Source organism: Tiliqua scincoides, chromosome 6, assembly GCF_035046505.1.
Source record: "Tiliqua scincoides isolate rTilSci1 chromosome 6, rTilSci1.hap2, whole genome shotgun sequence".
Classification (NCBI taxonomy): domain Eukaryota; kingdom Metazoa; phylum Chordata; class Lepidosauria; order Squamata; family Scincidae; genus Tiliqua; species Tiliqua scincoides.
Genome location: NC_089826.1, coordinates 21,801,963 through 22,062,818, shown reverse-complemented (window position 1 = coordinate 22,062,818; position 260,856 = coordinate 21,801,963). Strand labels below are relative to the sequence as shown.

The 260,856-nt window shown below is 43.9% G+C and overlaps 3 protein-coding genes and 1 pseudogene across 3 annotated transcripts; 2 read left to right on the top strand and 2 right to left on the bottom strand.

The window, feature by feature from the left end:
* Nucleotides 1-10,090: 10,090 nt before the first annotated feature.
* On the bottom strand, nt 10,091-27,717 carry LOC136655955 (rho guanine nucleotide exchange factor 38-like). Its single transcript, XM_066632710.1, has 4 exons — nt 27,516-27,717; nt 20,352-20,542; nt 14,982-15,105; nt 10,091-10,242 (listed from the first exon to the last, which is right to left on the bottom strand). Exons 1-4 carry the CDS (start codon nt 27,715-27,717, stop codon nt 10,091-10,093), a joined length of 669 nt encoding a protein of 222 aa, XP_066488807.1.
* Nucleotides 27,718-44,344: 16,627 nt separating this feature from the next.
* On the top strand, nt 44,345-69,950 carry PPA2 (inorganic pyrophosphatase 2). The gene is made up of 12 exons (XM_066631851.1): nt 44,345-44,562; nt 46,593-46,657; nt 47,017-47,061; nt 49,219-49,272; nt 50,816-50,935; nt 53,209-53,295; nt 54,376-54,502; nt 59,508-59,635; nt 62,828-62,913; nt 66,948-67,017; nt 68,265-68,304; nt 69,744-69,950. The coding sequence occupies exons 1-12, from the start codon at nt 44,385-44,387 to the stop codon at nt 69,770-69,772; spliced, it is 1,029 nt and encodes a 342-aa protein (XP_066487948.1). The 5' UTR covers nt 44,345-44,384; the 3' UTR covers nt 69,773-69,950.
* A 19,070-nt stretch (nt 69,951-89,020) lies between these two features.
* Nucleotides 89,021-186,547, bottom strand: TET2 (tet methylcytosine dioxygenase 2). The gene is made up of 10 exons (XM_066632132.1): nt 186,463-186,547; nt 115,080-118,512; nt 112,189-112,279; nt 110,473-110,566; nt 107,905-108,113; nt 105,595-105,745; nt 103,970-104,059; nt 102,493-102,630; nt 100,083-100,443; nt 89,021-93,947 (listed from the first exon to the last, which is right to left on the bottom strand). Exons 2-10 carry the CDS (start codon nt 118,465-118,467, stop codon nt 92,566-92,568), a joined length of 5,904 nt encoding a protein of 1,967 aa, XP_066488229.1. The 5' UTR covers nt 118,468-118,512; nt 186,463-186,547; the 3' UTR covers nt 89,021-92,565.
* Nucleotides 137,367-137,483, top strand: LOC136656742 (5S ribosomal RNA; annotated as a pseudogene).
* Nucleotides 186,548-260,856: the final 74,309 nt, after the last annotated feature.

Below are 260,856 nucleotides of genomic sequence, written 5' to 3'. Positions count from 1 at the left end.
GTGGCCCCACCAGGAAGGTTAAAACAGATTTGTAACAACCTGTGACATCCATTGTACAGAAAACAAAGTTTGTTAATTCATTTGCAAAGCTTTTTTGGCAGTACTGTCTTCTTGTGACATTTAGTCCCAATTTGAGGGCCATAAGTAGCTATACTCATCACAAATCACTCCTGTCCTTTTATACGCAAATTAATGCAGCTGACTTCATTCTAACAGCATCTACTCCCTCCACAGATACATGTACCAAGTATAAACAGTGTTGGTTGATTTTAAAAAATCCACCTAATCAGCATATCAGTTAAAAATCTGACTTTAACTGATTAAATTCTGACTAAAATCTGACTTTACGGGGGACATGATTGAGACATACAAAATTATGCAGGGGATGGACAGAGTGGATAGGGAGATGCTCTTTACACTCTCACATAACACCAGAACCAGGGGGCATCCGCTAAAATTGAGTGTTGGGAGAGTTAGAACAGACAAAAGAAAATATTTCTTTACTCAGCGTGTGGTTGGACTGTGGAACTCTTTGCCACAGGATGTGGTGATGGCGACTGGCCTGGACGCCTTTAAAAGGGGATTGGACAAGTTTCTGCAGGAAAAATCCATTACGGGGTACAAGCCATGATGTGTATGCACAACCTCCTGATTTTAGAAATGGGTTATATCAGAATGCCAGATGCAAGGGAGGGCACCAGGATGCAGGTCACTTGTTATCTGGTGTGCTCCTTGGGGCATTTGGTGGGCCGCTGTGAAATACAGGAAGCTGGACTAGATGGGCCTATGGCCTGATCCAGTGGGGCTGTTCTTATGTTCTTATGACTTTTTATTACACTGTATCACACAAGCACTTAACTTTCTTCTGTCTGCTTTCAAGAAGAAGCAAGCATCTTTCTCTTATTCCACTAAAAGTTCTGTATAAACCAGGGGTGGCCAAATTGCAGCTCTTGAGCCTCTTGTGGCTTATTGACCGATATTATGTGGCTCTCAGAAATATGTTGGCTGAGCTCCTTTTTGCATAAAAATTAATACAAAAAGGAATAAGAGTTTTTCAAGCTGTATAATTATTTACAGGTATAAACTGAGAGCCCACTGGCTTAAATCATAAGTTTAATGTTCATGGTGAGTAAATATCTTTAAGAAATTAAATAATTCTTAAATATTGCAGCTCTCAAACATCTGTAGTTTATTGTATGTGGCTCTTACGTGAAGAACGTTTCGATTAAAAGACCAGCAGTTCTATTAGATTAATAGACCAGATTAATATAGATTATTAATAGACCAGATTAGACCAGATTTATATAATTATTAATAGACTATAATAGGTATAGATTAGTAGACCAGCAGTTCTCAAACTATCACTGTAAGTCTTGGGGGGGGGGGAGGCAGCGACGCAATCCCCAGGATCGCATTACTCAGGGGGTTGCAGGGACTGGCATGTACTTAACAGTCTCTGCAGCAGTGTCCTGGGGGTGCGGGGAGCCCTGTGTCTGTAGGGCTCCCCAGCCTCCATAAAGTGAAAGCGGAGCAATTGCGCTCCACCTCTGCAAAACCGGGAGCGGAGCGTGATCGCTCCAGTTTCACTTTTAGAAGGCTGGAGGGCCCTGCAGATGCTCATGCACACATTTTCACTTTTAGACGGCTGGGGAGTCCCCAGGACACTGCTGCAGGGACTAGTAAGTAAATGTCAGTCCCTGCAGCCCCCTGAGCAATGCAATCCTGGGGATCATGTCGTTGCCTCCCCTCTGCCCCCACCCCATAAGGGGGCAGAGGCCAGGGCTCTCTGATTGGGGTGTCGTGACACCCCAGTATGAAAAGCCCTGTAATAGACCATCATGAATGACCTTACATTGAGTCAGGGCCCAGTCCTATCCAACTTTCTACTGCCGATCCAGCCACAATGCAGCCACAATGTTTTCTAACTTTGAGAAGGCCTCTATGACTGCCAGGTCCCCCCAGGATGCAGAACACACCCCATTGGCACAGCTGCATCAATGATGGAAAGTTGGATAGGATTGGGCCCTCAGACTATTGGATCACCTAGCCCAGCAGTAATTACACTGACTGGCAATAGCTTGCCAGTGTTTCAGACCAGTGGCATAGCTAAGTGTAGCCTGGTGCCAAGCTCAAAATGTTGCCCCGGAAGTGATGTCACAACCGGAAGTGACGTCATGCCTGAGCTTCTTTAAAAATGAAAATTGGAGAAAAATCTGCCTACTTGCTCCAGCAGCTTGCCATGCGCTTGCTCTGCTGCCTCCCCCCAGTCAGTGTCATAATTAAGACATCTATCTGCTACCTGGTGACAAAAAAGATTTGCAGCCCCCCCCCTCCCGACAAAATCAAATTTAATTAAGTAAATAAATAAAAAGTGTGCCCCTGATCGGTTTGAGACACTGTGCTGGGGTGAAGAGGGATGGTTATTCTCCCCCTGCTAAATATAAGAGGGGCACCACTTGAAAAAGTGCCTTTTTATCCAGTTAGCAGGGGTAACTATATACGATACATGGAAATGTGAGCTGACTCGTATTATCACCTTATTGGTTTCATGCTGTATCATGAAAACATGTCTTGGCTCTCAGAACAATCAGTCTCATAGGTCTGTTTTGAATTAAGAAAATCCACATTTTGTTCCATAATGTAGTTGTGTTTTCATTTTCTAGTTAATTGGCCATAACGTTTGATAGAATACAGCTATTCCAATGCAGTTTGATTAACTGCATTCAGCATTAAATTGCCTTTCCAATGATATATAACATGATGGTATTATTCATACATACCAAGATTTTCACAATTTTGGTCACTAGTGTCAAGCTCAGCTTGTTGCCCCCCTAAAGCTTGATGCCCGGTGCAACTGCTACCCCCTTAGCTATGCCACTGTTTCAGACAAAGGTCTTTCCCAGCTATACCTGAAGATAGATACTTGGACTTGAACCTTGTAAAGCACATGCTCTTCTGCTGAGATTACTGGGGTACTAACTACTTAAATGTGCTACATACACTAAGAGCCCAATCTTATGCATGTCTACTCAGAAGTAAGTCCCATTATAGTAAATAGGGCTTACTCCTAGGTAAGTGTGGGTAGGATTGCAGTCATAGAAACATCCATTCTCCTTAACAGAGAGAAGACTAGGTAGCTAGTCTTCCTGACAGCCAATTTTCTATGTGCTGGGAGGTTTTATAGTTTGGGGAAGCTACATGAACCTACATGCATACTAAGGTCATCCTTTGAGGCTATCTTCCAATTTCCCCAAACTTCAGAGGTAAGCAAGTGGTGAGTGGAAAAGGAGCTTTCTTGGTTATCAGTTGTTGGCATCCTTCAGTCTCGGAAGACTATGGTATCGTGCTCTGAATGGTGGTTCTGGAACAGAGTGTCCTCTCCCCTTGGTTATAGTACCCCATCTATGGAATGTTCTCCCCAGGGTGGCTCATCTAACCATACTTTGGAGTCATTTTAGCATAATGTAATTAAAAAAAATTCCATAGACTTTTCATTATTTTAATGGGTTTCTAATTTCTCCTGAAATGTAAGACATTTTATTGGTGTGCTGGATACATGCATGTGTGTGTTTAAACTGTGCCTTGAACAAATATTGATTTCATTGTTTTAATGCAAGTCACCCTAAGAGTGCAAATACTGAATGGTGAGGTACAAATAATTAAAATTAAGAAAAAAAATCAACAATAAAAAACAAAACAATAAGAACCAACCCCACACACCTGGGGTAAGTCCATTCTGCTTTTCATTTTAGACAGGTGACCAGTATTGTAAACTGCCCTACAACTGGACAGCCTGGTCAATGCACCTTTCTCCCACAATAAGAGAAGAATGAATATGTTCTAAGCTCTGAATAATTTTAAAGGACCCCCAGTGAAGGGAAAAGGGTAAGCATTCTCTCTTCACTGAGTCACATTGTACAGTGGGCCCTCACTATCCGCAGGGCATCCATTCCTGGACCCCCAGTGGATACAGATTTCTGCAAAAAAATTTCCACGGAGATAAATATGCGGAAAAGTCCTCAAAGAACCTCCTGGATGCCACTGGAAGACTCTTCTGGTCATGTCTGGGAGGTTCTCAAGGCCCTTCTGACATAGGCACCCATATTGTGTCAAACCCACAAATGAGAAGGGTTGACTGTACTAGTCAACTAGCATGTACTAGCAGTGTGATACAGTTGCAAAGAAGGCGACTGCAATTTTAGCCTGCATTAACAGAACCATAGCTTCCAAGTCATGAGAAGTTGTAGTTCCGCTTTACTCTGCACTGGTTAGACCTCACCTGGAGTATTGTGTCCAGCTCTGGGCACACCACTTTAAGAAAGATGCAGCCAAACTGGAGCAGGTTCAGAGGAGAGCGACAAGGATGATCAAGGGCTGGAGGACAAGCCCTATGAGGAAAGATTGAAGGAACTGGGCATGTTCAGCCTGGAGAAGAGAAGGCTGAGAGGGGATATGATAGCTCTCTTCAAATACGCAAAGGAATGGAAATACCTATTCTCAGCTATCTCTGAAAGTAGACCTAGAACCAATGGGAACAAATTGCAGGAGAGGAGATTTTGATTAGACACCAGGAAAAGATTCCTGACTGTCAGGGCGGTTTGTCAGTGGAACAGATTGCCGAGGTGGTGGACTCTTCCTCAGTGGAGATATTCAAGCAGAGGCTCGACAAGCACCTGTTGGAGAAGCTCTAAGTCTAAGAGGATTTCCTGCCTAAGGCAGGGGGTTGGACTAGATGATCTATTAGGCCCCTTCCAACTCTATGATTCTATTATTCCACTGGTTCAGAGAACAAATTCTCACTAGAGATCCATGCTAGGGCTTACTTAGCATAATGAGTAATTCAGTCCATCACTGAATTCAGTAAAATTCTACTGAGTTTAGAATAAACCATCCAATCTGACTTGACAGCTGGGGGGAGCTACTACCTCATAATAAAATACAATATGTTTCTTATGCAAGAAAATGAAAATATATCCTTGGGAAAATTCTGATTTCATTGTTGTCATACACAAAGACACACACACACAGACGCACACACACACACACACACACATACATACATACATACATACATACATACATACATACATACATAAGGTTATTCACAGGATCTCATGGAGGTATTTAATCCGCTCCTGTCTTTGTGATGAGTTATGGGCTTGGCCTATAGTTGAGAGAAAGGGTGACTGTTGAGCTGAAATGTCTTGCAGACAGGTGTTTCCAGAGCAGGAATCCACATGCTGAAATGCTCATTAGGATTTCCAAGAACAGAGGCTGTTATTGTGCCTGGATCTTGCATGCTGGAAGGTTTCATGTGTCCCCTTATACAGTTCACAACAGAGCTATCCATTCACTGGCCTCTGAAAAGTAAATGCTTATGAATTATTGACTAAATTACATTCTGTGTGCTCAACTCGCACTTTATGGTATCTATTTTTGAGGCTGATAAGTGCAAATTAATTTGTGGAAATGCAGGAGAAGCCATTGTGGCACATCTGTGCCATTTTTACGCATGCAAGAGCATGCACGCTTTCTCTCTCTCTTTTCTATATGCAAAAGTTCGGCTCTTTAAAGATTCAGAAGCACAACCTTCACTCAGAATCTCCTGACCTCTGACAGATTCTCTTCCCATTTGGAAGGGCGTGTGTGTGTTTTGGTATTGAAAGTCATAGCTCTACTGATCTCAGGAAAACTCACCAGCATGAACTAGTCTCCTTTGTCTTCAGAGTGATCAGCTACATATTGCTTTGCCAATGCATCAGATTTTGTCCTCGGAATGTCTAGCCTGAAAAAGGTATCTATGCACCTCAAGAGCTGTTTTCAACATCTCAGCACTAGTTGGTTCAGCTAAAAATAAATCTTTTGGTTGTTTTTTTAACTTTTCATATTCACATAAATCAGTGTTTTGTTTTGTTTTTATTATTCAATGAAGCCATGTAGCAATGAGTATTTTGATCTAACACAGGCAAGGGTTATTAGAGCAAAGTCTGCTGGTGGAGGAATATTAAACCAGAGTACTTGGGGCTCAGCTAGTTTTATCCTATTTACTTATTTAGTTTAAAACAAAATATTTCAGTATTTTGCTCATGTAGGTGTGATGAGGCATGCCTGGGGGTTAATCTCAGATTTGTTTCCTTCTGTGTCACTCTCTTACTTGTTTCCTAGGCCAGATGCACATGCATCCATGTGCATGTCTCCTCAGTGGTGGCATAGCTGGAGGGGGGTGGAACAGCTAGCCTGGCGGGGAGGCTCAGTGGGGTGGGTAAGCGGCCCCTCCCGTCAGAGCCATTCCTGGTGGAGGAACAAAACAGAGCCGTACAGCTCTGTTTTGCTCCCCCCACTGGGAATGGCTCCAAAGGGAGGGGCCACTTGCCCGCCCCCCCGCTGAGCCTCCCCACCAGGCTAGCTGCTCCACTCCTCTCCAGCTACACCACCGCTCCTCAGTCATAAAAAAACAAGTTAGAAAAATTGATATCTGTGCATTATTCCACACCAAGCTAAGGAGACACATGCAAAAGCAGGGAGGTGTGGACCACACCAAGTGATGCGCACTGGGGGATGACACTACTACTCGCCAAAATTTTTTTACATCTTAGTATTTTTGATCATTTGATGTGTAATTTCATGCAGAATGCAATGAAAAAAATCCACACTGGAATATCCTCTATTCTATCAAAGTTATAGACAAAAAAACAGCATGGGGGTGGGGCAGTGTGTGTGTGTACATCACCACAGACACCGTCCAGGACACTGCCCCCTCCCGCTGCATGGGAGGATGTCCATCATGGGGGTGATGCTGCCTTCCGCACAAGGTGACGAAAATCCTAGTGACGCCACCTGCAAAAGCCTACTTCTGCTCATACACACCTCCTAACCCAATTGAGGCAATAGAGCCATGTCACACACAAAAATGGGAGAATGAGCCAATTGGTTTCCAAATCCACACAATTTAAAAATTTGAAACTAGGTTGTCATCTCTCTTTCTGGGCAGATTCATCCAATTGCCTCCTTTTAAAAAACTTTTAACTCTCTCTCTCTCTCTCTTTTCTAGCTTCAGTAAGTCTTCTGCCTCTGACCGCTCAACTGCAAGACACTGTGGCAATGCTCTTTTGTAATGGAAGATCAGAAGATCATCAGGTGGATGATGTGGTGTTGACAGGGATTCCATGTTTTGACAGCTGTTTGACAGCTCTGGGAAGGGCAGGGCTGGCTCCGCAGCTGTAATCAATCAAGGCCAATGGAGACTCTGATGGACACCAGAGCTTCATTTGACCTGGATGGGACTTTGAATGGACATGGACTGAAGAGATGGCTCACCTGAGCCTAATTTGGACTTAACAAGGGGCTAACAAGGTAGCACACAGGTGAGCTGCATTTTGGATTATGAGACATCAAAGGATAAAAGGCAGCTGCAGAAGGAGACAGAGCTACCCTGACCCAGAGGGAGACGCTACCTGACCCAGACCTATGGGAGAAGGGGACTGCCAGGACTCTGCTGGAGGACACAGAAGAGAGGACTGCCAGGACCCTGCTGGAGGAGACACTCTGCTGGAAAGGACACTGCTGGAGAGGAGGGACTCTGCTGCAGAAGACTAGATTGGGAAGACGACTGTGCTTTGGATTGGACGGACTGGAGGCTTCAGACTCTACCCACTAAGTTAAGTGGAGTTTTGGGGAGGGAAAGCCTCTGAACAAGAGGACTTGCAGGGAGTGTATGTGTTTGTAGCAATAAATTTTGTTAATTGCACAAACAGATAAGGAGTTCTGTATTTATTTCTTTGCACACCACAGCTGTTGTTCTTGAAAAAGGAGGGTGTTAATTAGCCAAAAAGCTGGTGAAGGGAGATGGAATATTTGGATGGGACAAATTGGCATAGTCAGCAGGATAGGGAAAACTGGGATAGGACATCTTTCCCCTTTCCCTCTCTAGCTGGAGTTGCTCTAGTCAATTGCAGAGTACAGTGTGGTCTCCTGCCTCCTCTTTTTTTTGTCAGTTGCAAAACTTAGGCCCAAATCCTAACCAATGTTCCTGTGCTGACACAGCTGTGCCAATGGGGCATGTGCTGAATCCTACAGTGAGGTAGCAATCACGGAGGCCTCCCCAAGGTAAAGGCATATTTGTTCCCTTACCTAGGAGCTGCATTGCCCTTACCACGCTGCTGGAAAGTTGGTTTGGATTGTGCTCTTAGTAATTTCTATTGTCCCTGCTTTATTCTATTGCTTCTAATTGTACTATTGTAAATAACCCTTCAATAAAACTGCAGTAGTTTGTTTCAGTTACATCTGACTCCTGTTTCTTCCATTAACTCTTAAATTCCAAAGCTTAATGTGAGGGCACCATGAGCAACCACAGTCAAGGATCTCTGCATGAGAGTGAAAGACACAAGTGTATCCCTCCCCATACACACGTATCTACAAAGTACTGACTGTGGCATGGGTTCAAATCAGGGCTATGGAGTCGGTATACAAAATCTCCACCAAAAATTGCTTCCAACTCAGCCCTGCTCAGGGCTGTGGAGTTGGTCATAGAGTCAGAAGAAGTTTTGGGTGGGGTAGCAGTCAGAGGCAGAGTCACAGGTTTTGTGTAATAACTCCACAGCCCTGGTTTAAACCCCTGCTCAGCCATACAGGGGCCTCTCAGCCTCACCTGCCACCAAAAGTTATTGTGAGGATAAAATAAGGAAGAGGGTGATAGGCAGGATAAAAAAGCAATTAAAAGCATATGATTTCATATTTTAAAAAGAGATGTGGTACTTACCCTTCTTCATATATCTTTCTACAGAGGGGGAAAAAACCAACAGAATTATTAGAAAACATCATATTGGTAGCCTGACCCTAATTATGCTTATTTGGAATTAAGAGCCCAATCCTACCCCATTCAGCTTCTACCATACCATACAATCCTCCAGCTTGTAGGATTGTACAATTCAGCTTGTAGCATGTGTGAGCTACATGCAGTGGTGGTAGGGGAGAGGTAAGTAAAACTATTTTCTACATCTCTCCATAGGCTGCCTGGCCATCAATGGGTCTCCTTGGACCTATGCCAGCTATTTTGTTGCCATATGTTCAAAGAGAGGCAGGGACAGGCCCAGACTAGGAAAGGGGGATCAAGTCCAGTGTGTGGTGCTGCCACCACCGAGATCTACACCCGCCTGCCTGCGATTGCCAAGCAAGACCCACTGAATGCTCAGTCAGCTGCATTCTCAGAGGACATTCAGTAACAGGATCATAAGGCAACAAGACCTCTTTGCAGATGCTCTAGAGCAGGGGTGTCAGATGTGGCTCGGGGAAGCTCTTTATCTGGCCCTCAGGCTCTCCCAGCACCACCATCAGCTGCTTTCAGCTGCTGAGACATCATTGCTGAAAGCATGGCCTGTGTGATAATTGGGCTCTCCCATATATTGAAAATATGATCAAGATTTGCGTATTTTTATCTTCTGTCATTTGAGTTCCTAAGTGAGAAAAAAGGGCCTATTGCTGGTCATCACCTTCTTAATGACATCACTCCTGGCTCTCAGCAGGCATCATGAATGCTATTCAGCCCACTGTATGAAACAAGTTTGACACCCCTGCTCCAGAGCCTCTTGAGCTATACACAGAAGCCCAAAGCTACAGATAAAACTTGTCCTCCAGCTTGCTGCAAAAGAATTACATGATGGAAAATGACCCTAATGAAACAGGTCAGGTTAATATTGTATATTTATGCAGAATTTAACATAATGGGGGCTGAGGATTTTCCTACGGTGACAGTTCATGTTAAATACAGATGTACTCAGAGCAGAGTATTAGAATGCCTGGGCCATCCCTGAAGCAGCCTCTCCAGGAAGGCTGGCTGGTGCTATCTTGGGAATTCTTTCCATTTGGGGGTCTCCTAATGAGAGATAAAATATGTTCACATTTCCAGAAAAACAGCCTAAGTCAGTGTTCTGAGGAAGCCCCATAAAACTCTGAATTTATAGGAGATATTTCCTTTAACGGGTATTCAAGCGCTCTCTCTCTCTCTCTCTCTCTCTCTCTCTCTCATATGCCAGGCAATTGAACAATGGATAGAAACAATCATTTGCAAAAAGGAAAAAATAAAAAAAAAATCTTACTTTAAAGACTGCAAGCAGTCTCTTAAATGTTGCTTCAATTCTTCATCCTTTTCATAGGATTCCAGCAGGATGTGTGCATCATCATGATGGTAACAGTAGATTTTATAGGTATCTTCTAGCAGGTCTTGAACTTGCAAAAACACTTCCCCTGTTAATATGCAAATCAAAATAGAAAGAAAAAAATAACATCAAGTCACTGAAGTGGTGGTGATGCAGGGCTGCACTTAAGAAGTGTCAGGTTAGTACTAAGGAGGCCTGGATACATATCCACACTCAGCTGTGAAGCCCACTCAGTGACTTTGGACCAGTTCTGTTATGATATATGCCCCAGGCCTATAGTGAATTTACAGGCTGGATAGGGCAAGTCTAGGCCCTGGTGTCTTGGCCTGCATACATACAGTGTAGCACTGATGCATCATGGGATTGGCTGATGCAACACCATGTCACCAGACAATAAGTCATAGGATCACCAGATTGTAGCCCGCCTCTCATTGGCCAGTGCCAATATATATTGCAGCGTGTGCAGGCTGCTGTGTGGGAGATGTTAAGTGGAGTGTCTGCGGGAAGCTACGTCGGTGGAGTTGGTGATCGGAGAATTGAGAAAAGTGCTATCTTTGCTGATTGCTTGCTGAACTGCCTTTGCATTGTAAATATTGTACATATCTTCAAGTAAAGGACATCTGGTGGTGGAGCACTGCGGTGTGCCTCGTTATTTACCAGGAGTATCTGCCTGAACTTGAGTCTCTGGAGCTGCGGTGTCGGCTGCGTACTGCAACTCTTTCTCAACCCAACCTTTCTCATGGAATTCTTGTGAGGGTAAAATGGAGTGTGTAGAAAATCCAGCAGGAATTGAGGGATTGCTCACTAGTAAAGTACATACGGTGGGCTCTCAGTATCTGTGGGGGATCCATTCCAGAACCCCCCATGCATACCAATGTCCTTGGAAAATTTAAATCTTTGAAAAGCCCTCAAAGGACCTCCCAGATACAACAGAGTCTCATCCAGGAGGTGTTCTGAGGCATGGGGAACCAGCGCCTCAGAACCCATACAGTTTGGGTTGGGAGGCCCTTTGAGGCACTTCCGGTCACATCCAGGAGATCATGTGAGGCACTCCAGTGTGGGTTGGCACCCATGCTGAATCAAACCCACAGGTCCCAAACCCATGGATAAGGAGGGCTCACTGTACTTTGACGTGAAGATGGTCCCAGGTTCAATCTCTGACATGTCCAGGTAGAGCTGGATTAGACCCTCTCTGAAACCTAGAAGAATCTTTGCCCATCAGTGTAGACAATGCTGATGGACCAACAGAACAGATTCCCAGTAGAAGTTTTACATTTGATGTGTTTCGAGGAACAATACCATGAGTTCTGTTTTCATGTGGCATTATGTTTATGATGACCTATTCTGACCTGCAAGTCATCAAGGGATGAACTTGCATGTATGAATCAATTCTTGGTGACCAACAGCAGAACCTCTGAAAACTGATAACATTAAAGAGCACTGACCAATCCTGAGTGCGGCATTTTTCTCTCGTCCAACAATATACCTCAGATAAAGCGACTCACACCCCTTTATTTTGTTGACTGATTTTCATTATCAGTATTTCATATGTCTGATGATGGATGCCTGATTATGCCTACAGCAATTGTAGGACAAAACTTTTTTTAATTCATCAAACAACATTAATTGTTTTTGAACTTTATGTCGGGTATACCCAGAGATTTTAACCATGAGTGCGATTTCATATGTCTGTTTCTTTTGAATGCAGGGTATTTTACACCCTGCATAAAAAGTGGTACATATTTGAAAAAAGATCTATATTACAAGATAATCTGTGGCATACCTTGGGTCACTGGTGTCCAAGGCCTTGATTGCTAAAAGCTATGGGTAGACCTGACCCTAACCCTACTCTTAGATCCTACCTGGGGGAGATCTACCCTTAATTAGGCCAGATCTACTCTTAATTTAAAGCAGTAGGTGGCTATTGCCTCAAAATCCATCAGGGGAGGTCAGATCCACCTAGAATTTGAATGCCAGGTAAACCTGGTCTTACCCAGGGGATCTCAAGGTGGAGGCCAGGTTTTCCCATTGCTTCAAGCAGCCAGGGCTAGCAATTCCCACCAGAGATGGGCAGGCCCACCTGGCATTCAAAGGGACAGGTATACTGGCACTTCCTTACAGCATGCACTGGGTGGACTGCCCACCTCACCCTTAGTATGCTACTATATAGAATCCGCCTTGTATGGCTTTCAATTCTATTAAAAGAGACCCGTTGTGGTCCAAACTTGATAAATTAAACATCGACCCCTGGTTACTCTTAATTAGGAAGCTTTATTCAAACACTTCATGCCAGGTCAGGGTGAACTCTGAGGGTGATCTAACAGATCCCTTTCCAGCTAACAAGGGGGTTAAGCAAGGCTGCGTCCTTGCCCCCTCTTTATTTAATCTGTTCATTAATGACCTTGCCCTTTCTTGCCAGAGACAGACTCCCACTGTTCAAGACTCACTCAATGCCCCATTTTCCTTTTACTTTATGCTGATGATATGGCGTTACTCTCGCGTACACAAGTTGGGCTAAGGCGTTTGATCTCTAGGCGTATCCAATATTTTTCAGACAATGCTCTACAGCTAAACTACTCGAAATCTAAAATTTTAGTCTTTGAAAAACGATGGAAACAGCGCTCTTGGGTCTTCAACGACAAGGCTATTCGACAGGTCAAAGCTTTAAATATTTGGGCTTGACCCATCATAGTTTATCTTGGGTTCTGCAGCACATAGTCACTCTCAAATCTGCTAGATTATCCCTACAGGGTATCTTGCGTTTTTTCTACGCAAGGGGAAATTCCAATATTCCTGCAGCCCTGCGTATCTTCAAAGTCAAAGTCATGGCCCAATTATTTTATGGGATACCAATCTGAATTGCCGCTTTTAGTAAGGAAATGGAAAGTACTCTCAATTTTGCTTTATAAGATTTTTGGTTTACCCCATTGTGTCCCTTACACCACACTTTGCTTAGAAGTAGGTCTACACTTGACTTGAATGTATAACCTGGTGCAGATTTATTAGTTTTTGGTTAAGTATCTGTTTTAACAGGGGGAATAACTCACTGATTCAGAACTTGCTTTCTGATTCTTGGACTTACTCGGGCCATATTCGCTTTTTTAGAAAGCTACGATCGATTGGTATACCCGTGGACCTGGTGGGTAATGATTCTTTGATGCAGGCTAGAAAGATCATTATTTCTAGATTGAGAGATATTGAATACCAGGGACTCCTTGCTGAGGCAAACAAAACCCACTCTGTTTTTTCAGATTTCCCCCCCTCTTGGCCAGTGTTCTAGATTTTTATATATTTTACATAATCCTTTACTTCATCGTGTTTTCATGCTTGCCAGATATAATGTGTTCCCTTCTTGGGAACTGGATCTGAAATTTAATAAAACCATGCAACAGTGATTGACATGTCCCTGTGAGCTGGGATACAGGGAGTCGCTGACCCACACAGTGCTCGATTGCCCACTTTACAAGAAGTCCAGATCTATGCATTTGAACCTGTTTTTTGCCAATCATTCCGACTGTCATGATGATTTGAAACTACAGATATTACTTACAAATGGAAAAATGGTAAAACCAATGGCGGATTTTTTATATGAGATTTTAACCAAACGTAAAATGGAAGGAAATCCTATTTAATCTACACCTATTTCTGTTTTGATGACCTGCTTGAATGCAACTTCTCGTGTAAGCCGCTCAGGCAACTGTTAAGTTTTATGCCAAATAAAGGTCGATTGTGATTGTGATTGTGAATCCGTCTTGTGCATCTGCTTTAAGTTAATATATGCATTTACAGCTTGCTCAATATTATCTTATCAAGGCCTGAAAGCATCAGTTTGTGAGAACAAAAATGCCCTGAGGCAAAAGGATAAAATAGTCCAGGAAACAAACCTGTTCCTGTTCATGTGGCTTAATATAAACAGGATTCAGAACAGGAATGACGACAAGAGATCATTATTGGTCCACTTTGCTTTAACCTTTTCATCTATCTGGCAAATGCCCACAGGAATAATGTTCATAAACCTATGGTTGTTTTCACTCATTATCACACAGGGAAAGATTATTATTAAAGTTCCATTTTACATGTATAGTGAATTGAGACTTGAGAGTTGAACTACTAATGGAACAAAATCACATAGTAGAATTCTTCCTGAACTGATCATAATTTTTAACACTCTCCCATATTAAAAAACAAAAACTTCTTGCCTGCATACAGAAAACTAGCACATCAGGGAGAATGGCTCTGACACCATCCTGTCCCTAATGTGTTGATGGCCAGTGCAGTGCTTTCCCCAGGGTCTCTAGCAAACTGAGGCTGGGCACTGGGAACCGCATAAATGTTCCATTCTTAGGAAACACAGCAAAAGAGGAATGATGGCATCTGTTAGGATTGAAAGAGAGGGTGGGGCAAGACCATGGGTAGTGCCATTTGTTCCTGTGCCTTTGGCAAATTGTAGTGGAACCTTATGGTTGGCAACCTTCAGTCTCGAAAGACTATGGTATAAGCCTACAGCACCCGGTATTCCCAGGTGGTCTCCCATCCAGGTACTAACCAGGCCTGACCCTGCTTAGCTTCTGAGATCAGATGAGATTGGGCATGTGCAACTGGGAGGGGAACGACACATGGTACCTTATACATTGTATGAATCCACAATGGACACCATGACTATGGTCCTGCTTCCGTGAAGACTAATGGTTGCTGCTTCATCCTACATTTATTGAAAGAAACAGCAGCTTGGAAAAAGGTGTCAGTTGGGGATGGGTAATGGACATTTCATTGCATTACCATTATTCTGTGCAGCTTTGTACAGTTCAAAGAAGACAGCAAACATACCGATTACTTGCATGGCTGGCTCCACGTCCACCGTTGCTTCTTCTAACAACGACAGTAGTTTGGTTGAGATTTGATGGACTGATTCAATGTTGCTAAACAAACCGTCCACGTCAAACCTGGCAATCTGATGAAACACCAACATTAGACAGCAACTGTCAGAAGAATCAGGGACATGTTTGTTGCCGACCTCTCCCCCTCCTACATCTCCACAACATGCCATTTCAGCAATCTGCCCCCCTTAACAAAAACTCATTTAAGAACAAAGGCTTTGTGTGCAGTTTTTCAAAACATTAATATACCTTGGGCTTATTCCATTCATGAGAGGATGTTTGATCAAGATGCTTATTTTAAACTTCTGGGATGTAACTAGAAGTAAAATCATCATGGTTGTTTCGTGGACAGCCAATTAAAGTTTCGCCCTTTCTTAATTATTGCTTCCACTTTTGCCAGTAATACAAAGAGGGTGAAACCAAAGGGAATAATTTGGAACCAAAAGTTGATCGACTTCATCATTCCTCAAGGACACCTCTTTTCAAAAAAAACATACCTTTTATTCCTTTCTGTAGAGATTAGATTCACATGGTAGGCAAACAGTTCCATCTTAGGAAAAGAAGCACATAGAGCAACATCAATGTGATGATGTTCATGCAAAACCCAAGGCACTATAATCTGCCAATCAAATTGCAGGTACAAATTTGGCACCATTCCTGTACATTAAAATCAGTTCCTCTTAGAATCATTAAAAAACAAACCCTTCAACTTGGCATATTTGTTTCCTTATAAGATGGGGAAACAATGAGTCAGTTGTTGAAATCTTTGACTACCCAGCAGGGAGTAATACAGTACATGAAACTAACAACAGTGTTGATTTTGGCAGATTGGTGCGTACCTTCAAACATGCCTATCCATTAGTATTCATTAGTAACAGAACGGTATATTTACTTAGTTGCTCACAGAAAACAGTGCCAAAGAAACAAATTGCACATTACCGCACCAGGAAGAATTTTTCACGATAATTGGTGGTTGAGGTGATCTCTGATTATAGAGGCTAGTAACATTTTTCGTCCATTAGGACTTTCAAAGCAGATTCAATGCAATTCTGAAGATTTTTTTCTCCTTTTTTTTAAAGCAGTATGTTTTCAAACACAAATGTGAAAACATTAACATGGTTAGCCACCTTAGGATTAATATTAAACAGGTTATATTTTAGTCATCTTTGGCAGAATCTTGTCCTTTGCAACTTGAAAACCAAAAGCAATATCAAAAACTATAAAACATAAATTGTAGATGTTTCCCCTATAGATTATTTGATAAATTTTTGCCCTTCATTTTCTTGTAAACAGAATTTAAAATTTTTGCAATGGTAATTATGAACTTCCACAATATACTTTCATATTCTCCAACTATTCCTATCAGGAATCCTTCCTGTTTTCTGGCACTAGCCCCTTGTAAATCAGTGTCCTTTTTTTTTTCTGTGGTGGATAGTAGTTTTATGTAAGTTGCTAGAATTGTTGTTCTTCAGGATTTGACTTCCATATACGTATATATAAGCTGCCATGCTGAGTCAAATCATTGGTCCACCTAGGCCAGTATTGTCTACTGTTCCTGATAGCAGTGATCTAAAGTTTCAGATGGGGCGGGCAGTCTTTTCCCTACTGAAACTGGAGACACCAAAGATTGAGCCTGGGACCTTCTGCATGCAAAACCTGTGTTCTGTTACTGAGCTACAGCACCTTTCCCAATGCATGCACATGAACACTAAGGCATCATGTTGTACACAGTCTTCAATTTTATCCCATGGGTGCCAACTTATAGGTTGAACTGTTGATATCCTACAGTAGATTTTCTGGGACATTTTTAATCAAAAGAGTAAACATCCTCAGATTCTAAACTGGTATTTCTTTACTCAGCTTGTAGTTGATCTGTGGAACTCCTTGCCACAGGCTGTGGTGATGGCATCTGGCCTAGATGCCTTTAAAAGGCTCCACATTTCTGGAGCAAAAATCCACCACGGGTTACAAGCCATGATGTATACGTGCAAGCTCCTGATTTTAGAAATGGGTTATGTCAGAATGCCAGATGTAAGGAAGGGCACCAGGATGCAGGTCTCTTGTTCTCTTGTGTGCTCCCTGGGGCTTCCGATGGTCCATTGTGAGATACAGAAAGATGGACTAGATGGGCCTATGGTCTGATCCAGCGAGGCTGTTCTTATGTACTTCTTAATAGATGAACACAACATAACACAACATGTTGTGGTATGTGGACATTTTAAGCAGTCCTTTTTCTTGTCAGCCAAACTACATTTGAATGTTATATGGGCCCAACTAACTATAGCCAGGAAGATGTGCATCCTGGGATATGACAGTAGCTACCACAAGCTTCATAAGCTTGGAGGTGAGCTGTGATGTAAAAGTGTGACTGTGGCACAGCTTGTTGACAAGCTGCAATTTGTCTGCCATGCCTGCTGTTCACCAGCAGGTGAAGGCTGCTGCCTGCAGAGTACACTGCGATTCCCAGCAGGTTTTTGCCTGGATTGCTCAGAAAAAAACAGCATGTGCTGTCTAAATGGTAGCCAGACAGCTTTGAAGTCTCTGCTGAACAACCGAACAGCAAAGTAAAATCTGCATGAAAAGATATAATTGTGGTAAGCACTTCCATTAGCTTCGCTGTCTCTAACGGTCTCCTGGGATGACTTCTGCTTCTCTTCAAAATATTTCCCTACACCCCCTGTTCATATTGTCATTGTGGCTTTATTAGAGCAGTCTGCATCTTGTTCATGTGACTGTCAAGCTCAGGTCGAACTGGGAACCTCCTGATTTGTGGGCTGGTGCCCTTTGGGGGGAACTGCTGTAGACTGCAGGTTGGTGTAGCAATTCATGTCATGGTCAAGGGTGACCATGGGCAGACCTGGGTAACAATCCAGTTTAGGCCTCATCTGCCTGGTTCTTTCTTCACCTCTGCATCTCACCTGCCTGATTTCTGTCCACCTGTCACTTCTCTACATTTGCTATCTTCAGACTGATATCATGGCTTTCACTCTGGCCAGCAAAGGACAAGAGTTGGTCACTTGTCCAAAACAGAATTCTGTGAACAGATATGTGGAGGCTGCATTGTATTGGCAGGCTTAGCCTCTATGTCTGTTCATTGAGTACACAATACGTAGGGCCCTAATTCCATTAAAACCAACATCGCACAGACCACAAGTTCTGTGATGCAGGGCCTAGGAGAGGAGGGTAAAGGGGGTAATTTGTACCCGGGCCCTGGGTCAAAAGGGGGGCCCAGAAGCCAATGGTGGGGGCCCAGAAATTTCTTGGAATATTACATTTTCCTATCTACTCAGACTTGTTGCCTGCACGGGATGCTAGGGACACTGCCACTGAGACAGGGTGGCCTTTGACCCCAGACTGTGACCCCTGGTAAAGGCTACAATAGTCACAGAAGCAAGAATCAAATAGACTAAAAAGGGCCATAGGAACCAAAGTTGCTTGGTTTAGTAAAAGCGTTTAGTAAAAGACAAAAAGCCTTGGCCTTGCAAAAGGGCCTCACAGTGTTTATGCTAGCAACAGGTGGGGAATGCAAAAGATAATGGGACCAGGCAATGGGACCAGGCCGCACTAACAAGAGATGTGCCTGAAGATGATGTGTTATGCTAGATGTGCCAAGAGGTGCCTTGTCGCTTATGAGTTATGCTGCTCTCTACCTGTCTTTGAGTGTAACCTACCTGTCCTTGGAAATTTTGTATTTTTCCAAGCTTTGAGGGCAAACCCCACCTTTGATGCAAATTGTAACCTATCAGGTGCTTGCCCATCTCTGCCACAAAATGTAACCCATCAAGTATACAAAGCTCTAGACCAGGGGTGTCCAAAGTTTTTGGCAGGAGGGCCACATCAGCTCTCTGACACTGTGTTGGGGGCCGGGAAAAAAAAGAAAGAATTAATTTACATTTTAAATTTGAATAGATTTACATAAGTTTACATAAGTGAATATATTAAAGATGAACTTATATGAATGAATGAAGGTCTTACAATAGCTCAATGCCTATAAAAGGCCTTGCACAAAGCAAGGCTGGCCTTTCCTTTGCTGCCGCTGCTGCATCACAGACATGAAAGAGCAAGCAGTGGAGGGAGCTTTCATCCCACAGCTCACACAAGAGGTCAAACAGTCACCTTCATGCTGAGAGAAGTTGCGTTGGGCCAGTGCAGGCTTCAACAAATCTCTGGATGGCCAGAGGCTCATTGGAGACTGGGGGCTCCCTGAGGGCCGCATTGAGAGGCCTCGAGGGCCGCAAGTGGCCCCAGGGCCGGGGTTTGGGCACCCCTGCTCTAGACAAAGAGACTCAAAATGTATAAAAGTTGCATACCACAAGGGTGGGTGCGCCCATTTGCTTTGGACATGAGTCCCATGGGTGCCTATCGTATGCGATTAAATAAAGAAGCCTGCGAACGTTCACTCCTGGTTCCGAGCATTATTGAGTTGCTTCCTTCAACCTTGCAACACCATGAGCTTGCGGCTGCAGCTACTGCAGCTGTTGGCAAGACATATATGCTGGACCAAGGATGCATACATGAAACTCCTTAACACAGTGTCAAATCTGGGAGGAAACTGGCCTGCTACAGGCTTGTGGATCTGCTTACCATGAAGGAGTATATAGGAGCTCAAGGACACAGCTGTGGGGCTACAACTGCTGCAGAAGCAAATTTTGGTATGCACAGGACACTTTCATTCTAGTATAAGCCTAAATACAATGATGCTAATTTTGTTTCGGCAGTGATTTTATATATTTAAAAGATTTTAGAGAGACTTAGGCGTGTGCTTTGTTTTCCATATTACTGTATCAAGTTGCTGATGCACGTGGGCAGATAGACCCGGGCTCTGCATTGGGAAGTTCAGTAGACCTGGACTCTAAAAATTATTCCAGCTTTCACCACCCTCCCCCCTGTTTTGCCATCCCCATCTTTGGGAAGGGACCCAAAAGAAACTTTGTACCCCCTGATAAAATTCCTCTCAGAGGCCCTGCTGTGATGTCCATTTGGCACTTCTGCCTCTATGGCAGCCATTTTCAACCACTGTGCCGTGGCACACTGGTGTGCCGCAAATGGTCTGCAGGTGTGCCCTGGGAGTTTGGGGGAGAGTCATTTATTAGTAGGGCCAATGGGGATGTGAACCCCCACCAGCAGCATGGTGCGCCTTGTCAAAAAACCGATGGTCAAAAAACCGATGGTGTGCCTTGACAATTTTAGCACCTTGTCAGTGTGCCATGAGACAGGAAAGGATGAAAATCACTGCTCTATGGGTTAGACAAGGTGCTGGGCAGAATGAACTGAACTGATTCTTGAGGAAAGCATGTACTTCAGCCCAGGACTTCCTTACCTGCCGCCTTCTCAAGGGATCAACCACCATTCTGATGCACAAATCCAAGTCATTCAGATAGTCTTTTTCTGTCTGAACCATTTCGGCAATTATCTTTTGCCTTCTGGACATCATCCGCTTATTCCGCTGCTCTTCAGTTTCCAGGGGTGAATCAACTGATCCTGAGGACCCGGCTTGAGGTGCCATCCTCTCTGTTTAGAAAACATAAGGCACAGGAACCAACTCACGTCAGTGTTGCCCGTTATTATGCATACAGGAGGCCCTTCAAAGTAAGGTAACATTACCTTGGGGCCAAAGATACTTTGTGGCCAAAGAAGGGCCAAAGATATGCATTTGGCCATAACCATTCCCTGTTACTAGTGCCTCTCCCATTCCTCCCTTCCCTCTTCACAATGTTTCTAAATTCTGATTGTAACCTCCTTGGGACAGAGAACAGTGTGCCTGTTACCCTACAAAGCCTCATTTCCATCAACTGTACCATAGAGATCGTGCAAATAAATATGTAACAGAGAAATTGCTCACAAATAATTTTATTTTATATTGCATGACTAAAATATAAGAATAAATCAACCGTACTCCACTCATTAGATTCCAGTATGCTGGAACTGTGACAAAAAAGTGCATTAGGGTGGCCTTTGTTATGACATTGGTATCAGATTCTTTGCCAATATTATGTTATTTACATTTTTTCCCAGGATTCTTCTTACTCTGTGACCCACTTCTAAGGATGAAAGAATTCAGAATCAAAATGATAAATACAGATGTCAAATACCATACCAATAGCCATTTTTATCCACTGTATAAGACCACCCTTTCTTCTTTGCTTGATGTTATATACAGAGATTCACAGCCCAATCCTATCCACACTTTCCTGGGAGTAAACTCCATTGACTCTAATGGAACTTACTTCTGAGTAGACATGCATAGGATTGGGTTGTCATTTGTCTTCTAACTAGCGGAACCCACGACTTCTATATTTAACTGAGAATGTGTGAGTCTTGAAAGGGCATGATCAACATCCCTGTAGTGATTCTGGCATGAAAAATTTGGATGAATGTAACCAAGCTTATATGCCAAACCCAAGCCAGCCATTTCTCATATTGACAGTGCAATCTATGCATGCCTACTCAGAAGAAAGTCCCATTGTGTTCAGGAAAGTGAATTGTGTATACCAGGAAAGTGGGTATAGGATTGCAGCCTGAGTTATTTAAATCCACAGCACCTTGAATGGGGATGGGGAAGGAATTGCTTTGGCTCCTTGCCATTGCGCAATACAATAGCAGCTAGGCTTGCTTGTCTTAGAGGTGTCTGGTTACATGGCTGTGAGACTCTCCCCAGGGGATTACATTGCCAAATGAACTACCTGTGTCCTTTGCGAATAAGAAGTCTGGGAAAAATAAAACAACAATAAAAAGGAAACTATTTCTCAAATGCAGGGGAAATCTCTCTCCAGAGGTGTGAGGGGGAAGGGCGTCCCCTGAGCAAAAAGAGGGGCAGGAGGATGTTTGTTGGTTTGCAAAGCCCTTAGCAAACTGTTCAGCTCCAAGCTCTGCAGCAATTCCCTGTAAACCGGCTTGCAGGAGGTGGGGGGGGGGACGTGGAGGGACAGGCTGGGGGAGGGTCTACACTACAACCAAGTGATCTGCCCTGGTATGGATTTTCTAGCCCTTGCACTTGAAAAAATGTGTCACCTGGAGAAAGGATTCTTCCTTTCCAGGTTCCAAATAAGAGTTTCAAGTGTGCAAACTTGGATTTCAAATGTACCATTTTGTGATTCTCAAAATATGAAAACATGCTTCGTAAACTGCAGAAAGTTACAAATTTTTAATTTAATTTGTAATTTCTTTGAAGACGTCACATCTGGCCAAGACATCACTTCCGGTGGGTCCTGGACAGATTGTCATTCTAAAAAGTGAGTCCCAGTGCTAACAGTTTGAGAAGCACTGCAATAAGGTGTTAGTAAGGTAACACCCAGGGGGTGGTGGTGACATCACTAGTAACCAAATTGTGGAAATCATGGTTTTTAGGAATAATATCATCATGTTATATACCGTTCGATGTGTAATTTACTGCAGAATGCAATGAAAAAATCTGGAGTGAAATATCTTCATTCTAACAAAAGATATGGCCAAAAAACCTGGAAAACAAAAATGCAACTGTCTTATGTAACAAAAAGTACATTTTCTTAACTCAGAAAATGGATCAATGAGTTTTTGAAGAGCTAATGAGATGCTATTATGACACAGCATGGATCCAATAAGGTAGAGGTTCTCACACTTTTAGCACTGGAACCCACTTTTTAGAATGAGAATCTGTCAGCTCCCATGTCTTGACTGGAAGTGACATCAACAAGCAGAAAATTTTTTAACAATCCTAGGCTGCAATCCTGCCCACACTTACCCATGAGTAAGTCCCATTTACCATCATTGTTAAAAGCATCTGCAGAATAGCCTGTACAGATCTGTAACATTTCCCCAACTGCAGTCACATACCATGGTAGCATCAAGTCTAATATATTAAAAATAAAATATTGAAATGAATGGGGACCCACCTGAAATTGGCTCACGACCCACCTATTGGGTCCTTACCCACAGTTTGAGAAACACTGCAATAAGGTGTTAGTAAGGTGACATCCTCATGGAGGGTGATACCAGTAGTGACCAAAATTGTGGAAATCTTGGTTTTTAGGAATAAATACTATCACGTTATATACCACTCGATGTGTGATTTACAACATAATGCAATTAAACAAACTGCATTGAAATATCTGTGTTCTAGCAAAAGCTACAGCCAAATAACCAGAAAAGAAAAACACAACTGCCTTACGCCACAAAAAGTGGATTTCCTTAACTCACAATTGACCAATGAGTCTGAGGCTGCAATCCTATATGATATCCATGGGCAAGGTTTGCTGGGCAGGTAGACTTGGACTTCCACCTGGACTTGCAGCCCAGATTAATTAATTTTGTCGTATTGGGGGGGGGGGTGTCAAAAATTTATGGGCCCTGGGCACCAAATGACCTTCGTACACTTCTGCTTGTGCTAGCCATCTGGGACACACAGGTCCGAGTAGACCTGTTGCATAAACTTGAGTCTTCCCCAGAGCAAGGAGATAAATGTCCCCTTACCTCACAGAGACCTCCAGCGTGTAAAATGCTGATGCAGGATACAGCGCAGCCCACACTGTCCCCACTGCATGGGAATTTGCACTGGATTCGGTTACTTCAGAATGCCAGATGCAAGGGACGGCACCAGGATGCAGGTCTCTTGTCTCGTGTGCTCCCTGAGACATTTGGTGGGCCACTGTGAAATGGAAGATGGACTAGATTGGCCTATGGCCTGATACAGCAGGGCTGTTCTTATGTTTTTACCTAGCTGACCCAGGTTCCCAGCAATGTGCATCCTTCAGTTTGCTTTTTTGTTTGCTAACTAAAGGCAGTCTCTGGATCATGCAACAATCCTAAGTAGATGGGAGGGGAAGGGAGGGGAGGCCAAACAGTCCTTTTTTTTGCCCTTCCCTCAAGCCCCCACCAATGTGGTCCTCAATTGCTGGTTAGTAACATATGACTGGCTACTTAGGGGGCAATCCTAACCCACTTTCCAGCACCGTCATAAGGGCAGTGCAGCGCCGAGGTAAGGGAATAAACACTCCCTTACTTTGAGGTGGCCTCTGTGAGTGCCACCCAACTGCAGGATGCAGCACATGCCCTACTGGCACCACTATGTCAGTGCTGGAAAGTGGGTTAGGATTTGGGCCTTAGCTGCTGTTTACAAATGGCTGGAAAGTGTCTTAAATCTAAGCAGGTCTATACTGAATTGTAGAGCTACTCAAATGTTCTGCCTTTCACAGACAGACAGTCTTTGAATGAAACAATCAGAATGTAGAATAACCTGTAATGCTGGCATAAATGTGTTCCTCAGGCATTTCTAAGTATAATCATTAAGGCTCAGAATAGTCCTATTGCTATTTCAGTAATGACCCTTCAAAGATATATGTGATCCCTGAAGGTTAAAACATTTGCACTCTTATCCTTCTGTAGCCTTAGGGCTTCATGCGCTCATCAGTGGGTCTGTGTGTCTTATTTAAACTTCAACAAGGTTTTGACAGCTTCCTCAAAGTGTTTATCCCCTAATTTGAACACCTGGCTGTGGTTCACATTAAAACCCAAGCAACAGAAGTTGTGGTTCAGCAACTTTTGGGTCACCTAAATTTGCTTGTCAACGTGTTCTGTGGAACATCATCATGAAATTTTGCAGACAAACTGTTATACATTCGGAACATTATCCAAGATTCAACTGGATCTATGTTGTATTATATGCAAAAAAGTTTTTAAAAAATGCTTGCAATTGCTCTGGGAAAATAAACTGATAAATCTGGGGTATTATCGTGCAAGCAAACAGTCCCAGCCCACTCCCCATTTGCAATATAGGAAAAATAATATGGACCCACTGGACCCAGAGCTGTGATTATATATGTGATAGGGTTACAAGTATTTACTGGATTAATTGGGGAAAACCATTCTGATCAATTAAAAAGGTGTTTCTGATTAATCAGGCAACTGCAATATTTAAATATTTTAAACTATTTTTAATACTTTATAAAACCTGGTAGTGCAAGAACAGGGCATGTCTTTTCTAAGAAGCTGGCCTGCTGCAACACATGTGTATCATATAAAAACAAAGGACATACGAGTATTTTTTTTTTCTTTAGAGCTATATTTTTCAGTTCTATTTTTAGAACTATTTAGAACTGTTCAGCCTTTCGCAGTTCCTGTATCATTATTAACTAAACAGCAGCTTTTTATCAATGAAAAGAGAGGCAGTACAGAGTAGTGGTTAGCGTCCTGGACTAGGACTGGAGAGAGCTGGGTTCAAGTCTCCATTCAGCTATAAAGCTCACTGGGTGACCTTAGGCCAATTGTGCTCTTTCATCCTAACCTATCTCCCAGAGATGTTTAGAGAAGCGAATGGTGGTTGGGACCTTGATTATTGCCCTCAACTCGTCAGAAGAGGAGTGGGGTATAAAGCATAACAACAAATAAAATGGATATTTATTTATTTATTTATTTAAGAGATTTATACCCTGCCTTTCCACTTCCCTTAAGGGCCCTCAAGGCGGCTTACAAACAATTCAATACAATAAAAACAGTGCTTACAACATTAAAACAATTTAAACCACAATAACATGTGGGTTTGATTGACATATCCTGCAGTTTTCATGCAATTGTCCAGTGACAATCTCTCAGCCTCACCTATCACACAGGGTCTTTGTAAAGACAAAAGGAGGGAACTACTGTATGCACACAGAGCTCTTTGAAAGAAGGGTGGTGTAAAAATATGAAAACCGAACAAATCAATAAATATTCTGAATAATATGTATTATTGTCATTCAAAGTCTCACCTATCCCATCCCAAATACTGCCACTTATACACTAGGGGCCTGATCCTACCGGGCCCACTGCGGGCAGTACACCCATACCCACTCAAAGGCAAGCGCAGAGCCAAGGTGACATATTGTCACCGCAGCAGCATTACCTGAAGAAAGGGAGCAAACACTTCCAGTGCTAGCCTGGCACCCATAGGATCCAGCCGTAGCTCTTTCAGCGCTGCTGGATCCCTGGGAGTTGGTCTGGATAGGCTTGGGCTTCCCAACACATTGTGCAGTTGACAAGAAAGCGCTGGCTCTTATTTAGTGCTCACCTGGCAGGAACTAGATTACAGGATGATGAAATAGATCCTTTCCCTATTGAACAGGTAACGTGGGGAGTGATGGTGGCGAAACATGGAATGTGACTCCTGTTCAGTAGGTAAAACACGGAACATGGTCACCTTCGCCTAAACAAGCCAAGCAACATCACATGCGGCATTCTCCTGTACAGGTCTGCCAGGCAGCCTTTGCATATAAGGAAATGCAGGGACTCCTGTGTCCTTTAAAGGGACCAGAGGTTGGTGGGGGGGAGGGGGACTGAGAATAGCAGACACCATTGTTCATCATAGAGAGCTGATTCTCACCAGGAAAGGGGAAATGGGACAAAACTTTAGGGCAGTAGAAACAAACCTGTTCAGCTCGGCATCGTAATCTCACAGACTGCATTTCTTGGGTGAGGTGAGCAGAAATAACATGTGCTCTCCTTGTTTAAACTGTTCTGGTTGCAACCTCTGTGCACTCCCTGGGGAATATAAGCTCTGCTGAACTCAGAGAGACTTACATCCAAGTGAGCCCCACACAATCAGAAACCCTGCCTTCTTCCAGAGAATGCCTTTCTAGAAAGTCAAGTAATGCTTGTGGTAAAGATGATTTGTTGATTGTTTAGATTATGTCACATTCTTTGGGCGTCCAGTCATGCTCAACACTCCATTGATGTGTACACTTTGCAAGCACAGACTCTTGCTGAAGTCAGTGGGGCTACTTTAGAGTCAGCAGCCGTGGAGATGGCAGCTTGCACCAGAGCTAACATATATACTCCTCCCCAGAGGGAAGGTATAAGGTGAAGTGTAATTGTGCTGTACTCACTTCTGGCCTCAGGGGAGATTTGGTGGAAAATGACTAACTGCTGTTGAAGATCACTTGTTGAAGAATCAGAGCATCCAAACGTGAAAAGAACCCAACCAAAGCCTTATTTTCCCACAGCAACATTTACAGTAAAATCTCCTATTTGAGTTCTGTATGGATCTCATCCCTTGATACTTGAACATTTCAATGCACATTTTAATTGCATCAGGAAAAGGCAGCGGTTTGCTAACAGGCTATTCATATTACAGGTGCATGGTACAATTCGATATCATTACACGGTTTCCCCAAGCGCATGAAGATGTGTCCCTCAAGACCCCCTCGACCTTAGTAGCACTACAATTAGGTTGCCATCCTAAGCACACTTAATTAGGGAAAAAGCCCCATCGAGCTCCATGGGACTTACTTCTGAATAAACACACATTAGATTGCATTGTACAAAACCTTTTTAAATAAGTGGATACACTTAATATCTATTTTAGAATAAATTTTCCCTTTCTTCTCCCCCTCAACACAATTTTGTATTAGCTTTTGAAGATTCTCCCCCCTCCACTTGCATCCCACTTGTAAGCCCCCTTGCATATTTTTACAGTATGAAATGGCTTTGAGGGTGCTACAGTTAAGAAACACTGGTTGCTTTATTCCTCCTTTACCTTGCAATTTCTGGCTGTATTCACTCCTGTCGGACTGGCTTCTTCTCAAAGTTCCAGAGCTGTTATGGTCCCCCACAATATTGTTCTCCACCACCGTGTCTGTCTTCCTCCTCTCGAGCATGTACAGTCTGTGCCTTAAGAAAGTCAGGTTCTTTTTCTTGTTCCCCACACTTTCCCTGCCAGCAGCATCTTTGCTTTCCATTTCCAGGTGAGAGAGAAAGAACACTTGCTTGAAGATGGGAAGCTGATCCCCCTGAGGGTCTGTCCTGCTCCTTGCTTGGGTGAAGAACTGTGCCTTGCAATGAATCAGCTGTCTCTTTCCAAAGACCTACCCAAGGTTCACTTCTTACCTGGCTCACCTGACTGCCACCTCTACAGCCCAGCAGGGCTCCACCCCTATGAAGTCATCTTTCAGCACACTGACTGGGGAACCAGACACCTGTTACCTGAGAGATTTGCAGCGCAGGGCATATATGGCATAGCAGCAGGGACAGACAGATCTCCCTTTTATGGGCAGGCTGTTCACTTGCTCTCAGAGTTATTTATTCATTTTGACTTCTCTTTTTAATTGTTGCCCTCCCCCCCAAAAAAATCCCCAAGATTTCTAAGTCAAAGTCCCAGAATGTGATTAAACGACCCACCCAATTCACCACATATTGCTCTTTTGAAATGAAGCAGGTGGAGATTTTGCAGCTGTTTTCCCTTGATGGGAGAACTCTGAGTCATTGTTATGCAGGGCAGGGTGAGGGCCTCTCTATTCTCATGCTTCAGGACATTCACCAACCCAGAGGTTGAATGTTTTACACCTCAAATCTCTGCTTGCTTGTAAGGCTTTTTATATATTTTAATCCCACCCTGTTTCCACCCCTGGGGGCTGGGGATAAGAATAGGCCCTCAGTTTGGCTGTACTTGTCTTAAGAGGCGACTAAACAGCCACCAGGTATATGGGACTCATCAGCCTGGGAAGGCAGCTCATCTGAGAGAAGGAAAATTCTGATCCCAAACCTCCACTGCCTTGTGGCTACATCCAGTTATGGAAAAGGCTTCAGGAGTCAACCTCGAGGCAAAATCCGGAGCCGGAGTCCCTGAGGCAGTTCATGGCTGAACACAGTCATGTTCTGGCAACTCCTGCGACACCGCTGGAACCAACCGTATTGGCCTCTGCCTTTCCATTGGACCATTTCAGTGATGTGGAGAGGGGGGATTTGCTGCATGGGTAACAGCCTATCCTCCATACCTACTTTACCCAGGCTTCGCGCTCTGGAGAGGACACTGTTCCAGAACCACCATTCAGAGCGTGACACCATAGTCTTTCGAGACTGAAGGATGCCAACAAAAAACCCTGTTTCCAAGGAGTTGAGGCTTGCATTCAAGTCTCTTTACTATTTTACCCTCACAGCAACCTTGTAAGGTAGGCTGAGTGGAGAGATAGTGGCCAACAGTCACCCATATCTGAGTGCACAGCTGAACTTCAGTCTCCCTGCTCCTAATCCAACACTAGGGAGAAATCTTAACTGTGCTAGAACAGACAGGCTGACTGGCCTGCACTGTATCCAGTGCAGGTTTGGTGTGGCCTGGGGTGCAACTTGGAGTAAGGGGATTTCGGTCCCCTTAACCCCAAGTCATATGGGGCTACTCAGAACTGCACCTGCAATTTTGTGGGAGCAAATCTGAGCAGCCCAAGTAACACTGCTCAGGTTCAGGGACAGGGGTTGGGAAATGGCCTGCGCCACTGTGGCTTTTCCCACCCCCCTCCCAGGCCCGATCTGATCTACCCCTCAGGCTGCTCTCCCTCAACCCAGAAACGCCCCCTCCCTGCCCCTGCCACCCACTGCCCTCTCCCACCCCTGTGCCAGTTTGCTCAGGCTGGCACAAACCTACCTCCTCTGGGCACAGGGCTGACTCTTCGAGGCCAGCGCACATGCGTGCACTGGCTTATCCCTCCAAGTTGCCATGAATGTAATTTATGGCATGTTTGCCACACTTAAAAGCTGGCACAAGGAACTAGTGCCTGCTTGGGGGGGGGTTGGAGTGCACTGCCACTCTCGGTGTGCCATGACACATTGGTGGGCCAGAAATGGTCCACAGTTGTGCCTCGGGAGTTTGGGGGAGGGACATTTATTAGTAGGAACATTGTGGGATGCAAGTCCCCTACTAGCAACATGGTGTATCAGTGGCCCAAAAACTGATGGCGTGGCTTAGCACCCTTTCAGTGTGCCCTGAAATGAAAAAAAGATTGAAAATGGCTGCATTAGTTACTTGAATTGGGTCTTTGGAGTGGTAGGATGGGAGGCTACTTAAAGCTTAAAATGGGTGGTAAGGGGGGAAGCTGAATGTTCCTCCTCCTGTGCTTTCCTTCCAAACCTGCTTTTTAAAACCAGTTTCTGGTGGTGGTGCCCTGTAAGGAGAAGGAGTGGGGGAGGGCTGGGGCGAGGAGCAGACTGGATGGGGTGGAATGGGGGCAAAAGGAAATCAAACTCCATTTGCCCAAGAACTGAGCAGGACAAAAGAAGGGAAAGTCACCATTTTATTTATTTATTACAGCATTTATGTACTTCCTTTCTCAATAGACCCAAGGCGGTTTACATACGCAGGCTGAACAAAAATTCATTTTTCAAATGACGTTTACAAACATTATTGTATGAGAAATCTCATAGAAACCTTCATTCTCCAGAATGATTTTGGTATTTCTCCCTATGTACCAGGATGACTAAAGACCAGCCTACGTCCAGGAGATCACATTTTTCTGTTTTTGCTGAGAATGAACATTTGGGTGACCCAGATGAGAACCGGCTGTGTGGTAGCAAATCTAAAACTAAACTGACAGTGGATGGTTGCCTTTAGAGCAATGGCGATAAATTGTTTATCTCTACTGATGTCAGCATTCAGTGGGGTTGGTAGGGGGAGCGTGAGGGGTGCAGGCCACACCGGGTGACATGCACATGGGAGGTGACACCACTATTGGTCAAAATTTTTTAAATCATGGTATTTTCAAATAATACCATCGTGTTATATATCATTCAATGCATAGTTTCATGCAGAACTCAGTGAAAAAAAACATGGTGAAATATCTCTATTCTATCAAAAGTATAGCCAAAGAACCAGTGTGGGCATCACCACACCCACCACCCAGGGCGTTCCTCTGCCCACAGCATGAGAAGTGATGCACTGGCCTCCTGTACCAGGTGACTCAAACCCCAGTGATGCCACTTTCAGCATTTACATGAATTTCCAAATCTAAGATAGCTGTACCCAAATGAGGAAACAGGTGCTGATGTACAGATGGAAAATCCTGGTAATGTGTTCCCAGGCAACAATATTAGAAGCATATCGGAGATCATTGTTCTGTGGTCAGTGGTAGCCTTTCTCTGCATCTCTGGTGATGAATGAGCCAAGGCGTCATTGTGCCTTTGATAGCTGCTAAGTAAACAAAATGTACCTTGTTCTTCATAACTAACTCCTCTTACCCAAGGCAACATGTTTCTCTGCAAGCTGTTGACAACGATCTATCAGCCATGGGGCATATCCCTAAAATCATTTTAAAAAATAATTTGAATTAGGTCACCCCATTTTCAAACAGTGGTGCAGTCATGAAGTACTACATCTTTTTTTTTTTCTTTCATTCTTAACACACACAATCAGACCTGTGGTTGCCATTACTGCTGCACCAGCACAAATGCATGAATACACCAACATCACCTCACTGCTGGTGCAACTCTGCTGGTGTAGGGCCAAATGCAGAGCGGAGACATCAGCAAACTGCACTCAAAGTTTACTCTGGGAGGGGGTGGCAGGGAGACAGTGAATGGAAATACAGCAAGGGCGCAATCCTGCCCCTCACTTGGGCCAACGCAAGTCCCTTGCCCTGGCCCGAAACAGTCACAAAGTGCGCCACTTTCCGGGGAGATAGGCAGGACACGGACATGCACTGGCCTCCCCATGGCAACATGCGCCCCAGAGGAAGAGTGAGTTGCATTGGCGAAGCTCAGCTGATGCAGGGGTCTGGGTGGGCATGGGGAGGGTGGAGAGGAGGCGGGAGGGAGGCATTTTGGGGTGGGGGGAGGGCGGGTGGCAGGCATTCCCGTGGGCAGGTAGGCGGGAAGTAGGAGGCGGGGCCAGGATCCAGCAGTTATGGCAGATCCTGACCCCCTCTGGGCTGCTCAGATCTGCGCCACCTCATCAGGTGGCACAGAACTGAGTAGACCCATTAGGACTGCTGCAGTATGGCATAAGGTAAGGGGAAAGGCTCCCCTTGCCTTGGGCTGCACAGCTTTTGGCCCCAAACCTGCGCTGGATGCACTGGCCTGCCTGTTTCCAGCACAAGTTAGGATTGCGCCCTAAGTGTTTCTTCCTCTCTCCTAAAGCTACAGCTTGGAGCATTGCATTAGAATCATAGAATTGGAAGGAGCCTAATAGGTTATCTAGTCCAACCGCCTGTGTTAGGCAGGAAATCCTCTTAGAGCAGGAGTGCCCAAACCTGACCTGGGGGCCACTTGCAGCCCTCAACAACTCCTAATCCGGTCCACAGAGAGCCCCCATACTCTCTCTGGAGACCTGCTGGAGCCTGCCTGGCCCAATGCAACTGCTCTCAGCATGAGGACGACTGTTCAACCTCTCCCGTGAGCTGTGGGATGAGGGCTCCCTCCACTGCTTGCTCTTTCACGTCTGTGATGCAACAGCAGCAGCAAAGTGCAAGGCCTTTTATAGGCCTTGAGCTATTGCAAGACCTTCATTCATTCATATAAGTTCTATCTCTAATATATTCATTTATGTAAATTTATTCAAATTCAAAATGTAAATTAATTCTTTTTCTTCCTGCCCCCCTCCCCCCAGACAGTGTCAGAGAGATGATCTGGCCCTCCTGCCAAAATGTTTTGACTTAGAGCATCTCCAACAGGTGCTTGTCAAGCCACTGCTTGAATATCTCCAGTGAGGGAGAGTCCGCCACCTCTCTCGGCAATCTGTTCCACTTCTGAACCGCCCTGACCGTCAGGAATTTTCCTGATGTCTAATCGAAATCTCCTCTTTTGCAGTTTGTACCCATTGGTTCTCGGTCTACTTTCAGAGACAGCCGAGAATAAATCATTCCCTTCCTCCATATGACAGCCCTTTAGGTATTTGAAGAGAGCTCTCATATCTCCTCTCAGTCTCCAGGCTGAACATGCCAAGTTCCCTCAACTGTTCCTCGCAGGGCTTGTCCTCTGCTCACCTCTGAACCTGCTCCAGTTTGGCTGCATCGCGTGCCCAGAATTGGACAGATGAGGTCTAACCATTTTAATCATCATTAAAATGATGGGCAGTAGATACAAGACCCACAGAAGGAAATACTTGTCTGCAAATATTTTGCAGATAGAATTTGTTGCCACTAGGATATAATGATAGCCAGAAGCTTAAATGGCTTCAAAAAGAGATGTATCCAGGAAAGTGGAAAGATCTAGTGTTGGCTACATGGCTCCTCCATGTAGAGGCTTCTCTGTGCCCCTGAATATCTGTAGCTGGGGAGCAAAGCTGGGAAGGGCTTCTGTTCCCTGAGCAGGCTTCCTTGAAGCTTCTTGTTGGCCACTGTGGGAAACAGAGTACTTAACTAAATGGACCTTTTGGTCTCATCCAGTAAGACTCTTCTCATGTTCTAGGCCAGCAATGTCAAACATAGTGTCAGGTTTGCCTGTGCAAGAGCAAGTGCCTGTGCTGCTTGCCTCACCACTTCTCAGTCTGCCTGTCATCACAGGCTGCCCTGGCTTTAAGAAGCCTCCTGGCCCCACCCTAGTCCTCCCCTTCCCCTCCTGACTTCCCAAAAGAGCGCCTGCCCCAAATACCCACGTGTCTTCCCTGGTGGCTAGGGTGTTGTTGTCAATGGTTGTAGTCGCCCTGGGGCTTTCAGCCCGCTAGTTCTCCTTGCCTCTGTCCCTGGGCAATCCACCCAGCCTCTGGGTGGGGCCATGGTCCTGCCCAGGGGGTATGCCAGCACTCGTCGTCACTGGCCAGCAACATAATCACTGAGCTCTGGGTTGCTGCTGAGACAGCCGTGGAGGCCTCGCCGCAGCTGGCCCCTTGTCAGGGGCAGGAGCAGGTGCCACATCTCCATGAATGTCTGCCTCCCTCCAGAGCTGACTCCATTGCAGGAGGTGGAGGGCTGGCTGCCTCCTTGTGGGTCCTGCCCAGACCCAGCTCCATCAGGGCCCTGCTGCCAGTTAAGTTGGGGGTCTGGGGGCGGGTCTACCCCTGATACATAAGGCCCACGGACCAGATGCACCCTCCATAAGTTCTTTATCCAGTTCCTGTGGTAATTGGACTTTCCCAGTGCCACCCTTTCAGCAGTGACATTTCTGCTGTGATCTGCTGTGAGGGAGAGACAGAAGAAGGCCTCAGAAGGTGAGGAACACTACAGATGAAGGGGCAGACCAACAGGGGTGACAAAAGGAGACAATGCTGAGGTGCTAGGAAAGCCAAATTATCATACGGGCCACACTTTCAGCAGTGCCACTTCTACTGGGGTGTCACTTTGCAAACCACCACTCAGCTGCTGAGCTGCAAAGTGATCCCTCAACAGAAGTGGCACTGCTGAAAAGGTGGCCTGAGTAATAATTGGGCTCCTCCACATCTTGAAAATTTAATCAAGAATTGCACATTTTGTCTTTTGCAACTCAGTTGTCATTTGCAACTGAGTTTCTTTCTCCTATGTGAGAAAAAGTGCTTATTTCTGGTCATCATTTCTGACCCTCAGCAGGTGCCATCAAAACTATTTGGCCCACTACGTGAAATGGGTTTGACACCCCATTCTAGGCAGCTAGAAACTGTCTCTTGCTGTCCAGTTGTAAGATCAAATATCCATCTAGCCATTCATTACTAAGGTAGAGTGGGAGTTGATGTCCAGAGTTTCAGTCTTTCCCAGCCAGGCTACTCTAATAAAAGATGCCAGGCTCGCCATCTGCAATCTTACATATAGAATGGCTTTGTCCTACTTCCATGGTCACTGTAATGTGATCCTTTCATAGTTTGTTGCATGAGTTTGGCCCAAATCCTAACCCACTTTCCAGCACTGGCATAGCGGTGCCAATGGAACATGGGCTGCATCCTGCAGTTGGGTGGCACTCATGGAGGCCTCCTCAAAGTAAGGGAATGATTTTTCCCTTACCTCAGAGCTGCATTGCTGGAAAGCACTGACTTAAGGGGTTAGGATTGCACCCTAACAGAGTCAAGCTATTATGAATTATTAATTAATATTAACTATTAATAAAAAGGCTGTAGCCCTAGAATAAATATATACACTCATCTCCCTGAGTGTAGTGGGATTTACTCTCAAATCAGTGTACATAATAGCGCAGGCTCCATGCAAGGATACCAACTACAGTTACAGCTACAGGGCAATTTTGCCATGTGCAGCTTGCACAAATAGTGTGCTGCTGTGAATTGTGGAAGAAATTCTGGTAGAAATTTTCAGTGTGCTTCCACCATGTTGGGGTGGCTACCCTGCAACTTTAAGTTTTGCATTCAAAGGCGCATTGAGCACTTTTGAATGCCAAGTTGCACAGTATATATTGTCCTCTTACATATATCTTCTCTTATAGGGTGCCTTAAAAAAAAAAAGACAATTATTCCTTAGCTTTGTTTATAAGAAGAAGAAGAAAAAAACTCTCTTCATATAAGGAGAGCACAGGATGTCAAAATGTTTGAAATAAAAAAGGAATAATATGGATTTATTTCACCATACTGGGGTTGTTCTCTTGCTTTCATGGTTAATCCTTATATCATAGTGCCCTCTACAAAATTAAGGGTGCAATCCTAACCCCTTATATCAGTGCTTTCTAGCACTGGTATAGTGGTGCCAATGGAACATGTGCTGCATCCTGCAGTTGGGTGTCACTCATGGAGGCCTTCTCAAAGTAAGGGAATGCTTGTTCCCTTTCTTCGGAGCTGCATTTCCCTTATGTCAGTGCTGGAAAGTGGGTTAGGATTGCGCCTCTTGTTTGTTTAGGAGCTGAATGTAGGTAACTCTTCATGACTTTACAAAAGGCTCCAGGAATTGTCAACAGAAGACTCTGGGCCACATAGGGTGCAATTAGGATTAGTCCCTTGTACCGGCCCTGGAGGGTAACAAACATGCAGTAAAGCACGTTTGCATCTCCATGGAAGTAAGCCGCACCAGCACACAGAGGTGCACTAGCCAGCAGAGGCCAAATCCAGCCTCCGTAGTGTCCGGAGATGGTAGGGCCATGCCAGCTGATCTCAGCCGGTGCAGGGGTCCAGAGGGCAGGTGAAGATGGGAGGAAGTATTTCAGGGTGGGGGAAGGACTAGCAGCGGGTGGGCCTGTGGGCAGCAGACAGAGTGAGAGGTGGGGCCAGTTACTGGCAGTTATGCCAGATCCTAGGCCCTGGGCAGCGTGGAGCGGTTCCTGGTTGCTCTGCTCTGCTTGGATCTGCGCCACCTTGTCAGGTGGTGCAGATCCAAGTAGACCCATTGGGGCTGCTGCAGCTGTCCCCGGGGTAAGGGGAAAACTTTCCCCTTGCCCCTGGCTGAGCCACAGTAAGCCTCAAACTTGTGCTGGATACAGGGCAGGCTAGCTGGTCTGCCTGTTCCAGTGCAAGTTAGGACTGCGCTGTCAGTTGTTAGTTTCCAATTTTAATGAATGACTAAGAAAGGAAAATGTTCAGCTGTCTTTTCTAACTTCTAGCGTGCTGTGGAAGATGATTATCAGAATGCCCTTTGGAAGTAGACCATTGGCTGCAGCGATACTCCAATGGAAGGGCTCAATGGGGTGGAAATAAATGCTAAAGCCTACACATAACTGTGTTTCAGAGGACTTTGAACTTTGCACCATGAACCGCTATATACTTTTTCCTCTGCTGTAGTTGTCAGATAAGAATAAATGCAAGAGGAAGGCAACCACAACTATAAACAGATAATTGAAGGGTATAAAACCAGTAGGCTATATGTTGCCTGCCAACTGATCAGACCTGAGCAGCACCAAAATCACCACAACCCCAACATTCAGAAGGCAACAAATGGTGAGAGATTGGCTTCTCATAGTGGGTGGCCTGCTGTGGAGTGTGCAACTCTGAGAAATGTGCACACCTGAAATTCAACCCAATCTGTGCAATTTTCAAAACACCATATAAATCTCATAAAATGTTTTCACTTCCAGAATTTCAGAATTCACAATATACTAATGGGGACGGAGGAACAGGGTATATGGTGAAGTTGTCTCCACTCCATGTTTCAAGCCATGTGTAAGATTTCCAAGTGGTGAGAAACTCCACCTTGCCTGGCCTTAACAGAGACACTCCAGGGGTGAAGCTTCTCAGGGTGTGGATGGAGTGCTATCTGGTGTGCTCCCTGGGGCATTTGGTGGGCCGCTGTGAGATATAGGAAGCTGGACTAGATGGGCCTATAGCCTGATCCAGTGGGGCTGTTCTTATGGAGAGCAGCATTATTGAGTGCTCCAGATTAAGATGCTGATAAAACAGAGGTGTAACTAGGACAGGGCCTGAGGGGCACCTGCCCCAGGCACTACGCCAAGGGGGGCTCATAACTGCCTCTCAGGCTTCACCCTAGTTTCAGAGGAGGCACTGGTGACTTTGTGCCCCCCCTTCTCCTGTGGAGGCTCCCCTCAAGGGAGGGTCACCATAGGGGAAGGAACAGGGTGTGAAGCAGCAGCAGCAAGTGCTTCCTCCTCCAGGGAGAACCCGGAAGTGACATCACAATATCACATGACATTGTGATGTACTGCCCTAGGCCCTGGGGCAGTATGTTCCACCTCTGCTGATAAAGGTGCAGCTTGGGAAACACGTGTGCCTCAAAACTTGGCAACTTGAGGGTTGTTCTTGTTTCTGACTAAAAGAAAAAACAGTAGTATTGTAGCAGCTACTCTGAGAAGCAAAGTGATACATACCAGCAACTGCCACCCATAGTGAGAAAATGTAGTGGGAAGGTTTGCCACACCATGTGCTGTGGTGTGGATGTATGTAGAGGGAAAAGAAATTGTTTCAAGACAGATAGTTACATTTGTGGGTAAAGGGGAAGAAGAACAGCAACTCTTTGGTGAAAGAGGAATTTGGGTGCTGTGTATTTCCTGGCATATTGCCGCTGATCTGATCATCATGGTGTTTGTAAGAAAACGGGTATTTAAAAGCAAATCTCCACTGGTGATTTGATTGCTCAGAACCGAGCTGCATTTTCTGTTTGAAAGGTTTATGCAAGAGAGTGATTTAATGGAGTTGATATGCCCTTTAATGATCCTTGGAGACTTTGCAGAGGAGAGAATTCAAAAAAGTCTCCGCCATCCTAGGGAGCAGTAACACGTTTTTCTTGCTTCAGTAAAAAGGAAGTCTGAGTTTATGCATATACAGAAGATGAGGATGTTGTGTATATAAGCAGAAGGTGACCAGATTTCCAAAATAAGCAGTCTAGAAAGGAAAGGGCTGAGGTTTTATGTTTTGAGAATGAGCCAAGAGGGAGCCAAATGACCTTGAGAAATTAATGGATTGTTTTATTAGCAGAGCTTGCAAAAGCATATATTTTTGGGGAGGAGGGGCGCAAACACAGGGCCCTTCGTCAGAAGCAAAGTCAGAAGCAAGGAAACACGCTCTGCATTTTCTATTTCAGAAAAGTTGCAAAGCTGCATCTGCCAAAATGGATGTCATTTATAATTTTCTGAGCTGGCAAAGGGGTGGTCAACTTCCAGCAGATCATGTCTCAGCTTCCAAGCACTGGAGTTAGTCACAAAATAAATATCCTGGCATGAACCCTGCTTCTTGTTCACACTTTCAGTCCCCTTGAGAAATTACTACGGTTCTCACTGTTTAATATGAATTGCATAGTAGTGCTGAGCAATTGTTTTTTTTGTCTTCTTAAAGCCTGTTATTGCTGTGGTGTCTTAACAGTTCTGATTTGACCCATCTGCTTGCAGAGAACCTAAACTTCAATTAAGTGATCTCTATGGAGACTAGGAGAGTGTCCCAACTAGGATTTATGGGCTCATTTTGAACTGGTCTGACAGGTTCTCCTTCAGCCTCCTAGCTTAGCTTGTTTAGATTTAGTGATATTAAATGATTGCAAATGTGAACTAATTGACATGAGCAAATCAGCAATGGTTAACTTTTCCTTCTCCTCCAGAAGAGGTATTAACTTGTGATCTGCAATATTCTTTGCTTTTCTTAGAGTTGCCAACTTTTCAACTGGCCTTGACGCCTGTGCTGCTAATCAGTAGCAACTGGTAACTTTGAGTCAGAGTCGCCAACTTTTCAACTGGCCTTGACATTTGTGCCTTTAATCAGTAGCAACTGGTAATTTTTATTTCCAAACAGTAAAAAGTTTCATCTGTTAGCTGAGCCACTGTTGAAGGCAGAGCTACAGAAGAAAGCAGAAAACTTGTCATTGTAGTGGGCAGGAGGTATGGTCTGGAGGTTAAAGCTGTGCCTTGCCCAAAGAAGCTACCGGTAGTGGGAGTAACCCTGGCTGTGATTTGGAGATTTTAATGGGAGACCAATGCAGCCTATGCAGAATCACGAGGAGTCTGTTTCTGTCTTTCATTGGGCCATGAGAGGGCAAGGAGTCAACTGCAATAAGCTGCTGAGAGGTGGAGAAGTGTGGAGGTCAGCTGCCAAGAACGAATAACACCTGGCTGATTTGTGGCTGCTCCTACTAGAAGCTCAGACAGCATCTGTCTGCAAAAGAATGATGACCGCACAGGAAGGAAAACATCTGGATGTGAAGAGTTCTAGGAGTTTCTCATAGAACATTCATTGTAAAAACTTCATTTGTAAAAATGGGGTTTGGTGACAGCCTGCCTGTGTGAACTGCCTTGAGGTCTGTAAGACTCTCACTCATTGTGAGAGTTGGTGAGAAAGGTGGTATAGAAATACTGTACTGTATAATAACAATAATACTGTAAGTTCGGTTGTTCAGAACTGAGGCCTTGCCAATACTGTATTTTCTTCAAGTATTATTGGCAATAACCAATTGCTAATTATAACATTAGTATACAGAGATACACCCTAGATCTCAAAGTCAAAATAAAGTGTCAAAAAATATCTAGGATTTGGTTAACTTTTTGTTGGGAATAACAAAAAGGATTTTCCAAAGCAAGTGTTTTGCTTTATTCTCGGGCTACAGCCTTTTTATTACTAGTTAATATTAATTAATAATTCATAATAGCTTGACTGTTAATCTTGTAGAGGGCACTGTGATATAAAGATTAACCATGAAAACAAGAAGACAACCCCAGTATGGTGAAATAAATCCATATTATTCCTTTTTTTCCACATCTCACTCTGTCTGCTGCCCACAGGTCCACCCGCCTCTAGTCCTTCCCCCACCCTGAAATACTTCCTCCCATCTTCACCTGCCCCCTGGACCCCTGCACCGGCTGAGATCAGCCGGCGTGGCCCTACCATCTCCCGCCACTACGGAGGCTGGATTTGGCCTCTGCTGGCTAGTGCACCTCTGTGTGCTGGTACGGTTTACTTCCATGGAGAAGCAAACGTGCTTTACTGCATGTTTGTTACCCTCCAGGGCCGGTACAAGGGACTAATCCTAATTGCACCCTATGTGGCCCAGAGTCTTCTGTTGACAATTCCTGGAGCCTTTTGTAAAGTCATGAAGAGTTACCTATATTCAGCTCCTAAACAAACAAGAGGCGCAATCCTAACCCACTTTCCAGCACTGACATAAGGGCAATGCAGCTCCGAGGGAAGGGAAAAGCATTCCCTTACTTTGTGAAGGCCTCCGTGAGTGACACCCAACTGCAGGATGCAGCACATGTCCCATTGGCACCACTATACGAGCGCTAGAAAGCACTGACATAAGGGGTTAGGACTGCACCCTTAATTTTGTAGAGGGCACTATGATATAAGGATTAACCATGAAAGCAAGAGAACAACCCCAGTATAGTGAAATAAATCCATATTATTCCTTTTTTTATTTCAAACATTTTGACATCCTGTGCTCTCCTTATATGAAGAGAGTTTTTTTTTCTTATAAACAAAGCTAAGGAATAATTGTCTTTTTTGTTTTAAGTCACCCTGTAGTAAGACAATATATACTGTGCAACTTGGCATTCAAAAGTGCTCAATGCGCCTTTGAATGCAAAACTTAAAGTTGCAGGGTAGCCACCCCAACGTGGTGGAAGCACACTGAAAATTTCTACCAGAATTTCTTCCACAATTCACAGCAGCACACTGTTTGTGCAAGCTGCACATGGCAAAATTGCCCTGTAGCTGTAACTGTAGTTGGGATCCTGTGCATGGAGCCTGCGCTATTATGTACACTGATTTGAGGCTCACAACAATCACAATGTATTATTGTTGATCTCCTCTATGGAGAACTCGTGCAAGGAAAGCGCCCTACAGGTAGACCACAGCTGCGATACAAGGACATCTGCAAGAGGGATCTGAAGGCCTTAGGAGTGGACCTCAACAAGTGGGAAACCCTGGCCTCTGAGCGGCCCACTTGGAGGCAGGCTGTGCAACAAGGCCTTTCCCAGTTTGAAGAGACACTTGGCCAACAGTCTGAGGCTAAGAGGCAAAGAAGGAAGGCCCATAGCCAGGGAGACAGACCAGGGACAGACTGCACTTGCTCCCAGTGTGGAAGGGATTGTCACTCCCGAATCGGCCTTTTCAGCCACACTAGACGCTGTTCCAGAACCACCTTTCAGAGCGCGATACCATAGTCTTTCGAGACTGAAGGTTGCCAACTACTATTTTGTTTACAGTATATCTATCCTACTCTATCTCATGTATCGCACGCTGTCTTCCACACTGACACTTTTCCCTCTGATGGAAAGAGCTAGAGCTGGCTTCTTTTGGCTACCAACCAAAAGGGCTCAGCTTGGCTTCTCAGCTCTCAAGGTCTTGCCATTCATGGAGGCTTCCAGTGAACTTGAACTGGCGACCTTCAGATGTTAAATCTTCGGGCTTAATGGAAACTACCATCTAGATCAGACCTAGCGTGTATGCACTGCTGAAACAGAGACGCCTGCGTTGGCTCGGTCATGTCGTGAGTATGGATGATGGCCAGATCCCAAAGGATCTCCTCTATGGAGAACTTGTGCAGGGAACGCGCCCTACAGGTAGACCACAGCTGCGATACAAGGACATCTGCAAGAGGGATCTGAAGGCCTTAGGAGTGGACCTCAACAAGTGGGAAACCCTGGCCTCTGAGCGGCCCGCTTGGAGGCAGGCTGTGCAACATGGCCTCTTCCAGTTTGAGGAGACACTTGGCCAACAGACTGAGGCAAAGAGGCAAAGAAGAAAGGCCCATAGCCAGGGAGACAGACCAGGGACAGACTGCACTTGCTCCCAGTGTGGAAGGGATTGTCACTCCTGAATTGGCCTTTTCAGCCACACTAGACGCTGTTCCAGAACCAACATTCAGAGCACGATACCATAGTCTTTCGAGACTGAAGGTTGCCAACTAGACCAGACCTCCTGTCCAATAAAGAAATAAGGCTGCAATCCTAACCACACTTTCCTGAGTAAGCCCTATTGAACAAAATAGGACTTACTTCTGAGTAGACCTCGTTAGGATTGTGCCCTTAATGACAGAAGTGCAAACACATGGGAGATCTCAGCAGTTTCTATGATTAGGCAGGAGGGAGTTCTGTCCCTCTCCGAGGGGGTGTTTTGTAATTGCACATGTGCAAAAGAGTAATTATTCTATACTGCAAGATCTTATGTCAATATCCAGAAACTTCAACTGGGATTAGCCTGCTTGGCCTGTAATAAATCTCTATTTTACAACTTCACTCCATGCTCAGTTTTAAAAGTTGGCCTTGGCTTTAAAGCCCTGAATGATCCAAGTCCAGGACATCTATAGCACTGTGGACTTAAAACATGAACTTTCCCAGATGTAACAGTTTTCCTTGGAGGTTCTGCCTGCGTGTACAATTCAGGAAAGCACCTTTTCTGCCATTGTGCAAAAGCCTTGGTGTATCTGCCTTACCTTCTTTGGTGGCCTTTAGATAGCAGGCCAAAGCACCCATTTCTAGTGAGCTTTTTGGAATACCTTTGTCTGTTCTTTTATTATAGCAACTGCTTGTTATTAGTGTTGCTGTTAGATTTCAGTGTGTTTAGATACTGTTTAAGTTTGTATTGTTTTTGTACTTATAAGCCACCCTGAAGGTTGTTTTGCTTTAAGAAGATGGCCAGTAAAGATGCTTAGGACAGTGGAATTATCCAAGAACATGTGTATGTTATTTATCAATAGAGGTTCTGGGATAATTCCAGTTGGAGTGATGTCAATATCTGGCCACACCTATCGTACATCTAAAACAGAAGGGGGGGGGACCTTCCCTGCCCATAAAGACTTCACTTTGCTTTCCAGAATTATTACTACACCTGATCACAGAGGCTGGAATCATCTGAAACACAAGGCTCATTTGGAAGATGTTTTTAATTCTTGGGGCTTTAGATAAGAGTATGTATGTTGAAATAGCTGAACGTTTTATGTTCTTCAATCTTGGGGTTGGGACCCCAATGGGGCTTCAAAGCCTCCATTGTGGGGTGGTGGCAACTTATAGGAATAAAACGTTTGAGGACCACTGGAGTAGAGCACCACTGGGAAAAGCAGGAGGCATCTGGGTGTGTCCTTTCAGGTGTCAGGAGACTGCATTCCAGTCCCACTCAGGTTCATAGCAATTGTGCTAAAATAGCTTTCACTAGTGCCAGGCTTCATGCTAACCTTTTCCGCTCTTCCTAATGAGGATATTTACTTACAGTGAACAGTGCTGGGAGAATGTAAGTGGGCGGAGTGAAGTGAAGAAGTTAAGTAGGTGGGTGTGGGCAGATAGGGTCCTTGGAAGGCAGGTGGGCCCCCAGTCTCATGTATTTGGGTTGTGGCATGAAAAAGGTTGAAGACCACTGTTTTAATGGATGCTGCCTTTTGCTGCTGCTAAGAAAATGCAGTATTTAGCAACCATTTCTATGCTCAAGTTATATGAGCAGGGCTATGCTCGTATACCCCTCCAGGATGATGATCTGTCAATAGAGCTTCTCACCCACTGTGTCACCACCCACGCAGCTATTAGAATTCAATATGAAAACGCATCCATCTATTGAGATTCCTCACAGTCAGCAACCCTGTGGTGTTAACACGGTGCAACCCTATGGTGTACTCCTATGCATGACTGCAAACACATAAGCCCTATTCAGTGAGCATCAAGAGAACCAGATGGTGTCATAGTGGCTTTGAAGCCAGACTTCAACCTGTTAGACCCAGGTTCAAAACCCTGCTCAGCCACGAAATTTACTGGGTGACCTTGGACCAGTCACTCTCTCTCAGACTCGCCTACCTCATGGGGTTGTTGTGCGGGCAAAAGGAGGGGAGGAACTGCAAACACCACCCTGAGCTCCTTGGAGGAAGGAGGCAGAACAGAAACGTGGACAAAAAGAAACAGGATTCACAATGCAGTTAATAGGCTTCCATTTCTCTACAAGGGGACTCAGGGCACACCATCCTAGACACGGCTACTCGGAAGGAAGCCCACTGTGTCCAACAGGACTTACTCGCAGGAAAGCGTGCAAAGGGTTGCAGCCTCACTCCCAAGCCGAGGGATAGCGCGTTGGAGCCCGATCCTACGCATGTCTACTCAGAAGTCAGTCCCATTAGAGGCAATGGAGCTTACTCCCGGGAAAGCGCGGCTAGGCCTGCAGCCCTCGAGAGGCCAACTGAGCGACATTCGGGGCAGCACAGCCGGGCCTCCTGCAGCCCCTGCTCGACCCGGAGGCCCGCTGCCCGCCCCGCCCCGCCAGGGCTTGCCCGCGCCCTCCCTCCGCTCGCGAGCGGCTGCGGCTCCAGGCCCCGCGCTGGGCATGCTCGGGCTCCACCCGCGCCGGGGGAGGAGCTGCCCCAGCAGCGGAAGAGCTGCCTTCACCATGCGCGCGGCGGGGGCGGCCTGGAGTCGGCTGCTGTTGCTGCAGCCTTGCGCCCGGAGGAGGACGGTGCCAGCGCCGCTCCTGCAGCAGCAGCAGCAGCCGGGCAGCCTCGCCATGGCGCGCTACAGCACTGAGCAGCGCGGGCGCCTCCACCTGCCCGACTGCCGCTTCTACTTCAGTAAGTGCGCGACTGTCCCCAGCGCCGCAGGTGGAAGGGCGACCTCCCTCGCTACTTTGTACCTTCGCGTTCTAGGGCGGGGCTTAGGCGCCTCGCCAAGACACGCCCCCTGCTCTCAGCCCCACCTCCTCTGCCGGGCCCTGTCATCTCTGCACAGCACCAGCCTCCTGGAGACTCCAGGAGGTGTGGGCGGGACTGCAGCCCAGGAGTGTCACAAATTTCCCTGCTTGATGATGTCACTACTGGTCTTGACATCACTTCTGGTGGGTCCTGGCAGATTCTCATTCTAAAAAGTGGGTCCCGGTGCTCAATGCGTGAGAAGCTCCGTCCTACACAGAAGTGGTTCCCATGTTGACATTTCTCTGGTGGATCCAGCCTGCAAGAAGCCTGTGCTGGTGTAAACAGCTGCATGCCAAGCACAGCCAGTATGTGCACTGAGCAGCACACTGAGAGCAGTACCCAGTCCATGTACTCAAATGGTTTATTTGCATGTAGCAATACAACCCAAACAATGTGGCTCCTTGAGTGGCCATGTGCTTTTGCAATGGAATTTTATAGCAGTGAAGCAGTGTGAAGCAGTCTTGGGGTCAATGAAAAGCGTTGTGCGCAGCTTCAGGGTTGCTCAAATGCTATGGATTTGCTGTGTGGAAACAGCTTCTGTGCAGGGAAGAGTGTGGAAACCACAAGTAGATTGTCATACATGTTACAATTCCGGTATTTGGCAGGGTGCACGTGTTAGGAAGGCACAGCCTATCATAATGCTCTGCATGTGACTATGCAAGCCTTGCTCATGGCTTGGGAGGCTGAAAGGTGCCACCGTATCATAAATGCTAACCCTGTTCAGACAGTTATATTAAGTAAAATCCCCTTGCAAATTATTGCTTTCCATCTTGATCCTCTGCATGTTAACTCAGAAGAAAGTCAGTGGGCCTTTCTCCCAAGGAAGTAGCTGTAGAGTTTCAGCCTATATACTCAAGAACATGCACTTTCTCACCCCTTGAAAGTTTACACTGGGTAAAACAATGTTCTGAGTAGGCAAAGCACATGTGCTGATGTCGATATGGGTACAATTCATAGGAGAGCAAAAGGGTCATAGCTCAGAAAAGGGATGTGTGCTTTGTACAGCAGATTCAGTGCTAAATTCAGTTCTTGGCCTCTCCAGTTAGAATCCCATCCTATGGCTATCTACCCAGAAGTAAATCCCATTGTAGTCAATGGGGATCACTCCCAGGTAAGTGTGGATAGGATTGCAAAAGAGCTGAGAAAGACAGTTGCATGAGACCTTGACAAGCTGTTAACTGATCTGGGTAAACAAATCTAGGCTAGGCTGACCTTAGTACAGAAAGTTTGTCTTGACTATTTTCACTGTTGAATAGGAGGTACACAGGAGCACAACAGCATGTTAACACGTTTTTGAGAACAGAACATAACTACAGGTATTTAGTTATGAAATATTATATACAAAGGCAATATAGAATACTGTATTTGTTGCTTTGTTGAAAAGTATGTTGTTGTGTTAATAAACAACAACAGCAATAGATTTATGTTATGAGATGGTAGCTCAAATGACCATCTATGAACAAATTATAACATCTGTTGCCAATGAGACAAAATTGGATCTGTTAGTAGCCTTTACCTTGTCACCTTGACATTGAGTGTGAGGTCAGGCTTTTGTTGTTTCTTGTAATCAGCTTCTTTATCTCTGGAAATCAACATCACTGTTGAGAACATTACTTTGGGAAAAGGCAAGAGTCTATTTATCTTTGAATGGATATTATCACCTGTTGGCTTCGGAACAGAAAGTAGCAGCATGAATTTATAAGCTGAAAAAGTTTTGGTTGTCTCTAACACTCTAATTTGAATTGATGTCCATCATTTGACTTGGGAGTCAGTAGAGTAACTGGGTGTATTTTAGCTAATCAAACCATGTTTATATTTAAATAATTGCAGTTTCCCTTATGCTTGTAGAGATACAAGTCAATGACCTGTGTATTGTGTATGTGTTTTTAACTTTTGTTTCGATCTTTTAGAGAATTCAAAGGGAAAGTATATTTCCCCATTCCATGACATTCCTCTGTTTGCTGGTTCAGGCGAGGTAATTATGTATGTAATACTCTATTTTGTAGACAGATTGATGCTTCAAACTCCTTAGAGAAAGGCAATATAAAAATAAAATAGAATAACCTGCACTGCTGCATAAACATCAGTGGAAAGAGAACACAGATGTAACTCAATCTTTCCTGTTCATATTTACTTGAAAGTAAATTTCACTGGATTCAATGGCTCTTGCCCTTAAGTAAGTCTAAAAAGAATTGCACCTTTCATTTTTTTAATTTGAGCCTGACACATGTATTTGATGCAACTGCATCCTTGTACTTCCTAACTCAGTACAAATATCTTAGACCTGCCTCTTTAAATGAGTATCTGCGTACACTGGTGTTTGTTTTCCTACAGGAGAAAGAGATTCCTGCAAAGAGGTCAAAGCTCAATGGAAGTGAGGTATGGCAGTCACAAAACTCTTTATTGTGACTACTGTTCAGGGCTGTACTTGAGGGAATTGTTTTAATTAAACGCAGCTTGATTGGAGCTAGGTTCAGAGAAAAGTGGCATATGAGAAGCCTGAGGGGGTGGGTCAAGCTTAGGGTTTTGCTTCTTTCCTTGCCCTCTGCGTATGGCTAGAAAACTAGGAAAACGTAACCAAATGGAACCTCTGGGTGCACAGTGCTAATATATCACGGCTCTTTTACAATGAAAGTAAAGTAATATTTTATTCAACACACAAAGAATACAGTCAGATCATTGGTCTTGCTCAGGGGTGTCAAACTTGTTTCATATGGCGGGCCATATAACATTCATGATGCCTGCTGAGGGCCAGCAGTGATCTCATTAAGCAGGACGTGATATCATTAAGTGACTCAGGACCAGAAATAAGCACTCTTTCTCATTTAGGAACTCATTAGCTGCAAATGTCAGAAGAGAAAATACGCAAATCTTGATCATATTTTCTTGATACAAGTGAACCCAATTATCCTATGGACCACCAGTGACCCCTGATCATAGCTCAGCAGCTGATGGTGGTGGTGGGAGAGGATGAGGGCCAGATAAAGACCTTCTTCAGGCCGCATCTGTCCCTCATCTAGCTATACGCTGCAAATAGGGAGATGCTGGAGATTGAACCAGGGACTTTCTGCATGCAGACTGTGACCCTGTCTCCTGCTTTGGTGGCAAACATCATATTGGACTTAATAACAGGTTCCCACAGAGCTACAAGCTCCTAGAAGTTCTCACAGCCATAATACTAAGTCAAGCATAGTACATGTTCTCAGGTACACAATGATTACAGAAATGTAGCAAAGGGAAGAGTTCCCTTGGAAGCTGAAAGCACAGTCACCACTCGAAATGGGTGCCCCAGGATTCATATTTTGGTAGACAAATGTGTAAAAGCTTTTGGGTAGTCTTTTGGTTTCTCCTTCAGTTGGACAACACTACTCCCCACTCCTCAAAATCAGTTTTTTAAATTGCCTAGATATTTTTCTGAAAGAAAAACAGATGTTAGACTTTAAAGTAGTGCTTTGTTATAAGGCAAGCTAATGGTAGAAAAATTTTCCTGTTCAATTCTAATGTACTCTTTGCAATTAAATGTTTGTTGTTTGGATTCTGGGGTAAAGTAAGAGATGTGTAATATAGCATGTGGTTTTGCTATATGAGTATGTAGTAAGTATTTTTGTTTCATCATTACTGAGTTGAATAATATTTTCTCCTATGAATTCTTGTTCATTACTATTCAGCTTTTAATCATTGTCAGTTGTGTTGTTGAAGCCATTTCTGCCCAACGTTGTATATACGTAACAGGGAGGGGGCATAAATGGGTTATATATTTATTATTATGGTTTGGGTTGTTTTATTTTTTTAAATATATTAATCCTTCCTGTTAGCCTCCTTGGGGATTTGTTAAGGACTAAAAGTTTTTAGTTAGTCGCCCTCTTCAAGTGTTACAATCTCAGGTATGCTGTTCCTGGACTTGGATGGAGGAGCAACAAGGAGCATGTCTGCTAGCCATACCCTTCAAATACCAACGTGCTTCATGCTCCCATCATCTTGGGGTTCAGTATGTCTCTGAGGAGGACAGGGCTGAACCCAAAGATGCTTCCTCTATGTGATCTATAAATATGAACTTCCAGTGTTCTAAAGCACATTGAGAAAGTGTTTCTGGGTTCCATGCTACCTTCCTCACGAGTGATGGACCTGGAAGGCATAGCTAGCCAGCATGCTCCTGTTCCCCCACCTTACCCATTTAGAAGCAATACCCAATCTCGTCTGATCTTGGAAGCTAAGCAGAGTCAGGCCTGGTTAGTACTTGGATGGGAGACCGCCTGGGAATACTGGGTGCTGTAGGCTTATACCATAGTCTTTTGAGACTGAAGGTTGCCAACCATTATTGCTCCTGAGCAAAGAGAAACCCTGATGCCTAATCAAACTTGGCAATAAATTCTCAAAAGTTAATAGAACATTAAAAAAAAAAAACTTGCTAGAGGCAGATGGAATGTTTCCTCTAGCCCAGAAGAGGTAATAGCAACTTTTGCTACATTGCATGTAATGCCTGAACTATCTGTATTTTATATTACATTTTTCTGTGTGTTTTGTTGTCTTATAAAGGTTATCCTTAACATGATTGTAGAAGTGCCTCGCTGGACAAATGCTAAAATGGAGGTAACTTTGAAAACTTATAGCTAGAGCTCTCAAGGCAGCTTGCAAATAAGTTAATGCTTTGCAATAAAGCCACATTGAATGCAGTAAAAAAAAGTTATATAGTTCATTAAAACCAGTTGTCTGTAAATAGAGAGCAGTAACCACTCTGGGTAAGATCTGCCCAGAGAAGCACATCACATCCAATTTTACGCACTCAACAGAGTGGTTGTGGCAGGCATCTTTTGGGAGTGCATTTCATAAGAAGGGGTGCACCCACTAAGGGAGCTCTTTTTCACATAGTCTTAACAGCTTCATCCTAAACACGTTTACTTGGAAGTAAGTCTCCCTGAATTCAGTGGGACTAGCTCCCATGAAGAAATGTCTGTTTGGCAGTTTAACCAAATACCTGGGAGTTATATGCTGGGATGTACGTTCATAGAAAGGAAAGGATCGCAAAATATTCTGGATTTGAGGGAGGTGGTCTTGTTGATGCTGCGAGTAAGTATATGGAGCCTTGTTTATGAAACTGGTTTAAATGACAACATAAATGCCCAGGTAGTTGAGCAGAGAAACATTTGCCCAGGGAAGTTTTTATTTTTATTTCAAACAATTTAAAACTGCTAAACATTGCATAGACACAAGGAATATGCCACTTGTCAGTGAGATTACAGGAGTGGTGACAATTACACATTATTATCATTATTTTGATCTCACCCTTCCTCCAAGGGACTCAGGGGAACATGGATGTGCCCTCCGCTTTCTCCCCCTTACAATAGCACTGTTGTTTTTCTGCTCACAGCACACTCTCTATGGTCTTTGTCTCTTGCAACGTCACTTCCTGTTTCTGGGAGACTCTTCTGGATTCTGTGACTGTTTCTAGCACAACTGTCTAAGGTAACGAATTGTCTGTCCCTCTTCCTCTGCTGGCATAGGAAGAGGGACAGACTATTCATTACTACAGACAGTTGCCCTAAAAACAGAGCTACAGAACCCAAAAGAGTTCTTTAACTATTTTTAACTGCTGTGCTCCAAGCTCCTGCTACACGCCCTATGGACCTTTTGCAGCACACCAGTTGAAATTTGCTGCTCTAATCTGCTACCCCACATTGGTTCTCAAACACTGGCTCTCACTACACAGAAGAACTCAATAGAAACTGGTGCTCAGGAGGGGTCTGTGCCAGTAAAGACCAATTGCAGTGAAGAATTCCCCAGAAATGACTGGGGTTTCTGAAAGAAAAAAAACATATTTACCACAATTCAAGTGTTATAAGTGTACCATCATATTTCAAAAGCATTAAGTACCAGCATCTTTCAAAAGCACTTGACAAGCTTTTACTGTCAAGTGATAGGAAGGGGATATATTTTAGGCATATGTTGTTAATTTCAGTTGTGTCTTTTGTTCCCCCTTCATCACCTTTAGAGCTGGGGCAAATTATCCATCTGATTATAAAGTGTGAAGCTTGGTCAAGTCATTTGTTGTGGGAATAATTACCTGAACCATTTCACAGTAATCTTTCTCCCCACCCTCCCCCACCTCATGCTCTCTGTTTTGCAACATGCTCAGATTGCCACAAAGGAGCCATTGAATCCCATTAAGCAAGATGTAAAGGAAGGCAAGCTGCGATATGTAGCAAATATCTTCCCCCACAAGGGCTATATTTGGAATTACGGCGCCTTCCCTCAGGTAACTTTTTTTGTTTGTTTGGTCTGTTGAAATTGTGAAACTTTTCTGTAAATTGTGCGCAATTCATGAATGCAAAGCAGTGTCAAGGAACACAATTGCATTTGGTAACAGTAACAGACCTAGCCCTATGCCTGACCTAGGGCCAGCCCCATCACACTGCCCCTCCCCCAGGGGATACTCACCGGTGCACATGGAACCTCACACAACGCTCTGATGAACTTGAGAAGCCTTCTGGGCTTCTGGTGTGATCTTAAAGGGCTCTTCCCATTTCCCAACAAAACCAGAAGTACCCAGATTGCACTAGAAGCCTCAGAAAGCTTTTTGCACACTTCAGAGTGCCACACAGAGCTCTACGTGCCCACAGAAGGGCTCTGATGGGCAGGCAGGGTGGTGTAGCTGGTGGAGGCAGTGGCAGTGGGGGGAGCGGCAGGCCTTAGCATCCAGGGTTTTTGCCCCCCTCCCCCACAGGCCTGCCACTGTTTTGTAGGCTTATGCAATGAGGAGTGGGAAGGGGGGATATTATGTAGTGATTTTGTCCATACACTTTGAGAAGAATCTGTATTTTAAAGTGGAGCGTATTTAGGGAAAAGTGTCATGCATCTCAGTATAATGTTTTACTGAGAGGAGAAGCTTCAACCACTATAGACTTTGAACCCTCGCATCCAACTGCAGGCACAAAGGGGGAATCTTTTGCTGTCAGCTGCCCCACTTCTTTGGGTTGTGCCAGTGATCTAGGAATACTTCTTTATGAAGAGGCTTTTGGCAGTTGGGAAAGAACATAAAAAGAGAGGAGTGGCTGCTGCTGACCTCTTTTACCAAATCGTGAGGGCCAGTTCCTTAGCCCCAAAAGTGCATGTATTAATTACATTTCTATCCCACTCACACTCCAAGGATCTCAGGACAGCAGGTATGGTTCCCTCTGCCCCTATTTTATCCTCATAACAACCCTGCAAGGTGAAGTAAACTGAAAGATGGTGACTAGTCCAAACCCGGCACCTTTCGTGACTAAATGGGGATTTGAACCTAGGTTTTCCCAGTCCTAGTCCAATACTCTAACCCAGTGGTTCTCACACATTTAGCACCAGGACCCACTTTTTAGAATGAGAGTGTCAGGACCCACCAGAAGTGATGTCACGACCGGAAGTGACGTCATCAAGCAGGAAAATTTTTTGCAATCCTAGGCTGCAATCCTGTCCACACTTACCCAGGAGTAAGTCCCATTCACTAATATTGTTAAAAGATTATACATAGTAGTTTGTTGAAAGTACAGGTCTGTAACATATCCTCAGATGCAATCACATACTACGATAGCGTCAAGTCTAATATATTAAAAATAAAATATTGAAATGAATGGGGACCCACCCGAAATTGGCTTGTGGCCCACCTAGTGGGTCCTGACCCACAGTTTGAGAAACACTGCTCTAACCATTGTACTATGGGCACCAATACTGTACTGTCTCAGTAAATGGCTTCTTGCAACCAGCAGTAAAGAGCTCTTTTGTTTGGAATTTCTATTAAACTATACAGATTACCAAATGTAAGAAAAGAGCCCAGTGGCAGACCTTACCTGGAATTTTTGTGTCTAGTTTTGGGCACCACAGTTTAAGGGGGATGTTGATGAACTGGAACTGGTCCGAAGAAGGCGACTAGGATGGTGAGGGGCTGGAGAACATGTCCTGTGTTGACAGGTTGAAGAAATTAGGCATGTTTTTGGAGAAAAGCTGGTTGAGAGGTGACACCATGACTATCTACAAGCATCCACATCTGTCATGTGGATTGAGTGAAATGTTCTTGTTTACTCTGGAGGATGGAACCAGGACAAATGGGTTTAAATTACAACAAAGGAAGTTTTGATTAAATGTTAGGAAGAACTTATTGACAGTACAAATTATTTGGCAGTGGAAGAGCCTGCCTCAGAAGATGGTACACTGTCCATCGTTGGAGGTCATTAAGCAGAGGCTGGATAGCCATCTATCAAGGATGTTGGACTGTGGGTAGACTGTTTGCATTGCCAGCGGGGTTGAACTTCATGATCTTGTAGGTCTGTTCCAAACTCTGATTCTACATGTTGGGCATGCAGATCATCCCAGGTTCAATTTGTGACATTTCTAAGATCTGCTTGAAAAAACCCTCTGAAAAATCCTGGAGTGGTGCTGCCAGTCTGAACTGACAATCCTGAGCTAGATGGGCTAGTGGTCCGGCCACTTCCTCTGATCCGCTTCCTCCAGTTTCTAATAACTGGAGCTTAATTTTAATTGTTTTTCTTTCAACAGACTTGGGAAGATCCCAACCATAAAGATGATAGCACAGGATGTTGTGGTGACAACGATCCCATTGATGTATGTGAAATTGGTTCCCAGGTCGGTTAAAAAATTTTTTTGTAATGGTTTACTTTAATTTTTCAACAGGTGGCTCCCTAATATGAAGTAAGACTCAGTCTTGGAGAGTATGAACTAAAGTATGGCATTTGTTTAGCTCTTGAGGTAGAGAAAAGAGGCATTGGATTTCAGATCAAATTATAAGATCGACTTTTTGTGCCATAGGAAAAACATAGAAATAGCTTCCAGAAGGTTGGAGAATAGTTATCTTTTCTTGTTGACCAATGGGGTATTTTAATAATGTCCAGCCTTGGCAGTGAGACTCTGTTGAAGAGGTATCAGTTCTGAGGGTTCTGCGTAGCAAAGCAGTAACCAAACCAAAATGGAAGACTATGTATTCTGAAGGGATATTGGTTGGGACACTGAGTACAATAGATGAAAAAGGCTTGAAGATAAGTTGGAGTATAACTAGGCAAATGGAAATGTGGTCCTCAGAGCAAGGAAGAAAGGGTTAGTGGGGAAGATTATACTGGCGGCCATACTGGAGAGGTTGAAAGAAAAGACAAGGTCCTTGGACAAGGACCTTGCTTGATGATGACCATGACATAACTGTTGGATTACTTGTTAAAATGGTGCATGGCTTCTAAGAGAGGATATGATGAAACTGTAATAAAACAAGCACAAGTCCATGCCTATAAAACTTAAAACAAATTTGGAATATTTGAAGAAGTTTGTTTTAATATTGTGATAAGTGTAAACTTGGAAGGAATAGGAGTACAGCATAGCTGTACAAGTGTAATTGGGACCTGACCTGACTTGATGGAGTGGAGAGTGGCATTATAACTTACAAGAAGTAAGTTATACCTGTGAATAATGGCAACAGGTTATTCTGAGACCAGATACAGACTCTATAGTAAGAAATCTGCTTCCTTTACTTTTGTTGTCTTGCTGTTTTGTTGTTTTGAGATCTTAGAGACTTAGCAGAACAGATCCAGGACATGAAATGAGAAGCAGGCTGGGAAAGGATGAGCGCAGGATCTGTGGTGTAGTTGTGGGAAGGGAAAAAATATGCAGCCTGTTTCTTACCTTTCTGATTCAGAAAGTCTTCCTTTGTGCTTTAAGGTGCGCGGACTTGGTGAGGTTGTTCAGGTGAAGGTCCTTGGGCTACTAGGTCTAATTGATGAAGGAGAAACTGACTGGAAGGTGATAGCTATTGGTATGGATGACCCAGAGTCACAGAACATCCATGGTAAGCATTTTCCAACATCCTGTTGCTCATCCATCTCACCCAGTGGAGAGCGACAACATGCCTACACACTTTGTTTGTTTTAACTATAATGATTTTTCCTCTTACAATCTCTTTCCAAGTTTTCTATCTTGGAAACTGCAGTTCTGTAAACTGAGCTAAAGAACTCTAAGAGAGTATTCCCGCAACATCAGGCTGCAGCACAGGTGTCAAACCTATTTCATACTGTGGGCCAAATAGCATTTATGATGCCTACTGAGGGCCAGAAGTGATGTCATTAAGCAGGAAGTGATGTCATTAAGCAGATGGTGACCAGAAGTACTTTTTTTTCTTACTTAGGAACTCATTAGCTGCAAATGAAATGCAAATTAGCTTCTTCAAATATGTTAGCAGCAGGAAACCTGCCAGAGAAGCGGTTGGCCCTCTGGATGGTGAGGGAGGGAAAGGGGAGATAAAAGGAGACTTAGAGATGGCAGAGAAATTAAATGAGTTATTTGCATCTGTCTTCATGGCAGAAGACCTTGGGCAAATACTGCTGCCCGAACGGCCCCTCCTGACCAAGGAATTAAGTCAGATAGAGGTTAAAAGAAGATGTTTCAGACCTCATTGATAAATTAAAGATCAGTAAGTCACCGGGCCCTGATGGCATCCACCCAAGAGTTATTAAGGAATTAAAGAATGACGTTGCTGATCTCTTGACTAAAATATGCAACTTGCCCCTCAAAACAGCCACAGTGCCAGAGGATTGAAGGATAGCAAATGTCATACCAATCTTTAAAAAGGGAAGGAGGGAGGACCTGGGAAACTATAGGTCATCCTAACATCTATACCGGGTAAGAAGGTGGAATGCCTCATCAAAGATAGAATCTACAAACACATAGACGAACAGGCCTTGCTGAGGGAGAATCAGTATGGCTTCTGTAAGGGTAAGTCTTGCCTCACAAACTTAGAAGTCTTTGAAAAGGTCAACAGGCATGTGGATGCGGGAGAACCCGTGGACATTATATATCTGGACTTTCAGAAGGCGTTTGACACGGTCCCTCACCAAAGGCTACTAAAAAAACTCCACAGTCAGGGAATTAGAGGACAGGTCCTCTCCTGAATTGAGACCCGGTTGAAGACCAGGAAACAGAGAGTGGGTGTCAATGGGCAATTTTCACAATGGAGAGAGGTGAAAAGTGGTGTGCCCCAAGGATCTGTCCTGTAACCTGTGCTCTTCAACCTCTTCATAAATGACCTGGAGACAGGGTTGAGCAGAGGTGGCAAAGTTTGCAGACGACACCAAACTTTTCCGAGTGGTGAAGACCAGACGTGATTGTGAGGAGCTCCAGAAGGATCTCTCCAAACTGGCAGAATGGGCAGCAGAATGGCAGATGTGTTTCAATGTAAGTAGGTGTAAAGTCATGCACATTGGGGCAAAAAATCAAAACTTCACATATAGGCTAATGGGTTCTGAGCTGTCTGTGACAGATCAGGAGAGAGATCTTGGGGTGGTGGTGGACAGTTTGATGAACGTGTTGACCCAATGTGCGGCGGCAGTAAAGAAGGCCAATTCTGTGCTTGGGATCATTAGAAAAGGTATTGAGAACAAATGGCTAATATTATAATGCCATTGTACAAATCGATGGTAAGGCCACACCTGTGGAGTATTGTGGAGTATTGTGACCAGTTCTTGTCGCCACATCTCAAAAAGGACATAGTGGAAATGGAAAAGGTGCAAAAGAGAGCGACTAAGATGATTACTGGGCTGGGATACCTTCCTTATGAGGAAAGGCTACAGCGTCTGGGCCTCTTCAGCCTAGAAAAGAGATGCCTGAGGGGGAACATGATTGAGACATACAAAGTTATGCATGGGAAGGATAAATTGGTTAGAGAGATGCTCTTTACACTCTCATATAACACCAGAACCAGGGGACATCCACTAAAATTGAGTGTTGGGAGGGTTAGGACAGACAAAAGAAAATATTTCTTTACTCAGCGTGTCATTGGTCTGTGGAACTCCTTGCTGCAGGATGTGGTGACGGCATCTGGCCTGGATGCCTTTAAAAGGGGATTGGACAAGTTTCTGGAGGAAAAATCCATTATGGGTTACAAGCCATGATGTGTATGTGCAACCTCCTGATCTTAGAAATGGGCTATGTCAGAATGCCAGATGCAAGGGAGGGCACCAGGATGCAGGTCTCTTGTTATCTGGTCTGCTCCCTGGGGCATTTGGTGAGCCGCTGTGAGTTACAGGAAGCTGGACTTAATGGGCCTATGGCCTGATCCAGTGGGGCTGTTCTTATGTTCTTATGTTCTTAAATGACAGAAGAGAAAATACACAAATCTTGATCATATTTTCAAGATATATGATAGCCCAATTATGAAACAGGCTGCCTGTTGAGCAGTGACACCTCATCACAGCTCAGCAACTGAGAGCACCTTGTAGTGGTGCTGGGAGGGCCCATGGGCTGGATAAAGGACTTCCGCAGATCTGCTTACAGCCCCTGGGTCTTATGTTTGATACCTCTGGTTTACAGACTTCTTTGGGGAAGCCATGACAGTTAACCCTTTTCTGCCCAGTGCACAGGTGTGTACATTTGATCTGTGTTGTGTATATGCAATGTTGGGCAGAAATGGCTTAAAGAGGTTTAAAAACTAGTGTGAGTTTGCTGCGTAGATTTGGACTAAGTTGCTTTGTGGAGTCTGAAGGTATTTGAATGTATAACATAAACTGTTTCATAACTCTTTCCAAAATCCATATTGTCCACCTTGTTGCTGTGTTGTCGAGGGTCACTTTTTGAGCATACATGCTTACTTTTTTGAGCTCCAACGCTGTTTTCTCTAAGCTGTTAAGAAGTGGGGAATGGCATTATTTAGGTGCTCAAGCTCAAATTGCTGCCTGTGCTGTACCACATTAAGACCACAGGTGGCAGTGCACATGACTGAATGCTCCTCCATACAAAAAACCTGCTTGACAGATGTAAGGCTAAATGGCTTCACCCTGTTCATCTGAATTGGTTGGGCTGCTTCTTCAATAAACTAGAATAATTTCAAAAATTTTGTTCTGTGCTATGGGGGAAGAGCAGGACAAGTGGAACTAACCTACTGCTGCTGTTCAGTGCTCTCTCTTGAGGAATGTCACTAATGTTTCAGTGTAAAAACCGCAGCCTGGTTTTTACCGGGCAGCACCTAGCATGTTGGCCCTCTGCAGATGTATGTTGGTGTATGCAGAGTAACCGGGGAAAGTTATTCTTTGTAGTGAAACTGGGTAGCATTTGACATAAAACAACTTAATTTAGATGTGCAGTGTCTTTTGTTTCCCTGCTGCAAAAGCATAGCAATTGCCTTTATAAGGACTGAAGCTTCTGTTTCCTGTAAATGTTTATAAAAAGTCATTAAAAACATATGTCCTTTCCCCACAGCCCATTTTAGAATACTTGCAACAAATGGCGAAGGAATGTTAGCTCTGTGTGTGTGTGTGTGTGTGTGTGTGTGTGTGTGTGTGTGTGAGAGAGAGAGAGAGAGAGCACACATCTTTTTTGTCTGTAACAAGGACAATTTCTTTTTTTATGGGTCCAAGTCCCAGCAGAATTAAGAAAGTCCAGTGGCTGCTTTAGGGCTTAAGAGGGCCTGTGATTATATCTGAGGCACTGGCCAGGGAGCTGGAGCTAACTCATGGGGTTTCCCTGCCATGTGTCCCTGGAGTGCACTAGAGACTTATGTGATGGTCTGAAATGTGCAAGCTTTCTTGGTGTTTCCTCTTGATCTGTAACATGCAAGGCATCCCCCCTTTTTTTGTAACTATCAAGCAGCCCTTCCCATGAATATTGTGCTTAGGCTTGTGTGTTGTTCTAGGGAGCCTCCATGGCAAGTCAAGACGTTCATTTTGTGGAACAAGTGACAGTCACCTTCCTCATTTCAATTGCCATTCCTGTTGCATTGCAAACAATGGCATACAGTTCTGTGACTGAAGTGTGATCCAGTGCTTTGCTGTTGAGGCCTCTGGTGTACCTGGGGGGGGGGGGTCGGGGGCAAATGCCCCAGGGTGCCACTCAGTTCGGGGCACTACCGCAACCCCCTCACTACTGTTCTTTTTGTTTTTTGTTTGTTCTTAAGGCTACCTTACAGGGCCTTAGTTTTCAGCAAAAACCAGAAGTGACTTTTTAGGCCTTTTGGAAGCCTCAGAGGGCCTACTGGGGGGTGGGGAGGCCGTCCTCGGCCTCTCTGACCTTAGAAGGCCTAAAAGTGCCACTTCCAGTTTCCGCTGTAAACCAGAAGTGGCTTTTTTTTGGACTGCAGGGCCCAGCATTTTGCGATCTTGGCACTGGGTGGCACAGGGGCCAGGATCACAATTGTTTGGGGCACAGGTTTACAGATCCACTTGCTTGCCAGGTGAATCCAAATATACACATAGGTTTACAGATCCACTCTACTTGCCAGGCAAATCCAAACACACACATCCCATCCTGCTGTACTGTCAGAATGTTTCCTGTGGCTCTTGGGACCCCAGTGTGCCTGCAGGTCAATAGAAAAAGACTTGACCGCAATGCCAATCAGCAGAACTGCCTTGTGTGCTGCAGAAAGGTACACTTCCTTGGTGCTAGAGCAGTGATAGGAGAAATCCCATGAGTCCTTTCGTAGATTATAAAGAGCTGCCCAGAAACACAAATAAAGGTATGAGGTTGTGATTTTCAGGGCTGTTTTAGAATATCAAGTGGAGTAAGGAGTCGTTATATTACAAGACTCTTTATTGTTGATTTTGAAAGGAAGGTGCTGAATAGTAGCCAGTGGCTGGAGTCCATATTTTTGCATGGTATCCAATGTGCATACGGCACAAGGGCCACCCCGTTCTCTGCCGCATTAGGGAAAGTACCATGCCTGCTGCTTGTGGGGTGTGTTTATCGACCCTACCTGGACATATCACTTATGTGTATATTGAACCACCTGCTTATTTGCATTAGCCATTCGGTTGGGTGAATTGGTGTCTAATTTATGTGCGTGTTTTTGTCTTTCTAATCACTTACAGATATTGATGACATCAGGAAGTTCAAACCAGGTTATCTCGAAGCTACTGTTGACTGGTTCAGGCTATATAAAGTCCCAGATGGGAAGCCAGAAAATCAGTTTGCGTTCAATGGCAAGTTTAAAGACAAGGTGATGAATCTTTTTTTATTAACGACAAATTTCCTAATAGCTTTGGAGGAAACATGTTCCTACTCTCAAAAGAATGCTCTCAAAGAAGTTCTGGAATCTCATACAAGAAAACAAGGGGGGAGGGAAGCTCATGTGATGGCAAAGCTGTTGGTGGTCTTTAAAAACATGTATAAGATACAGTATTTCATCTTTCGAATTGTGTGTGTGTACACACACACACATAGAGAGAGAGAGAGAGAGAGAGAAAAAAAGAGTTATATATTGTATTCCATCTTTATATACCAGTACTTTCTATTTCTATTAACCCCTGCTAATTGGGTAAGAGGCACTTTTTCACGTGGGTGCTCCTTTTTTTAGCAGGGGGAGAGTAACTGGCCCATCTCACCCCAGCAGTGTCTGTTCTGGTGGCTGTCTGCTGGTATTCTTTTGCATCTTTTTAGATTGTGAGCCCTTTTGGGACAGGGAGCCAATTAGTTATTTGATTTTTCTCTGTAAACCGCTTTGTGAACTTTTAGTTGAAAAGCGGTATATAAATACTGTTAATAATAATAATGTTAATAAAATTTCATCTATATAGCCACTGCTATGGAGCTAGAAATATCAGGTTTCATCATTTAGACTTCAAGTTCAAGATTTCTATTTTTAGATAGAATTTCATAGAAGTCTCTGTTAGTGTAACAATGCTAACAAGACTATAAAAACACTTTTATCATTTTTAGTCTCCCACACATTTGGGGCCATAAGTAATTTTTATTACCCTGCCCCTGTCTGTCTGTTTGTCTGTCTGTCTGTCTGTCTTCACCTTATCAGCTTTTCCATAAAATTAATATTCAAAGTGACTTACCAGTGTAAAACATTTTATAATTGATCTTTATCCTTTAATGAGTTTAGAACAGTTTTTGAAAACTGTAATATGCAAATCCCATAGGTTTATGGGAAATTTCTCCAGTGCACTCCTAGTGCATACAGGCACCCCCTGCTCATTTGATAGGTTAGGAACCGGAACAGTGAAAAGCGGAAATGGTTGAAAAGCAGAACCTGGTCTTTTTCAGTTTACAAATGTTGCTTCCAGTGCTTTTTTAGCTAACAGATTGCAAATGCTTTATTATTTTGCAAATTCCCACTGTCACAAATATTTGTGCAAATAGACTCTCATTAACACCTTCAGGAATGGGAAAAAACTCAGTGCTAATGTTGGCATGTGTGCTGTCTTTACACACACACACACACACACACACACACACACACACACACACACACACACAAAACAGTTTCAGTCACCGTGACATATGCAAATCAACATGGAGAAGGGCAATTTTAGCCTTTAGAACAGCAGAGAGAGGTTGAAAGAGTGGAGCATGAGTTGAATGAATGACTTCTGAGTATAAATGAAATGTGTTGAAAGAGCGGATAGTCGAAAAACTGTCAGAAAGCAGGGAATACCCATACTAGCCTTGCCTTGGATGGAAGTCATCCATTCTTTACAGCACCTTCAACTCATAGAGAATGTTCTGATCTGTCTGGATGGAATCTTCCCTTTTCTGCATTTCCTAAAATGCATCGTTTAGGAAACCAGTGTATACTTGGCTTTCTCTAGAAACAAAATCCGACCTCGGCTGCATTCCCAGCTCTTCTACTGACCTCAATTAGATACTTTCCAACTGTTTCAGTTGGATTTGGACAGGTCTGTAGCCAAAACAGCTGCGTTTTAAAATTAAGCATATGCTGAAATGCTTTGCTAAAGCAGAGCCAAAGCTTGAACTAAATTCCTTCCATCTCTGTTTGAACTGGCTTGGAGGGATGTCTCAAAATGTTTCTGGGAAAGCAAAATGGCTTGCTCTTTCCTCCAAATACGGCTTATTTCCCATGGCCTCTGTGGAAGAAATCTGTGCTTTAGTGGGTCTATTATAATGAAATGTGCATTGTCATTCTTGGGTTTCTTTCCCTTTGCTTTTGGATTGCCCTTCCTTTTGGTGCAAATTGGTGGCATTTGAAAACTTTGACCAGGAAATGTTCTGAATATGTTTAGAATTGATTTGTGGGAAGTTCCACCTTTTAAATTAGGAACAATTTAGCAATTAATGTTGAATGTGCACTTTTAACTTGGGTGTTCCTGGACAGCTCCTTGAGCTATGTTTTATAAAAGGCTGTTTTCTTCCAGCGGAGCCTGCTCACACCTGCAGTCATTGGATGAAGACACACCTGTCTTGTGTCCTTCTGCCCTCTGATCTGTGGTGCATGTATGGGACAATGGTAGCACTCAATCTGTGGAATTCATTGCTGTACAGCCCAATCATGTGGGCTGGTAGTGCTGGCAGAACAAGCATTCTGCCAGTGCTACCTGCTTTAGGGCAGTTGTGCTTCCAGCAGTGTGTGAAGTAGCACATAGCTGGAACACCAGCGGGAAGGTTGGAGCCTTCCCATGCACATCAGGGGATTGATCACCTGATGATGTAAATGCCAATAAAGGTACTATTGATTGATTGATGTAGGTAAGACAGTGGGGGAGGTGGAATGGGGTGGGGGAGGGCAGAAAGAGGGGGAGAGGGCAGAACAAGGCAGCAACAGGGGTGGGGGAGGGTGGAATGGGGCACCAACGAGGTAGTGAAAGGGCAGGCTGGATACAGGAAGGGAGCAAGTTCAGAGGCAGCAGTGGCCACCAAATCCTAGCCCCCTTCCCGGACCCAATTCCATGATGCAGGTCCATGCAGACCTGTGCCAGCGGATTCACTAGCACAGGTCAATGCTGCAGAGTCTTACCCCCAGGTAAGAGAACAACTGTTCCCCTTCAGGATGCGGTGGTAGCCATTTTGGCATCCCTGTACGGGGGTGGGAATAGATAGGATTGTTGTCTTAGAGGCTTGAATGATTTCTTCCCTCTCTGCTTTCCAGTGACAGACTACAAAAGTACTAATTGAGTATGCATCTGCCTAGAATAGCTCCTTAAATGCTCTGAAAAATGTGATCTTTGTGTGATCTTACACTTGGTTGTTTTGATTGTGGCTTTACTGCTCTGAGTTTTCAACTGTATACTTTAATGGTTTGCTTTTATTTTGGTTGGTGCCCTGAAGGTCTGTCTGAGGGATGGGAAAGGCGGGTACAAATACATTTGTAAAACAAAAACACGCGACAGTGATTTTGTTCAGTTTAAGAAAGCATCATCTCTATTTATTGTTTTTTAAAATTCAATAGGCATTTGCCCTTGAAATCATTAAATCCACCCATGAATACTGGAAAGCCTTGCTTCACAAAAAAACTGATGGAGGAGCTATAAAATGGTGAGCACCCTCTTCACACTATTCTATCAAAATCCAGTCTCAGGCTGCTTTTTTTATTTTGATGGCAGTATTTCTGTTCCTAAAGGTTCCTTCTATGTGCTGCCTTTTGTTGGTAATTTTGCCTAATTATTGTTTTTTGAAAAAAATCCTGACTACATGAGCCCTGCAGATTACACAGTAATTAAACTTTAGTAACGGCTCCAAAAATAAATTGGTCTCTAATCTTGAGATTATAGTTTGCTTCCAAAAGCGATAACCTTGAATTTTTTGGAGGGCTAGGGGGATGCCTTGGTTTGCATATTCTGGGTGAGTCGTAAGTGGTCATGCTGGGTCATTTGGGAATAATGGAGGTATTGGCTGGTTGTGTGTGTGTTCATGACACTGCCCCTTAATATTACAAAATACCTATCAATATTGGTGTGATGAAATAGTTACAGTTGTGATTATTCAGGAGGATTTTCCCTCCAATTTCTGAGGTGCTTCACGTTTAAAGGGAAGCCAACCAATTGGAGAGCTGGGGAGGGGGCCAGAAGAAGGTCTCCAGGCCTGAGGAGATTTTCTCACTCTCTTCTGTGTGCTTCAGACTGGGCAAGACAGAGAGAGCCCACTCTCTGGTGGGCAGAGTGGAAGGCTGTTGGAGAGAGCCCCAGGAAAATAGAAAAGGGACCAAAAATAAGCCAGGAGCATCTTTTTTGTTTGTTTGTCCTTCCCATCCAGAAGTTGGGTGCTCTTAGTTGCCTCAGCTTGCACTAAGCCAAGTTGGGATCCAGACTCTTGGCCTAGTCTTGGCCTCCATGTGAAGGCTTCCCTGCAGAGCCAGCACCATTCAGGGGTTGTTAACCTGTGAGGAACCAAGCCTGTTTACATTGTTTTTTCCTTGCCCGTTAGTACAGTCATGCGCCACTTAACAACAGGTATTGGAACTGAGATCCCTGTCATCAAGTGGCGCTTGACAAATCCAGACCCTCTGCAGGGAAGGGGATGCTCCACTCCCCTCCGCTCCCCTCCCCTCCAGAGGGTCGTCTGAGCTCCCCAAAGCCAGCACACATCTGCTCACTGCCTTAGCGGAGCTCAGACTGAGGGAAATCCCTTCTCTCACTGAGGAAACCAGAAATGGCGAGAGAGACGCGATTTCCCTCTCTGAGCCTTGCAGAGGCAGCACGCAGATGTGTACTGCCTCTGGGAGGCTCAGACAGAGGGTTGGCTTGTGCGCCCCCGACATGTAATCACATGGTCATAGGTTATGCAATCCTGACATGCCAAAAGTTTGCAAAGTGGCACACATCTGTACAACCTTTTTGCTTAAAACCTCTGCCACGTTCTGGGATCAGTGGATTTGTCATCCTCACCACTCTGTAGGTATTACTGGCAGAGTGAGAGCATTTTAACAGCTCTGCATAGCATTCTTGGGGAAAGGGTTTGCCCAGGAAACTCCTCTGGGAACCAGATCTCTTGGGTTGTTGGCAGCGGACCGGATCTTGTCCCACCAGGCTGCACATTAAACCAATTGGAAGAGTGGGGGATGGGAAGGGAGTGAGTGCTTGGCACTAGGCATCACTGCCCTGGATCAGTGGGTGGCCTTTCATGACAATTGGTCTGTGCTGTATGTATAATATTTAGAGGTTTGATGTTTTGTTCGTGGGAAAACCCAGCATAGTTTGACTGGAGTAGAATTGTTGAATCACCAGCCCCCCACAACTTAACTTGAAAGAGAGTCATAATGGGCGCACATTCCAAGTCTCCGAATCACCCTTTAGTGATTCTAATGGACTTGAGTCGCCTCCCGCTTTAAAAAGTGGTAAAAACGGGGCTGCTGCTGGTGTGTGTGTGTGTGTGTTGGAGCTCCCTGTGAATACTTCCCTGCTGTCCCTGCCTATCTGTAAAGAGAGCAGGAAGGGTGGGAAGAAGTAAGAGAACTGGGACAGAAGTGGCAAAATGGAGGAGGATCATGAGCAACAGCTGCAAGACTCACCAGGATGACCCGATTCTTGAAGCTCTACTCAGAAGTAGTCCCACTGCAGCCCGTCATTCAGTGGGGCTTCCTCCACCAAGTAACAACAGAACCATGCCTGCAAAGTGTGATTGCTCTCCTGCCTCCTCTGTCTCCCTGGGCTGAGTCGCCTTCTTTAAAAAGCCAAACCTAGGAACAATGGGGCTGCTGCTGTGTGCGTGTCTGTTTTGGAGTTCTCTTTACTCGCTCCCCTGCCATCTCTAATAGGGTGGGAGGGCCTGAGTGAGAGCCGGAAGAGAAGCGGTGAGAGGCAGGAGGTTCACAAGCAGCAGCTGAGAGATTTACCAGGACGACCTGATCCTTGACAGCCCCTACTCACAAGTAGTTCCATTTGCACCAGCCATTCAATGAGGGTTGCTCCTCTTCCTGCCCTCTCTCAGCCAGTGGAAATATGAGAATGCCCATCCTTTGTCCAATGATCATCTGTTCCTTCCTTCCTATCAGAGATGGAAGTCCCGCCTCTCCCTCCTGCTCGCATTAACCCTTTCCTGCCTCCCGGCTGGAATTTCCTACTGCTCACTGCTGGAATGCTTGCCCCATAAGGTTTTTCACACAACAAAAACAGTAAGCAGGCACCCCCAGACACAAGCAGACTCGAGTCAGCATGTGTGGGGCCCACGACTTGAGTCTTTTTCAGAGTCTTCCACATGCTTGACTCATGACCCAAAATCACACATTTTCGCGACTCGAGTCTGAGTCACTGATTTGAGTTCTCAACACTGATTTTGTTATAATGGTACCTTTCTCCCCTGCAGCCTAATTTTTCCTAAATAATACACATATCTGTGACTCTAATATTCTATCTGAATATTTTACACAATGTCTTCTGCTGTTTCTCACTGGAAGGGGCAAAGAGCTCTGTCCAGAATCATAGCACTGCTTTGAGGCAGTCCTGTAGAGCTCTTCCCTCAGGGGTACAGTCTAAGCCTCTTGCCCATCCCCTCTCCTTGGCTTAGCTAACATTGGATAGAGGTTGCTGCAAAGGAACCAGGTGGTACAGGACTGAAAGGGCTTACGAAAGAATGAGTTATGGCAAGAGGCTCACTTTTGCTGTTGCACCTAACCATGGTTTGCCAACCCACCTCAAACTGTAGTTTCTGATTCTAGATTGCCAAGTGTTTGCAAACAGTTGAGTTTGCCAGGACATCACATTGCACTTCCTTTTCCATGGTGTGCTATGATGTCTTAGCTGAGCCTAAAACATGTTTTGTCTTAGTCATCAGTGTGTGTATGTGACATCTTATTTGATTCACTGCATTTATTTGTGTACTCTATCAGAGGACATGGTGTGTGAGAATCATAGCTTACACTCCAGTGCAGTACTCACAGTTGTGTTCCAGAGGTGAGGCAAACCATAGTGTGCATGATTCCCTTCTTTCCCTGTATTACCTTGGATGAACATCCCCAGATGTTATCCCAAATAGTGACCTCCCAAACCATTGTAAATGGCTGTTATTAGAGTTGCCTTCATTCAAGGTCCACTTTTTCCACTTATGGTATTAATGCACTCCTGTGCCTCATAATATCTCAGCTCTGCCCAATCAGCCTTGGTCACACGGATTGCTTCCTTTATCCTCTCCCTCCCTTTTATCCCCAGAAATTCCCAGTCGTTTGATCTTATCCAATGCGATTAAGCTGCTGTTCTTCCCCTTTGCCACAGCAAGGGGTCACTATTTTCTAAGTTATGTTGCTTGGATTGTCTCCAAGCAGCTTCCATTGTTAAGTTTTGCAGATGTCTTCTCAGCTGTACCTGCTTCAAAGCCCCAGTCAAGTCTGTTCATAAATCAGATGTTTGTAACTTGATTGTAAGCTGGGACCTTCTGTAATGCCTAACGTAATTTTGCCTAATCTGTGGTTTGCAAAACAACTTTGAACCATCATTTCTGATCCTGGTGTGGCTGCCACTCACAAACCATAGTTTGTCAGATTGTGTTGGTTTTGACATTATGACAAACCAGCTTTGGTGTTATGTCTGTACCATCTCAGTGTTCTTTCCCAGATGTGACTGTATTTTGTCTTTCAGCACCAACCTTCTGGTGGATTCCAGCCCATACCGCTGCAATGAAGAGGATGCCCAAGCAATTGTGAAAACTGTAAGGCATTTTTCATGAATTTCCCAGCCCCCTTAAATGCAAGTCATCAATGGAGGCAGATGGTCACCAAATGTGCCATTGTCATCTAATGCATTGCACAAAGAAAAGGCTTGGTTACAAAGTAAATGGAGAACACTTATTGTTTACTGTCTTGGTGTACATATACACATGTATAAGCAAAGATGAATGTGGCCACTGTTAGCAATATTTCAGTGGAATATAGTAACTGCCTTTTCTCATTCAGTGTTTCATAATGCCAGATTCCCAACCCCATCCCCCTTCTGATACTAAATAATAGTAAGATGGACCATTTGAATGTTGCCTGCTTTCTTTCTGTCTCTCTCTTTGCATTTGTCCTGTTGCCATGAGTTACTACCCAGCACTCAACTCACTGACTAGCAGCAGTCCACGATAATCACTGAGAGAATCCTTTATTTACTGCCTTGTGTAATTAAATGCATCTCTCTACAGGAAAAAAAGAATTCTCTGTGTGTGTGAGGATGGGGAGGAGGGGGAGAGAGAGATGTGAATGAATTGCTATCTTTGAATGGATCCAAAATAAAGAATAGCATTTTAAAGATTCTTTTGGTCATGCTGTTTTAAATGTTGCATTTTAGAATGTACAACTGAAGCAAAGATGCTAAATATAAATGGTTGCTTATATACGAAAAACGAAGTCCCCATTCTGATCCTATATAAACATCTTTGCCAGCTGCATTGATTGCATCAGTATGTGGAGTGGTGGCGGTTTTTTTTATTTAAGAAAAATGAGCTTTCCCAGCTATTTAGAGAGCTGATTTTTAACTATTGATGGACCGAAGCATCTGTTTTGCACACTGAGTCATGGCATAGTTGGCCCAAATGAGAGCTCTGCTTTCTCTTAAAAGCCAAGTTCCCAGGGTGACTCATCTTCTCCTACTTTTATTACAGGAGATACCGTATATAGTGCATGTTTATAAATGGAATTTGCCATTTCCTTTCAGAGCTGACTGTAAAAAGAAAATTTTTTCAGCTTTATAGTCCATCCTACCCCAGTGGCTCAAGATAAAATCCAGGGTCCAAAGAACATTCCTACTTGTGGGTGTTGAGTTTCAGTGCTTACTGCAGCTTTGCAAACTATTCCCCCCCCCCCCCAAAAAAAAACATCATGAACACCTTTGTTATTCCAAAGAAAAAAAATACAAAAATCTCACAAGCTCTTGGGCTAGCCTGAATTACTTACTATTTTTTTTCTGGTTCTTCTGTAGGCTCCACCTCCTGTGGAGGAATGTTCTGTTTCCCAAAAAGGTAAAATCTATTGTCATCTGCCTCTATGTGTTATGTCAAGTGACTATTAAAGTAAATCAGAGTTGAAAGATTTAAGCATTTTCCAAAGATGTGTGGCACTGGCAAACTGCATACATAACTTGGACTAATGTCTGCCTTTAATCTCAATGTTACACTCTCATGGAAAGTAGCCATTCCAGGACAAAAGTTTAGGAGTGTGTACTGTGTACTTTAGAGTATCCAATAATCAAGTCATATTACAGTGTATATATGAGTGATCAGTTTTATGTAGCATTAGATTACTGTGCAGGATCTATACCTAGCTATTGAAATAAGTGGCTGCTTATGGAAATGATCTTGAGCAACACCTTGGGTTAGTTTTAAAAGAATGATTTTTTTTTCAGTTCAGTAAATGTTCCCTTTATCATACCAGTTCTCATCTCTTGTCTTTATCTTTTATGCACTTATAACCCAATCCTAACTAACATTCCAGTCCCGATGCAGCTATGCTAACAGTGCATGCGCTATATTCTGTAGTGGTTGGGGGAGGCAGTCACGAAGACCTCCTCAAGGTAAGGGAATTTTTTTCCCTTTATCTGGGAGATTCATTCCAGCTGCGCCGATGCTGGAAAGTTGAATAGGATTGAACTGGTAATTGCATAAAATATTACCTTTTTATTTTATGCATCTGTATAGCAAAATCAAAGCAAAATTACATTGGATTTTATCACAGAAGTTGCAGTGACCTTGGTGGGACTGACATACATATTAGAATTTGGGCACGTTACACTTCCAGATGGAGGTGTTTGTGAGTGTCAGGTATGCTAAATGCTCCATATATCTGCAGCAGAGGGACTACTGACCCTCAAGGTGGTCGCTTCTTCATCAAATGAACTAGCAGGCTTTGCACAGGTAGCATAGCAATGGGAATGCCAAACCAGCTACTCCAGTGCCAAATTCTTGTGTTACAAGACCACTTCCTGCTTAATATTCTGTCCTGATGCAACTATTGCTGGATAAGTGGCCTTCGGTGAAGCAACTTTTTCATTTTCCTTGAAAATGATGGTTACAGAATAGTTTCTCTTTGTAGTCTTATCTGTGTTTTGATGGTTTGAGAGGACAGCGCTTGCACTAGGCATACCATCCTTTCTGTGCTTTAGAACTGTGCTTGGCAGCATCTGTGGAAACAGTGGCCAAGGAAAGCGAGTGCATTATATGCTGTCCAAAATGGACTGTTGTTTGTTTCAGACAACTTACCCACATTCTTGTCTTAAACTCTTTTTCCCCCAAACTTGTCAGGGTTGTGAACTGCCAGGCGTGCATTACCCGATGAATTTTTATGGGCACTCCGTCATGCAATAACATGACCTGCATTCTTTCTGTATATTGATTATACCCAGAAGAGAACAATGGTGATCTTTACAAGGAATTAACATCTATTCTTTCTCTTTTTCTTTCAGTTGATAAGTGGCACTTTCTTGGCCAGTGACACTGAATTCCCTGAAGTCAGGCTGTGAAATCTTGAGCGACTTCATCCTCTGCCTACGCACACACTCTGCTAGGATATGCAAGTGATTGCACCACTGGTTGGCTTTCACTGATGCAATTCTTCACACAGTACAAATTTTCTGTCATGAAGAGTTATTTTAAAAAAAGAGTTTTCTGTGTGTGTGCTTAAATTTTTACTGAAAATATATTTTCTGTATCTATCAGATTGGTCCCCCTAAATAAGTGCTAGATGGAATGGAACTCCTTTTGCTAACCCTCAATTTTCTTGAGACTGAGTAACTGCTGCAGGTTTCTGGATGTAATAATGCAAGAATTATTCAGATGGCCAAAGAGGCCCTACTTCAGTATCATGCCAAACCATAGTATGAAAAGGCTGAATAGAGAAATTTGTGGTTTGCCGTCAACTCAGATGCCAGTATTGGAAATCCCCATATGAAGTGGGCTTGCAAGCAATCCAAGTTGGTTTGTGTTAAATATGGTTGAGTGTGACAGATCAGGAGAGAGATCTTGGGGTGGTGGTGGACAAGTCAATGAAAGTGTAGACCCAGTGTGCAGCAGCAGTAAAGAAGGCCAATTCTATACTTGGGATCATTAGAAAAGGTATTAAGAACAAAACAGCTAATATTATAATGCAGTTGTACAAATTGATGGTAAGGCCACCCCTGGAGTATTGTGTCCAGTTCTGGTCACCGCATCTCAAAAAGGATATAGTGGAAATGGAAAAGGTGCAAAAGAGGGCAACTAAGATGATTGCTGGGCTGGGGCACATTCCTTATGAGGAAAGGCTACGGCGTTTGGGCCTCTTCAGCCTAGAAAAGAGATGCCTGAGGGGGGACATGATTGAGACATACAAAAATATGCATGGGAAGGATAAAGTGGATAGAGAGATGCTCTTTACACTCTCACATAACACCAGAACCAGGGGACATCCACTAAAATTGAGTGTTGGGAGGTTTAGGACAGACAAAAGAAAATATTTCTTTACTCAGCGTGTGGTTGGATTGTGGAACTCTTTGCCACAGGATGTGGTGACAGCATCTGGCCTGGATGCCTTTAAAAGGGGATTGGACAAGTTTCTGGAGGAAAAATCCATTATGGGTTACAAGCCATGATGTGTACGTGCAACCTCCTGATTTTAGAAATGGGCTATGTCAGATGCAAAGGAGGGCACCAGGATGCAGGTCTCTTGTTATCAGGTGTGCTCCTTGGGGCATTTGGTGGGCCGCTGTGAGATACAGGAAGCTGGACTAGATGGGCCTATGGCCTGATCCAGTGGGGCTGTTCTTATGTGATGTCTGACTTGATAAACCGTGGTTGCCATTCATGAGGCCATTGCAGAGGCCATTGCAACAAGTGAGTGCGCAGCAGGTGATAAATGAAAGCAGACAAACAGCTCTCAACTATAGATTTTTCTCTACCTTTTAGGAAGTTCCAAAAAGCTTGACATACATGAATTGAGCTATACAGATATAGTTGTTGGCATCCTTCAGTCTTGGAAGACTATGGTGTCACGCTCTGAATGGTGGTTCTGGAACAGAGTGTCCTCTCCAGTGCCCGAAGCCTGGGTAAAGTAGATATGGAGGATAGGCTGTTACCCATGCAGCAAATCCCCCCTCTCCACGTCGCTGAAATGGTCCAATGGAAAGGCAGAGGCCAATACGGTTGGTTCCAGCGGCATCGCAGGAATTGCCAGAATGTGACTGTGTTCAGCCATGAACTGCCTCAGGGACTCCGGCTCCTGATTTTGCCTCGAGGTTGACTCCTGAAGCCTTTTCCATAACTGGATGTAGCCACAAGGCAGTGGAGGTTTGGGATCAGAGTTTTCCTTCTCTTAGATGAGCTGCCTTCCCAGGCTGATGAGTCCCATCTACCCGGTAGATGGGTCCAGATATATATACAGATATATATATTGGCTATATACGTATATTGGATATAGGCTATAACATACAGTATATATATTGAGCCTATAACAGATATATAGCTGGAATATATATATATATATTGAGCCTCTGAGCAGGGAGGCTGCATTTGTGGCAGTCATGACCTGTAGCCACCAATATGTCTATGAATAATCTGATAAAAATGCTTTTTGTGGTGGTGATCTTCCCCAAAGATCAGTCCCTTTGATTAAATCATGCATAGCAGTAAAGATGCAGACAGCACTTATCTCCATAAGGCCAGGATTATCAATGAGCATTGTCCCCATAATGGAACATTGGGAAGAATGACTTACAGTGCAATCTGATGCTGGCCTCCAGCAGCAGGACAGGCACATGTACTGTTGCAAATGTGCCATAAAGCATGTTGTGACAATGTGGAGGCTCCTAGTGCCATTGCAAAGGCTTGCGCCAGCCTGCCAGTTTCAAAGGCCCACACGCGCCAGAGAAGGTAAGGTTTCCATGGGCAGAAAGCAGGTGGAATGGAGGCAGGAAGGGGAGAGAATGGGGGAGCGGTGTATCATTCTTGAGAGAGGGGTGGGAACGGTAGCAAGAGGACTCCACCATATCCTATCCTCCTTCCTGGGCCTGATTTCCTGATGCAGGGCTGTTCAGATTTGCAGCAGCTCTTTTGCTGGTGTACGTCCAGGAAGTCTCACTGTGGACTACTGGGGCTCACCGGGGCAAGGGAACAAATGTTCCTTACCCGGAGGTGCCTACTGGCGGCCTCCTTTCCCACATAGAATTCTGTGGAGATCATTCTTTGCCTCTGCATCCCTCTTTGGGGTGGAGGATAGGACTGGGTTGTTCTGAACTGAATCTTTCTTGTGTTTCTCAAAATTAAGGCAAGAGTGATAACAGCGGAGGGCGTGTTCTCCAGTGGGATCTCCATGTCAGGGTCAGTCCTCCAGTTGGGTAGCTCCTTCCTCTCAGGTAGGCAGGCCAGAGGTAAAGAACTTCCTGGGTGGGAGAGGCTGTCTGGACTTCTCCAGTCTGGCCTAGCCTCTCGGCCAAGCAGAACAGAGGGGTCAGCTCTTGCTCACCCCAGTGGAGATCACAGGGGAATATTTCCTTTCTTTGCCCGTGTACCTTTTACCTTCTTTTTTACCAGCAGCAAGGGCTGCTCTGCCTGCCTTCCTCCTTTGCTTTTTCTCTACAGGCACGTGCCCCGCTGGCTGGCCCTAGGCTGCCTGCCTCCCTCTGGCAGAACAGCTGCACCTTTGAATTTCACACCTGTGTGCACAAAGAGCCTCTTGCCCTCCCCACTGGCTGAGGCGAAGCAGGCCGGCCCGCAAGCGTTCTAGACGCATCCAAGCTTCCAGAGCTGCCTTCCAGGGCCCCTGCAAGGCCCCTGCCTTTCCAGGGGCGCAGAGCAGAGGCCTCACCTCTGGCCTGGACCCCGACATTTGCAGCTTTGGTGGCGCAAAGCGTTCTCGGGGGCCCCCATGCAGGGGCTTTGGAGGCAGGCTCGTGACAGCAAAGGCTGCAGAATCGCTGGAGCTGCCTCTGCACGAGAGAGAGAGAGAGTCGGGGCTCACCATCCCTGCTCCAGCAGCTTGTACCGCCTTGGGTGCACATGGCTCGCCAGGATCTGGCAGGCATAGATTTCCCTGCCCAGATCCTCTTCTGCTGCAGAGCCTTGGTGAGTCCTCCCCTGCCTTGATGGACGCCCCCTCTCCCCTCATGGCTGGCCCCAGAGGCTACCTCCCCCCATGCAGGTCTCAGCGCCCTGGACTAGGGGGAGCTCACCAGTGCTATCATAGACATGGTCCAGGTCAGCATTTCCGCTGTCATAGAGTCCTTCCAGAGACTGGGGGGGGGACTTCCTTCCCCCAACTAGCCCCCCCACCAAGCCCCCTGTCTCCCCCCAGAGGAGAACGAGGCAGACCTGGTCCCTCCCCCCAAGAGACAGAAGGGCTCCACCGCCTAGAGCAGGGGTACCCAAACCCAGGCCCTGGGGCCACATGCGGCCCTCGAGGCCTCCCAATATGGCCCTCAGGGAGCCCCCAGTCTCCAACGAGCCTCTGGCCCTCCAGAGATTTGTTGGAAACTGCACTGGCTCTACGTAACTTTTCTCAGCGTGAGGGTGACTGTTTGACCTCTTGTGTGAGCTGTGGGATGAGGGCTTCCTCCACTGCTTGCTGTTTCACATCTGTGATGCAGTAGCAGAAGCAAAGGAAAGGCCAGCCTTGCTTTGTACAAGGCCTTTTATAGGCCTTGAGCTATTGCAAGACCTTCATTCATTCATATAAGTTCATCTTTAATATATTTATGTAAACTTATGTAAATTTATTTAAATTTTAAATGTAAATTAATTCTTTTTTCCCTTGGCCTCCCCCTCCCGACACTATGTCAGAGAGATGATGTGGCCCTCCACCCAAAAACTTTGGACACCCCTGGCCTAGAGTATCGTCTCAGAGTGCCCCCAGAGCTCCAGGAGCAGAACCTGAGGGAGGTTGGCTCTCATGTCTCTCCCACTGAGGAAGGCAAGATCTCGGGGGAGGAACAGAAGCACCAGGGGTCACAGCTCTTCTTCTTAGAGCAGTTCCACAAGCTCGTCTCTGGAGTGATCCAGCTGTTAGACCTGTAGTCTGATCAGGTTCCTGCAGAGGGTTCAGGCACCCATCCCAGGTGGGGGTGGGCACCAGTGGTCTTTCCAAACTAGCAGGAGGTGCCCCAGTTGTTCCCCCCTGCCCTCTCTGCTTCAAGCAACTGATTGATAGTGAAAGGGCCAACCCCGCCAAGGGCTGGGACTCCAGTAGACCCTCCACCTGGTGGTACAACCTGCCACCCAAAATCATGGCCTGCCTCAAGTGCCCCCTGGTGGTTGCCCCAGTAGCAGCTCTGGGCTCCCACCCACGTTCTGCCTGCAGATAGCGATGGCCTCCCAAGGTCCTTACAGACAGGAGGGTCGAGCTAGCATCCAAGAGGGATCTTGAGGCTTCTGCTAATGCCCCACAAGTCACAATGGCCTCCTCCCTGTGTGCCAAAGCCCTAGTCCTGGTTGCAGCAGTTTAGCAAGAACTACCCACTCCACCCCAAGGCCTGTTCCAAAATCAGGATAATGGCATCAGCCACTGCCTTTGTCAACAGAGCAGTGGCCCAGTGTAGCTGGTCCCTGAGCAAAGCAAGGAAACCCATCAACCTCCTCGAGCTGAGGACTGTTCTCCTAACACTGAAGACCTTCTCCCAGCAGTTCAGAAACAAGGACATCTTAGTCTACACAGACACATGTTGGCCAGGGCATATGTCAACCAACAGGGAGACAACTGCCCATCAGCCCTGCAGAGGAAGGCCCGCAAGCTACTCCTGTGGGCAAAGAGGAACCTCAACCCCATCAGAGCGGAACACATTCCCAGACTGAAAAATACCATGGTGGACTGGTTGAGTTGACAGGACCTTGACCAGTTGGAGTGGAGCCTGCACGTGCAGGTTTTCTCCTGGGTCAATCACAAGCTTGGCCCACTGGCTAGGGACTTGTTTGCCAGCAGCGTCAACCATCGGCTCCCAAGGTTCTTCTCCTGTGGTCGCTGCCTGGATGCAGAGGGGATCGGCGCCCTACACCGCCAGTGGCCCGGGGGTGCTGTATGCCTTTCCCCCCATCAAGCTTATCTAAAGGGTCCTAACAAAGATCTGGTTAGTACAGGCTGAGACCCTCTTCATAGCCTGGACTGGCCCCTGGGCTGGAGGTCTGGTCTAGAGGGTAGAGCCTCTGTTAGCCCGAAGATAACATGTGAAGGTCGCCAGTTTGAGGCCAGTTTGAGGCAGCTCGTGAATGGCGAGACCTTGAAGCAGCTGACAAGCTGAGCTGAGTTATTCCACCTGCTCTTTGGTGTGAGTGAAGAAGCCTCTTGGCTGCCCTTCAAGTGAGAGATGAAGGAGCTGCTTCACCATCACCAGGTGGTCAGGGCAGCCATAGCTGAGGCCTACAGGGCTACTGGCAGGGAGTCCCTTAAGGGCATTATGGCTCCCTCTCCAAGGAGGGCCGCCACCTCAGCAGCAGTCTGGGCACACCCCTCCTTGGAGGGGGCGTGCAAGGTGGCTACCTGGAATGCACCTAACATGCTTATCAAGCGTTATAAGATCAAAATCTTTGCCTCAGGAGATACAGCCTTTGCCAGGTGCATCCTCCAGAGTGTCGTCACACATGCTTCTGGCAGTTCCCACCCAAGTCCACGATTTGGGCACATCCCAATTGGAAGACTGACCCTGACATGGAGATCCCTCTGGAGAACAGGGAGATTTGTACTTACTGTGAATCCCCCTTCTCAGTGGTCTCCATGTCGGGGTCAGTCCGCTTGCCCTCACAGCCAAAGCAAAAAAGAAAAAGAAAAGAGGAAAGAGAGGAGAAGGAGAAAGGTAGAGCAAGTTGGGCATATAGTGTAGGAGGTGAGTGACCAAAGGTCTTCAGGGGAGGAAGGAATAATAGCAGGATGGGGGGGTGAGCCCCAGAGCACACCCATCTATCATGAGTAGTGCCTTCTGCCTCTAAGAAGAGCAAGTCAGCGGACACCATCACCACAGAGTCCGACCTACCCAGCGCCAGAACTGGCATTCCTCCTCCAATATCCTCACAGTGCATCTCTCCTGGATCATACTGGTTGGGGAGGAGTCTTAGAAGCTTGGACAGCTTGGGGAAGTCCAGGCAGCTCCTCCCCCCCTCAGGAAGTTCTTTACCTCTGGCATGCCTACCTGAGAGGACTGACCCTGACGGAGACCACTGAGAAGGGGGGTTCATGGCAAGTACAAATCCTCCCGATTCAGTCAATATTCTTGGAAATTCCATTGATTTTGGGGGGGAAGCTAAGAGAGGTAACTCACACCTTTTTTGCCATCTTGACTGTGCTTTGCTGTTTTGTTTACATATGTGAAAGTTCAAAAGTATTTTTTGTATGCAGATTTTGGGGACAATTAAGGATTGAGTGAGGTTCTTATAAATGCTACTTCTAATAAGACGGGCACTGCTGGATCAGACCAGAATGGGTACAAACTGCAAGAGAGGAGATTTCGATTAGACATCAGGAAAAAATTCCTGACAGTCAGGGCGGTTCGGCAGTGGAACAGATTGCCAAGAGAGGTGGTGGATTCTCCCTCACTGGAGATATTCAAACAGAGGCTTGACGAGCACCTGTTGGAGATGCTCCAAGAGGATTTCCTGCTGAAGGCAGAGGGTTGAACTAGATGACCTATTAGGCCCCTTCCAACTCTGTGATTCTATAAAACCCATCTAGTATATCACCCTCCTTCAAACAGTGGACAACCACATACCTCTGGAGAGCAGAATAGATAGGCAAATTGGCCTGCTGTTGCTACCTAGTTTTCAATGGCATACTGCTCCTGAAGCTGGAGGTTCCATATAACCATCATGTGTAGTAGTCATTGACAGATGTATCCTCCATTAATGTCTCCTTTTAAAGTTATCCAGGCTTGTGGCTATTCAACATAGAAGACCTCACCAAGAAGAAACCATTCCTTTCCACCAGTGCTTGTGTGGTCCTTCCTGAAGCAATTGAAATGTGTTCTCCATGGAATCAACAATCCAAGCACACAGACCTCACAACTGGTGTTCAGCACGTGACACGGCTATAGATGTATCAGGCGTTGGAAGATACAAAGTTGAGAGGAAATAATTCACCCAGATTTCCATTTTATAAGAATGAGTAATGAAACAACAAAATTAAGAACTGCCTGAGGGATATATTTACCACAATTTTAATGTTTGGAATTAGGCTATGTTAGTCAAACTATAATTTCAAGCATCTGGGTTAAAAACCCATGTTAAAGGGGACAGCTGAGACCATGCTTGGGTTCAGAGTAAAGTCTTCTCTTCTTCCATAATGAAAGACTTTATCAAATCCAGAAGTCTACTTACTCAATGCAAATGTCACACTGAGAATAGCTATAAACCCCAATCCAGTTCTGGTTGCATAGTGCTAGAAGGGGAAGGGTGATGGGATTGGGGACCAATGGGCCAGTTTGGATACTTCCAGAACCAACTCTGCTTTGTCTGAAAAGGGCTAGGTTGTACATGTCCCATTTCTAGGTCGCAACCCCCTTTTTTCTTCCTTTTACTAAAGTGAGGGAGGGGTCAACTTGCACTGCTCCCTCTCATGTGTTTCCTATTTTTATTAGACACTTTGTGGCCCTGATGTATAAACCATGATGTATGGCCATGGTATAAACCATGTTTGGGTTGACAAGGAAAGTAAGCAGAGATCTCAAATGGTGGGCTTTTTGTATAACTGAATTTAGGCACAAGCTAAACCAGTGACAGCTTAGCCCTGCTTATGATTCACAATTCATAAGGGTCTCAAAATAATTTAAAAATGTTTTTTTTTTTGGGGGGGGGGCTTTTAAATGCGAAACTTTTTAAAACTACGTATGCAGCAAAGCAAAGCAAATGTTGGTGTAGTTTTTTTTTTTTTAAACAAGGGACCTCCAAGCTTCATATAGTTTAGGGCCTCACCAAGTCTAAATCCAGCAGTGGCTTAATGACTAGAGCAGAATTTGACATCAGATGGGCCAAGTCAATTATTGTTGCTTGCAAAACAAAACTTCACAAAGGGAAAAGAAAAATTCATAACTTGCTATAATAAAAGGGTGGAAAGGTAATCAAAATGCTTTCCTTAGGAGCAGGAAAAGAATCCTGACCCTTCAGGAAGCACTTGAAGGTCAGGTTTAGCCAGTGCTTTTTTTGTAAAAGAAAAGGTGCAGGAACTCACAACTTGTTAATCTTTTATTTATTTATTTATTTATTTATTTATAAACCATTTTTTATTGGAGAAATAAAATCTTTTTTATGTGCTTCCCCCATAAAGATGAACTTACTTCTGAGTAGACATGCATAGGATTGGGCTGTCAATCTCCACATCCCCTTCCCCCTAGCTACTTTTTCTACACATAGGGAAAAATACTGTACAGGTGCACTTGTAGCGTGTAGTATGTAGTGTGGCACTACTTCAAGGAGAGGTAGCAGTGAATGGATTCTGAAAAATGGCTTACATGAGTTCCATGTAGTAAAATTACTCTAAGCAACTGTGGGAGTAAGAACAAAAAAGAAATTCTTACACGAGAGGGGTCCTTAGGTGCACATAGAAACAGTTACGTTTGCAAACAAGCGATTAAATATGGTTTAATTCAGGTATCAGAATACTCTGTGTCTTTGGGATGGCACTTGGCATGCAATTGTATGTTCTCTGCTGCCCTGAGCAGCTGCTTTGCATTGCTGGAGAGGAGCTGCAAACGCTGGCTGGCGGAGGGCATGTTTGTGGGGGAAGGATGAGGAGGATCTCTGGCAAGGCTGGACAGCACGTTGTATACACGTAGAATCCCTTTTCACCTGCCCTTAGCATGTGAAAACGGGTGCAGATATATATCTCTGCCAGGATTAAGAGCCCAATCCTAGGTATGTCTACTTTGAAGGTATGTCTACTCTCGTTCTAGTCAATGGAGCTTACTCCCAGGACAGTGCCTAGGATTGCAGCCTAAGAGCCCAATCCAATGCATGTCTACTCAGAAGTCCACTTTAGTGAATGGGGCTTAGGATGGCAGCCTCAGTGCCCAATCCTGTGCCTGTCTCCTCAGAAGTCAGTCCCATTAGAGTCAATGGGGCTTCCTCCCAGGAAAGTGTGGAGAGGACTGCAGCCTCAGAACCAAAGCCTATGCCTGTCTCCTCAGAAGTCAGTCCCACTAAAGGCAGTGCCAGCACCTACCCAGCGAATGCCTCTGTCTTGCTCCCCCCCCCCGGAATGCCTCCGAAGGGGAGGGGCCCCTGCAAAAAGGTGCCGGAACTCCGTCCCCCCGCGTTCCATTAGAAAAAAAGCCCTGGGTTTAGCAATCCAGTGACAGTGTTTTCTGCACCAAACCATGGTTTGGTTGTCTAGGCTCAGGCACTCCCTCCTATCCTCACATACTCCCATCCCCAATCATACACTTCCAGGTTTGCTGTAATCCTTTTCTGCAGCATTGTGTGCACTGGAGACTTCCTGGCTCAGGAACTGCAAGAGGTAACTGCAATGTGCAAGGGCATATAGCCACAGGTCAAGCCAAGACTGGAAGATATCCAAATTTAGCAAACGTCTTGGTACCCAGAGTCCCCGAGTTAGGTTCTGGTTCCATTCTGGAGGTTTTTCTGGCAGGTACGTGGAAACAGCTGGCTCTTGGCCCGGTGCTATTGTGCCTGTGCAACAACGCCTGATGAAAGTGCCAGCACGGCTGCCTGAAACTCAGACATCCATGGCTTGAACGTCCATAACTTGGGGATCCATTGTATTGCTTTTAGCTTGAACTAGGTTGCACAGAATGTCCACCTGGGGGGATATTTGTTTCCACTGGACTACTAGCTGATAAGGATCTGTTTATATCCCTTAGGTGAGGCCAGCCCATTCATGAAGCTGACTGAAGCAGTCACATCAGGCAGTGGATTAGCAGGAGTTACCCTCCTTTGTCCACCCACTTGCCTCCACATCTCCTTCCCCCACTATCTGGGTTGGAAAAGGAAGGCAGAGGTGGAGCAGAAGAAGAGGCATTGGGAGAGGAGAGTAGGCCACCATTCTCATCTCGCCCACCGTTCTCCCTCCTTCATACTTCTGCTCCATCCCTCTCCTTTTCCTGGCCAGGCTGTGGAAGAAGCATAGCCTGGCACAATACCAGGTAAGGGAGGGCAGTATTTGGTACACCATCTCATGTGCCAGGAAGACTCAGGCCAGCCCTGCAACAGAGTTTTAAGACTTCCTTTCTATCAGAATGGGTTTTTTCTCTGTTATGGTAAGCCAAAGAGTGAGCAGAACTCCTGTCCCTCTGAGAATGAGCTGCTCTCATTTCAATTGCTTCAATTAATCTGTTATATTAATTGATAGTTGGTCTCTTGTTGCTTAACATGGCACATACTTGCATTTATAGAGCAGTACTCTCAATATGAGGCTGACCACAAGAGACTGAAAGTTCTGTTTTCCCTTTGTGCACAAGAACTGTGCATTGTTGATCTAATTCAGAACCCACAGTAAACATGAGTACAGAGCAGGAATATGGAAGAGAGGAGTGGAGAAAGTGGGCCAGCTGCCAACTATTTTTTTTTTTCTAGTTTACTGCTGATCTGTCATGGGTCAAGCTAATTAGGAGAGGGGCAGGAAGAATTATCAGCGATCACTAGCTCATTATTGCTAAAGGGGATGGAAGCACATGGCTGCTTTCATAAAGTGCATTGTCTAAACCGCATGTCCAAATACACAGAATTTTGGTGGATCATGGCTGCTGAATTTGATTTTATTCATCCGTGCACTGAATTATTCTAAAGGCACTTTTAAAAGACAAGTGTCTGTTTCTATGGGTTACTGTGATTTGGGGTAGAACACATAAGTATATACTACTATCTAAGTACAAGTTAGGCCCCCTTATCTGCTGATCTGGTATCCGCTGATTCAATCATCCACGGATCCAGGGTAGGCATGCCCATTAACGTAATTTAGGGCACAATCCTGAAGTAAGGTATGTTTGCACCTCCTCGGGAGGAAGTTGGGCCGGTGGTCAGAGGTGTGCCAGCCTGCGGAGACTGACACAAATCTCTGCACCAGCTTCCTCAGCGAGCCTTGTGTTGGCCTGACTGGGTTGAAGCAAGGCTCTGGGGAGTGCGGGGAGGAGGCACAAGGGCGGCATTCCTGGGTGGAGGCAGCCTCGTGGGCGGGCAGGGGAGAGCAGGAGGCGGGGCTTGTTCCTGGGGAGTTTGGAGCAGCATGAAGCCACTCTGCTCTCCTCGGACCTGTGCCACCTCAGGAGGTAGCACAAGCCCGAGAAGACTGATGCGGCAAGGACGCCTTAGCCTTGGGCCCCTATCCTGCACTGGATACAGCACAAGTCTATTGGCTTGCCTGATCCAGCGCAGGGCAGGATTGCGCCATCAGATCCTTACTGGGGCAACAATGTTCTTCCTTATACATGTCACTATAAGCATTCAAGCTTATAGCAACATGCAGTCAGGCTACTGGCAGCCTGATACTTGAAAAGCCAAGGGCCCAATCCTATTGTTTTCCAGTGCTGGTGCCGCCATGCCAATGGGGCATGCACTGCATCCTGTGGTAGGGAGACAATCACAGAGGCCTCTTCAAGGTAAGGGAACATCTGTTCCCTTAACTTGGAGCTGCATTGTGGCTGCCCCGCTACTGGAAAGTTGGATAGGATTGGGCACAAAATCAAGAATGTCAAACATAAAGCCTGCAGGCCGAATGTGGCCCCAGAAGCAATTTATCAACCCCCCCCCCCCGTTTTAACTGGGCTCCCCCAGGTTGATAATTGGGCTCTCTCATATTTTGAAAATAAGAACAAGATTTGCACATTTCCTCTTCTCTCATTTGCAGCTAATGAATGAGAAAAAAGTGTTTATTTCTGTCCATCATCTGCTTAATGATGTCACTTTCTTCTTAATGACATCACTTCCAGCCCTCAGGCACCAGGAATGCTAACTTTGGGCTGCTGTATGAAATGAGTTTGACATCCCTGGACTAGAACAACATTAACAGGAAGCAAGAAATTAACTGCTTTCTGTTAAGGTCCATCAAGTCTTTGCTTTCAGGCTATTGGCAGCCTGTCTGCATGACGCTATAAGCTTGAATGCTTATAGTGGCATATAAAGAAGAACTTTTCTTGCCCTGGTAAGGATTTAAACTATGTTATTGGCCACTGGGGGGCACACGGGACCCATGGAGATAGGGTTTGTCTATATCCACAGTTTCCATACCCACAGAGGACCCTGGAATGAACTGCTAGGGGATATGGGGGCCTATCTGCATATGGGGCTTTATGACTGACAGGACAGATCTCTTACCCAAGGAGCTAGCGGTCTAGAAACTGACACATTGGAAACAACAAATGAAGTGGATGGAAATGGATGCAGGGCTAAATTATGGAAACAACACATGTGTGATATGGGTAAACCATAAAAAACACTAAGACCTGGTGCAACAGTGCCTCTATGGTGCTCAGACACGTGACATCCTACCAGCAGACAGAGTTATAACAGTCCAGGAAGGACTGCACCATGAGCTACTGTGCACATTCACATGGGTCATGTACATTGCCATTATATCAAACATAGCTTGAATACAGAATCCCACTTCCTTCTATGCCCCCCCCCCAAAAAAAGTGGGTTTTTGGGGGGATGGGTGGGAGGAAGATAAAGTCAAGTCTGGGGAAAGTACAGAGACCTGTTTCAAAGCACCCATGTGGTACTACAACCAACTGCCAGAGGAAAACATTGGCCTTGTAATCTAGGTCAGCATCCATTCCTTTTTAAACACTTCTGTTTATTTCTTTTGGTATTCTTCAGTAAATGAAGCCTGGTTCTTCATCACAAATTGCCTTGTCTGTCTGGTAAGCACTTGCTTAAATCTGGGGTAAAAATAGAAAGTTCTTTTGAATGAACCACATGCCTATACTTGAAGAAGCGACACCAGTTGGCTCTTTGTAGTTTCCAAACCTCAGTTGAGTTTGCCTGTTGAGTTGGCAAAGAGATCTTAAACATCCTTTACTTCTGTATTTCAGTCTGGAAGGCATTACAAAGAGACATTTTCGCCAGGACAATTAATTCACTGAGGAGGCCCTAAGTTGCTTTGTATTTTGTTCAGAATATTTTGTTCAGAATATCTTTTACTACTCTTTACTTGAAATGATTATGCAGCAAATGAAGACTCTGAGCCATAGGCTAATTTCTTTGCATTCAGTATCATCTCCTATCAGATTGTGCACTGTCGTGCTGAGTTAGGGCCCAATCCTATCCAATTTTCCAGTGCGGGTGCAATCGTGCCAGCGGGGCATGCACTGCATCCTGGTGGGGAGGCAGTCACAGAGGCTTCCTCAAGGTAGGGGAACATTTGTTCCCTTACCTTGGGGCTGCATTGCAGTGGCACTGGTGCTGGAAAGTTGAATAGGGTTGGGCCCTTAGTAGTTTGCCATTAAGAATAGAATTCTGGCCAACTCTCCTTCCAGGCTGGCCCAGTAAGGGCTGATGGATGGCATTATTCAAAGTTGGGAAAGAACTAAATTTGCCATTCAGATTTGTCACTGATAAGTCAGCAAAGGTTCCTATGTTCTTTGGGAGGTCTAGTTCCATTTATTATTGATTCATATGGAATTTCTCAAACCATGATGCTGATTTTTAATTGATCATGTGATACCAAATACAGTCCAGATTTTCCCAAGGCTGGTCCATCTGGTGAGATTAACTGGCCGGTGTGAGATGTGATCGTTGTGGTGGAGAACTGACTATCTTGGGGAGCCCAATTATAATGACAGTATATACTGAATGACAGTAATGACAGAAATTCAGAAAGGTCCTTTTTGGCTTCATTCACTGCCTTGATATTGGACCCCCAAATGAGCAGCTACTCTGTGCCTTTCAGGTTTCATGGCAGAAAGATATTAATGGCAACTTGGAGCAATTTTGGAGTCTCCTGTCCATGAGGTTGAGAATCAATGCTTTTTTTTGCTCATTTTGCTAAAACAAATTTGCTATGCCCACTGTGCTGCCATTCTTGCCTGTACCCATTCTGAAATGTTAAGAGATGGACTGCAGTCATTTTATATAAAACTTTTTCCTCGCCATGTGGATTTGGTTGGTACATGCAGACAGGGTTTGTGTATTGCAAAGGGATGTGTGTGTATGTGTGTGTTTGCAACTGTTGAGAGAAGGTGGGGTTTGAGCAATTTGCATAAATCTCAAGTCTGTCCTTGATTTTTTTGCATTTTGACTGCATGGGAGCCATTCCTTCTTGTCTTCCTTCTGGAGAGAACTTGGGATATTCTACAGATCAACAGATGAGTTCAGATTGTTTGTCACTCTTGTCTTTTTCTGTCTCTGTATTGGTGGGAAGTAAGGCACATTATGCAACATGAACTCTGAGTTGCAGAGTTAACTTAGTTCCTGCTGGCATGAGGTGTCTATGCACAGGCAGGAATGACTAACATTTGGCAGCAAGGAGGACAGACAAGTTCTAAATAACTAGGTGGGTTTGTTTCTAAGAGTAGTGAAAAGAAGTCAGTGATGTTGATATGATTTGCAGGCCCTTGAAAATATAAGAGAAAACTAGTTTAGTTTAGCCTCTAGGTTCCAGGGTGGAGGTAGATGCCAGAGAACATGGCCTGCCTAGAAATACTTTTTGGGCAGCCAAAAATACAAGGCACTTCGACAAAAGGGAACTAGAGAAGCTAAAGGAACTAAGCAACCCTCAACTTTTTCAAAATGGACAAGACCTCTTGTGGGAGGAAGAGGGCCCCTGAGACACATTTGACCTGACTCAGAAAAATGTTGCTTGGGCACAGACTGTCTGTATTGCTTGCAAAAGTATAATTTCAATACCAAGAAAAAAGTTCTGAATGAGAACAGTTGAATTTGCTGTGGAATTAATATGCTATCATTTAGCTGACATGATGAATAACAATTCTGTGAAGCATACTTCCCTTGCAGCCTTCCCTTCACTTTCTCAGTTGCGCAACTAATAATTTTGGTCTTTTGTTGGCACACACAGAGGCAGAAGGCTTTGACCTATTTATTGTGCAACAATTGTACGTAGTGTTTCCGTGTGTGGCAGGTGCCAGTACAAGCATCCCTCAGCTTCAAGTACTTCCTTTGCCAGATGAATTGGAGTCACTAAAGAAGTGCCTTCATGTTCCCCTTGGAAAAGGGCAGAACCTGTTATTCTTAAAATCTGGTACAATATATTAAGCGAAATTCAGGTTATGTACACCTGTTGGCTCAAATGGATTTCAAATGACTTTGACTGTCACTGGCTTGTATCCTCAAATTACATGGAGCACAGATCCATTGCTGGGAGATCTTTCTGCAGAAAGAAGGATTGCACTCACAAAAGGGGTCCTTTCATGACATGCTTGGGATACATAAACTCCCAGGTTTGATCCCAGTATCTCTGACAAGGGCTGGGAAAAAAACCATGCCTGAAATGGTGGCGAGTTGCTGCCGACCACTACAGATACTGCTGAGCAACAAAGACCCATGGTTTGACTCAGGATAAGGCAGCTTCTCACCTTCCTGCTCACCTTCCTGCTGCTTATGCCCCGAGACATTTCCTTGCAGATTCTGGTGACAGAATGCTACGCTAGCTGGATACAGGTCTGATCCAGTAAGGCAGTTCTTACGTCATTATGTCTTGTTTTGCAAACCATGGTAGCTTATACATTGGTGCCTCAGCATACAGGGAAGTTCTGTGGATGCCGAAACCCGTGGATAATCAAATTGGTGGGTCTTGGCATCTTTAACCCTCCAGAGTTGGCTGGAGCTGAACTGTGGTCATCTCTGGAGGGTGTTCTGAGGCCTGTGGAGGCTGTGCATGGTCTACACGGCCCTCAGAAGGCCTTCTATGGCCTTTGGGAGACCATAGAAGGTCACTTCCAGTTTTCAGGGGAAACTATAAGTTACGTTTTAGGACTTTACAAAGCCTTCTGAGGCCTGGGAAATCCTCTGGGGGGGGGGAGGGGTTCAGGTCAGGCCAACCCTGCAGGCTCAGGGCCCGTGGATAGTTAATTCTGTTGGTCCTGAGTATGTGGATAAACAGGCCTAGCTGTACAATCCTCTCTACTTTTAGCGGTCAGAACTAAAATTCAAAGTTCCTGAATCCCTGTAAGTGGACAACTGAGTCACAAAAACATGTTTCCACAAGGTAGGCATAGAGTGCATTAAATAAATATAAATTTTATTAAAAACACCCACATTTCAGCCTTACCAGGAATGATATAATAAAACAGCTTTTCAAATAACCTGCATTCATTACATTACAATACTTACAGTATTTATAACCGTTCTCAGATTTTGATGGACAAAACCCAAAAAACTGTGAAAATGAGGGAAAGTAAAGTAAAAAAAACCAACAGTACAACATAAGTTTAGAAAATACACACATAAAAATGTTCATTATCTTAGTGTCAAACAGTTATAAGTTTCCTACACAAGTTAACCACTAGCTTTAAAAGTGAACTTTTAAAGTGAACGCCGCTTTGCGCCAACCAAGATGAAGGGGGGAAAAAACTGTTCAAGTAAAGTTGACACCACTCAGAAACATCTTCAAGTATGGCTATAGTCAACCTGATAATCCTATACAAGCAATTTTATGTCTGCTTCTCCCCACCCCACCCCGCCCTGCCCAATTCGTTTGTAGGCAGGGTTCTGTACATAAAAATTACAATTCTGTTATTTACAAATCATTTTTCACCACCACCAACTAAGCTTTCTCCTGTTTGTTAGTCATTTGGCAAATGACAACAAGCTGTATCCAAAGGCACCCTTCTGCACGGAGAAGGTGTCTTCCACTCATTGAACGGCCATTTTATACTTTCTGCTAGAAACAAAATCTGAGAACATTCCTCCACTTGTACAAGTGAAAGCATCAGAACTGCTAGAGAACCTGCCAACACAAGTCTTGTGCAAGCATTTGCAGATTGGTCATAGCAGTTCTTTTCCTTCTGCTCATGGTTCTTTGGGTTGAACCTAGTACGTATTTTAATCAACATCTCTCATATTAAATCAGATAAGATATGGTAAGTGTAAAGACTATAGAAGTCCATAGAAGTTAATTAACCTACTACTAATGGCCCTGATTCAGCAGCTCCAATGTGTAAATGAAATTTCACACAAGCAGAGGGGCTTGGTTCAGCAAGTGTTACATTGCAATATTGATAAAAATGGAGCAACTCTTACTTGCTTTTGGTGTACACATCGGAGATCTTTCTCTTCTCAATTTTAAATCATGGGCTACCATGAAGAATGATGGGCTACCATGAAGGGAATGAAGAGAACTACCATGACCTTTTGAAACACAAACCTTTTGTTTCAAAACAAACACTGGAAAAGGTCGCATTTACAGTATGGGGGAGATGGTGTGCTGTCTTTCAAGCTGCCGTTTTATACCTATGACTAATAATACAGTATTTCTGAACAGAATTATTGTTGGGTTAAACAGAATTTTAAAGATCAAATTAAGGCATTGATAATGCAAACATTCTGCAACCTGCTAATATTAGTAGAATAATTCAGTGTACAAAGTGAAAGAGACAAGCACCTCATGTCTGGATCAGAATATTTGCCTTACAGTATATTGCACAGCTGTAAATTTAGGTTAAGATTTGCTTTTTTTAAGAAAGTCCTCCTCCTACTCACCACTGTATTTCATTTATTTTCTGTACTGTAGGAAGGTCCATTTAGAGACAACTTGGAAAAAAAAAAAAGCACTCTAGGTAATAATCACTTGCCAAATCCCTGCCTTAATAGTTTCCCTTTTGTCAGCTCAGTGCATTCTACTTTTTTTATTTTGTTTGAAACATACAAAAGAAAGTTTAAAATGTCAAAGCGCTGGCATCGCCATAGAAAGGAGATCGTGAATTTACCCCCCCAAACAAACAAACATTTTAGTTACATCAGTACATTTACAAGTAAAATTAGAAGAGGGATTCAGGAAAAGAATAATCCCTGAAAACAATATAACAAAATGAAGCCCCCTCAAGAATAATATATTTCTCAACCTACACAACACTGCTGTCCATGCACACACTCATTCACACACTCAGATGATATGTTGGCTTTATAAGGAGATCATGAGCTGATATATCCCTGAATTCTGAGCACCCTCATTTTTAAAAGGTCAAAGTTCAAGTTATACTTGCTTATAATATCAAGTAGTGGGGGGAAAAACCAGAATATTTGTCCCCCCTGACTAGTGCTTCAGCTGTAAGGAGCTCCCTCCAGGAACACTGCAATCCTGTACACCCTTTCCTGGGAGTAATCCCCATTTAATCTAATGGTACTTATTTCTGAGTAGACATGCATAGGATTGTGTTCAAGTGCCTTCGGTTCCGGGGGGGGGGGGGAAGCTTCAGACAGCGGAAGTGCTAATTGGGATGCAATTCTAGGAGGCGAGGGGGAGGGAAGGGGAAGATGGTATCACAATATTATAAACATCCACTCTCATTTTAACATCCTATTGCCAACTAGTGTTGAGGTATATGACAAGTAGGAACACCATACAAACAGTTTAATGTATTTTTTTTAGCTCACATTATATTTTAATAGCAGGCTGAATAGCACCATGATGGGAATTCAACTCCAAACCCATATATATCTATATCTGTCTATATAGATATATATAATATATATCTTTATATATTTGTACAGTATTAAAATACTAAAGCATTGTATTAAAATTTTTATGTTTACAAGTTTTAAGTTACTATACATCTCTTTTGCTTACATTTTTATACAAATTACTAATTTAAAACCACCACAGCAAGCCTGTACTGTATCCTTTGTTACCAATGGAATCACACAGAAAGAATAACCCTGTATCTCTTCTTGGCTCTTCCTAGCAAAAGAGGCCACTTACACAGAGCAAGGGCATTACAGAAAGCACCTGTTGACACCAAAGCAGGCTATTTGGAGAACTTTATCGATCCTTAAAAAGTAGCAGAAGATTACACTCCCTAACTGTCAAGTCTGATCCATGCTGCTAATTATTAACCTGGGGTTAATTTTTTTTAAGTACACAATTTGTACAATAAGCTGGTCATCATAATTGTTGAAAAAAGGGAGTTCACAGTACAGCTGTGAGATGAGCAAGAGAAAATTGGGGTTTGTGAATTATAAGTATTACTTTGCATCCAGAGAGCTCCCCATTCGACTTTTGACTGATAGAATTGCAAATGGATGTGTTTCCTGTTCACTAACAAAGGTATGATTAAGGGGCTAACTACACATTCTGAGCCTCATGGAGGAGGGAGTGCTACTGGGGAGGGGATTTGAGCAGAGAAATGGCAGGCAGAGGAAGCTCAGCCCCCCTCCCCTTCTTCTTAGCTCAAAATTCTGCCCGAGCTGCCTTTGTTAACAAAGCCAGAATTAGCGCTCTCTTACTTTTGTTTGTGCCGAACAACAAAAAAATTTAAAGGTCAGTGTTGTCCTACACACACAGAATCACTTTGCATCGTAAGATCAAAGTAAACTTTTAAAAATGCATTACACTAGTGCTGTTTTGCATTGACGTAACTTAAGTAGACAAAATGCTTTTCAAGCACAATTAAAAAAAAATTCCTATTGTTTATTCTCAGTCACCCTGGATTAAATGGGTAAACTTCACTGAGCTCTAACAAAGCTGAAATGAGAAGGCTGAGGTGAGGAGAATCATGTGTGGAGCCAACCTTTCTGGCTTTCCAGATGATTTAAAAAACCTGGATTTTTCCTGAATTTGCATAAGCCCCGATCCAGCACAAACAGCATCCCATTCCAGCACAAACAGCATCCTATTTGCATAAGCCCCGATCCAGCATCTGCTAAATTAGACAAAGAGGCACTTTTTAAAATGGTGCCCTTAGATTTAGTGGGGGGAGGGGAGAGCAACTGTCTCTCTTCACCCCAGCATGGCATCTTTTCCAGTGGCTGTTACTGGTGTCTCTTCTCCATCTCGTTTTAGAGTGTGAGCCCTTTGGGGACAGGGAGCCACTTATTGATTTGTTTTGCTAAGTAAACCACTTTGTGAATTACTTTTTGTTAAAAAGCAGTACATAAATATCAATAATAATTCTACACTAGCTAGGAAGCTGCTTTGCTGAAGTGGGGATGGCCATCCTCATAGCATTAGCTACGGGATGGGTAGCCAACAAGAAAATATTTTCAATTTCCACACATTTCAGTAAAGCACCCTTGAAAAGGTCAGGGCCGAATGAAAGGAGATGGTGTAGCTGCTTCTGCATGCAAAAGTTTAAGACCTGTTCTAAATGATAAAAATGCCATGCACTGTTTTTATCATGAGACTGAGTCACAGGAGAGTTGAGATGGATTCTGTGGGGAGGAAATCTCACACAGGAACACAACTGTGGCTGCAATCCTAACCACACTTTCCTGAGAGTAAGCCCCATTGAACAAAATAGGACTTACTTCTGAGTAGACCTGGTTAGGATTGTGTCCTAAATCAGGGGCCTCCAAACATTTTGGCCAGAGGGCCGCACTAAATATCTGGCATGGTGTTGAGGGCTGGAAAAAAATTTAAATATAAAATTTATATAAATAAATTAGAGATGGAACTTAGATGAGTGAATAAATGAATGAATGGGCTCATTCATTCAAACTCTCTAGCCCTTAGAACACCCTCCAGACGCAACCAGAGCACAGCTCCAATCATGTTTGGCCAAGTGAGCCAGAGGCTTTCAGGGGACAAGAGGCTGGCTGCGGGCCGGACTGAGGCTGCCTGTGGGCCGCATCTGGCTCCCGGGCTGGGGTTTGGAGACCCCTGTCCTAAATGATCCCAAATATTGTGTGAATTACCAACTCACCACAACGTGAATGTAGCAGTTAGACCGGGTCTGTGTTGCTATGTCACAATGTTATCTAACAGGCATCTGGGATACTCATGCACTCACTCGTATTCCATACACCAACTGAACTAGCCTTGGTATAGAATAGGATCTGTTCAAAGATCCTTTGAACCAAATGGCTGCAAACAGAAACAGCTATGTTGCAGGCAGGGAAGAAGCCAGCATTTGAAAGGATTGACTGCAAGTATAACCGGTGGAATGGGGAAGACACTTTTCCTTTCAGAACTGACTTGCCTCTCTACGGCTGAGTAATCAGCTTGGCTGCAACCGGCCATTGCAGCTTAAGTGCTGGGATAAATGCCAACTTTAGCACCACATTGAGAAAAGTCACCCAGATCCTACACAACAAATGAAGTAATGACTGCATGTTTATTGCCCTACAAACTGATTGTCTGGCAGCCCAATCCTATGCAGATCAACTCAGAGATCAGCTCCATTGTGTTTGATGGAGCCTACTCCCAGGAAAGCATGCATAGGATTGAAGCCTGGGTGTGCCTTTTAAATTCCCACTGCTGGAACCTGCACTGCTGAAAAGGCAAATAACTTTTCAGGTTACGTTTTACTTCTTTAGGTGTACAAACAGCTGTGGTGGAAAACTTCAGAGAGACCTCAGGCTTCACACATAGTGACAATACCCCCCCCCCCCCAACTCACATACAACTTTGTCTGACCTTGGTCCTGGTTTGCAATAATACCCAAATTTGAAAAAAGGGTTTCAAACAAGAACAGGCTAATTGTACACAAACACAAATTTAAAAGTGCTGTTTGCACTTTGAGAAGAGCAGAGCACACGTTAAACATATTTCGTGGTTAATAAAAAGCATTAAAACTGTTCAATCGCAGTATTAGACACAATTCGAGTACATAGCACCAGATTTTAGAATATCCCAACCAATTCAGTGTTTTGCTTTGAATTCATTAGGTTCTATATGTAGCTATCCTGATGAGTAAAAATCAAGTCAATATTAAGATTACAGCAAAATTTAAAAAATAAACTCCCCTGCATGTTACAAAGCGGCATTGCCAAGATTCCAGTACATGATAGATTTAGCACCAGGTGGTATTTCAATATTTCTGCCACTGAAATACTACACGATTTGTACTTTTAAAAAACATCTTCCTTAATTTGCTCTCATTAAAAATGGTCACAGAGATAAAAATCTATTTTTATGGACGCAGGGTTTTCTATTCCAGTATTCAACCCAATATTTCATTGTGAATTGGTGAATATCGCTTCTCCATTTTGTACAGGGTGCTTTGGTTCAAGTTCTTAGAAGTGTCCCCTGTGACCACCTACCAAATAAGTGCAGTGGTAATGTTACCTCTTCTGCTGGTGCGCTGAGGGTTTCCCATGGACAAGTCAGAATGAAAAATATGGTCTCTTGCCCTTTTCCTGCCTACAGCCTAAAAGAATTATTACGCTACTGACATTTTATTTTCCAAAAACAAATGAGGTAATGAACAAGGACTTGAAATTCTATATATATCTGTTATAAGGCCCTGTAACCCGTGTAAAGGCATATGGAGACGTGGTAACTGTGGAGTTTGTGGTAAGTGCCACAGTCCTTTGTGCAAGGGACTTGATGAAACGAACGTATGTTGGTTCCAAGTTCTCATGCGATTCTGAAGGCTCCCGCTTTACTTTTTTACCATGCACTTTCTGAGGCACATAATCTGGACCGTACTTTTCACAATCCTCTTCTTTTTCTCTCGCTTTCTCTGCCATCTTTGCTTCCCATAGAGCTAGACCGTGCTTTGGTTCATTCATACTTTTGTGTTGGTAGAAGACCAGAGATATCCTTGTGGGATGGTTCCTGTTCGGATTTTTCAATGGGGTTGTTGCATGAAGCTCACGTTTTGCACACTCTATGAGAATTGACCCATGAGATGGCGCAACCGCCACGCCACCAATATCTGGATCCAGAAAGCTCTGCTCGTTGTCGGACCAGACATCATCGGGATCCTCTGGATGGAGCGCCTCAGTTTTATTTAAGCCTTCTTGGGAAGCAGTTCTGTTGTGGTTGAGACCTGGAAGCATGTTTGACAACCCATTTGCTGCTTGATTATCCTTGTTCTGGAGGTGGAGTGGATGAGGAGGGCCACTGAACATACCTGAAGCAGTGTGGTAGTCATGTGTTAGGTGGGGAGGGGGATATAAATGATCACCATTTTTATTCATGTAGTCCACACCTGGATTATTTAGATTAGATTTCAGTCTAGAGGCAATGTCCATAAATGGGTCATTGGCCTCATGTGTGGAATAAGGAGGAAAAGAGCCTGCATGCTGAACATTTGGTCTAATGGTGCAACTGTTGAAAGCTTCTACCTGAATATTTTGGTTTCTGTAATTCAAGTACCTAGGGCCAAAGTTCTGATTATTTCCAAACCTATGCTGATATAATGTATGAATTGGAGGTAGACTTAGTTTAGATAGAGAGTCTTGGCTCTGATACCTAAACAAGTCCATATGCTGAGGCTGAGAGGAATAGGAACTGTAGTAGGAAGAGCAGTTGTCCATAGGCAAGTTGCCATTGCATTGATAGTGGGGGTATTGGTTATTTTGACCTAAGTGTACAGAATAGGGATTCATGAGGCTGGAAGAATTCAAATAAGCTCCTGTGGGATGTGAAGACGTTGGGTAGATGTTCATGTGGTTGGATCCTCCGTAAGGATCTGAAGCGTGCGAAGACTTTGGATATGGATTTGCTGGATTTGGCAGACCCACGTAGAGGTTTGTGGGGGCTGAAGGAGGGTAGGAGCTGATGTGATTTGACTGAGGTTTATTAGGGAAGGTATGATGTGGATGTTGGTAGAGCGGCTGCTGCTGTGACATGGCTGGTCCTGAAAGACGTAAGAGATCTGTGAACAAAAAAGGAAAGAAATTAGGAGGGGTGAATCAATATCACATACACAGAAGCCATTCTCTGACTTCTTTTGCACGCTCACTGTCCACCCTAACCCCTGGCTTGCTTCCTGGAAAGTGTAGCTAGGTACTCCTCCATTGAGTACAGTGCAGGTAGGTTCTCCATTGAAAATAGAGGATTTTCTATTCAGGTGCCTTACATCTTTAAGAGCCACTGCAAGATAGTAGACATCTTTGCCCTATTATGAGTTGTTTACTGTTTAAGTATCTTCTTCCCCAGCTAGCTGGTAAACAAAGGATCTGGCTTTGAACCAGCACATTGGACCACAAAGCCCACCTGATTTCCGGGAGTAAGAAATTCAAGTGGCTCAGGTGATGCCAAGTGTCAAATCCTAGTTGATACCCACAGGCAACCCCCCAGATCTAAGGGGAGGGGAGTGGTTGGGGGGGCAAAATCCCCAGGGCTGGCCCTCCAGGGGGGCCTGGACCATGACCAAACAAACGATACAGTACAAATCAAATTTATTCAGGGTTGCATTTCCACAACAGTTTTAAGCCACTTTCAGTGCACTTCTTTTACCTCGATGCATTCTGGAGACTGTTGTTTGTTAAGGTATCTGAGAGCTGTTGGAGCTACCCTTAATTACAGTCCCGCTTCACCCTTTCTTTTAGTTTATGAGTGTTTTGGTATTGTTTGAAGGTGAAATTAGCAGTATGGGGTACAAATATAAGTCTGGACACAGAAAAAAATGAGAAAGAAAAAAAGAAAAGGAAAAAGGCCAGGTAAATTAATTTCACTTGGGCTTTGTTTCAAAATCATCCCAGAGAAATGAGGGAGATAGTGAAAGGCAGTCCATGGATTCCCATGCATTATTGGAAAAAGCAAAAGCAAATGAGGAGGACTTTGCTGAGGTAGAAGAAAAGAAATGCAGTAGTACTACTCAAAGTAAGGAAATTATCCCTTTCTGATAAATCTTTTCATTTACTGTAGTTTCAATCTTGCTCATGCTAAGTTAAAACTGTTGATTAAAACTCATTTAAAAAATGTAATAACATCTGGTTTGTAGAAAAATTCAGGAGGGGAGGGCAATGAGGCATCTTGCCCCTGCCCAATGCCAGCTCTCACTGGCCCTGCAACCCCCAATTGTGCATTTGTCCAGATCAATGATGGGGGGGGGGTGTGCTTGCTGCAAGTGTGGGTGCCAGGATCCTGGAACCATACGAGTAAGAAAGGCAGGGATCATACCCAGGAATATACATAAAGGTTGTTCTATTTTCTGTTTGCTTTTTTGCTTCCTTACCCACTATTGCTGCCCCCTCTTTTTGTAGGGACCACTTGTGTCTTCTTTTGTATTTTTCCTTCTACTGTTTTGATTTTGTATCATCTTTTTAATAAGCTTTGCAGTTTATCTGCCTGATCTCAGAAAGCTGGTTGCCTCATCTTTCAAACCTGTTTTGCTTTTAAGGTATTTGGGGTTCTCAGCCCTACTGGAACGAAAATTTTTCTTGGGTGGCCTCTTTCTGTCTGGTTTCCCACTTTGAGGTGGTGGAAATATTCCGGCTTTCCCTGTTATTCCCAGTTTATCTCCATTTAAAGAATGAAGTGGAGGCAGGGTGCTAGCTGCTAAATGTTAGGCATTGCAACTGATCTGCCCTCCCTTATACCTCCACACATACCTATCGTGTTGACAGGCAATTAGCTAAAACTCTTACAAAAAAGAATTTAGGGAACTGGTTCTATAAATCCTCTTGGCCAGTTTTTGATAAGACAAAAAGAATCACTGTAAAAACAATAGAGGGGATGTTGAAGGTCCCTTAAAGACTGGAAGGCACTTCCTTTTGTACAACCCTCCCCCACTTTCTGTTTATTCCTGCTGTAGCTCCCGTGCCATATCTAATGCTGTTTTGGAAGGCCCCCCCCCCAACTGTCATGCATGGTTTCATAGAGGATTTGAGGAGCAGGAGAGGAGAAGCAAAACTGAGTTCGTTTCACTCTTTTCTGGATTTACATCAGATTAAACTGAATGTAACTTATGGAACAAAAACACCCCTCTATTAAACAGGTTGTTTAATACAGCTTTTTCTTATCAGAGAAAGAAAGCAGGCCAGGAAAAGTATACACTTTATATATATATATATATATAAACTTTATATATATATATACACACTTTATATATAAACAGCATTTGTAACTTGTGCCTCATTGATCCACAAAGAACATATAGAGCTGACAGCCTGAAAGCAATAATAGAGGGACCATTTCTGTGCTTGAGAAACCTCATAATTTGCTAGAAATCTTGAAACTTCCATGAGAAAATCATTGGAACCGGCGGCACAGTGTCTCACCTGCCTTCACACTCAGCAAAATAACTGCAGATACTCACCTATAAGTCGATCTCACTGATAAGTTGAGGTTTTTGAGCCAAAATCATGGAAGTTTCTATGGCCCTCAGATAAGTTGGGGGTTAAACTTAGGAGGGTGTTGATAGTTTTGTCTGATATTACCTGAGGTCAAATCTTGAAAAATAACCTACCAGTAATTGCTACCTAAGAACTGAACAGTCTCTGACATATTTATTCAGGTGAAAAGACTATGGTTGTGTCAAAGAATTAGAATCCATGTTATTTAAAAAGTCCAATGTTTCGCTCTGTTTTTTCAGAACTTCATCAGGTAAAACATGCCTAGTCAGGACACATTGCTAGAAAGCAAGCCAGAAACAGCAGTTATAAAACCAGTACCCTCCAGGTGCTTAGAGTTCCATTTAACTGCTGTGTTTTTAAAGCAAACTCAGCCTAATTATAGTATCTCATCTCTGCTGGAAACCTCTTCCTTATAAAGCACTTTAATGTCTGTTCTTTTTAGGACTTTAAGTCAAGTATTGCTAATATGTAGAGCCTCTTCTGTTGATGTTTTGGGGATGTTTAACTATTTCGATAGTTTCTCTGTAAAGCCTTGGGAAATAAAATCTGTTACGGGAAAGAACTTGTGTGGCTTTGAAATTTATTTGATGACCCATTTCTATTGTACGCTGTGCTATTGCGGATTGATCCAGGTGCATTAAACGGCAGTCCCTCTCATGTTCTGCAAGTCTGGTTTTTATAGAATGTCTGGTGGTGCCAAAGTCTCCAATTTATTAGAAATATATCTTTTCTTTTTAAATTCTGGTCTTCACAACCTTTTTGTAAAAACTATCAGAATAATTGCGCTGTAAACAACATACCAGTAGAACAGTGATTCCCAACCTGGGGTACATGCACCTTCAGGGACACTTGGCAGGACTGTTAGGGGTCCTTGAAAAAAGAATTGAATAATGGCAGAAAAAGGCAAGTAGTACACCAGAATGCCTTGCAGGGCCAGCAAGGCAGGAAGGGAGGTAGCTAGTTGGCTACGAAAGCCCCACCAATAGCTAATTTTTGGTGATCAATTCATGTATGAATCAGTGATTGAAAATCAGCATTATAAAAAAGCTGAAACATAACATGGAAACTGATCAATCAAGAATTTCTCAGGACGCTTCTGGTGCAAAACAGTGCAAAAGCATAGTCTTCTGTTCTTCAAGCAGACAAAAAGAGAAAATACTGTGATAAATACATGAAGTATGGGTTTTCATTAAGAGGAGATGAGGGCTTATATTCATATTAATTACAAACATTTAGCTAATATGAGAGGTACAATTTATGGAAATGGGCTGCCAAGAGGTATGCAAGCAAAAAAAGGTTGGAAACTACTGCAGGAGAACCATTAATCAAATCCTTCTTTAAGGTGTCTGGTGTGTTAAGCCAGAGGCTCTACATATAACATACAACTTATAACACATAACTGTGAGTGTGCAATTCAAATCACAGCAGAGAAATAAGCAACAAGGAATTACTATAAGTGCAGCTGCACATAGTTGCAACCCTATTCATTCAGAAGCAGACCCATTGCTTTCCATGGGTGTTATTCTTAAGTAATAGTGCACTGAATTGTAGCCTGGGTCTTTGTTTCAAATGGAAATTAGGATTGCATCCTGGTGTTTAAAAAAACAACAGACCTCTTCGAGATGCAAGCATTTGCAAACAGGCTTCAGCAGGCTCTGTAAACTTAAAGTCTCAGGAGCAGTGAAAAGCTTAACTTTGGCTGCAAGCTTTCCAGCCTTGGTTGCCTTGGAGATTAATGGCCTCTAATCATGCCTGAACTGCTCTCCCCCCATAGCAACCTTGGAGATAAGGAAAGGTGATTATCTAAGCTTGATTTATTGGCAAAAATTTCTCACCCTGTTGTCGAATATCTATGGTAGATGATTCGAGAAGCTCATCTCTTCAAGATGATTCAAGAAGATCAAGAAGATGATTCAAGAAGTTTGAATCAAAGCCATGAGAACAGAAGTTGCTTCCTACTGAATCAGTCAATCTAGTTCAGTATTATTCACCTGGCTGGCTGTGACTGGCCAGGGTCTCCAATGGTGTTTTTTTTTTTGGTCCCAGTTCTTCCTGGAAATGCTATAGATAGAATCTGAGACCTTCAGCGTGCAAATTATATGTTGTTCCACTGAACTGCAATCCCATTCCCATGCTATGGTGATGGCCACATTGGCTTTAAGAAAAGCATTACTGAGATGTCTTAGGGCCCAATCCCATCCAACTTTCCGGCACCCATACAGCTGTGCCAACAGGATGTGTGCTGCAACCTGTGGTGGGGGAGCAGTCACAGAGGCCTCCTCAAGGTAAGAGAACATTTGTTCCCTTACCTTGGGGCTGCACTGCAGCTCCATCAGCACTAGAAAGTTGGAAAGAAAGTTGGTACAAATCTATGGTAAGGCCACACCTGGAGTATTGCGTCCAGTTCTGGTCGCCACATCTCAAAAAGAATATAGTGGAAATGGAAAAGGTGCAAAAGAGGGCAACTAAGATGATTGCTGGGCTGGGGCACCTTCCTTATGAGGAAAGGCTACGGCATTTGGGTCTCTTCAGCCTAGAAAAGAGATGCCTGAGGGGGGACATGATTGAGACATACAAAATTATGCAGGGTAAGGATAAAGTGGATAGAGAGATGCTCTTTACACTCTCCCATAACACCAGAACCAGGGGACATCCACTAAAATTGAGTGTTGGGAGAGTTAGGACAAAAGAAAATATTTCTTTACTCAGCGTGTGGTTGGTCTGTGGAACTCCTTGCCACAGGACATGGTGACGGCATGTGGCCTAGATGCCTTTAAAAGGGGATTGGACAAGTTTCTGGAGGAAAAATCCATTATGGGTTACAAGCCATGATGTGTATGTGCAACCTCCTGATTTTAGAAATGGGCTATGTCAGATGCAAGGGCGGGTGCCAGGTTGTAGGTCTCTTGTTATCAGGTGTGCTCCCTGGGGCATTTGGTGGGCCGCTGTGAGATACAGGAAGCTGGACTAGATGGGCCTATGGCCTGATCCAGTGGGGCTGTTCTTATGTTTCTTATGTTCCTTATGATAGGATTGGGCCTTAGGTATGTAAAGTGCTAACTATATTTTTCCCAAAGTTATTTACAGAACCAAGAAGGAACCAGAAAGCTTTCATCAAAATCAGTGCTTCCCAAACGTTTTAGCACCAAGATCCACTTTTTAAATGACAATCTATCGCGACTCACTAGACAAAAAAAGATCTAGAAAGAAATATTTTATTTATTAATAACAAATAAATAATTAATAATAATCAGGATCCTGTGTTCCCAAGACTGCTAGAGACCTTACATATAGTATGTGTGAATCTAGAGATTCTCCCTAGAAATGGAGTTCAAGGACTGCTTCCTCAAACATTTAATTATTCCAGGGTACCCCAAAGGCTGAACTGGAGAGCAAGATGTGCAGTTACAGACTTCCAGTCCAGGCAAAAGGCTCAAACTGGGTTCACATGTGCTCTAGAGCACTCCAATTACTAGAGAAAATAAGAAAATGTGAAATTTTAATTTGGACATATGAAGATTACCTCATACCACAAGTTAGTGTTCCAGGTAATGATTTTCTTCTACAAATTGGGAAAGGGTGCTTGCGAAGTTTTTTTTTAATATTTTAAAATTTTTTTGTGACCCCCATTGGCTTGCAACCCACTGGTGGGTCCAAACTCATAGTTTGGGTAACTGTGATCCAAATATGTCTTCTGATGGAAATCATACCTGCTAATTGTTTAGCATGACTTGATGCTTCCGAACCGACTTGTTTTTGACGGGCTGCAGTGGATTTTTCTTTCTCGTGCTTTATCAACCCATTCTCCATGGCCACAAGTTTTTCTGTTGCTGCTTTTTTTGCTTCTAGCTTCTTTTGCCGGCAGGTCTTAACAGGCTCTGCCAGCATCCTTACTTTACGCCGGAAGGAGCTAAGAACCTGGATGCTGCCATTCCGTTTTTTCTCCTCCTGGCCTTCTGTGCTGCCAAACTCATCTACATCAGAGATTTTGTACAAAGGGAGCACATGCAGTTGTTCATCTTCTGGTGTTTGGCCAAGTTCACGATTGTCTTCTCTGGTTAGTGTGCACACCTGATGAAACAATATGGATGAGTAACCTCTTAGAATGACAAAATATAGATCTCTGTAATTTAGCTTGTACGTAATATTGCTGCCACTTTAAAAGCAATTTTCATTGAATGGCAGCTTTTTCTTGCAAAGGTAAATTAAAAACACATGTCCTTTTAATCTCAGAAATTTAACATCATCAGCAAACATCTTCTGTTTCTTCTGTTGACCATTTCTCATTCTATATATTAATACTGTGAAAGGAAGTAACATAACCGAAGTAAACACATTAATAGAGAACAAGAGATGGGATTTTTGGAGCAGCAAGTGATCAACTGGCAGTCAATTCCCTTTTCTGGAAACAAGTCTGGGAATACCCCCAGACACACCTTGCATAGCACGTTTGATAAGAAGCAGTCCTTAGCAGTTGCACAGACTTCAGTTCCTTTCTATTACTAAGGCAATGGTTACTTCAACCTTTACAAATGAATGGGGCGTCCACCTCTCTAAAGTTTGTAAATCTGCCATGGTGAAGGGAAGAATAGCCTGTCTGCTTGCCAAGGGGAAAGCAACAGCTGCCAGAATGATAGTTATTCTCTGCAGCACATCTTATCAACGTAAATACCATCTCAGTATTCAAGGATGTAAGGAATAAAAATATCATCTTGCTTAGGAGTGTGTAGAATCACTTTTCTATGTGATTAGAATTAGGAGACTACACCCACATATTCTGTGCATTTGATTCTGAAGAGATATATTAATCTTCTTTGCAGAACTTTGAGTGGTTATCCAGGGACTGGCAAGACCACCGAAAAGTGCAGAGTCCAGATAAGGAATTTTTTTATTTGATGGAGATATACCCTGCCCTTCATCAAAGATACCCAGGTTGTATACAAAGTAATACTGGCAGTAGAGAATAAAAAGATGGTAGGAGAAGGAACATTTATATGCTGTTCTTAAATATTTGTATTGTAAGCTGTCTGGGACATCATTTTATGATAGAAAGACAGGGCATAAATTAGGGATGCTAACAAAGTTTCCTGAACTTTGGGAATTTATTTCAGGGGCTTGGTTAAGTTTACCTCCAAAGAGAGGTGAACTTTATAGCCATTGAATTTTTTCTACTCAGATTTAAAGCTGAGTGGCAAAGAATTGCTGGTTCCTTCAGTTTGTATTTGATATAATGCAGCTCTGTTAAAGACAGGCAGCCCTTCCAAAAGAGCCTCACAGCTGCACACTGGAAAACTCCTCTACTTTTTGGCTCTCAGGTTCTTTTGGAATGGCTGCCCCTTTGATGAGGGGTGATAGAGACATGCCCCATGGGTTTTTCTCATTTTCTCTTCCATCTAGGTAGCTGTCTTTCAATGAAGCTTCTTTGCTAAGCAAATGAGATGTGTCTCCCTTCCATTGCCCGAATGATGCATTTAGAGCCTTGGATTGCATCAAATGGGGAACAGAGTTATTTTCAACATTCTGAGAAATAATTCTTTTTCCTTCTGAGTCTATCTGAAGCAAGCCTTGCAAGCTTTTCATCTCTGGTATAAAGGTCTTAAATAAATAAACAAACATACAGCTAAGAAGAGCAACCTACTTTCTGAGTATTTTTAAGTCCCATCCAAACCCCTTTGGATTTCAAACCTTTTAAAGGAGGTGTTCCCCTCCCCCTTTTACAGCTGTGAACACTGGAAACCTACAGTAATAACTAGTTTCTCAGGATTCAAATAAAGAAATCAGGTTTTGCACTTCCAATGCAGAGCCTGCAGTTCATGGAGTAATTGTAACTATGCAGCTCCTGAGATGTCCAAGTCTTATCCAATTTCACTGTGTAATAAAAACAGCAAGCAATACGGCTGGGAGCAAGGATGTTTAAGAATGAACCTTGGGAATCTCCATCTTCTTTTAATTAAAAGTCTGTAGGGTTTGCGATCTCCTTCATATACGCATTTCACTATTTTCCCCCATAGCTATCACATGCCAGTTTAATAGAAATACAGATTATGAAAAAAAACAACAATGAACTTAACAGAAGAAATTAGTTCTGCATGAGTACTGTTGCATGCGTGGCTGGCTTACCAGTGTACTACCATTCTGCATGTTATGCAAGTCCCTGTGAGCATGAGCGCAAAAATCCAGGCAGGCAGTGACTCCTGAAAATGGGCGACCTTCTTTTAAACCCAGACGGCACTCAGGTGCTCTGTGTTCATATTCAATCTGGAAAACAACAAAAAGTACCTGTTACTGAAGTTTTTTTTACTATTTAAATTCTTTGTCATTCTTCTGGTTGGCAACCTTCAGTCTCGAAAGACTATGGTATAAGCCTACAGCACCCAGTATTCCCAGGTGGTCTCCCATCCAAGTACTAACCAGGCCTGACCCTGCTTAGCTTCCGAGATCAGACAAGCTCAGGCATGTGCAGCGAGACGTCATTGTCTCAGTTATCTTGACTTTTTAAAAATCTAGATGGAGAGAAATCGGTTCTCACATTTAAAATAGCAGCCAGTTGCCTGTCAGGAGCACAGCACTCCCTTCAGCACTGAAATTGCAGCCTTCCAGGACTTTGTCTGCAGTGGAAACTACCAAGCTCCTTGCAGAAAAGCACTGCTAATGTGCTTGCAAGTATTAGCTGATAATAACAGTACAATAATGTTTATTTCATGCACTTGCTCTCTGTCTCATAAGAACTGCTTTTCTGGATCAGACCAAACTCTGTGTAATTTGGCACTTACTTCAATAGTGGCCAATTAAATGTCATGTGCTGGCTGATGCAGACAATTGTTGTCACTTTTTGTTCTTCCTCCAGTGTTCAAAGTACATTTGCATGGTGTGGCAATACAAACCAGCATTTGTCACAGCGTAATAAACAGCAGTGAGGGAAGAAAACATTCTAAACAAATTATAAGCGCATGGTCCTGTGAATGTACTCTACAGATGTCATTCAAGCTTTTTTGGTTCCAAGTCCCAAAAATGTTTGTTCCAAAGACTCATATAGAATGACAACTCGATCCATCATTAACTACTCGTACAGTGATGCAATGGTGCCAACACTGTATTCCATGGAGGAGATTCAACATCTGGAGGCCTCCCTGGGGAAGGGGAACATTTGTTCCCTTGCACCTGGCCTGCTGGGTCTATTTGAACCTGCGGCAGCAATATCACTGGTCTGTGTGGACCCAGGAAGGTGGACTGAGGTCAGGAAGGGAGTCGGCTTTTAGCATGTGCCACTGTGTCTAACCCCCCCCCTTCTTGGTCCCAAACTGCCCTCCTCTCTGCCTGTCACTGTCCCACTCCTCCAACTTCCCACTCCCTCCCACCCTCATCAGTGCTGGCAGGTGTCTGTCACCCACTGGCACATGGAGCCAGCTGCTCATTCTCTCAAATGGCAGCCACATGTTCTAGCACTTTGCCTTTTGCAGCAGCTGGAAAACACCTTATGCCGCTAGAGCACTAGTTCCGGCAGCAGGATTGGGCCATAAGACTTGTCCGTTGTCAAAATGAAGCAGCTGAGTAGTTTTGTGTTGTTACCGGTTTTCTTGTTTGCTTTTGTACTAACCTGGTTGTTGTATGCATCAGGTGCCAGTTTCTTGTAAGTGGGTGCCATCAGAGTTGAAAGAGTTTGCAAATTGGACTCTAACTTTTCTTCCTATTGTCAAAAGGAGTAATTTCACATTACTTCACATTAACATTTAACAGCGTTATTTTTCATATTAACCTAATTATCAAATGTAATATATGCACGTCACATAATTTTAGTATTCCTGAAAATATCATCTTGGACATAAACAATATTTATAGCTGAACATCGCTCATTTAAAAAGAAAACATTATGATTGTAGTCCAGGGGTTCCCAACCTTTAGCAGTGCATGGACCACTGAGACAAAAACTGGAATTGGTGTGGGCCTTATGTGACCAGGGCCTCCAAGTAGAATTTTATCAAGGAGTTTCTTTTGGGCCCTTTCCCAAAGGGGGAGGGGAAGGGTGTAAAACAGAATTAGGGAGGGTGGTGTCAGGTGGGCAGAACAGGGGTGGAGAGGGAACAAAACAGGGCGGGGGTTGCAACAATAGGAAGAATCTTTGGAGCCCTGGTCTACTATGCTTTCCAGTGTGGAGCCCAGGTCTACCTGCCCACACAATGTCAGCAGATAGATACAGTACTACAAAAAACACTCCCAAACACATTTTTGTATTTTTTAAATACAAAAAAATCATTGCAGAAAATTAGATCATCATATTTAGGCTCACACTAGTGTGGAAAGTGTCCTGTGTGTACCAAAATGTACTTCTGCAGCAGCTGTAGTTCCACAGCTGTGTCCTTGATATACTCCTTCATGGTAAGCAGATCCACTAGCCAAAACAGCTACTTTAGCGAATCGGTTTCCTCCCAGATTTGACACTGTGTTAAGGAATGTTCTGTATGCATTCCTTGACCCAGCACATATGGCTTGTGGCAGCTGCAGCCGCCATGCACCCATCATCCCAAGTAGGCAGCAAGACCAGTGAGATTGGAAAATATAAGAACCTAAGAAACTTCCTAGGGGCCCTTTTTTGACCCTGGGCCCAGGTACTTTACCCCCATACCCCTCTCATGGGCCCAGCATGCAATCCTGACCCCTTTGCACAAAAAATACAATTAAACTTGTAATAATTAGAGATTTATTAGATGTATTATTTATAGTGAAGATTCGTGGGTTGCTGCTTTAGTTGCTGGCTGTGGGCAGTGGCTGTGGGCAGTTCATTCTCCACATTCTCTGGTGGTCCCCGGGGGAGCATGCTGGAAGTGATCAAAGGCAATCTTTTTTTCCTGAGAATTAGCAGACCACTTCTCAGGGCCTCCCGGACTACTTGTGGTCCCCGGACCACAGGTTAGGATCCAGTGGTCTCGAGAAAATCCAAATTCTTATGTGGAAGTTCTTCCCTCTAACTCTGATATGTGAGAACTTGCTATAGCTAGAGGTAAGAGAGAGAGAGAGAGACTCTCCATCCCCTCAAGGAAATTGTTTTCTGTTCTTACTTCATGAAGTCTAGCATGCATTCTGGTACTGCAAAAAAGATGCCGGGCAACCCTAGGCCCAAGTTAAGATCTGCACTTGACCTTATGTGCCGTTTATATTGTGTACCGCAACCTGGATAGAAATGTTTCAGGCAATGCAACACATTTAATTTTATTTTGCTCCTACCTCTTTGGGATCGTCTCCTAATAGTTTAAACTTTCTCGGGACTTTGCTCCTGGCAAATTTGCATCCATTGTAGTACATACTCCATGAACAACCAAAGGAAAAAGATGCACCACAAGTCTCAGGGTTTAGCCCTTGGCATGCACAAGTTCGTCTAAGAAAGAAGAGAATCACTTTTGTAACAACCTATAAATCACAGTGTGGATGTACCTAGAATTTTACACCTCATAATGTTTTGCAAATCTTCTTACCGTGCCCAGTAATATTAAGAATGAAAATATAAGAGTCTAGAAACTTGGACTGAGATGAGGATTCTCTCAAGACTCTTGTCTTCAGAATCTCATGATCACAAAAAATAAGACAGACAACTTCTCTTCTTTCTATTGAACTATCACATAAGAACAGTAACTTCAGTTAATACAATTATTTTTGGTTGAATAACAAGAGAAGAATCTAAGGGCAGTCGCGTAGCTAATGATCGTGTAGCTCAAAACGATGCCCCGGAAGTGATGTTACAACCAGAAGTGATATCATGCCTGGGCTTTTCAAAAAAAGTGAATATCAGCAAAAATTCTGCCTCCTCCCCCCAGCAGCTCACCACCCACTTGCTCAGCCACATCCCCCCAGCCAGTGGCACAGCTAAGGGCCCAATCCTATCCAACTTTCCAGCACCAGTGCAGTCGCAATGCAGCCCCGAGGTAAGGGAACAAATGTGTCCATACCTTGAGGAGGCCTCTGTGACTGTCTCCCCACCACAGGATGCAGTGCATGCCCCATTGGCACAGCTGCACCAGCACTGGAAAATTGGTTAGGATTGGGCCCTAAGGCATCTATCTGCTACCTGGGCTTAAAGAAGATTTGTAGCCCCCCTCCATGACAAAATCAAATTTAAACAAACAAACAAACAAACAAACAAACAAACAAACAAACAAACAAACAAACAAACAAACAAACAAACAAATAGCGTGCCCCTTATTGGCTAGAGCAGTGGTTCTTACACTTTTCGCATCGGGACCCACTTTTTAGAATGAGAAGTGATGTCATACCAGAAGTGACATCATTAAGCAGGAAGAGTTTTAACAATCCTAGGCTGTAATCCTATCCAGGAGTAAGTCCCATTTACTATCATATACACAATAGCCTGTTAGAAGAACAGACCTGTAACATTTCCCCAGATGTAGTCACATGCCATGGTAGTATCAAGTGTAATATATTAAAAATAAAATATTGAAATGAATGGGGACCCACCTGAAATTGGCTCGCGACCCACCTAGTGGGTCCCGACCCACAGTTTGAGAAACACTGGGCTAGAGAGACTGTGGTGGGGTGAAGAGGGACGTTTATTCTCTTCCTGCTAAATATAAGAGGAGCACCACATGAAAAAGTGACTTGAGTTAAGAAAATTCACTTTTTGTTCCACAAATGTTTTCTGGTTAATTTTCTGGTTAATTGGCCATAATGTTTGATAGAATTCAGATATTCCAATGCAGTTTGTTTCATTGCATTATGCGTTAAATCACCTTTCCAATGTTATATAATGGTATTATTCATACATACCAAGGTTTTCACAATTTTGGCCACTAATGTTAAGCACAGCTTATTGCCCCCCTAAAGCTTGTTGCCCAGTACAACTGCTACCCCTTCACCCCCTTAGCTATGCCACTGGCTAAGGCAACTGCTACCTGAGGTCAAAGAAGATTTTGTAGACCCCCCTTGACAAAATCAAATTTAATTTATTAAGTAAACAAACAAAAGGTTTTCTGGTTAATTGGTCATATCTTTTGATAGAATACAGATATTCCAGCATGGTTTGTTTAATTGCATTCTGCATTACATTACCTTTCCAATGATCTAATATGATCGTATTATTAGTACATACCAAGGTTTTCACAATTTTGGCCACTAGTGTCAAGCTCAGCTTGTTGTTTGGTCCAAGTGCCACCCCCTACACCCCCTTAGCTACACCACTGTCTAAGGGCCTAAAACTAAGGGCCTTACCAGAAATGGTAAGTGGCAGTGACTGCATGACAGCAGCAATCCCGGATGCTCTGGAACTGGTAAGTTGGCATGGGAGGTGAGCAGTGGGCAGGGGGAATGAGGCAGGGAGGGGGAAGGATGGGGAGAGGACTGGGCCAGAGTGGAGGCATGTTGAAAGCAGAAAGGGGGTAGTTATTGGCAGGGTTGGGAACTCGTGTCAGGTGACTTGAACTTGTCATAAAAATGCATGTTTTCTGCTGACCCATGGACTCGTGAGTCGCACGTGTGGGAAAAACACTTGAGTTGGGGGCCCCTGACTCGGCACTTCATACTTACTCTTCATTGAGAGCGCATCGACGATTTGTGAGTGTGCCATACTTCCTTAGAGTTTCAGAAAGTTCCGAGTACAGCTTGTCTGCCAGGCTCTGAGAAATTCCTTCCCACACCAGGATCAGAACGACGATCACTGCTGTTTCGCAGGTATGACCTGCACGCTCCCTCACCAAACAAAGGAGTTTTTCTTCAGTGTTAGTTCTACGAATCACCTGTGTGCCCAGCAAAAAATTCCAAAAGGTGATTTATTTTTGCAAGATATACAAGGAGACAGAACACGGACATTAAAAAAAAAAATCTTGCTTCTTATCTTGTCTAGTTTGTCTGTAAGCCAAGTTATGAAGGTCATATCTCTGTGAACACAGTGTATGCTTTGCATGCAGAAAGTTTCTAATTTAATTCAGAGCATTAAAAACGATTCCAGAGAGTTGGGCTAGGCAAGAGCTGAAGTTGATCAGAGCAGGAACTACTGGACTGATGGACCAATGGAGTAACTCTACATGTGGACGCTTCATATCTCCTACTGATAAGAATGGTAAAACAAAGCACATTCAGCTATATCCTAACCCTACTGTGGACAAAGGAAGTTCCTGCCCATCCTTCTGGCAGCAGCCCTCCATTGCATTTGAAAACCCACTCTTATGAGTTCAGGGACTCTCTGAGGCAAGATGGGATGTGCAATGGGAGGCTGCTGATGGAATTAGTCAAAATTGCCTTTCCTCCCTTGCACAAATCGAATTGCCTTTTGTTTGTGGAAATATAGGTTAGGATACAATATATGTATTTAATCACTTGCTCATTTTTAGGAATAATTGTATTATATACAATTTAGGAATGCGCCACCCGGTTATCTTTTATCTCTGTCTTGGTTATATTGGCTGTGGGTTTTATATTTTAATAATGCATTTGAATGGTCTCTACTGCATCTGTCAGTGGTTCTGAGTTTATGGAAAAGGCAGGGTAAGAATAAATGAATTTTTGAATAAATAAGTAAATAGAAAACACTTATGCGAGTTTGGAAGGACGCTGATGAAGTATATCTTCAAAGCGTCATAATTTTACTCATTAAGCTTCTCTGAGCTTAATTTAACTCTACCGGGGGGGTCTGCATTTATTATTATTAATTTTATTCACATCAAAATGACAACACAGCTGATAATGATCATATACACACAAAAACCACAACATTTATCAGCTGGTAAATCCTCATCCACATGGACATCTGCCTGACGTCTAGGTGTAGATGAGGTACCGATGAAGGATGGATGCTATGCCAATTATGGCTGTCTTCTGTAATTCGACTGATGTTGTTGTTACTATTATTATTACCACTTGTCATCAAAAAAATAGTTCACAAAGCAATTCACATAGCTATAGGAAAAAATACAAAGATGTAAGAAAATACATTTATGTAGGGAAGTGCTCATTTTCCAGTTGTTATAAATGTTCTGTGAAATATGGCAAGGTTGAAATATGGCAAGGTTGGGCAACTATGAACAATGAGATAGGTTTGTACTTACAATTTACTAAGAATTTACCATTCTTTTCTGTGTTTTCATAGATTATTTTTGTAAATGAAAAGAAAATCTGAATAATTTCACTCAGAGCGCAATCCTGAGTGCTCTCAAGGCTGGCGCAAGTCCCTTGCATTGGCCCAGTACTGTTGCAAATGTGCTGTAAGGCATGTTTGCACCTCCTCTCGAGTTGGCTGGGCCAGGGCATGGACAGGCGCTGGCCCATGGAGACTGTATCCCAGCCTCTGCACCACCCAGAGAACGTAAGGCTATGCCAGCCAAAGATGGCCAATGCGGGGGGTTGAGGAGGGCAAAACGAAGATGTTCCAGGGGGAAGGGTCAGTGGCAGGTGGGCGAGTGGGCAGAGTGGTTCATGGAGGGGGGTTAGGCCGGATCCTAACCGCTGTCCCTGGCCAGGTTGGTCCAACCCAGGCCACTCAGATTTGCATCAGTGATTTCACTGGCACAAATCTGAGTAGCCCCTTAGGGTTGGCTGTGGCATGACACAGGGTAAGGGGAGTTCATTCAACTTGTGCCGTAGCCAGTCCCAGCCCCAGTGGCATTGCTAGGGGGTGCAGCCTACACTGGGGTGACGTGCATGGGGGGGTGACGCATACTGGGGGGGTGACATGAATAGTGACCAAAATCACTAAAAAATGTGGTTTGTAGGAATAGGACCATCATATACCATTTGATGTGCAATTTACAGCAGAATGCAATGAAAAAAACTGGAGTGAAATATCTCTATCCTATTGAAAGGTATGGTCAAAAAACTAGCGGGGTGGGGCAATGGTACATTAACCATGCCCAACACCAGGTTGTTGCCCTGCCCACTGCACGGGAGGAAGTCCATCATGGAGGTGATGCACTGGCCTCCTGTACTGGGGGACACAAACCCTAGTGATGCTACTGCCCAGCCCTCCATTGGATATGGGGCAGGCCAGTTGGCTGTCAGTAATTCTTCATAACTACCTTCTTATTTACAGAAAATACATGCTCACTTTTTCTACTCAAACAAATAAGATTCTTTTTATGGTGAAGCAGGCATGATTCTTACCCATTTAGCAATAGGACAGCCTTGAGCACTTTTCCCTTCTTTCCCTGTGTAGACAATCCTCTCAATCCTTATGGCTTTGCCTTTCTGTCCATATCTTAGAAAAAATAATGCATGAATAAAGTGAATACAGGAGTTCAAATATAGAGCTATGTATACCAGAGGCAAAGTTTGTGCCATTACTGAGAAACCCCTACTCTAATCATATCCTGCACTGAGATCTATTGTGAATATTCACAACAAATTTTAAAAAGCTTGTCCCATAATTCAAGAAACAGTGTTTGTTTTCTTACTACACCAAAACTGATATCTTACACATGATGGCCATCAGAAAAGATTAAAAACTGCAGATGAGGCAGCATTCAGGAGGAGAGGATCTTTATGCCCTCATTTTAGTTCAGCAGATACAAGTAAAAATGCCCTTTACTTTGAATTAATTCCCATTAAAAAATAACATTAGTTTTCATTTACATTTGATAGTCTACCATGCATCACATCCAAAATGCAGAGTAATGACAATATGCAATTTTTTCAATGAAAAATGTTATCTGTGCTTTAAATTTGTCATGAGTTAATCTATTGAAAGTTTTCTTTTTTCTGAATCTAAAATTCCTAGAGGCTCATACATTAGGTTCCTTATATAGGCTGCTAGGCTTATACCAATGCACACTCTCTAAAGTTCTAAATGGTGCGCAGTGTTGCAAACATGCCATAAGGCACACCTGTGACACTGACCGCTGGGCCAGCGTAGGTGCTGGCTGAGCGCAAGCCCACGCTGAGCAGAGGACGGGCAGCCACCGCCCGGAGCTCCAGGCAAGCGCTGGAGAGGTGAGTGGGGGCATGGGGGAGGCGTTCCGAGGTTGGGGGGAGAGGCAGGGAGTGGGGTGGAGGGAGGGAGGGAGGGATGGACTGGCAGAGCTGAGCTCTACTGGATCCATAGCCCTGTGTTGGGCCTCCAGGCCTGACACATAACTGCTTTACTCTGCGCTGGTTAAACAGCCTGCACAGATTCAAGTAGCCCCATTGCAGGGTGTCTTACCGTACCCGGGGGAAGGGAATGTCTGTTCCCTTCCCCCAAGCAGCTGTTGGCCGTGGCCCAGCACGCAAAGGATGCCGCGGCAGCATTTTGGCACCACTGCAGCCTGGGTGCTGGGCAACTCATGACTGGGCTGTAATTTCCTGGGAAAAACATTCTGTTGTAGAGCTGCCTGTTGAACTGCAAAGTCTAAGCTGGTCAGTTATTTCCATGAGGCATTCAAGTGACTTAAAAAGATGTCTAATGTAAACAAGTAGAAGAAATGTGAACCCCGAGCAGCATTTTGTACAAGCCCATTTTTTCTTTAAATGCACGTGCCGTTTTCCGTCTCTCCTATGTGTCTTGGCATGCATGACCCTACAGGGAACACTACGTTGCTGCCTCATTTTGCTGTCACTGCCAACACTCTTACTTGGCAGGCTGGTGAATGCTTTTTCCTGTTTGTATCTGTTGGCATCTGCCTCATAGTGGGCAGCTTATGACAGCAGGCTAGCAGATCTGTCAAATATTGTGACTCTCCAGTGAATAGTGCAGTGCCAGTGTTGGCACTGCTGGAATAACCAGCCTACCAGTAATTACTTGGGTCTACAATTGTGGTGTTCTTGATATGCAAAGACTGGAAAAAATTCCAACATGCACAAATGGATAAACTTTAATTTGCTGTATGCCTTAGCATTCATTACCGTTCTTCCATTATTTCTCTAATAGCAGCCACGTTAGGACCAGCTCCTAGATGAGTGTAGAAAGGACCTTCATCTTTTTCAATGATCTGCTCTGTTTAAAACAAGAATGAAACAAAAAAGGTTAATATTATGTCAATGATTTATTTAACAGTTATACAACAATGGTTTATATTCAGTTTATCATTACATGGATCACTTTGGGCCAAATTTTTAATGAGTTCAAAATATATTCTACAGGCAGAGAAAATTCTACACCTGGATTGCGACAGGTCATTTATACAGACTAATATTAGACAGGGGGTGGAAGAAGCTATTATTTTCTGTTTCAGAATAGCAATTGAAAAAGAACCAAAACATGAAAATAGAGTATAGATTAGTGTACTAGACAGGATTGTGAGCAATGTTTGGGGTACAAGAGGTGGATCATCTAATGCAATACAACAGGGAGGAAATGTATGTAAGTGGTTAGTCACAATCCTATGTACATTTACCTAGGAGTAAGTCATATTGAACTCAGTTGGGCTGAATAGACATGCAGAAAATTGCACTGTGAACACAATTACTCTAACTTTGACCAAATGCAGTCACATACTATGGTAGCATTTTATTTTATTTATTTAGAACAGTGTTTCTCAAACTGTGGGTTGGGACCCACTAGGTGGGTCGCGAGTCAATTTCAGGTGGGGCCCCATTCATTTCAATATTTTGGGTGCCCTTCGGGGAGAAAGGCAGAATACAAATCAAATAAATAAATAAAAATATTTTATTTTTAATATATTACACTTGATGCTACCATAGTAGGTGACTGCATTTGGGGAAATGGTACAGATCTGTACTTTTAACAGGCTATGCTTTTTTTTTTTTAAATATGCTTTTAACAATGATAGTCAATGAGACTTACTCCTGGGTAAGTGTGGGTAGGATTCAGCCTAGGATAGTCAAAAATTTTCCTGCTTGATGATATAACTTCCAGTCATGACATCACTTCCGGTGGGTCCTGACAGATTCTCATTCTAAAAAGTGGGTCCCTATGCTAAAAGTTTGAGAACCACTGATTTAGAAGATTTATACCCTGTTCTTCTACCCTTTTCGAACTTCAAGGCAGCCTATATAATACAAAAGATCAAATAATAAAAATAATACAATAAAAGCAGCAATGAAAACCAGTGATGTCCTAGTTAAAAGCAATGTCAAACAAAAAGGTCTTCAGACCCCAGTGGAAGGCCAGTAAAGAGAGGGCAATCCTAAGTTTGAGGGAGGAGGAGTTCTGGAGGCCAGGTGCCACAACAGAACAAGTGCTGCCATAGATCACTGCCAGCCTGACATCAAAAGATAAGGGCACCTGCAATGACTCACACAGGAGGAGATGATCCTCCAAATACCTGGGTCCAAACAGGTTAGGGCTTCTCTGTTTTCATCAGAAGTCAATGGAATTTGTTATTATATTCAATTAACAGAAGATTGGAGGAAGTTCAATATATAGGCTCAACACAGAAAGTTCAATATATAGGCTAATGGGTTCTGAGCTGTCTGAGACAGATCAGGAGAGAGATCTTGGGGTCCTTGCGGACAGCTCAATGAAAGTGTCGACCGAATGTGCAGTGGCAGTGAAGAGGGATAATTCCATGCTTGGGATCATTAGGAAAGGCATTGAGAATAAGACAGTGAATGCAACGTCATTGTACAAATCGATGGTAAGGCCACATCTGGAGTATTGTGTCCAGTTCTGGTCGCCACATCTCAAAAAGGACATAGTAGAGATGGAAAAGGTGCAAAAGAGAGCAACCAAAATCATTACTGGGCTGGGGCACCATCCTTATGAGGAAAGGCTACAGTGTTTGGGCCTCTTCAGTCTAGAAAAGAGGTGCCTGAGGAGGGACATGATTGAGACATACAAAATCATGCAGGGGATGAACAGAGTGGATAGAGAGATGCTCTTTTTCCTCTCACATAACACCAGAACCAAGGGACATCCACGAAAGTTAGGACAGACAGAAAAAAATATTTCTTTACGCAGCGTGTAATTAGTTTGTGGAACTCTTTGCCACAGGAAGTAGCGATGGCATCCTGCCTGGATGCCTTTAAGAGGGGATTAGACAAATTTCTCGAGAAAAAGTTCATTACAGGTTACAAGTCATAGTAGGTATGTGTAAGCTCTTGGTTTTAGAGGCAGGCTGCCTCTGACTGCCAGATGCAGGGGAGGGCACTGGGACTCAGTGTCTGTTGCCTTGTGTGCTCCCTGGGGCATTTGGTGGGCCCCTGTGACATACAGGAAGCTGAACTAGATGGGCCTTTGGCCTGATCCAGTGGGGCTCTTCTTATGTTCAGATTAAACTTCCATCAACAGTTTTTCTTTTTTGGTGCAGAGATCTTAAAAGGGAAACAAATCGCCTAATTACATCTGATCCAAATATTAATACGCCGTTTCTGCCCAATGCTGCATATGCATGACAGGGACCAAATGTGTACACCTGTGGGCCAGGCACAAATGAGTTAACATTATATGGTGGGAGAAGACACTGTACATGGGATTCTCAAGTAGTCTCCCAAGTAAACACTGACCAGATCTAGACCTGTTGGCTTCACGAAGGTTGTTACAGAATGTGTTCTCAGACCATATCTTGAGTTCTTGGATTTCAATGTTTTGGGGGAAGAAGAACACTTTTAAGAGTCTCAATTCTCTCACCAAGTCCCAACTTACCCCTATATCTTGCTCAAAATGTTAGAAGCCAGCTATGCTTTATCTTATATTTGACCGTGGGAAGAGAAAGCTATCTTCAAGATAACGCGGGAGGAGGGTTTGCATAAAGTATGGAAGTTGATTAGCATTGCTAAGCTCTAAAACATTGAATGTATAAGATTTATATTAAAATACTGTACAGCTTACTCACCAACACAGCTACATGATGGGAAATCATACTGGGTTTTGACAGGTGTATCCAATAAGTTTTTCACAGGAGTATCAAATAACTTGGAAGGTGACTCTAAAAAATGATTGAGCGCTGTTCCAGCCGTTCTTTTGGTTGGCGTTTTTTCATTAGGATGAATGGCCTGCTGATCAAAAGAAGCTGCGTAGCTGTTGAAATCTGCAGCAGTGGAATTTCTTGACAGAATAGTGATGGGCCCTGCAGTTTCAAGCTTCACATGTTTTGGTGATCTGATAGTAAGGGACTTGTGATCAAAGAGTGTTTTGACCTGAATCTGTTTTAGCTGCTGTTCCATTGTTTCAATGATACTCTTTTGTTGCATATTCTCACAACCAAAGTGCTGAATCTCTTGTTTAATTGTTTTCTTCCACGTTTTGTTTTCCAGCTGCCCAACTGATGGGCGCAGGCAGACATTAGACTTGGAGCCTGCCTCGGCTTTGATAGGCTTGTGTCCCATACTGGAGCATGTCTCAGATTTGTTTTGGTTGACTTGCTGTTCTTGCTTGTTCAAGATGTGCCACCTGAGAGCAGCGTGCTTTTGAAAATCCCTGTGGGGTTGAGAAGGAAGATGACACCCTCTCCGATCTACTGCATGGGATGTGACTTGCTGACTATATGGTGAGTACCTCTGTTGCATCTGGGTAGCTTGCTGGGTACACATGGTGGTGTTCAAATTAGAATATCCCTGTGTTTGCTGGAAGGGTAGCTGCCCAGATGAAGTTTGGGGAGACTGAACCTTTTGTTCCTGAAAGCACTGGGACACGTCTTGTTTTGAAGTCATATTACTTGGATAATATTGCATGTGCTGCAAGTCGTGAATTGTGTTCTCTGCAAAGAGCTCTGGGTTCATGGCATTTTCCTTCTTTTCAGATACTAAGTGCATACTGTTTGGGTAGGAATGCTTCATAACGGGATGTCCTTTAAAAGTGTGATTGTAAAGGGAATCTTTATTGTTTATACCTGATGCCTGCTCCGGCTCCGTCTGGGGGTTTTGTACTGGCAACTCAGCTGATTTGAAGTAATTGTTTGCGGTTTCAAAGCATTCTTCTAATTTAAGCTGACGAAAAGACTTCCCTTCCAGTTGCTGTTCTTGATTGCTGTGGGACTGGGGAAAGGTCTGAGGATGCTCTCTGTTCTTCATGTGCAACCCTTGCTGCAGCTGGGGGTTCAGTGTTAGTTGTGGACTCTGGGGCAGTTGTGTTGGCTGAGCCTGGAGCATCTGCTGCAAAATATGTGAATGTAAGAATTGCTCATTCTCCGGGGGCGGAGGATTTAAGTGCTGCAACTTTAATTGTGTCTCTAAAGACTGTTCTGTGTGGCATTCAGCTTGTGGCTGAAAGTGAAAGTGCTTTGTATTTTGTTGCTGCTCATGGGATTTTAACAGCGTGTCCATCTTTGCCAACTGGGGTGATTGCTTTTGGAACTGAATTTGCTGCTCAGCTGTAAGGTGAGCTGGCACTTGCGCTGCCTCATGCTTGTATATTGCCAGAACTTGTTTGCACTGCATGATGTTCTGGTAACAGGTCTGTCCTGAAGGCCCTTTTGATGCACCAGGGCTCCCAGGATATTGTTTTGGATGTGCCTGGTCCCCAGAATTTGATTGGAGCTGAAGCATTGTCCTCATGAGCACCTCATTTGATTTTTGGGGAGATTCGCTGGGGTGGACACGAGGGGAAGCCATTCCTGTCCAGGGAGAATGTGAGCTAGGGTGTGACTGCTGCAACCGATCTTTCACCAGGTCTCTTTCATTGTCAGCAAGAGTCTCCTGATTAATTTGGCCCAAGAGATGTTGATAGTGTGGTTGCAACTCTTGACTGCTTCCTGATAATTGCGGGTCTTGAGTGTGAGGCTCCAACTTTGGCTTCATTTCCTCAGGATATTTTTGCATGATGCCCAAAGTCATTGCAGTGATATCATTGCAAACTGGCTCCCTGCCAGTTTGTTGGGAAATCTGAGCCTCTGGTAGACCCTGTTGAGAACCAAGTGCTTGCTGGGCAAGGCCAGAAACTTGTACTGCGAGTTCCCCCTGCTGCAGCTCTGCATTATTCTTTTCTCTAAACTGAATGCTTTGATTTGGGGTCTCATATGAATTACAGCCTTCTGCAACTGCAATGGACAGAATACTGTTTATTTCTGGAGCTGGAGAAGAGGCTGCAACAGGTGGTGGACTGAAAGAATCCTTTTTGAACATGGAATCTTGCTGGAACAAAGCACCGTTTTCTACTGCTGGTTCAGGCAATCCCTCTGAACTGAGGTTCTGAGGTTTTAGATTGCTGCAAGGATTTAGTGCGAAGTCTGGATTGGGTAGTGAGAAATCTGGATCTGGAACCTGCCCCATGTTTGCTGCAACATCAGTGTTCTCTGTACATGACTGGTGTGTATTTTCTGAGTTTTGCGGCAGCATCTGTAGTTCTAAGTTCTTAAACGTGTAGCATGCTGGCAATATGGGTGGTTTACTGGAGTTTTCTGAATTGTGGACCTCAGTAGCCACAGTAACTAGCACCGGAGGCAGCTCAGAGTTTGAGGTCTGTGGGGAGCTGATCTGCCCTGAGGTATGGGATGAATGTGGTATGCCACAGGCCATCTCGCTAGTAGCCCGAGTGTTTATGGCATGTGTGAGAGATGTGGTTTTCTGCATTGCAATGGAAACATGATCTGGATTATACTGAGACAGTGTTTTCTCAAGGAGTTCACCATGCATGTTTTCCATAGAAGAGGCAGAAACTATAGCACCATTAGGTATTGGCACTGTCTTGTTCTTATGTAGCAAGACAATGTCCCCATTGTGGCAATTAATGTCTTTGCTCTCCTGTTCACTGGGAACCGGGAGAGCGTGAGGAGTTTCTGAAGCACCACAGTTGTATCTTGAAGACTGCATATGAAGTGAAGCTGCATTTTTTTCTACTCTGAAACCCACAAAGTCCTTCTCACTGCATGAGTTAGAAACATCTGGCTGATCACTGCTGTCTAATGAGGTATCCTTTCCTCCTGTTATGATGTTGTCTTGCTTAAGTTTCTTGTTCTGGTGAAGCCCATGTAGAGAAGGCTCACTAAATGTGCGTTTTATCCCACCATTTTGCATATGCCTGGTACAATCTCTCTTCTCCTGCAGAAGGTCCGGGCTTATTCGATTATTTGCATTTCCTTTTGCTCCATGCGTCATCCCATAGTTGGCCTTGAAATGCAGCCACGTGTGGTTGCCATTTACTTCCGCGTGGGCCTCCTCGGCTAATGGGCTTCCGTTCTGCAGCTTCACTGACAAAGGCTCTGCCTGGCAAACATGAGAAGGAGGTGGTATTAGAAATGGGCTCAAACTACTGCCTTCAACATGGTTGGTTCTATCCTGTTCCATCTGGCCTACTCTGGAGCCATCCACAAGGCTGCCCTTTTATTATATCTGAAAGAGAAAAGGGAGAAGGGAAGAAATCCAAATTTATTTGATATGCACCAGAGAGTTGAACATCCCTCCCCCAGCACAGGATTTAAGCCTTTGCATTCCCAAAATTGTCACATGAAGCAGATCAAGTTATAACAGATTTCCCTTACTAGGCAAATGCCACTTCACACATTAAAGCAGAAGGCGGAACCCATAAAAAGATTCAACTTTTGCCTTAGTTCTACTCCATAGCTGGTGACTCAGATACTTCTTACACTGTGCATATGCCATGAAAAAACACATTCAAGAGTCATCACTCAAGTGTTTACACACTACATCTGTGTCTAACCACATTACTGAAGTGAGATGATTGTGGCTTTTGCTTATTTACCTGAAGATTTTTTACCCTGACTTTCTGCCCCTTGCCTGCTAGGTAGCTTATAAAATATTAATAAAAAAGTACAACGATATGAAATATTAAAAAAATGAAACAAACAACAATAGACAGTTAAATGTAAAAAACTAAACCATTCAAGCAATATTTAAAAATTCAAACCAACTGAGGTTAAAAACCAGCTCAGTGTACAGAGAACATCAAACAGTATGGGGGAGAGGCATTGAAGGACTTGTTGGAATCTTCAACTTTCCATGTCTTTAACATGTACAACCGGCTTGCATTTTTATGTGAGGGTTACATCAGGAGGTTGGAGCGTTGAGCCAAAATTGCATATAGTTGAAACAACCTCCAGAAAATACATACTGTCTGTTTAAGAACTAAGATCAGAATATGAGAGGCACACAGGAACTGAGACAACTAAGGGAACAGGAGCTCATTCTCCCAATTAGGCTTGCTCCGGGGCATATACTGAGTAAGTGGAATGGGGGGGGGAGCATCTGCACTATTTATATTGTTGTTTTCCTCTACTTTTTTGGGGAGAAGGGGGCCAAGCACATATACTTAAATTTGCACAAGTGCATGTAAGATGTGGGCCAACTGCGCCTCTTCTACGGTTATGTGTGAAGTGACTTTTAAAATATTTACAATTTATGCAGCGTACATTAAGCTGTTACAGAAAACAGCAATTTCTAAAACGGCCCCCATTCTCTGCTGCTATGATTGTGGTCGGGGACAATGGCAGGGGACAGAAAGGGCAATAGGCATACAGAATACACATGCTAGCAATGAAACAAAGGCATGCCATCTAGGAAGGAACAGATGATCCACTGGATGAAGGACGGATGTCCTGATTTTTGTTTCTGGAGGAGGGAGGAAAGGAGCCCAATGGAGGGGGGAGGGGGTTTTTGCAATATGAACTAGTGGCTGGATAAATCCACAGTGGGAGCAAAGGGGTAAACCAGGGGAAGGTGTTTCCTTGTGATAAAAGAGAAACATCTTCAGACCTCCTCCACACCTCAGAGGAAGCCTCATTGACTGCAATGGGACTTCTGAGTAGGCCTGCAAAGGACTGGGTCCTAAGCCTCCCAGCTGCTGACCCTCCCTCCCACCTGTTGCTTCTGTCCCCTCCTGCCTTGCCGAGCTCGGATGCCTGCCTGTTAGTACATGGCATGCTGCTCGGCACTCCTTCTAAAGGTAGAATCAGGAGATGTGATGTGAAGGAGGAGGGGGTTGTCACAAGGGTTTGTAAGGAACCAATTACCGTAGATACTCGCATATAAGGTAAAAAATTTCTTCCCAGAAAAGCAGCCTGAATCATTGCCCCACCTTATCTCCAGGGTAGGCAAGCAGTGAGGGTGGGCGGGAGGCAAGTGAGTCAGCCAGCCAAACACTATTGTGGGTGGGAGAGCGCGCGAGAGCGAGGGAGTGATCTTCTGTGGAGAGGAGGCTGTGCAGGCCAGGGCTGCTGCTGAGTGTTCACAGCTGCCTGCAGGTGTGGTGTGGGTGTGCTCCACATGCTCCTTCAGGCTGTTGCCCAGTTGCAGGAGCTCCATGCGCTGGGCTGGGCTGGGCTGGGCTGGGCTGGGCTGGGCAGGGCAGGGCAGGGCAATCTGCCACCACAGCCATCAGAGGCCCCCCTTGCTCAGCACCAGCGTCCAGGGAGGCATCTCTGGAGCAGCACCCAAGACAGAGCAGGACGAAGGAGACAATGAGCTATGTGTGGGAGGGGGCGTCTGAGTGAGGGAGAAGCAGTCATTTGAAACAGCTGAGTCCATCTCCTCTTTCCTTCTTGTTCCCTCTTCGTACTGTATATAAACTTCAAGCACTACAATGGAAAGCCCAACTTGCTAACCCCCTTCCCATCTCTCCAAAGATGAAGCTGGACAGGGTGGGGGAAGAGTGATCTTTTTAAAGAGAGAGAGAGAGAGAGAGAGGCAGCCTGCAGTAGGCTGTACCTTTGTTTCTCAAGCCACTGAAAGGGTTAACTTCATCTCCTCTTTCCTTCTTCTTTTTGCCCCCTCCCCCTTATTGAATCCAAACTTTAAACTCTCTGTTGCAAAGCTGAGGCTTGCTTGCCCCTCTCCCCATAATCATTCATCACTGATGAAGTTGTACTGGGAAGGGAGAGGAAGAGTTAACTTTTATAAAAGGAAAAGTTTGTGTGTGAGAGAGAGAGCACTTAAAACAGTTAAGGTTACAATCCTAGCCTCACTTTCATGGGAGTAAGCCCCACTGACTATTAAGGGACTTGCTTCTGAGTAGGCATGCCTAGGATTGGGCTCCCAGTCTAGTTCCTCTTCTTGCTTTCCTCTCTACCTCCCCTCTTACTGTATACAGTCACACTTCAGTCTCTCCCTTGCAAAGCTTTTTGCGAACCTCCTTGCTAACCTCATTTCCCCCTATCCTCACCAATGAAGTTGGACTGGAGGGGAAAATTTCAATGCCGCTGCAGCCCTAGGTGCTGGGAAGCACAGAACTGGGCTACCCAACAGGACTTCTGTAAGCAGAAAACCACTGAACTATTTGAAAGTGACTCATACTGTAGCGTAAAGTAGTAGTAGAGTCTGATTACTTAACCTACCCTGATTTCTATGTGATGTGGAAAAAACATAGCAGGAGTGCATGTTCTTCCTTCTATAGTTTTACTGCATTATAACATAAAGCAAGTAAAAAAGCACTGAAATGCAAAGTTGCAGTTATCTGACATGACCATATGTGAGAAAGTGAATAAGAGCTGGAAAGTTTGTGGTTTAAACTGTCCTGCAGTTTCTGTATTAAAAATGAGCTATCTCAGTAAAAGATTGTGTGTGGGGGGTGGGATTTGGCATTACTTAGTCAGCAGTGATACTGCTTGTTCCCTGTGATCCAACTTGAGTCCTTTAAGCATTGATATGACTCCTTTCAAGTAAACCCGTTCAAGGAGGAAATATTACTCAAACCCTTCTTTGCTAAGCATTTTGTGACTAAAACTACTTGCAGCTACTTTGACTTTAACTCCAAGTTAACCAGTAGAAATCCCAGATATTCCTTGGGCATCATCTTGTTGCAAATTGCTGGATAAGTTTCGGACACTGTAGCCTGAGAATGTTGACAGCACGCTTGGTGAGATGCAGCCCATCACATGTGTGCTCAACTCCTGATGACGCCTTGTTGATAATTAGGGAGTGAGAATGGCTGGTTGGGTCCTGTAAATAATCAATGCCTCAATCTTCTTTGGACCTTGCTGATTTGTCCAAATATGGACTGGTCCCTAATCTCACCTCAGGGACAACTTTGGCCATCCTGAGGGCGTGGGGGCACAGCAATCTCCTCTGTGGAAGTGGGTCATGATCAGAGATACGAGCTGTTTGGAGCAATGGGGTGGCTCACAGAGGAGACTGCGCCCCCCCCCACCCTCAGAATGGCAGGAGCTGCCCCCAGGTATGTTACTAAACCCCTTGGTTGCAGCGGTGGTGTGATCACTGCTGTGCTGTCACCACCATCAGTACTGGGCCACTCCTCTTAAGAGGGAATGGTCTGCTCCTGGTGGTTCTAGTGGGTCGCGACTCACTAATTTGGGAACCACTGATATAAGATATATAAAAATATGAACTTGTTCTTTGAATTTGTAAGTCACTTGAATGGCATGGCTGAATGAACATGGGGTATGTATTTGTAATAAATATATGAATGGTAATTCACTGGATGCACTGGAAGATAGTAATAAATCCCTTTGGGATTGACACAGTGCTTTGCACCTCTCATCTTAAGGAAAAGTTACTTGAGGTGAGGCAGAATGCTGCCAAAGATTTCAGACATGGTACTGTGCTACTGAAGCTAAGCAGATCTGGTTTGGTCAGTGCTAGAAGGAAAAATCATCTGGAAATATTTGACACCTTGAGTTCCACCATGGTGGAAAGCAGGATACAAACATATACAGTAAGAAAATAAAATAAAGCTACTACGCCTCCTCTAAAGAGTTATTCAATGTCAGTTGAAATCTGAAGTGCAGGCGAGATTGCTATGCATCACAGCTGTCAACACAATCTGTGTCACAGCTCATTCCTTTAAACCAGGGGTGCTCAAACTTTCAACTTTAGGGACCCTGGACCTTTAAAATTGTGTTGGAGAGATAATTTCAGCAGGTGTAGCTTGTCATTTGTGGGATGACAAGTTGCACCTGCTGAAATTCTCTCTTCTATACACTTGTTAAAGGTCCAGCATCCCTAAAGTTGAAAGTTTGAGCACCCCTGCTTTAAACTGTTGTCTATGCCCCTTGTGCAGATGTATGGATTGCTGAGGATTTCATTCATTTTCTAAAATCCAAACTCAGTTCCCATCCCTTTAAGCTTGATATTATGCAATCTCTAAAACATGAAGAATTTCTGCAGAAAAAAATCCAAACAATGGTCCTCCCCAGTATTTGTTTTTGAGTAATGGTTCTGAACTGAGAATAGCAATGCTTTGTGAACACTTTGGAAAAGCTGCCCCCTGCAGCATCAACAGAAGCCAAAAGTATTTGCGCACAGAGACGGAAGGCAATCAGTAACCAACTGAATTGACTGGGAACAATCACATAACCTATCGAGGAAGCAATGCCTCATGCTTTATGCCTTCAGTTTCATGAATGCATAGCCAAATATGTGATATAATCACTGTTACTGCATGATTTCTCATTGGCTGATGTCATTCTAGGAAAAAGATAAACAGCTCTAACCAGGGTGAAATGGTGCCAAAAGAACATGAACAGTGAAAAGGCTCACGAGATAACCATTAAGGGATGTGGTGGCGGGGAGATATCTTGGCATGTATTTGTCTTGAAAATCAAAGCAAGTAGACATTTGGTGTATCCTAACAATAATACAAGATACTTATGTATTGCCAATGTATCAGGGCCTCACTTGCTCTTATGTATAGAATAAATTGCGCCTCTTGCAAAGCAAACTCTCTTTGCCCAAGTTTAGGGTTTGTTTGTTTAGATTTTCACCATGTTCAGTAACTATAATTGAGCCAAAGACACTTATCAAACAATACTCTTTTTCCCACCAGCCATGATTTATTAAAAATTCAAGGCACATCAGTAGCATCTGCAAAACAATTATTACATCTAATATCAACTCTGCAGTCTAATCCATCATAATTATGACTGGCCTCTTTGAAGATGTCATAATGCATGACTTAGAACAGTGCATTAGTGTGCTAATGTATGAGGATCTCATTCGTCCAATATGCATTTTAAGTAATTCCGCCCACATCAATTGCTGGTACATGGAATTGTTGATATATTACTTTTCTCATATGGGGCACAAAACATAAATACCAAGTGAGGCATATGTTGCTGCTGCTCAGAGGTGCACAGCTGTCTCTTACCCTCCAGTGTACCACATTGTGCAGAATGTCAAGCATTTTAAAAATAACCCTAAACCTCATTCCTTCAGTGTTCATAAAACCATCATTCAAAGTCTTCACCACAGATTAGGTGAGGACTTTGGCATAAATAGGGGGTCTTCAAATGCAGGGTTCTTTAAACCATCACTATTTTATGTGACTAGAAATGTATTCTGTTCATAGTACCACCGTCTTGGCAATACTGATTAAAATATTTAAACAAAGAACCAAGTCATGCCTGCTAAGAAGACTCTTTTTATTATGGTTTTAGGATATTTGAGCAGTGCATGGGTACAGAGGAAGATAGAGGATCACCTGAAAATTTAGTCAAGAGGCAAAGCATCAGAGGGTATGAAGAAAAACAAACAAAAAATGTTAAAGGTCCTTTAAGAAACCAGCCTTTGTAAGGTCAAGCTGACAGAATCACATGTACAGTTTTATAAACATGCTGATTCCAGGAAACAAAAACTTCCCATTTCTTTTTTCGGGTCACACATTATTTGAGGGGCTTGTCAATTGCTATGACTTGCCAAAAATAAGCCCCTCTCTTTATCTTAATGGCTAATCTGTACCTGTACCTTTGAAGAGGAAGGTCTCCAAGTTTTGATCCTTTAATCTTTTAAGAAATTAGCACTCGAGATCATTTTAGCACATTGCCAAGCCCCCTTTCAAACAAAGTCTGCACCTGCTATTGCCTTCATGCCCTGGAGCAGACCAGCCAAGGCAGAATGTTGAACTAGATGAAAGTCATGGCTAGCCCTTTATCCATTGAAGCAGTGGCAGTCTTGGTCACTGTGGCGGCCAGGGGGACGCCTTGAGGCATCTCCATTTCTAAGGCCACTGGAGGGCCTTAAAATGTCACTTCTGGTTTTCACTGAAAACTGGACAACCTCCCTGGTCCTCACTGCTGGCTTCTGGACAGACATTCCTTATGCACTTCTTCATAGCTGCACCTAACTGCAGAACATCTATAGCACGGAGGAGGGTGTGTGTGTGTGCCTTGTGTAAAAGAGTAAACTTCCTCAGGTCAACAGTTTCCTTGACATGGAGTTGGGGAAGCTAGTATGAAGAGGTTTGCAGGGTTCTGCAGTTCTAAAGTGCAAGAGGAGAATGCAGTTCATACAGAAGGACTGTCAAGATCCTACCAGAATGTAAGTATTACAGGCCACACAGGTCCTCTACTGCAGCTGTAGCAACAATTTTTTTTTAAAAAAAATTTCTTTCCAAAACAAAAAAATGTGCCAACCACTTGTAAATCACTTCCTGAATTATTCATGCATTGTCCAGGACACTTTCTAACCTACAGGTGAACTTTTAAAGTCTGTCACAATTTTGTTTCAGCAGATATTCTTGATCCATGACCAAGCTATCTCCATCTTCCTTCTTTAATTTTTAGTACAATATCTAGTTCTCTACATGGTCCATAAAATTCCTTACTCTTTCCCATTTTCTCATTCATTACTGCTGCATTCTCAACATGGTGCATGCATTTTTCATAAGATTTTCTATTTAAAAGCTTCTTATTTTTCTTCTTTCGTATTCATAATTGACTCAGAAGTATCAACCAACATGCAAATGAAAGCAGATGCATATATATGAAACTTAATACTCTTGGATTACTAAGTATCCAGAATGGCTAGGACAACAACCTGATTTGATTCAGGAAGTCAAGGGGTTTGGATGAAAGCCAGATTAAAGCTAGATCACTATATATGGCAAGTTATATAAAAGCCTTCCTCATTTTTGTTTTTCTTTACAGTCAACTTTGGAAAAAAGCAACTCTAATTTGGTGCTGTTGCATGTGCCCAGCATTAAAATACTCTAACGCATTTAAGTTGATACCTACTACAGGTTGAGCCTACTTATCTGTGAATTTTGTATCCACAGATGTGGTTCAATCCCCTAGGGGCTGGGGATAAGAATAGGCCCTTGGTTTGGCTGTACTTGTCGCAAGAGGTGACTAAACAGCCACCGGGTAGATGGGACTCGTCAGCCTGGGAAGGAAGAGAGAGAAGGAAAACTCTGATCCCAAACCTCCACTGCCTTGTGGCTACATCCAGTTGTGGAAAAGGCTTCAGGGGTCAATCTCAAGGCAAAATCCGGAGCCGGACTCCCTGAGGCAGTTCATGGCTGAACACAGTCACGTTCTGGCAACTCCTGCGATGCCGCTGGAACCAACCATATTGGCTTCTGCCTTTCCATTGGACCGTTTCAGTGACGTGGAGAGGGGGGATTTGCTGCATGGGTAACAGCCTATCCTCCATACCTACTTTACCCAGGCTTCGCGCACTGGAGAGGACACTCTGTTCCAGAAATACCATTCAGAGTGCAATACCCTAGTCTTCCAAGACTGAAGGATGCCAACTGGGTTCAATGTGGGTCCCCCAGACCTTCGTTTAGCCAGATTTGGCCCCACTTGAAGCCGCCTTTGTCACCTTTGGAGGCTCTTCTGAGGCCAGTGAAAGCCTCCATGGGCCTCAGAAAGCCTTCTGGGAGGTCTTAGAACAGTGATTTTCAACCTTTTTTTGTCTCATGGCACACTGATAAGGTACTAAAACTGTCAAGGCACAGCATCAGTTTTTCTGACAATTGACAAGTCTTGGATGTCAGCAGCAAGCACTTGGTCAGGTTGTTGGGAGACGCAACAGTAATGTAAAAATTCTTCCAACTTGCTTGTTGCTATTATTGCATAGAGTTCACAGTATAAAAGAAAAAACGTTCTGGAAGCATGCTACCAAAAACAGGGCCCAGGTAACAAATGGGTCCAGTTTAGATTATTATAACCATGGTTTGGATCAGTCCTGGGCTGCTTGGATTGGCGCCACCTCCGAAGGTGGCACGGATCCAAGTAGCCCTATTGGGACTGCAGTGGCTCTCCCGAGTAAGGGGAAGTTTTCCCTTGCCCCCGGCTCTGAGTGCCTGAAACTTGCGCTGGATACAGATCAGGCACGCTAGCCTGCTTGTTTCCAGTGCAAGTTAGGATTGTGCTCACAATTGAACCACATGTAAAATGCAGGGAACTGTGGTTTATTCAGAGTGTAGTAAATGAAATCAAACCAGGATCAAACCAGGTGTAAGCAAGCTCAAGACTCATGCTGGCTCATTCTCCTAATTATAAAACACAGCTTGCTGTTACATCTGAAGTAGGCCAGGGATGATACCATCCAAATGGGGCCACGGGCTTCTTTCCCCTGCTTAGCTCAGAGCACAGTTTGGATACATGTTAGAGGGAAAAGGTGGCTATACTGTTTATGGAAATACTCTTGCATACCACGCATAATTGTAGTAGACAGGAAAACTTTTCAAAAGTACCATCTTAAAACTAACTCCAGCAGTAGCTGTATAGGAACTTCACACTAAAGAGGGAATGGGCTGGAATTCAACACTAAATTGGAGTTACAGTCTTCAGTTTACTTCCACTCTTCAGAGACTTTATCCTGTAGATACTTAGAGACTGAACTGTTAACAACTAAACTGTCATAAGAACATAAAAACAGCCCCAATGGATTAGGCCATAGGCCCATCTAGTCCAGCTTCCTGTATCTCACAGCGGCCCACCAAATACCCCATGGAGCACACTAGATAACAAGAGACCTGCATCCTGGTGCCCTCCCTTGTATCTGACATAGCCCATTTCTAAAATCAGGAGGTTGCACATACGCATCATGGCTTGTAACCCGTAATGGATTTTTCCTTCAGAAATTTGTTCAATAGTGCCAATACTTACTCTGGTTTCCATTCAAAGCACATTTCCTCCTTATTTGACTGTACCCTTTGAGAGCATTTGCATTAAAGGTGGTGGTAGTGGGAATCCCTGCATTTGAATGAAAAAAAGAGTAGAAAATTGGCAGACTACACTTCTACTTACAAGTTCTGGTCTTTGCCAGCTAAGCTTGGAACTGGATTTTAAAACGGTTCCACAGAGGCTTCTGTACTCCCTTCCCCACCTCACTTTCCTTTTAAAATATTTTCAAAGCTTTGAAAAACAGTATGTCTGACTTTGTTCTGGCAAATTGCCATCTACTGCCAATTCAGCTTGGCTCCTAATCTTCCAAAGTACCTGGAAGCCCAATTATATTTAGTATAGCTTAGATGGCTGAAGCCATACCGAGTTACTACTTATGTTTTCAGATATTAAAGGGAGACATACCAAAGGTTAATGAAAAATGACCCTTTTGTCAGTTTTTCCACAGAGATGCCCTTCATAGGCTGCCAGAAGTTAGTCACAAGATGTTATTTCACAGATTGATAATTGTCTGCCCATACCACAGATATGGCCTTGGGCGCACAAAAGATTCAGTGTGCCTAAAATTGATTATTTCAATTTTATTTCAAAAGAAGAATGTTTTCTTGATATAAGTTTGGGTGGTGAATCTGAATGAAGCTTCTATGGGCCAACCAGATAGTAACCCCATTTTAGGGTGAAACACCCAGCAGTTTCGTAGAGGCTCTTGGAATGAATAGAAGCATTAACATTATGTCTTTGTAATCATCAACAGTTAATAAGAGAATAGTGTATTTGACTGGTCTTTCTTAAAACCGAAAACTACTCTTGAGGCCTTGTACCTGCAGATACTTGCTAATTGGCCTTTAATTAATTAGCTTTAATTAGCTAATTGGCTAACCCTCGCTAATTGGGTAAGAGGCACTTTTTAAAGTGGGTGCTCCTCTTTTACTTAGCAGGGGGAGAGTAACTGGCCCTCCTCACCCCAGCAGTGTTTTTTCTAGTGGCTGTCTGCTGGTGTTGCATCTTTGTAGACTGTGAGCCCTTTTGGGACAGGGAGCCATTAGCTGTTTGTTTGATTTTCTCTGTAAACCGCTTTGTGAACTTTTGTTGAAAAGTGGTATATAAATACTGTTAATAATAATAATAATAATACTTCCAGATAACAGTTTAGGCCTGTCAGCTGTTGCCAGGTGTCACTTGTATTACCAAACACATCTCCTAGCAATCACTTCCTCTGGAGTACTTCTGTAAACAATAATGAAATGCTGCTGCAGTGTGCAGTACTAGCCTTTGCGTGTGTTTTTGTTTTGAGCACGTTTGATAGAGCCAGTAAGAGAGACAATCTAGTTCCATGTGTGTTGGGTGTTGTGGCTGGTTGAAGTCCTGAAAGAACTTGTGCTTCAGCTGATGGCAGTTGTAATAAAATAAATCAATACATCTAAAACTGTATTTGTTAACACCACAAGTACAACAACCTTCAGTTCAACGAAACAGTTGCTTAAAGAAAAAACAACAACAATTGTGGGATCACCACCAGGGTGGATCCAGTGTTTGTTTGGAGGGGTGGTTGAGCACTACCTTAACTCCAGAGCCCAGGTGGGTAGACCTGAGCTGCCAGGTAGACCTAGGCTCCCATGCTGACTTAACTCTGGAGCGTGGATAGACTTGGTTCCCAGTTGAATTCACCTCCATGTCCAAGATTTGCCAGGCGGGTAGACTTGGGCTCTTATTCTGGGTGGGAGCCCAGATCTACCTGCCAGTAGATCTGAGCTCCCAATTGAACTGACCTCCATGGCCAAGATTTTCTGGGCAGGTAGTCTGGGCTCCTGCCTGGATTAGGAGCCCAGATCTACCTGCCAGGTAGACCTGGGGGTTGTGCTTGGGCTGCTTCCCATCCTGGTGGATGATCTTCCTCATTGGTGACGGTTTGGAGGGCCATACACCCATGGACCCCCCTTGGATCCACCCCTGATCACCACAGAGACCAATTATTAACTGCATAAATAAACATTCCTCTTTTAAATGTAAATGCATTACTTTCAAAAGCATGAAAATATATTATTTTGAATCTGTAAAGGTCCAGTTAATTGCAACAAAAGTTCACTAAATGTTATGGTGGGGGAGGGGAAGAAAGAAGAACATGTGTTCATATAGTACAAACTATTGAACTGGTCACCAGAGGCACTCCATACGCTTTGAGTCCTCTGTATTCACTCATTTAGATGTGACATAAAGCAGGCTTACAAACTGAATGAAACATCTTAATAGGTTAATAAAATAATAATAATAATAATACAGGTATTTATATACCGCCTTTCTTGGTCTTTATTCACGACTTTATTCAAGGCGGTTTACATAGGCAGGCTGATTAAATCCTTGTAGGGATTTTTACAATTGAAAGAAGGTTCTATCTTTCAAGAACCACAACATTCCAGATGTTTCACTCTGATCTGGTTTCACATTCTGGCCTCCATCCTCCCATGCTCAGAGCAGATGGAATAGCTCTGCTCAGCTTGTCAGCTGCTTCAAGGTCGCACGGTGCTGGTGGCCTCGAACTGGAGACCTGAGGATGTTATCTTCAGGCAAATGGAGGCTCTACCCTCTAGACCAGACCTCCTGCCTGAGGTTAACAGCACATCTAGTAGCCCACATCTCTTAGATAACACTGAACATCATAATATTCTCCAATAATTATTTCTAACATCCCTTCCTGCTGATCTGCTCCCTGCTGCTTTGTTAATCCCCTTCTTTAGTAGTGTCTTCAATTCCTGTTCCTCCTACCTCTAAGAAGCCCAAATGCTGCCATCAGTGACATTCATCTTTTTTCTTACTCTGTTTTCTAGTTTTTTAAAACATGATTCATCTGCATGTTTTTCCTGTATCTTTTAGGGTGCAATCCTAACCAACTTTCCAGCACTGGCATAGCTTGCCACTGGGGCATAAGCTGCATCCTGCAGTTGGAGGGCAGTCACAGAGGCCTCCTCAAGGTAAGGCAATGTTTGTTCTCTTACCTCAGAGTTGCATTGCCCTTACCTTAGTGCTGGAAAGTTGGCTAGGATTGCGCCCTTAGTCAATTGCCGCCACCCCCCATCTTGGTATCTTCCACTATTTCTCCTTTAAGGCCCAATTTTCTAGAACTGTTGACTAGTTTCCATTTGTGCTCCGGACCATTTGGCAATCATGAACAGCACAACACAGAGAGAGGGCACAATCCTATCCAACTTTCCAGCACAATGCAGTGATGCCAACAGGGCAAACGTTTCATCCTGCGGTGGTGGTGGGCAGTCATGGAGACGCCCTCAAGTTAAGAGAATGTTTGTTCCCTTACCTCTGGACTGCATTGCAGCTGCATTGACACTAGAAAGTTGGATAGGATTAGGCCCCACTGACACAGAGTGTGTACTCTAGGCAATATTTTCAGTCACTGAATGTGGACAAACAATCTTTCTTGCAGGGTTGGTGTACTATAACAGGAATCAAATGTTAGTGATAATAGCATTTCATGTTCTCCTTTTCCTGACTGGCTAAAAATTCCTGACTGCCTTTGTAGAGCCTCTCTCATTGGGGGAGAAAACACTGGAGAAAAAAATACCTCCTTGGATGATATTTTGCCACTGGGTTTGTATTGTAGGGGAGGACGGTGATCAGAAGTAAAGCATTGACCTCATTTCCTCCCCCCCCCCCACTCTTCTCACAGTGGGGAAAGTTAACAAATGAACTTAGGATATTTCATGTCTACTCACTTTTCTCCACTTCTCTCTGAACACTGGTTGAGGTACATGGCCCAGTCCAAGTTCTCAGCTTTCAACAATCCTGGAAGTAAAGTATCTTCCGAACACATTAGGTGCAATACAGGCTGACCAGTATTATGGCTGCAGAAGAAGCATGCAGCTTGTATCCAATTCACTGCAGTAGCAGAGCCTAAGCTAGTTCTCTTTCTTTCTGGAACCTAAATTCTACAGCACAAGTTTTCATGTTTCCTTCTCTTATTTGCAGTCTAAATGTAGGCACAAGAATGCATCTTATATTCTTAGGTCCTTTTGGCAACCAAACTGCATGACAATGTTCATCCTCAGTAAACAAGTGACACCAAGTCCAAGGGGATCTGCATAGCTCACAGCATCGAATTTATACTCATGGGTGGTGCAACAGACAGGGTACTGACTGATATGGGCTGACAGTTGAACAAAAGAAGAGCCCAACTGGAGCAGACCAAAGGCTCATCTAGTCCAGCTTCCTGTATCTCACAATGGCTCATCAAGTGCTTCAAGTAGCACACAAGACATCAAGATACGATCTGCATCGTAGTGCCTTCCCCTGCATCTGGCATTCTGAGGTAGCCTACTTCTAAAATCAGCAGCTTCCACATACCTACCATGGCTTGTAACCCATGATGAATGTTTCCTCCAGAAATTTGTCTAATCCCCTCTGATCATTTGATAATCCCCCTAGGCAAGATGCCATCATCACTTCCTGTGACAGGAAGTTCCACAGACTAATTACACGCTGGATAAAGTAATATTTTCTTTTGTCTGTCCTAACTCTCTCAAAACTTAATTTTAGTGGATGTCCCCTGGTTTTGGTGTTATGTGAGAGTGTAAAGAGCATCTCTCTATCCACTTTATCGTTCCCGTGCATAATTTTGTATGTCTCAGTCATGTCCCCCCTCAGGCGTCTCTTTTCTAGAGCGATTTGTACAATGGCATTATAATATTAGCTGTTTTATTCTCAAAACTTTTTGAAATTATCCCAAGCATGGAATTAGCCTTCTTCACCACAGCTGCACATTGGGTTGATACTTTCACTGAGCTGTCCACCAGTATCACAAGATCTCTCTCCTGATCTGTCACAGACAGCTCAGAACCCATTAGCCTATATGTAAAGTTTTGATTCTTTGCCCCAATGTGCATAACTTTACATTTACTTACATTGAAACGCATCAGCCATTTTGCTGCCTATTCTCCCAATTTGGAGAGTTCCTTCTGGGGCTCTTCACAATCTCTTCTGGTCTTCACCACTCAAAAAAGTTTGGTGTCGTCCACAAACCTGGCCACCTTGCTGCTTAGCCTTGTCTCCAGGTCATTTATGAACAGGTTGAAAAGCACCGGTCCCAGGACAAATCCTTGGGGTACTCTGCTTTTCACGTCTCTCCATTGTGAAAGTGCCCATTGACATCCACTCTCTGCTTCCTGGTCCTCCACCAGTTCCTAATCCATGAAAGGACCTGCCCTCTAATTCCCTGACTGTGGAGTTTCCTCAGCAGCCTTTGAAGAAGGACCGTGTCAAATGCCTTCTGAAAGTCCAGATATATAATATCAACAGGTTCTCCTGCATCCATATGCCTGTTGACCTTTTCAAAGAATTCTAAAAGGTTTGTGAGCCAAGAGTTACCCTTACAGAAGCCATGCTGATTCTCCCTCAGCAAGGCTCGTTCATCTATGTGTTTTAAGATTCTATCTTTGATGAGATATTCCACCAACTTACCCAGAACAGATGTTAGACTGACTGGCCTTTAGTTTCGCAGGTCCCCTTTTCTTCCCTTTTTAAAGATCAGTGTTTCATTCACTATCCTCCAATCGTCTGGTACCATGGCTGTTTTAAGGGACAAGCTGCATATTTTAGTCAAAAGATCAGCTACTTTAGTCTTTAGTTCCTTAATAACTCTTGGGTAGATGCCATCTGGCCCCAGTGACTTATTGATTTTTAATTTGTCAATTAGATCTCACAGATAAGTCAAGGGCAGGTTTTGAGCCAAAAATCATGGAATTGTCAATATCCCTTATGTAAGTCGGGGGATAAACTTAGGGGGTGTCTGACTACAGTTTTGTCTGGTTTTACTCAAGGCCAGATCCTGAAAAATAACCTACCAGTAATTGTTACTTAAGAACTGTACAGTCTCTATTTATACTGCTAGCTGTGCATTCCTCAAAGTCTTTCTTGGCCTCCTGTGTCACCTTCTTACATTTCTTTTGCCACAGTTTATGTTCCTTTTTATTCTCCTCATTTGGACATGATTTCCATTTACAGAAGGAAGCTTCCTTGCCTTGTACAGCCTCTGTAACTTGGTTCATTAGCCATGCTGGCATCCTCCTAGACTTAGTTGAACTTCTTTGCAGTACACACTTCTGCTGTGTCTCTATCATCATTTTAAACAGCTTCCACACACTCTGGAGAGATTGGACCCTCTTCTCTTTCTTCCTAACTAGTCTCTTCATTTGAGGAATGTCTGCCATTTGGAAGTCAAGGGTTTTTGTGTCAGATTTGTTTGGCACTCTTTCCCTGACATGCATGGCAAATCTAATCGCAACACAGTCACTGTTCTCCAACGGCCCAGTAATGTTTACATCCCTAACCAGGTTCTGAGTACCACACAATACTAAATCCAGAGTCACCTGTCCTCTGGTGAGCTCCATGACTAATTGCTCTAAAGCACAGTTATTTAGCATCTCAAGAAATCCAGTTTCTCCTACATGACCAGAGCATGAATTGACCCAGTCAATGTGAGAATATCTCAAGTCTGCCTTGATTACAACCCTATCTTTCCTCAAGACCACCCTGATCTGTTTCTTAATTTCAAGGTCCCCTTCAGGTTTCTGGTCCGGAGGATGGTAGCACACCCCAGTATTACATCATTCCTCGAGCCTGGTAATTTAAGCAATTCTATGGTGGAGTCAGACCCGCCTTCAGCTTCTACTTTGCTGGATTCTACCCCTTCTTTAACATAGATGGCCACCCCACTGTCAGCACACTGCTATCTGTCCCTCCTATATAGTTTAAAGCCTGGGATTGCGGTTTCCCACTGGTTTTCTGTAGGCTGCAGCAAGTCCTCTGGAGATGACCGAAGCACAGAACCTGTCACCTTTGGAGGGCTTCAGTTGGGCCAAGATCAACGCATGTCTGGGGCGACCAGTGTTGAGCCAGATTCACGGATGGAAAGTCCACAGATAAACAGGCTCAACCTGTATTTTTGAAACTAAGGGTCCAATCCTATCCAACTTTCCAGTGCCAATGCAGCCATAATTCAGCCCTGAGGTAAGGGAACAAATGTTCCTTTACCTTGAGAGGCTTCCATGACTTGTGCAGTTATGAGATAAATGTTCCTTTACCTTGAGGTAAATGTTCCTTTACCTTGAGAGGCTTCCATGACACTGCAGGATGCAGTGCACACCCCATTGGCACAGCTGCACCAGTGCTGGAAAGTTGGATAGGATTGGGTCCTAAGTCAAGAAAAGAACATACAACAAAATGGGGCAACCTAAACATAAGAAAAATATACCAAATCTGGAGTAAAATATGTATATACTTTGTTTTTTTTTTACATGTTTGCCATATTATTCTTCTGTTAGTTTATGTAAAATGTTGTATTCCAAAGAAAAGAGAGCACAATTGGGCCCACACATTTATATTTGTAAATTTCTTTTAGAGTAACCCCTGCTTTGGATTCAAGATGAATTGAGCTTAATAAATGGTTTTAAGGAGGGCTGGAATCGGGTTTTGAAAGATGCTGTGGGGCAGGAGACAAAAGAGGGAGAAAAACTCTTCTGCATTTTTGCAAAAGAAGTAATTTTTAGGAGTGGAAGAGTGAAACTTATTGACATGCTTCCTGCAGCTGCCATTTCCCCTCCCCCTACATGTCCCTTGAAATGATGCTGTGTCATGATATAGTGTCATTCCTGGGTCATCTAGGGTAGCATCCACATCTGGAAGCTGCTGAAAGAAGACAGTGCTAGTTTCAAGTGCACCTTTTTCGAAGGAAAAAAAACTCATGTGTCAATACCTTTTCTTTCTTCTCTTCCCCATGTATTCAAAGAGTAAACTGTTTATCTTGTAACACTAGCCATTCAAATTTTAGAAGTAGCACATAGGGGAAAACACCTCCTACAAAATGTTAACAGATTCATCTATTTGTGTTATTCTGGTCATGATTAAAGTTCTTCTAATTGACTTTAAATTGCCCACTGCATGAAGATGGATGCACCTTTCAAAGCAACAGTGTTCTTATAATAAACATATATGGAAACTATCTCCACTTCTAAAAACACACTTCAAAATGTAGTATACTACAGCATTAGAAACTACTGTACTGAGCTAGTATTTGGATAAACATCAAATAGGACTGATCAAGGCTTCATTCTTGCACATGAAATAACTAATAATAATGATGAAACATTTTTAATTTCATAGCAAAAAGAGAAAAAAGCCTACAAGGAGAAGTAATTTTAGGAGATACCTAAATTATGCTATATGGTGATATCCCTCCACTTGAGCAGATTCATAGCTATTGATTTTAATTCTAGAATTTTAAGTTAGGATAAAGTTTTCCCCTCTTAGAAACAAGGCAATGAAGGCTTAGTTTCAAGCTTCAACTAGACAACATATTATCCACAAGAGGCTGACAAATCTTCCATCTATCCCTTTTTAGGGCCTATTTACTGCATTTTTATCCTGTTTTTCTTTCTGTCTTATATTCTTCCTTTCCATTTTCAATAAAATGTTCAAGGAAGCATATGTTGGGTTCCCAAGTGATCTGCCATCCAGGTGCTGACAAGTCCCAACACTACTTAGCTTCATAGAGGTTGCTGCGTTTTGTGCACCTTCAGATCAAAGTCCTGGCCCTAGGACTTGCTTTGCATTAATGCAACTTGCTTTGCATTAAGTCTTTTGTCTGCTTATCTCACGCAATTTTGAAAGAGTGACACTGGCCAGATACCACCATGCCACAAAAGTCACTCCAGCAACAGCCAGCTGAAGAAGCAAGAGTTACTGAGAAAACGGAAGGGAAAGAAGAAAAAGCTTATCGATGCTGTGATGCAATACGAAAGAGGCATATTTCATGTTTGCTGGATACAGGAAACAAGATTAACAGCAGTTGCTCCACTAACTCTTAGAGAACTGTTGCATCATGTTCTGTTGGGTTTATCTACTAGGGAGAGGCCACACAGTAGCAGACCAAAGAGACTCCTGCAATGAGAAGGCAGTTCAGGATAAACAGATCGATCCAAAGTGCTATTTTGCAGGAATCTGCTTCCCAGTGATATGATGGGAAATTTTATCTTTGTAGAACGATGTGTGCTTTAAGTTTCAGAAAACTCTTCCATCAACCAGAACTTTTTGCATTTCTGTTTGAACAACAGTTCTGTGGAAGGAGAAACCCTGCATGCTCTCATGTCAGCTTAGTTCCAAAAAGTTAAAATAAGAAGCATGAGCACCTATTTTTTTTATTTCCTGTCCTCTGAAGTCTGTACACTGAGCTGAAAGTGGGATTAGGGAAAACTTTTCATGAATGCTTTAAAGAAAGCACCCCTCTTTTGATGATTTTTCAAGATTATTCACAAATGGTACAGTCACTTCAGCACAGCAGCTGGGGAAGTTCAGGTTCCATTGCCCTGCAACTGTTACCCTGCACATGCCTGATCTCGTCTGATCTGGGAAGCTAAGCAGGGTCAGGCCTGGTTAGTACTTGGATGGGAGACCGCCTGGGAATGCCGGGTGCTGTAGGCTTATATCATAGTCTTTCGAGACTGAAGGTTGCCAACCATGCCAACCATGGTATCCCCATTCACAGTCAATTTAGATACAATGAGCATGCATGGGGAATAGAATCATGTGGCAGGCCCCAACTTTAACCTACACGTGTTCCGTTGGTTGCATGCAAAACCTATACAAGCATACATGTAAATATCTGTAACCCTGTAGGGTCTGTTCAAGCGGCCAAATGAATGCACTGTTATGTTCAGGGTTTGCCGCCTCCCCCCCGCCCCGCCCCCACATATCCATTGCATCCAAACTGACTGTAAGGTGTGCTGCTGATTACAGTGAGGGTGGGCATTCAGAGCAAGGCTAACTGCTTTGCTTGCTCCTAGGGACATGATCACAGAGATAACTCTGATTGTCTATATCAGTGGTGTTCAAACTTTTTGGCAGGAGGGCCACATCATCTCTCTGACACTGTGTTGGGGGCTGGGAATATGTAAACAAATTAATTTACATTAAAATTTGAATATATTTACATAAATGAACATATTAGAGATGGCACTTATATGAATGAATGAAGGTTTCACGGGAGCTCAAGGCTTATAAAAGACCTGTTTGCTGCTGCCGCCACTTCACAGACGTGAAACAGCAAGCAGTGGAGGGAGCCCTCGGCCTGAAGCTTGCGCAAGATGTCACAGTTGGCCCTCACACCGTGAGTAGTTGCATTGAGCCACCGCAGGCTCCAGCAAGTCTCCACAGGGTCAGAGGCTCACTGGAGACTGGGAGGCCCCTGTGGGCTGGATTGGGGGTCCCCGAAGGCTGCAAATGGTCCCCAGGCAGGGGTTTGGGCACCCCTGGTCTATATGGTATCATTTGTGCTCATGATAAAATTCCCGGTTGGCCAAGGATGATTCTAGGAAGGAGAAGCCTTAAAAAGAAACAAAAATTTAATACTAAAGCAGCAGAAGAAAGAGGAAATGGTGACTGCACACAGCTCCAAACAGCAAAACAAAATGCAAAGTTCTTTTTTTTTTTTTTGCCCCAGGAAATATTTTGGCTCCCTCTGAACATTTTACTCATTACTTTAACCGTGAGGCACAACCATAACTACAAATAAACTTTTTTCCTCCTAAAAATGGAATAAGATTCTCAATGTTTTGTCAGGTCTCCAGACTGACCTAGTGAACCTAATACTTTTCAGTTGCTCACTGAACTCATAAAAAGCTGGCAGGTGGCATCTCTTCCAAGGGGCTTTTATGAAACTGAAGCATTGCTGGTAATGAAGAGAGAAAGTGGGTAGTCGGAGACCTGGATCCGAACAAAGATGCAGATTGTTCCTCAATCCTTCTAATTAGTTTTTTCCAGTGGGGAAGATTCATGCAATTCTTTCTGAGGAAATCTATGGTTTTTACGCAGTTCTCTTTACCTCAATCCACAGTGAATAATCATCTTTGTGGTTTTTGCTCTGTTCCCCTCCCCTTCCTGGATAGAAACACACCCACAAAGCTCTAAATTCTGCACTGTTTTACAGTTAACATGCTGACTAAATATTGCTGCAGTCCCAGGGGATTTTCAATTATGTAAATGTCATTTCATTGAGATACACAGAAGCTGAATCTTCTTAACACTGAAGAAACCTGTGATCTTTGAAGTCTGGTAACACTGAGGGTGCAGTCCTAACCCCTTATGTCACTGCTTTCCAGCACTGGCATAGCGGTGCCAATGGGACATGTGCTGCATCCTGCAGTTGGATGTCACTCACAGAGGCCTCCTCAAAGAAAGGGAATGTTTGTTCCCTTACCTCACAGCTACATTGCCCTTATGTCAGCCCTGGAAAGCACTGATATAAGGGGTTAGGATTGCGCCCTGAATCCGTTTTCAGTCAGAAAACAAGGCTTTTCTTCCCAAGGCTTCTCTGTTAAGAAAAACCTGGAAGTACAGGCATCCCACGGTATCCGCGGGGCATATGTTCCTTTCTCCCCATGCAACCTGGAAACTGTGGAAAAGGCGGAACCCTATCTCCCTGCTACCTCTGTGCCCCCATGTCCCATTAACTTTATGTTGATGACCTTTACGTGAAAACATTTCTTGCTTTAAACCAGTGGTTTTCAGACTGGGGCATCACGACTGGCCTCTTCCCCCTTAAGGGGCGGGGGCAGGGAGGAGGGAACTCACCAGTCCCTGCAGCAGCCTGTTGGGGGCGTGGGGAGCCTTGTGCGAGTGTCTGCAGGGCTCCCCAGGTCATCAGAAGTGAAAGGGGAGCTATTGCACTCCACTTCCGCAAAACTGGACATCTGCTGCATTCTGCAGCTGGGTGGCACTCAGAGGCTTCCTCAAGGTAAGGGAATGTTTGTTCCCTTACCTTGGAGTTGCATTGCCCTTATGTCAGTGCTGGAAAGTGGGTTAGGATTGCTCCCTAAGTGACTGACCCAAGGTCACCCAGGAAGCTTCATGGCTCAGCGGGGATTTGAACCTGGATCTTCCAGGTCTAATTCCCAAATCACGACACTAACCAGGCTCTCCAATGCTAGTTCTAGGCCTGATTAGTGATAATTGTATACTATGTAGTCTTCATGAAATGGACAACCTCCTTCAGGTAAGTGAATGCTTACCTTAATTATTGTGCTCTGCATATTATTTTATTTCTTTTTTTTTTTTTTAGTGAATTTAACAGATTTCCACCAGCAAGTCCAATTAAAGCTTTAAGGCAAAATGAGATGAAATTGACAAGAGTAACTTCAGAACAAAGTGGGAGACATTGTCGAAGACCTCAAGACAGAATTGGCAGGCAGGCAAATAGAGACAGGCTTCTACACCAACATCAGCCACATCTGTAATCAGGTGAAATAGCAGTACTGTGTCAGCTCAGAAGCCATCAAAAGACTGAGGCTGAACTGTGATGGAAGCTCCAAAAAATGACTAAATATGTTTGACTAGTATGCCTGCAAAGCAGTGGGAAAGCAGTGGTTGGAGAAACATCATACTGATTCTCTCTTTCTGCGTGTGTTTCTTTTACACATTTTTGTACTGTAGATGGTTTTATAGCAATGCTGGTTGGCGGTTGTTTTTGTTTTGCAAGCCACTCTGAATCCATAAGAAGGGGTGTGTGTGTGTGTGTGTGTGTGTGTTGAGAGATGGAAATATAAATGCTGGGATAAATGTAAAGTTCTGCACTTGGGCAAAAACAACCAAAGACGCAGGTGTAAAATGAGAGATACATGGCTTGGCAGCACTACATGTGAGTGGGATCTTGGAATTGTGATGGATCACAGGATGAACATGAGTCAGCAGTGTGATGCAGTGTGACGCGGCTGCCAAGAAGGCAACTGCAATTTTAGCCTGCATTAACAAAACTATACCTTCTGAATCTCAAGAAGTTGTGGTCCCACTTTACTCCGCACAGGTTAGCCCCCACCTGGAGTACTGTGTCCAGTACTGGGCACTCCACTTTAAGAAAGATGCAGCCAAACTGGAGCAGGTTCAGAGGAGAGTGACAAGGATGATCAGGGGGCTGGAGGACAAGGTTGAGGGAACTGGGCATGTTCAGCCTGGAGAAGAGAAGACTGAGAGGGGATATGATAGCTCTCTTCAAATACTTAAAGGGCTGTCATATGGAAGAAGGAAATAATTTATTCTCCACTGTCTCTGAAAGTAGAACTAGAACCAATGGGTATGAACTGCAAGAGAAGAGATTTCGATTAGACATCAGGAAAAAATTCCTGATGGTCAGGGCAGTTCGGCAGTGGAACAGATTGCCGAGAGAGGTGGTGGACTCTCCCTCACTGGAGATATTCAAGCAGAGCCTCAACAAGCACCTGTTGGAGATGCTCTAAGAGAATTTCCTGCCTAAGGCAGGGGGTTGGACAAGATGACCTATTAGGCACCTTCCAACTCTATGATTCTATGATATATAATAAAATATCTTAGTAATGTATTCAAAATCTTTATGGATCCAGAGTTGCTTACAATATAAAAACAAATCTTTTTTTAAAAACACGCGCACACACAGAGAGAGAACAAAATGTTATAATATCCAAACTAAACCAGAAAAAGCCTGTCAAAAATTTTTTTTGACTGGTGATGGAAAACAGGTAGTGAAGAGAAATACTGGAGAGAGGGACTTCAAATGGAAGCACTTTCAAATTCTTTAACCTGAAGGTGATCAAGAAACACTGAAGATGTAAATCTCACTAGGGTTGATTTCTTCTGAGCAGGGAATCAAACCCAAATCCTGTTCAAAGACGGGTGTTTTTTTTGGTGTTTTTTTTTTTAACAGCGAACCATAACTGAATCCCAATCTAAAAACTCTTGATTATCTCAAACCAGAATTGAACCCCCAAACAGAAAAAGTGGTAACCCATTCAAAACCAGTTCAATAATGAATAAAGATAATCAGACACTTGAGAGATTCTTTTGAGGGGTGGTGAGAATTCGTCTCTGTTCCGGTTATATTTGGTAAACGTATTTTCCCAGTAAGCACTCTGAAAGGAAGAGGTAGAGGAACCAGAGAGATGGGGAGGTGGCAACTAAGACTGGAACTTCTCCTGGGGCTCAAGTAGAGATTTGACACCCACAAACTTCCATTGCCTTGCATCAAGGTCTTGTTTAAATCAGGGGTGCCCAAACCCCGGCCCGCGAGCCACTTGAGGCCCACGGTGGGTCCCCATAAGGCCCCCATGTGGGTATTTTCAATGGGCACACTGTCCACTGGAGACTCACCGGGGCCCGCGCTGACCCAATGCGTGAGCTCATGGTATGGCTTTCCCTCGCTGCTTGCAGCGAAGGAAAAACCAGCCCAGCAATGTGCACAGGGACTTTTATAGTCATAAAGTAACGCGAGACTTGCAGGTCTTGCATTACCTTATCGCTAAAAGCCCTTGTGCGCGCGCACGCTGGGCTGGTCTTTCCCTGCCAGGCTCCTGGGCAACATGCATGTGGAGCCTGAAGCAGCAGGGAGAGAGAGCGCCTGCACCTGCACGAGGGAGGTTGGGTGGGTGGGTGGCCAGGCAGGCAGATGCTTTGCCCGCAAGGCACGAGGGAGAATGGCGGAGCGAGTGCTTCGATGTCACCACCGCCACAAAGCAGCAGTGCGCGCCAGGGAGAGTGGGTGAGCAAAGCGTCACTGGCACGTGTCTCAGCAGAAATAGCAGCTGCCGCCACCCTTACCTGCCTGTCTCCCTCCCTACGTAACTTTGGTGCGCAACAGTGAGTCTCTATTAAAAAAAAACTTTATTTCTTTTTTTCCTGCTGCCTGCAACCTTTGCCCCCAGATCTGTGCTTCTGTGTGATTTTTAAACTGCTTGCTCTGTTGCTGTGACCATGTGGAATTTTCCTCTGATTCCCTTCCTCTCCCCCCTTTCCCTGGTTTAAAAATGTTGCACACGTGCCCTGCAGCGCCTACCTCTGTGATCTTTAAAGTGCTTGCTCCGTTGCTGTGCTCACGTGGGATCATCCTGTGTTCCCCTCCCCTCCTGGTTAAAAAGTTGCACACCTGCCCTGCAGTGCCTATTGCCTCTGAACAACTTTTGTCTCCCTGTGGCTTGGTCTGTATGTTTCACTGTGCAAGAAGTTTTGTGGCAAACTGTTCATAGTTCTCATGAGTATTATAAATAAGTTCAGTAAAATCCATTCATTCATATAAGGTCCATCTCTAATGTATTCATTTATGTAAATTTATTCAAATTAGAAATGCAAATTAATTTGTTTTTTTCCTGGAAACCCCCCCCCCCATACAATGTCAAAGAGATAACGTGGCCCTCCTGCCAAAATGTTTGAGCACCCCTGTTCTAGATGACGTCTTCTTTACCAAGGTTGGAAATTCCATATTTCCTTGGCACATCAAGTACTCCTGGCTCTCATTCATCTTGAACAGGGCATGTTCTTCCCTTTCTTGCTAAATTAGAAGAACACTGAATGAAGAGATGGAGTCCAAAGGAGTTGGGGGTAGGGGAAAGGATATTAAAACGAAAGACAGGCCGTGAGACTGAGTAGGTAAACGTGTGGGGGTGGATATTTAGTAGTTTTAACTTGATTAATTCAGTTATTGGGCGGGGCAACACTCCAGGTGGTGGGCGTGGTGATCTACCATCGCTCCGCCCCCACTGTTTTTTTGACTGTACCTTTTGATAAAATAAAGGTATTTCAACGCAGTTTATTTCATGGCATTCTGCATGAAATCATACAATGATTGATAAATAACATGATGATATTATTCTTACAAACTGTGACTTTAGTGATTTTGGTCACTAGTGGTGTCACCTCCCCAGGGTGTCAACTTACTAACACCTTATTGGAGTAGTTCTCAAACTTTTAGCACTGGGACCCACTTTTTATAATGACCGCCTGTCCAGGACCCACCATAAAGCAAATTAAAATAATTATAAATAAATTAAAGTAAAATAAATAAATAAGGGAAAGCCAGCCCTGTTCCACCAAGTGAATTTCCTTTGTAGCCTGCCTGCAATCACACCCGCCTCCTCACAAAAAAGAATCAGTAAAACTTTCACCCCTACCCAGTACCCAGTTCAATTTAAGTTCTTATATTTCAAGCATATCACTATCAGGACCCACCTGGCTTTACAAGTCTGAGAGCCCAGTCCTATGCTTGTCTACTCAGAAGTAAGTCCCATTATAGTCAGTGGGGCTTGCTCCCAGGAAAGTGTGGATAGGATTGCAGCCTAAAACAGAAAAATATTCAGCTTACCCTGTCAAGCCTCTGTTACATTCTTTTTAGGGGGGGGGGGGGCTGCCTTCTGGAGCATTTGCTGAGCTCTAGTTGCATCAAATCAGGACCATTCTGGTGGCCTCACATTTCCCTTTGCCTAAACTGCCCAGGAGTTAAGGCACATTTGCTTACTCATGAGTAAACACAACCATGTGGCTTAGTTTCACATTCCATAGGGCTCAATACATTTGCCAGCTTGGAGGGAGGGACCTCCTTCTCGGGTGTTTTTTGGGAGCTACGGTCATTGGATCAGGACCATTCTGGTGTCATTGGATTCCTCTTAGTTTGCCCTTTCCGACGCAGGTTCGCCTACTCGCGAGTAAACATGTGATTCTGCTCAGTTTCACTTTCCATAGGGCTCCATGCACTTTTTGTTCTCTTGTGTTTTGGCCATAACTTTTGAAAGAAAGGAGATATTTCGCTCTGGTTTTTTGTATTGCATTCAGCTGGAAATTCCGCATCCAACAGTATGTAACATGATGGTATTACTCCTAACCACCGCAATTTTAGCATGTTACGCCCCCCTGTGTGTGTCACCCCCCTTGCGTGTCACCTGGTGCAGCCGCACCCCCTAGCAACGCCACTGGTTCTTAGGCTTTAGTTACAACAGTTTTCCTAAGAGACAGTTCTGATGAGAGGGGCATTCATGGGAGTAATACCAAAGTTAGTAGGTTGTAGTTACTTTTAGGACCTTTGATAAAACCTTTGAACAAGATAACTGTGCATACAGAGCACATAACATACATAACAGAAGTGAAGCCAGGGCATGAACACACACTTGCTCCTATTCATTCTTCCTCACTTCTCTTTATTCTCTTCTTCACCAGCAAAATGTAAACTGTAAGCTACACAGGGCAAGTACCTTTCCTTTTTCTTATATCACTTTATAAAGGAGATAAAAATATGAATGTTACATTAAAACCTGTACTCTCCCCAATGCATTTATTACTGAAGCTTTAAGTAATTATACTCAGAAGTAGCATATGTTTCAAGTGCAATTTGATAAGTGCACTTGATAAGTGCATTCACAACATCCTTTGTAGTGCAGGTCTATTTTGGCAGGAGTCAGTGGCCTCAGAGCCTAGGAGAGGGGGTAAAGGGGGTAATTTGTACCCAGACCTAGGATCAGAAAGGGGGCCCAGAAATTTCCTGGGATCTTCCATTTCCCAATCTCACCCAGACTCACTGCCCACATGGGATGCTGGGGGCATTACCATGGGCACATGTTAGTGACTACTGCCACAAGCCATACACACCAGGCCCAGAAATGCAGACATTTCTTAACAATGTCACATCTCAGAGGAAACTGACCTGCCACAAGTCGCTCTTCAGCTTGTGGATTCGCTCCCTACTGAAGGAGTGCAGAGGAGCTCAGCGACACAGCTGTGGTACTGCAGCTGCTGCAGAAGTCAGTTTTGGTGTACACAGGACACTTTCCCATCTAGTGTGATTCTAAATACGATGATGCTAATTTTCCACATGAATTTCTATATTTAAAAGATTTTAGAGAGGAGTGTTTGGTCTTCCATATATATAAAACCAGGGAAAACCAGATCCTCTGCCTATTTTGCTTCTCCGTTTGCACATGGCATCACAATTAACAGTGGCATGTAAGAGTCTGAAAGTGCATAGCTGTGACTGTGCAAGTGCAGCATTTACTTTAAAAACCTCAGGCTCACATTTCTGACTACTGCCAGTGCCTCAAAGAGAGAAACACACAAGAATCTGTACCAAAGCAATGAGGGACAAATGGAAAGAAGAACTAAGACAAAGTGTGACAAAAGACACGACAGCAGACATGACCTACATGAGAAACGAGTGCAGTCTTCAGCACAACCCACCAGTAAGTTCTCTTGTGCAAGCTTCATTGTCATTGAAATGAGGGAGAGATACCCAAGAGGAGGGTTTGTGCAGAAAATTTTGTTAACAGATTGCACCCAGGGTCATGTAGTCTTTATTTATTTTTAAATAATTTAATCCTGCCTCTTCCCTCCCCAAGAGGGAGTGCTCAACGCAGCTTACAAAGATGTTAATAACTAGAATTAGAGAGCTGGTATAGCATAGGGGCTAAGGCTGTAGTCCTATATACACACAAATAGTAGTAGGTGCTATTAAACTAAATGGGATTTACTCCTGAGCAGACAGGAATTGGATTGACTTGTATGAGACTGTGGCCGCAATCTTAACCCATTTTCCAGCACTGACATAAGGGTAATGCAACTCCGAGGTAAGGGAACAAACATTCCCTTACTTTGAGGAGGCCTCCGTGAGTGCCACCCAACTGCAGAATGTAGCACACCTCCCATTGTCACTGCTATGCCAGTGCTGGAAAGTGGGTTAGGATTGCACCCTGAGTCAAAAATCAGGAAGTCTATAGACTAGCAGTTCCCAAACTCTGTGGGAGAGTTTGGAAAGCTGTGTGTGCGGGGCAGAGGGGGGTGGTGGTGATGCAATCACCACAACTGCACCACTACTGGGGCTGAAGGGGGTTTTTTAGACTTGCCTAAGCCGGCACCTGTCTCCAGGGGTCACTGGGAGCCACACAGACCCCTATGTAGGGCTCCCTGCACCTCAGAAAAGTTGAAAATGGCTATTGCGACCCACTTCCAGTTTGCTATTGAGAAACTGGAAGTGGGTCACAATAGCTATTTTTAACTTTTAAGGAAGCCCTGCATCCACTCGCCCCGCATCTTAAGAGCCCACTACAGTGGGATACACTATGGTGTTGCCTTCCTTTAAAAGATGGCATACATGAATTACAATTTGCATGTGCAAACAGAATGTATTCCCACAATGGGTTGTTTATGCATGGTGTATATTTTCATATCCAACTGCCAATCAAGTTCTTATTGAAACAGAGCAACGGAAATTCACTGAGGAGCAGTTTGGTTTAAAGAGCGGTAGTTTGTTGAGCAATATAAGTATCCATATAGCTTGAGTACAATGGGAGGATCTCTGAAGTGGTCAAGGAAAATTTTGGGGAAAGACCAGTGTGAAAAGACACAGTGTTTTGGTCTTCCTTCAAGCCAGCATTAAACCTTCTGAATGATAGACTGAGTGTGGTTTTATGTTTCCTGTGGTTTATTTTAGAGCAAGACTTAAATCCAGATGCAGTGACCACTGTAGTCACTAACAGTCCAAAAACACCTTCTAGAAAAAGCATCTAGGATACAGCAAGAAAACTGGAAAATAAACACAACAGGCTGGTTGTCCCTCCCCTCCCCCCACGTACGTGTATGAATGACTACATTATGCTCTCTCCCTTCAAACAAAGACAGCTCATGCAGCAGCCTACTACACCACTGTGGCAGCCTCAGTTTTGGCACTTTCAATTCTCTGTTCGCTGTAGACAGAAATAGAACAAAAAAAAAAAAAAAGAGGCAGCAGCCATAGCATTTGACTACACTTCCCCAACCAAGAAAATAACTGCAGTGTAGTTGTGTGCAAGAAAACCATTGAAGTGTAGTGTGGCTCCAGACCTGGTGATCTCTGCTTTAAAAAAATAAAAATGCACAGAGGAAGCTACAAGAATAGTCGCATTAGCCTTGTTTTGCAGAAACAGAGGGAACAGTTTTGGTAATTGTAGGCAGTTAAGAGCAAAGTAAAAGTGAATGAGAGGCTCAGAAAATACAGGAAGAGCAGAAAGCAGGCAACTGCACCCTTATTATTTACAAGGCTAGCTCGGTCATAAGAAAGACCAGGGTCTGTCAGCAATAATACATTCATTCTCAGGTTAATAGTTTCCTCAAAACAGAAAGATGCCAGAAACAGTGTGTGAATAATATGGACAGTTAACTTTCTATGCAGTTACCTCTGCACTGCATTCTGTCCTCACACAAGGGTTTAAAGGGAATTCTTCTCTTTAAACTTGAAATGCTGTATGAGTTTGAAGCAAGGGGGTAGCAAAGTGTTTCTTTGCTATGTGGGGTTTAATATTCAAAGGAACATATTCCCTTTAAACTTAAAAACCAAGCAAGGGCAAAGTGCAGGGAGGCAAGTGTGCAAACTGATTTTCACTTGCTTTGAGTGGGGAGTGGATCAGCACAACTTGTATCCACAGTGGGCTGGAGGAAGGTGGTGGCAGACTCAAAGGGAAAGACGTACCAAATCCACCAACCGTTTGCTCCCCCCCCCAATGTCCACTACAGGTGCAGGCCACATCGGTTTGCTTCATGGCAGAGCCAGCCACGGAGTAGCATTCTGAACTCAAGAAGAATGGGCCAGTTAACTCTCTTTTACGCTTATGAAAAACCGTTTTGTCAAAGAGGTTGAAATTTCTTCATTCTCTTTATATGGAACTTTTTTTTTTTTTTTGCTTCAAGCAAAATATTTTATGTGCAGCTAAATCTTACTACTGGAAGCCAAAGACAATGATTGAAGAAAGCAAAATACGTATTTCCCTTCCCAAGCGAGGAATGGAAATTTAGACGTTCTCTTTTGGATTTTATTATAAATATCAGCGAGGAAGTAGAGCACCTCCTACCACCAGCAGAATCTGAATGTGTGTGTCACACATCAAAAGGTCAGCCAGGTGACAAACCTAGAGTACGAGATGACTCAGGATTACCCGCCTGGCTTCAAACCAGGGGATGTTGGCGGTATCAAGAGTGGTTCCTGCCAATTCATGCCACACAGTGTTTGCCTCATGTTAACTTTAACTCTATTCACAGATAAGGCTATTGCACCATCTCTGAAGAGACTTTCTGGCTCAATAATTCTGTCATAGAGGTGACCCAGACACATTTAAAAGGGGATTGAAAAGCATTTAAAATATTGTTATTGTACTTCTGATTTATACTCCTTAAGTCTCTTTGCTTTGAAATGACTACTAGAAAATATCGTCTAAGCAACAGCATTTAGGTCAAATACGTCATTCCTTTGCAATGTTCTCTACACTGGTTTCCCATCATTTCTTGTCTTCACTTTAAGCACTTTAAGCATCTTCTACTTATTTTTAATCTATGGTCACGGGTATATGAGGGTACACCCCCATCTATGAGGATACACGCCCACTCCCTCTACACACACACAGTGGAGTCATATCAAGTATATGCACTCCACAAAAAGAGAGAGAGAGAGAGAGAGAGAGAGAGAGACTGTTTAAATAAGAGCAGGCTATTCCACCTGCCATTCCAACTCAATAAGTGCATACCCAGAACGAATGTGAGATATGAATCTGCTGTCACTCTTAGTTTCTATGTGCTTCCCATCTAGTTCTTAAAGAGACAGCATGTATTTTTCATACAATAATGCCCCTAAAAATGCAAATATTGTAAAGATTTTCAAGGATCATTTTGAGTATATGCAATTTTCATTTTATACCTAGACTTTACAACCTGACCCCTAAGATACATGCAGCAACTAAACCTAAGATGTAAACCTAAGATACATACAACAACTCCACTGTGCATACACACACTTCCTCAGACCTTTGCATTAAGGAATACAACTGCAGTTTTCAAACTTTCCAGGAGTTTGAAAACCGCAGTAAGTGTTTGCAGGGGAGGGGAGGGAGGCAGCGGGGGGAGGGGAAGGCAGTGAGAAGGCCTTCTCAGGAGGGCTGCAGGGACTGGGATGCACTGATCAGTCCCTGCAGCATCTGTCCTGGGGTGTGAGGAGCCCTGTGTGAGTGCCTGCAGGGCTCCCCAGGCTTCTAAAAGTGAAAGTGGAGCGATCACACTCCACTTCCGGTTTTGCGGGAATGCAGCGTGATCACTCACTTTCAGGCTGGGGCATCGCAACACCCCAGGTTGAATACCACTGGAGTACATTCTTGTTCCTACAATTCCCGTTTCTGTTCTTTGCCCACACTCCACTTCCCATGCAGCTTGTATTCACTTTAACTTCAAGTGGGAGAGTAAAGTGTGCCTGTTCATTCCAACTCTCCTCCCCTTTTACGTTACTTTTTCTTCCTCTCTAATCTGTTTTGCCTTCTGGGTTGGTGCGCTGAAGGAGATGGGATAGCAGAATTGGCAGACTGGAGAGGGTGCTCCACATGCACCCACTGCCCTCCCCACCTTTCCCCTCTATTCTGCTGTCTTGGCTGGCCACCCAGCCCGCAACAATACCCACTGCTGCTGTTTCTCATCTTCCTGCCATTCCCCCATTTTAAAAAGAAAGGGCCTGGGGAGCAGAGGATGAAGTGGGGATAGGAAAGTGGCAGCCTAGAGATGCTGTGGGGCACAGGAAATTGCATTGTGGGAGGTAGCCATTTCCTACAGATCAGGGCAGGGCTGCACTAAAGTTGACCCTACTTGTTTTTATTCTTAATTTGTAAACTGTGGGCAGGCTGCTTTCCCCCCATTTCTCGTACTATTTAGGAATTTCAAACATTTTAAATAATATTCATGTGCAGTTTTTTTTTAAGGATAACAATATTAATGCTTAAGAGCTTTTAGCTGCTGCTGTGGTAATTTTATGGAAAAATAAGTTAGTATAAAGCACATTATCTGAGCTAGAATGTTGTCTGATTCAGATCAGTCTATCCACTGGACATACGCTTGAGTGAATCTACATCACTTCTAGATTTGCACAACTTGGATCAGTATCTGAAACACAATCCTAAGAGTAACCGATGCACACATTTCTTCAAAGTCAGATGAAACGGGCTGCAGGCTACTTTATTACACAGTGGTCTGGATGAAAGAGCTTGCCAAGTTCAAGGGAGGACAAGACATAAAACGTGTCATGACTAAAATGGTAAATGAGGTCATGTGTTAACAGGCAGTCAACACTTAAATAAATCAACCTTTGGAACACATGCAGAGAAGAGACTTCTTGTTATAAGAGCCAATTCCAGGACAAGAAAATTCATTCGTTGTAAGAACTTGAGCAGTCTGGTCCAAAGGGCTGTAATTACAGGTAAGCAGGACTGGACCTAGTTAGTCACTGGATGGGAGACTTGGCTTTCATGATGGAAGACAGGTGGAATATAAATGTAATAATAAATAAGAACCTTAAAAGTAATCGAGAGATTGCCAGATTCCTTTATATTCACAAGAACAGGAGCGGATGGTTTTACTGGAAAATGCATGCCTTGCCCCAATTAAAACAATGAATGATGTCTATAGGGGAAAAAAATCAGTTGTGAAAAGAGATCTGTGCTCTCCTTTCAGTATCATTTACATCACACAGTTTTGGGCAGCTGTTTGCTATTACACATCTCTACTTGGCAGTATTACAAGGACTGCACAGGTACAAATCTGAACTCTCTTACCCCCCCATGTGTATCTCCAACAGGTCACAACAAAGTCACTGCAAGGTCAGCTTCAGAAAAAAAAACCCTCAAATTACAGTTTCAAGCAACACAAATGGCACACATGAACACAGACTCCCCACCCCCCAAGTTTTTATTCTGGGACATCTGGTTTTAAGTATACAGATTAGGCACATATAGTTCAATGTTGAAATGCAGTGTAAGGACTTCAGGAAATGTTTTAAGGTACAATTGTATGCCCCCTAATTAAGAAATACAAGTACAGCAGGAGGACACAGATGAGAAGATATGATGCACAGGTAAGAACAGAAGCCTTCTTAACAAGGAATTTATACCAAGAATTGAAACTCCATTCGTGTGCTGCACTTATTCACTCATTGACACTGCATAGCACCTTGTCCAGCCCTTGTATCTAGTCAAAAGAATTATGAAAAATAACCAACCATCTGTAAATAAGGTTTAATTTACATAATTAAGAGCCCAATCCTATGTAAGCTTACTCAGAAGTCCTATTATAACCCAAGAGCTTAATCCAAGGTAGTGAAGATAGGATTGCAGCCTTACACTGCATGAATTCAAAGTACCTAAGCACAGAACTTTGATTTTTTTAAATGCCAATCATAAAGACCCTCAACTTAGTTTCCAGACAGTATATTACTCAAAACCAGGGGTGCTCAATAGGTGGATCACGATCTACCAGTAGATCGCGAGGCAAAATGAGTAGATCGTGGAGTGCTGAGCCCCCCCTTCAGGTGCCTCTGGGAGGAAACGCCGGGAGTAAGGCCCATTGTACTTAATGGGGCTTACTCCCAGGTAAGTGTGGCTAGGATTGCAGCCTCACAGCCTAATCCTAGGCATGTCTACTTAGGAGTAAGTCCTGTTATACTCAGTGGGGCTCCAGGTACACCAACATACATTGTACACATAAATGTTATGTTATGATGGCGCGAACATTGTAAAAAAAACTCTGGTAGATCTCTGGGCCTTGCTGGGTTTCAAAGTAGCTCTCGAGCCAAAAAAGTGTGAGCACCCCTGCTCAAAACCATCTTGATGTCAGAAGCATCTTATATTTCTGACTTGAAATACTGACATAAATATCCCCCTTTTACAAGTCAGAATCTCAGGTCAAACCTGGGATCACCCAGCATATCCCTTCCTTCAGCAGAGAAAGGGTGCTATTGCTGAGTGAATAGAAAGGAAGTACCGGCATACTAGTTTCTCCTGCCAAGCATTCAGAGATGCCTCCCACCTCCTGTGATTCAGAACCTGGGGTAGTCCCTCTCTTACTGAATGAAAAGGCTTCAGTTTCTTCATCCTGTCTCTCAGAATGGGTGCAGCACTAAGCTCTTTTGAAAAATCCAGATTTATTTGCAAGCGAACTGACTTCTTTTTGTGATCCAACTGATACACGGTAGGATGTTTTTACAGTAGACAAGATTAACCTCTTGCCCGGAACAGAGCTGAATGAGGTCATTGGGTCAACCTTGTTTGAAAGCATATATATCATATGATGTGTAATTTACAGCAGAACAAAATGGAACGAACTGGAGTGAAATATCTCCTTTCTATCAAATGTTATGGCCAAAAATCCAGAAAACAAAAATTAAATGTCTTATGTAACAAAAAGATTTCCTTAACTCAAAACAGACCAATGAGACTGATTGGCAATTTGAACAATGAGATATTATTATGACACAGCATGGAACCAATAAGGTGTTAGTAAGGTGACACCCTGGGGAGTGACACCGCTAGTGACCAAAATTGTGGAAATCATGGTTTTTAGGAATATTACCATCATGTTCTATATCATTTGATGTATAATTTAGTGCAGAATGTAATGAAACAAACCACATTGGAATATCAGTGTATTATCAAAAGTTACAGCCCAATAGCTAGAAAAAGACAACACAACTAATTTATGTAACAAAGTGGATTTCCTTAGCTCAAAACTGACCAATGAGTCTGAGTTCTGAGAGCTAATGAGGTGTTATTATTATGACTCAGCATGGAACCAATAAGATGCTATTATGAGTCAGCTCTCTCTTCCATGTATCAGACTCAAACTCCTATTCAGTTATGCGAGTCTCAAGTTGGCCACAGTTTTTTAGTTGGTTACTGATTGGTTGAGTAACCTGTACTGTTCTATAGTAAACGAAATTAGTAAAGTTCATGGGGGTGACACCATGAGTTACCAGACCAAGTGACACAAACCGTAGTGATGCCACTGGTGGGAAAGTTGGATGTTAGTCGCTGGCTTAGATAACTTTGAAAGTGGATTCTAAACATTCATGGTGGACTATAGTCTATCAGTGGTTATTAACCATGATGGCTACATTAAACCCCTGGATACAGGGGCAGTATGTCACTGAGTACTATGTGCAGGGAAGCAATAGCAGGGGAAGGCGCCAATGTTTATCCACTGCTTGTGAAGAAATATTCATTGCATTTATTTCTCACCATTATTATTATTCATTTCATGTCATGACTATTACTCTCTCAGCCTCACCTACCTCACAGGGTTGTTGGGAAGATAAAAGAAAGTTTTATCAAACTTTATCAAAAATTTATGGTCCCCAGGTGTCCAATGACCTAGCTACGCGATTGGCCATGAATATAGCTGTCATGATGAAAGGTATTCACCAGTACATTTACACTAGTATTATACAGCTAAATTGTTGTATCCTGGAAAACTGTACCAGGTGACACCTCCATGTGTGTAAACTGGCTCTTACCACAGGGCAAAGGAAACATTGGGTTAGTCAAATCTCTGTGGACCAAGAGAAGAGTAAACCTTTGATAAAGCTATTGTTGAATTTTCAGGGGGTGCCCCCTGAAGATGGCTTTACCTGAATAGCTACTACTTTACTAAGCAGCACATTGTAAACACCAATTTGATTCTTCTTTTCCATCAAAAGGTTTAAACAAAGGTGAACATTTTATTCTTTGTAGTGCGTAATTGGGATGCATGAGCCAACTTTCTATTCCAAACAAAATCTGTAAACGCCTCTTTGACAAGACCACTTTCATATGATCCTGATTTCATATCCTGCTTTGTCCTGAGTTTGGATAACTCACCTCTGGTTTAACAAATATGGATTGCTTCATCATAGCTCTACTCTAGTTGAGAAGGAAAGGGGAGAGGACTTTTTCTTGTGTGTTCATTATCTAACAAACTATGGCCTGAACTGGACTGGCTTGCAGCCATGGTTAGTTTTCCTATAAGCAGTCTCAGTGATATATGTATCAAAAATTATCTTCTGATTTGAGTGAAAAATGATTTTATACATTTGTAGCAAAGTTCTTATGTGCCTCTGAGTGTGCCTAGATTAGCATTTTTCAACCAATATGCTGTGGCAAATTGGTGTGCCACGGATGGTCCACAGGTGTGTCATGGGAGTTTGGGGAGGGTCATTTATTATTAGGGCAGTGCTTCTCAAACATTTAGTACTGGGACCCACTTTTTATCTGTCAGAATCTGTCAGGACCCACCGGAAGTGATGTCATGACTGGAAGTCCATCATCCCCAAGCAGGAAATTTTTTTTTAACAATCCTAGGCTGCAATCCTTCCCACACTTACCCAAGAGTAAGTCCCATTAGTATCATTGTTAAAATAATATACATAGCACCTTGTTAAAAGTACAGGTCTGTAACATTTTCCCAAATGCAGTCACATACTATGGTAGCATCAAATCTAATATATTAAAAATAAAATATTGAAATAAATGGGGACCCACCTGAAATTGGCTCACGACCCACCCAGTGGGTCCCAACCCACAGTTTGAGAAACACTGTATTAGGGTAATTGGGGGATTTGAGCCCCCTACCAGCAGCATGGTGTGACTTGACAATTTTAGCATCTTGTCAGTGCCGTGGGATGAAAAAAGGTTGAAGTTTGCTGGTCTAGATGGTATGGACAACAAGACAACAACAACAACAACAACAACAACAGTATTTATATACCGCTTTTCAACAAAAAGTTCACAAAGCGGTTTACAGAGAAAATCAAATATCTAATGGCTCCCTGTCCCAAAAGGGCTCACAATCTAAAAAGATGCAAAGGAATACCAGCAGACAGCCACTAGAACAGACAGTGCTGGGGTGAGGTGGGCCAGTTACTCTCCCACTGCTAAATAAAAGAGGAGCACCCACTTGAAAAAGTGCCTCTTACCCAGTTAGCAGGGTTCAAAATACTTTCAGTTCTCAGAGAACTCAAGAATACATTGACCTCTCTAAGAACTGGCAGGAAGTGACATAAAGAATATAACATGCAACCTATTTAGGGTTCTACAGAAGAAGCCACACACTGAATGTGCCTACACAATAACTGGGACACAGTGTAGACCTTTCACTACACCCCATTGCAAGACTTGAAGATTCCCAATAATCACTAATGGCACAACCAAAGTGCACTACAGTAATTGCTGTAAAAAATAAGAATTGCAGCCCAAGGAAACCCAAAATTCAGAGATCTGTTTACATTATGCAAACCAAACCTTTTCAAAGTATTTGTATAAGTTATTTTGCTTTCACAGGGAGGAAAGAGTTATTCAGGACAATGTCACCACTGAGAATCTTTCCCTCTGCACCACCTAACATTTCACCATATGTACTCTTCCTTCTTTTTAAGCACTTTTGCTATACAGATATTCATTTATCCATATTGCACCTATTAATACTAGCCCGCTTTATTCATAACAAGGTTTCTGATGTAAAGCCCAGGAGTGGTGGACCAAGTCTCTTATGGAGGCATGTCTACCTCTCATTTTACCCAATGGGCATACCTTCTCTGTGCTTTCAGCTTTGGTGACAGAGAAAGGGACAAATTTGCTTCAGGTGTGCAGGGAGTTCCATGAGGTTGGACTGAATTTTGGATTACTCCTTCTGGTTGGACAGAGGCCTAGAAGCACCCCCTTCTCAGGAGGGTATTAGGGGATTCAGGATTCTCAGAGTTCTAAGCATGGCTGGGGAAGAGGCAGTTCTCCCGTGTGAAATGCATTGCCCCATGGATTGTGTATCCCCACATTTTCAAGGCATGTGCATTAAACACTCCCTTTTACAGAGTAACTGCTTTAATGCTGTGTTTCTACTTCGAATATGGGTCCTAAAGAATAGAAGATGATAAAAAACCATGGGAAAAGTGGGAAAACAGGTAAACATAAGAGGGTTCCTCATAGTTTGCAACTAAAGCTTGAAGTCTAAACTTCATTATGAGATGCTAAAATTTTTGAAATATTTTCTTTGTAACTTTAACACTTTATTGATGCTGTATAACACTGTTAGTAATTCATTCTATCATGGCACACAACTTTTTCCTTATGCTGTTAGGCATTTAGGGTGATTTTGGGGTGACCTCGGAATGGCTTTGGAGTAAGTTAGAATTTTTTATATTGAAATTAATGTCATAATTGTACTTGTTACCCAGATATTTACTATAAGGACTGTTTCCAAAACAGGATTAGGTATATATAAAGGGGGAAAGGTCTACTTTCAAAAGCCTACTTCTGAAGTATTAAGAGTTAGAAAGTTGTATCTCTACAAAACCAAAAGTCGAGCTAACCATGATCTTGAGTTCTGCTCTACATACCAGTTTCTATGCTTTTGTAACATGACTGTGGATGAAATAGACTACACACACAGTCCTGGTTGCAATTTTCAGGCTTTGAGGTTATGGTGTTTTTTTCCATAAATGGTGGTTAACATATCTGAACTGGGGAGAGGGAGGGATTGCACTCCATCGCAAGGTGGAATTGGCCAGAAGCACCACTGACCTCTGCTGCAACCAGAAGGTTCTGGCAGAGTCAGAGATTCACAAGCATACAATGTGCGAAAACCACATTAGCCAGGGGAGGATGAATATCATTTATGTTCTGTGCTCATGTGGTTACAAGGAATGCTATTATTAACCTAGCCCCTCACCACAGTCTCTCATTGGTGAAGATAAGCACAGATCCAATTCACAAGTGGTCGCTTGTGAACCCCAAGCACCTTAGTGACTCAAGCTAGGACAGATTCAAATGTCAAAGAGAGAACCCCAAAATGTGATTCTGTATTCAGACTGATTACGACATCCCAATATTTGTTTTTCGGAGATGTCTATACCATCTTTCCCCAGACAACAAGCTGGATGTTCAAGGCAGTTTACATGTAATATTAAAACATACATAAAACAGATAAAAACAATACTTAAAACCTCAGTGGGATAAGCAGATTAAAATATCAAACATCAAGCAAAAACCAGACAAAAAACAAATACAGGCAGTTCTATCAAGAATTTGGCAAACTGAATGAAGATAACCTCCAAGAACTCAGGACATTGTTCGCAAAGCCATTCACGTGCCAGAATACTTCTGTCAGATGGCACTCCACAGATTCAATGGCACTCATTTCCTTGGTGCCAGCACTACAATGGCACACTCTCTTAGTGCAACAGAATATTGGCTTGGTTTAATCATAAGAATTTCCATTTTATATTCCAGGTAAGCCAAGAAGAGCCATGCTAATGAAATTAAAAGATTATGATTCAAAGTCACCATGTATTTGCCATTTGAAAATCTCTGCCTGCCCCTTATCCAACAGGGCTTGGGTGCTGCTTTCCAATTCTAGCAAGAGAGCTGGCCACAATCTCTTGTGGAAGGCAGGGCAAAGCCAGATGAGTTGGCAAAGAGTCTCAGGATCATGGCTACTTCAGCAGGAGGCCTCAGCAGCTTTTTAGGAGGCCAGGACATCACAAAAGCCTCTGGGGGTTGAAAGGTCCCAAAGTAGGGTAAATAGGCTAAAAATAAGGGGAAATTATGAGTTTTAACAACATGTCTGCCAGTCCAATCAAGTCTCCAAAATAATAAAGGTAAACTGTATCCCAGAAACAAAGTGACAGCTGGTCACACAGAAAGCACCAGTTCTGTTCAGGGAAAGAAATGTGATGCTGTTAAGCCTCTGTTGCGCAGTGTGCATAAGACCAAACGTCATTAACTGATGGGGAAGGAAGCTGGAAGTTCTTCAGCATCTAAAGGGGAATGGGACACTTTCCCCCTGAGCCTCACAAAAAGCTGCTTCCAGAGTTCAGCAGAAAATCAGCATGGGTAAAGTGCTCACCTCCCTCCCTGTGCACCACAGTTTTGAGCAAGTCTGAGCCTCCTGCAGCTGCTTTTTACATCAAAGGGACAATTCTTGTTGATTTCCAGGGTTAAGCTTGTTAATCAACTACAAACAATGCAATGTGCAAATTGTCTCTTGCTATACTGTGGTAAGACATATACCTGAGAACAGAAAGTAAAACCCACCACCCATGTTGGCTGTAAGGAGAATCAGTCTTCATTATGGTCTTAAAATAGGGCATTCTAGTCTATTGCTTACTGCAGGGGTGTCCAAACTTTTGGGCAGGAGGGCCACATCATATCTCTGACACTGTGTCAGGGGCCGAGAAAAAAAAGAATTAATTTACATTAAAATTTGAATAAATTTACATAAATGAATTTATTCGAGATGGGACTTATATGAACGAATGAAGGTCTTGCAGTAGCTCAAGGCCTATAAAAAGGCCTTGCACTAAGCAAGGCAAACCTTTCCTTTGCTGCCACTGCTGCATCACAGACGTGAAACAGCAAGTAGTGGAGGGAGCCCTCGTCCCACAGCTCAGGTGAGAGTCCAACAGTTGTCCTCATACTGAGTGCAGTTGCGTTGGGCCAACACAGGCTCCAGCAAGTTTCCAGGGGGCCAGAGACTCACTGGAGACTGGGGGCTCCCTGAGGGCCTGATTGGGAGCCGCCGAGGGCCGCAAGTGGCCCCCGGGCCGGGGTTTGGGCACCCCTGGCTTACTGCATAAGCATGAGGGCTAGTACCAGTCCTCCTGGAGCCTGAGAAAACATGCCAGTTGCCACCACCCCACCTGATGTCGTACCAACCTCAGCTCCTCCCACTCCTTGAATTGAAAAAGGAAGAGATGGTAGAGAGAAAGACAAAGCATGAAGAACACTCTTCAGATCTCTAGTCCACCACTCTTCTGGCCACTTTATTATCTGCAAGGCCATGATGACAATGGAAGGACATCATGGAAATGTGGGTGTGTACGAATGTAGCTAATTCATTCGATCAGCAAACAGCATCAGAAAAGGGTTTTCTTAGAATGTAAATCTTACCTTCATTCACCCTCCATGAAGCTTCAAGGAAATCCTGAGCAAAATGCAGAAATATCAGTTGTCCAGTTTATTTCAAGTGGGTCCCACTTCAAATATAGATTCCATTCAGGCAGGCATATTACCTTTCTATCTCATCTGACTTATACCACTCCTCCAAGCATTTGCTTCAAGAGTAGTTCAGCTGTTTAGCAGGGAGACCACACATTACACAAACCACTGCTTTCACAGTGCAGTTTCTATAGCAACCATCTTATTAAAGCAGCCATCTGCTTTAAATATTAAACTTCACAAGACCATCACGGCTAGCTTTAAAACAATATCACATGTTCATGAAATATTAAATCTGGGAACAAAGGGATGCATGGAGGAGCCTATCCTGTGAATATTATAGACCCCCCCCCCCACACACACACACTAAATAAAGCATGTTTTCCAGTAGTTTGCTCTAAGAAAATGTGTAGCAGATCGTTGTAAGGTGTCCTGGCCTTTATGAACACATTTTAATAAATTGCTCTCAAGCTTTAACACCATTGCAGTACCAAATTTTCCAAATATTGTAAATGAAATGTTTACAACAAAAGGAAGCAATGTAAGAGTTCCTTTAGCTTTTAATTTTCTACAATGACACATATGCTGAATACACAAGGCTTTTAAACTATCACCTATGTCCATGTTTCTGAAACTGGATCAGGACCCACTAGGTGGGTCACGAGCCAATTTCAGGTGGGTTGCATAGCATCTAGCTCAGCCACCATTGAACAAACAGAGCTGAAAATACAGGGAACATGTGGGCTCCCAGTAGGAGACAGGCATGATACTTTGCCCTGAAAAGGTAGGAAGATGCTGGAAATGGGAGGCTGTGTAGTTGGAGTCAACACAGACTCAATTCAAGTCTGCATTCTGCTTTGACTACCAAGCTGGAATGTTTGAATTCAGGGCTATGCAAAATAACAACATGAGTGCGCTGTGTAATGGAACCTCTGGCCGACGGTGGCTTAGGTCTGAAGCCTAAATTGATGATGTCACTTCCAGGCATGACATCACTTCCAGGGTAATTACATCACTTCTGATGGGTCCCAAAAGATTGTCATTCTAAAAAGTAGTCCCAGTGTTAAAAGGTTTGAGAACTACTGATCTACATTATTAGAAGATTAAAAGTGTAACAGAAATCTGTTTACATGGTGTTCATTCTGTAACTCACCAAGCATGAAGACTGGAACTTTTATTTCGTTCAACCTTTATTTGGCATAAATATTTGGTAAATTAGGTCTCTGAACAGATACCAAACATGGAATAGAGACCTAAGCAATACACACACACACACACACACACACACACAGATATAGATAGATATGTGCACACATAAATATACACACAAATACATACAACGTAGCATTATACATATGTGCATATATTATTAGAAAACAGCCAATTACAGACTTTGCCAGGATGTGATCTACTCAATGGTTACTTGGGACCAATAGCTTGGCTTGGTTCAAGTTACTCAGGTTTAGAAACTGTGCAACTGAAAGGGTTATATGCTCATCATCACCCCGAGAAGGTATTGAATTATAGCATTCTCTGAAATCCCTGTTTTAGTACTGAGCAAGGGAGAGAAATTGATGTCTTAGTGCTTGATATTTAGGACAGCGCAGCATAATGTGTATCTAAGAAGCAGTTACACAAACATTCTTCCCTGGAGGCATTTCTAAATCTGCCGAGTAGATCATTAGAAGGGGTCACTGCCGAGTAGATCATTAGAGGGGGTCACATTACAACGTGCCAGGGTGAAAGCCCTCCTCTCTGGGGGGCGTATTAGGAGGAACAGATATTTTGGTTGTTGACCAAGTGTAATTTTAAGTTGGAAATTCAGTGGGGAACTTTTTTTTTGTGCTGCGCCTAAAATCTCTTGCCTCTCTATGTCATGTAGTCTGGTTGTCATAAGTCTGATAATAACCTCAGGAGAGGAGCCCCTTGTAGATCAACCTCAAATCCCATCTGTTGGGGTTTTTTTTAATAGAATAGGGCTACGTTGGAATCCTTCAGTCTCGGAAGACTATGGTGTCACACTCTGAATGGTGGTTCTGGAACAGAGTGTCCTCTCCAGTGCACGAAGCCTGGGTAAAGTAGGTATGGAGGATAGGCTGTTACCCATGCAGTAAATCCCCCCTCTCCACGTCGCTGAAATGGTCCAATGGAAAGGCAGAAGCCAATACGGTTGGTTCCAGAGGCATCGCAGGAGCTGCCAGAATGTGACTGTGTTCAGCCATGAACTGCCTCAGGGACTCCGGCTCTGGATTTTGCCTCGAGGTTGACTCCTGAAGCCTTTTCCATAACTGGATGTAGCCACAAGGCAGTGGAGGTTTGGGATCAGAGTTTTCCTTCTCTCAGATGAGCTGCCTTCCCAGGCTGACGAGTCCCATCTACCCGGTGGCTGTTTAGTCGCCTCTTATGACAAGTACAGCCAAACTGAGGGCCTATTCTTATCCCCAGCCCCCAGGGGAAAGAATAGGGTTAGGCAAGGAGTTATCATTGAATCAGCCAACAGCCCCTTTAGCAGCCCTAAATCACAATCAGCCCTGAAAAAAGACTTTGGCCCAGTATTTTTAAAAAGTGGACCATGCATGTAGCTCCAATCTATGTTGACCTGACTTCAGACAGAGTGCTGTATATGGAACACAATGCGGTAAGCCAAACATTTTGTAAAGGAATTTAGACTGGACCCTTTTGATTGTATCATTTAATGCTGGCATACATACAGGGATGCCATATAAAATTTGAGGTACGACTTTGGCATTAAAAGCTTGCAAAGCAGCTGGTACAAATGAATTGCCCCAAGAAAAGAAAAAAACGAGTTATGGCTTGGATAGCTGGTTTGGATGAATTAATTGCAATTGAATGATGGGAGGACCAGGAATGCTTATAATGAAACCGAAGGCAAGGTACTGGAATTCCTTGACCTGCTGTATTAGTTTTCCATTGAAAAGCCAAGACTGTGGTTTCCATGAGTTCCTAAAAACCATTATTTTGGACTTTTCATAATTTATCTGCAGAGAGTTAGTTGCGAGATATTCAATACAGGCTTTAACCAATCTTCCTAGGCCTATTTTTGTACAGGAGATTAGAGCCATGTCGTCAGCATATAAAAGTAAAGGAACGTCCACCGATCCCAATTTGGGACAATGCGTGTCAAACTTTGTTAGGAAGTGGGCCAAGTCGTTGATGAAAAAAATAAACAAAATGGGTGCCAGCACACAACCCTGCTTGACCCCCTTGTTGATTGGGATTGGAGCTGAAAGGTGACCCTGAGGAGATAATTTCACTTGGTAAGAGGTATTTATGTGGAGGACACAAATTAATTCTAATAATCTTTTATTGAGTTCCATCTTCCCAAGTTTTTCCCAGAGTTTGTCTCTATCAATAGAATCGAAAGCTGACTTTAGGTCCAGAAATGCCACATAAAGTCAAGATTTATTTTGAGTCACCTGTTTGAAAATCAAGTGGGACAATATTACACAGTAGTCTATTGTGGACTTGTTTGGCCTGAAGCCTGCTTGTTCTGGGCCTATGATGTAGTAATCGGATATCCAGGAAGAGAGTTTCCTCAGTAAATGGGATGCGTGCAACATCCAGAAGGCTTATCGGCCTGTAACTGGAAGGAAGGTTCTTATTTCCTTATTTGAAAATAGGGACCAAAATTGATCTAGTCCAGGATTCTGGAATTACTCCAAATTTATCAATTCTTGTAAATAATTCCACAATGATTGGGGCCCACCAATCCGACGCTGCTTTATAGATATCTGATGGAACTGCGTCTGAGCCAGCTGCTTTACCCTGTTTCAGCTGGTTAATAATTGAGATGGTCTCATCCACCGAGACTGTGGGCCAGTCTTGGAGGTCTGGCAGGATATGTGCCTTAACAACAGAGATAGATTTAGATTCATAAAAAAAAAATTGATTTAAAATGTGTTTCCCACAGATTAGCAGAAATTGTGGTAATACCGATTGGCTCTTATGAAAACAGCCTGATGTTATTTGCATTTTTAGATCTAACATTATTAATTAAGAGTGACCATCTTGCTTCTGCAAACTTTTATTTACTATGTCCAGTTTAGCAAAAGTGATCCTAAGATAAACAGAAATTGCTGAAATTTGTTACCAAATGGCATGCCTCAGTATAATCAATGTCTAAAGATACAATCCGATACACGTTTCTCTGAGAGTTAAGTTTGACTGAATTTGATGATGCTTACTTCTGAGTAGATGAATAGGACTGGATGGTTACACAGGGTCATGATGCTGAAACTAAGGACTGGTCAATGCCTGGAAGGGAGACCTCCAGAGAATTTCATTTGCACCACCTTGAGTTCATAGTGGAAGAATTTAAGGATATAAATTTAATCCATTCATTTGCCAATTTACATTTTGCCTTACTTCATCTCGTTTCCTCTCTTTAAAATGTGGAATGTTGGATTGCTGATGTCATGCCCTCGGTTACCGAAACCTTTGGTTACTGGTTATCAGGGGTTTTCAGAGTTCTAGAAACAGAGTGCACTTTCTGCCCTGAACCACTGAAAGCAACTGTACTAGCAGTGGGTCCTGCCTCTCGCCCAGAACTCAACTCATCAAAGTCCAAAAGGATTCCTTTTTCTATTTTCCTTTCTTTCTATTGCATTTCTGCTCCTTTTCTTTTGAAACGAGGTTATCAAATGCAAGCTATTCTTTTCAAAAAGTCATGGGCACAGCTTCTCAAGACTCCTCAGTAGTCACTGAGCTGTACAGAACTTCAGAAATAAGGTCACAACTCAGACTGCTCTATTCCAAAAGAGACCCTTCAGCCTCTTGAGTTCACATATGATACAAGTGCTTTTGCTCATTGTAAAGCAACTCAGATACTGCAAAGTCCACAAACCAAAGGGCACTGCAGTGTCCTACCAAGCATTGATGTGTTTGTCCCAGTCATGTTTTCTATGAACACAAAATCACAGAGTAGTGTCTTGGTTCCACCCTCAAATACGCAAGAACTACTTCTTTAAAAGCAAAAGAGACATCTTTCAGTTCTAGGTGCGGCTTTTGCTAAACCTGCTGGACAAGATTTCTTTTTCTTTGACTGTTTAGATGACAAACCCTTGACAGCGTCTGTATTTATTCTCAGATATTAATCTAAACTGACATAATACCTGCCTTTCTGCAGAAGCTGCAAGTCTTCCTCCCAGTGTCCTGCACACTTTCCTAACCCCATTTTCTAAAATTTCGAGGGAACGGCACAGCACTCTGGTATCTGAAATGTAAACAAGAAACTCCTCATCAGCACTAAAACTTTGATTTTAGCTGCTCTGGGCTGCCACATACCATATATGTTTTACAAAAAAATCATCATGAAATGAATAAAACCCAATCTTCACAAATAGCACATGTGACCTATCTTGGATTCTCCGACCTAATAAGGTTCACAGAACTTTTTTCAATCCATGCATTCACAGTAACAAGGTGTCAGGGTTCTCGTAGTTGAGGCTTATCCCATGACAAGCAACTTCAATTTATTGTATTCATACATTGCTTCTCTATCAACTGGTTTTTCTTTCTCTCTTTAACACACACACTTCACAGCATACCAAAATATCAGAACTGAAAAAGGAGGTGAATTCGGCATAGCGATACAGATACAAGTCACAGTTATAGATAAGAGTGCAAATTAAAAGCCTCCCAGATGTGGTTTCGCTGCACATCTAAAAAAGCAGGTCAAGAGGGAGCCAAGTGGACCACCCCACCAAGAGAGCATTCTGCAGTGTAAGTGCTGAGACTGAGAAGGTGCTTTCTTTCATGCTCACCTGCTGTATCATTGCTGACATAGAGAGACAGAGCATATGTTAAAGCAGCACTATTCCCCCCCTATAGTCGTTTCACGCACAGGTTGATGCTGTGCAGTCTTGAAACAGGTTTGAACATAGGAAACTGCTGAGTCAGAGCACTGTCCATCTATCTAAGGATTGCTTTTACTGACAGCAATGGCACTCCAGGGTTTCCAGTGGGGGTTCTTTCCAAGTCCATCTCACCTGAAGATTAAGAGGGATTGAAAATGAGAGCTTCTGCATGCAGAGCATGTGCTCTATTACCACACTGCAGCATGTAACCAGATTTATCTCCTCATCTGCTGCCAGAGAACAATGCCTAGTGTGTTACCTGCCATTCATTTACAAAATACATAGGACTTTTGCAGTCATTTTGTGGTAGGACCTCTTGAAAAGAGATATTCCAAGGGATATCTGAACTTGCACCAACTTTATTAAAACTGCTCCAGAGGCAACAACATGTGGCTCCTCTTTAGATATCCACATTGTCTGACTGCAGTGGTTTGTGTAAGGAGGGAGGAAAAATTAGGGCCCGCTCCCAAGCCCTAGCACTGGTACTGGGTGCCCTAATTGTGCCATAAAGCATGTTTAGGTACTCACAGAGTAAGGAGCACTGGCGCCGGGCCTGTGCCTGTCAGGTGCCGAGCCCAGCGCTGGGAGAAGGAGGATGCGCTGCTGGCGGGGGTGGGTGCAACCGCCAGGAGGTGTTGCGGCCTCTGGGGGGTAAGGGAAAGGTAGAACAAGGGTGGGGGAGACACTGGGGCGGGACTGGCAGAGCTTTGCTCCTCCAGATCATGAACTCTGTGTTGGGTCTTTTGGCATGACATGGAGTCTTTCAACTCTGCACGGGCAAAATAGCCAGCCCAAACTGAGGAGCCCTATTGACGGACTTGGGGCTTTTCCGGGGGAAGGAGACCTCCAGCCGCTTTCTGACATCTGCCTGGATACAGCAGTAGCTGATTTGGCGCCGCTACTCTAGCAAGCACTGGGAAGCTCAGTCTCCTTAATCCATCTATGCATTGAACGACGGCTGTAATCCTATGTATAAGTACCTGGGAGCAAGCCTCACTGACTATAATGTGACTTAATTCTGAGTAGACATGCATAGGATTGGGCTGTAAGGCCTATTACACTTCCCAGTAAGTAAATCACATTGATTTTAATGATACTTACTTCTGAGTAGATATGCATAAGATTGGGCTGTCAGTTTCACAAAGATGTTGCCAACTCGTCCAATTTAAGGTTAAAATGACAACTGGTCTCCTTTAGATAATTTTCTGGAAGAAAAATGTCAGGAGACTTCACACAATAAAGTGAAATCTGTGGACATTCTGCAGAAGTGTGCTATTTCTCAATATCGCTAATCTCCACATTTCACACTGTTTGCCCACAAATGTCAAAAATTAATGCTTTAAAAATGTAATGCTATGCAATAGATTATGCCTGCATTATGCCTCCAAACTAATCCTCAGGAGACCTTCAAACACTGCTTTTAGAAAAGGTATATGCTGTTTTAGACAGATAAGTATTTTAAAAGTGTTTAGCACTATCTATAAAACTGCATCGTCCTTTGGAGTTATCACACCCTGCATTTAAAAATAGCTATAGGATGGTAAGAATCAATCCATCATCGGCTGGTTATCTGATACCTATGAAACAACAGCTAAAACCAGTTAGCAGCCAAGTTTTCAATTTCAGCAGATGAGTTAATATATTCAATATAGATTGAACTGGCGGTACCAAAGACTGCAAAGACACTAAACCCATAAAAATACAGTATATGGCAGCTTTCATTACTGAAAGTTATAAGGTATAGGATACTGGAAAAGCACTACAGGCTTTAACTTTGGGCTTTTCCAGTTAAATTTTCCAAGCTTCTGACGGCAGAAGCACAGGTTTTCTGAATTAATAGATGGCAGGTGTTTGCAGCTCCAAAAGGTTTAATGTGTGCAAAAGAAGAATGTACAAAGACAGTTTATATCAAGTCAGACTACTGGTCCATCAAGGTTGGTGCTGGCTGGCAGGAGGTTTCCAGAGAATTTCAGACATGGGCATTTCCCATCCCTACCTGGAGATATCAGGGATTGATCCTAGGACTTTCTGCATGCAAACAGATGCTTTAACAACCGAACCACAACCTCATACAGAGAAACAGCAGGCAGCCTTCTCTGAAGATGGTGATCATTTTGAGCTCATATTGATAATGAGTTTATTCATTAAAGAACACTAGAAATTCTGGGGCATTTGGTGGGCCACTGTGAGATACAGGAAGCTGGACTAGATGGGCCTATGGCCTGATCCAGTGGGGCTGTTCTTATGTTCTTAGAAAGGTCCATCATGGCACATTGGAAAATTTACAGGTTAATCTTCATCATATTCTCAGTGGAGTATCCCCCAAGGTGGATTAAGAAAGGCTCCATTTCCACTCCAAAATAAGCTTTTGCATTTACCTCTGGGTGAGAAACTATTTGGATCTTGATTTTGATAACGATTAAACATGCACTCTCGATTGTGGGCCAACATACATAGAGAATGCTTGTTTGAATGCTTGTTTGAATGACGATGTATGTTGGTCAATGGTTGGATAATTCACTTGCATCTCCTGTTGCATGGTGATTATAGCAGTATGTAGTCAGATGCTACATACCCTGGGGGCTGGGGGATAAGGCCTTCAGTTTGGCTGTACTTGTCGTAAGAGGCAACTAAACAGCCACCGGGTAGATGGGACTCGTTAGCCTGGGAAGGCAGCTCATCTGAGAGAAGGAAAACTCTGATCCCAAACCTCCACTGCCTTGTGGCTACATCCAGTTATGGAAAAGGCTTCAGGAGTCAACCTCGAGGAAAAATCCGGAGCTGGAGTCCCTGAGACAGTTCATGGCTGAACACAGTCACATTCTGGCAACTCCTGCGACGCCGCTGGAACCAACCGTATTGGCTTCTGCCTTTCCGTTGGACCATTTCAGCAACGTGGAGAGGGGGGATTTGCTGCATGGGTAACAGCCTATCCTCCATACCTACTTTACCCAGGCTTTGCACACTGGAGAGGACACTCTGTTCCAGAACTACCATTCAGAGCGTGACACCATAGTCTTCCGAGACTGAAGGATGCCAACATGGTAGTCAGATACAGTAATGGCTAATGTCAGAGAAGTATCAAGTATGAATTCGTGCGTTGGCATCCTTCAGTCTCGGAAGACTATGGTATCGCACTCTGAATAGTGTTCTGGAACAGAGTGTCCTCTCCAGTGCGCGAAGCCTGGGTAAAGTAGATATGGAGGATAGACTGTTATCAAGTATGAATTACACTGGTGTAAAAATAGTCTATTAGGATTTATAAATACTAGAATGTTATAATGATCATTTTTCTCCAGAGAAGCTTTTTCCTCCAAAATTGAAAACAGACAAGACTATATGACAGCAACTAGACTATTTTTATCTTGTGTTAAAAGGGAAACTTTTCCATATCTGTGGGCAACCTGTGACAACTGTGTTTATGAACCAAGAAACTGCACTCTTCCCACAACACACACACCAAAACAAAACATTTTAAGCACAATATACACCTCCTTTTTGGGGAACTTCACAGCATGGACACAACCTTGCTGTGTGGCAAACTTAAAAACTGATCAACCTGCCTGGGTCACCTAGACTTCATATTTAATCAATGGAGTGTATATAATATCCCTGTTACCCTCACCAGGTTCCTCAATATCCATAAATGTTCTTTCACAAGGGTAATCAGGTCTTATACAGTGAATCTCTTCTGCATATGGAGTCTATTTCGCTCAGCCAACAGCACTTCATTTCTCCATGCAGAATGAATTTTTTTTGTTTCTGCCAACATTCTTTATTTCCAAAACACCATTGTAAAGTAGTAAATGGTTTCTAAAATAAGCATAAGAGAAAATCCCTTTGGATTAAAATTTAAAAAAAATCAGTTTCAGCACTTCAGTTTCTTTTTGCTCTACCTTTTAGATAATACTCTTAAGTCACTACCGTTAAGAAATGATAGCTTATGATGCTTGAAACATGCATCAGATTTAAATTCTTACTCACAGACTAGTTAATGGCTATTTTTAAGGCTGTAATGAATAAGTTCCCTTCTGTGTCACAATACTGTAAGGTTGCAGCAGAGCAAAGCTGTGTGCTCAGATCCCCTAAGTGCGTTTTCCTTGTATGTGTGTGTTTTCCCCTCCCCAACGGTTTCAACTGAGCCGGCGCCAACATCCGTGATCCAGGTCACTTTCATTGGCTTGATACAGCACTTGCTGGCAGTTACATAACTGCTGTCAGGAATTCTGGGATTGTGTTTGTAAACACTACAGCCATGTGCACGCAGCCATGCTGCAAGACATCAGAACAACCCGGAACGCTTGCTCAGAAGGTAATCCTGCCACCACAATGTTAACACACCCAGGCTATCTATGCACCATGTGCGCCGTGTTCAGATCTATTTTGTTGCATCACATTTCCCCGTCTTGGCCACAGATTCCAACCAATTAATGGTACCAGGTATTTTCTTAATAAGTAATGAAACATTTATTTCTTCTCTTGGAAATCATCAAGCAGCCCTCCAATTATCTATGTCTACATCTAAAATAATTCAGTTGGTACAGTTTTTAAGGAGGTTTCATTCTTTCCATTCCTTTCTACATATGAGTAATTAACATCTACAGCCAAATATGTTCACAGAAAATGTATTTTAGCCATAATCATATCAATTATGTGTTCCACTTAGTTAAACAGGGAAGTGGAAAGAAAAAAAAGTTGTGTCCCTGAAACACAGCTGTGGATGTCATTTGCTTATGACCTTTACTGTACGAGTCAAAAATAGGATGGAGTTAAAACGTTACTAAGTCCTGCTGAGTCTGTGTTTCCTCTGACAACTTAATACAGGAATTGTAAGAAAAATACACAGACCCCACCCCAAACCAAAACAAAAAGCTTAGCAAATATGAGCCTCTTGAGGATTGTAACTACTTTTTTCCCCCAAATGGCATATTGTTACCACAATGTAAAATGAAACAGTCCTTTGAACAATGAACAATTAAGAAATGTAGCAAGGAGAAAGTACTGGCAGAATGAGCGGAAAGTGCAAAAGAAAGCGTATGGTTATTTTTTCTACAAGTGTGAAATAAAGCAACAAGTAACACAAAATACTTGTACCTGAGAGTACATGATAGCCTTTGCATCTGGTAATGTTTTTTGCTGAAGGTTGGCTAGAACTGGCATTGTCCAGGGCATGCTGCTTGAAATATACAGTATACACACACACACGGTTACCACCTGAAACAGCATTTCCTGCTTCAGCAATAAGTAAGTAGCAGCCTGCTAGTTTACTGTTCCCAAGCCAGCAAAATGCTTAACTTCAAGCAAACATGCAAATCACTGCCATAGTGAAAGTGATGGGTCTACTCGTATGCTTTAAAAGTAAACAGTTGGTCTGCAATTCTGCACATTGTTAGGTGTGACTAGCATTACTTGGTCTCATTACTTTGTGTACAGGTATTAGGGTGCTCGGAACTCCCACCCACCCTTACTTATACGTTTTTGTACTTGTTTGCAGACTCCCTATCAAACTTTTTGGCAAGCAGCAACGAAATTCACTCTCTATGGCACGTAAGCTCTTGCTCATGCTGGCCAGTTCCAGTTCTTTGTCGAGTAGCAAAGTTTCTATTTTTGGTCTCACCACAGATGGACTTGTTGTAAGCTACAGAGCCGAAGGTCACCAAAACAAAGGAGAATACTAAAATAAAAGAACTGGCTCATGGAATATTCCAGTCAGCTAACAAAAAGGATATGGTGGCTGTGGGCAGTGGCAAAAATGGAGTCATAGAGTGCACTTTTACAGATCAACACTGCCGAGTCATGAAACATTGTACCCGCCTGGCTGTTACGCAGCAGCTCTTGGGAATTCTGGGAGGGTGTTTGTAAACAGTGCAGCCATGTGCGCAATCTCCACGTGATACATCAGCACTGGCTGGACTGGAAGAAACTGTGAATGAAAAAGAAACTCTGCCTGCAGCAATAAAGCAAAAGCAAGTGGGAGCCAGACATCTGTCAGGTTTTCTGGAAGAAGAGGTCAATGTCACAAGATGTGTACTTCCTATCATGGTGGCTAACATTTTCTATGCCATTTAGTCCTCCTCCTTTGCATGCAAGACAGAAAATGTTTTGCAAGCCCTCAGAGGAAAGAAATTAGAATGTACTGTACAACAAGTGAACATAAGTGTACCTTACATAAGCAGTGACAAACATTTGCAAGTAGATACAAGAATGCACAATGGACTAACTGCATAAAAGAAGTCATCTTCAAATAAATTAACCAAAGTAACAGTGTTGCTGGAAAGAAAATACAAAAATTCATTCTTGGAGACAGAATGTATTCATCAGCTGACACCACCATGATCCATTACTTTTCAGCAAGCCATTTTAATTTCAACATTAAACTGCTAAACACTCTACATTACTGCTAAACAAACAGACCTTAAGGTTGAGCAATTGTGTCCATAAAGTTCCTTCAAAAATCTCCTTTTGCCATATTTTCTCTCCACAATTTGTACATTCTACCCAAAGTAACTTAAGGTTGCAGTTCTAAACCCACCAACAAACTAAGTTACATGAAAACCAATAGGGCTTAATTACAACTAAATATGGCTTTAACACCTTGTCCATACTAGAAATCAAATACTAATGCATCTTTAAACTGGTAAGCAAACTAGAGCCCCACTGAGTCTCAACTCAAGTCTCAACGTATTAATGAGTTGTGTACATATGGTAGGAAGTTTATCTCAGTTAATAAAAAGCTTCAGACCTTGCTAGTTCAATAGAGAAAACTGGAACACACACTGAACTAACATGCCACACCCTTATCCTTTTACTGCCATTTTTACTTCTAGAAACTTCATAGCGGAAGGGTTATTGTTAAGAGATAGGCAGAAATATTGGCACTGCATTGGTGTGAGTTTTTAAAAAGGATCTGCTTAGCACTCTTCTTGAGGCTTTGCATTTGCTTTTTTGCCATTAAAAGCAGTGGCCTGCAGCAGATTTACCCCTTAATGCGGTATTGGGGATTATCTGCTGCACTCTAAGAGACAGAAATGGAAGAACAAAGCTCAGATCAAGAGCTAAAGCAGAAATGCATTTTTTTAAACAAGGCCAGCATACTTGGTGTCAAAGATTTGACTTGGCAATGAAGATTTCACTTATGTGCAGTTAGAAAGTCACAGGCATTTCAAAATAAAATTCCATGGATGTTATTTCAAATTCTAAAATGATTTATTATCTCAGTGGGCACCTAATAAACATTTGTAATAGGACTTCATTAATCGAGACAATTTTCCAGTGGTTGGCAACCTTCAGTCTCGAAAGACTATGGTATAAGCCTACAGCACCTGGCATTCCCAGGTGGTCTCCCATCCAAGTACTAACCAGGCCTGACCCTGCTTAGCTTCCGAGATCAGACAAGATCAGGCATGTGCAGTTCAGTTGTGGGAAACTCATTTTCCAACAGATGCTGTTGCTTAAGCCATCATAAAAACCAGTTAGAGTTCTGTGGGCCAACCACACATCTATAGGCACCTTCACACATGGACTCTGGTAAATGCAGGATTTTTGCAGCTGAGTGACCCACTGATTTACCAGCATGCCATATACCCAAAGGTTCGATGACAAAATGTGCAGGTCCCTATGTTAATCATATCACAATTAGCATACGGTATACAGCAGAGTTTCTCAAACTGTGGGTCACAACCTGAGGTCAGATGGGTCACAGAAAGATGGGTGCCGCCATCTTGAAAACGGGCAAATTAGGTGCCATCTTGGAAGATGGAACTGCCTTTGCCTAAAGCCCTGAGCTTTTTGTGTATGTGCAAAGCCATCCTGGAGGCTGGCAAAGAGGGCAGGCAACCATCTTGGAAGCTAGAACTGCCTTTGCCTCAGCTTGCCTGTGTGTACTCAGAGCTCCTCCCAGGAGCAAAACGGCGGCTTGAGGAGTGAGTGTGGCTGCTGAGTGTCTCAGGGAGCATTGCTGGATTATTTGGAGATGGGTTGCAAGCTCTCCCTGAAAACGGGAGGCATGTTTTTTTTGGTTTGCTTTCTCTTCCCCCATTTCCTTCCAGTTCAAGCTCTGCCCTGTGATCCAGCTCCCCCTCACCCCCCACCCATCCAGCCCAAGCTCTGCCTTCCCCACCTCCCTCCAGGAACTTCAACCTCAGGAGATCCCTGAAGTGAGGGCATTTTTACTCCCCTCTTTTTGCCCACTTCCATCCAGCCCAAACTCTGCCTTTCCCTCCCCCTCCAGGCACTAAAACCTCAGCAGATCCCTGAAGTGGGGAAGGTTTAAATAGGTTTAAATATGTGTCAAGGTTTAAATGGGTTTTTTCCCCTTATACTTTGCTGTTGGAAAATGGCTGAGAAATAACTCAATGAAAGCTAATAAAATACCATGAGATACTCTCCCTTTACTACAGTGAACAGGTGGGATGCTTGGTAGCAATGGGGGTGTGTGTGCAGTGAAAACTGAAACAAGCTTCTGAGATGGACTATTTTCTCTTGTCATTTGCAGTTTATGAACTACTAGGTGAGAAAAGTGATGTCACTTCCTGCTTGATGATGCCACTTCCAGGTTGATGATATCACTTCCAGTGACTCCCTGACAGACTGTCATTCTGTAAAGTGGTTCCCAGTCTAAAAAGTGTGAGAACCACTGGTATACAGTATTTGTGCAAAACCAGATATAGTAGCCCCAAGTCACCACAACAGATACCTCTTCTATTAGATGCTTCCTATTTCATTGTCAGGTCTGTACCCAACATTCCCAGGAAAACAGATGATCAGAAGTACCGTAAAAGTGCAATCATTTTTTCCCACTTGTTTTTGGATTACAGCACTTTGAAGCAGAATCAAAACAATATGGGGACATATCAATACATGCAATTTTAGTTTATTTCTTGTGAATGCTGTATTCACACCATGCTCATCTTCCACACATCCATGCAGCTGACAGGGGGGTCATTCCATGTCAAGTGGTCTAGTTTTTGAAAAGTGCCCTGTGCGACCATCACAAATTTTAATGAAATTTTGTGTGTAGAGTCCCACATGTCTCAAACGAACTTTGGTTAAGTTTTAGGTTCGCCGGTAGAATACTTGTGCAAATATAGCCATTTGTTTGACCCTATACTGCGACCATGTTCAGTATGATTGTGAGATTTTGGCAACTTTGAGAACCTCGACAAAGAAACCAAATTAGAGACTTGGGAACCTGCATGAAGAAACCCACCCATGGATGGTATTGCACGGCTATTGGGTGTGACGCCCTACAGCAATGGGGTTGCCAGTTCAAGTTCTTGAACTGGTAGTGACAATGTCACCATGGAATAGTTATAATGGTGGATAAAAAATTGTTTTAAAAAATCAACACGACCTGAAAAATGACAGAATAACATGCTGAAATATAGCCTGTTGCTATGGCAACGTCCCCAACTTTGTTCCTAATTTTCATGCATTGTTTGCCTGCATTAGAAAATCAAACCCATTTTTCTGAGGGGTTTGAAACATGCTCTTTCTAATGAGATTAGTTCAAAAGCATTTCTAAAAGGTACTTTTTTGTAAAAGCAGGTTGAAAATACCCTATTTTTCAGCCTTTTTACAAAAATCATCAACTTTACACTTAATTTGTAAACTAATGGAATGAGCTAGGAAGTTGAAATTACATATTGGAAAACAGTTATATTGGGATATTATGTACTAAATTTCACAATTATTACTTAATTATTGCTGGAGCCATTCAACATTAAACTGGATTTTTTTGGATCACTGATTTTTTTGGCCAAATTTGCTGCAATTTTAACCACTTTGGACACACTCAACAAAAATTGTTATTAGTTTCATTAAACAGAGTGAAAAAGTTGTATAAGGCAGCTAAGATTCATTTGTTTTGAAAAAACAGCAAGAGAGATATAATGTCTCAAAGTTGCCAAAATCTCACAATCGCACTGAACGTGGTCGCAGTATAGGGTCAAACAAATGGCTATATCTCCACAAATATTCCACCGGCGAACCTAAAACTTAACCAAAGTTCATTTGAGACATGTGGGACTCTAGACACAAAATTTCATTAAAATTCGTAATGGTCGCGCGGGGCACTTTTCAAAAACTAGACCACTTGACATGGAATGACCCAGGGGCAACTTCAAGACTGCACTGGCTATGCAGCCTACAAAGTTAGTTTTCACTTGATATCTGGCGGATCGGCTCCTAACACAATAATTCTGTGGTTTGATATTAGAGAAAAATATAGCACTAACAGCAGCAGAAGTGTGTATAGTGCCAACCCAACACAGCTATCCATGTTTCTATGAACTGTGCGCTAATAATAAAATTAGAGAATAACATTCTTAAACTAATCACAAAAATGAAACCACGCAGGTTAGGATCTTTTTTCCAAATCATTCTTTGGCATGAGGCGCTAGCAAAACCTTCATGGTTAAAGAAAGCAAAAATTGCAGATTTACCTAGAATTCTAGCTAACAATGCATGTGGAGTAAAGGAATCAATTCCAAAACTCAAGGCAAGACAACCAACATCTATTGCTACAGTCAAAATGCCTCATTCCATATGCTGCAGTCTACTTGGCAAGTTCTTCTCTTGACCATGTACAAGATTTGCCCTGTAGTTTCCTGAAACTCTCTTGGCAAGTCAACAAAACAATCACCTCACTTATTTATTTATTTTTCACATTTTTATACCGCCCTTCCTCCAAGGAGTTCAGGGCAGTGTACACAGCTGCTCCCCTCCTTCTGTCCTCACAACAACCCTGTGAGGTAGGTGAGGCTGAGAGAAAGTGACTGGCCCAAGGTCACTTCATGGTTGAGGTGGGATTCAAACCTGGATCTTCCAGGTCTAAGTCTACCTCCCAAACCACTACACCACCCTGGCTCTCATTACTCTCTTATAAGAGAACAATGGCATAGTTCTTTCAGATGAGCAAATATCAAGCTTTCACAGAGAGCAAAACAAAAAACGTGTATTAGTTTAGCATTACCATTCACAATAATAATACTGTATATTCATGAGTGTCAAGATTAAGTTACAAGTACTTTTTCCTCTCTTTAAAGATTGCATTACTGAAATTCTAAGAGGAAATTAACCATGCCAAACAGAATAGAACACACATTTATAAGAATTTAGCAATTACTATGTAAGGCAAAGAAAAAGCTATGGCGGTTTAGGGCCCAATTCTATCCAAATCTCCTGTGCTGGTGCAGCCACAATGCAGCCCCATGGTAAGGGAACAAACGTTCCCCTACTGTAAGGAGGCCTCCAAAGCCGCCCCCCCCACTGCAAAATGCAGTGCATGCCTCATTTGTATGGCTGCATCAACACTAGAAAGTTGGATAGGATTGGGTTTTTAGTGTACCTATCTACCACTTCTCCCCCCCAACCCCTTTAAACTGCGTAATGTCTTAAACGGCAGATTCACACATGTACACGGCTCTCTCACTTACTGGATGTTTGATTGCTTGCAGCTGAATATGTGAACTGACTCCATTGAAAAGCAGTTGTGCATGGTGCAACTTGAAAAGTTCTCTCTGTGGAAGAACATTCATACATGCCAGTCATTAAGTAATTACCATGAATGTACAAAGCAGACCTAAATCATACTTTAAACATGTATTGTGAGTCTTTCCCACTTCTTGAAGGAGCATACAAGCTGCCATCAGAGCCCCACACATGGAAGAAATTCAAATATATATGATGGCTAAGGTGATTTTCCATTATGCAATATGTAAGAGAAAGTCAGCTTGTGCACACACGCACGCATGACTGCGTGCTGGATTGCAGCCATGATCTCCAATGCAAGACACATGTGGAATTTCAGCACAACTCTGTATGTCTCCATTTTCCTAATGCAGTAGAAAACAAATTCCAAAATAGCATTAAGAACAGTAGCAGCTTTGCGTTTTAGAATGATATGCACTGAGTTAGTCTCCTGACCAAACACATCTGGCAAGACCAAACATCATTGTTTCTTCAATAAAGTGGTCTGCTTTCAAAAATACACTAACCTTAAATCATTATAAATGCGTTGGCAAGTAGAATAGAAACTCTGATGATTGGACTATTATGAGATAATCTCTTTTCATAAACAGAACAAAGGTATGTGGTGAGCTATACAATAAAGCCCAGAGTTCTGGTGCCCTGCTTAAGTGTAAGGACTGGTGCCCACTGCAAATAATAGAATCACGTCCCTGAACTGCATAAAGTCCACTCCTGTTCATGACATGTACAGATCTCCCTTAAGCAGAATTTCAGCTAAGAGTCAGGACGGGATTCATCCAGCAGCAGCAGCCAAATCTCAGGTAATGGAACAGGCAGGAATAGAATCACTATTATAATGGTATCTAATTGCTAGAAATCTCATCCATTTGTGGAAATAATCAGATGGAATAGGAGGGGTGACCACTTGTAAAATAATAGTTCCCTCCCACTCCCAGGGACATATAAGACAGCAGCAGAAAGAGACAAACATGCAGCAAAGAGACAACCGGGGGCATGTAGAGCAAACCTTCAGAAGTGGTTTCAGAGGTTATGAAGCCTTCTGCTAAACAGATTAAAGTAGGATATTCTGATTTTTAATTCTTCGCAGATCTACTGATACTAGAGTACACCCTGATCTTTCAAAGTTGTCACAAGGGACCTTAAGGGACAACAGAAGTATAGGCAAAAGGAAAAATCACTTTGCTTTATTTGACCATATCCTGATCTTATTTGATGGACAGTCCTTCAGAAGTAGCATCAGTTAATATGCTCTTAGACGAGTCCTTTGAAAAACAACAATTTCAATCATTTTGTTATAGTTGTGTCTTTCAAATTAGGAAACAACCTGATGAAATTATGTTAAATATATTTTCTTAGAATAAGGTTGCCTTTGTAAATTTGAGATTACACTGCAGGTTGAGTGTTCCTTATCCAGACTGCTTTGAACAGGAAGGTGTCTGGATTTTGGAATAACTGCATAAATATAATGAGAAATGTTTCCTCTTGCTCTTTTCACTGTTACCCATATGGGATGTCTGCTGGCCTCTGACATTTTTCAACAATGTCTGTATAGCTACACAGCACAGAGAAAAGAACAGAACTTACAGCCCGTACCTGCACCATATGTGAGAATGAGCACAAAACCTTCTAGTGTTCACACTACAGAAAGTTTAAAAAATCTTAGACAAAAATGTCTGGATTTTAGAATAGTCCACATTTTGGACATCCAGATAAGGCAGTGGTTCTCAAACTCTCTGGGAGAGTTTGAGAGCCACTAAGTCTTTGTGGGGTAGCAGGGAAGATAGCAGGGGCAGGGGGAAGGCAGCAATGCAATCCCCAGGATTGTGTCACTAAGGGGGCCGCAGGGACTGGCAGGTACTTACCAGTCCTTGCTGCAGCTTCCCAGGGGTTCAGGGAGCCCTGCGCAACCATCCGCAGGGCTCCCCAGCCTCCAGAAAGTGAAAGTGGAACGATTGCGCTCCGTCTTCCCAAACCGGAAGTGGAATGTGATCGCTCCACTTTCACTTTCTGAAAGCTGGGAAGCCCTGTGGAGGATTGCACAGGACTCCCCACACCCCCAGGAGGCTGCAGCAGGGATTGGAAAATGCACGCCAGTACCTCAACTCCCCATAGTGATGCAATCCTGGGAATTGCGTCGCTGCCTCCCCCCAACCCCGCCCCTTAAGGGGGCAGAGTCCAGGGCCCTCGGGCTGGGGTGTTGCGACGCCCTAGTTTGAGAAGCCCTGAGATAAGGGGTAATTACCTGTACAACTAACCCTTGAGTGAAAAGACCAATGGGAGGAAGGAATGCCCATTACTGCTGAAAGTCCATTCAATCTACAGGCATCCATTCAATGGAGAGACACATGCATGAAATTATATGACTAGTTTTCAGTGGAGCATAAAACGCTTGTTTCTGAAGTTTCTTAAACCAAGAGTTCACTGTATTCACTTGTTAGGAGATAAATAAACGCTCAGGAAATAGTAATTTCCTGAGAGTTCTAAATAATGTTTTGGAATAAGCCCAAAACCTCTTTTTTCCCTTTCATACATACCACTAAAGTATACTATTGCATGGCTGATCTGAACATGAGAACCACCTAAAAGTTCAAGGAGAAGCTCCATGTCACTGAAATGGTTTGTACCCTTACATACCACTGTTTGCTGTTGACTTTTTAATTATTGCATGCTGCTTTTGTAGGAACCGTACATCATTTTGGGTGCTTCTCAGACAGGAAGGTGATTAATAGATTTTTTCAAGTTAAAAGAGGACCTTAACATGCCTACCAGTCTATATCCACATAGTTCCTTTATAGCTGCATGGTTGGTGCCTAGGTGTGCCATAGTAGAAGCTGCATGCTTAGGGGCTAGATGCAATGCCTCGCACTGACCAATCACATGAGAATAGCTGCTTTTCATGTTGTAGACTTTAAAGCAGCCCCTAGTTAACCCATTTCTGCTCAGCCCACAGGCGTACACATTTGATCCCTCTTGCATATATGCAAAATTGGGCAGAAACGGCTTAGGCATGTTAGAAATATTCATCATCATCTTGAAGACATCCAAAAATGTAAAGAAATATTCATCATCATCTTGAAGACATCCAAAAATGTAACGTAGCCTCACAGTTGTTGTCAGACAACATTTTAGAATGAGATTTCCCCCCAAAACATTTAGGACTCAACTATATATAGTATAGAGGGTAGCACAAAAATATTGAATCATTTTTGAAAGGAAATACTGTACACAAAAATTGTTTTCGATTCAAGCTGTAATGGTTCCTATCTTCCCACAGACTTCTTCACTTCTTTTTTTCCAAAATTAGAGAATACTAAATAAAAAGATTATTCTTTACCTTAAGTTAGACATTTTGCAAGCATTCGGATCCCACAATGTATCTGCACAATCCTATCCACACTTTCTTGAGAGTAAGTCTCATTGAATGCAATGGGACTTACTTCTGAGTAGACAGGCATAGGATTGTGCCCTTAGTCATTCTGATATAGTTGATAGCAAGGCTGTATCTGTGCTCTGCATCAACACTCTATTTTTCTCTGTATTCCTAATTATTTAATATGTTGCATTTTCTACACAACAATAAAAGCAATTATAAGGTGGGACAATATTATTCCCAAACTGGTATAGGGGACTGAGGTTCAGCAGGTGGTTAAAACAGCATAGGCAAGATTCAAACCAGGGACTTCCTGATGTGTAACTCAGTCACTATACTAGAACAGGATTATTTCAGTCATTAACCCTTCTAGTGTCACAGAAGGCTGCCTTCTGTGACACTAGAAGTCAGTGGGAGATAAGAGATGCTTTGTTTTGCTATGTGAGAAACTGGAGCATATAACTCAATGAGAAACACTGGTCCCATCTAGTTACTCCTAAACCTAATTTCACGTATGTATAAAGCGGCTTCCATTTCCACAGGTGGACAGAAAGGATTTGCTGGCACCCATACAATTACAACAAAGCTATGACAGATGTGTGCTTTCCTCTTCGTTTTCTATCCCATCATGTGCTTCATCTCCAATTCAACTGCAGTCAGTTTTTTATGATTCATATTGCATCCCACTGCGTTTCAGAACTAGCAGATAAAACAAATAGCCTTTCTGATGATGTCACAATAGTCAGGCTTGGCAGGCTGCCTTAACAGCAATCAGGGAGCAGGACTAAATCAATACATTGTCATGTTTGATAAAGTAATCTGTGGTTGCGCTCTCCAGTATGGTTTGAAATAACCACCAATACTTTTTTTTAAAATCGAACAACTTAAAGAAGACTCAGAGTGAATGAAGAGAGAAAGAAAGAGCATATACCTATGGTGATGGTGTTCAGTACAGACCAGAGCTGATCATTCCTGGCACAGTTCATTGTTAAAAGGCTATCCTGCATCCATGAGAACTGTGAAGAAGTCTGTGAAGAGGTAGGAAACACTGCAACTCTAAAGTGACATCTGGCAGAATTCTTCTCAATAGTGACCAACATGATAAGAGCCAGGGTGGTGTAGTGGTTTGAGAGGTGAACTCAGACCTGGAAGATCCAGGTTCAAATCCCCCCTCAGCCATAGTCTTTCGAGACTGAAGGTTGCCAACAAAAATAATATAATGACAACTCCATGCACAGGCTGTAAGATGACATGTTGAGAATGCTACAATGGTGGTCAGTCTTTCAGAGTTCCATCTGGTAACAAGTGCCTTTCATTCAGACAGATTAAAAGCAGATACAGCAAAAAGATCATCCATAAATTGTAATCTCAGTACAAAGTACAATGCCTGTTAAAACTTCAGCTAGTGCAGAATGCAGCAACTCACATCTCTACAGAGGATGGTCACTAGAAGCACATCACAACATCCACATGGGATTCCTATTTTCACCTAGTAGTTGGCAACCTTCAGTCTCAAAAGACTATGATATCGCGCTCTGAAAGGTGGTTCTGGAACAGCGTCTAGTGTGGCTGAAAAGGCCGATTCGGGAGTGACAATCCCTTCCACACTGGGAGCAAGTGCAGTCTGTCTCTGGTCTGTCTCCCTGGCTATGGGCCTTCCTTCTTTGCCTCTTAGCCTCAGACTGTTGGCCAAGTGTCTCTTCAAACTGGGAAAGGCCATGTTGCACAGCCTGTCTCCAAGCGGGCCGCTCAGAGGCCAGGGTTTCCCACTTGTTGAGGTCCACTCCTAAGGCCTTCAGATCCCTCTTGCAGATGTCCTTGTATCGCAGCTGTGGTCTACCTGTAGTGCGCTTTCCTTGCACAAGTTCTCCATAGAGGAGATCCTTTGGGATCCGGCCATCATCCATTCTCACGACATGACCGAGCCAACGCAGGCGTCTCTGTTTCAGTAGTGCATACATGCTAGGGATTCCAGCACGTTCCAGGACTATGTTTTTTGGAACTTTGTCCTGCCAGGTGATGCCGAGAATATGTCGGAGGCAGCGCATGTGGAAAGCATTCAGTTTCCTCTCCTGTTGTGAGTGAAGAGTCCATGACTCGCTGCAGTACAGAAGTGTACTCAGGACGTAAGCTCTGTAGACCTGGATCTTGGTATGTTCCGTCAGCTTCTTGTTGGACCAGACTCTCTTTGTGAGTCTGGAAAACGTGGTAGCTGCTTTACCGATGCGTTTGTTTAGCTCGGTATCGAGAGAAAGAGTGTCGGAGATCGTTGAGCCAAGGTACACAAAGTCATGGACAACCTCCAGTTCATGTGCAGAGATTGTAATGCAGGGAGGTGAGTCCACATCCTGAACCATGACCTGTGTTTTCTTCAGGCTGATTGTTCACCTATACAGCCATATATGGCCTGGAGCCATCTTACTGGAAAGGCTGAGTTCACATTTATGTCTTGTCATGATTCCAAACACCAACCACAAGAACTTTCAAATCCAGTTACCATCCACCAAGTCAGAATTTCAATGGCACATAGAGAGATACTCTCAGTGACTGCTTCTCAAGAATTGCAGCCCTCTGAAAACTCAGACAAAGCACAGATTCAGCATCTTCTAGCAAGTTTCATTTGGCTGTTGGAGCTCAGGAATATGGGAAATTTAATGTTGGTTAGACCCTATTATATGTTTGAACTTGCTTAAATTTGGGGAGATCCAGTTAGGTGCAAACTCAGTGACCAACTCCATCACAAACAAAACTTTCATTTCATGAAAGACACACTGTAAAATTGATTCTGATGAGTTCTAGGAGCTACAGAATGGACACTTCTGTATGATGTTCCAAAGATTTACCAATGATTTCAGAAAGTATTCTTTCTGATCTCTTCAAAAACAGCAGGAAAAACAAGAGAACATTTTACTGCTGGAACTTCCTAGGGGATATGCCTCCATCACTCAAAGCTTTGTAGTTATTCCAGGGCTATTTGGTATTGACAGAGTTATTTATCCATTTTTTAGCAGTAATTCTGAGCACCCAAGAGTAGACATGGGCAATGAATGTCCTTCAGGCTGCCTGGACCCCCTCCTAGTGAAACTTCCACCAGTAAGGCTACACAAGGCAAGCAACATGAGATAGAGACAAAGTCTTCACAAGCCAGATGCAACTTCCAGACATACCTCATCTACACTATCACCTAGAAAGACTCGTATTGCATATGTAATAGGCTCTAGGCATTACAGACTAGACCAGAAGTTCCTAAACTTTTTCTGTATGCAGAGCCCTTAGTGTCTCTGTAATTTTTTCATGGTGCTCCTACATTTCCATCACTCTTTTCCCCTTGGAAATTTAAAATATTCTGTAGCACTAGTTCACTTCAGCACTTCAGAACCCCAGCACACAGTTTGAGAACTGAGGTGCTAGGATGTTAAGCCATTTCAGCCCAATGTTGCATAAACACAGCAGGAATCAAATGTGTGCACCTGTGGGTTGGGCAGAAATGGGTTGAAAGGGCCATACCAATATGCCTCATCCAAAATCTTTGTGTGCAACTACCAATATGGATCCCAAGACAGGAGTTGAGGAGGCACATTCTAGAAATGCAGGCTGGACTAGATCTGAACATACATCAAGAAGCAGCCTGGATGCAAAGCCTCCCAACTGAGAAAGTGAATCAATATATACATCTCACTATTAGATCTGGATTTTTTTTGTTTGTTTTAGGCTTTCAGAATACTGTATACATCTTGACAAAATGTTTACTGCTAAATTTATGTCAGTAAGAACAGAGCAACTCTGTGACAGCAGGTCTGGTAAGTGAGGGTGTTTTTTGTTTGTTTGCTTGTTTTAAGAAACTCTTGATGCCACAGTTGAAATACATGTTATTAAAACACTTTTATGTTTATTGTGTCATGTAATTTATCAGAAGACACATGAAAACAAGTAGACTGCAGAGCCCCCCTGACACAGGGAACTAGTTAATTTCTTTTGTTATGTAAAGTATTTTGTGGACTCTGTTGAAAAGTGGTATAAACATCCATAATGGTGGAGAAAAATGAATTGATTAGATTATAATAAATAAGTGTTACTGTAACCAAGAACAGGCCAATGAACTACATTAACCTTTCAAGGATGAGTTGAAAACACAGAGGTGTTTTCATTGGTCAAAGGAGGCTGCAGCTTTGATAATTGCTGGTTAAAATGATTTTATTGACCTCAGGGATGAGGGCAACCAAGATTCACAAGGGAAACCTTCAACAGGTACTCTAAAGTGTTGTGTGTGTTTTTTTTTAAGACTAGACCCACACCAGGTGTAGATTTCTTTGCCTTTTGATTATCCCCCATCACTGATGCCTCTTCATGCTTAACCATTAACACCAATCAGCTGAACTTGTTTCACAAATAAGCCGTGCTTTGAAGGTCACTTCCCCCTCCCCAAAGTGCCATCCTGGAATACACAGGCAATTACACCAATGAACCTGCAAGCTCTCACTCTGCCTCTTCTCCACCCCCTCCCCGGTGCCAGCCTGCCGTTAAAATGCAAACACAATGGCCTCATTAGCTGGCAATCACCACCCACCGGCCGTTTACAGGGAAAGGCATTTCTTCCACGTATAGTTCTTAAGCGGACGGCTTCCCTAGACAACCCTGCAGCCCACCCCCTTCCACTGCCTGCCATCGGAGGGTGGAAGGCTTTCCAGCTGCGTGCCCAGCATCACGGAAACAAAAAGGAGATCTCTCAAAATGAGCTCATCAGAGAACCTTTCGGCGAGATCTCGTCAGTTTCTGGGAGGGAGGATACGCTCAGAGGTGTTGGAGCAAAGCTGGCTGAGCCTGCCAGGCACGATTCTGGAGGCGCTTCCATTACGGGGGAGTCTCGCAAGGGTGAGACGAAGCGGCAGCGTTCCCGGCGCGTGTTTGCGCACAGAGACGCCCGCAGGACACGCTGTTCTGGGCCCGATCCGGACACCCTTCTTCCAGCTTGGCTGGCACTCTCAGAGCCGGACACAAAGGTGTCCTCTCTCCCCGAGCCTGGGCTGAGTGACGGGCGATCGCGGAGCGCAGCCCTCGGGACCCCTCCCCCCCATGAAGCGACGTAGGGCGCCGACTCGCCAGGGGATCGTGGAGCGCAAGGACTGCGAGGGCCACTGGAGGAAGCGGACCCCCGTCCGCGGGAGAAGACAGCGGAGAGCAGCCTTCGCGTGACGCGAAGGCTGCTCTCCGCTGCCTTCTCCCGCGGACGGGGGTCCGCTTCCTCCAGTGGCCCTCGCAGTCCTTGCGCTCCACGATCCCCCTTCCCGGACTGCGCCTGCCTTTGTGTCTGCCCCACTCACCGGGAGACCGACTGGGGGCTGGCCAGTCACGGAGAGCACAAGACGCGGCACACTCGCGCACACGAACGTCCTCCCCCTCCCTTGTCACACTCACTCACAGCCCCATCCCAGGCATGTCTACTCAGCAGTAAGCTCCATTAGAGTCGATGGGGCTTACTCTCAGGAGAGTGTGGCTAGGACTGTAGCCTCAGAGTCCAGTCCTAGGCATGTCTACTCAGAAGTCAGTCCCATTACTGTCAATGGGGCCGGCTCCCAGGGAAGTGTGGCTAGGAGTGGGCTGTCACTCGCTCGCTCGCTCGCTCCCCCGGGCAGCCGAGCGCCCCCCTCTCCGCAACGCCCTCCTCCAAGAAGGCTCCTTTCTGCCAATGCCGCGGCTCCTCCGCTGCGCGCACAGGACGCTCCGCGCGGAGGCGCGTGCAGGGACCGGGACACTCACTCGCGGCGCCGGGCGCTGTGCTGCGCTGGCGGGGAGCGCAACTTCCGAGGCGCCCGATCCTGGGGCAGTGGCGTAGCTGGAGGGGGGCGGGCATGACTCCGAAGGTAGGGACCGCTCGCCCACCTTCCCTGCCAGGCTGAGCGCTCCGCCCCCCTCCAGCTACGCCACCGCACGCGGGAGGGGGGGCTCCGCCGGGTCCTCCACAAAAACTCCTCGCCAGCCATGTTGGCGCAGCAGCAGCCGCCGCCGCCGCCGCCGCCCCCCCGACTTCGCGGGACGCGCGCCCTTTAAAGAAGAAGCGGCGCAGGGAGCCACGAGCCCACCCGCCGGGCACCCGGGGCGGGGAGGGTGGGAGAGCCCCGGGAGAGGGGAGCGGGGAAGCGCCTGACCTCTTTCCAGCCGCCCCGAGCCTCGCGCGTCCCGCCAGAGCCGCCGGGCGCCCTCGAACCACCCCTAGAGCGCGGCCATCTTGCTTCCTTCTGCTCGCCGCCTCCGCATCAGCATTCATCGGGCCGCGTCCGCCCCTCTCGCTCTCCCAGCCCCGGCGGCGCTCCCGCGGCGGGCGCCTCTGCCATGTGAGCGCGCGCGCGCAGCAGCGTCCCGCTCGCCCGCCCCGAGAGCTGGCCGCGCCTCCCCGCGCACGGCCCGCACAAAGGCTCGGCGCTCCCGCCCCGCACGCGCTCCTCCCGGCCGGGGCTCCGCGGCGGACAAAGGAGGCTCCGAGGAGGGGCGCCCTTCCTCGCACGTGGGGAGCGCAGCCCACGCGGGGGCTGATCGGGACTTCTCCAGCCTCCGCCGCCAAGGCCCACCTCCTGTTCGCCGCGGGCGCCTGGCGGGGACCGTGGCAAGGGGGCAGTGGGGCGCCTGCAGCTTCCCCAGGCCCTCCGCAGCTCCGCTTCTCTCCCTGGGGCTGCTGCTGGCACCGCAGTTGAAGCCCCACCAGGGCGCAGGTCGTGCCAGCTCAGGGCTGTTCTGATGTTCTTGGGGAAAAGTGAGCCAGGGGAACCCCCCTCCACTTGCTCCGCCCCCCCCCCAGCAGTGGCGTGGCTGAGGCGTCTGCCGCCAGGGGCCAAAGAAGATTCTGTAGCTCCTCCTCCGTCGCAAAACGTAGTTAGGGAAATCAACAAGAGCGTGCTGCCGGTTGGTTAAAGCAGCCACTCTCAACCACTGTGCCATGGCACACTGGTGTGCCACACAGGGCCGAGGAGAGAGGGACAAAGGGGTAATTTGTGCCCAGGGTCAAAAACGGGACCCAGGAGCCAAAGGAGGGGGCCCAGAAATATTATTATTATTATTATTATTATTATTAATACAGATATTTCTATACCGCCTTTCTTGGTCCTCAGATTTCTCCTTAGACTTTATTCAAGGCGGTTTACATAGGCAGGCAATTTTTAAATCCCCATAGGGATTTCCTGGGATCTTTCATTTCCCTGTCTACTCAGACTTGTTGCCTGCATGGGATGCTGGGGACACAATCGCAAGCTTGCAGCTACTAGCAAGCCATATACGTGCCAGTGCCACATGAGTGGGTAGACCAGGGGTCAGAAGTTTCCAGCTGTCTCCCCCCTCCCCCATCCTGTTTTGCCCCTCCCTGCCCCATTCTGCTTGCCCATCATCACCCTCTCCCACTTTCACCCCTCTTTCACTCTTTTGCAAAGAGGTCCGAAAGAAACTTTGTACACCCTGATAAAATTCCTTTCACAGGCCCTGGTGCAACAAATGGACTGCAGGTTTGCCGTGGGAGTTTGGGGGAAGGTCATTGATTAGTAGGGCCATTGGGGGTTGTGAGCCCCCCACTAACAGCATGGTGTGCCTTGTAAATTGTCAAAAGATTGATGGTGTGCCTGTCAGTGTACCATGAGACAAAAAAGATTGAAAATCACTGGGTTAGAGACACTGTGTGTGGGGGGGGGGGGGAGAGGGACAGTCATTCTCCCCCTGCTAAACACAAGAGGAGCACCACTTGAAAAAGTGCGTCTTTACCCAGTTAGCAAGGGTATTATAATACAAGGAAATGAGAGCTGTGGGCCCAATCCTATCCAACTTTCCAGCTCCAATGTAGCCACAATGCAGCCTTGTGGTAAGGGAACAAATGTTCCCAAACGTTGAGAAGGCCCCAGTGTTTGCCCCTCCATTTACAGCATGCAACACCCTGCACCAGCACTGGAAAATTGGATAGGATTGGGCCCTGACTCATTAAAACCTTATCAGTTCCCTGCTGTATCATAACAACACCTAACTGGCTCTCAGAACAGCCAGTCTCATTGGTCAGTTTTGAGTTAAGAAAATCCACTTTTGTTATATAATGCAGTTGTGTTTTTGTTTTTTGGTAATTTGGCTATAACTTTTGATAGAATAGAGATATTTTGACTTGTTTGTTTCATTGCATTCTGCATTAAATGAAATGGTATATATATACTATATAATATGGTATTATTCAAAAATACCAAGGTTTTCACAATTTTGGCCACGAGTGTCAAGCTCAGGCTGTTGCCCCCTAAAGCTTGCTGCCCAGTTCAGTTGCTACTCCCCTGCACCCCTTAGCTATGCAACTGTAATGGCCTGATCCTATGACATCAGTGGACTAAGGTGGCAATCCTCTACTCCCCAGCAGTTTCCAAACTTACCATGGTCATGGCACCCTTTTGTTGCAGCCTCTTCTTCCTGGCTCTCCCAGGTGCCAACATCTTGTATCCCACAAGATCTCACTGGGAAGAAGTAGCTACCAGGGGCATCTTGTTAAGTTCACCACTTTGTTCTCAGGCGCCATGGTGCACAGTTTGGGGATCACTGCTATACACACTTAGCTGAGAGTAAATCCCATTGAACTCACTTCTGAATAGGCATGCACTGTGAGGCACACTCAGCTTGCAAGCACATAAAAATTGACGTACAAATCGGAAATTTAAAAATCAGATATTGCCATGTATCAATTAAAGCTGTATTTTAAAAAGGTGAAAAGTTATAGACATGGTTGCAACTTAACTCACTTCTCTAGGAAAAAATCACATGTATTGAACATGCTGCAAGAAGTTTGTTGATCAGTGTAGGGAAATAAACAGAGGTACAGGATAGCTATATTATATGATTGCACAACTGAAATGCAGCTTACATATAAATGGGCACATTAATATACTGCTCCTATTTAATGGTCCTTTACTCACCTAACAACCCTGTGAGGTAGGTTATGCTGAGAGATTATGATTGTCCCAAGATCATCCAGCGAGATTCATGGCTAACTGGGGATCTGAACTTCAGTTTCCTCAGTCCTAGTCTAACACATGCAACACACTGATCTTAGATATTAAAGAATAACATTGAAACAAAATTCCAGAGAGTAAGCTTGCTACAAAGAGTATTTTGTTGCTTTGCAACTTATGTTGCATGATTTAAATGTGTACCTTGCAGCTTATGTTGTTTTCTGCACTGATAAGTCTTGCTGGTTTCATATACTAACATTTTGCTTCTTTGTACAGACAGAAGCTAACTGGGGCACCAGGAAGAGAGAGTATGGGGACAGTCACCTCCACTATGCTTTAGATCAACTGTGAGTGTTCATAAGGAATAATCCTCCTATAGGCCTGTCTATTATGAAGTACGGAAAAAGAAAACAGAAGTGTTATAAATACACTGGACTTGAGCAGTCCATGAGCAGGCCTTGAGTTTTGCTGTGAAATCTTCCCTCCCTCAAAATCCTTTTGCCTCTCTTGAAGCCTGAAAAGGTGCCCCTGAAGATACAATGCATTCTTGAATGAACATCCAACATTGCTTTAACATGTGTGCTGATTTGGATCTTTGAACTAGAGACTACTATTACATGTCCTGCTAACAAGTATAGATATTTTTTTCTTTGTCAGATAGCAGCCATGGAGGGGATATCTGGATCAGAACCATGGCAGGAGTAGGACTGACCATGGTCCTTATCCATTGGGATCTCAGTACCACTATTTTTAAAAGGATATTAAGTTCTATGCCTAATAAAGGTTTTATTCATTCATTCATTCAAAAGGATATTAAGTCAGTGACTGCCAGTACTAATGCCATGCTTAACACAATGTCTAGTTTGAACCTAAGTAGTCTATAAACAGAACTAACAACTGGAGTATATTCATTTCAGCTGTTTTGCTTCCTAGCCTGAAGCTGCATGTGACTAAACACAGTGACGAGATTAAACCCACCAAGTGGAAATTTGGTGTACTTGGTGTAAGTAAAAGCTGGTGCACTTATTAACGGATGGGAACTACTTTTAACCGTTCCATGTGATGGGATGCTAGTATGCAGTGGCTCACCACAGGATTTGGAAATCTCCTTCACCCCGCTGCAAACAGCCTCCATAAGTCTGTGGTTGGTAAAATTAAATTAATCCTCATGGCACCATCGTTTGCTATGTAAACCGCTTTGTGAGTCTTTTCTTTTTGCTGAAAAGCAGTATATAACATTGAAATAGTGAACTTTAAATGACCACATTACAGATCTATATCTTCAATAACTGATGCATGCATATATAGTTTTCTTTGTTCTGCCTGCAAGGAATTCACATCTGCATGTTTAGTATTTCAATTTTCTATATATGCATGATGTATAGTAAAATGATATGTAAGGTCACCTCTTTTTCATTTCATCTTTTAAGCCTTTCCCTGCCCTGATTTGTGTCCTTCTGTGTTATAACAGGTGGTTCTTGTCTGCCTGGAATCTTCTTTGGCTTTCACTTGGTTTGGAAACAAGCCTAGTCCCTTTCTTGCCAATGTCCCCCTCCCATGCTATGACATATGTTGATTTTAAAAAGAAATATGCCCCTCTGCCACCCACCAAAAGAAGCAGCTGCTGACCTGGACAGCTTGAAGTTTATAAAGATGAAGTGGTGTTTTATGGGTAATGTCTATAAAACAGACTGGATATTTTTTTCTCTTCCTATGTAGTGTAGCATAAGGAAGGAAACACACATACACACACACCACTCTTAAATCTAAATGTAGTAAATGAATACATTCTTGAAATGCCTACTCTTTTAGGTGTGGCTGGCTTGTCTATCTTTGAGAGAGGTTTTACTATGCCTAACAGATCTTGTTTCTTACTGTCTATGAAAGCATGAACAGCACTCCAGACAAAACAGCAGGATATTATTTTACCACACACTGTAACCCTTGGATAGAAATGTACACCTTATGCTTTTCTGAAGCAGTTTGGCCTCCATGGATGCTTTCCGATCCCAGACCTTTCTATTCATTTATTTAATCTGAACTGCCACCGTACCCAAAGGAAGGGGCTAGATTATAATATAAACATGTCATTTTATCCTGAAAATAATCCCGTGGAATGAGTTTCTCAAGCAATTCTTTGCTCAACATCACCCAGAGTTTCAGTGATAAAAAGAGAAAAAGAAAAAAATATTGGATTCTCATACCCAGCTCCATTCATACACTGAGATATGAGCATTTGAGTTATGAGAATTCACAGTTATGAGGAGTGTTGGACAAACTGGCAATGAGCAACCCTGTGGTGAGCCACTCAGTTTGGAAAGCATGACGGTGCCCAGGGAAGCTTCAGCCCTTTACTCCATTCTGTGGTTGGAAGTTCCTGGGATATTTACCCCCAACTGAAACGCTGTGCGCTTGTCACCCTGACAGGACATAACCAACCCAGCCCTCAGCTTGCCCTGAACAACTTTCAGTTCCACCCCTGCCCCTTTAAAAAGTTTTAGACTTGCCTCTTCTCTCCCATCTTGTATCTGCAGTTCAACTTCCACAGTCAGCCTTGCTGCTCAGTTGAATCCAATCTTCCAATACAGGATTGTGTGTCTATTAATTTGAGATGAGGAATGAAAAATGAGTGCAGTATTGCAGTGTTTCTCAACAGTGTTTAGTCCCCACTTCGGTATTGGATAAGAAGGGGGTGGAACAGAAAGGGGAGGGAGTGCCCAAGGCCAGGTAGGTAACATTTTCAACTCATTAGCAGTATTTATATACCTCTTTTCAACAAAAGGTTCACAAAGCAGTTTACAAACAGAATCAAATACCTAAATGGCTCCCTGTCCCAAAAGGGGTCATAATCTGAGATGCAGAAGAACTGTATATTCAACCTTATATTCAACTGACTGCTATAGGAAAATTCTAGGACGAGCAAATATAGTATCAGTCTTTAAGCCGGCATAAAAGGTTCAACAGCGTTTGTGTTCTGTGAAAGATCCTAGGCAGCCGAGGGATACACCCGGCGTCTATAGAATCCTATGTGAATATGACCAAGTTTACATTGGTACCACCAAAAGGTAAATTAACATCAGAATGAAGGAACACCAAAGATATTGCAGACTGGGGACCCAATCCTATCCAACTTTCCAGCGCTGGTGCAGCCGCAATGCAGCCCCAAGATGGGGGGACAAATGTTCCCATACCTTGAGGTGGCCTCTGTGATTGCCTCCACACCGCAGTATGCAGTGCACACCCCATTGCCACAGGCACTGGAAAACTGGATAGGATTTGGCCCTTGAAGCAGGCGGACAGGCCAGCAGTATCTGAACATACCCTTAGTACAGGACATCAGATCGTTGACCAGACGAAGGTATTAGAGAACAGCAATGTTAGGCATGGATCTATGGAGAGGCCATTGAAATTTATAAGCACCACAAGAACATGAATAGAAATGAGCAGACTCTTAGCCATACTTGGAACCTGGTGCTCAGCAACTGCAGCATTTTAAGATTCAATAAAGAACAGGTTGAAACAACAGGTATCTTTAAGAAAAGAGAAACTGAACAACAATGGAATTGTTGAGGTAATTTGGGGTGGGATTAGATCAGCAGCTAGTTAATTAGAAAAGTCTAACTATAAATGCTCTTGTCCTGGAATTTAGATGGAGGCATGTTGCAATTTTCTGTGCTTAGAGTTCTTTTGAGCTTTTGGCAGAGATATTTGCCATAGTTTTTTGCAGAGCGTGATTCTTACTCTAACAGGTTTCAGCACTGACTGTGTTCAGTCAAAAGTGTGGCTTAAAAAAAAATTGCTGAATTTCTGTTGCAGCTCTTTCCAGCAGCCAGATCTGTCTGACAACCATTTTGTTTTTCGAGGAATGACACTATGTGGAGATTTCTCTTTTATAAACAAGGGTTAGAAACTGGAAAACCTGGATTTATAGTGAAATGGGTTATACAGGAGAACTTTCTCCCATAAGAAACAAGGGGTTATAAATAGGGATTATCAAGAATTAGCAGAAAAGACAGTGTCTTGTATCATAAATTCAAATATCTAGGGAAGGCTGCAATCCTATGGACACTTTCCTGGGGGTAAGACCAATTGAATTCAATGGGGCTTGCTTCTGAATAGACACACACAGGATTGCACTGAAAAACACTCTCCCTGTTACTCCAGTTAATGATGACGACAAGTGCCAACACTGACAATGCAGCACCACAAATAATGATGTCCTTTTAAGAACTCAAAGGGGGAAGAGATGAGAAAAATATGGGGAAAGTGTGGGGAATTTTGATGTCCAGGTCCTCAAAAAGTGGAGGACTTAAAATGTGGGAAATCTATCACATTGGGCCCACAGAATGGGCTTCTGATAGCCTTCTCATGAATAAATAACCTTAAATGACTTTTGACTGTAAATAGATCCTTTCGAAACAAATATGGGTTGGGCAGTCCTGGAATTCCAAAATCTGGAGTATTTGGGAAACTGCAATTCTTTGGAGTGCCAATGGGGCTTTTAAAAAACTTTTGACTTTTTGCCAGCTGGCATAACCCAACGCGTGCTGGAGTGGAGACATGTTTTAAAAATTATTTTTCACATCTGCCGGTATAGTATAGTGCGGTCACGTGGGGCCCTAGGAAGCTGGCCATGCTGCAACTGCACTGCTGAGTCAAGTGGGCAGCTTAGGGAGGGGCTTGGAGGAGATGATGGGGTGATGGAAAGGGTTTGAGCCACAGGCCTCACCCACACTGGACAGAATAGACTGAACCAACAATAGATTCATTCTTTTAGTTTAGTGCAATATTCCAAAATCTGTAAAAATAAAAAAATCTGGAACACTTCTGGTTCCAAGCATTCCAGGTGCGGGATACTCACCCCAGTCAAGCTTTCAATCAACAATCAATCAACAGTATTTATATACCGCTTTTCAACTAAAAGTTCACAAAGCGGTTTACAGAGAAAAATCAAATAACTAAATGGCTCCCTGTCCCAAAAGGGCTCACAATCTAAAAAGATGCAAATGAATACCAGCAGACAGCCACCAGAACAGACACTGCTGGGGTGAGGTGGGCCAGTTACTCTCCCCCTGCTAAAAAAAGGAGCACCTACTTGAAAAAGTGCCTCTTACCCAATTAGCAGGGGTATATTTGAGGAGCACTTTGAGGAGTGATTTTTTTTTTTTAAATAGAAAATAGCACAAAAGGAAAACTTCTCTCTCCTTCCATGTTGCAATCCTAATTGGAATCCCTCCCCTCCGCGCACTGTTTTTGTTTGTTGCTGAAAGAAGAGGCTCCAGGTTGTAAGTGTTCCTTTTTATAATGCATTTAAGGTGAGTGTTTTGTTTGACCTCAGGTGCTACTGGCAGTCTTTTTAGCGGTCTGGAATGGACCTGTTAGCGTGGCTGGTTGCAGGTCAAATCCTGCCCCTTTTGGTGCAACAGGCTAACCAGATGGAAAAGCAGGCACTTGCAGCCTCTCTGTGGCTCAGAGTTGGCAGTCTTGGATGAACTGAGTGCATGTGTGTTCATGTGTCTCCTTTCTTTATCAGATGTAGTCATGAAACCTAGTAGATAGCTGTGTGAGCTCTAGCTTTTGTGGTTGTTTTCTTTGATTTATGGGCCGCCTTTCAGCTCCCACAAGAGACATGCCTCACTTTGATGCTCATTACGGCTATCTATGCAGACTTGGCAAAACCCCAAAGGAAGCAAGACAATGGGGAGGAGGGTGTCCGTGTCATGGGTGGGAGGGTTCTGATACTTAGATTTTCTTCAGTGAAATATCAGTGTATTTTTGAAACCAGTTGACTTTCTACACAATGGTTATTGTTTGCAGTTCTCCAGCTCCCTTCTGATTGGCATATAATTCTGTTTTTATACAAATATTCTCCTTCAGTTTCTTCAGCTTGAATAGCTGTTTTCATTTGCAAAAAAACCTAGAGTTTTCATTCTATTCCTGGTTCATTTTATCAGTGCTACCCTTTACTCACCTTCCACCAACACACAGTCTGATATGATCTTCTTTGTACTTCATCTTTACAAGATAGACAGTCCAATCCTATCCACACATTCCTGGGAGTAAGCCCCATTGACTCTAATGGGACTTACTTCTGAGTAGACATGCATAGGCTTGGGCTCTGAGTGACTGCTTGCCTTCTCCTGAACCACTTTGTTGACAGGGGAAGAGAGCCCTGCAGGAATGCTGAGGTGACGGAGAAACAGAGGCTATTGGAAACTTGTAACCTTTTTCCAAGAAGAATGCCCCAAGGAGTTAGAAGGGGGAATATCACTGCTCTTTCCCTAGGAACATCATAGAGAAATAATAGAGCATAACAATGCTTCCCCGTTTTAGGAAGGCATCAGTATCTTTGTATCATCAACAGCCATTACATGTATCCTCAGCTTCATCTCAGACCCATCTGTCTAATAACCAACAGAAATGGCTTTTGCATAATGTAGGAATCATCATGTCACTCTGGCACCAGGCATAGAGAATATTCAGGCAAATGCTACCATTTTCAGGAAGTAGCTGATTCTGCTCTAGAAACTCCTTACATTGGAAACCAAAATGGCAATGATAATTGGTCATCACTTATGGCTTTAAGGGGTGCAAGTGATGCAATAGGTATAGGAGCCCTTTTAGGGGTTCATCTCCTCTTGGAAATGTGAGGGCTCCCTCCAAAAGCGCAGTCAAGATGTGCATACTTAGTGCTCTCCCCATCATCAATACCTGTCTGAAGTAGTAAAAGACTGAACACAGGAAGAGAACATTTCAGGATGACAGGTTCTTTCCCTGTGTTTACATATTATGCTATATCCATGTATAGAGTATCTGTTCCCAGGTCACATTTCCATGTGAATGACTGTACCTGGGTTCATTTTTATAGTTCAACAATTCATGCATTGTTTAAATTGTACCTGTGTTGATTGGAATGTGTGAATAATGATTGTACCTGGGTACACAGTTCAGTGTATGAACAGCTGTACTGTTTCCAGACGTCTCTGCATTGTTTGTAAAGTATGTTCTAGCTCTTCGATGTGATTCAAAATGGATGGGGGGGAAGCACATGGTATAGTTCTTTCTGGACCATGTCATTTCACATTGGAGGTGGAGAATTTCATATTTGATGAGAAAGAGATTTCATGGTTCTGAGTTTGTTGTCCTTATCTGTTATCTGTTCCTCAGTTGTTACTGCTGCTCAGTTTATGGTGAACTGTTGGTAACCTGGTTGACCCATGGTGGGCTGGCTTGTACTGTCAATTAAAATATTAAGAAGAAGTACATGAGTTAACTGGACATTGGTTGTACTCCAGCTTTCAGTCTTGGAACATGTGTTGCTTCCAAATGTGTGCTTTACACCAGTAAAGAAATGACACACCCTACAGCAGTGAGAATAAAAAGGCCTTGCCAAACACATGACAAGGCCAAGAACTTGCTGGGTGAGTTGCTACTAACTTCACAACCACTGATTATTAAGCAGGTTTGTCTTGAGCTAATGCCTTATATAAGATAAGAGAGAACAGGAAAGGAAGAGAAGACAAAGTAAAGTTAAGACAAGTAGTTGAAAGAGGTTAAAGATGCTAACTTCTTATAATCATGTGGTTGAGGGCTGTAGCTCAGTACTACATGCAGATGTCCCATTTTAAATCTCTGATGGGTCTGGGAGAGACCCCTGCCTGAAACTCTGGGGAGTGGCTGCCAGTCATTGTAGACAACATTGACCTAGATGGTCTGACACTGTAAAAAGCAGTACACTGTCAAAAGCACAACTTTTCTTTAAGCAAGAAAAATACTGAATTATGAAAATGCATAATATTTTTAGCAATTGCATGATAGTTGTCAAGGAAGGGTTCAATGGAACTTCTAAGTCCAACTTTTGGTTTACTTGTTCTATTTGAGATATCTCTGTGTACACACACATGGGCACACATATGACACTACAAACATGGACAACTCATTCATTTATGATGTTTTCATTCTGCCTTTCAGTACAAGTGTTCTCAGCATGACGTACAACACTATAAACTGGAGAGGTGTATTAGGAATGAAAGACCTTTTCCCTTTAGTTTGACAACAAGATCTCCATCTGGTTAATTAACCAACTGCATTTTTTAAAGATAACTTTCTCCTGGTGTAGTCAAGATCAATCACCTGGAAGAAAGTGGGTATTCTTTATACCCACATGAAAAGTTTTTTCCTTTGCTGGCTAATGATCTTTTGGTGTAGGTGCCAGACATCCCCATGACAAGTTTGTAACATAATGCACATTATGTATACTTGTGCTTATGTATCTGTGTGTGTATCTGTGAGTAAAGGAAGTACTTGCATTTATTTGTTCATGAGGGCACAATAAGGAAGGGCCTGGATAATTGGGAGTTAATTCAGTGGACACTTGCAGCTTTTCAGCTCAACTGTAGCTGTCAAGACTTGATTGGTTGCAGTAGGACTCAATCAGAAGCACATACGTAATCCCAGGCTTGAAGATTGAAGAGTAGCTGTGTTGATATAAACAGAAAAGGGTCACAGTGCAGATTTACTGGTAGTAAGCAAAAAATGAGCATATAATTTTAAATGAAGACTTAATTCAAGCTGCACAACTTAAATCTAAAGTCTACACCAGTGGTTCTCACACATTTAGCACTGGGACCCACTTTTTAGAATGAGAATCGGTTAGGACCCATCAAAAGTGATGTCATGACCAGAAGTGACATCATCAAGCAGGTAAATTTTTAACAATCCTAGGCTGCAACCCTTTCCACACTTACCCAGGAGTAAGTCCAACTACTTACTATCTGCCTACTATCATTGTTAAAAGAATATACAGGTTGAGTCTCATTATTCTCCAGGGTTCCATTCCAATAACTCACATGGATGGCAAAAAATGCACTAAAGCAAATCAATTTAAAAAACAAAGTCTCTTTGCTCTGGTGATTTAAAAAAGCCTTGCTGACCTTTCACGCAGGAGCAATCAGTTTCTCTCCAGGCCCTTAGACTTCATTAGGAGGCAGCAATTCCTCCCTTCACCAGGAGCACCAGGGAGGGTGAAAGAATTGGGATGATAATCACTGCCATTTAGCCTTCTTTCACATGCTTGGGGAAGGAAGGAGTGAAGCCTGTAGAGAGAATGATTGATGGATTGTCAGCCAGCTGCGGTCTCCAGCATTATTAAATGACTGTGGGCAGGGCCTCTGAGAGGAATTTTACAAAGTTTCTTTTGGGCCCCTTCTCAAAGGGGGGGGGGCAATGGCAGCAGGCAGAATGGGGGGGCAAAAATAGGTCGGGGGAAGATGCTGACAGCCAGAATAGTCTTTGGAGCCCAGGTCTACCAGGCTTCTTGATGCAGAGCCCAGGTCCAGTGGTGTCGCTAGGGGGATGCGGGCCGCACTGGGTAACGCGCAAGGGGGGATGATGCACACTGGAGGGATGACATGCTAAAATCGTGGTTTTAGGAGCAACCCCATCACGCCATATACTGTTGGATGTGGACTTTCCAGTGGAATGCAATGCAAAAGACCAGAGTGAAATAGCTTCTTTCCTTCAAAAGTTATGGCCAAAAAACTGGAAACAAAAAAATGCATGGTGCCCTATGGAAAGTGAAACCGAGCTGTATCGTGCGTTTACTCGCGCATAGGCGAACCTGTCTTAGTGCGTCAGAAAGGGCAGGCAGAGAGGAATCCAACAACATCAGAATGGTCCTGATCCAATGAATGCAGCCCCCCAAAACACCCAAGAAGGAGGTCCCTCCCTCCCAGCTGCGACTATATTGAGCCCTATGGAAAGAGAAAACTAAGCCACACGGTTGTGTTTACTCATGAGTAGGCAGATGTGCCTTGGCTGGTGGTCAGACCAGGCAAAGGGGAATGTGAGTACACCAGACTGGTCCCAATCTGATGGAACTGGAGCTCAACAAATGCTCCAGAAGGCAGCCTCTCCCCGCCCCCTAAAAAGGACAAAAAAGAGGCTTGAACTGGTAAGGGAAATGTTTTCTATTTTGCACTTTTAAAGGCAGGTTAGTCTTTATCTTGATATGCTTGAAATAGAAGAACTTTAAACTGGGCACTGGGGAAGGCTGGAAATCTCACTGATTCTTTTGGGGGCATGTTATTGCAGGCAGACTACAGAGAAAATTCACTTGGTGGAACAGGACTGGCTCCCCCTTATTTAATTATTACTTTTATTTTAATTTAATTATAATTATTTATTTTAATTTACTTGATGATGTCAAGTGGGTCAAAATGAGAACTGTTGCAATAAGGTATTAGTAAGTTGACGTGTGTGTGACTCTACAAGTTTTCAAAATCACTAAAATCAGAGTTTGGAGGGAAAATACCATCATGTTATATATCAGTTAATGTGTAATTTCGTGCAGAATGCAGTGAAACAAACCACATTGAAATATCTGTGTTCTATCAAAAGGTACAGCCAAAAAACCAGTGGGGGCGGGGCGATGGTACATCACCACGCCCATCACCTGGGGTGTTGCCCCACCCACTGCATGGGGTGATGCGGAGGCTCCCACAGCAGGTGACGTGAATCCTAGTGACACCACCTCCCAGGTCTACCCGACCATGCGCCATTGGCAGCTAGATAAAGTATTATGGAAAACCAAACACACTCCTGAGTCTCTAAAATCTTTGAAATACAGAAAATCAATTGCAGAAAATTAGCATCTTCATATTTGAGTTCACAGTAGAATGAACAGTGTGCTGTATGCATCAGAATGAACTGCAGCAGCTGTAGCCCTGCAGCTGGGTCCCTGAACTCCTGTTCACTCCTTCCTGGTTATCGAATCCACAAGCCAAAGAGCTCATGCAGCAGGCCAGTTTCCTCCCAGATTTGACACAGTGTTAAGGAGGGTCGTGGATGCATTTCTGGACCCAGTGTGTATGGCTTGCAGCAGTAGTTGCCACCACTTGCCTGTGGTTGCACTCTTCACGCAGGCTGCGAGTTCAGGTGAGGTAGGAAATGTAAAATCTCAGGAACTTTCTGGGCCCCCTCCTGTGACTCCTGGGCCCCCTTTCTGACCCTGGGCCCCGGTACAAATTACTCCCTTTACCCCCCTCTCCTAGGCCCTGACTAGGCACAATCCTAACCCACTTTCCAGCAATGACATAAGGGCAATGCAACTTATGGATAAGGGAACAAACATTGCCATTCATTGAGGAGGCCTTCATGACTGTCCCCCCAGCTGCAGGATGCAGCACATGCCCCACTGCCACAGCTATGCCAGTGCTGGAAAGTTGGTTAGGATTGTGCCCTGTTTTCCTTTAATTTACAGGGCCCTTCTCATCAGCTTTGAGATAGAAAAATCTGTGGATACTTAGGTTATACCTGTAATCACTTGCATGACTGTCTCTCTGCAACAGTAAAAAGCAATTTTTTAAACTGATTTTTAAGGGGTGCACTTTTTTCTTTTTCTAGGAATCAGCACATTCATTCTCATTTGCAGTGGCCATTCATGTTGAGTCAAATCCGTGCATAAAAAAATCAGTGTTATAACAAGGCTGGACCTGTACATAGTAGCCTGTTAAAAGTTTAGGTCTGTAACATTTCCCCAAATGCAGTCACATATCATGGTAGCATCAAGTCTAATATGTTAAAAATAAAATATTGAAATGACTTGTGACCCACAGTTTGAGAAACACTGGTCTACACCAAATAAAGTTGTAGGTTTCGTTCTCAGGGCAGTTTAAAAGTTCAGTTTTAAAAACAAGAGTGTAAGTTTAGAAAAAAAAAAAAGGGATAAATTGCAGGTAGACTAATAAAGTAAGCCAGACCTTTTCTTTCATTCCTTGGGGGATGATACTGCCTTATTCACTGCTTTGATAAACATCCATTGACCACTCTCCTAGAAAACCGGCATTCTGGGGGTAGGGGTTGAGACTCCAATTAATGCTTATTGTAACCTGGTATAGCCCAGAAGCTGCATCACATTTCCTGCCTTTCTCCTCCTTTTGGTTATGAGGAGGAACTAGTGGAAGTTAGCTAGCAGTATATCAAGGAGCAATCTTGAGTGGGACCCTGGGGATAGTTTTGCTCCCTGTACCTATCCCCTCCCCCTTGTAAAATTAGTAATGCATGTGGCTGGTCTGGTCTGCTGAGAGAAACTCAAAGAGAGTTCTCTTCTGTGAGTCCACCACTGCCTCTGCTTCCTCTAGTGGCTGGTGAGGGGAATCAGGGGAGGTTGCCAGCTGCTGCAGGACAAGGTGGCAAAAAAGGAGGAAAAAAAGTGGGGGGCACAGATGGGGCAATGTATTGGGGGGAAGCTTTTCCCCATATGCAGATCATGGAAAGAAATATTGATACATTTCCCATGAATGTGCTGGTCCAAAACATATTTTCTCATTCCCCCCCCCTACTTTTTCTCCATTTTTTTTCCAGCCTTTGCACCCTATAAATGGAATTGCAGCAAACCTTTAGGAATATCACATCACAGAGTTGGTGCTCAACAGAAAATGAGACTAACTACTAATTTATACAAACAAGGTTGTTTCCAGTCACATGCTTTGGCAAGGTCCATTCCATTAGTCTATAAATGGTTCCATTTGGCTGTTAGCTTTGTTTTCCATTGCTTTCCCCTGACATCTTCTCCTCTGAGCTCCTTGTCTGAAAAAGGTGGAGATGCTCCTAATTTCTCATGTATCTATTTTACTTCCTCAATTGATGTGACCACTACCCACAAATCATTTGATGACAATTACAGCGTTTCTGGAAATCCCCACTTACACTGAATGCCTCTCTCTAATGTACTGAGTGATATTCTCTTCTCTTACTTGGTATATCAGGATAGAGTATATCCAGGGTTCTCAAATTTCTTGGGAGTAGGGAAGGGGGGAATGGAGCTATGTGATTCCCATGATTGAGCCACTGTCATTGGGGAGGGGCTTTCTTTCACTTACACATTGCAGCAGGCTCCCGGGAGTGCAGGGAGTCCCACGAAAGCCTTCACAGCAATCCCTGATGCACTGAGAATTTGAAAATAATGATCATGACCCACTTCCAGTTTGAGAGTGTGAAACTAGAAGTGGGTCATCTGTTTTCATTCTCCATGCATCAGGGAGACCTGAGGAGGCTTCTGAGGAGCTCCCCGCACACCCAGGAGGCTGCTACTACAATGTGTACATGAAAGAAAGCCCATGCCCCCCCTGACAGAAGTGCAAACCTGGGGATCGCATTGCTGCATTTCCCCCTCCCCTTAAAGTGGTACAGGCAGAGGATCTCAGGTTAGGACGTCATGACACCCCAGTTTGAGAAACTCTGCAATATATTCTGCCGTAGCTCCATAGCTCCATCTCTTTTCCTGCTTTTATAAGTTTCTCTCCCACCCTCTTCTAAACATGAGTCCTATTGATTTTGATGGCAATAACTTTTGAACACCTTTGTTTAAGGTTGCAGCCTGATTTCATTTTCTAGTTTATGATTTCAGTTATAATTTCCAGGTGCCTTCAGACAGGTAAATGTCCCGGGGACAGCAAATCAGCATGGCACCTGATATTTTTCTCCAAGCATTTCCGGATAGCATAGTGCTGATACTGGGGTGTGAGAAGAGAGAAAAGCAGGACACTCCTTTGTGAAGCATTTCAAAGAGAGGTTTATAAAGGCAAACTTGAAAAAGAAAGGCCATGATTATTCTATAGAATGGCCCTTTTAAAAAAAAAGTCCACACATTATTACCTTCTCATGCAGTGTTCAGTTTCTCTCTTTATTGGATAGTTCCCAGGATATAAAGCATTATTTCTGTGCCCTTTGGGGGAAATTTTGAATCATCCTTAACTACAGCTATATTAGAGACACACAACCAGAAAGAAAACCACACAGTTATAATTGTTTTGAAAAAATTATGCCTTTCAGCCTGTAAAAGGGGAGCTGCTTTATTACAGTATCAGATTTAAACCCTACTTTTTATTTGTAGAAATCAAGGCAACCTGTGTGGGATTTCCGGATAAGTCTCATATCCAGGCATAGACCAGATACAAACCTGCTCAGCAGTAATAGCAACAAATTTGCATTCAAATTGTTAAACTGGACTTGTTTTACCTGAGTAGGAAACCACTAGGTCAGTAGTTCTCTAACATTTAGCACCAGGAGCCACTTTTTAGAATGAGAATTGGTCAGGACCCATCGGAAGTGTTGTCATGACTGGAAATGACATCATCAAGCAGGAAAATTTTAACAATCCTGTGCTGCAATCCTACCCACACTTACATAAGCCCCATTTACTATCATTGTTAAAAGCATATTCATAGTAGCCTGTTAAAAGTACAGATGTGTAACATTTCCTCAATTAGTCACATGCCATGGTAGCATCAAGTCTAGTATATTAAAAATAAAATATTGAAATGAATGGGGACCCACCTGAAATTGGCTTGCAACCCACCTTGTGGGTCCCGACCCACAGTTTGAGAAACACTGCACTAGGTGAATCCAAGGCCTCTCGATGTTTAAGCCAGTATTGCAAATGTTGCCTCCTTTACCTGTTGATATGCCAGCCTCCTCCTCCTATTCTTCCATGTTGTAGCTGAGAGCTTTCCTCCCATCCACATTTCCATTTCTTCTTTGTCTGCTTCCTCACTTCCAATCCAGAGAGTGGAAAGAAGAGCAGAAGCAGCAGAGACAAGTAAGCAGATAGAGATGGGTCCCCCTACCAATCTGGACTGGCCCTGCCTACTGTTGTGAAAATGATGCTTTGATTTCTGTTAGAATGCTGGCTGCTGTTCTGATTTAGAGTTCATGTTATCAGCTTCAACTATTACATATAAAAACATCTTATTTTCCAGTTGTTTTTAGTAATCAGGATGTTGTGGTCTTGCATGTACACCACAATTCAGTGGTATATCTGTGTGGAATATGGAATACTAAAATTGTTTATTGTTCAGTCAATGTTGCGTCAAATACACAGAAATAACAGATGGTACAATCTTTCCTGGACTGTGCCACATCAAAGCGTAGTTGAAGGATAGTATGTTTGAATGTTCCCCCCTTTTAAAAAGAAACCCACAACACAAAAAGAACAGACATTTCTTTGCAACACAGAAAGAACAGCAAACATTTCTGTATAGAGTTATTTTTTTCCTACAAGAATATTCAAACATGACATTCTCCATCTGCACACTGAAGCAATACATTTGATTTGTCCCTCATGGATTGCGGCTCAAGTATTTTTTAGATATATGGTGTATAAAATATCACATGAATGGCAATCCTTTCATGGTCTCTCCTAGTTTTCAATTGAAAGAGTTTTTCTCTGCATATCAGTGCCAGCACAAATAATTGTTAAGAAGTCATTAGCAAAGACTGTGAATGCCAGTTATCCTAATATTAAGCCTTCTGCTGCTCTCCCTGGAATTGTTTGACTTGATTGCATCCCGTTACACTGACAATCTGTTTTCTGTTATCAGCAGATAGGCTGACAGCCATTTAAATTCTCATTTAGAAAAATCCAAGAGCACTTGCTTTTTTGCTCCCAGAAGGATGAATAACTGAAACCAATGATTTACACAGAACTGGAACAGAATCGGGGGAGGGGGGGTGCTAAGCATTTCAGCAATGCTTTGCTGAAAAGCAGACCACTGCAGGATCAGACCCATGAGCTCACTAAATCAACCTCATAGAGATTATTTTGTGTCTCTATGTAGGAACAATCCAACCTGCTTTCTCTAGGCTAGGGTTTCTGCTGTGCCAGCATTCCATAGCTAAGGCATATGATTTTGAGCTTGGCTTAGTTAAATTTCTGCCAGACTTTGCATATACACAACAGGGACCAAATGGGAACCGGGCAAAAATGTGTTATCAAATGTGGTGAGACTCTAGCATAGATTCATATATACATGTATGCTGCTTGATGTTTTAGAATGTGATGGATGAACTCCTCCCAATTTGTATTGGCTAATTCCTTCTAAGCAAGCCTGAGGAGGAGGGGTAGGTGGAGGGCAAAATCCCCAGGGCCTGAGCTTCCAAGGGACCCAGGTCATGACAAAACAAACTATACAGTACAAAATAAATTTATTACAAAATAAATAAAGGAGGGACCAAATCAGGCATCTTGCCCCAGGCCCAATGCCAGGTCTTAGCTTCTCTTCTTCTAAGCTTTCTCTAAAAACATTACAAGAAAGCTCAGAGTTCTTTCCTTGTGTGTAATGTTGGCACATGTGCACTGATGGTACTACATGCATATATACTATCTCTGAGTAACTACTGGTGGAAGGGCATGCAAGATACACTGTGCAACAACTACAACTGACCAGTGATTCTGCTTCCTCTTTAGTTGTGCATGGGGTGAAGAGTAAGCTGCAGTGCAGTCCTGCATGTCAATATCAAGTTCTGATGTTCTAATGAGAGTGTGTGTGTGATTTCGGAGGCTTCAGGGGATTTAAATCTGCTTTGATGACAGTAGTAAAGCAGGAAACTCCGGTGGAATACTTGATCCGCCAGTGCTATGGATTGGACTGTTATTGTACTTTCTGTTTGGAACACAGGACTGCAGCTGAACCCTTTACTTAGGCCATATTTTGTTCACAGTTGTCAGCTGTTGGTGGAAATCACTATCGGATGGGGGAGTGTTGCTGTTTCCAGGATGTCATTCACTGCAGATATAGTCTTCTTTGTTGGCATCCTTCAGTCTCGGAAGACTATGGTGTCACGCTCTGAATGGTGGTTCTGGAACAGAGTGTCCTCTCCAGTGCACGAAGCCTGGGTAAAGTAGGTATGGAGGATAGGCTGTTACCCATGCAGCAAATCCCCCCTCTCCACGTCACTGAAATGGTCCAATGGAGAGGCAGAGGCCAATATGGTTGGTTCCAGCGGCGTCGCAGGAGTTGCCAGAACGTGACTGTGTTCAGCCACGAACTGCCTCAGGGACTCCGGCTCCGGATTTTTCCTCGAGGTTGACTCCTGAAGCCTTTTCCATAACTGGATGTAGCCACAAGGCAGTGGAAGTTTGGGATCAGAGTTTTCCTTCTCTCAGATGAGCTGCCTTCCCAGGCTGACGAGTCCCATCTACCCGGTGGCTGTTTAGTCGCCTCTTACGACAAGTACAGCCAAACTGAGGGCCTATTCTTATTCCTAGCCCCCAGGGGAATAGATATAGTAGTGCACATATAGATAGATATCTATAGATAGTGTCTATAGATATAGACACTGCAGATATAGTAGTGTAATAATAATACCTCTAGCACCTTTAGATTAGCATGTGTGATCCATGGCATGTATGATCCTTATGATAACTCCTAATGATGATCCTTATGATTACCCTTGCTAATTGGGTGAGAGGCACTTTTCCAAGTGGGCGTTCCTCTTTTATTTAGCAGGGGGAGAGTAACTGGCCCTCCTCACCCCAGCAGTATCCTTTCTAGTGGCTGTCTGCTGGTATTTTGCATCTTTTAGATTGTGAGCCCTTTTGGGACAGGGAGCCATTAGTTATTTGATTTTTCTCTGTAAATCGCTTTGTGAACTTTTGTTGAAAAGCGGTATACAAATACTGTTAATAAATAATAAATAACTCTGTAAAATAAATAACAGCCCAATCTTATTGAAATTCACCCAGTGCTGATGCAGCGGAGCCAGCACAGCTTGTACTGTGTCCTGTAGGAGAATTTTGGAGATCTCCTTGAGATAAGGAAACATATGACCCCTTGCCTCAGGGAAAGCCCCAGCCGTGACAATGGATCTACTCATACCTGTGCCTGCTAATTCACTGGCACATCCAAGTGGATCCATGTCAGTGGATCAGGCTCGGGAAGGGGGATAGACTTAGGCTTCCTCCAGTGTTGCTGATCTACACCCCTCCCAGGACCTAATCCACCCACCCCCTGCCCTCCTTCCGCTTTGTTCCACACCTCCCTCCCCTGCCCCTCCACTGCACTGCATGGAACTTACCTGCTCTGGCACATACTGGGATGGCACAGGCCTTCCTGCCAGCCCTGCTAATTTCAAAGCTTGCACAGTGTGCTTTATGGCACATTTGTGACAGTCTGCACTGGTGGAGTGCTCGCTCTGCCAGTGCACAGGTACCATAGGATTATGCCATAAGTATAGTATGTGGGATCTCCTCTGGTCAGTGGTGGGCTGCAGGGCTCATGGGGGGCATGTGGGTGGGGGGGGGGAAGAGAGGGAGACCAAAAGAAAGAAAGGGCAGCAGGGAGCTGCCTGCACTTCCTTCCCTAATTCGTGTGAAGGACCTCATGCTCTTGCAGATAGGGAATGGAGTCAATATCCACCAAGATCTTCTTCTCTATGGGTGTCTCCCATTATGTTTCTGGTTCATCTGATAAGACTGAGAACTGTGCTGTGGGCTTCTCAGCCCTCCTCATTGGTGCCATCTTCCCTCCTAGACCATACGTGCTAAGCCATACTTGTACTCTGCCTTGTTGGGCTCCCGTCTTGGGAAACCTCAAGTATCCTCTTTGTCTTGGCAACACGCCTGCTGGCACAGTTTGAGCTGAGAGAGCTCAGTGAAACGTTGGCTTTCTGCGACTTTCACTCCCTTTGTTGCCACAAGAGGAATTGGGTCTGGCCCATCTCGTGCTGGTGATGTCCCCAGACAGTATTACTCCCCATATGTAACTGAGGGTAAGAGTTCAACTTACCCTAAGAGTGCAACTGGCTTGCCTTAAGCTATTTCTGCCACAGGTGTGCACCTTTGATCCCTGTTGCATATATACAACGTTGGGCAGAAATGGCTTAAGCTACCTATACGTTCATGAGAGAAGTGGCATCCAAACCATGGAAGACCTGATTAGCAGCTCACAGTACAAGCCTACATGTATCTACTTGAAAGTAAGTCCCATTGTATTGACTAGAGCTTACTTTCAGGCAAGTGTGTGTAGGATTGCAACCTCAGGCTCTTAGCCACTATGCTACACAAACTCTCACTCAGCAAGGCATGCTAGTGATGGTACAGGAGTGGCTAAACAATAAAACAGGGTCTCTCAAACTGTGGGTTGGGACCCACTAGGTGGGTCATGAGTCAATTTCAGGTGGGTTCCAATTCATTTAAATGTGTATTTTATTTTTAATATATTAGACTTGATGCTACTATGGTGTATGACTGCATTTGGGGAAAAGTCACAGATCTGTTCATTTAATAGGCTGTTACATATATGTTTTTAACAATGATAGTCAATGGGGCTTACTCCTGGGTAAGTGTCCATAGAATTGCAACCTTTGAGATTTTTGGGAAATTTTTTTTTAAAACAGATCAGTGACTGCTTGGGAGCATTAGAAGGGTTCTTTATTTTAATTTTTTAAATTTTTAATTTACTTTGATTTGACTGTGTCTCATGGGGTATTAAAAATTTTCCTGATTGATGATGTCACTTCTGGCCAACATATCACTTCCAGGTTAATGACATCACTTCTGGTGGATCCCGACAGATTGTTGTTCTAAAATGTGGGTCCTGGTGCTAAAATGTTTGAGAACCACTGCAGTAACACATGGACATACACTGTTCTTCCCTGCATCCATTGAACTTATAGAAGGTTATGCGGCCAGTTGAGCTTTTGACCACCCTGAAACCTGGAGCCAGCCTTGAAGGCCTTGCATGTCTGCACTTCCTTCTCCATGGGAGCACTCTGGTGCATAAAAAAGATTTCTTTGGTAGTGTAATCAAGAACTAACTAAACTCACTTAAACAAAACCTAACTTAACAGTAGTTTATTTTATTATGAAACAACATGCAACTTAATAAAGGCATTTAACTTACATGGTATCAGTTTTGTGGTAACTTTTAAGGAACTTCATAAAATTATCTGCATGTATTAAAAAAAAAAAAGACTTGTCACTATTTGATGGTTGACACTGATTGTACTCACTGGTCTGTATCTTGCAGAACCTGCAAACTTTAGGAGTCCTAGGTTTTCTGGCATATGGGTCGGTAGTTCAGTGGTTCTCACACATTTAGCACCGGGACCCACTTTTTAGAATGAGAATCTGTCAGGACCCACCGGAAGTGATGACATGACCAGAAGTGACATTATCAAGTAGGAACATTTCTAACAAACCTACGCTGCAATCCTATCCACACTTAACCAGGAAAGTCCCATTTACTACGTATCATTGTTAAAAGAATATACATAGTAGCTTGTTAAAAGAAAAGTCTGTAATATTTCCCCAAATGCAGCTGCATGCTATGGTAGTATCATCTAATATGTTAAAAATAAAATATTGAAATGAATGGGAACCCACCTGAAATTAGCTCACGACCCACCTAGTGGGTCCCGACCCACAGTTTGAGAAACACTATGGTAGTTGTTTGTTTGCTTGACCTACAAAACTGCACAAAAATTACCTGAGAGGGGAAGCTAGCACAGTAAGAGGGAGCTGTTTGAGAGAATCTTTCCTCCCCAACACCTGGCAGAGGAAGAATTAAATTAGGACATTGGCAATGTAATATGTGAAAAGCAAACCCAGCAGAAAAAACACTCCTCTCCTCTCCAGATGATTGCTTGCTTACGTGGATGATCACCTAGTGCATTCCCCACTTCTCTGAATGATGAAAAGTTTTCAGCCAACCCTCAGCTTTCTCTCTCTCTTTGTCTCCAGGTGCCAATCACTGTTTTCATGTCCCACACAGGAGCTGTCAAGTGATACCTCCTGATATCAAGAGACATCTTCTAACAATTCACTCCTGTTGAGAAAACATCAGCCAGCCATCCTGGACTATTAACAAGCCATGACAGATGAATGGGATGTGCAGGTGCACTAATGCAGATCCTGACTGAGACTGATTGCAGAGTGCAAATGGAACAAGGGCTCAACAAGTTTTAAAGCTTGCCACTGTGTGAAAGTTGATTAATTTATTGCAATCATATGAGATACGTTTATGTAAATAACATGTGCGCTGTGGATTGGTGACTTTCAAACAGGGAACAGGGCACAAAAGATTATGGCTGCACTCCTATCCACATTTACCTGGAAATAAGACCCAGTGAATATAATGGAACTTACTTCTGAGTTGACGTGCATAGGATTTTCCAGCGCCAGTGCTGCTGTGCCAATGGGGTAAGCACAGCTTCCTGTGTTGGGGAGGCAGTCTCAGAGGCCTTCTCAAGATATGGGAACACTTGTTCCCTTACCTTGGGGCTGCATTGCGGCTGCACCAGTGCTGGAAAGTTGGATTGAACTGGGCCCTAAGTTATTTATCCTTGCAGCATGACACTGCTTTTCCAGATGCAGTGCAGGCAGTCACATGGATGAGTCAAAGTATGGATTAAAGTACTAGGAGTGGGGAATCTTGCAGTACTCAAATTATGGAGGGGGGACAGAGGGTGTTTGGCCATGACCTTTTATTTCATTTTTATTTATTTTAAAACACGAACAGACCAGTAGATGCTGCTTTGCAACTGCAGTAAAGCAGCCTCTGCTGGTGCTATACACATTATGCTGTTGCCCAGCCAGCATAGGATTTGGCCATGAGCCACCTTGTAACAATGAGGAACCAACAAGGTGGCTTATGGCCAAATCCTATGCTGGCTGGGCAACAGCATAATGTGTGTAGCACCAGCAGAGGATGCTTTACTGCAACTGCAAAGCAGCATCTACTGGCACACGCTGCTGGCCTGCTGGCGGGGAGGCCAGAGCGGCCTCCCATGTGCCGATGGATGACTGAAGACCCAACGGAGCAGGTAAAGTGGTACAGGGGGTGGAATAGGGCAGGGATAAGGTTGGAATGGGGGAGAGGTGGGTGGAACAGGGTGATGATGGGAGTGGTGATGGTGAAGGGGCAGGTAGGAGGGCAGATCAGGCCCAATAACTAAAAATCCAGATAAGCAAATAAAAAAATAAGAATCAAGCAAGCACAGGTGTAATACAATTAGAGGCACTAAAACCCCCCAAAATTCCAAAGTCAACTGAAATGAAAAAGTCTTGATAGCTCCTCTGAAGTCAGGCAGCACTGAGATCCAGTCCATGCCCAGTTCCCTCCTCTTTCCCACCTCCAATGCTAACCGGGCCTCACTGGTGGGACCTCTTGGAGCTGCTGGTGCATGTGCTACACCTCTGGCCATTTGTAAAAGTGACCCAGAAGCCTGTGACGGCATCCCAGCTTTTGCATTGCTGCAAAGGGGCTTGCACTGCTAGTCCACGAGTTCCACCAGTGCAAAGCCAGAAAGGATTAGGCCATTATGCTGAAGCCCTATACATACTGTCCTATACTGAACACAATGAAAGGTACATCTGAGTTGATATACATAGGATTGTGCTGTAAGGTGTGAATTACTGTAGCCAGTTATGCTTTCTGCAGGGAGGAATGCATTTGGTGCACAAGTGAAGCTAGGCAAAAACATTCCTAGCTACCGCTGCAACCTGGGCATCCAGGAGCAAGACAGGATCCAGGAGCACTCTTAGACTGCAGATGCAATCATTCAAGGGGAATACAATCCTGTCCAGAACAATCCTGTCCAGAACAAACTGAACGCTTTCCACATGCACTGCCTCCAACGCACTCTCAGCCTCACCTGGCAGGACAAAGTTCCAAACAACAAGTCCTGGAACGTGCTGGAATCCCTAGCATGTATGCACTGCTGAAACAGAGACACCTGCGTTGGCTCGGTCATGTTGTGAGAATGGATGATGGCCGGATCCGAAAGGATCTCCTCTATGGAGAACTCATGCAAGGAAAGCGCCCTACAGGTAGACCACAGCTGCGATACAAGGACATCTGCAAGAGGGATCTGAAGGCCTTAGGAGTGGACCTCAACAGGTGGGAAATCTTGGCCTCTGAGCGGCCCACTTGGAGGCAGGCTGTGCAGCATGGCCTTTCCCAGTTTGAAGAGACACTTGGCCAACAGTCTGAGGCTAAGAGGCAAAGAAGGAAGGCCCATAGCCAGGGAGACAGACCAGGGACAGACTGCACTTGCTCCCAGTGTGGAAGGGATTGTCACTCCCGAACTGGCCTTTTCAGCCACGCTAGATGCTGTTCCAGAACCACCATTCAGAGCACAATACCAGTCTCTCGAGACTGAAGGTTGCCAACAATCTAGAACAAATCTAAACACATTCTCAAATCAGCTTGTCTACTAACTCCCTGCACTTCTGCCTTGTCTGAATTAAGTTTAAATTTTTTAGCCCACATCTAGTCCTTCACAGCTGACAGGCATTTATTCAGAAGTTCCCCCAGTCTCCCTGGTGCCCAATGGAAATGAGAGGTAGAGTTGTTTAGCACTTGTGTATTGGTGACCACACACTGCAAACCCCAGACAACCTCTCCCACAGTTTCATATAGATATTAAACAATAGTGGGGACAAGAGACAACCCTGTGGGGTCCCATTTTTTGAGTCAAGAAATTGAGCAACAGTCTCCCAACACTGTCTTTTGGAACCTACTGAACAGATGGAAGTAGAGCCACTAGTCCTATCCTTACCAGATGATCCATAAGGATACCATGACTCATACTGGTGCTTAGGTAAGTCAGAGGAGATGGGGTTGTTGTGTGAGTCAGTTGTGGGGCATTTGCGGCACATGCATGTTTTTTTTGTTGTTGTTTTTTAGTGGGGCAGAAGGAATTTGCTTTGTACTAGGCCTGTTGTTCTGGCTACAGGTAACTGCCAGAACAACTATTGCCAAAGCATTGTTCATTGGCAAAAGTGTTCATTGGTTGCCAAAAAGGAATATGGAAACAAGATTCAAGCTCTGGTTCTGGAATGTGCTGCTGCATCCCAACATGAAATTTAAGCAACATTAATTCTGAAGGTAGGTGCAACTGAGGTTGTTGGTAGTTGTCCATGTGTTTGCCCTGGGTCAGGACAGGGCAGCTACAAATGAACTGGGAGTGCTTTGCTGTTCCTTAGGACATTCTGATCTGATCAGCTTGATACAACACAAACAAATGGCACATATAACACATGAAGAATGTCTTTTTTCATGGGTTGACTTGCTGAACGCATTGAGACATGTTCAAGTATGCTACATTGCTGAAACAAACCCAGATTGATAAAAGTGGCCACAGCTACACATAAGAATACAATTCTATTGAAACACCAGGGGATGCAGCAGCAAATGAATCATTGACCATATCTTCATCACCTGGTTCTCAGGCTGTGTTGAAGCCCTTGACCTCCTGACGCTACGTATGAAGTTTGGAATTCATAGGTTAACTGGGTAGGCTGCAAAGGAGTGGCTTATTCATCAAACTCTTTAGTACATAGCTGCAGCTCACAGGGAGATTGGCAGAATTGCACTAGGTTCCATTTTGCAGCACTGTGTCATAGTAAGTGCAATCTTTGTATGCGGGCATTTAAATAAAGTGGGGTGAGTTTCTCTCTCACGTGCAAATAGACACACACGCACAATATTCATGTGACATGTAATTATTCTTCCTCTGAGGTATAAAATGAACAACACAGGCTCTTGTGACACCTTGAAGATGAACACATCCATTACTGTTGGCAACCATCAGTCTCAAAAGACTATGGTATCGCGCTCTGAATGGTGGTTCTGGAACAGCATCTAGTATGGCTGAAAAGGCCAATTTGGGAGTGACAATCCCTTCCACACCGGGAGCAAGTGCAGTATGCAATGATCTCTCCCACTGTCAGAACAGCCCCTGGCATCATGCTCTACGCCAATTGAGCAAAGACTTATAACCGGTAAACTGCTGCTTCCTGTGTTGTGCCAATGCTGTATGGCGAAGTTGGAGTGTCCTCTCCAGTGCGCGAAGCCTGGGTAAAGAAGGTATGAAGGATAGGCTGTTACCCATGCAGCAAATCCCCCCTCTCCACGTCGCTGGAATGGTCCAATGGAAAGGCAGAAGCCAATACGGTTGGTTCCAGCGGCGTCGCAGGAGTTGCCAGAACGTGACTGTGTACAGCCGTGAACTGCCTCAGGGACTCCGGCTCCTGATTTTGCCTCGAGGTTGACTCCTGAAGCCTTTTCCACAACTGGATATAGCCACAAGGCAGTGGAGGTTTGAGGTCAGAGTTTCCTTCTCTTAGATGAGCTGCCTTCCTAGGCTGATGAGTCCCATCTACCCGGTATTGCAGAGGGAGAGCAATACTTCATTGTACAAGCATAAAGTCTGGAAAAGTTTTTATTTTTATTTTTTGCCATTTCATCTCAAATATACCCATATCAAATACAGGTGGAGCCTCATTATTCACGAGGGTTCTATCCCTGGAGCCCACGCAAATACCAAATTTCGCATGGAACCAAATCACGCAAAATTTGGGCTCCCCCCACCTCCGAACACGAGTGAAGTCTTTCTCCGGTCATGTCCAGAGCTGTTCTGAGGCCCGTGGAGGCCACATACAGCCGCCACGGGCCTCAAAATGACCTCCGGAGGTCCAAGAGTGACACTTCCAGTTTTTGGCCAAAAACTGGAAGTGCCACTCTAGGACCTCCGAAGGCCATTGTGAGGCTCATAGAGGCTGCATGCGGCCTTCACAGGCCTCAGAAGAGCCTCCGGAGGCGACTGGAGCACAGCCTCCAGAGGGCTCAGGTGGGGCCAAGTCTGGCTCCACGCAGGTCCTGGGGACCAGCGTTGAGTCAGATTCGCGATTAAAAATATTGTGAATAAAGAGACTCCACCTGTATATATATATATCCATCTCAAATACAGGTCCAGTCTTGTTATACATGGATTTTTTATACATGGATTTGACTCAACATGAATGGCCCCTGCAAATGAGAAGGAATGTGCTGATCCCTGGAGAAGGGGAAAAATGCACCCCTTTAAAATCACAGTTTAAAAACCTGCTTTTTACTGTTGCAGAGAGACTGTTATACAAGTGATTACAGGTATAACCTAATTATCCACAGATTTTTCTATCTCAAAGCTGATAGATTTGCCCTTTAAATTAAAGGAAAACAGTAGTTTAATAATGCGAGAGAGGGCAGCCGGCTGACAATCCATCAATCATTCTCTCTGCAGGCTTCACTCCTCCCTCCCCCTCAGCACATGAAAGAAGGCTAAATGGCAGTGATTATCACCTTCTGCATTCTTTCCCCCTTGCTGGGGCTCCTGGTGAAGGGAGGGATCGCTGCCTCCTACTGAAGCCTAAGCACCTGGAGACAGACTGATTGCCTCTGTGTGCATTTCAAAAGGTCAGCAAGGCTGTTTTTAAATCACCAGAGCAAAGAAACTTAGTTTTTTAAATTGATTTGCTATAGTTTAATTGATTTGCCTTCCACCTGAGTGCTTGGAAAGGAACCCTCTCAAATAATGAGTCTTGACCTGTATACCCATACCTTTCTTTAAACCTTCTGGAATAGTTTGTCTCCATCCCCAGTCCACCAGACCCTGGTGATACTTCCAGCACCAAATTCCTGTAATGTGAACCTGCCTTGTGCACCTGTGTGAGGTGCAAAACTCAAAAGATGCAATTTATAACCGAATTAGATGTGATATGGAACAGCCATGCTGAAGCCTCCTGATGACATTTTCTTTACCTAAAATCAGTAATAAGGGTGAGAGCACAAATTGGTTGGGGGCCAAAAATTGCATCATCACAGCTGTACTGTGCAATGCGGTCCAATTATGCTCCCTGTGATTGAAAGGCCCCAGAAATCCTGGGAATGAAATAAGGATGTCTGTAGTGCTGTTCCCAGTCAGTTCTACTTGCAATGGCAGCAGAGGAGGAGTTGCAAATTAAGCCCCCTTTCCAATGTTTGGATGTCATTACTACCATTAGTAATTACTAATGGTAATTTAGTAATTAAATTTACTAATTAGTTTAGTAATTACATTTAGTAATTAAATGGTAGTAATTACTACCATTACTATCCTCTCTAGTTCTGCAACTGAGGCTGCAATCCTAACCACGCTTTCCTGAGAGTAAGCCCCATTGAACAAAATAGAACTTACTTCTGAGTAGACCTGGTTAGGATTGTGCCCTAAATTGCTTTATTTCCCATTTTCACTTTCCTCAAACTCAGGTGAGGTCTGTGGCGAAAAAGTAATGTCAACAGAACAGACAATACAAATAAAACATGCCTATAGCTCTTTCCAAAACACTTCTCTATCCAGCCAGGTACATTTGTTCTTCAAACAAAAGAAATACATTGTAAGAAGTGCTGTGTGATGGGTGGTATCTGGGGCTAGAAAATGTCTTATCTCCTTTGGCGAGTGCATATTTTCCAAACTGGTTGGGATCCAAGGTGACATTCAATAAAACAAACAAGTGCATGGAAACAGAACTACTGTGCATTTCGCAGGAGAAACTGGCCTGCTGTACATCAACAACAGATGGCACTCAGGTCAATAACACCAAAGATAGGACTGAGCTCATACAAAATGGGAAGCCCGGGGGTTGAATTGAAACAAGATACTTGGCAACTCTTATTGTTTTGCCTGTAATTTTCTGCCTGAGACAAAAATGTAACTAACTGGTCAATACACGAGCCCAGTCCTATCCAGCTTTCCCATGCTGATGCAGCCATGGCAAAGGGGCGTGCGCTGCGTCCTGCAGTGGGGAGGGGCCGTCACGGAAGTTTCATTTGGGAAGGTGTCAACTTGCGCTTGTGCTAGTGAAATAGCTAGCATAGGTTCAGGTAGACCTGGGCTGCTAATGCTGCTGATCCTGTTCCCTTCCTGAAGCCAATTTGCCCCACCCTGAACCCAGTTGCCTCCCTACCCTGCCTCCCTGCCCCATTGCTGCCTTGTTCCACCCTTTCCCACCCCTTCCTGCCTCTCTCCACCCCTAGCCAGCCTCCCCCATCAACTTACCTGCCTTGGCAGATCCTGATGGAGCCATCTCTGTTCTGCCTGATGTGGCCTTCCCACTGGTGCTCTGGCAGCCTGTGCTGCAGTGCGCTGTCAGAGTGGCTTTTGCGACTGGCCATAAGGCAGTTAATGATGGTGGCATTCCGCTAGCATTAAAATCCAATAGGATTGGGTTATTAGTGTTATGTGTATATGCAGCTACTGAGAGGACTCCCTTGAGACTGATCACAAAACTGTCTCCTAACTATCAGCTGACTGTGCTGGGCTATTCACTTAACAAAGGAATAAATCAGCAGCTGTGATAAAATCATCTGCCACTTGGAGTGAAAACTGAAGAAAGAACACAAAAGACAAATTCTATTTATTTAAATGAATTTTATCCCGCCTTTCCTCCTAAAATATAGGGTGCTCAAGGCAACTTACAATATAAGCAAGTAAAGCAATAAAAATGGACAATATTGCAATTTCTCTCTTTCTAATTGAAATACTGTAGTTAATCTAATCAATGTGCCCACATTAAGATTTTTTCCACTCAGAACAAAATATTCTGCATTTCTAGTTTGCCTTCTAGATGAATTGATATTTAATAAATGTGGATATTAAAAACATCAGCATATGTTCCATTTTGAGATGTTGAAGGATGCATAAGATAACTTACAATTTAATGTATACAAGTTAGTATTCATTGCTGGAATGAGAGTCTACTTTTTTTTAACCTCTTATTCTTTTACCTCTTATATTGTACATCTGGAAAACCATTTATCCATTTTTCAGACAGTTCCTTAGAGCTGGTTATGTTATAACCGAATTGCTATTGTGAATAGTGTCAAATGAAGAAATGAGAATCTTCGCATACCTAGATTGCTTGCTAATGGGCAATGTTGGTCAGATCAGTTGGCCTTTCTAGAGCCCAGCTGAGGATACTTTTTTGATGACCATTAAAAGCATAAAGATGGTTCTAAAATGAGCATAGGTGGCTGAAGACTATTTCACTAGGACACACTCCACGTGCTCAGGTAGGAGCTGCAAAGAAATTGCACTATTGCACTGTGGCTAGCAAAGGAGACAGAAGCATGAATTTATGCTGGCTGGAAGGAGATTGGGGAGGGGATGCAAACTTAGGCTATTTTGCCTTGGGAAACTGATGCTGGTTGAAAGATAATTCCAGGTTGATTGACTGTCTGCTTCCCCATAGGTGGTGGACAGCATGTTCTGGATGGGGCAGCACCCAGAGTTGGGCAAATTCAGTGCAGCTTAAGTCAAGTCATGTCCCCGACCCCTCAGAACATAAGAACAGCGCCACTGGATCAGGCCATAGGCCTATCTAGTCCAGCTTCTTGTATCTGCCAGCGGCCCACCAAATGCCCCAGGGAGCACACCAGATAACAAGAGACCTGCATCCTGGTGCCCTCCCTTGCATCTGGCATTCGGACATAACCCATTTCTAAAATCAGGAGGTTGCACATAGACATCATGGCTTGTAACCCGTAATGGATTTTTCTTCCAGAGACTTGTCCAATCCCCTTTTAAAGGCATCCAGGCCAGATGCCATCACCACATCCTGTGGCAAGGAGTTCCACAGACCAACCACATGCTAAGTAAAGAAATATTTTCTTTTGTCTGTCCTAACTCTCCCAACACTCAATTTTAGTGGATGTCCCCTTGTTCTGGTGTTATGTGAAAGTGTAAAGAGCATCTCTCTATCCACTTTATCTTTCCCATGCATAATTTTGTATGTCTCAATCATGTTCCCCCTCAGGCGTCTCTTTTCTAGGCTGAAGAGGCCCAAACGCCGTAGCCTTTCCTCATAAGGAAGGTGCTGCAGCCCAGTAATCATCTTAGTCACTCTCTTTTGCACCTTTTCCATTTCCACTATGTCCTTTTTGAGATGTGGTGATCAGAACTGGACACAATACTCCAGGTGTGGCCTTACCATCGATTTGTACAACAGCATTATAATATTAGCTGTTTTGTTCTCAATAACTTTTCTAATGATCCCAAGCATAGAATTGGCCTTCTTCACTGCCGCCACACATTGTATCGACACTATCATTGACCTGTCCACCACCACCCCAAGATCTCTCTCCTGATCTGTCACAGACAGCTCAGAACCCATTAGCCTATATGTGAAGTTTTGAATTTTTGCCCCAATGCGCATTACTTTACACTTACTTACACTGAAACGCATCTGCCATTTTGCTGCCCATTCTGCCAACTTGGAGAGATCCTTCTGGAGCTCCTCACAATTGCTTCTGGTCTTCACCACTCAGAAAAGTTTGGTGTTGTCCGCAAACTTAGCCACCTCACTGCTCAACCCTGTCTCCAGGTCATTTATGAAGAGGTTGAAAAGCACTTGTCCCAGAACAGATCCTTGGGGCACACCACTTTTCACCTCTCTCCATTGTGAAAATTGCCCATTGACACCCACTCTGTTTCCTGGCTTTCAACCAGTTCTCAATCCATGAGAGGACCTGTCCTCTAATTCCCTGACTGTGGAGTTTTCTCAATAGCCTTTGGTGAGGGACCATGTCAAATGCCTTCTGAAAGTCCAGATGTATAATAGCCACAGGTTCTCCCGCATCCACATGCCTGTTGACCTTTTCACAGAATTCTAAAAGGTTTACAGAAGCCATGCTGATTCTCCCTCAGCAAGGCCTGTTCGTCTATGTGTTTTGAGATTCTGTCTTTGATGAGGCATTCCACCATCTTACCCAGTATAGATGTTAGGCTGACCACCCTATAGTTTCCCATGACTTGACTTGAAAATGAGTCCTAATGGGCAGACTTTCTGAGTCACCCAGAGTGTTTTGGTGGCTCAGAAAGACTTGAGTTGTGAGTCTTTCCCTTTTAAAAGCCAGACATAGCTCTGCAGAAAAAAAGGAGCTGCTGCCAGTGTATGTGTGTCAGAGTTCTTTTCAAACATTCTGCTGATGTCCCCATCCCAGCTGCAAACAAGGCAGGAGGGGGTGGAACGGACTGCATGAGAGTGGGGACAGAAGTGGCAAGAGGGAGGAGTGCCACACGCAGTAGCTGGTAGACTTACCAGTATGACCTAATCCTTTGCAGATCTACTCTGAAATAGTCCCATTTGTGCCAGTTGTTCAATGAGGCTTCCTCTTCCTAAGTAACAATAGAACACAGCTTCCCTGCCTTCTCTCTCTCACTGGGCTTCTCCAGCCAGTTCTAAGGCAAGGACCCCCTTGGGCTCCTCCTGCACTACCTCATCCAAAGAAAAAACATCAGACCACCCATCCTCGTCCAATGATCATAAGTTCTTTCAGAGCTGGACAAGAGAGCCTGCTCCCACCTCTCCCCCGCCCCTTGATGCAAAAGAAAAACATTAATCCTTCCCTGAACTTCCCTGCAGCTCACTTGGTCTGATTGATGGCCCCATAAGGTCTTTCACTCCGCAAAAAAGTAAGCAAGCACACCCAGGTGCATACAGACTCAAGTCTGCACACATGGGGACCAAGGCACACTGCTGGGTCAGTAGCCTTAGACTCGAGTCAATGATGCAGGTGACTCGAGTGTACACTAGTCAGCAAAAAATGCATGTTTTTGTGACTTGGACTCGAGTCACCTGACTCAAATTCCCATCCCTGGCAGCACACCCACAAAAGGATCGGGTCTTTAGCATTGGAGCATGTGTATGTGTCAGTGTTGGGAAAACCAAGCAGGGCTTGAGTCGAGTCACTGAGTCACCCCCCCCCTCCGACTCCACTTGGAAAAGAGTCATAACAGGGAAACATTTTGAGTCTCTGAGTCACCTGTTAGTGACTCTATTGGACTCAAGCTGAGTTACACCCCCCCCCCCCTTTAAAAAGTCTGCCTTGGAAAAAATGGGGCAGCTGTCAGGCTCTGTCTATGTTTTGGAGTTCTCTTTGAACACTCCCCTGCTGTCCCCCCATCTGTAAATAGGGTGGAAAGGGTGGGAGGGACTGAGTAGGGGCCAGGACAGAAGCATTGAGAGGGAGCAGGAGGTTTATGAGCAGCAGTTGGGAGGCTTACCAGGATGACCTAATCCTTGCAGCTCTTCTCAGAAGTAGTCCCACTGCAGCCGATCATTCAGTGGGGCTTCTTCCCACTGAAGTAACAACAGAGCTAAGAGAAGCCATAAGGTTGGAAGGCAGCACCGCATAAAATAGATTTCTCCCATCTCTGTGGGCTTTTGCAGCCAATTGTACGAGGGTCGCCCAGAAAGTAATGCACCACATTTTTTTTCTTCAACAATTATTTATTGAACACAATGAAACTTACACACAAGAAAGAATGATGTTTCTTCTACACTCCCTATTTTTCCACGTAATCGCCGTCCAGTTCTATGGCCTTCCTTCAGCGAGACACAAGGGCATGTATGCCCTGTCGGTACCACTCCTTGTTTTGGTCACGAAGCCATTTCTGCACTGTGCAAATCACCTCTTCATCATCCTCAAAATGTCTTCCGCAAATGGCATCCTTTAATGGCCCAAACAAGTGGAAGTCTGAGGGAGCTAGGTCAGGGCTGTAGGGTGGATGGGGTAACACAGTCCAACCCTGTTTAGTGATGTGTTCCGAAGTCCTCAAACTTGTGTGAGGCCAAGCATTATCATGTTGAATCAAACATTCACCTGGGTTGTTATGGCGCCGAAGTAGCTGGAAGCGCTTCTTGAGTTTGATTAATGTCTTGACATAAGCTTCAGAATTAATGGTGCTGCCTCTTGGCATCACATCAATGAGTATGACGCCCTCACAGTCCCAAAACACAGTGATCATGACCTTACCGGCGGAAGCAGTTACTTTGAATTTTTTCTTCTGTGGAGATTGAGGATGACGCCATTCCATCGACTGTCGTTTTGTTTCGGGCTCAAAATGGTGAACCCAGGTTTCATCACCTGTCAGAATCCTGGACAAGAATGCTTCCCCCTCATCTTCAAAACGTTTCAGCAACTCAGAAGAAATGTTTTTTCTGAGAGATTTGTGGTCCACCGTAAGACAGCGCGGAACCCATCATGCACACACTTTTGAGTAATCAAGAGCACGGATGATTGCATCCACATTTCCTTTGCTGATTGACAGCTTCAGCGCCAACTGCCTAGTCGTTATGCGTCGCGAATGAGCACATCAGCAAGCTGCGTCTTGTCAGGTATGACAGCCGTGGATGGCCGCCCCAAACACTGCAAATCTTGGAGCTCTGCCGAACCGCCTTCTAATGGCCTCACCCTCTGTGCCCAGCGACTAACCGTACTTCTGTCGACTGCAGATTCTCCATAAACTGTACACAAACGTTTATGAATGTTCCCAACAGTTTCTTTCTCCGCAGTGAGAAATTCAATGACGACACGCTGCTTGTAACGTACATCACTTACAGACGCCATTTCGAAACACTGCTGCAGCTACGCTATCTGTCTGAAGAAACCAAAAATTTGTGTGCGCACTCCTGAAAATTCAAATAATGTATATCTAAAGTTTCGCATTCGTACCATTACTGTAGGCTGAGAAAAAAAATGTGGTGCATTACTTTCTGGGCGACCCTTGTAAGTCAAGAAACTCCTTGAGCTCCTCCTCTCCCTCAGCCAATAAAAATATCTGAATGACCATAGTTTGTCCAATGATCATTGGTTCCTTCCTTCCTATCAGAAAAAGAGCTCACTCCCCCCTTCTGCCTGTTTCATTAACCCTTTCCTGCCTCATGGCGGGAACTCCCTGCTGCTTGCCGGTCAAAATTATGGCCCCATGAGGTTTTTCACACCACGGAAACAAGCACCCCCAGACATAGGCAGACTCAAGTCAGCATGAATGGGGACGAGTGAGTCAGGGGGGCCTTGACTCAAGTCTTTTTCAGAGTCTTGCACATGTGCGACTCATGAGTCACTAAGTCAGCAAAAATCACACAACTTGAGTCTGAGTCACTTGACCTGAGTTCCCAACACTGCTATCTGTGTGCTTTTAGATCTGATTATGAATGTCCAACTTCAAAGTTCACCAGATTTTTTTGGTGCACCAACAATGTCCATCCTGGAAAGGGATGACCTAGCCATATCCTTGCTTCCATAATGTTCCAGCTGGATGACTGGTCTGTCCTTGCAAAGTTTCAAGACTGTCCTTTGGATACTTTGGTTAATTAAAAAACCAGGTTTTGGCTTTTGAACTAAGTGAGGCCCTGAACTAATTGAGGCCCACTAAACTATCTGAACTGATCTTGCTGGTGACTCAGTATCTGCAATCTGAACTTGCTTCTTTACGTATTTCCAGACAGAATTTAAAGAACTATGGACATATAATGTCTTGAACTAGCTGAAACATGGGTATCTGAAGGATTGCTTTCTCCCATGTGAACATCCTATTCTCTGAGGCCATCTCTGGAGTCCTTACTCCATGTGCCTTTGTAGGTTAGGTGGATGGCTTATGGGGATGACCTTCTTTATGGTGGCACCCTAATTCCACATTACCTAGAGACCCTTGTTTGGTGCCGTCATTAAAAATACCAAGTTAAAATCATTTATTCTTTGGCAATTTTGACTGTAATTTGGCTGTAACTTGCACACATTCATGAGTGATATTTATATCTTTGGTGGTCATTTTGCATTTGCAAGCTAAAATAGACTGGGTTTTGCTTTTCAATGATTTCCGGTTTCCAAGAGTGCTCCAGTCCCTAACCTATTGAATAAGTGGGGGATGCCGGTATTGTGAGGATGAAAGAATGGGGAGAGGACTGTGGGCCCAATCCTATCCAATTTTCCAGCACCGGCGCAACAATAATGCAGCCCTGAGGTAAGGGAACAAATGTTTCCATGAGGCCTCTGTAACTACCTCCCCACCGTAGGATGAAGCGCACACCCCATTGACACAGCTTCACCAGCACTTGAAAATTGTATAGGATTGGGCTCTCAGTTATGCCTCCTTTCTTAGAGGTGGGCTGGAATAGGAAACTTTCCAACAGTCAAATCTAGTAACACCAGAGGATATGCAGAGCTCTCAGGATTTGTCAAAGGTGAGATAAGTCAGTTCCACTTTGCATCTTACAGCACAAGTGTGGAAAGTAGAAGCACAAATGGTATTTTCCCCCCATGCCTTGCTTCTCTATAACATGTGAACTGGTTCTTACATGTTGATTGGTGTTGGTAGAATGAGCTGTAAAGCTACTATAACTATTGGCACTTCATTGGCATTGCTCATTATAATCATTTATCTGAATTAGAAGCAGGTGTGGCAGATTATTTCCAGAATTATGTCTTCCATTCTGAGGTTCTCAAGTTTCAGGCATTAGTGCCCCCCCCCCCCAATGAGTCATCTGAGTAAGCTGACATTTGCAGCAGAGACAGTCTCAGAATCATTGTCTGCTGTGGTCCTTTTGTCAGTTTGTATTCAAATGTCAGGAGAACAGATGTGTCAGTCTGTTCGGAAAATGAAAGTGTCTGGTGGCATCTTAAAGGCTAACAAGTTTATGGTGGCACAACTTTTTGTAGGCATGAGCTCAGTTCATCAGAGGAAAGAAATGCATTTGGAAGTTGGTGGGGATAAATTAGTGCAAGCATTTTTGCGACAACCTGAATGGGAGCATTACTGGTTGTGACACACCCGTCACTCCAGCCCCATCCCCAGTTGAGAAAGGGCCAGTAAGTGTGAACCTGCTTCCCTTTCAGAGATTGATGATTATTCTTCCCTTTACTCACCTGCAAAAAGGTAATATTTATTCTCACATCATTTGAGATCCAGCAGACAGGTAGCATAGTGAGATACAGGGCCAGTTTATGCATGCATGTATATGATCACTTGGTTTCTCAATGCTTACAGACTTGCAAATGTAAGTGAGAACTGGCTCCACTGAAAAGGATTGTGTTGAGGTGATGTCAGATATATTCTGTTTGAGAACCTGCAGTTGTCTGTGGACAGACACAGACATACACACTGTGAGGCTCTTGGGGCAGGGCCTCCACTAAGCCCGACTGGCCCTTTAAGGAGCTGTGAGGCTCCTGGGGATGGGCTGCTGTACTGGTCCTGACTGGTCCTTTAAGGGAGCCCTGGGAAGGCCTCAGACTGGCTCAGGGAGGGGGGGTTACAGCACCCTGGTCCCTGGCTGGGCTTTTTCTGCCTGGGGCCTGGGCAGGAGCTGTTGACTGCACAGCTTCTGGCCAGTCCCAGCATCACTGGCCCCTCTCCCTCTCCTGTTGCCTGGCTTCCCAGCCCTGGTGCCTTCTCCTGCGGTAAGGCAGGGGCCTGGGTGCAGGATGGGAACCCCGAGACACACACACACACACACACACACACGGGACTCTGTCTCAGTAAGTAGACATCATGCTTTGCATACAGAAAATACCTGGTTCAGTTCTTTTTGGCAGCAGGACCACATCATCTCTCTGACACTGTGTCGGGAGCCAGGAGAAAAAAGAATTGATTTACATTTAAAATTTGAATAAATTTACATAAATGAATTTATTAGAGATGGAACTTATATGAATGTCTAGCAGTAGCTCAAGGCCTATAAAAGGTTCAGGTGAGAGGTTGAACAGTCGCCCTCACGCTGAGCAGTTGCGTCAGGCTAACACAGACTCAAGCAAGTATCTGGAGGGCCAGAGGCTCATTGAATTGAATAATGGCAGAAAAAGGCAAGTAGTGCTCTAGAATGCCTTGCAGGGCCGGCAAGGCAAGTGGCCCTCAGGTTGGGAACCCAGTGTTCTACTAGTATGTTGTTTACAGTGCAGTTACTCTGATAGTATTGACAAAAAAGGTGGTGAAGACCAGAATTTAAAAAGAATAAAAATGTATCTTATGATCTTTTACGATGTTTTTAATAAACCTATTAAGAACCTACAGTTCTTAGGTAACAATTAGTGGTAGGCTATTTTTCAGGATCTGGCCTCGGGTAAAATCAGACAAAACTATAGTTAGACACCCCCCCACCCCCAAATTTAACACCCAACTTCTCCGAGGGTCATAGAAAATTCCATGGTTGTTGGCTCAAAACCTGCCCTTGTCTTATCTGTGGGGTCAACTTATAGGCGAGTGTCTGCGGTGACTATTTGGCTGTGAAAGCTCCACCAATAACTAGTTTTTGTTGACCAATTCACGTATGAGTCAGTGATTGAAAACCAGCAAGGTAAACTGAAACCAAATATGGAAAGTGATCAATCACCAAGAATTTCTCAGGATTCTTCTGGTGCAAAACAGTGCAAAGGTGTAGTCTCCTGTTCTTCAAACAGATAAAAAGAGAAACTACTGTGATGAATACTTGAAGTATGGGTTTTCATTAAGAGGAGAATAGGGCTTATATTAACATTAATTACAAACATTTAGCTAATATGAGGGGTACAATTTATGGAAATGGGCTGCCAAGGGGTATGCAAGCAAAAAAAAGTTGGGAACCACTGCAGGAGAACCATTAATCAAATCCTTCTTTAAGGTGCCTGGTGTGTTAAGCCAGAGGCTCAACATAAAACATACAACTTCTAACACATAACTGTGAGTGTGCAATTCAATTCACAGCAGAGAGACAAGCAACAAGGAATTACTGTAAGTGCAGCTTCATATAGTTGCAACCCTGTTTACTCAGAAGCAGACCCATTGCTTTCCATGGCTGTTGTTAAGTAATAGTGTACTGAATTGTAGCCTGGGACTTTGTTTCAAATGTAAACAATGATGACATCCTGGTGTTTAAAAAAGCAGACCTCTGCTAAATGGAAGTACAGTAGAACCTCCAAAGTTGACCACCTCTCTATAATGACCACCTCCTTAAGTTGACCTAATTTTCACAGTATGGACAGACACTGCATATACACTATGGGAGACTAACCTCTCTATGTTGACCACCTCCGTAAGTTGTATCTTGACCACTTCAACCATTGCACAGACCAATGCACAGAGTATTAATTTACCCTCCGTAAGTTGCCCGCTGAACGCGATACTGTGGGCCTGTGTTTTGTCTGGTTTGTCCCATCTTGGATAAGCAAGAAGCCATGCGACAATCTCTCCCCTATGCCTGCTAGCGTGTGTGCAAAAGTGTTTTTATAGGTGGGCACACTGCACATAGCCGACAGACCTGCGCTGGCTGCCGATTGTACCTGGACATGTACCAAATTGTGAGGGACATGAGGTTACTTGTGCACAGATCCTTCTGGAGCACTTCACAATCTCTTCTGGTCTTCACCACTCAGAAAAGTTTAGTGTCATCCACAAACTTGTCCATCTCCCTGCTTATCCCTGTTTCCAGGTCATTTATGAAGATGTTGAAAAGCACCAGTCCCTCGACAGATCCCTGAGGGCACTTAACTTTCCACCTCTCACCACTTTTTTTGTCAATTGCCTACCCATTCTCTGTTTCCTGGTCCTCAACCAGTTCCCAATTCATGAGAGGACCTGTCCTCTTATTCCCTGTTTTCTCAACAGCTTTTAGTGAGGGACCATATCAAACACCTTCTGGCATTTAGTGAATCTGAGGAGACCCAGTGGAGGCCAGGCAGCCTAAGTAAAAAAGTGTTGTTGTTTTTTTAAGCTGTTGGGGCTATGTAACATGCTACATGCTATGGGCTGGCAAGGGATAGCATTGGTCTGCCTGTCTGCTATGAAACCAAGTATTTTTTTTTAACTTACAATTTTTTTAAGCTTATGAATTTTCAGGGTTTTTTTTTAAACACTGACTGTGGGCTGTTTATTTTCTGCCTCTTGATATAGATATAGATGATATAACTAGTAAGCATCACAAGAGGATCAATTCTCATTGATATTTGCAATAAAACTTTTAAAAAATCCAATCTAAATAATAACTTGGCCTTGAATTTGTTGTCCTGGGAGCTAAACATGATAATATTTAAATGCTGCCTTTTTACCCCATATGTTGACCACCTTCCTATGTTGACCAATTTCCTCCAGTCCCTTGGGTGGTCAACTTAAAGAGGTTCTACTGTATTTGCAAAATGGACCAAGGTTGTAGCAGGCTCTGCTAAACTTAGAGAAGGAGACTTGCTTCAATTCAATGGAATTCAGTGGAAGGAGCAATGAAAAGATTAATTTTGGCTGGAGCTTTCCAGTTGTTGCATTGGAGATTAATGGCCTCTAATTATCTCTGCATTGCTTCTAGATGCCAGTGCCTCCTGAAAAGCAATGCTGCTTGAAAAGCAACTTCTCTGAAGTTGAAAAGGTTTTTGTTTGTTTTTTGTTTTGGTAAAAATTGGGAGGTCGGGAGACAGGAAGTTCTGTTGCGCAGCCTTCTGGGATGCCAAGCAACAGACACAACTGCCCAGAGTGTCCCTATCTTCCGATCTCACTGAAAGTCATGTGGTGACATGGTGATCCGAACAGGAACCGGTTTTTTGTGACACAGCGGTTGTGAGTTTGGCGACCACCGCTCTAGAGTGGTGTCTTCCAAACATTTTGACTGTGACCCAAAATACAGTTTTTCGCTTGGTCTGGTGATGATCGAAAACCAGAAGTGAGTTCCGATTGCAAAATGGAGCTCACTGCAGCAGAAGGGAGGCTCATGGAGAGGGCTGCAAACCTCCAGGCTCCTCCGGGGAGCTTCCCAACCCCCCTCAGGCATGTCTACATACCCCGGGTCCCTGTGGCACCAGGATCACTGCGGCACTGTCAGGGTATCAGTTCCTGGGCCATACCCCTTGAGGGGGAATGGTCCCATTTCTCATCCTATGGTGGGTCATGACCCACCATTTTGAGAAACACTGGTATAGAATCTAGAGCAGGGGTGGGCAAACATTTTGGCAGGAGGGCCACATCATCTTTCTAACACTGTGTGGGGGGCTGGAAAAAAGTATTAATTTACATTTCAAATTTGAATAAATTTACATAAATGAATAGAGACAGAACTTATATGAATGAATGTATTTTACTGAGCTTATTTATAATTACAGAAAATTTCCAGAAATTTTGAAGCTCAGAAATTTTGAAGCTCATGTTTTGGGTAAAAAAATGGAAATTTTTGGGAAAATTGAAAAAAATGCTACATTAGCACTTTTTTTTTTCCTTTCCTAGATTGAAAGTCATTCTGTTACTTTAGGAACATAAAATATGACTATGAACAATTTGACTTGGCATAAAATTATCACAACTGGCATATTAAAAATATAGTGTATCCAAACAATTATTACAAACAGAATTTACTTTTCTTATAATATTTATTTGTAATTGTAACAAATGGAGCAACACTCTCTTGAACTGTTTACTAGTTTATGTGGACCAGACAAAAAAAAAACCCTCCACAAAACAATTTTTAAAAATCCAGAAATAACCATTATTCATATTTCCTCTCCACAGTATTAAATATTAAATAAAAATAGACAGTGATAGAATGCCAGACTGAATTGCCTCCTCTTCCCTCCTTTATAGGAGGAGAGGAAAGGTGTGCCTTAGAGAGGCAGCACATCAGGAGATGTGACTCCTGGAGGAGACAAGACGGTGCCCTAGAGAGACAATGTGCTAGGAGTTGCGATGCTGTCTCTCTAGGGCACCTTCTCCCCTCCTCCGGAAGAGAGGAAACAGGTGCCCTAGAGTGTCAGCGCACCATGAGTCACATTTCCCAACATGCTGCCTCTCTAGGGTGTCCTTTTCCTCTACTCCTATAAAGGAGGAGGGGATTGGAGGTGGCCCAGTTTGGCACTGAGTCGCTGCCAGAGAGGCAGCTTCTCGCTGCCTCTTCAGCAGCGATCCTGGGCGCCCCTCCTCCATTGGGAGGAGGCTTTTTTTCTTAAAGGGACAGAAGCTGCCGGCTTCTCTCCCTTTAAAGAAAAAAGGTGAACTGGCATTGTGGGGGAGGGGGTGAGCCTGAGGAGGTGCCCCCAGAGGGTCGGCGCCCAGGGCTTTTGCCCTGCTTCTCCCCCTCCAGGTATGCCACAGCTTGTGTTTGGCAGTCACAACTGGCAGTCATGGGCCAGTGCAGACTCCAACAGTCTCTGATGGGCCAGAGGCTCATTGGAGACTGGGGGCTCCATGTGGGCTAGATTGGGTGTCCCTAAGAGCTGCAAGTGGCCCATGGGCCAGGGTTTGCCCACTCCTGATCTAGAGCATAAGAAGGTGTGCTTCACAGCCCAGGGAGCCCATCATCTTATAGGCTAAGTGGTTTACCACACAGGAGAACAAGAAAAACTGGCTGTCAATTCTAGGCCCAATAGCTACTTACACTCAGGAGTAAGTGGCAATTCATATGTCCTTAACTAAAACTGTTAAGAGTGCAGTCCTACCATCAGTGATGCTTGGGTAAGTCCTCCTGACTTCAGTGGGAATTTTGCCTGAATATGTGCAGCACTGTAATCTAAAAGTTTAAGGTGCACAAGGAATTAGCAGACCTAAAACAGTCTGTCAGGACACATTTTTCACCATAACTTTGGCTGGAGACAGGAAATGTTCTGTATTATTTTCAATCAGGCATAAACCGGTTCCCTGACTAATTTTTCTCAAGCCTCACTAATTTTAATTCAGTTTTTCCGACATCTCTTAATGTGAAAGACAGAGGTTTTAAAGAGGGCTGCTTTCAGCACAGTTTAGTTTTTTAAAATACATTTGACTCAGCCCCACAACAAACAGACAGTTAAGAAAAACATTGTAACACTCCATTACTCAAAATATCTTTTCTAACAGATGTGTTCTTCCTTTGGATACTCATAGTTTTGCAAACGCTTTCCCTTTCTCCATCTAAAAATAAGACTGCCACAAAGCCTGCTTTTTTCTAATTGAGTGTGCCTGCAGAGTGTGAAGGTGCAATCTATTGTAATTAATGCTAATTAATTATTACATGGTCATGTGAGCAAGTAATGCACAGCCAGATTCTGAAAAGTTAATTGCATGAAAATTGGATAATCAATTGCACGTCTGAATGCATGCTTGCATGAGCGGAGAGCCACTTGGAACTTGACTTCCCCTTAAAAAAATAAAACACAACAGTAGCTATTTTTGAAAAGAAATACATGTTAGCAAAGCATTTCTGAAGACTTTTCTGACTGAATGGGAAAAAAACAATAGAAAAAGCAAGAAAAAAAGAGATGCACACTGAAGAAATATAAGCTAATTTCAAGAGTCTATGCCTTCACAAATGGAAAGCATTTATATTCAATGTGATGTACAGGCACCAAAAAGATAGTAATAAAGGAATGCAAGGGCTCTGAATTTGGTTCCGCACTTCTTATGAGTGCTCCAGCTGTCCTTATTTGCCAAGGAGAGCCTCTGTTTTCTGGAACTTGTTGCTTATCAATCATTCTCCCTCTTTTGTCTCTATTTGTACTTTTAGGCTATGCCTTTTAAAAGTTTTGTTTGGGTGAGATTCTCCAGTTGTCATTCGTCAGTATTCAGCAGTCTCCAGGACCTCGAAAAATTAAATTCTGGCATGGGGATGGATGCCTATTGTGTCCCTAGGGCAGATGCATGCACATGAACTAAGACACCTGGAAGGGCTTTGCCTGCCATTTTATACACTGCAGCTGCTATGGTCTATTTTGAATGGTTACTAGCCTATTTAGAACAGGTTTTTTTCTTCTTCCAGCTTTTTAAAGCAATGGGAGACTGGTAATTGCCAGATAGCCCATGAATACAACATGCAGAAGCTAGAATAGCGTCTTCAGCTCTAGATAATAGGACAGGAGCTGGGGCACCAAGAGATCCTTGACATGAGAATTGAAAAGTTACAAGTACCTCCCTATTGTAGCCTATGAAATGCTGCAGGGAATGTTTTTGCTTTTCAGAAGAAGGGGCATAGCTTGATTCTGGCATCTTCATATAGTTTTAATGCTCATTAGTGGCCCAGTCCTATCTAAAACTAGTTTTGGCAAAACTGTTCTGCTGTAGCAGGCTGTTGCGAAGCAGCCATAAGGTGTTTTAGGGCAGCGCAAGCTGCTGGTGCACTGGCAAGAAGGCTGGAGCCTTCCTGCACATGCTGGCTGATATAGGGAGGCCCACCAGAGCAGGTGAGCCCAGCATAAGGGTTGGAACAAGATGTAGGGGGGTGGAATGGTGCAGGGGGCAGATGGAATGGAGAGGAGATGGAATGGATGAGGAGGGTCTGGGAGGGGTGGTTTAGCAGTGGCAGTTCCTTCCAAATACAAACCCCCGTCCCAGGCCTGATCTGCCTGCATGGGTCATTGTGGACATGCACCAGCAATATTGCTGGTGCAGGTCTGAATTGACCCATAGTGGCTGCTGGGGCTTACCCCAAGGAAAGGGGACCAATTCTCCAGCAGTCAAAACTCCCCCATAGGATGCAGCAGAGACTTGCACCAGCGCTACTGCATTGCTGCACAGGGGTTTAGGAAGGATTGGGCTGCCCAACCCAAAAACACATGAATTGGGCAAGGCTAAAAAGGCAAACTACACATTACAAAAACCATGGAGATCCTGTTGAAAACAGCTGCTCCCTGTCATACACCCCTTCTGCCCACACAGTGTACTTCTTAGTCCTGAAGGATTAGGATGAACTTTTTTACAGTCACAGTGACCCCTTTCTCGGACTTCTGTGACAGGGAACATTACAGTAGTTGCATGTCTAGCTCCCATGTATGGATGTTGATTAATATCAGTGTGGTTCCTTCTTATCCCGGCAGTACAGCAAGTCCACCCGTGTCCCTGCATTCCTCTAAAGCCGATCACATGGGGGCCGCTAGATACATGAACAGAACGCATGATTCTCCTTGCCTGACAGCCAGATGCATATCTACAACAACAAACGAGAAATACAGGAAATACTTGCATCACTGAGTATCTGTGAGGTCTCACAGAACATTTGGAAAGCAGAGAGCAAGCAGATTGGCTGCTATGACTCTCATACTGAAGGACCAGTATGAACTCTAATGATAGGAACTTTTATACGAAAGACACCATTGAACCAAGACAATTAATGTGCAGAATTTTCCAGAGAAAATAATTAATCCAAAATAATACTATTGAGATGAATCATTATGGTCCCTGGCCGCTGGGGAAATAGCAACAGGCTACACTTTCTTCCTGTGACTCCTTATAATTATCCTTTTTTGGGGTGATGAGTCATCATCATAGTAATGTTGGCTTGTCAAGCTGGCAGGACCCCATTCAGTTCTCCAGCAACATAAAACTTCTTCAGTGATGCTTGAAATTTTGATGATTCCTTATTAAACAAGCAGTACGTGCCAGAAGTAGCATAGCACAGGAATACCTGGCAATGCCCAAGAGCCTTTCCAGCCTTTTCAGATATTAATGAGTCCAGTGGCAAACAACAATCCCTTTTAATTAAAACAATAACTCTGTGCCTCACCCTTTTGATTTTTTCACTTGGTGTCAGACTCCTGCTCATTCATTACTAGTCCATTTGAGGAATAGCAAGGAAGGTCATTGTACATCTTGCACTATCTAGGTCAGGGATGGCAAACGTTATGTTCTTGGGTCACCCTCTTTTCCAAATATTGGTCTGAGGGCTGGAAGCATATTTGCTACACAATCATTTTAGACTGACTGTTGCTGTGTAAAATGACTGTTTAGACAGTAACAATCTAAAGTTGCTGTCACCTAGCACTAAGGGTGGGATTTTATTTATTTATTTACTTACTGCCTTCCTCCTAGACTGGTAGGCTTGAGTCACACAAACTCAAGGTGGTTTACATAGGCAGGCTGATCACAGACCCCTTTTTTCAAATGTGGTTTTCACAAGTTTTACTCTATAAAAGAAACACATAGAACCCTCCCTTTCTTCAGACGTTTTCCCTTCATAATGCAGTCCTGGCTGCACAGCTCTTGCTCTTTCCAGGCTTCCACAGGCAGGTTGCAAATCACGTACCAGGTTGGTTCTCAGGATGTTGACCATTCTTGCCAGCAGATTCCTCCACATTCGTCCATTCTTGCCTGTGGTTTCTGATCACCCATCCAAGGTGAGACCTAAGTTGATTCTACTTAGCTTTTTTAAGCAAGGCAACAGCTCCATCTCCAGACTGCACCTCCAGTTTATGAAACACATGGGGTATAAAGTCTTTGATTGGATTGCAGGTGAGACAGCAATACAATACCATCTATATGAAACAAATATTGCTTTATATCTGGTGAACCAGTTATAAGCAACATTCGTGACCAAACCACATGCTCAGCCAAATACATTAAAAACTTACTGAAAAGCAGCCACACCTCGTTAAGCAAAGAGCAGTCATAGTGAGAGACTAATTCTATTGGAACCACTGTGCATGAGGAGGTTAACTCTTTTCTTTCATGCCACTTTCTCACTCAAAATAATGCTCTGGTTGGCTGTTTGCCCAAAGTGACTACTCACTACAAATTGCTTCTTTGCCAGGGTGAGTTGAGCCATATAGCAGTGTCAGGAAAAAAAATAACTTCCCCAACAGATACACTGCAGTCCTAATCAGTCACCATAACTGCTGCTTTATGCTTCACAATAGACATTTGTGATTTAAGCTATTTTTTTTAGTTGGACTTCTAGTTTGGACCTAAAACCATGGTGATCAAGCTTTCTCCTAGAGAGGAATGAACTCTTGGTGCTGATCCTGAGATGATGAGCACCAGCATCCAAATCTCTGCACCAATCCGTGGGGCTTCCATCTACCAGTGGCGGACTTCCCCAGCCCCGCAATCGGGGCAAAGTTCGTGATGGCACCCCCTGCAAGTTGCTGCTGCCCCCAGTACTCACCAGATCACAAAGGAGCCTCATGTGACTCCAGGACAAACCAGGGAAACTGCCTGAAGCTTCCCCACACTTTTAAATTGTGCTTCAGGCAAACTGGAAGCACAGTTTCCAACCACATCAGGAGCCTCAGTAAGGCTTCTCTGTGGTCCTAGAGACACGCAGACCTCCACACTCGGGGCATTTGCCCCTTTCTGTAAATGGCAGGTCTGCTACTACCATCTATTGTCACCTGCATTTGCTTCCATTGTTTTAATTGCCTTTTAGTGATGCTTTTGAACTAGGTGGCCAGGAACTCACTTCAGGATGTTGGCTATATTTTTCAGTGCTGTGAGCCACTAAGAGGTGTTACAGCTGTTGTGACTAGACTATCAGTTCTGTGGCCTATACTCTTATCGGCAGCAATACTTTTTTCTTCATTCAGGTCTAAGTACTGTGGCAGTTTGGGCCCGGTCACTAAGCTGGAGAGTATGATCCTCATGTGTAGACTGAAAAACAGTGAAAAGAGAAGTAGTACTGTTCCCACATCTACATTAAGCTTCTGAGTGAAGTTGTCCAGAGTTTTGAACTGAGGTAGTTGATGATGATGACACCCAGCTCTATCTCTTATTCTCAATAGCTCTAGAGTTGGGCCATTGTCTGGCTGCTATGGGCTGGATGTATACAGTTACAGGACCATTGCATGTTGGACAACTGTGTCCTGGTCAAATGCATCATGGTATTCGACATTTGCGTCCATTCTTTTTCTGTCCCAGACATTTGTGTCATAATATATGTATACACGTGCAACCTTGTTATACATGGATTCTTTATACATGGATTTGACTCAACACAAATGGCCCCTGCAAATGAGAAGGAATGTGCTGATCCCTGGAGAAGTGGAAAAATGCATCCCTTTAAAATCACAGTTTTATAAACTGCTTTTCTTACTATTGTAGAGTCATGCAAGGGATTGCAGGTATAACTTAATTATCTACAGATTCCTCTTCCTTCAACTTGATGAGAAGGGCCCTTTAAATTAAAGGAAAACAGTCATTTAACAATAAGCTTGTTATTGTGAGAAAGGCCAGCCAGCTGATTCTCTTTCCAAGGCAAAGCAACCCCTTCCTTCCCCCAACAACATGAAAGAAAGATCACTTTGCTCTGGGTGAAGGGAGGGGTCCCTGGCTTGCCTGGAAAAAGACTGTTTGATGAATTGTCTGCCTAATGACTCTGTCTTAACATCACAAAAGTCAGCAAGGCTGTTTTTTAAATCAGCAGAGCAAAGGGACTTTGTTTTTTAAACTGATTTGCTTTAGTGCAATTCTTGCCATCCAAATGAGTTCTGGGAACAGAACCCTCATGAATAATGAAACTCAACCTGATGGGCCCCTCTCTCCATGGATCCAGTGTCTGCAGATTCAGTTATCCATGAGTTGGCAGAACTGCTCCCACATCCCCCGCATGCCCATTAATGTTGTTTAGAAACTTACTGGTGTAAAATTTTTCTTGCTTTTACAGGTCACTATAAGCATTCAAGTTTACAGCGATGCGCAGGCAGCCTGCTGGCAACTGTATATGTTGGCAACCTTCAGTCTTGAAAGACTATGGTATCATGCTCTGAATATTCTGCCATTCAGAGCTGGCAACTGAATGATTGAAAAAAAGACTAGATTTTGACGCTAACAGAAAACAGAAAATCCTGCTTCCTTTTAGTGTTGATCTAGTATTTTCAAACATACAGGCTATCAGGCAGGGGTGGAGAGAGGGCAGGGAGGAAGTGTGATGGGGAGGTATGATGCGGGGAGGGGGGCGGGCTGGAGGCATGCCGGGGGAGGGATGGGAGGCGGATCGACAGAGCTCCGCTCTGCAGGATCCAGGGCGCTTGGGTAGGGCTGCGCGCCCTACACGAGCGCCTTTACCTTTATGAGGCTCTTGATGCAGCTTCCTTGATGCAGCTTCGTGCCTTTACACGAGCCCTATTGTGGGACTGCTTACCTTACTCGAGGGAAGGGGACAATTGTCCCCTTCTCCTGAGGCGCCTCCCGCAGTAGTGTGGGGGGTGCTGGATTCAGTGGCAACCCTCCTCAGTGCCTCAGAGCCTGGGTGCCCCGGGCAGCTCAGGATTGGGCTGCCTATGTTTGGTTGATAACTCTGTGGATGGTTAGAGATGCTTCACAAGCAGTGAATTTTCAACTAGATACTGAAAATTCAACAAAAATGGTTTTTAGTATCCATCTGTAGCTAATTAATTGTCTAGAAAATTGTGAAGAAAGAGTGAATGAATAGTGGAATGAAATTAATAAAAACGGAAGTGAGGTGTTGATGGAAAGTGCTAATTGTTATTAATTCAACATTTCACATATTATGAAATTAGTACTGACCCAAAACATTAAAATAGTACATTACTTATACAGCAGGCAAGACTATAATAAGAATGATTAAATTAGTTAATAAATCAAAATTAGCTAATATCTGAACTAATAATATTCATGCAACTTGGCTCACTGCAGATATTACAAAGTCCATAGGAATTAAAAATGCCATTTTTCCCCCCTTAGTGCAATTCACTAAGAGGGAAATTTTCTTGTTTTCTACAATAGGTTGGATCAAATCCTAGGGTATGCTTTCATTACATGTTCAGATCCAACACATTTGATGTATGCTCCTAGGAGACGTCTCAGGCTCTTGATGCAGCTTCCTCCTACAACTTTATTATGCCAACAAATTATTATGCCAACAAATGAATAATGTTCCAGTTTTGAACATGGTCTGTGCTGAGAGGGAGCATGCCACTGAGAACCGGTTATTGTGGAGCAACAGCGGAAGGACTTTATGCCTTGCTTGTTGTTCTTCTCATGTTCTTAGCCTTGGCACATAAAAGAGCAGACTAAGCAAATCTACATATTATAAACAGGGTGTAGTCAAAGGCAGGGAGAGAGCAGAACTCTGGGACTTCCTAGACCAAGAATGGTGATATCATGAACAGGACTGCTCATGTCATGATATCATGAACAGGACTGCTTATGATGACCTGGCCACTACTATCAAGAAGATCCCCATAAAAGAGCCATTGTTCATCCTCGGCGACTTCAATGCTAGAGTTGGTGCTGATAACAGTTCATGGCCCACTTGCTTAGGTCAGTTCGGCACTGGGAAGACGAACAAAAATGGCCAACGCCTGCTAGAGTTTTGCTGTCATCACGGTCTCTGTGTCAGCAACACGTTCTTCAACATGAAGCCCCAACATAGAGTCTCTTGGAGACACCCAAGATCAAAGCACTGGCACCAGCTCGACCTGATTCTCACCAGACGCTCCAGCCTTCCCAGCATCAAGATCACACGCAGCTATCAGGGTGCTGCCTGCGACACCGACCACTCGCTGGTGTGCAGCAGAGTGAAACTGCAAACAAAGCGACTGTACCACACAAAAAAGGAAGGAAGACCTTGCATTGATACGAGCAAGACCCGGGATCAGAGAAAAGTGGAGGAATTTGCACGAGCGCTTGAGGAACTTCTTCCAGGCCCGGTCGATGCAAATGCATCCAACAGATGGGAACATTTCAAGAATGCCGTTTACAACAACGCCTTGTCCATATTTGGCAAGAAGACCAACAAGGCGGCAGACTGGTTTGAAGCCCACTCTGAGGAGTTGACACCAGTCATTGAGGAAAAGAGGAGAGCTCAAGCAGCATACAAGGCCTGTCCCAGTGAGCGCAACCTGCAGGTCCTCCGAGCTGCTCGCAGCAAAGTCCAGCAGACTGCCAGGAGATGTGCTAACGACTACTGGCTCCAGCTCTGTTCCGAGATACAGATAGCAGCTGACACGGGCAACATCAAGGGGATGTATGATGGTATCAAACAGGCCCTAGGTCCAACACAGAAGAAAATTGCCCCTCTGAAGTCTGCCGCAGGTGAGGTCATCCAGGATCGGGCGCAGCAGATGGAACGCTGGGTGCAGCACTACTCTGAGCTATATTCCAGAGAAAATGTAGTCACCGAAGAAGCGCTGAACAACATTGAGTGCCTGCCTGTGCTGGAGGAGCTTGACAGTGAACCAACCCTAGAAGAACTTCACGTGGCCCTGGACTCCCTTGCCTTTGGCAAGGCACCTGGAAAAGACAGCATCCCTGCTGAAGTCCTAAAGTGCTGCAAAGAGATCATCGTCACTGAGCTGCATGAAATCCTTTGTCTCTGCTGGAGAGAAGGTGGAGTACCTCAAGACATGAGGGGTGCAAACATCATCATGCTGTACAAGAACAAAGGCGACAGGGGTGACTGCAACAACTACCGTGGCATCTCTCTCCTTAGCGTTGTAGGAAAGTTGTTTGCCCGAGTTGCACTAAAGAGGCTCCAGGTACTTGCAGAGAGCGTTTATCCAGAATCACAGTGCGAATACCAAGCCAACAGGTCCACCACTGATATGGTATTCTCCCTTAGACAACTGCAGGAGAAATGCAGGGAACAACGACAGCCACTCTTTATAGCCTTCATAGATCTCACAAAGGCTTCCGATCTGGTCAGCAGGGATGGTCTCTTCAAGATTCTCCCCAAGATTGGATGTCCACCCAGGCTCCTCAGCATCATCAGATCCTTTCACAAGGACATGAAGGGCACTGTTGTCTTTGATGAATCCACATCAGACCCTTTTGACATCCGAAGCGGAGTGAAGCAGGGCTGTGTTCTTGCACCAACCTTGTTTGGGATCTTCTTCGCTGTCCTGCTGAAGCAGGCCTTTGGAACTACAACAGAAGGCATCTATCTCTGGACCAGATCAGAAGGAAAGCTCTTCAACCTCTCCAGACTGAGAGCAAAGTCCAAAGTCCAGCTGAAATGTCTGCGTGACTTCCTCTTTGCCAACGATGCAGCTATCACTACCCACTCTGCCAAAGATCTCCAGCAGCTCATGGATCGTTTTAGCAAGGCCTGCCAAGATTTTGGACTGACAATCAGCCTGAAGAAAACACAGGTCATGGTTCAGGATGTGGACTCACCTCACTGCATTACAATCTCTGCACATGAACTGGAGGTTGTCCATGACTTTGTGTACCTTGGCTCAACGATCTCCGACACTCTTTCTCTCAATACCGAGCTAAACAAACGCATCGGTAAAGCAGCTACCACATTTTCCAGACTCACAAAGAGAGTCTGGTCCAACAAGAAGCTGACGGAACATACCAAGATCCAGGTCTACAGAGCTTGCGTCCTGAGTACACTTCTGTACTGCAGCGAGTCATGGACTCTTCACTCACAACAGGAGAGGAAACTGAATGCTTTCCACATGCGCTGCCTCCGACGTATTCTCGGCATCACCTGGCAGGACAAAGTTCCAAACAACAAAGTCCTGGAACGTGCTGGAATCCCTAGCATGTATGCACTACTGAAACAGAGACGCCTGCGTTGGCTCGGTCATGTCGTGAGAATGGATGATGGCCAGATCCCAAAGGATCTCCTCTATGGAGAACTCGTGCAAGGAAAGCACCCTACAGGTAGACCACAGCTGCGATACAAGGACATCTGCAAGAGGGATCTGAAGGCCTTAGGAGTGGACCTCAACAAGTGGGAAACCCTGGCCTCTGAGCGGCCCGCTTGGAGGCAGGCTGTGCAACATGGCCTTTCCCAGTTTGAAGACCAGGCCAACAGTCTGAGGCTAAGAGGCAAAGAAGGAAGGCCCATAGCCAGGGAGACAGACCAGGGACAGACTGCACTTGCTCCCAGTGTGGAAGGGATTGTCACTCCCGAATCGGCCTTTTCAACCACACTAGACGCTGTTCCAGAACCACCTTTCAGAGCACGATACCATAGTCTTTCGAGACTGAAGGTTGCCAACAACTGCTCATGTGCTGCCTTTGAAACTTTTGTACATAGTTAACCCATTTTTGCCCAGCTCACAGGTATACATATTTGGTCCCTGTTGTGTATATGCAACGTTGGGCAGAAATAAAGAAGCATCAGGCTCGGCAAGAGGCATACTAAGTAATGTGCCTGGGAGCACGTAAGAGAATAAGAAATGACCTGATCAGGCAAAAGGCCCATCTAGCATAGCATCCTGTTCTCCACAGTGACCCACCAGCTGTTGCCAATACAGCCTCCTTCCCAGCCTCTATGGTGCTTGGAACAGTCACGAAGCATCCAAGCAGGAAGTTGTCAGACAGGAAGTTGGAAATGCAGGTATGGATTGAGGGAAAAAGTTCTGGGGCAGAGCTGGATATCATCACTGTAGAGATTGTACTGGAAGCCAAAACTTGTTGAGTCCCTTAGAAATGAGTGTGTAGCAGAGAGAGTTACCCTAACTGTTTACCAAGTACAAGCTCCTTTCTCCACAATATGATGGATGTTGCATTGATGCAAGGCATTGTGTGTGTGAGAGGGATAATTGCCAACACCAAACCATGGCAGCCTTCATCAGCAGTGACTGTGTTTTACTCCACAAATGTCCTGGAGTACCACAACATCAAGAAAATTGTCTGGAAAAGTCCTACCACCACCAGGGGTAGTTGCCAAATGGGGCCATGCAGATATTTTCTAATTTTAAAGAAGGAAAGAAAGAGGGAAAATCCACTAATCTGTTGCACTACAAGATAATCTCCTTCTGAAAAGGAATGTGACAATGAAAAATTGCCACCATTCTTCAGAAGGTGAATGGTATTAACAATAAAATAAACCCTGAAAAGTGCCAAGCGTTAAGGAACAAAAACGAATGGAGAAATGAAATTCAAAAGTATTCTTGCTTAGTCCTCACAGGTGCAGCATGTTCTTCTTCCCAGCTTCTTGTGCTTTTCATTCTTGGCTGGAAAGTGTCTGCAATCCTAACTGTGCCCTAGGCCAGCGCAAGTCCCTCACTGACCCAGGAGGGTTTGCAAATGTGCTGGGGGTGGGAAGGGACAGTCTCTGCGAGAGAGGGGATGAATGTAGGGGCTGGAACAGCAGGGACGAGGGAGGCTTTCTCTGGAAATATCAAAGATACCTTGGGACAAAGGGGAGAAGGACTTTGGAGGTGAAAAGATGATCCACTGAGAGCACAATCCTAACACCCTGCCCCTCGCTAGCAGCTCTGAGGTAAGGGAACAAACATTCCCTTACTTTGAGGAGGCCTCCATGAGTGACACCCAACTGCAGGATGCAGCACATGTCCCATTGGCACTGACATAAGGGGTTAGGTGTGCACCCTTAATTGTGTTGGTTTTTGCTGAAGGAGGAAAGGAAAAAAACAAAACAAACCCAAACTTTCTTTCATTCCCACCTGTCTGCTGTGCACATGAACTAGCTAATGAAGCTGCATTTTATGCATAGTTGGAGGCTTAGTGATCAGCCTACTCAATGTTATCTCTAAGAGAAGTCTGGCTTAGGCTACAATCTTATCCACACTTGCCCACAAGTAAGCCCCATTGACAATAGTGAGACTCAGATGTGAGTAGACATGCATAGGATTGGGCTGTTAAGCAGCCTGTTGGGAGCCTAGGCTGCAGGAAGACTGAAATTCCCTTTCAAGTGGAGCAGGGCCAGTCTTGCTGTTTATTACCACTGAATTCCACTGGCAAACTAGACATGAGTTGATATACTAATTAATTCAAAACTGGTTATTCCTCAACCAGGCAAGTAGGTATATGTGTGTATGTACACATCATTCTGAAGATATAATATAATAGAGTGTTGGAAACACCCATGGAAAGCAGTGGGGTTTACTTTTAAGTAAATAGGGTTGCAAGTATGTGTAGCTGCACTTGTTCTTGCTCAGTACTTGTTGCTTGTCTCTCTGCTGTGAATTGAATTGCACATTTCCAGTGATGTGTTAAGCCTCTGGCTTGTCACACCAGGCACCTTAAAGAAGGATTTGATTTATGGTTCTACTGGTATGCTGTTTACAGTGCACATGCTCTGATAGTGTTTACAAAAAGGTTGTGAAGACCAGAATTAAAAATGTTAAAGAATAAAAATGTCATGATCTTTTATTATATTTTTAATAGAGACTGTACAGTTCTTAGGTAACAATTACTGGTAGGTTATTTTTCAGGATCTGGCCTCGGGTAAAATCAGACAAAACTATAGTCAGACACCCCCGTAAGTTTAACCCCCCCCCCGACTTATCCAAGGGTCATAGAAAAGTCCATGATTTGGGACTCAAAACCTGCCTCACCTATGAGATGGGCAGGTATCTGTGGTATAAAAATGTCCCAAATATGAACAATAAACACACATGTGGCAGCATGTATTTGTCTCCCCCCATAGTAATTGGCCCAAACACTGAGGCCCACAGATAATTTCAATTTGCTATTTGTAATAATTTTTAGTATGCTTTAGTTTGTTGTATGTTTTCTTTTAGTTGTCTTGTCTGCCATCATGATTATTCCACAAGAAAGGTAGAATATTAATGTCTGAAATAACAATAAAATTATTACATTAGAGAGAAAAAAATCATCCTTTAATGTTGGGGTAACTTGCCAAACTTTCAGACCCGCTGGTCTGATGTATAGTGATATTTACAACTCAATTTCCATTACAGCCAAATTGGCTTACCTGTGGCTCTTGTTTATCCATTTGCCTGGAAGTTTATGGATGAACCCTTATTTCAGGGGTTATCTGACTGGCCTCATTAAGTGAGTGCTTGCCTTTTACTTGGAAGTAATTGTTTCCTAATTTCTGGTTGATAAAGCCAGAAACACTATACTCTGCTGAGAAAGAAACTGAGCAGAGAGCAGGAACATTAATATCCTTAATGGCTCACAGGGTTTTAATTGTTGTACCTGTAATTGCTAGATAATTGTGGCTTTTTTAATCATATGTGATGCCTTGCGACTTATGTTGCCACTGTCAAGAGTTCTGTTTAACATTGTCTTGTTAACTGATCGCTGTGTGAAGAACCCCATTCTCACTCTCATTAACGTGCAACTGTCAAATAAAGCTCAATTCCTTTTAATATGGCCCCCTTTGAACTTTATTGAATTTGATATCACAAATAGATACTACCAATTAAAAAAAAATTAGAGTGCTGTACTATGGGAGGGATGTATTAAAGCAATTAGCATCATATTTAATTTGCAGTAAGTCATTATCCATAAAACCTAAGGGGACCATGATGCCATCCAGATTCTGATTGTTCTAAAATAAAAATATTTGTGTACACAGATGATGGGATGGATGTACTTTTATTTTTTTTTCCTGGTGCTGCAGTATGTATGGCAGCTCTGAATTCTGCAAAATCTCCATAAAGTTTGATTGGGACAGTATCATTATAGCCTTGCTCCATTCAGGTAGGATTTTTGAGCTTCGTTAAGGGGGAAAAGCTAGAACTAGAATCAAACCAAATGCTTCCTAAAGTCATGGAACTGTTTCTGGGTTTTGTGAGATTTGGGGATGAAATTGGGAGCACATCGTCTCTTCCATCTGCACCAGCAATTCTCAATGTTTTTCTTCTTACAGCACACTGACCTCTCTGGTCTTCTCTGTTGTCTCTACCTCTTGTGATAACTTCTGGCTTCCGAGAGACTCTTCTGGGTTCTGTGTTGAGAGCAAGCTATCTATAGTAACGAATTGTTTGTCCCTCTTCCTCTTCTGGCAATTCATTACTATGTGTATGTGTATGCGCAACCTCCTGATTTTAGAAATGGGCTATGTCAGATGCAAGGGAGGGCACCAGGATGCAGGTCTCTTGTTATCAGGTGTGCATTTGGTGGTGGGCTGCTGTGAGATACAGGAAGCTGGACTAGATGGGCCTATGGCCTGATCCAGTGGGGCTGTTCTTATGTTCTTATGTACTACGGACAGTTACCCTACAAACAGAGCAAGTGCTTTGCCAAGAAAGTAAGATGATGGCAGTTTTGCAATGAGTTTATTTTTGGGTGTGTGACTTGGGAGCATTGGTCTTTCAAAGAAAACTGTGTCCCTGCAATTTCTCCATTTGCAGTGCAAAATTAGCCCTGTGAAGGTTTGGTGGAGTCCGGCATACAGATAGCTACACGTCTGCATGGCCAACATGGGAAAAGAATGGTCAAAATGCAGTGGTTTCCTCTGCTGTCCTGGATCTGCGTGATGGAGAAAACTTTATTTTGGTAAACAGGGTTCCATGTTATGAAACACACAAATATTTCTTGAACAGTTGGAGTCAACTCAAAATGAGTGGTGTAGATTGACTTCTAGAACTGAGTTTGTTCCAACATCTTCAGTGTGGCAAAATATTAAATGTGTGCATGTTGCAAATATTCTTGTTAAAGCAGGAAGAGTTTAATTTTCCTTCCCTCACCCTATGCATTTAATTGCAGAGATGAAAGCAACTCCCTTTATGTCTCTGTGGTGCCTATGTATAATTATATAACCAAAACATCCATAAAAGCCAATTAAGAAGGAAAGCTAACCACACAAACCTATTAAAACCAAGTAAATAACAAGCTACATGCAATAACTAACACTGATGTGTCATATTCACTTGCTATCACTGACAAGATTCTAGGCTTCAGTATGAAAGTTATCTTCCATTTGCTACCGATCAAATCAGATATACCTCAAAAATTTCCGCTGTTTTATATTATTTTTATATTTTTTCACTAAAATCAGAGAGTAACATAGATAAGACATGTATTGCTGATGAAACTCTCTAGGGCAGGGCTTCTCAAACTGGGGCATCGCGACACCCCAGTCTGAGGGGCCTGGGCTCTGCCTCCTTAAGGGGTGGGGGCAGGGGGAGGCAGTGATGCGATCCCCAGGATTGCATCGCTAAGGGGGCTGCAGGGACTGGCATGCACTTACCAGTCTCTGCTGAAGCCTCTCAGGGGTGCAGGGAGCACTGCACGACCCTCTGCAAGGCTCCCCAGTCTTCTAAAAGTGAAAGCAGAGCAATCGCACTAGAGGGGGTCAACAATCGGGGCACTTTTAGAAGGCTGGGGAGACCTGCAGATGGTCATGCAGGGCTTCCCGCACCCCTGAGAGGCTTCAGCAGAGACTGGTAAGTGCATGCCAGTCCCTGCAGCCCCCTTAGCGATGCAATCCTGGGGATCGCATCACTGCCTCCCCCCCACCCCCGTAAGAACTTACTGTGGCTCAAACTCTCCTAGAGTTTGCTAGGAGGGGACTGCTATAGGGGTGAACCACTGCTATTGGGGGACTCTTCACAAAGCATCCTTCATTAATTTGGGGCATTAAAGGAGAACCAGAGATTGAAGACTATCTGCTGGGAAGAGAGACATGTTAGAACTGGTCTGGCCAACTACACCACAGCCTGAAGGCTTGGCCTAAAATGACTTCTAAAATGTTACTTACAGTAAATGTATCATTCAGCCCCAAGATGGCGGACAGGACTCATTCCGGTGCTGAAATTTAAGTAATGCAATTCTAGCTACATTCAGTAGTGCTGATTGCTGAACATTTATAGGAGGCAGTGTTACCTAAGGAATGCCACTAATAACCAGACCTCCAGCTGCTTCCCGGTACCCACTGGATACAGAGGTAGATGCGTTGGCACTGCTGCTCCAGCGAGTGAAATGTATCTATTATAATTAGCTGCTTCCTCTACGGATCTTTTGGCAATGTACATATCAGAGATTGAATTACCAGTGAGGAGGGGCATGGGGGGCTCCAACCATAGTGTTGCTTTCCTTAGCTGTAGTTTTTAGAAGGCTATGGGTGGCATGATTTGGCTAAAGTTTGAGGTCAACAATTGGGGCTCTTTGCTTAGGGTAAATTTGCTTAGGGTTGCCTTAGCATTTTCCTCCTAATATGAGCACTCATATACACTCTTTTTTTACCCCCTCAACCACCCTGGGAGAGAGATGCCTTGCCCTAGGTTATCAGTGGGCTTCATGGTTGATTGGAGATTTGAACTCAGGTATCCCCAATTGTTAGTACATTTCTAACCTCACTTTACTGTCTATACTAGTGATTTTCAACCTTTTTCGTCTCATGGCACACTGGTTGGTTGTTTGGCAACCTTCAGTCTCGAAAGACTATGGTATAAGCCTACAGCACCTGGTATTCCCAAGCAGGCACACTGACAAGGCATTAAAATTGTCAAGACACACCATCAGTTTTTGGACAATTGACAAGGCACACCTTTCTGTTGGCGGGGGGCTCATATCACCAATGGTCCTATTAATAAATGACCCTCCACCAAACTCCTGCCGCACACCTGGGGACCATTCGGGGCACACCAGTGTGCCACGGCACAGTGGGTGAAAATGGCTGGTCTATACATTAAGTGCATGACCAAGCTCTGAGATTACAGAATTTGGCCATTCCTGTGTTAGAGGATTACAGGAACTTCCCCAGTGCAAGGTCTCTCAGCCTAAAAATTATTTATCACATTTACATCCCCCTTCCTTCCCTCATGAAGCTTCAGGTGGTATGCATTTGTTTCCCACATGGTCACCCATACAGACATAGACGAGAAGTAGACACTGAGCTTTAGCTAGGTGAATGCATAGTCTGCCCTCAGGCCCTTCCCTGGGATGCCACAGAAGGGATATAAAAGTAGATGTGCAACTGGTGGTGGTAGAGGCAGGAGTCATTCCTCTCTATAGCAACTTAGAGCCCAATCCTATCCACATTTACCTGGGAGTAAGCCCCATCAACTATAATGAGACTTACCTCTGAGTAGACAGGCATAGGATTGGGCTCTTGATTTTTAAAAAGGGCCATTGCATGCCTACCCAACCTAAATTCATTGTGGGTAGTACTCAGGAATCAAATGATTATGTTTAGCAGCACAATAGATCAGTCAAATATAGTAGGCCTGCCATATCCGCAGGCTCTGCATCCATGGATTTAACCATCCATAGATTGGAAATGTATTAAAATATTTTTTTCACATACCCTAAAATATTTTTTTCACTTAGCCTCCCACCATGTCACAGTAGCTGTTCCATTCGCCTTATGCATGCCATTCATGCACATTTAAGTGATTTATGCAAGTTCAGGCAATTAATACAATTTATGCACATGGATGCAATTTACACAACTTATGCCATTATCTCAGCGTTATATCTGTGGATTTGAGCATCCACAGATTTTGACATCTGTGAGGGGGGTCCTGGAACCTCTGCAATAGTTGCTCTGCAAATACAGAGGATGGTCTGGTGGTTTAGTGCAGGGCTGTCCAAACTTTTTGGCAGGGGGGGGGCCACATCATCTCTCTGACACTGTGTCAGGGGCCGGAAAGAAAATTTGAATAAATTTACATAAATAAATATATTAGAGATGGAATTTATATGAATGACTGAAGGTCTTGCAATAGCTCAAGATCTATAAAAGGCCTTGCACAAAGCAAGCCCGGTGTTTTCTTCACTGCCACTGCTGCATCACAGATGTCGGACAGCAAGCAAACCTCATCCCACAGCTCATGCAAGAGGTCGAATAGTCACCCTCATGCTGAGAACAGTTGCATCAGTCCAGTGCAGGTTCCAGCAAGTCCCAGAGGGCCAGAGGCTCATTGGAGACTGGGGGTGCACCACGGGCCAGATTGGGAGTCCCTGAGGGCCGCAAGTGGCCCCCGGGCCGGGGTTTGGGCACCCCTGGTTTAGTGGATAGAAGCTGGAAGAATGCTAAGCAGGAACAGTCCTGGTTGAATTTTGTATGAGAGACACAAAGCTGATAAAGCTGTCATGAGACAACAGAGCCATTGCTGTTTACAGCTTGGCTGACTTGAAACTGCTCTTGCTGGAAGCTCTGAAGGTATACCCAGATGCCAGATGTGAGGACCGCACCGTGAAGGATTGCATCTGGAGAAGGGTTCTACAAACTGCCTGTAGAACAATTATTGTAATAAACTCATTTGTGCTGTACTGTGGAGCTTTGAGAGCTGCCTTGAGTATTTGCTTCAGCATAGGAAAGGCAGGATATAAATACCTCAAATAAATAAAATAATAAATATGCATGAAATAGTGCACTGTGGGGACCATTGCAATTATGGCAAGTTTCCAGGACTCTAAAAAGTGCATTGCCATTTAACAAAGCCTTTCAAACAGTGTAGTGACAAAATAAAAGACCAGAATTGCTTAATAGTTCAACCTGCATGTATAGCAGAAACCTGATAAGCCAGGCCAAAAGGGACGCCCTGAAGTTGAAAGGCAATCAGGCTTCATAATTCTTCAGCCACCCAGAGCGAAAGCCCTGAAAAGAGCTGCATAGCTCTACTCCAAGACACACCCTCTGTTACAGGTCATTAAACTGTTAAGGCATGTATAAACGTGATGCGTCCCTTGCTCTGGAGTTATAGGATGGCTACAGCACTGTTTCTCAAACTGTGGGTCAGGACCCACTAGGTGGGTTGTGAGCCAATTTCAGGTGGGTCCACATTCATTTCAATATTTTATTTTTAATGTATCAGACTTGATGCTACCATCGGATGTCACTGCATTTGGGGAAATGTAACAGGTCTGTACTTTGAACAGGTTACTATGTACATACTTTGAACAATGAAAGTCAATGGGGCTTAGTCCTGGGTAAGTATGGGTAGGATTGCAGCCTAGGATTGTTAACAATTTTCCTGCTTGATGATGTCACTTCTGGTCATGACATCACTTCTGGTGGGTACTGACAGATTCTCATTCTAAAATGTGGGTCCCAGTGCTAAAAATTTGAGAACCAGTGGCCTACAGTATTTCTTCTGCAGCAACATCCCATACAATAGGAAGAAGCCTAGCTCTCATTTGTACTTCTTAACAGTGCAACGAAGCTTTGGCTGTCCTCTAGGATCAAGTCAAACATAGCACCGATTCTTCTAGATTACAGTGTGAGTGCCAGAATGGGATCTCTTTTTCCCCAAATGTCTCATATAGGATGCACCCAATGGGATTGTCTGTTTGGCGATAGAGATTCATAACAGGCCTAAGGAGAGTCAGCAGCACAAAGTGGCATTCTTGGGTAGCTTCTGAGGACCAATGGACCTAGGGAAGTATTGCTGATATCTGCCCTGACCCTGCCAGTGCAGCAGGTATTTATTGAACTGGCCAAGCACAAGTAGAAACAACTCTGTTTTAGACAGCTGCTTAAACATTTGTTCTGCAGTGCGTACTCCGTGCAACAGGGTAACCCTTGTAAAGCACCCAGAAACCTCAGCTGGCCCACAGTGCTGCTGGCAGTTAGCTGGATAAAGCTGGATGGACGGAGCACATTACTCCAGTTTTAGTCCAGCTACTTTGGTTCTTTACTTGTATCTGAAATTGCTTCAAGGCAATGGTTCTTTTCAAGTCCCAATCAGCTTGGGTGATGCACATGGCGGGGGTGTGTGTGATACCATTACTGGTCAAAATTTTCAAAATTTGGGTTTTCAAATAATGCCATCAAGTTTTATATCAATCAATGCTGAGTGGATATTTGTCCTCTATGCCTCTGAAATATGACTGTGATGTGACTGCCTCCTTGGACTTAGTTTACTTGTTAGTTTTTGCTCTGTCTTGGTTACATTCCACTATGTATGCTTGAGACAGCATGCCAAATGCTGCCCCATCACCCGATGATTCCAGCTCAGCTCAGCTCCCCTCTATATTTCCTGTTCCTCTCTGTCCCCTCTTCCTTTTACAATCCAGAAATCCAAGAGTTTCAATGCCAGAGAAAGAGAAGGAGGAGTGGTGGAGGCAGGCAGCCCCCCCCCACACCAATCCGTGGGATGAGGTCATTGCTTCAGTTGGCCTCATGGATGGACCGACCCTATTTCTCTGTCAACTCAAGTGTGGAAGGTGAGTACAAAGAACATTCTTCCAAAGAGAAAGATTGCCATATGGGTTCCATGGGATCACATCTAATAGCCCTTGTTGATGTACTACTTAACCCAGCCCTGTCTCTCCTCCTCATATTCAATGTTTGTCTGTGGAGGTAAATGCTGAATGTGGGGAGAGTTTCTCTCTGTGATTTGAACACTGGATTGTTGAATATCTAAACATCTAAAGCAATACATATATTTTAATTGCCTCTAAAGGGGTCATAGTATGCTAGTCACCTTGTGGGTTGCCATTACTGGGGGCCAAAAATACATATTAGCCTGAAGGTAACCCTTTGGATTCTGCTGATTTCTCTCCTAATGCAGAGCTCCAGATTTGTTCTTACCAACATATCTAAGAAAGATTTGTTAAGATGCATCAGCTGTAATTTGCAAGAGGTGAATTTGGAAATATACATGCAGAAACTTGCACTAGAATTGGCATCTTTTATAGGAGGCATTAGCTGAAACAAAGCCATGGCATTTTCAAATCCCTTACTTATATATTGGCAAGTTTCTGGAGCCTGAAAGTTTAGCCTTGTCAATCAGAATTTTCTTTAGCCAAAATGACAAAAGAGAAGTTTTAATTTAACCTCTCAACCCTGTTAAGAAAACATCATACGCTTTTTAAAGAGAAAAGAAAAGAGAGAAAATCTTGGACAAGGTTAAAATGACCCGACTATTTCTCTCCTCCTTTCAACTTAATACAAACTCAACAACTGCTAGTCCTCGTTATCTAGACCAGGGTTTCTCAAACGTTGAGGGAGCTTTACTCCCTCAGTAAGTTCTTGTGTGGGAGGGGCTAGCTCAGCAACGCGATCCCCAGGATCACGTTGCTAAGGGGGGTGGGGGGGAGCTTGTGCCTTACTTTGCATGACGCTGGGCTGCAGCAGGCTGCAGGAGGTGCTTTGCATCCACTTCTTTTGCAGGTTCCAAGCGTCGGGGAGCACAAGCACCCCCCTTAAAGGGGCGGGGGAAGTGTTAAACGAACTGGTGGGTCGTGACCCACCAGTTTGAGAACCGCTGATCTAGACTAAATCTCAGGAGTTTCAATACCAGAGGTGATTTTTCCCCACCTTTCCTCATTATTTCAGCAGGTTACTTAGGGCGGAATCCTAACCCCTTATGTCAGCACTTTCCAGCACTGGTATAGTGGTGCCAATTGGACATGTGCTGCATCCTTTTTGCCCTTTTGCAAAATCCTATCCAACTTTCTAGCACTGGTACAACTGCAATGCAGCCCAGAGGTAAGGAGACAAATGTTCCCATACCTTGAGGAGACCTCTGTGACTGGCTCCCCACCACAGGATGCAGTGCACGCCCCATTGGCACAGCTGCACCCTCACTAGAAAATTGGATAGGATCAGGCCCTAAGATGGTTATGTTCATATGTTACTTAATTCAAGGCTACTGCTAAAAACTTCCAGATTACACCAGTGGTTCAGTAAGGTTGTATCAAGACATTATTATCCAATCACAGAGCATGTCGCACCTGTTGTGTAGCCAGTCACATCTTTATGACAAAGCTTGACATGTTAATTAAAGGCAATCTCTGACATATGAAAGAAATTGTCCAAAGGAACAATAAAAGCATCAATTTCAAAAGAGTGCATTCTTAGAGGAGTACAGAGCTAAAATTCATAAAGGAGTGTAATGTTTTAAAGATCAATTATTTAGTTACTTTTGTTTGCATAGCTTCAACATGCCCACTCTGGGTAGTCAGAGTACTGGATTAGGATTGGGAATGTCTGGGTTCAAATCTCTATTCAACCAGGAAACTTTGTAGCTTCCTAATCTCCTTCACTTGATTATTGTGAGAATGTTGTATACCACCCTAAACTTGGACCAAAGGCAGGATTAAAATCAACTAAATAAGGGCCCAATCTTATACAGTGTGAGCAGGCTTATCACTGGCATGCACTGTCGCAAATGTGCCATAAGGCATGTCTGTGTCCCTCAGCACTGGTGCTAGCTCTGTGGTAGCTGGCGCTGGGCTAGCGCCAGTGGACCTCCACTGCTCTGCAGTTGCGTGGATCACCGGGTGATGGAAAGGTAGATGGGGGTATGTGTGGAGGTGTGGAAGAGACATTCCGGGGTGGGGGGGGTGGGTGAGGGCGGGGAGGAGGCATACCGGGGGGAGGGAGTGGGGCAGGAAAGAGGCGGGACCAGGAGAGGCACAGGCTTGACATGGAGGTTCCTGATTCTACGCTGACCCTTGGGTCACTGTAGAATAAATGTCACTGTACTCACCTTACCTGGGGAAAGTGAATGAAAGTCTTCTCCCAAGGAGCTGCCAGTGGTGCTCAGGTTGCACTTAGGATGCAGCGGCAAACATTTCGGTTCCGCTGCAGCCCTGCGCACTGGGCAGCTCAGGATTGGGCTGAAAGGACCTTTTCTAAGTCCCAAAGTATTACAGTCATCTAGAATCATAAAGCCAGAAGTAAGTGGAAAATTATTGTTTACACTGCACTATGACAGAGTTCTTTACATATAAATGTATGTCCTTACTGATTAATCTAGTTAATTCACATTATACTGTGTTGTAAGCATTAAACTGGATTTCAAAAGGTGTACCATGTCTCAGGGATGGTAACTCGAGTCAGGTGCAGACTTGAGTCACCTAAGTCGATGGGCACTGACTTGAGCCTAAGTCTGACTCGGCACTTGATCCCATGCATGCAGACTCAAGTCTGTCTGTGTCTGCTTGCTTACATTTTTCACAGCATGAAAGACCTTGTGGAACCATCATTCAGACTGGGCGAGCAGCAGGGAAATTCTAGCCAGGAGGCAGGGAAGGGTTAATGTTTTGCTTTTGCATCAAGCAGGAGGGAGAGGCAGGAAGAAACTGATGATCATTGGATAAAAGATGGGTGGTCTGATTTTCTTCTTTGGATGAGATAGGGCAGAAGGAGGAACCCAAGGGGCTGGAGAAGCCCAGGGAGGTGGAGGAGTCAGGGAAGCTGGGAGAAGGCAGTTTGTAGCAATCACATTTTCCAACTGCATGGCTCTGCTGTTACTTGGGAGAAGGAAGCCTCATCAAACAACCATCGCAAATGGGAGTACTGAATAGAGCTGCAAAGGATTGGGTCATGCTGGTAAGCTTCCCTGCTGCATGTGACATTCCTCTCTCTTGCCGCTTCAGTCCCTGTTCTCAGACAGCCTGTCTCACCCCCTCCTGCCTTGTTTTCAGATGGGGTGGGGACATAAGGGGAGTGTTTCAAGAGAACTCCGACACACACACACCCCAGAAGCAGCTGTTTTTTTTTTCCCATGGAGCCACGCCTGACACATATATCGAAAAGGCTTGTGACTCTTTTCAAGTTGTGAATCCACTCTGGGTGACTCAGAAAGTCCACCTGTTAGGACTCACTTTCAAGTCAAGTCACCAAGGGCAGAGACTCGTGACTTGACTCAAGTCAAGCCCCGTGGGACTTGCTCATCCCTGCCATGTGGAGGGAAAATGTTACATGTTTAACTTAATAACAAAAAAGAACTTAATAAGTTGGCTGAGCATACTGAAATCCCACTTATAAGTAAAAATTTTCATGACACTCACAATGAGTGACTTTCCCAGAGTTGGTTAGTAACTCTCACTCACTCACTCACTCACTCACACAAAACAGAAAGTTGCATGGGACACAACTATAGTGAAGGAAATATAAGAAGGGGCTTTTCTCATGCACAAATGAGAAAATAGTCTGGAAATGGCTTTATGTTCATCCAGAGGTTTTGTATCAGAATTTATTGTGAAACTATTGCAAACTTCCAGGATTTCTCAGATCCTAGAGTTAGCTGAGCTAGTGAGAAAATATTGAATGGCATCAAAGCTTGTTTAAAATAAACCCAGTTATTGTTGCTGTGCTATCCATATGGGACCAGCTCAGAAAACAATTTTGCACCCAAAACTCTGTGCCGAGTTCCTTTGTGCATACAGTAATAATAATTTCAGTAGAAATGGTTGCACAACTTTATGGAAACAGTATAAGATTCATAGATGCTTTAAATGAAAGAAGCAAATTATGCCTAAATGAGGAGGTGACCTCTCCCTAGTACAGTGCTAGCAGTTTAATAATGCAGTTACAAGTAGTAATGAAAGAGGGATCATGGCTTTGAATTTGAACGTATCACTTCTAGAAAAGCAACATCAGAAGGGGTGTGATTGCAGCTTTACAATATCTTGACTATACAATATCAATGACTATTTGCCATTGAAGGTTGGTAACATGCAGATCCTTGGAGATAAGATTTGCTCTAACAACACTTCAGCAACACACCTGAATATGAAGTACCAGCCCTCAGAGAGGGAGGCTTGCTTCCCTTTGTATGGTGTTTTTGTACCATTGCAAAGTGGGTGTAATTGCAACAGTACACTCCTGTTTTTAAAACGCAGCATCTACCTAAAGCCCATTCCAGATGCTCAGTGAACATGTGGATGGGGGGAGCAGCAAGTGGAACTTGGCGCTTTTGCTCTGTTGCTTCCTGAACTTTCAGACCATTGTACAAAGGACAGTAGGAGGGATATTGATTTCTGCCCCTTGATGTGTTCACTGAACATCTATAAGGATGTTGAAATATCATGGCTTACCCATGAAGGTAAGGAGTACTAAGAGTGAAATTCTTTGTCAGTGCAGAACATCTCTTGCAAAACTTCCAGGATTTCTTCATTTTGGCACAATTGGATGTGGCTCTGGCGATATTCCATGAAGCTTTTAAAGAACAGCCCTGAGCAATGAGCAGCTTGTTTTAAGGAAAGGCCAAAATGCGTAAGCAGAAATATGCTTTGAACAAAAGTGTGTGTGTGAGGGCATGTAGACATTTCTTTCTTTGTATGACATTTCAGGAACACCATGTCAGGACAGATGGATTGATAGTACAGCCATGATTAAGGGCCCAATCCTATCTAACTTTCCAGCTCCAGTGTAGTCACAATGCAGCCCTGTGGTAAGGGAGAACACGCTCCCATACCTTAAGAAGGCCCCAGTGATTGCCCTCCATGACAGGATGCAGCTCACACCGCTCTGGCAGAACTGCACCAGCACTGGGAAATTGGATAGGATAGGAGAAGTCAGGTAGACTAAGAACCTGATCCTACCCTTCTGCAGCACCGGTCTTGAATGTGCTGCCAGGGAGAAGGCTGTCATGAAAGTGCCATTAAATGACTTTGTGGCAGTCAGGAAAAGGGGTTGCTGGCACAGAGACCCCAGGAGCCATGGTGGTGAGTCTGTTGCTGAGCAGCTTGGAGAAGTTCCAGGGTGGGGGAGGGTGGGGAGAAACTGGGCAGGGGGAGGATGGTGTGGGGGCAGGAGGGGGGCGACTGGGCCTGGGAGGGGTGGGGATGACTGCAGAAGCTGCTGGTGGAACCTTCTGGGCCTGAAAGCCCTACACGGGACTCCTCAATTCCTGCCAGCAATTTAGGGTCCAATCCTATCCAACTTTTCAGCACCGGTGCAGCCATAATGCAGCCCCAAGGTAAGGAAACAAATGTTCCCATACCTTATGGAGGTCTTTATGACTGCCTCCCCAACACAGGAAGCAGTGCACACCCCATTGGCATTGCAGCACTGGCACTCAAAACTTGGATAGGATTGGGCCCTTAGTTGGCAACTGGCACGGCAACTAAAGTTGGCTGGTGTGACATGGGGTAAGAGAACAAATGTTCTCTTACCTCGAGGTGATCTCCAGCTGCCTCTTTGCCCATGCTGGGTACTGTGGTGGTCGTTTCAGCACCACTGTATTGCGGTATGGGATGTTTCGTTAGGATTGGGCTGTAAGGCTGATCTTTACTAGGAAAAGGGAAGTGAGGCAAGCCAGGTACTTAACAGGCTGATGGGTGGCCTGACAAGCAGTGACATGGCATGCAAAGAAATAACTATTAGCCATTTAATAGCAGTTTCCCCAGCCAGACTCCTAGAAAAAAGACCAACTGGGGAGAAAAGCAAATTTGGTGCAGAATGTGGTGCAGACTGTTTGACTTAGACCAAGTCAATTTGGGTTTTCAAATCTACCCATAAAGCTTTCTGGGTAATCTTAGATGAACCACAGCATCGGCCTAGCCCATTTTCCACAATTAACTGAAGATGGGGGGGCACACACAGTGCATAACAGCTCCCCCAAGGAAAGGTATGTAGTGGAATAGCGGAAGATCTGGTGAGGAGGTAGACTGTGGTGTCTGCAGTGGCCCCTTTAAGAGTTAAGGCCTGGCCTTTCAGCAAAGGGTGTGCTGCACAGTTGCAGCCACTGAAGGCAATAAGGCTCTCAGGCATAAAAGCACCTGCTGAAGGGAGAGTTTGGTGTGGGTTGTAGAAGGAGTGTAGTTTGGAGGGACGAGATGAGACTGACTTGGCTTATTGACTTTGGAAACCGACCTTGGACTGTGACTTAGCTTATTGACTTTGGACTTTGCCCTGGATACTCTGACTGACTTTGTGACTAAAGGGCTATTTGAATAGGCTGCAGAGCTGAGGTGTGCTGCTATACCTGGAAGGACTGCTGCCTTAGGAACTGAGTCCCTGCAGTTTAAACAGGCAAGCTACCCTGGTGGTGGAGTCTAGCAGTGCTGCTGTAGAGAACTGGGGCCATTGTTGGGGAGCTAATTAGCATAAAGTGGACATAATTCACTAGGTAGTGTTTGACCTTGGAATCTGGCAGAACAAGGTATAGTATAAATTTAATTTGAAAAATAGACTGGGGGAGGGCATTTGCAGAGAAAGGTAGGTGTGTGCCAGAAGGGCATTGAGATTATTTGTGCACTTTGTCATATAAGTGTGTATTCAGGTGTACTCCTGTTCATCAGCAGCACACCACACTGGAAAAAGAAATTGATACAACTGGAAGTGCAGTGACACCAAGATTGCTTTGCAGTTATGTCAAAGGCAGAAATGAACTGAGAGTTGTGGCAAAATGTGTATAATGCACAACCAGTGGAGGAACTAGAGGCAAGGGGCCTTTATTTTGCACTCACCACCTGGAATTGCTCTGAAGGGGAGGGGCCCCTTGCACACTGTGGAGAGGCTCCCTGCAAGACTTAGTGCTATGTACCCTTTCTAGCTATGCCACTGTGTACAACAGGGCAGTTTATCACATTCCTAACGAGAAATCAGAACAATGGAGGGTTCCTAATGCATCTGTTTCCCTTTGGAAACAGGATCAAGTACTTTGCAATAACAAAACCCAGGTTTTGGATGAGAATTCTGGTATTGTTCCTGCTAAGAAAGCAATGACAATAACACACTCAGGACTTTGTTGAGTGATGATGTTGAAGTCTACCTTCCCTCTACTTTGTAACATTGGGTTGAAGCTTCCCTCCGCTACAGTATGCCCTTCAGTGTCCAGTCTTCCCTCTCAGTCCTATCACTGCAGTCAACATAAGACCATGTCTTCTACCAAACACTTCATACACTGGTCACACTGATAGCACATTAAACAGTGCTATCTATCTGCCCACAGCATAGTTTCCTTTCTTCTGATAAATGAACAGTACAGCAGTCACAATTGGCTATGAGTCATTCAGTGCAGTGTTCCATTTCAAAGCCCCTGCCTTCTGGGTCCCCAGAACAAAGATATCTGGAGAAAGGCAATGCTAATATGTTGAAAAGGTAATGATATATTGGCATCTGTTAACAAGCTTATTATGAATGCCATTGCTTAAAACTGTTCATGGAGAGTGTATTTACATAAACCAATAAATTAGGACAGAATAAACACATCTGAACGAAGTGGAACAACTGCTTTTTTGGCGATTAGTGGCAAAACCAATTTGCATACAGAAAACTATCTCTAATTTCTTCAGTTATTACTGGCAGCAGGTTCTCTTCCTAGTATGAGATTCAACACCAGTCGGATCTTTCCAGTAGTAAAGGTCAGGGCAGGGGTAGTGTTATGGAGAACTTAACATGGTCTGTGATGCATCTTCAGCCCTACATTGGGAAGTGGCCATAGTTCACATGTAGATGACCCCACCTTCAATCGTAGCATCTCCAGCCAGAGAGAGAGCCCTGTTTGAAAGCCCAGAGCAGCCCTAACAGCCTGCTTCGGCAGGTACCCAGACAAAAACCAGTTCACCATTCATAGCAGGCGCTATCATTCACCAGGGAGGATTATGCTCTTGTAGCCTGCAGCCCTCTTTGTAAACCACTATCCTTTTGTTTTACCCAAAGCACATGTATAACATAATATAATATAAGGCAGCTTCCTGTGCCACTGTCACCCAAGGTCATCTGATCAGCTCGTTTTATTTTTGGAGAAGCCTGAAAGAATTCTGTATTGAAATCTCCCAACTTATCTTTCCGTATAAGATTGAAACTTTACAGTCTATGGCAGCAGTTCCCCAAATCTGTGCTGCCACAACCCACCTTATCCTCCATGCTGGGTTACAACCTGATGTTTGCTTTTGCACTGCAAAGCTTTCCTGCTGCTTCTTTATCATCAGCCCAAGCAAAGCAACACAAGACTGGCCTGGGTCATATTTGCTTGGCATTCACCCAGCCCAGTGTACACTCATGGCACTCAAATGTGTCAAGCAGTAATTATAGAGATTAAGTGCGAGAATGGGCACTTCCTGGTGGGGCTTTTAGCCCGTGATTATCACTCTCTGTTGTCTCCCTCTTCACAAGGAGTTCACACGACATCATCATCCATTCACGGTCCACCCATATTTTTGTTGTGCTTGACTCCTCATTCATTTATGGGGAAAATCAGTTAATAATGGGAACAGTGGTACAGAAGTGTGATAATCAAACATGTGGACAACAGTTACTGCTACTGTACCCTCTTTTGTGAGAAGCTCATGCTTAGATATAACAGGACATAACAAAAGTGGGAGGGGTAAAGGGGAGTGTCGGTCAACTGTGTCTCAAAAATATGTGGTGTGAGAGAAATGTTGCAATTCCACATGAGCAGTGGCATCACAAGGGTTTGCATCACCTGGTGTGGGAGGCTAGCATGTTACCCTTATGATGGACTTCTTTCCATGCAGTGGGCAGCACTACACCCTGGGTGGTAGGCATGGTGATGTACCATTGCCCATCCCCAGCTGGTTTTTTGGCTATAACCTTTGATAGAATAGAGATATTCTGATGCAGTGTATTTCATTGCATTCTGCATGAAAGTACACATCCATTGATATATAACATGATGGTATTATTCAAAAATACCAAGGTTTTAAAATTTTTAGCCAGTAGTGGTGTCACCACTGCCCCCAGTGTGGCCTGCGTCCCCCTGGTGTTCCACTGCACATGGGTCTGCAAGCTGAAGTAACTACTTGCTGGCAATTCAAGAAATAGGTCAGAAAATGTCAAATACCAAGGAGATGAGACACTGACAGCGCAATCCTATCTTGTGCAGAGGCCTGCACTGTATCCAGTGCAATGTAGGGTCCTGAAGTGGCTCAGCCAGAGGTATGGGGAAACTCTTCCCCTTACCCCTGGGTAAGCCACTGCAGCCCCAATGGGTCTCCTCGGATTGACATCACCTCCTGGCATAAGTCTGAGGAGAGCGGAGCTGCTTGAAGCCACTCCACACTGCTCAGGTACAGGGGTTGGGATTCAGCACATCTGTCAGGTCCCAGCCCCGTCTCCTGCTCCCCACCTGCCAGTTCCTGGGACTGCTCTTCACCCACCTCCCTGCCCCAAAACATCTCCCTCCCACCTCCTCCCCGCCCACCCCAGAGCCTTGTGTTGGCCAAGCTCGGCTGACGCAAGGCTCCTCAGAGGCGTCGGTGCAGAGGCTGGATTCAGCCTCTGCAGGCCAGCACACATCCTTGCACTGGCTCAACTGACCCACAAGGAGGCAAAAACGTGCTTTATGACTGGCCCAATGGTGGCTCAGAATTGTGCCCTGAGTTTTGTGACTCCAAAAAGGTAACCAGATTTATGGTACACCTCATTTATGGTACACCAGGTTTATGGTACACTATGGTACAACTCATTATGGTACATGAGTTTTTAGGAATTACAGTCACTTTGTGAAATTCTCAAGCTGTATTAGCGATCTTTGATTGCCTCCATTTCATTTTGGTCCAGTCCCCACCAGCGTCTCAGAGAACAACTACAGTATTTTCATTAATATAAATCTGCTAAGAATCACCTTGTGTACATGCTTTTGATACCGAGACTATTTACAATGTAAACAGTTATCCATCTCCTAGCCACATTCCCATTATGCCTCAGTTATAATCAGCTGACATTGGTCTCCAAGGGCGGATGGCTGAAAAAGAAAACTGAAACGGCATGTCCATGATATTGTTCAAGCACCTTTGTCCAGATTCAAATTTTATAATTGGAAAAATAGTCTATTCCGTGCTTATGGGCTTCTTAAACTGTAGGTAATGGTTCCTTAACCATTGTAGGAAAAGGAACAGCAATGAGGAAATAGCACTTAGTATTCAAACTGGGTTTGACAGCATTAAGAGGCAGTGCACATGCATCTCATATTCAAATCCGCCTTCACATGCTTGACAACTGTAGCAACATTTTATTATTATTGGCTATTTTCCTTCCTCCCTATTTCACTTGCTAGAGACAAAAGAGTTCAAGTATAGCGTTAAGAGGATTTTTCTTGTTTCAGTCTCTTATTGTTCCTCTGGTCCACTCAACTCTGTTTTTGATGCCTCCTGATTTCCAGTATAACTAGGAAAAAATTATAAAATTTATTATAGAATTAGAGCGTGCATAGAGATTTCAGGTCCTTAGATTCATTTTCATCTTTTCCC

Coding starts and splice junctions, on each gene's coding strand:
- LOC136655955 (XM_066632710.1), bottom strand. CDS start 27,717: ATGGAAAGCAAAGATGCTGCTGGCAGGGAAAGTGTGGGGAACAAGAAA. Junction 15,106..20,351: donor ATCCCTTGAGAAGGCGGCAG/GTAAGGAAGTCC, acceptor GTGTTTCATCAG/ATTGCCAGGTTTGACGTGGA. Junction 10,243..14,981: donor GCCAGCCATGCAAGTAATCG/GTATGTTTGCTG, acceptor GCATATTAACAG/GGGAAGTGTTTTTGCAAGTT.
- PPA2 (XM_066631851.1), top strand. CDS start 44,385: ATGCGCGCGGCGGGGGCGGCCTGGAGTCGGCTGCTGTTGCTGCAGCCT. Junction 44,563..46,592: donor CGACTGCCGCTTCTACTTCA/GTAAGTGCGCGA, acceptor TCGATCTTTTAG/AGAATTCAAAGGGAAAGTAT. Junction 67,018..68,264: donor CCCAAGCAATTGTGAAAACT/GTAAGGCATTTT, acceptor GTTCTTCTGTAG/GCTCCACCTCCTGTGGAGGA.
- TET2 (XM_066632132.1), bottom strand. CDS start 118,467: ATGGAACAGGATAGAACCAACCATGTTGAAGGCAGTAGTTTGAGCCCA. Junction 110,567..112,188: donor AGAGAAATAATGGAAGAACG/GTAATGAATGCT, acceptor ATTTTTTCTAAG/ATATGGACAGAAAGGCAAAG. Junction 105,746..107,904: donor CGATGCGCTCTCAATGAAGA/GTAAGTATGAAG, acceptor CTTCTTTCTTAG/ACGAACTTGTGCATGCCAAG.